The sequence below is a fragment of the Miniopterus schreibersii genome (genome assembly GCF_964146895.1).
Source record: "Miniopterus schreibersii genome assembly, chromosome: 20".
In the NCBI taxonomy this organism is placed as follows: Eukaryota; Metazoa; Chordata; class Mammalia; order Chiroptera; family Miniopteridae; genus Miniopterus; species Miniopterus schreibersii.
Window position 1 is genome coordinate 13319909 of NC_138122.1, and position 215483 is coordinate 13535391.

At 48.5% G+C, this 215483-nt stretch overlaps 12 protein-coding genes across 28 annotated transcripts in view; 5 read left to right on the forward strand and 7 right to left on the reverse strand.

The window, feature by feature from the left end:
* Positions 1–739: 739 nt before the first annotated feature.
* Positions 740–58521, reverse strand: MAPK1 (mitogen-activated protein kinase 1). Its single transcript, XM_081123411.1, has 9 exons — positions 58185–58521; positions 28218–28400; positions 26377–26566; positions 23798–23914; positions 20003–20117; positions 19568–19699; positions 10044–10153; positions 7180–7305; positions 740–2416 (listed from the first exon to the last, which is right to left on the reverse strand). Exons 1-8 carry the CDS (start codon positions 58301–58303, stop codon positions 7189–7191), a joined length of 1083 nt encoding a protein of 360 aa, XP_080979537.1. The 5' UTR covers positions 58304–58521; the 3' UTR covers positions 740–2416; positions 7180–7188.
* An 11023-nt stretch (positions 58522–69544) lies between these two features.
* PPM1F (protein phosphatase, Mg2+/Mn2+ dependent 1F) lies at positions 69545–95024 on the reverse strand (the record flags this gene model as incomplete). Of its 2 annotated transcripts, XM_081123641.1 has the most annotated exons (8): positions 69545–73621; positions 74253–74346; positions 76721–76864; positions 78030–78218; positions 78795–78997; positions 83580–83722; positions 88997–89244; positions 94968–95024. In XM_081123641.1, the coding sequence occupies 7 exons, from the start codon at positions 89191–89193 to the stop codon at positions 73242–73244; spliced, it is 1350 nt and encodes a 449-aa protein (XP_080979767.1). In that variant the 3' UTR covers positions 69545–73241. The 2 variants fall into 2 exon arrangements, with proteins under 2 accessions (XP_080979767.1, XP_080979768.1); XM_081123642.1 differs by lacking the exons at positions 88997–89244; positions 94968–95024 and adding an exon at positions 87431–87471 and having other exon boundaries at positions 69546–73621.
* A 14253-nt stretch (positions 95025–109277) lies between these two features.
* Positions 109278–136774, reverse strand: TOP3B (DNA topoisomerase III beta). 3 transcript variants are annotated; one of them, XM_081122462.1, is made up of 18 exons: positions 136689–136774; positions 132743–132902; positions 131437–131568; positions 130066–130172; positions 129378–129452; positions 127790–127986; positions 127180–127336; positions 126052–126165; positions 124457–124547; positions 122747–122901; positions 122500–122605; positions 121417–121563; positions 121129–121302; positions 119231–119359; positions 118579–118728; positions 118088–118188; positions 117159–117360; positions 109278–109413 (listed from the first exon to the last, which is right to left on the reverse strand). In XM_081122462.1, the coding sequence occupies exons 2-18, from the start codon at positions 132810–132812 to the stop codon at positions 109349–109351; spliced, it is 2172 nt and encodes a 723-aa protein (XP_080978588.1). In that variant the 5' UTR covers positions 132813–132902; positions 136689–136774; the 3' UTR covers positions 109278–109348. The 3 variants fall into 3 exon arrangements, with proteins under 3 accessions (XP_080978588.1, XP_080978586.1, XP_080978587.1); XM_081122460.1 differs by lacking the exon at positions 109278–109413 and adding an exon at positions 115570–116156; XM_081122461.1 differs by lacking the exons at positions 109278–109413; positions 136689–136774 and adding an exon at positions 115570–116156 and having other exon boundaries at positions 132703–132785.
* Positions 136775–138351: 1577 nt separating this feature from the next.
* Positions 138352–139056, forward strand: LOC308549963 (immunoglobulin omega chain-like). The gene is made up of 2 exons (XM_081123197.1): positions 138352–138432; positions 138517–139056. Exons 1-2 carry the CDS (start codon positions 138387–138389, stop codon positions 138945–138947), a joined length of 477 nt encoding a protein of 158 aa, XP_080979323.1. The 5' UTR covers positions 138352–138386; the 3' UTR covers positions 138948–139056.
* Positions 139057–142015: 2959 nt separating this feature from the next.
* On the forward strand, positions 142016–148016 carry IGLL1 (immunoglobulin lambda like polypeptide 1). 2 transcript variants are annotated; one of them, XM_081123258.1, is made up of 3 exons: positions 142016–142328; positions 145999–146120; positions 147580–148016. In XM_081123258.1, exons 1-3 carry the CDS (start codon positions 142132–142134, stop codon positions 147897–147899), a joined length of 639 nt encoding a protein of 212 aa, XP_080979384.1. In that variant the 5' UTR covers positions 142016–142131; the 3' UTR covers positions 147900–148016. The 2 variants fall into 2 exon arrangements, with proteins under 2 accessions (XP_080979384.1, XP_080979385.1); XM_081123259.1 differs by having other exon boundaries at positions 146002–146120.
* A 6457-nt stretch (positions 148017–154473) lies between these two features.
* Positions 154474–163452, reverse strand: ZNF70 (zinc finger protein 70). The gene is made up of 2 exons (XM_081122666.1): positions 163315–163452; positions 154474–160241 (listed from the first exon to the last, which is right to left on the reverse strand). The coding sequence occupies exon 2, from the start codon at positions 160155–160157 to the stop codon at positions 158814–158816; it is 1344 nt and encodes a 447-aa protein (XP_080978792.1). The 5' UTR covers positions 160158–160241; positions 163315–163452; the 3' UTR covers positions 154474–158813.
* Positions 163453–164710: 1258 nt separating this feature from the next.
* VPREB3 (V-set pre-B cell surrogate light chain 3) lies at positions 164711–166576 on the reverse strand. 2 transcript variants are annotated; one of them, XM_081123693.1, is made up of 2 exons: positions 166132–166576; positions 164711–165172 (listed from the first exon to the last, which is right to left on the reverse strand). In XM_081123693.1, exons 1-2 carry the CDS (start codon positions 166409–166411, stop codon positions 164856–164858), a joined length of 597 nt encoding a protein of 198 aa, XP_080979819.1. In that variant the 5' UTR covers positions 166412–166576; the 3' UTR covers positions 164711–164855. The 2 variants fall into 2 exon arrangements, with proteins under 2 accessions (XP_080979819.1, XP_080979820.1); XM_081123694.1 differs by having other exon boundaries at positions 164711–165124; positions 166132–166208.
* A 1052-nt stretch (positions 166577–167628) lies between these two features.
* LOC308550178 (uncharacterized protein C22orf15) lies at positions 167629–171223 on the forward strand. The gene is made up of 6 exons (XM_081123696.1): positions 167629–167897; positions 169467–169553; positions 169644–169781; positions 170007–170081; positions 170164–170317; positions 171109–171223. Exons 1-5 carry the CDS (start codon positions 167873–167875, stop codon positions 170298–170300), a joined length of 462 nt encoding a protein of 153 aa, XP_080979822.1. The 5' UTR covers positions 167629–167872; the 3' UTR covers positions 170301–170317; positions 171109–171223.
* On the reverse strand, positions 171195–173825 carry CHCHD10 (coiled-coil-helix-coiled-coil-helix domain containing 10). Its single transcript, XM_081123695.1, has 4 exons — positions 172984–173825; positions 172501–172720; positions 171505–171652; positions 171195–171403 (listed from the first exon to the last, which is right to left on the reverse strand). Exons 1-4 carry the CDS (start codon positions 173022–173024, stop codon positions 171384–171386), a joined length of 429 nt encoding a protein of 142 aa, XP_080979821.1. The 5' UTR covers positions 173025–173825; the 3' UTR covers positions 171195–171383.
* Positions 173826–175812: 1987 nt separating this feature from the next.
* MMP11 (matrix metallopeptidase 11) lies at positions 175813–186119 on the forward strand. 4 transcript variants are annotated; one of them, XM_081123291.1, is made up of 8 exons: positions 175813–176209; positions 181114–181343; positions 182327–182470; positions 182550–182683; positions 182829–183070; positions 183179–183395; positions 184089–184346; positions 185280–186119. In XM_081123291.1, the coding sequence occupies exons 1-8, from the start codon at positions 175883–175885 to the stop codon at positions 185411–185413; spliced, it is 1686 nt and encodes a 561-aa protein (XP_080979417.1). In that variant the 5' UTR covers positions 175813–175882; the 3' UTR covers positions 185414–186119. The 4 variants fall into 4 exon arrangements, with proteins under 4 accessions (XP_080979417.1, XP_080979419.1, XP_080979418.1 ...); XM_081123293.1 differs by having other exon boundaries at positions 175852–175993; XM_081123292.1 differs by having other exon boundaries at positions 175852–175993; positions 182829–183395.
* A 1119-nt stretch (positions 186120–187238) lies between these two features.
* Positions 187239–210288, forward strand: SMARCB1 (SWI/SNF related BAF chromatin remodeling complex subunit B1). 3 transcript variants are annotated; one of them, XM_081123412.1, is made up of 9 exons: positions 187239–187544; positions 191033–191144; positions 192834–192963; positions 196388–196525; positions 198228–198355; positions 200443–200609; positions 203128–203318; positions 209373–209504; positions 209949–210288. In XM_081123412.1, exons 1-9 carry the CDS (start codon positions 187452–187454, stop codon positions 209986–209988), a joined length of 1131 nt encoding a protein of 376 aa, XP_080979538.1. In that variant the 5' UTR covers positions 187239–187451; the 3' UTR covers positions 209989–210288. The 3 variants fall into 3 exon arrangements, with proteins under 3 accessions (XP_080979538.1, XP_080979540.1, XP_080979539.1); XM_081123414.1 differs by having other exon boundaries at positions 187267–187544; positions 191033–191171; XM_081123413.1 differs by lacking the exon at positions 187239–187544 and adding an exon at positions 187755–187842.
* Positions 210289–212608: 2320 nt separating this feature from the next.
* The window catches only part of DERL3 (derlin 3), a 9689-nt gene continuing 6814 nt past the window's right edge, over positions 212609–215483 (reverse strand). For 2 of the 7 annotated variants that reach the window (XM_081123417.1, XM_081123416.1), the window contains exons 3-9: positions 214713–214927; positions 214545–214610; positions 214399–214472; positions 214194–214287; positions 213523–213718; positions 212947–213037; positions 212610–212841 (exon numbers count right to left, since the gene is read on the reverse strand). In XM_081123417.1, the coding sequence (XP_080979543.1) occupies positions 212766–212841; positions 212947–213037; positions 213523–213718; positions 214194–214287; positions 214399–214472; positions 214545–214610; positions 214713–214805 (690 nt within the window). In that variant the 5' untranslated portion in view covers positions 214806–214927 and the 3' untranslated portion in view covers positions 212610–212765. Of the gene's footprint in view, positions 212905–212946; positions 213038–213522; positions 213719–214138; positions 214288–214398; positions 214473–214544; positions 214611–214712; positions 214928–215483 lie in introns of those variants that run through there. The other 5 variants (XM_081123418.1, XM_081123421.1, XM_081123420.1 and 2 more) reach the window with 5 other exon arrangements.

The window sequence follows — 215483 nt, forward strand, 5'->3', positions numbered from 1 at the left end:
AGGATGGGAAATAGCCCAGTCCCCAGGGATTAGTAACCAAGACTATGGCTTTCTATTTAGAGGATTGCAGATTAACTTAATAATACTACTAACATTCCATTGAAAAAGTACACAGAAACAAGAGTAATAAAACTGTCAATGCTCCTTTTAAAATGAAAACTGACTTATCAATGTATCAAGTAACAGTCAAATCTGTATCCTGTCATGTTGTGTGGACCTCGACATGCAGCTCTGAGCCTGGAGGTGAAGAGCATGTATTCAGGGCGAGAATCTAGACGTGGTTCCCGTATCTGAGGATGAGTCAGCCATCCTTCTTTAGCCCGTGAGGTGTGAGCATCAGCACCCTGGGCCGGGTGGAGTGAGCTGAGGGATGCTGAGCAGCCCTTCCCAGTGCTCAGCTGTGCCTAGCAGCAGCTTTGGGGCACACAGGCAAGCCCTCTTTAGAAAGAACCAGAGAATCCAACCTGAGACATTTGGGCTTCTTCATCAGAGTTTGACATAGTATTTTAGACCTATGATTTGAATAAAGAAACAGGTCAGAATGTATTTCTCTGCTGTGCAAGAAGGAAAAAAGGAAAAAATGCTTTCAAATCATTTCATGTAAACTGAAGTGTTGGGGCAGTGCCCGGGTGGGAAGGTGAGGCCTGTAAGCATTTCTGTTCTAAGCACAAACTGAACCTGACTGTCCCTTCGGACACGCTGATCCAGAGGAAATCAACACTGAATCTTAACATGAATATGAAGATAAAAGATGTACATTTATTTCCATGAATTACAAGTGCATTTCTATTCATATTAGCAGGCAGTCTTTATAGAACCCATTCTCCAATGCTGTCAAAAATCAAACAAGAAATAAAGGACAGCTGAGAAATGAAAAGCTAAAAATAGAATTATTCCTAAGTGATCTGCTGAATAGCATTTTCCGTGGAACACAACTCAGAGGTAACAATAGATTTTTCGTTTCAATCATAGGCATGTGGCACTTGGACAGTCATCTCTGCACAGAAAGCTGTAACAGTCATGCGAGGGTACAGTAATTATTGAACAAGGCAAATTTCTCACCACAGAGAGCAGTGGGGGAGTCAAGAGGAGGCACCGCACGGGGACAGAACACCGAGTCAACGCCACAGTGTACAGTGGCAGAACAAATACTTAAAGAGATCAGGAAAATATGGGATTGCGCTCCAAATGTGACTTAGTGCTAGCTTTTTCTGATGGTCTTAGCTCAGCATTATCAGAAACAGTTGAGAGTACTTGGTACTTGACGACAGAACAGTACTTCATGTCATGAGTGCATGAAGGCTCTATTACAAACTGTTATATCGTAGGTTGAAAAATGAACTTGAGATGCTGACATGCTGTAGGAGGAAAAGAATTGTACACTTTCTCATTTAAAGACGCAGTGTTTACCCTCTGCTAAATCCTCAGGCGCTGAATGTGGCTACATTGAATGTGGCACACCATGTGAAGTAGCTTGGGGTATGAGTACCCTGGGGCGGAGCTCCACCCAATGACATCAGGCAGCCTGCTGGCTACTTCATCAGATATTTTCCTCAGCACCCTGCTGTGACCTTTGTACATCTCTCACTATATCCCGAGTGAAGCTGCCACTTTAAAGCTTTTTTGCATAAGTCTTGCAAACACTCTGTTCTGCATATAACACATTTTGGCAAGTGTTATACCTCTATAAATGGTACAAGTAACCACAGTAAATCTACAGAGTGAAACTGCTGAGTGCAGTACATTTTTCTTTTATTTAGAAAAATGAGTTTTCTAAAAGCTGGGGAAATAGCACATACCTTAAATGTTAGTGATAACATGAGAAAAGACGCTGACAAGTGCCCCCAAAGATTCCCAGGATAGGAGCACTTGCTGTAGGCTGCAATGTCATCCCAGGTGTTTCCACCGAGTTCCTGCTCTGGGGAAACAATTACGGTGAAAAGGTGAAGTGCAAATAAGGGGCTGTCACTGACTTAAAGTGCCCTAGGTAGTAGCCTTCCCTATCATAAAGTGAGATGCCAGTGACGATGCCAACTTGGAAAAAAATATCTCTGGTGTGACTGAATGGGTCAGCAGGGTGTGATGTAAGAAAGGATTCAGGAGAGGGAGGAACCACTGCATCTTTCAAACCAGAAAGCGATTAGTGACTAAAGCAACGGTAAGCAGTAGGTACACTGAAAGTACATACTGCCACAGGTCACCAGTGGGTGACACACACAGGGGTGCCAGGAACAGTTCTCTGGACTGAAGGAATTCTTTGAAAGCATAAAAGCCACAACTACCAGAAACCGCTCCTCTGAACGGCTCAAAGGAGTCAAGGTGGATAAGCCGAGACGGGCTGAAGACAGGACCAGGGTCAAGAACTGGGAAGAAGAACACCGATGTCTGAGCACGTCCAGTCCTCTGATCCCTTGTCCTATCAAAAAACAAACACACAAACAAACCCATGAGTTAAGAGTGAATCACATTAGCGCTGGCCGGTTTGGCTTGGTGGTTAGAGCATTGGCCCACGCACCGAAGGGTCTCGGGTTCGATTTTGGGTTAAGGTGCACGTACCTGGGTTGCAGGTTTGATCCCTGGCCCTGGTCTGGGAGAGGTCAGGAGGCAACCCGATCAATGTCTCTCTCTCACATTGATGTTTCTGTCTCTCCCCGCTCCCTCCCTCTCTCTAAAAATCAATGGAAAATATATCCTTGGGTGAGGATTAACAACAAAAAAGAATGACTCACATTAGAACAGCAGCAGCATTAGAAAAATGTTAAAGTGAAAAGAATGAACCATATTAAAACATCACCAACAGCAGCATCATGAAAAACAGAAGTGAAAAGGCAAAGGGAAAAAACCTGCAAAAAGGTCATTTCCCTTAGAATCACTTGGGCATGTGTAACATGGCAGTTTTGAAGGGGTGGGGCTCTGTCTTCACTTCAAAGGCACCTCTCCTCAGATGATTCCATAACACTTGTAGGGGAAACACGAATGCACACGCGCACACACACACACACCTGCTCACAGGCTGGCTGGCTTCAGTATACCCAAGATGCGTTTTATTAACCACATGATACCCACCATGATAATCAGAGTCTGAGGGTCTTTGTAAAAATAATACAAAGCAAAAAACTCTTCTCCCTCTTCCTATTCTTAGTAAGTCTCTTTCTCTCTTGGTGAACAGGTAGGACAAAACCAACTATACAGGCAGCAGAAAGTGTGTTGTTATTAATGCTCAAGTTTCTCTGACTGTGATACAGAACAAAGAGCTGGTTGAAAGAAGGTGGCAGGCCCAGACTCTGGAAAGGTAGGGAACTGTGGCATAGTTCTCACAGGCAGGAGGGGGTTCTGATCATCCAGGTCAGAGGGGAGCTGACCCTGAAAGGCAGCAGGTGGTAACTTGCTGACAGCCTTCACTCATTTTCTACATATGACAGGGTTCACCTGGCTCTCCAGATGTTTACAAATGGGCCACCTCCAAAAGTACAAGCAGCACATTTCCTGCTTCATTATCCTAATGTCTTTATTTCATTTGGAGAAATTATATTCTGAGTCAAGTCTAACCATTTATAGGCTAGCAGTTCTCAACTTCGTGTGTCAGAATCCCCTGGAGGGCTTGTTAAAGCAAAGATTGCTGGGGGGTGGGCCATAGACTTCTGAGAACCACTGCCTAAAGCATCCGCTGTATGTAATGAATTAATTTCACCCCTAAGTCTCTCTTAGTTTTGTACCATCCTTGGGAGAACTGAAAACATTGCCACTCAAATCCCATTCTATGTTCTTGGTTCTGATGAGGAAGAATGGTTAAGATGGCCAGGGGGGTAACTTAAGTGTATCAAAATGCAAACAAGGGATCTTCTCCTAGAGGATGTTACTGGTGTGAAAGGTTTGCTAGTATGACGATGTAGAGCAGAATGTCACTCTGGTATTTCACAAGGCACTTTCCAGATGAATGGCTTTTGTGAGAGTCAGGACAGAAAGGGTGGGTATTATGATGAGGAGACAGGCTCAGATATGGGAAATGACCTCCATCTAGAGGTAAGCCATTTTGAACCGCTGCCAAACCTACTGACTACAGTCAGTTGGAAACTTCCTTTGAAATGCATGAAAAAGATAAGATGATTGATGGGTATAGGGAGGAACAGGTACATGAGAAAGCAAGCATAGTAAAATAATCATAGAATCTAGATGGTGGGAATATGGGTGTCTACAGTAAAACTCTCAACTTTTCAGAACAGTTGAAAATTGTCATTTAAAAAACACTGGGGAAAAATCAGGCTATAAGCATGTACTGTGCCTTCTGTGACTCTGGAGGAAGTGGCCTAAACACAGAGTGATTGTCTCTGCCACCCCTCCCCACTGGTAACAAGCCCCAGTCCTGGAATCTTAGAATTGGGGGGGACTCTGGGAAGGGCCTTGGTCTTTGTCTGCTAACTGGGACTTCCAGAGGCATCTAACCAGCAGCCATGTCCTGTGGCCCCCTGGAGGACCCTTGCCTTTGTCCTGTTCCCTGTGCCCACTGCAGTGCCCTTCTCCAGCAGCCTGCCAGTTGTTCCATAGGTTCCTGCTCTCCGTGGTTCTCCAACATCCTTACTGCCCCAAGTCCAATGCTTCAGGACCTGAAAACTACCTTTAAGGGAGAGGGGGGCTCTTGAAAAGCCTGGGCTTCAGCCTCTTTAACCTGGCTCTTGTGGGGCTCCCACATGGGCCTGTCTCCCTGGCTCTACACTGCCATGTCCCTCCTCCACTTGTGGAGTGCCCCCTTCGCAGCACTGTGATGGCGGCCCTCCTCAATCTTTGTGGCCCGTACCCACCCAGGATACTGCACCCAGCTCCTTGTTGTCTCCTATGTCCAGCCATCAATCTGTGGGAAAGCAAAGCCTGGGTCTTACTCCTCTTTGTTTCCTTCTGACCTGGCACCAGGAAGTGTTCAATGGTGATTAAATGAATGATGACAAACTGATAACTATGTCAACCCCAGATGCTCTTTTACACTAAAAACATGCATGACAATTCTGTCCCCTACTACACAATGTGATCCTTTGAGGCCATGTTTAGGTCTTGTTTGTGCTGCTCACTCAGGTGTCTAACACAAGCCTGGCTTAGAGTAAGCGGGTGTATGTGTGCACTGAAACAAGGGGGGGAAAAACGGAGGCCACCAGCAGGTTTTAGCAAAAGACCTGTTAAAGGGATTGTGAAGGAAGAAAAGCAACAGACACTGCCCAGCACAATCTTCTAGGCCAGGGGTCAGCAAACCTGCTCTGTAAAGGGCCCAGATAAAACTATTTACAAAACCTGGTAGCAGCTGATCTGGGTGCAGGAAACCTGACCTTGTGCAGGCACCGGGAGAGTCGAGCAGGCTCTTGGGAAATCTCAAGAGATAAGGTCCACCTGCTGTGAGCACAGAGCAGAGGGGCCAGGAAGGAAGCCCCATAGGGACTCAAGTTAAGGTGTGAACATGGTTGGGTCCTAGGAATTGACTTTCTATCAGTGGCTGAATGTGCAGATTGTTGTATGTAACAAATACGTCAAGAGACTGCCACACCTGTGAGTTGTGAAAAGATACAAGAATTCAACTCTCACTAGACTCTGTCCTCCTCAGCCCCCTGCTACCATCTTCCTCCTTCTCATTCAGACTCTTCCTGGAGGCTGGTTATCAGAGCACAGCCCGAGTCCTTAGGTAAGCATGGGCTTCTGCAGCATTTCACTTGGTTTGAGTTTGTCTTTAGGGTGTGTACAGTATTAATAGGCTAAGAAAGGACTTAACAGTGCCAGCGTACCTGCCCCCGACCCCTAGTTGCTAGGTTTAGAAAATTTGGAGTCTTTCAGACTTTGCCTTTCCTCCATTCTTCTGAATTCACTGCTTCTCACCGTGCAGCCCTAGTCCAAGACTACAATCCTTTGGTCTGTTCTGAACTCATCTCCCACCCAGGCTTCTCCTCCAACCCTTCCTGCTTTGTTGTCAGACTTCTGAAAGTACCATTTTCCACCCCCAAACTAGTAGAGTCCATCCTCTACCTGTTCCCAGCCCTCTTACTTGCCTGGCTCTCTGAGGCTGAGCAGGCCATGTCTACCCTCTTTCCTTGTCCTCTGTCCTTAATGACCAGGATGGAAACCTGTCAACTGCACTGTAGGACTTCCTTGGCAGCTGGCTTCTGGGGAGATTCTGTCAATGCAGGCAATGAAAGGAAAAGCCACAGTTCCTTCCCTTTTCTGCTTCTAATAACACATGGATTTTCAGGAGGAGGAGTGGCTCCTGCATTTTAGAAGCATTGGCTGTTGATGGTAGTTTCAGGCCCTCAAAATCCCTGATGTCAGTGGTAGTACAGGCTCCTGACCCCTCTTCCGTGATGGTGACGATGCTGTAATGGCTGCAATCACAGCAGGTGCCTACCACCCTCCCTTGTGTGGTAATCAAAGACCCTGACTAACACAATTTTCCCTTTCGTTCCTTTTGCTGAAGACTAAGGACAGCAGTTACCCATCTGCAGGTCTCCCCACCTCCCCCTCTTTTTGCTCTCCAACCCTTCTAAATGCCTTCTGACCAATCACATGCTCTCTGAGAAAGAAACAACTGAGCAGCTTCTGCTTTCAAGCCTGGATGCTGCCCAACAGTCATGCAAGGATTAACCCTCAGCCTGAGCCATTGTTCTGAGACCCCAATATATGAAAATAAAAAGGACAGGAATGAGAGAATGAAATATAGATAAGAAACCCCCAAATGTGTACCACTTGCAGAATCCACTCTTCTTTAATGCCACCAGAGTGGCTTCCTATTCTAATACAAGCATAGCACCCTCTGGGCCACTTGCCTGCACTCTACAGAAGACACTGCTGCCTGCCAAAGGACACCTTCAGCCCCTCCATGCCAGTCTGTCCAAAGCATTTCCCCAGCAAATGCTTCAACTCTTGGTTGCAATTCCCTATTTCACTGTTCACTTTTACAGAGTTCTAACACAAGCCCTAGTCTCTCTCTTCCCTACATTCTCTTAAAATCAAGATTTGCATTTCCTTTTTTGAGCACTTGTTTTTTTAAAATCTACCAATATCACTGTATTGTCCAGCACACCTTATAATCTAAGCTCATGAAGCTTCCCTGTAGGCCCATGGAAATCCCACTTTCTTTTAAATAACTTTTAATTTATATTCTCTCTCCCTCTCCAGGGTTTATTGTATGGTCAAAGTTCCAGGTACCTGACAAATTTAAGATCTATATCCTGGCTGGAATCTAGCAGTCTCTTCAAAAATGAGTTCTTTGAGCTTCTCCTTAGGCAAGTCATCCAATTCCATGTCAAACTTGAATGGTGCTTCAGCGATGGGCTTTAGGAGAAAACAAAACATTTAGAAGACATCAGTTGTTATGGTTAAGAAAACTGTTTGATTCTTAAAATAACCACGGCTTAGTCTCTGAAATTTATATAAGACTGACGTCTACTAAAGACCAAGAGTTATGGTAAGTATCCATGTACTTGTGCCCAACATGCCTGAAAGTGCACTTCCTATGAGCACTTAATAAATGGATAGAGAGCAGCTGAATTCATTTTGAGTATTCATCTGAACTTATGCCTGGATAATTTTAGAATGTTTTAAGACACTGAAAGTTAAAAATCACATAAACTTATAGGGGTGGTAGTGAAGGTATGTTTATACAATCAAAACCCATGATACTTAAATAGATGCATTTGATTAAATACATTACAATATCTTTACATGAAGAAATATTATGGAACTGTTAAAAATGAAGCTGCAAGAAAGACTAGGACAGTAAACCCTCGATTTTGCAGACCTCGATTTAATGGGACTTTGGATTTAAAGGACAAAATTTCTGGTCCGAATGTCATATGTGAAAATTAACATCCTGTTAATTTTAAAGTACTTTTAACCAAGATTTGCTTATAATTAACAGGTTATTTTTTGTCATTAAGTCACTATTATTTTTAACAAATTTTAGCAAATAGGTCATACTTTGGAAAAAACACTGTAGTAATTTTGCCGACATAAATAAATATTACATATCTACAGCTACAGTCTACATATTTAAATCCAAGAGTCACAGCTCGTAACAATGTTCGGCAAATGATCAGCATGTAATCACATTGCACTCTGCACTGTAATTGTTCCTGTGGTCGAGTGGGGTGGCTTTCTGCAACAGTTTTAAGCCTGTCTGCCGATGCTCAGTAGTGCGCTAAGCCACGCCCCAGCCATGTGCATTTGTTTCTTCTCAGTGACTGGTGAATGCACCCATTTACTAGACCTATTCAGTATAAATTTAAAGTTACTGTAATACACATAGAAAACTTTTCTGTGAAATTAAACTTTTCATATATTACACAAATGTGTCTACGTAAGTAAAAACAGGTAAACTAATTTGTCAATTTTTTTAACATACCTATTTGGAAAACCTACCTTATTATATAATGGACTTTCGGCTTTAACGGACATCCCCTAGCCCAAATTAGTCCGTTATACTGAGGTTTTACTGTACCATGGGAAAATGACCACATTTGTGTTAAAAAGAATGAATCCTGTTTTATTTTTAAAATTTAGATACAGAAATGTAAGACTGGGCAGAAAATACTCCAAATTCTAATAACAGTAACTATAAAAAGACTACAAAGTGATCTTTCTTATTTTTTCCCTGTAAGTTTTCATCACTCTTTATAACCAGAAAGCTATTTAAGTATAGTTTTAAATTGTCTATTTATGTAAAAAAAACACCCAAACTCATACATAATCAATGACAAAAAATGAAATTAGTCAGTTAATATTATTTATATTTTGATTTTTAAGTATCCTCAACTAATACTATGTTATAGAGCTAATCTAATGATACCAGTTGTCTCACTGGATACCTAGTAGTTATTCATGTATTCCTCACATCAGACCTTATAGGAAGGAAACACGGACCCCAAATTGCACTAAGCTTTGGCCTCTTGAAAGGGGGAAAAGGATTCATGTCTATGAGTGAAGTAAATAGCTAGCTCTCCCTAAAGGATGGCTCTGTGTGGGATTACACAATGTGTCCTACCTATACCATCTGTCTAATCCTCCAAACCCCCTGCTGGGTATGAGGTAGCAACCCAGTTTGTGATGAGGACATGGGGGTTTTGGAAGTCTCTAGCTCACAGTAGTAAGCGCTCCAAAAGGTATACTCTCATCTAGTTAGTTCCCTGTTATTTGCTATGTTGTAGGTATCTTTGCAAGATGTCTTGTTTCTGGAGGAGGGGATAGAGGTAGAAGGGGAAGCTGATTAGTAAATACTTCTTTTTGATTTCTTCTCTTTCATTCATCAGCTTTTAGCTTTTATAGCTTTTCCTCTCCTCTTCCATTTTTCCCTTTAATTTTAATACACTCTCTTGGCTCTACCTCTTTTTAAAAACAGGAGTGTGAAGGCTTATTTTTCACACATATGAGTCTCAACCAAAAAGATCCCAACTTTGGTTCATACTGCATTTTTCTCTGCTATCTTTAATTGGATCTCCAGAATGCCCTGGAGACCTACCACATCAACCTATGGACTCATCATTTCTCACCACACTAGGCGGCTCTTGTGTCCTCATCTTCAGTGAGGCACACCAGACATGAAGTCACCAAGCTACAGTGGGAACTATCCAGGCTGACCTCCCTACTCCCTTACTCTTCATGATACCCATCCCCAAGCAGGCAGTCAACCTCCTCTCCACCCTCAGGGCAGGAACTTTGTGGTTCAGGTGTCTACCTGCCATAGACCATGACAATGGTCTCCACAGTCTTGGACCCCCCTTCCTTATCTGTGCTGCCCTTTATCCATCTATTTCCCCAGCCCTACCCCTGTTGCAGGGGGCCTGGGAGAAGTTTTCTAAGATAAAAGGGCCCTAGAGGGATGGGCAAGGGGTTTCAACCTGTGCCCATAGAACTAGGCCTTGAGGTGGAAGAGGTAGGCATGGTGGGAAGACTAGGTATGGCACCAAGTACCTCTCAGGACGATCTAAGCAGGACATCTGGGACCCTCCTGGTTGGACCTGCTGCTGGCTCACAGATATATTCCTGCAGAAGCAGCAAGGAGCACAGGCTCTTACCTCATCACTTGGGTCATAATACTGTTCCAGGTAAGGGTGGGCCAGCGCCTGTTCTACTTCAATCCTCTTGTGAGGGTTGAAGGTCAACATTTTGTCCAGTAAATCCAGAGCTACAAAGAGAAAGGTTTTGTAGTGGTTAGAAACCAAAGGAATAATCACCGAAATACTTTCATTTCCTGTTTAAGTAAAGTGACTAAAAAACAACTGAGCTAAGCATTGCCTTGGGGAGAAGAGTCAGCACACTGGGTGCCTATTATATCTCTGAGCTTCTTGAGACTGTGACCATCTGACATTTGCAGACCCAGACTCAGAAAGGTGACATAATTAGCCACAGGCCAAAAGTGGAAGACTACAATTCAAATCCAAGTCTGCCTACTAAACCTGGACTTTTCCTAAATCACGACTCTGCTTTGTAGGTGTTAAAAGTAATGGTTTTGTGTGTGTGTTCTCTTAAGTCAGCTCTGAAGTGATTTCTGCAACAGTCAATTTATCTTTCAACACACAGAGGAGACCTCCAAGGTTATAGAAGAAAATGGTCACTTGTCCTCCTATGTGGAAGCACAGGTGCCCGGTCTACTCTGCAACTTGGCATCTTTCTCCAAGGCTCCAAACTAAAAGTATCCTCTTAACCTGACCATAGTTATCAGCTGAACATTTCTTTCACGTTGAGAGTATAGCAGCAGGAAGCAAGTGTGGGATCAACAGGAATGAGATGGGGGGGGGGCTAATGAAGTTTATTCTGATGGACTCCATAGTTGGTGTCCAGGGACCACACCTCAAACCATGATAGCCAAAGGGATTGCCTAATTGCAGCTGGGACAAGGGTTAAGGGAAGTGTAACAGAACACTTTCTGTATTCAGTATTAGGAGTAGATTTCAATGAGAAACAATACATGTTAGAAAAGACATTACTGTTCTGATAAAGAGGTAGCAAAGGGGGGGCTTCTTTTTTTAAATATTTAAAAAAAATTTTTAGATTTATTTTAGAAAGAGGAAGGGGCAGGGGGGAGGGGAGCAGGGGGGAGGGAGGCAGGAGGAGGGCGGGAGGGAGAGGAGAACATTGATGTGAGAGAAACATCAATCCATTGCCTCCCTTACATGACACTTAAACAAATAGTGGCATCTACTTAATGAAGTAGTGACTGTTTATTAGGTTACCAAGAGCAGAGAGGTAGAGAAAAATCATTGTGCTCGTTCTTTTAATTGTTAAGAGTGGCAGCCAATACACCTTCTGAAGGGGAGGGCTGAGGAGGCACCTAACTGCCCTGAGGTCACTAGAAGGGCATGTGTTTGTGTGTGCATGCCTGTGCATGCTCATCTGACTAGTGACTCCCCTAGCTGTATGCCACCCATCTTATCTCCAAGAAAATTCAAAGATAATAAATGTGGTAAACCATATGTTGGACATAATGAGAAATTCCACATAACAAAGAATTTTTCGCACGTCCATAAGGTGAACTGTAAAAGTTTTTTTTAAAGCACATGTAATGAGTATTTGCCTCTATCGATAATGTTTTTAACACACACGAGTGTACTTCAGGACATCAGGGAACAATGACATTTTGCTCTACAGTCTAGAAGACTTTTCAGAGCAAAGGAGGCTCTTGGGAATCTAGACATGTTGGGCTTTGGCTAAAGCACTGTCTGGGCAGCAGAAGACGTGTTCATTCCTGCAGCTGTGACACAGGGTCTCGGGCCTACAGCTGGCTCTGGGTTTCAGAGGTGGCTCTCTCAAGGGTTAGGACAGTGCAGCACGATGGTAAAGAACTCAGGCAGCTCCTGCTCAAATCTGAGTCCCATGGAGTATCAGGCAGATGTGTGTGCACACAACACAACTCTTGCTGAGTAAGTTCTGGAGTCTTTCCTGTAACACAGGTGATAAAACCTACCTCACGTACTCCCAACCACCCCTCCCCCCAAAGAGCTCACAGACATTTCCCCAAGAACTTTCCTGAGATTAGAAGTCATTTGTCCTTTTGCCCAATTACACAGCACCTGTGTTAGGAAAAGTCTAGGTAGGCCTGGACACAGGTCCAATTCTAACAGCATTATTTCTAAATAGTTGGGGCTGTAGTTTCCTACTTTAAGGCACCTAGATGCTCTGCAGTTTAAGCATTTCTATAATAGATCTGTTAGTTCCTTCAAGTTAAAAAATTCTAGGCCCTTAATCTTCCAAGTAACAATTTCAAAGGAAGATAACCTTTTATTTTGCCACTTGAAAAATAACTGGATCTCTAGTCTCCTTTTACTGCAAGTGCTATTTCTGCATTATTCACCACTACAGAAGGGGAAAAGGAGAGAAATGGGAAGCAGCTGGCAGGTGCTGAGCCCACAGTTAGATTGCCTGGCCTCCTTCCTCCCACGCCACACAGCAATCCACTGGCACCACTCAGATGGCATGAATCACATTGCCTGTGCTTATGTTTCACTGGATACAGGTTTTATCTTTCCTAAAAGAATGTAGTCTCTCTGGGCCTATGATCTCTGACACTCCCTGGTACCCTCTTAGAACCCACACCTTCTCTCTGCTTCAGTGAGTGCTTAACAACATAACCCCAACCTTCTGGCCCATCAGGCCCCCCCCCAGCCCCACTAGCCCAGAGTCCGTGGTGGGTGATCTGTCTGGCTTTCCATAGCATCGATTTAGGTCCATTTTTCCTACCCAGCAAAACTGATCCTGGATCAAGGCTGCAACCTGTCACTTCCATCCTCAATCAGAGTTTCCGAACAGGGACCAAGAAAAAGACCTAGCTGTGCAAACTGTGCCACCACAACTTCTGATCACAGAACCCTACCCTTAAAAACTATTGAAGATTGCTCTGGCTGGTGTGGCTCAGTGGTGACTGTTGGCCCGCACACCAAGGGGGTCTCGGGTTCAATTCCCGGTCAAGGGCATGCACCTTGGTTGCAGGTTCAATCCTTGGCCCCGCTCAGGAGGGGCATGTGCACGAGGCAACCAATGGATGTGTCTCTCTCACATCGATATTTCTCTCTCCCTCCCTCCCTCCCTCCCACTCTAAAAATAACAAAAACAAACAAACAATTGAGGATCAATTTCAAAAAGCAGCTAATTCAGCTCATACTTCAAACTGCACAAGTGCTTTTCCTTGAGAAAACCACAGCATTCATATGTGGCAGATATGTTCTATGTGTACTTCCCATTTTGCCACATAGAACATTAAAAAGGCATAAGAAGGATGGGGTTTAAGAAAGTATTTCTTACTGCTTCAACAAGGACATTCTGACTACAGCTGGCATTGGTTTTTAGCTGTGAGGGCATGGCACTACCGCCACCTTGTCTGGTGTCGAGGTGCTGGCAGTCTTGCTCACCACTGCTTCTGCACCAAGAATGTAGATGACAGCACAGAGAAAGTGTAAAAAATGCCTTATATTATTATAAAAGTAGTTTTGTCCTCGTGGACACCCTGAAACGACACTGGGTGTAAGAGGTGTAAGAAGTATGCTATTGAGAACTCTTGTGGCACAAAATTGCAATATATATATATATATATTTTTAATCTCACGAAGGCCCCCAACAGCTCTGGGAAATCCCTGATCATCCCCGTCTCTATTCTAAGATTCTTCTCAACTCCTACAGCTTGAATCATGACCTTTCTGTCAACTGGCCCTCATTACTCTCAGTGGATCTTACTGAGGGTGCTACTGAGATTCCCCGGGAGTGACATTCCCAGATGTCCCTCCACCCAAATTCACACATATCCTTACTGTAGAAAGAGATCTTCTCCCTAATTAAAGCCAATCCTCTGTGACATGTGGCCTGATCACAACCAGCTCCCCCTCATTGGAACTAGTAATTTCTGTCTCCACTTTCCATTTCAAACTTCTCACTTACACTAATGTTTTGACTGCTCTTATGTGGTCACCAATGACCCCTTAATTAGAAGCCTCTTTGCTGCATGGAGACTTGCTGAACATGTCCTCTGTCTTATAATGCCATCTTCTGCTTCTGTGAAACACTGTACTGTACTAGTTATCTTCTTTGACCATTCTTTCTACAGTCTTCAAGAGTTCCTTCCTATTCTATTGCCCCCCGAAGGTTCGTGTTATCCAGCTTCTTATACATGTCATTCTTCTATCCTCTCAGCCTCTTGCATGATGTCAAATGCCATGTGTTAAATAACTGCCAGATCTATCTTTAGCCCAAGCTTCAGATTAATAAATATAACTCTCTGTAGGTAATAACAGAGGATATAGCTGGCTTGGCTCAGTGGTTAGTGTCAGCCTGCAGACTGAAGAGTCCCGGGTTTGATTCTAGCCAAGGGCATGTACCTCAGTTGTAGGCTCCATCCCCAGCCCCGGTCCGGGCATGTAGGGAGGCAACCAACTGATGTGTCTCTCACATTGATGTTTCTCTCTCTCCCTCCCTCTCTCTCTGAAAAGCAATGGAAAGAATATCCTCGGGTGAGGATAAAAAATAAAAAAAGGATATAGCTTATGATCACATTTATAACATACATACATATTTATAGGGAAAATAACAAGCACTAGAAGCTTTTCAAACAGTAGGTCATCTGAGGAAATGGAGAGCCTTATTACATAAACTATTTTTTTTTTTAAATTAAAAAAAATAAAAGCAAGGGACAAAGAACAGAATTATTCAACTTTTTTAATGCAGAATTCCTTATTTCTTTTTAATTTTTTTTGGTTAATCCTCACCTGAAGATATTTTTCCCACTGATTTTCAGAGAGGGAGGAAGGAGGGGGAGAGAGAAAGAGGAGAGAGAGAGAAAAAAGCACTGAAGTAAGACATATCGATTGGTTGCCTCCTGAAAACACCCCAACCAGGGTCAGGATCGAACCTGCAACCCAGATACGTGCACTTGACCAGGAATCGAACCCAAGACTCTTCGGTGTGTAGGCTGTCACTCTAAGCACTGAGTCACGCCGGCCAGGTCCTCATCTCTTTTTGTCTGTTGGCTTTGCTTGCCAGTGTCCACTGCCCTTTTAACCACATGGAGCTTCATTTGCCATAGGAGAGCTCTCAGGCTTGCCCACACTCCTTGGCTGTGGGAATGGTGACACTGGCTTGGCCAGTCACCTGGGTGGATTCCCTTGGCCACAATGACTAGTCTGGGGTGGGTACAAAGAGACAATGAGCTGGGCTGGTGTGCCTCAGTGGCTGAGCGTTGACCCCTGAACCATGAGATCGTGCTTGGATACCCGGTAAGGGCACATGCCTGGGTTTCTGGCTCAATCCCCAGTAAGGGGCGTGCAGGAGGCAGCTGATCAATAACTCTCTCTCTCAACATTGATGTTTCTATCTCTCTCTCCCTCTCCCATCCTCTCTCTGAAATCAATAAAAACATATTAAAAAAAAAAAAAAAAAAAGGCAGAGTGCCAGCCACATACTTGAGGTGAAACTATCAGGAAACCTGTCAGTGGGAGCCTAGAGTTGCTGGTGGCCATCCCGTCACCATGAGAAAGAGACTAAAAATAAAGATAGCAAAGAGGAAGGCAAGCTGAAAGATAAAGAAGTCCAGGTTCCAGTCAAAGTGACTGTGTCTGGGAATCCTAACACTACTGGGCTTGTCAGTTATGAGAGCCAGTGAAGTCCTTCAGGCTTAAGTCAGTTGACAGGTTCTCATTATACGAAACTGAGAAGGCCTCAAATAGCTGACCCTCTAATTCAGGTCTGCCAAGGGCCATTTCGATATTTACAATATCATTCACAGGCCATACAAAATTATCAACTTAAAAATTAGCTATGAAAAAAGCTCCAAGATTTACTGAATTTCGAGTACCACCTGAGGCTGCCTTGGCAGGGCCAGACCAAATGATTTATCGGCCATAAATGGCCAGAGGGCCAGAACTTCCCCACCCCTCTCTAATCCGTGTGAATGATTCACCCAAGATCCTTCAATCCCAGCATCCACAGTCCCATCATTCAATGGTACCACTGCTAATCTTTGATGTATTTTACAGAATTTTTCTATCCATTTTCTTGTACATAACTGAGATCATACTATATGTAATAAATGCTGTATTATTTCCCCAGTAGATAGTGCTCATTAGTATTCTCCCATGCTATAAAACGTTTTACCCAAAACAAAACAAAAAAATCACTTTTTTTTTAAAGTGGAAGGGAAAGAGGGAGAGAGAGGGGGAGAGAGAGAGGGGGAGAGAGAGGGAGAGGGGGAGGGAAAGAGGAAGAGGGGGAGAGGGGGAGGGAGAAACATGGATGTGAGAGACATTGATTAGCTGCCTCCCGGCCAGGGATCAAGTCTGCAACCAAGGTACGAGCCCTTGACCAGAACTGAACCCGGGACCCTTCAGTCCGTGGGCCGACACTCTAACCACTGAGCCAAACTGGCTAGGGCAAAAAAAAAAAAAAATCACTTTTAATGACCTTTAATATTCCTTTAGGCAGATGCATCATAATTTACTCAGCCATTCAATAAACATTTGGCATTTTGTTTGTTTCTATTGCCTAACAGGTGTCTTAAATTTAACGTGGCACAGACTAAATTCTCAAATGCTACCCCCAAACTGCTCCTCCTATAGTTCTTCATCTCAGAAATTTCTTAATTGTGATTCTGTAAATTTCTAACTTGTGTCATTTCTATAAATTGTGTGCTTGTTCTTTGCTCATTTATTTATCCACTGAAATCTTAGATTTGTTTTTTATACACTAATATTAATAATGAGTCTAACATTAATAACTAATAATTCACTTAACCCTCCCAAATTACCCTATGAGGGGGGAAATGCAATTTGTCTTAATTTGAGATGAGGAAATTGTGAAATAGAGAGGTTAAATAACTTGCCCAAAGTGAAAGACCTGAGATGGTGGAGCCTGTTTGAACTCAGGAGCCCGACTCCAGAGCACAGTTAACCATTACGCTGTGCTGCCTTCAAAATGACAAGACAGCACTCCTTTAAATCTTATTCCACTTAGAACATTTTATCACTTAGAACATTTTATAGCTGGTTGCCCACACCTGTTCCATCTAATCTATTTTAAGTTTTAAAACTTTTATGTGATCAAATCTACTATCTTCCCTTTATGTTTATTTTCTTGGTTTGTTTAGCACAGGAAGATAGTCATTCTCCATGCAGAGATCAGAAAAATATTAAATACTCTAAATACTGTTAGTTTTTAATGGTATGATTTTTAAAAAAGTATTTCATCATTAATTCTTTTGGATTTACTTTGATGTGTGAGTAATAATTTAAATTGCGTTTCTTCCAAATAGCTATTCAACTAGCCCAGCACCATCTGCTGAGTAATAATCATTTCTTCCTCCTCAAGATTTGAAAGAATCTGAAGCTAGACTCCTTTGAAAGAAAAATCTATAATACTGCTGGTTCAAGGGACTCAGCAAGCAGAAATTTCCAACAAACATGTGAAAAAATATTCATTCTCTTAATTAAAGAAAAAACAAATTAAAATGCCACTTCTTTCCAACTTGGTTGGCAAACCCAAAAGTTCAATACCCAGCCAGAACTGCTAGAACAAAAGACATGCGATAGAATTGCCAAATTGTCCTCGAGAGAGAAATCAAACAATTTGCACTCCACCAGCTGTCTCTGAGAGCATCCATTTCCCCATAGCCTTGATGATGCAGTGGGCTATCAAACTTATTGATGCTTGCTACTGTGATGAGTGGGGGAAAATGGAATTACTCACTTTTCAATGTTAGTATCTCATATAATGAATAAAAATGAGTACCTTACCTTTCCCTATATTTAAGAGACATTTACATTTCCTTTTCTGTGAGCTATCATTAACATGATTATAATAACACTAATGTTTCAGTTTGAAAAGCTTTATACTACTTTATATCAGAGATTTTAAGATAGTTCCTCCTATATCCAAAAGAAATTCAACTTTAAACCACCAAGTGTTTCTGAACCTTGATGAAACAAATTCAACATCTAAGTAGACAGCTGTTAAAATTTAAAACACACACACGTAAAATAGCAAGAATTAGAAAAAGCTAAACTTTCAACAAAAGGTCAGATGAAAATATCGTAAATTCATTCAAGATAAACCAGATGTATATACTAACATGGAAAAATACTCAAGACAATTCTATTAACAATGACCTTTAGAGAGTAATTATTTAAGTAAAAATATGCATAAGTATGGAGATAGAGAAAATACAGAAGGACAGGCACCAAGGTACTGGCAAGCTGCTCTCCCTCTCTCTCTGGATCCCTATTCTGATTCCTTCTTCTACTTTTAAGGACCTTGGCAATGACACTAGGCCCACCTAGATTATCCAGCATAATCTCCCTATCTTAAAGTCAGCTAAGTTTAAGCAACCTTAATTCCCCTTTGCCAGGTAATTGAACATATTCAGAATTTGGGAATTAGGATGTGGATAACTTTGGCAGTGGGGTCATTATTCTGCCTACCACAGCTTTATATAATAGTATAAAGGTTTTTTTAAAGAAGCTACTTAATATATTTAACAGATACATGTTAAATGGGAAATAAAGCATAATTATTAAACAAAGTTTACTTAAAAATATCAAAGGATGAAATCTAATGTATCTCTTATTTCTATTATAAATCATGTATAACCAAAGAACTTATATGCATATATGCATAACTCATGGACACAAACAATAGTGTGGTAAAGGCCTGGGGTGGGGGGCTGCAAGGAAGAAGGGGTCAACGGGGGGAAAAAGAGGACATCTGAAATACTTTCAACAATAAAGATACATGTTTTAAAAGGGGAAAAAATAAAATGGCAAAAAATCATGTTTTTGGTATCCTAAGAAATTCTCACATAACCTAAGGTGTCAAAGATTGTCCTGTTTACTTCTCAAAGTTTTATAGTCTTGGTGGATTTTTGTCCCTTTTTTTCTTTTTTGCATATGGATGTCTAATTATTCCAGCACCATTTGTTGAAGAGACTAACAAAAGTAACAATATAAATAAATCTCAAGTGGAAGAATTTAGGCATTAAAGGCTACATACTGCGTAAGTGATTTGTATGATATCCTGGAAAAGGCAAAACTATAGGGACAGAAATCAAATCAGAAATTGCCAAGGACTAGGGGAGGGAAGTGATTACAAAGGAGCATGAGGCAACTTTTGGGGTTGATGGAAATACTCCATTATCTCGATTGTGGTGGTAATTACATGACTGTATACATTTGCCAAAATTCAAAGACTTGCACAACTAAAAAGGGTGAATTTTACTTTACATAAATTATTGTTCAATAAACCTGACTATAAAAATAATCAAATGAGACGAAAAAAGACATAATTTGTCTTGCAGGATCCTAGACTTTCTGAACCCTAAAAAAGTGAATGTAATCCAAGTTTAAAAGTAGCAAAGAAACTAAAAGGCAGAAAACTAGACAGTCACTCCCAGACTCTCTTAACCTATTGCCACTGCTCCCAAATAAAAAGGGAAGAGAGCAATAAATAGGCATTATCCAATAGCCAAAGGCTAACTTTTCAGGCTAGTGACCTAATGATTTAACAAACAAAACAAACACAAAAACAAGAAGCTAAACCTAAGAAAAATAATCAACAAAATAATATTTACCTTTGGAGTCAGCATTTGGGAAGAGCCTGTTCCATGGCACCTTATTTTTGTGTGGGAGAGAGAGCAAATAGTTTCTAGCTTTTAAATTGATTATGCAGTTCAGGTCTTCCTGTGATGGAGATCCAAGAATACCTATCAGATAAAATAATTAGCTGTTAATTATCAAGACCAAAGTAAACTGACCACACACCATCAGCTGTAGAGCAGAATCGACCTTGATAATTAACATCCTCTCACACAACCTCCCAATGTTTACCTTTCTTTATTAAAAGTTTTTTATAAGGGTCCTTATCATTTTAAGTCAAGGAAGGTTAAAAACTCAAGCCTGTCATAGGTTAAAGAGTTGTTAAAACTCTTAATTTAATGAAATGACTGATATAGCTGTGGGCAGATGAAGTGAGTAAATCTATCCCCTACTGTGCTCGGGAACCTTACCCAGAATGTGGTTCAGCTGGTCGAGATAATGCTTCCCTGGGAAGATGGGCCTGTTGGACAGCATCTCTGCCAGAATGCAGCCTACAGACCAAATATCAATGGACTTGGTATAGCCCTGCAGTAGAAAGGGAGAAAAGGCTGAGAATGATATCTGGTATTACATGACACAATGAGATCTTCCTAACGTGACAGGCACATGGCTGTCAGGAGTTTTAGCTTCTCCTTTGGCTCTATAATTCAGAAATAAATGAAAAGAGATGAAGAAACCAATAATAATTTGGCTTTCTTAGAGAATGTTGAAAAACCAAGACTACTTAATTTTATTTCTCTTCAAAGTTGATTAACTTTTTATTAAATGCCAAGGTATACTTCATTCCTTTTTTTCATGTAATTTGAGAGAATTAGAATCCTTAGAAGTTGAAGCTAGAAACAAGAAAAACAGTCACACCCCCATTGCTTTAGAACATCTGTGGATCCACTCACTCATTTTGGAAACCTGGAAACCACGTCAGAAGGAATACTATTACACTTTCAGAGTATTTTTTATCTATTTTGCAAATCATTTACAAAAAAGTCAAGCTGAAAACCTTTGATTTCTGCAAGAAAAAAAGTGTGTGCTGGCTCCATCCTAACTTAACAATTCCTATTTCTTGTCTTCTATTCATTTTTCAGGCATGATTTTTCTTTCAAAGGAATTCTATGAAAAAATATGGAAGAATTATTTGTTTAAATCATACAAGTGCAAAAAAAGTTTCTCGAAAGGGTATAAAGCTGAATTTTATGGAAAATGCTAGACATAGTGATAAATGAAGAAATTTAAAAAACAGAAAAAGAATTCAGCTAAATATAAAAGTTTAGGGAAACATAGCAACATTTTTTAGGGAAAATCAATTAAAGAATTAATGAATAGATATATGGCTATGATAAAATAGGCTTGAATTTCAAAATAATTCTTTCCGAAATTCTTGTAATCCAAAATAACTTTTGTTTTGGGCCAAAACTATATAAAGAAGAACTTTAAAAAAAAAAAAGAAAAAGTCCCTTTTAGCTCGGCCGGGCATGGCTCAGGGGTTTGAGCATCAACCTAGTATCCAGGAAATCAAGGTTTGATTCCCAGTCAGGGCACATGCCCAGGTTGTGAGCTCGATCCCCATTCGGGGGCATGCAGGATGCAACCAATCAATAACTCTCTCATCACTGATGTTTCTCTCTCTCTCTCTCTCTCTCTCTCTCCTTCTCCCTTCCTCTCTCTGAAATCAATAAAGATATATATATATATTTAAATGCCCTTTTAAATACAGTTGTATGGATCACTGTATTATTATTGGAAGTCAGATTTTTAAATTTTTTTTAAAAAAATTGATTTTAGAGAAAGGGGGAGAGAGAAAGAGAGAGGCAGACAGACAGACAGACATGGATGTAGGAGAGAAACATCAATCAATTGCTTCTGCTGGGGACCAAGCCCGCAATCTGGGATGTGCCCTGACCAATAATCGAACCTGCCACCTTTTGGTGTATGGGACAATGCTCCTACCAACTGAGCAACACGGGCCAGGGCAAGAAGAACATTTAAAACACAAAAAATAACTAACTAAAAGGAACCAGGGCTCCCTGGAGAAATGACTGCTCCAAGTCTGGGACAGGGAAAGTACTGTAAGGTAAACCTGGAACATCTAGTGCCAAAAAGCAAAGAAGTACAATGGGGACATGTCAAAAGTGGCTCCTACTGGAAAATCTGGGACAGTCTGAGCATCAAAATACAGAATGGCAGGTATGGACTGAATGGTAGATATAGATTATAAGCCAATGAATAAATAACCATGAATTAATGAAGATAACTAAAACAAAGACCAACAGAGTTATAAAATCACCAATGGATAGTACAACTAGTGGGTGCAAGTTTGCTGAAGAAGATAAGTTACACAGTCTTAAAGTATTTCTCCACAAATTCCTATTAATTATTAACATAATAATTACTATAATTAATCATAATTATGGTGGAGACTTGGAGGACACCATCTTAACCAAAAGATCAACATGTACTCCACTAATACTCACATAAACCAGACGTGCCCCTGATATGATGCACTGAGAAGAAAACATTGTTTTTCTGGTCTTCATGCCCAAAATACATGACATAAAACTGAGGTTCATTCTACAAAATAGCTGACTTACACCCTTCAAAAAATGTCAAGGTCAAGAAAGGCTGAGGAACTATTTCAGATTAAAGGAGACTAAAGAAACTGCAATTATGTGAGCTTAGATCAGGGGAGAAAAAAGGTATAAAGGTTATATTGGAAAAATATCCAAAATTTGAATATAAACTGTGCATTAGATATTGTATTTAGTGTTACATTTCCTACTTTTGATTACTGTACTATGGTCATTTTAGAGAATATCCTTCTTCTAAGGCAGGGTTTCTCACTCTTGGCATTATTGACATTTTGGGCTGGAAAGATTTAGTTGTTATGAGGGCTATCCTGTGCATTGTAGGATGTTAAGCAGCATCCCTGACAGCTAACCACTCAACGCCAGTAGCACTCCCCTCTCAGTTGTGAAAACCAAAAATGTCTCCAAACATTGCCAAGTATCCTCAGGAAACATCAGAACCACTGTTTCTAAGCGGCAAAGGAGCACATCTACAAATTATTCTTAAATGACTCAGAAAAAAACACAGAGAATGAAAAAGCAAATGTGATAAAGGATAAAGGCTTGGTGAGTTTGGATCTGGGGTGAAGGGTATGCAGGAGGTCTATCCAGGAGAGCTCTCCAAGGGTGGTCCAGAGGCCCAATGCTTGCCACCTGTTTCATAAGCCTAACAAAGATATACTTCACTTTTTCTTGCTTTTATACACTTATTAATGGTTTTTTAAAATTGATTTCAAAGAGAGGAAGGGAAAGGAAGAGATAGAAATATCAATGATGAGAGTAATTGATCAGTTGTTTCCTGCAAGCCCCCTAACTGGGGATCCAGCCTGCAACCTGGGATGTACCCTGACTGGGAATCAAATCGTGATCTCCTGGTTCATAGGTCGAAGCTCAACCACTGAGCAATGCCAGCCGGGCATGGGCATACACATACACATACACATACACATACACATACACACACACACACACACACTCTCTCTCTCTCTCTCTCTTTCTCTTTTAAAAAATTATTTAACTTAATTTTTTTTCTGACCAAGACCTTATTAGAAAAGTTTGCCTGCGAACTCTTCACAGCCACTTGGATATCAGAGGAACACATGTCATTTGGAAGCAGGATTATCATATAATTTTGAAATAATCCAGAGTAATTCCTATTCTTTCCACATCTATGTTTTTTCCAAATTATATAATAATTTTGCTGAAGAGACATTCTTATTATCAGCTAAATCTGACCTTTACAGAACAGCTCTGGTCCATGTTCACAGAAAGACACCTTACTGGATAACCTCTAACACCAACCCAGCCTGCACCCAGCAGTGCCAGCAGCAGGTGTAAAAGCTGCTACAGGTAGAACTTCAGCAGAGCTGTGCAAGGACAAAGACCATTTATTTCAACGGTGACCAGAGAGGCATGCCCTCCAACTGTGTAACACGTCAGCACTATTCCAGCTGAGGTGGAGAGGCCAAAACCCAGGGCCTAGAGTTCAATGCTCAACAGGAGATTATGATAGCACCTTGGTTCTGGTCATACAGGCCAAGGCTGAACCCAAGTGGAAATAGGATTACTGAGAGGGAGGCTTACTGTAACATATGTCCAAAGTTCTTTTGCTTCCTGGTTTTCTTTTTATGCAAACTTGCTCCTTACCTTGGAATTCAACATAATTTCTGGAGCCCTGTACCAACGTGTGGCTACATACTCTGTCAGGAACCCTGTATGATCATGGTCTGGATCTGCAACGCGGGCCAAGCCAAAATCACAGATCTAAGAGAGAAAAAAATGGACACCTTAGAGATTCTAACCAATTTAACATCAAAACATCATAAAAATAAAAAAGACAATAGCAATAATGATGGTAATACGTAGTTGCTACTATTACTATATGGCAAGTACTTTGCTGGGAATTCTATATACTCATTCTTAATCTTCACAACAACCTGAAAGAAGGTAGAAGACACCTTTATTACTGGCCTTGATTCATTCATCACATAGTGTCCAACGTGGATCAGATGTCCATAGGAGCTATCTCAACTCTTTCCCAGCTATGGCTACCCCTCCAGTCCAGATGCCAGGCTTTTGTCCATAACACTAGGGAAGCCAACCCTACCTTCCCAGGAGTTCCTGGGATGTTGAGGATCAAGACTGTCCCAGGATTAAAACTTCAGTCTCTCCCATCTTGGCCAGGGGTTCTGGGGAGGACAAGGCATAAGCCTGCACGATCATCTTTTGGTTTCATGACCATTTAAAAAATAGAAAAGATGCCCTAGTGGGTTTTGCTCAGTGGTTAGAGCATCGGCCAGTGGACTGAAGGGTCGAGGGTTTGATTCTAGTCAAGGGTACGTACCTTGGTTGCAGGCTTGATCCCTGGGCCCCCATTTGGGGCATGTGTGGGAGGCAACCAATTGATGTGTTTCTCTCACAAAGTCATCTCTCTCTCTCTCTTTCTCTCTCCCTTCCACTCTCTCTGGAAAGCAATGGAGAAAATATCCTCAGGTGAGGATTTAAAAAAAAGGAAAAAAAAGAAAAGACAAATATTTCACAGTTTTTTAAAAAAAAGGAGCCTGAGGAGAGAGGCTGGCGTCCTTGGTCTGGGGAATGCCCTTGAGGCCCAAGCAGCTGCGTCCCTTGAGTTCTGTAGACCAGGCCACAGTGCCCCAGTGTCCTGTCACTGGCCAGCGCTGCAGGGCCAGCTGAAGGTACTTCCTTGCAAACAGCAGCATGTTTCAGATGAGCTTCTTATCCACCAGACGCAGGAGGTGAGATGGGGACAGTGCACAAGGTAGGAAGCCAGAGCAGCAGGTGCTGAAAGCACTGGGGCTGGGACAGGTACTGGGCCTGCATATACTCAATGAGGGCCACCTGCGCTTTCTCTTAAAGCCTCTCCATGTGCGCTGCATCTAAGAGGCTATAGGCACAGGGTGTGAACAGTGTGATGGCCTTGAGGCAGAGGAACTTGGCTGAGTCGGCCTGCAGGTGGCCCAGCTCGTCTACCTGTTCTTGGAAGGTGCACATTCAGTCCACAAAGGCTACAGTGGCCACAGACACCGTGTGCAATGGCAATGTGGCCTATGATGCATTCAGCACAACGAGCTCACTCTAGCTCAGGCACAGCAGCACCACCTGTTGGGCCACCAGCCGGTGGGGGAAGAAGGGCCTGTGGCACGCCCAACCCAACCCAACCCAACCTTGCTGAATAGCGGCTCTGCTGCCAGCTCACACACGTTGCCTATGCCAAGTCTGAAGCCCGCTCCACAGCTGCTGGTCTAGAAGTGCCAGGCCAGGCCTCCACACAATCAGCTCTGACACCTGCTACCTGAGGGAAGAGGTCCCTGCCCACCTCTGCTGCTGCCAGCACAGAGACCAGGGGGCTGCCCAAGGATATCTAGGTCTTCTTGAATACACATGAATTTTTATCAGACTGAATCCATACCCCTTCACCTTATCTAAGACATCTATAGATTTCCCTACTCATTTAGCTCTGCTATCTATTAAAATAGAAATATGTATACACACACACACACATATATGGATATACAGACATGCTGCCCATTTTCAAGAGAATTCTCAGGACTACAAAGGATCTAGAGTTTCCCTGTTTACCAGGAATATCTTATTTGGGTATTAAAGTCATTGAGGTTTTCTGAGTATTCTTTTTATAAAATTTATTAAAGAAAAAGATCACTGCCTGGCCAGTGTTGTTCAGTGGTTGAGTGTCGACCTGTACACCAAGAGGTTGCTAGTTCGATTCCTGGTCAGGGCACATGCCTGGGTTGCGGGCTCAATCCCCAGTAGGGATAGATTCAGTAGCCAATCGATGTTTCTCTCTCTCTGTCCCTTCTCCCCCTCTCCCTTCCTCTCTTTCTAAAAATCAATAAAAACATATTAAAAAGAAAAAGGGTCACCAATGAAACAGATGATTGTTTTAACTTACACATAATGCACATGATCCTATTTTTATATACAAGTATAAAAGTATACATTATGTAACAGCATAGAAAAAACTTTGGAAGAAAATACACCAATCTGTTATAGTGGTTACCTATGGAGAGGAAGGAGCAATGGGACAGAAGAGAAGAGAAATAGCACTCTTGAATTTTTTTGCCATAAAAATGTTTTCGCGTATTTCTGGTATAATTTTAAATATGAGTAACAATAAATAAAAATATGCCCCAGTAAAAGTTTTTTCAATATATATATCACCCTAAAACGTAAATACCCTGCCTGACCTTGAGATCGCAGGTGGTGTTGAGCAGCAGGTTGGAAGGTTTGAGGTCACGATGCAGTACGTTAGCTGAATGGATATATTTTAACCCTCTGAGGATCTGGTAAAGAAAATAGCAGATATGGTCGTTGCTGAGGTGTTGTGTCTTCAAGAGCTTGTAGAGATCTGTTTCCATGAGGTCCTGTACTATATATCTGTTTGGACAGGTTAAGGTAACATACCAAATAGCTGGTTACAGTTAGCAAAGCACTGAAAACAAATGAACCCTCTCCCCAAAAGGTTCATTATTACATCATGAGGACCATGCAGGAAATGATAAACTGATGAAAACTTAGTATTCCTTTATGGAAGGAATCTGAAGTAGTTAACTCTTTTTTAGGTCCTGTGAGACAACGGCATTCTACCTGCTTGATAATCACCCGTTACTGACCTAGACTAAGACCTGAAATAGGCTGTTATGGAAATATTCACCAATCTTGAAGTCCTAACCTTCTTGGTCTCCAAGCCTTGTTGGAAAGAGCTGGGCAAGTGTGGTGACCATCAAGCATCATACACTCCCTCCTTTCTTTGGCCCAGCAACAACTTGTAATGTCACTGTTCTCACTTCTTGTTCTCTTCTTCTCCTCAAAAATCAACTATAAAACTTTTGGAAATACAGGCCTAAAACACATTGCTATTAAATTCAACCCTCAGTCTATCTGTTTGACTCTTCAATTAATGTTAAGATCCTAAGTAAATAAGACTATGAGGAATTTATACCAAGAAGGAGCTCATGCTAGTTTTGCTCCTCTTGCTTTCCTGCCATGTATCTAAGCATCTAGTATTTTAGCTATGGCTAACTTCTTTATAGAAATTAAGTTATAAAAGCCTTTAGCTTTTAACTTTACCATAATACTATTTCATTAGCAATTTTTTTGCATTTCTTTTATTCATTTCTGTGTTAATATTAATGTATGTCTCTTACAGATTCATGCTAGATGAAACACAGTACGGGATTACAAACTTGTCACCTAAAAGAGATTTTACTTTTATGGCAAAAGGTAAAGCAGGACAACAGGTGGTCGGGGCAGGAGGTATTTCACTTAAAATATCACTACAACTTAGTAACAGAGCTATTTAAATATGGAAAGAAGAGATAGTGAGCTACCTTTCCCTGGAGGGGTACAATGCAAAATAAGCGAAGTGGTAGGAATCCTGCACTATCCAAAACTACAACTTTTTCTGGCAGATCCTCTTCAGTATATTTAATGTCTTTATCTTTCAAATGTAGTCTTTACCCAGGTAGCATCCTCTGTACCTCCTTAGTCCAGATTTCTAAATATTGGTCATATAGTTAGTAACAATTTCAGAGGTGAGTCGCCTTAAAGATTCTGAGGGCTAGTACCTTAATTTTAAAGATGAGAAAACAGACCTAAAGGTAAAATGACTTTGTCTCAGATTAGGATGGCCTGGATTTGACCAGGTGATATCCAGGGTACCCTCTTTCTTAGTCTACAACTCTTTCTTTTCTGTCTCACCATCATAACAAACCACACCTTGAATAAAGAAAGCATAACTGGAAATGGCATTAACCGGGACTTTCCATAACTATACTTAAAGGAAATTTTTACTGAAATTGACGAAAAAGTGGATTTGTTGAAGAGACACTAAAAATAGAACTGATAAAATGAATCAGAGAAAAGTTTTATATAATGCAAGAATTATAGTAAGTGGCTAACATATTACAATTTACCCTTAAATGTGCTTTATATATTTTTCCTTTACTCTGATAAGTCCAGGGCATTTCAAATTACATTTACTCAACAAGGTGACCAAGCAGTGGAGCCTGCTGTCTGCAAAGGATACACATCTTTCATTTGCTCGATGGTTGGTGCTCGAATAATATCATTGATTCCAATGATGTTCTCGTGTCTGAAGCGCAGTAAGATTTTTATCTCCCTCAGGGTTCTCTGGCAGTAGGTCTGGTGCTCAAAAGGACTGATTTTCTTGATAGCTACTCGAACTTTGTTGACATTATCATAAGCAGAGCTTAAAAAAAAAAAAAAAAGGAAAAGGTGGGGTAAGAGATGGCATTAAAGATAGTTCTCAGAATATCTTGGTAGAAAGACTGAAAACTGGTAAAGTATTAAGTGTTTAGCACTCTGGTTAAATACTTGTTTAATACATGTGAAGGCAGCACACATAGGGAAGATGCAGCTGGAACAAGGTAGCAGAGGGCTTGGCCCTGGTAACTGTGGATGCCCATTTTTATAAACTTGGCAACATAGGTTTCTCTCTCACACACTCACAAATGCACACACACTTTCCCACTGTTTTTAACAGCAACTGCATTCTGGTGAGAGCAATCATTTCTGCCTTCAAAACAGCCTCCTACTGTTGTATCAGATTCCTCTGACTCAGCAAACATTCACATGACTATCAACCACAACTTCATCTCTGACAAAAATGGAACCAAGAGGACACACCTTGAATGCTTTTTATCAATTTTGTCTTACTTGCAAATTGACATGACTCTTTCTGCCCCCCCCGCCAGAAGAAATTTAAAAAAAAAAAGTTTTTATTGATTTTAGAGAGAAAATAAGGGAGAAGGAGAGAAACATCCATCAGCTGCCTCCTGGGGATCAAGCCTGCAACCTGCACATGTGCCCTGACCGGGAATCAAACTGGTGACCTCTTGGTTCATGGGTTGATGCTCAACCATTGGGCTACACCCAGCCCCCTGGAAGAAATTTAACTCAGATGTGTGGGTAGTCTTATAACAAAACTTATAAAGTATTCTTCAAAAAAATATTTTTAAGCCCCAACAAAGGCCCAGTTCTTTGCAAGTTGTCATTAAGGTCTGATCTAAATAGAAATCCAGCAGAAGCAATAATAACTGTATCTTTAATTTTATGATCAACTTGAATCTTGAATATATACATTTTTAAATACATTTCTATTGATTTCAGAAAGAGGAAGGGAGAGGGAGAGATAGAGACATCAATGATTAAAGTCATTGATCGGATGCCTCCTGTATGCCCCCTACTGGGGATTGAGCCTGCAGCCCAGGCATATGCTCTGACCGGGAACTGAACCTGTGACCTCCTGGTTCATCGGTCCATGCTCAGCCACTGAGCCACACTGGCCTGGCTGAATCTTGAATATTATTATTATCTGTATGATCAGTATTCTATTGAATCTTTTTTGTAAGAGCTTTTCATATTAATAAATATCAACATCTGGTCCACTGATTGAAGCACTGAAATAACACTGACAGGCAATAAGACATTACTTCTTGTTTCCTCAGGGTTAGTGCTAGAAATAGAAAACAGTAAAATAAGTTTATTTCAAGTTTGTGCTTCTATAATGATATTTATCAATCTACTTATTATTTTTTTTTTAATCTTCACCTGAGGATATTTTTTCCATTGCTTTTTAGAGAGAGTGGAAGGGAGGGAAAGGGAGGGAGAGGGAGGGGGAGAAACACATTGATTGGTTGCCTCCTGCACCGGCTCCAGTTGGATCGAGCGTACAACTGAGGTATGTCCTTGGCTGGAATCGAACCCTGGACCCTTTAGTCCTAGGGCTGATGCTCTAACCACTGAACCAAACCAGCTAGGGCTATCAGTCTACTTATTCTGAGAATTATTTGATGCATTTGTCTGACTCTATCACAACTATGCTGTAGGAGGGGCCTTATCTTACTTGGCTTCAATTCTTCCACATACCATTAATATAGTGGACACAGGTACCCTCAATATCTCAAAATGAAATATATTTCCTAAATACAAGAATCATTACTCAAATCTTATTTTGCCTTGGTTTTGCTGAATGAAGATCTAAACCACTGATCTGCAGGTAGGCAGGCAAAGAGATATGTTAAGCAAGCTTGTTCAATATTGGGAATAAATCTTTTTAGAAATTAAAACTTTTTGGGTAATTCAAATTATAGAAAGACCACAAGTTCCACAAAAGGGAACATAGGTTAAAATAGTTGTAAAATATTGTTTTAAACTCAACACTATAAAATTCTACTTTTACCGAAACACAGTAGTCAGACATGACCATGACCATAAATTTGCTTTCAAGAACAAGACTGTTGCAGGAGGGCTTTATGGTCAGTGTGTCCTTCCAATTACATCAATACCCAGTGATGAAATAAAAAAAACAACTGACCTGCTTTAAGTGAGAAGGCATGAGATCATTCTCATTAATGCCCACTTGGAAAGAAGGTATGACCCTATCTATGAAACTGGGTCTGTTCCTGTCTGTTCTACTACTCCATTCTGCTGCCTTTTTGGCTTACACAATCTGCTGTAGAACAAATCACAAAGAGCTTACGCTCTTCCATAATAACTCTATTTGCTCATTTCTCCTTGGATTTCTGTTTTGTTTTATATATTTACTGTTCTGATACTTGACAAATATATTTTATTGGTATACCTTTTACCATGGGTTATTTGGTGTCTCTTAATAGTGTTAGTTTTAAAATTACTTTGGTACTGCCAACCCCGTTTTCCTTTTTTCCCCTCTAAGAACTTGATCTTTGCTCATCTCTCTTCTCAACTATTGCTATGCTACAGCTTTTTTGGTGAGTTCTATAAACAACTCATGGCTGCAATTTGGGATCTTAATCCAATCTGTGACTACACAGTCTTTGGGTGGATTAATTTTAGATATTCATATTTTTCTTGTAGCTGATAAACTTGCTCTTTTCAAAAATAAAAATTCAAGGTTAAATAAAGTGCTCAAGGTTAGGAGAATGAAGAGTTTCCTAACTCATCCCTGTAAGGTGAATAATCATTGGAAAGAAATAAAATAAAGACTTCCAGTCCAAAATGGCAACATAGAAAGACCCTTGACTCACCTCTTCCCACATCAAATTTACATCTACAGGCAAAACAATTAGCCCGAAGAAGAAATGAGGGCTAACTGGACAGTTTCTGTACAACAAACCAGAGAGAGACCACACAGGAATAGGTAGGAGAGACAGAAACAAGGTACCATGGGAACCACACTCCCAAAGCACTGACCTGCAGTAAGAAGGGATCACTAAACGGCCTGTGTGTAGACTTGCCTGTCCTGGGGCACAATGAGAAACAGTGGTTTAAAAGACACTTAGACTATACTGAAAGGGCATCCATTTACTAACCCTAGCATATCTGCCAAGTGGGAGGGGAACTGCGGGACCACTTTCTCACATCATATACAAAAATAAACTCAAAATGTGTTTAAAGACTTAAATGTAAGACCTGAAACTATAAAACCTCTAGAAGAAATAGGCAGTAAAGTCTTTGACATCCATCTTAACAATTTTTTTCTTTTAAATATGTCTTTATTGATTTTAGAGAGAGGAAGGGGGGGGAGAGAGAGAGAAACATCAATGATAAGTGTCATCGATCTGCTGCCTCCTGCATGCCCCCTACTGGGGGTCGAGCACACAACCTGGGCATGTGCCCTGACCAGGAATCGAACCACGATCTCCTGGATCCTAGGTCGACGTTCAACTCCTGAGCCTCACTGGTGGGCTCAGAGAGCATTTTGAAAAAAAAAGGAACCTTGGGTTCCTTGGATGCATGGTTTATTCCTGGGCTTGGGTGGGTGGGAACAGACAGATTCCAGAAATGTGGAAGTAGAAGACCACAAAATTCTGGAGTATATTATTTAACAGATGTTTTGTGATCACTTAGGGAAGAAAGGAAAACCAGAATGAGTCAATTATGAACAAGTCATCCTAAACTAACTTCATTTCCTGTTGTGATAGGGTTACCACAACAACATGAGAGCGATGCCAGAGTTGCGGTAGATTCAAACCTCACTTGTCAAACACTTCCCATTTGTGAGACTTCATGTTAGGACTGGTGGCAAAAACACATAATAATCCTGCTCTTAAGAAGCTTGCACTTTAATGAGGGATGACGACAGGAACAGATAACATACACACTGCCTTTATCATACTAAACCACATCTGAAACACAGAAGAAGCTGGGTAGATACAGTCCAAATAAGGGTTTTAAGAAGAGGATTAAGGACGAGCAGGCTTTCAAAAGAGGAGCAAGGCTATAAAGAAAGGTAAGAGGAAAATGAGCAGAACATCTATGGGAATGATTGGCCCTCAGCCAGCCATGCCCCTCCTCATGAGGAGGTTTATGGGGTCCAGGGAACACGCCCATCAGGAGCTCCAGAATCCCCATTTCCTGAGTCCGCTCCCAAGGAGGTGTGTGCCTCCTGCATGATGGCTCTGCTGACAGCAGAATGTTCCTCCAATGTGTGCACAAGGGGTAACCAAGGGCCAGCACTTGCAGGGTGTGTACTGAGCCTGGAATATCTGCCCGCAACCATGCATGTGTCCTGACTGGGAATCGAACCAGTGACCTCTTGATTCATTGGGCCGATGCTCGACCATTAAGCCACACTGGCTGGGCTCAACACTGGTTTTAAAACTAAGCAGTAGAGCCCTAATGGGTTTGGCTCAGTGGTTAGAGTGTCGGCCTGCAGACTTAAGGGTCCTGGGTTTGAATCCGCACAAGGGAACATACCTCGGTTACAAGCTCAATCCCTGGCTCTGGTTGGGGCAAGTGCAGGAGGCAACCAATCAATGTGTCTCTCTCACATCAATGTTTCTCTCTCTCTCCTCTCTCCCTTCCACTCTCTCCAAAAAGCAATGGAAAAAATACCCTCTGGTGAAAATTAAAACAAATAAAAATACTATGCAATAGGCAACTTCACAGCTGAAGGAGATGGTCATTATAACAAAGTGAAACCATATTCTGATGCCTAAGAATTAGCTTAGAACAGTTGTGGCTAGAAACTTACAATATTCATCTCATAAAGAAAGCAACTATTTTCAGATTCCCACTTGCACAGGTAGGAATACTTTTATATATTCTGGACTTGGAGAAACAGAAGAGCCATTTCAAATCTACTACTGCTTGCCAGTCAGGACTGACAGCAGCACGTTTAGAAGAAAAAATATGGAAGAAAGGCCTTCTCCAAATTGCTGTATGAAAACTGTATTCTTATACTTTAAAAAAGCATTATTTCAAAATTTCAGGATTTCTAGTTATTTGTTTATTAGAATTGAGGAACTAGACTTTACTCTTAAGCCTCTATTCATTTGAATACTTTCACTTTTTGTGGTATAGTTCCTTTCACTGATAGTATTTCGAGTGTGTCTCATATTAATATTTCCCCTGCTGTCCTGAATGTACTTGCTTATTCTAGGTACATTTGGGTCTGTCCATGGCCCTGAAAGTAGGGTGCTCAGCACTATCACCCCTCTCCAATGCTGGTGCTGCCCACACAAGCTCAGGAAGTCAACCTGATCTCTGCAGCTACACTTCTAATACAGCTACTGCATTCTTACACAAGCTCTCAGTGCTTGGTCTGAGGAGCTGCTCCATACAGCTGGCTTGCTTATACTGCAAACTTTAAAAAAAAATTTTTTTTATTGATTTTTAGAGAGGAAGAGAGAGGAAGGGAAAAGGATAGATAGAAATATTGGTGAGAGAGAAACATCATCAATCAGCTGTCTCCTGCATGCCACCTACTAGGAATCAAGCCTCCAACTCGGGAATGTGCCCTGACCCGGAATTCAACTGCGACCTCTTGGTTCCTGCGCTGACACTCAACCACTGAGCCATGCCATCTGGGCTTATATTGAGAACTTTTAATACTGTCTACTCCTGATCACATCTCCTCCTTTCAAGGTCTTACTTACTACATTGTAAAAAGCAACAACAATTAACACAGTTGATGTTGAACTTTCAAGTTTTGTTTCCCCCATGTCAAGATTTCTGTTTTTGGTATATATTATATATGAGGCAGGTAAGTACTCAGTAACAATTAAAATATAAAAAACTTAGAATTCTTAGGAGCTTGAGGGTTTTGTCTTATAATAAATGATTGATAGCATTCTAAATCTATCATACCTAAGGATTATTGGTGGTTTTTGTGATGACTAAGGATCAGAAATGTACAGATCTATTAAATTATTTCCTCATTGTGCTGATATAAAATGAATAAACATTCAAATCGAGATCAAAACAATTTTCTAAACATTAATCATTTATGTATTCACTGTGTACTATGTTTGCTTACACTTATTGATACATTTTGCCTTGTTTCCTATATGTACATCACTCAATATGTTTATAGTTTACTATTGAGAACTAAGTGGTGGTAATAATAAAAAGAAGTCTTATGATTATTATTTAATAAGAGCTATAATTTATTGAGCATCAAGCGCTGCTCTGTGTTAATACCTGTGGAACTCTTTCAGAAGGTGGTATTTTAATGGTAGCTTCAAAAGCAGGTAAGGTTTAAAAACAGGCAGTCAATGAGAAAGACCCGTAGAAAGGAGAGCTGCAGGAGTTAAAGCATGGAAGGCTGAGTACAAGTGCTAGGTTATTCAATATGGCTGGAGTTTAGAACCCATCCAGGAGAAAAGCAAAAAAGGTGACACCAGACTGAGAAAGCTGAGAAATCAATACTTTATTCTGATAATCGAAAGAATCCTTGGACCATGAGAATGACACTATCAGAATATAGGCATTTCTGTAGACTGATGGAGGTTAAAACCAGGAATAGTTAAGACTAGTGAGAAGACTATAGTTGTAATTCTCAAAATATTTATATTCCTTACTACTTTGAAATTACAATTGATCTTGCTACTTAAGGTATTAATAAAGAAACACATACATTAAAGATGTATTTTCTCCATATTTAAAAAGCAGTATTTCTATATAACTGATTTCCTTGGTAATTGTACATAATTTATTTTATTCATTTAAAAACATTAACCTGAGATGAGAAGGAGCCATAGATTTCACTGACTGCCTAAAAGATCCATGGCAATAAAGATTAAGAACTCGCTCCCAGCTGGCGTGGCTCAGCAGCTGAGCATCGACTTATGATCTAGGAGATTTGAGGGGTGGCAGAGAAGGTTAAAGTATTCTGTCGAGCAGGGAGGGGTTAGGCCTGAGTCTCTGTAGACCCAAAAGAAGGCCATGTGGCTGAAGTATACCAAGCAGAGAGAGAATGGCTCACGATGAGGCCAAAGAAATAGGCAGTAACCTGGCAGTTGTGCTAAGGATTTAAGATTTATCTTAAATGCACTTCCCTTTAAGCTGGGGACTAAAAGTGCCCAATTTATATTAATGATTTTTCCAGCTGTGATATGAAGAATGGATTGCAAAGAGGAAAAAGGGAAAGAAAAAAAGAAAACCATCTGAAGCACTGCAATAGTGAGAGATGACAGTGGCTTGGACTAAGCAACAAGCACATAACCTGCATTTTAAGCAGGTCAGTTCATTGTGTTAAATCATGCCACCCACTGCAGGACATTTAACATTCCAGGCCCAAGGGCACTATGAACCAGTAGCACTCTCAAGTCAGTAAAATAATTGAAAAAAGAAAAACAACCACACCTTTGAGGGGAGTATTAAAGCCCCTGGAGTCTACAAGAGTGATAACAGTGCAGACAGGAGGAATTAGCAAGACTGGAAAAGAAAGGTGCTGAGTGGGATCTTGTGAATGAAATGGGTGGACAAGCCCAATAATACCATCAAGGCTGAAAATGAGCTGTGCAGACAGGAGAGAAAAATTTGCAATATGTATTTAGAATATATATAGAACTCTTACAAACTTCAAAATAAGAAAATACAATATTTAAAAATAGGCAAAAGATTATAGACACTTCTGTGAGATAATAAACACATGAAAAGATGACTGGTGAGTCATAAGGGAAATGCAAACTAAAACCACATACCCATGAGAGAAGAGCTAAAATAAAAAGACCTGACCATATGAAGTGCTGATGAGGATGTAGAAAAGCTTCAACTCTCAGTCTGCAGATGGAACTGCAAAATACTACAACCACTATGGAAAAGTTTGGCACTTTCTGAAAAGGTATACGTACACTTACCATATAACCCAGCAATTCCATTCCCAGACATTTATTGGAGAAATGAAAATATATGTCCACAGAGACATGTATACAAATGTTTGTAGGAGCTTTATTTATAATAGCTGCAAACTTGGAACAATCCAAATATCCATCCACAAGGGAGGGCAAACAAACTGTGCGCCATCAATACAATGGAAGAGTACTCAGCAGCAAAAAGGAAATTACTGATATATGCAACAAGGATGAATCTGAAAAGCTGCTAAGTGAAAGAAGCCAGACACAAAAAGGGTACAGACTTTAAAAATCCCATTTATATTTAATTCTAGAAAAGTTGAAGCTGATCTACAGTGACAGCTGATCTGTGGTTACCTGAGGTGAAGACTGACTGCAAAGGGGCACAAGGAGCTTTCTGGGGTTATGTAATGTTCTGTACCTTCACTGTGGTAGTGGTTACACAAGTATATACATTTGCCAAGATCCACTGAACAGTGCACATAGAAAAGGTGTTATTCTACTGTACATAAACTATACCTCAAAAGGTGATTTTAAAAAACTGAGCTGTGCTATAAAATTATGGTTAATTTTCTTTAATGATTTAAACAGTATTACTTATTAATAATTTTATTTTCCATACGATGAACTGTAAACCTACTTTTGCCTCCACCCTGTATACTCATATTGAAGGCAACTGCAAAGGAAATGTTACAAACTGGTTTTGAGCAATGGCAGGATCATTAGAATAAATGCCTTGCCTTTGACGGTCATTTTCTAAGGCTTTCATATAAATATAAAATTTCTGACATGTTCAGATTTTCTTCCTATCCTTTCCAGCCCCCTGTCATTAAAGTCATTTTATAACAGAGACTCAATAATATTTGTGAAAAATAAATTGTGTCTAAGTAAAGTAGCTATCTTATCATGCACAAACAACACATACTGTACCCGGTGTTAAGCAACTAAAATGCTACCTATCAGCTGTGAATGGGTTATTTTTAGAGAAAGCTATTAAGCTGTTCTCTAAGCTACCCATTTTGGTGAACTTTAATTATCTGAACACAAAACTACAGTACTTCGTTTCACAAATAAAAATTAACTTGTCTTCAGATGCTAAGTTAGACTGATCTAAATTAATGTTCTAAAAATAAGTAGGTAGATAATACAAATGACTGTTTTAAAAGAAAATATATTCCTTATTTTAGCTTAGTTCTCTCATAATTTACTAGCCAAGAAAGCCAGTGCAAAGTTTTAAGAGGGTGCAAATGATTAAATGAGCAAATAAAAAGCTAAAGTCATTTTACCTATAAAACCATCATAATTTTACATTATCTTAAGAACCAATACTCCAATATACTACAGATATCACAGCTAAAATATGATGTCAATAACATGTATGCAACCTCTCTAGAAAAGGTACACAGCTGAGTTTGAACAAATTTGTTTGTTTACATATGCATTTTTTAACCTCTTCAAAAGTAATAAAACACGGCCAAACAGTCAGATGATTTGCAATTCTGGCCCTTATCCCTTACTGACTGAGACATCGCTGAGTTACCTAACATCTCTGAGCAACCATTTCCTTGGCTCAAAAAAAATGAGGAAAGCTTTTTTTTAAAAAAAGAAAAAGAAAAAAAAAGAGGAAATCTCAAGGGTTGTAAACAGTGTAGAACAGCAGATGCAAAGACTGAAAGATATTAGGCCTTCCCCCCAAAAGCAGTATAGCCATTTTGTATTACTTTATTATTATTATTTATTACATTTATCACCCTAAAAAGGAAGAAACATCAGACCTCAAATCAGGAGGTCTGAGTTTTAGACCCAACTTGGCTCTACCCTATATGTCTGCTCTGATAGCATTGGTCAAGTTACAAAAAGGAGAAGGTTCCATTATTTTGTCAGACTTCTTCCGAACATTAGAAGTACAAAATAAAACAAACAAAACACGATTTATACAAGAGAATGGGGAAAAACCCTCACGCGCAGTTATGTGGTTGAATGTACATACATATGTACGCACAGATATAAACATATATACAAAGATGAAGACTTGTAGTGACTTAGTAAAGGTTCCACACATTTTTGGTGGATTGAAGTACACAAATTATTATTTTTTTAAGTATAAAAAAACTTAAAGCCCGGTCGGGCGTGGCTCAGCGGTTGAGCGTTGACCTAGAATCCAGGCGATCGGGGTTTGATTCCCGGTCAGGGCACATGCCTGGGTTGCGGGCTCGATCAATGACTTATCACTGATGTTTCTATCTCTCTCTCTCCCTCTCGTTTCCTCTCTCTGAAATCAATAAAGATTAAAAAAAAAAAAAAAAAATGACTCCTCTTTAAAAAAAATTAAATTAAAATTAAAAGAAAAAAAAGAAAAAAAAAGAAGTGACCTTTGAAATTAGACTGTGCTCTGAACTTGTCATGAGGAGAGAGACTGATGAAGGAAAGGGGTTACTCACTTTTTGATCATTCCCCTACATTTCTTTCCTCCTCAGTTATTCCCTCCCACCTTCACTGGGCAAGAATTTTGGAATGGTCCAAGTCAGGCTGGCTAGCAGTGAGCTATGATAACAGCTAGAGGTAATCAACATAGACTAAGAGTATCAAGTCTTCACCAATGCCAAGCATTCAAGGGTACCAGCACAGGCAGCTCCATGTGCCTCTGGAACTGAAGTAGAGAGTGAGAAGAGACCTCATTAATCATAATGACCATTATTTACTGGACACTTAGCACAGTGTTAACTTTAGAAAAATCCTCACATACTGTCTTCACCAGAACCCTTTGAAGCATAAACCCTTATTTTATTATTTTTTTAAAAATATATCTTTATTGATTTCAGAGAGTGGAAAGGAGAGGGAGAGAGAGAGAGAAACATCAATGATGAGTCACTGATCGAGCCTGCAACCCGGGCATGTGCCCTGACCGGGAATCGAACCCTGATCGCCTGGATCCTAGGCCGAAGCTCAACCGCTGAGCCACGCCCGGCCGGCCATAAACCCTTATTTTATAGATGAACAAACTGAGGAAGAGGGGAGGAATCAATTAACTTGTCTATGGTTATATAACTAGTAGCTAACAAAACCAGGATTCAAACCCAGGTGTGCTGACCTCTAAAACCCATGTTCTCAGCCACTACACCATACAAGGGACAATAGTCCTCCACAGGCAATGCTCCCTTGGTGTTGATGAACCAAGGTTAGCCTCATAATTGAGCCAGATTCTGATAGGTCAACTGGAAAGAAATTGAAGAAGGCAGACAGTGATGACAAAAATAAAATAATCATAATGATCATGATACAGAAAATGTTCTGCTTCCCAAAGTAGCCTACGCATTTTCAAAGGCTCTCACTATTCAAATCTTAGTCCTGAGGATAAGCCAAAACCTGTCTCCCCCGAAACAGGCAAATATGTGCTGTAAATGAGGTGTGGGAGAGCAGATTTGAAGGCAGAGGATGGAAAAGCAAACCAGACATAAGAGGGTAGGGAAGGGACCTGAATGAGGACAAGTCAGGACAAGTAAAAAGATCATATTGAACACCAGTGGAAATTAGTACCCAGAGATTTTCAGTGATGGCAATCATGACAATTAAGTTATTTTCTCCAGCATATATCATCAGGCTGTGAGCAAGATCAGACAAAATAAAGTTGGGTTCATGTACAATGGGAGGGAAGAGATTAAGAGAAAGTTAGAATCTGGTCAGCGGAGAGGTCAGCAGACAGAATCCAGATCAAGGCTGGACAAGACCAGTAGACTGGGAAAACCACTGTGAAGGGTCTCAAGTCAGGGGGCACAGGGGAGAGAGGGCAGGAGGGTAAGGAGCTACAGTGTGAAAAGAGAATGATCTACTTCTTAAGGCTGAACCTTGAACACCTTTGTAAGCTGTACCCAAACAGGTCAAGGGGGAGAGGCTCAGATGACTGTCCTCATTACTGAAATGTAAAGGAGTCAAGCAATTCAAATCTCTATAAACTGCCTCACTGTCAGAAATATTAAACACCTGCCTCAGACATGTGGAAAATGACTCCCTAAGATAAGGAAAATGGTTAAACTTGCCTGCAGGCGGTGATATATTACATAACAGATTAACTAGGTGAAGTAGAAAAATGTAACATATAATTATAACTCTAAACTGCCTGAAAGAAAATCTCCAGGCAGCTCTGAAAAGCTATTTTTACTTCTTTCCATTAAAAAAGTTTCTGCAGGTTTTCTTTTTTTCTGCAAACCATCATGATAGAAGGGGACATAAATAAGGAAAGAAAGCCCCTGAACGAAATTTGATAATCATTCATAGGTATGTGAAGTTATAAAATATATGCAAGTAACTCTCATATATTGCTGGTGGGAATGAAAATTATACAATCCTTCTTGAGAGTAATTTGACAATATCAATACCTAACAAAATTATATATCTGTGCATCTATCTTTTGATCCAGCAATACCACCCGTAGGAATCTACTATGAAGAAAAATTCCAATAACATGAAAATACATATGCACAAGGTTATTCACTGCAGCATAATCTATAATTGCAAAATACTAGAAACAACCTAAATGGCCATACATTGGAGGGAGGTTGAATAAGCTATGGTACATCCATATGATGAAGTACTATGCAGCTGTAAAAAATGAATGAGAAAAATCTCTAAGAACTGCTATGGAGTGGTTTCCAAGATATACTAAGTGAAAGAAAAAAAAAAAAGGTAAAAAGATTTATATTGTTATTTTTCATATAAGGAGTTGTAAGAAAATATACATACATATATCTGCTTATATGTATGACATAAATATAGAAAGGATAAACAGAAACTAAAGAGACTGGCTACTTACAAGGGAGTGGGTAGTGAAGGGTAGAACGGGAACGGGTGGTAGGGATGAGGAGGGAGTAATACTTCTCTGAGTATACCTTGTGTATAGCTCTGCCCCTTAGAATCATAGTAATGTATCACACACTCAAAAAATTAAATGAAAAATTAAAACCAACTAGGATGTGGAAAGAATACAAAATGCAGCACAAACAGTAACAAATGAACCTAACTACAAGAATAACATAACCATACTGGAGGGCATGAGGAAGAAACCAGTCTAAGCAACTTCTGAAAACAGTATTTTAACTGGATACTATAAAGCTAACATCACAAAAAACTGATGATAAATCCCTAATGCAGTTAGTAAATTTCTTCCTCACAAGGATATTTGGTTAGCAATTCTGAAACTATTTCATGTATAGCATGGGACTGAAGAAATATGTAAACAAGTGGAAGATGAGAGCCAGGTTGGTGAACGAATTACAAGCAAGAAGGAAGGCTAAAATAAACTGCATGTGTTGGATTAGAGTCAGAGATTATCAGTGTGAACTCACAGTTTTTAACATACACACAGAGTAGGCGATTTAACAAAGACTCAAGGTAGAAGCCCTGCTAAGAAATTAAAAAGTAGACTTCTGGGGAAAACAAAAGTAAAAAGTCTTAAAATACCAGGCAGAGTTAAAAATAATAACTAGACCAATGAACAACCAGATTCCAGAAAGAACTAAGTAAATATCTATGTTTAATATGAAAACTCATGTGAAATTAGACAAAGTAGAAAGCAATTTATAAGTAGTGATAAAACCTAAGCTATTAATATGGAATAAGATAATTTCCACACATGTTAAAAAGCTAAATTTAAAGGTTAAAAGTCTTAGCGTATTTTACCAATTCTGAAGCAATAAAATACATAGCAAAGAATTAGTTAATGAATTTGATCACATATTTTTAAAGCTTTCAGAAAGTACACAATACCCAGCTTCTAGTACATAAATGGTCCATTATTTTAAATACAATTCAAGCACCATATAAGTGAGTAAAACTTAGAAAAAAGTTTAGCCTTAAAAATAAAACAAAAAAAAGGCAACTATAAGGTCCTACCTTACTTCTATTCAATTATAAATAAAAGAATAATACCATGTTGTAACAACAAAAGGGACACAGGTGGAACAATGAGGGACTTTTAAAGATTAACAGTAGCAGAAGAAATTCAAATGCTGTTTCTGGAGAACAATCTGGCCACATACTACATAAGTTATACTTTTAACCCAGTCATCTTATTTTTGAGAAATAGGTTCCAAGAAAATTACTCAAAGGAGGTGAGATGGGGAGCCTGTTTGTACTAAAAATGTTTATAGCTATATCACTTAAAAATAGTTAAAAACTGAAGCAATTCAAATGCCCAACAAATGGGGAACAGCTATGTAAACTACCTGTTTTTGTTCATTTGTTCACAGGTCAATGTTCAACCTCTGAGCCATGCCGGCCAGGCTAAACTACCTGTTTTTAATAAAATTTAATGTTACATTGACATTCCATGTTGGATTCACAGATGCATGGAAAGGGGAAAAACAGGACACAATAGTATAAGTATTTAATAGGTTTAAGAAAAAAGAAAAAATAAGACCTTGCTGAGAACAGGTCCAGAAGAGCAGATGAAACTGAAGGGCAGAACAGTGGGAAAAACTAGAGCAGACAGAACTATGTCAGTGCCTGGAAGGGTACTGGGGGGTTGGCCCTTTTTTTGGTGTTTGTTTTAGGAGAGGAGACATCAGGAGGTAGGAATTTGGATGAGGTCATCCAGAGAAATTGCACTGAACATGAGAGAGCCCAAAAAAACTAAAAACAAAGGGTCATATACTTGGAAAACCGGTTGTGTTTCAGCAACGTGGATGAAACTTTTAAAAAAGAAAATGGTTTATAACATCAAATCTCTAGAAAGACCAAAAATTTGGGGGGCGGGGGAGGCTGTGAAGGTCCTCTTCAGGAAAAACCCACCAATCCAGAAGGATCAAAATTGAGAAAGACATAAAAAATGATCAGAGCATCAGTTCTGAATGAAGTGCTGGGTCTGTAGTCTGGCTGCAGTGAGCACAGAAGGCAAGCTCAGTAGCAAAGGAAGCAGTACAGATCATTCCTGAGAGAATCTGGCCATAGGGAGGAGTAAAAGGTTCTCTTTCCCTCTTTCAGATTCTGGAGAAAAGCACAAGAAAGTTCAAGACTAAATTAAACAATGAAAAAATATTGGCTAGAATAACAAAAACTGGTATTTTCAACAAGTGTTTTACAACAAAAGGCTTGTTTTGTTGATTTAAAAAATCTTTCATCGTAGACCTAGCTGGGTGGCTCAGCGTTGTCCCATACACCAAAAAAAGTTCCATGTCCAATTCCCAGTCAGGGCACACACCTAGGTTACTGGTTCAATTCCTGGTTGGGGCACATATGGGAGGAACTAATCAAATGTTTCTCTCTCTCTCAATTCAATAAACATATCCTTGGGTAAGGATAAAAAAAACCTTTCACCATAAAACTGGCTAATTCAACTTCAGAAAAATAAAAATATGATTTTAAATAATAATTATTTTAAATGAAAAGAAATACTGTACAAATCCCTAGTAATTTAGGAGGCCTCTAAGATCAGGAATAAGATAAGGATGTCTCATTTCCCAACATTTCTCTTCAATATTATACTAGAGGTTCTAGCCAGGGCAATTAGGAAAGGAGAGAAAAACAGGCACGCACAGTGGGAAAGATGCAGTAAAATTATCTCTATTTGTAAGTAACAATCCTGTATATAGGAAATTGTAAGGATTATAATAAAGAACTACTAGAATCAACATACAAATTATACAATATATAAAATCAACTGTATATATTTCCAACGAAAAATGCAAAAACAAAATCAAAACAATACCATAAAAATGAATAAAATACTTAGGAATAAATTTAACAAAAGAAATATAAAACACTCTGAAACCTGTAAGACATTGCTGAAAAAAATTTAAAGATTTAAATAAATGGAAAAATACCCCTTGTTCATGGATCAGGAGATATAATATTGTTAAGACGGCAATACTCCCTAAATCGATCTAACTAATCAACACACTCTCCCTCCATCAGAATCCCAGCTGGCTTCTTTGTACAAGCTGACATATTGATCCTAAAATTCATATGGAGACTCAAGGGAGCCAGAATAATAAAAACAATCCTGTAAATAACAAAGTTATAGGATTCATACTGCCGAATTTCAAAACATATTTCAAAGCAAGTAATCAAGACAGTGTAGCACTGGCACAAGGACAGAGATATAGCAGATGACTTCCCTAATCTCCAAAAGCTTCATTTGCTTCCCCCTGGAATACAGGCCAGTTTTAGTGACTTGCTTCTCCCAAATAAAATGGGGTGGAAGTAATGCTACATGTCTTCTGAGGCTAGGTCATAAAGAGGTGCTCTTTCTGGGGAGAGCCTGACCAGCCACAATGTAGTGAGGATACTCAAACAGCTTATGGAGAGGCCTCCATGGGGAGAACTGAGGCCTAGCCCTCTGTCCCCAACAACTAGCACCAACCTGAAGCATGTGAGTGAGCTGCTTTGGAAGTGGACTTCTCAGACCCAGGCAAGCCTTCAGATGTCTGCAACCTGAAATCTTGGCTGCAACTTCAAGACACTCTGAGCCAGAATTGGCCAGCTAGGCCCACTCAATTCCTGACCCAAAGAAAGTGTGAGATAACAAATGTTTATGGTTGTTTTAAGTCACTAAGTTGTAGGGCATTTATTAGACAACAATAGAATAGTAAGACAGCAATGGAATGAGGAAAAACAAGATAATGGAAAACTTTGTAGATGTCATTTGGTCTGGAAAAGGAATGCAAAATATGAATACTTTAAAACTTCTTCCTTCTAGAACTGGAATATTAATAGCACTACAAAGTGGCAGGATCAGTTACAGAAAAACATGAAAAATCCTCTTCTAGGTTGTTAGTATGCTTTAAAAAGTAAAGTATGGGGGGGGGGGGTTCTAGTCAAGATGGCGGTGTAGGTAAATGCGGTACCTGACCACAACCACATCAAATTTCAACTAAACTACAGAACCATCATTCAGAACCGCCTGAAATCTAGCTGAACAGAAATCCTACAACTAAGGATATGAAAAAGGCATGTGAAGACTGGTAAGAGGGGCAGACATGTGGGATGGCCCCATACCCATGTGTGGCAGGTAAAAATTGGGAGAAATATCTCAGCGGCAGAGGTACTCCCTGAGGACTGAGGGGTCCCAGCCCCACACCAGGCCCCCCAGCCCAGGGTTCTGGTGCCAGGAAGAGAAGTCCCCATAACTTCTGGCTATAAAAGCCAGCAGGAATTGTGACTGAGTGAGACAGAGGGCTGCTGGAGTTCCAGGCATTCTTCTAAGGGGCCCGTGCATGGACTTATTTCGACTCACTCATTCTGAGCTCCAGCACTGGGGCAGCAGTTCAAAAGGCAACAGGGACATATGGGTAGGAACTGAATTACCTGGCACAGGGTAAGAGCTGGAGGGGCAGCTTTCTCCCAGAGGTGCTGGCAAAGGCCACTGTTCCTTTTCTGAGCCCTCCCTCAACAGAGACAGCAGAGGCTGGTGCCATATCTGGGTCTACATAAAACTGGCTAACATTGTTGGCCCCACCCTGGTTATTCTGAGACCCCACCCCACCCAAGCTGTTTCCAGTGGCTTCTCCATACAAAAGTCCTGTCTTGGCTCATGCTTCGTATTTTCCTAAATTCTCTCAAAGCAGCAGCAGCTGGCCTCAACGTGCCCTGTACCTCTTGCTAACTGGCCCCGCTGGCAGCCGGCAGTGAGCTTGGCCTGTTCTGGGCACCTCCAAACCTAGTACAAGTAGCAGCCACCTGCAGATTGCTTCATAGTTCATGCCGGGTGGCCCCAAGCAGGGAGAGGTGGTGGCTGACCTTGGACCTCCTGGGAGGCCCTAGAGCCTGCACACGTTGACCACGTTGAAAGACCACCCAACCACCTCCAAAAACAACACATTTAAGCGAATCCTATTCTGTAGAGTAGGCTCCTGCATAGCAGCTCCTCTGCTGTGGTTGTGGCCACTCCTTGTAGTCCATAAGCCTGGGAGTAAACCCCTCCCACTGTTGTGCCAACAGCTATCAAGGCTCAACTACAACAGGAAGGTGCACAGAGACCACGGGGTTGGGGGTGGGAGGAGTACTTGTAATGCCCAGCTCAGGTGACTGAGGAGGCTGTACCACTGGACCAATAGGACACCTACTACATAAGGCCACTCTACCAAGCCTGGGAGATGTAGCAGCTCTAGCTAATACATAGAAACAAACGTAGGGAGACAGCCAAAATGAAGAGACAAAGAAAGATGTCCCAAATGAAAGAACAGAACAAAACTCCAGAAAAAGAACTAAACAAAATGTAGACAAGCAATCTGCCAGATGCAGAACTCAAAACATTGGTTATAAGGATGCTCAATGAACTTAGGGAAAGAGTAGAAGTTAGTGGGAACTTAAAAAAAAAAAGGGACAGAAAGTATAAAAGTAGAAATAAAAAACATAAAAAAGAACCAGTCAGAAATGAATAATACATTAACTGATACGAAGAATACATTATAGTGCCCTAGCCAGTTTTGCTTAGTGGTTAGAGTGTTGGCCCATGGACTGAAGGGTCCCAGGTTTGATTCTGGCCAAGGGCATGTACCTCAGTTGCAGGCTCAATCCCTGGCCCCAGCTGGCATGCGAGGAGGCAGCCAATCAATGTCTCCCTCTTATATTGATGTTTCTATTGCTTTCTCTCTCTCCTCATTCCACTCTCTCTGAAAAAGCAATGGGAAAAAAATATCCTTGAGTGAGGATTAAAAAAAAAATTTTTTTTTTTAAAAAAGGAATACATTATAGGGAATCGACAATGGAGTAGATAAAGCAGAGGATCAAATCAGAGATTTGGAAGATGAGGAAGCAGAAAATACCCAAGAAACACAGCAAAAAGAAAAAAAAGAGGATAGTATAAGGAGCCTCTGGGACAACTTCAAAGGGACAAACATTCCCATCATGGGGGTGCCAGAAGGGGAAGAGAGAAAGGAAGGAATTGAAAACCTATGTGGAAAAGTAATGATGGAAAACTTCCTTAACCTGGTGAAGGAAATAGACATACAAGTCCAGGAAGCACAGAAAGTCCCAAACAAGATAAACCCAAAAAGGCCCACACCAAAACACATCATAATTAAAATGCCAAAGGTTAAAGACAGAGAGAGAATCTCAAAAGCAGCAAGAGAAAAGCAGTTATTTACAAGGGAGCTCCCATAAGACTCAGCTGATTTCTCAACAGAAACTTCGCAGGTCAGAAGCGACTGGTAAGAAATATTCAAAATGATAACAAGCAAGGATCTACAATCAAGATTACTCTACCCAACAAAGCTATCATTTAGAATCAAAGGACAAATAAAGATCTTCCCAGACAAGAAAAAACTAAAGGAATTCATCACCACCAAACTAGTATTATAAGAAATGTTAGGTCTTAAGAAGAAAAAAGATAAAAAATATAAATAAAATGTCAATGAATACATGTCAACAATTACTTTAAATACAAATGGGTTACATGCTCTAATCAAAAGACATGGAGGCTGAATGGATAACAAGATCTTTACAAATGCTGTCTACAAGAGACTCACTTTAGATCGAAAGACACACACAAACTGAAAGTAAAGGGATGGAAAAAGATATTTCATGAAAAGAAAAACAAACAAAAAAGCTGGGGTAGCAATACATACACCAGACAAAAAACTTTAAAACAAAGGCTATATAATGAGAGACAAAGAAGGACCCAGTAAGTCCACTTCTGGGTATTTATCCTAAGAAACCCAAAACACTAAATTGCAGTATTATTTACAATAGCCAAGATATGGAAGCAACTTAAATGTCCATCAATAGATGAATGGATAAAGAAGTGGTTCATATATAGGGTGTCCCCAAAAATATATATACACACACTTCGAATAATTATAAAGGCAGTTTTTATTAAAATACATTTCATTTTCAAAATTGAGCTATCAGCTGTTAAAGTGTGTATACAATGGAATATGACTTAGCCATAAAAAAGAATGAAATCTTGCCATCTGCAAAAACACGGATGGACCTAGAGTGTATTATGCTACAAGAAATAAGTCAGACAGAGAAAGACAAATACCATAAAATTTTACTTATATGTGGAACCCCAAACAACAAAATAAACAAGACAGAAACAAACTCATAGATACAGAGGACAAACAGATGGTGACCAGATGGAAGAGGAGTTGGGAGGATCGGTAAGTAAGGGAACAAACTGGCAGTTATAAAGAGTCAAGGGATGTAAAGCACAGAGTAGGAAATATAGTCAATAATACTGTAATAACTATGTATGGTGTCAGATAGGTACTAGATTTATCAGGGAGATCACTTAGTAAGTTATATAATGTCTAATCACTGGGTTACACACCTGAAACTAATAATATTGTATGTCAACTGTAATTGAAAAATAAACTATTTAAAGTAAAAAAAAAATATATGCACAATATGGATGATTCTTGCAATGCCAAATAAAAGAAATCAGATACAAAAGAATACATACTCTATGGTTCTATTTATATAAAGTACAAAATCAGGCAAACTTATCTACATGTTAGCTGTCAGGATAATGGCTACTCTGGTGGGTAGGGGTAGGTAGTGACTGAAAGGAAGCACAAGACAGACTTCTTTTTCTTGACCTGGGCACTAATTACCTAGGTATGCTCAGTTTGCAATAACCCATTGGGCAGAACAATTAAGATATGTGCACTTGGCCCTGGCCGGGTGGCTCAGTTGGTTGGCGCATCCTCCCATGCACCAAAAGATTGCAGGTTTGATCCCCAGTTGGTGCATAGGAGGAAGTTGGTCAGTGTCTTTCTGTCTCTGTCTCCCTTCCCCTCTCTAAAATACATTTTTAAAAAATCTTAAAAAAAGTACTTTTATAAATGTCCAGGAACAAAAGGCATACTTGGGAAAACACACACACACACTCTCTCTCACTCAGACTTCTAACTTGTAAGCTCCCTACTGTATTTATTACAGGTTCCTCTGAGAAAAGTACTGAAGTCTTACATTTTTATTCCAGCAAGTGCTTAACAAACTATTTGTTGAGTCACTCCATTTAAGCCGACAAATATCTACCGCTGACTGATGGCCACCAAAACCCATCAAAATAAGCTCTCCACCTCATACTCATTAGAGTGGATACTATTAAAAAAAAAAATTGTTGACAAGGATATTGAGAAATTGGGACCCTTGTGCACTGATGCAAATGTAAAATGGTGAAGCTGCTTCAAAAAACAGTATGGTATTTTTTCAAAAAATTAAACATAGAATTACCGTATGATCTGGCAATTCCACTTCTGGGTAGCTAGCCAAAGAATTGAAAGCAGGGTCTTAAAGAGGTATTTATACATGTATGTTTATAGCAATATTATTCACAATAACCAAGAGGTAGAAGCAATCCAACTGTCCACTGGTAACAAGGAAGAAATTCTTGCCATTTGCAACAATACAGATGAACTTGAGGACATTATACTTACTTATTTGAGGTACCTAGAGTAGTCAAGTTCATAGAGACAGAAAATAGAATGGTAGTTGCCAGAGGCTGAGAGGAGGGGAGAATGGAGAGTTTGGTTAATGGATATAGAGTTTCAGTTTTGCAGGATGAAAAAGTTCTACCAATCTGTTGTATAACAATGTGAATATACTTTATATAACTGTATACTCAAAAATGGTTAAGACTAACTTTTATGTCATGTGCATTTTACTGTAATTAAAAAATAAATTTAAAACTCCAAAACGAGCTTCACAGTTATCTGCTTAAACAGGTGTACCCCTGAGTCATTCATTTCAATGCTTTATTCTCTAGCCCATTTTGGGACGTAGGAAAAATTGCTCTAAGGATTACATAGTGGTTTAGTTGATGCAGTTATTTCAACAATCAAAAGACAAGATCCCTGTTTCAAAAAGTGAAATAAAATTCTGAGAAGTTAAATGACATGCTCTAAGTCACCCAGCTATTAGTCCCAGAGCTGAGATTTAAAATGCAATTTCTAAATTCATAAATGAGACATGTTCCCTGCTGCTTTTAAAGAGGCTTACATGCCCTAGCCAGTTTGCACAGTGGTTAGAGCATTGGCCCTGGGACTGAAGGGTCCCAGGTTGGACTCTAGCCAAGGGCACATACCTTGGTTATAGGCTCGACCCCCAGCCCAGGTGGGGTGTGTGAAGCAACCAATCGATGTGTCTCTCTCACATCAATCCAACCCCCCCTTCCACTTTCTCTGAAAAGCAATGGAAAAAATATCCTTGGGTGAGGATTAAAATAAATAAATAGGCTTACAGTTCAGTGAGGAACTTAGTTCTTCCTTCATTTAGGTATTCAAATAATATACAGAAATGAATGTAAATGTCACGAGAAGGTGAAAACTATGAGGACAGCATAGAGCTAGCCAGCCTCAAATGGACTGATACTATTATATCTGCCAAGCTGGATGAAATTCTCTCCCCCCAGGAATCAGGTTCAGAGAACTGAAAACACATACACCTTGGGGAAGCTTGGGTCAGCTCTCTTAGCTAAGTGCATGGGGAAGTGGTAAAAAAGAAAAGAAAAAAAACCCTAGCTGTGCAGACATGCAGGGTGCAAGATTTTGTAAATGTAAAGGAGGGAGGTAGGTGCCTTCATCTATTTTCTAGGTCCTGGTTGCAACCATACCTGAAGCTTTAACTGTACTTCCTCCTTTCCCCTTGGTAGCATGAAAAGACCCCTGGATCTTAATCATAAACTCAGTATCTACAAGGTAGTGCCTGAAACACTCCAGGACTCAACTCTACGTTTCACTCAGCTAGCTCCAAGTCATTCTCCAGGTCCCAGCTTAACACCACTTCCTCCAGGAAATCCTCCCAGACTACTCATCAAATTTAGTCCACCTTTTATACCCTCCGGTAGCACTCTGCACCACATCATACTCAGTAAATGTTATTGCTTTCCTGTTGGACTGTAAATACCAGAGTAAAAACCACTTCTGTTCACTACTTTAATCCTACCACCTAGCACATAAATCAGGTACATGCTTAATATTAGTAAATTTAAAAAAAAATCAGGAAACTAATAGAGGTAAGTAGGAGTGAGAAGAAATCAACAGTCCCCTCCTGATAAAAAACTAAGTTGCTCTGACCCTATGGCGCTCATCCCTTCCAGGTATTCAGTTTTTCCCTCTTCACCCTCCTCAACAGGCTCAAGTCAACTCTGACAATCATTATTTTATACTTCGGTGCCAATGGAGGAACATAGGCTATATGCAGGAAGCATGTTTCCAGGCAGCTTGGAGTAACAGAGGAAGACCTATAGTAATTAAAAAACAAATCACAGGTTTTGGGGTCTAAACAAATCTCAGTTCTGCTATGTATTTATTGGCTGTGAACCTTGGACAAGTTACCTATGAGGTGGTTTCCTTTTTTTTTTTTAATATATTTTTATTGATTTCAGAGAGAGGAAGGGAGGAGAGATAGAAACATTAATGATGAGAGAGAGCCATTGATCGGCTGCCTCCTGCATGCCCCATAGTGAGGATCGGGTCCACAACTCAGGCATGTGCCCAGAGTGGGAATCGAACTGCGATCTCCTAGATCATAGGCTGATGTTCAAACACTGAACCACACTGGCCAGGCAAGACCTGGTTTCCTTATCTGTAAAGTGAAAAAAATAATATTTGAAAGATGAGGATGAAAATGAATTTCACACCATATCACCTAAAGCAAAGGCTTGCAGCAAATGTCGGTGTTGGTCATGGCATATCTCATGCAGACCCTCATCCCTACATACCACTTCCTAGCTCCTACAGGCCATAGGCTTGGAACCCAGAGCCTGCCCTACAACTGAGAATCTGAGAGGTACCTTAGAAGGCATCTATCCTGTTGGCTTTCTAATATATAGGAGCCCCAAGAATGAATTAAGAAAAGAGAAGCAAAAAGGAGTAAACAGCACCTCAGGTTTAGGCACATAGGTCGGTGAAGCAAACTGGATGTAGGGAGGAGAAGTTCTGGATATTTATTGGAAAATCAATTTTGTTTTTTTTAACTTAGTAAGTACATTAATGTAAGGTGAGAAATAAATTTTATATATGGTTCCTGGGAAAACCCAACTTGGATGCTTTTCATAAAAATGTTTTTATAAACACTTGAAAACTGAGAACATACAGATTAAATTCATGGGAATCACCCTAGCCAGTTTCTAGTTTGGCTCAGTGGATAGAACATCTGCCTGCAGGCTGAAGGGTCCTGGGTTCAATTCTAGCCAAAGGCACAAACCTCCATCCTTGGCCCCAGTTGGGGCATGTGCAGGAGGCAACCAATCAATGTGTCCCTCTCACATCGATGTTTCTCTTTCTTTCTCTCTTTCCCCCTTCCACTCTCTCTGAAAAGCAGTGGAAAAAATAACCTCAGGTGAGGGTTAAAAAAAGTTTCATGGGAATGGTGTATCAGTTATGGCTAACCACCATGAGTACATTATTTGGGATGTTATAAATATCAAATTTAATTTTGTTCTGAATTTTACTTGCACTCAAAACTCTGTTCAGAAACACTGGATTTTCTGTTACTCATGTAAGTTGGTCTCCTCACATCTTTGAGCTCCAAAAAGCATACAAGAGACTACTTTATTAAAAATTAACAGTTAACAAGCAAAACTAAAAATCTGAATCCAGATCTGTTCCCAAGTCTTGAGCTTTTATAGATAATACAGTGGTACCTCGGTTTTCTAATGTCTCCGTTGACAAACATTTCGGTTTACAAATGCTGTAAACCCGGAAGTAAATGCTTCGGTTTCAAACACGCCTTGCAAGTCGAACATGCCGCACAGCTTCCGCTGAGGGCAAGATCCTGAGGCCTAGCTGTCGACTGTTGATCCCTCGGTTTTTGAACATTTCAGAACTCAACCGGTCTCTGGAACGGATTGCACTCAAAAACCGAGGTACTACTGTACATACTACTGGTGGCCTTGCCTTTCAAACAGGTGGTGCAAATACCCAGTCGAGTTCCAGGGAGGGAGGAAGGTAGCAGTATAGCAGGGAGTAATAAAGGCAAGTTACAGAGCCGATGAGCCTTAAAGGAAGGCAGGACTTGAATAGGGTCCAGAGTCTCTCGAAGGTGGACTGGAGGGGTGTACTACTGGTATCTTGACAAATACCCCTGGACAGGGGAGTAAAGACACACCCAAAGTACCTCTAGATAAGCAGAAAGAGTAGCACAATGGGCAGAAAGCATAAGAGACAAAGGGGAATACAATTCACAAAATTTGATGAGAAAGAGGGCCATCCTTTAATGGCTCTCACCTATAACATCAAATCCAAACTCCTTAGTACACAATGTCCTTCAGGACTTGGCCTTGCCCATCCCAGCTGTCTCAATCCCACCTTTCTCCCTAAGGCACCCTATACTTCTGCCATCCCAAACAACTTGTGGTTTTCTTGACCTGATGTGCTGTTTTCAAATTTCTGTGCTTTTGCATGTATATTTTCCTCTACCTAGAATGCACTTCTCAAAGCTAACTCCTAGTCATACATTAACACCCAGCTCAGAAGTATGTGAAGCCATACAAAGACAACCCCATGCCATGCAGGCCTTTTTTCTCACAGCACTTCACAGATTCCTGTATAGCACTGGTATATTCTCTGCATTATTGCCCAACTCCACCCCATTATTTGGACTAAGAGCTATTAAAGAGCAGGGAACATGTGAATCCTGGCACATAAAAAGGTGCTCAATAAATGTTTTCTGAGTGAATGACCTTGCATGAAAGGTTTTTAAAACGACTAAACAGTGATACAAGCAAAAGCAGACAATAGCTATTTTCTGTTATTGGAAGCATGTATTTTTTTCAACTCTGATCTTTGGTTGAGTGTCACTTAGAAACTACACAGACTGGGATGCTCTATTACTTCCTAGCTGTGTGTCCTTGGGCAAGTTAACCTCTCTCATCTCCTCACTTACAAACCACCGTTGTAGTGTGGTTATGAGGATTAAAGAATGTTAATATTTTAAAAAACAAAACAAAGTGCTGACTACATGGTAGGTCTACTAGTTTGTCATAATCACAAAAACCTTAAATAGAACAGGATATTGTACTATCGGAAATGTGATCAGAATGAAATTTTGGTTGGAACCATCTGTTTTTTTGGGGGGAGAGTTGAAAGTCAACAAATCCAACAGCTCTGTCTTCAAGCTGCTTTGTTTGCTCTGTAAGTATTCTTATTCAATACCAGTCCCTTAATGCCCACTATTTCCCTTGGTTCCTTTGATAATGCGCACTCAGGGTTCTCTGGTCTTTCTGAACACACTTCCTCTGTCCTCTTCTGTAACTTGTCCTCTATTGACACCTAAAGTCAGGCATTCCTTTGGCTAAGTTTTCACATTTTTCCTCATCTTGTCCACTCTCAAGGCTTCAATTAGTATCTTTATGGAGATAGTCCTATAACCTCTCAGTCATATTCAGAAAGTGTTTCAAGTTTAACTTATCCAAAATAGGTATTTCTTATCTTAGTTAATTAGATAATCAAGTGTACAGCTGCAATTTCTCCTCTCGTACCTTTTCTTTTTTTCCTGATTCTTATGCATCTCACCAGTCCTCAGGTTCCTCTTCCTTTGCCTACCTCCTAAAGTGTTTGCCAGAGTTAACTTCTTCAGTCTTTCCATTCTACCTCAGTGGCTCTTAACCTTTCTGGGATAATGGGCCCCTTTGAAAATCTATTGAATGCTATGGATTGTTTACTAAACGGATGAACACACCCAACATCTGTTTGCAATTTCACCTAACCAATGACCTCAAATAAGAATCTGTGCCCATCCACATAAGACTAAAACTTATACAAATTTTCATCTCCAGGTTCTACTTACTTGTTACAAATTTCAAGATGCCTTCTGTATATAGCCTAAATGGCCAACAGGCACCACAAATTTAATCTGAACCAGAACTCACTATTTCTCCCTAACAAACCTGCTCTACCTCTGGTATTCCTTCTTGGATAATGGCACTACCATCCTCCAAGGGTCCCAAGCAGTGGAATTAACAACTATGCCCATACTCTTGTCTCAAAAATTCCTCTCAAATCCAAACCCCACCTCTCCCAGCCTCTTACCCTTTAAGATCTCATCATCATTTGCTTCTTCCCATACTTGGCCATGATTAAAACTTCCTACCACTCTTCTGACAATAGCCCCCATTACTAATTCTATCTTTATAAGGTCTTATTAAGTCTCTCACCTCCATCTGCTACCTTCCACTGCCACTAGATAGTTACAATAGTCTGACTCCCCCACCTGAGTTTTTTTCTTATGTCCACCAGTGTTGATCTATCTTCCCCTAACATTTTAAAAATGACCATGTGACTAACTGCCTCTATTCAAAAACAATGATGCTTCTCCACTGCACAAATATACAAACTCAGTTTTGCCTCTAGAGTCCTCTACAATTTGACATCCAAGATCAGATTCCATTGTTCACACTGTCACTTGTGCCTATTAGCTGTCTATCAAAATCACACTCACTCTTCAAGGCTCAATTCAAACTCTGCTCTTCATCTTTATATCCTCCACAAAATGATTAGGAAAGAGCTCTGCACAGAAAAGGTAAAATTCCTAATGAACTGATTCAGGAAATGAAAAAGAAAAGCTTGAAAATCCTTAAAATCTTCTGGAAGCATTATGTTTTTCAAAATATTGTTATTCAAATATTAACATTTCAATCAAGAAGCCCTCCATAAACCCAGCATTGCTAATCAACATTTATTAAATGTTAATAATGTGCAACATAATTGAAGTCTCACTAGGGTCCATCACCGACCTGAATATAAAAAGCTACAATCCAGAATTTTAATTCCAATTATATTTCTACTTTACTTAGGAAAGAAAAATTACAGTAAGAGGACTTGGCATTTCACCTGATAAAGACTTAGAAGGTCAAATAAGTCTACAGCAGTGATATAATTACCAGGTCTAAGTCATTTCAGACTAGTAAAAATCCTATCAGATAGAAAAACACCACCAAAAAAACCCTTTCAATTAAAATGTTCTAAACATAGCCCTGACCAGTGTGGCTCATTGGTTAGAGCGTCCATCCTGGCACAGAAGAGTGCAGGTTGGATTCCCAGTGAAGGGCGTGTACGTGGGTTGCAGGTTCGATTCCTGGCCCAGCTGGGGCATATCTGAGAGGCAACCAGTTGATGTTTCTCTCTCTCTCCTCCTGCTTTCCACTCTCTCTAAAAGTCAATAGAAAAAATATCCTCGGGTGAAGACTAACAACAAAAATTGTCCTAAACCTAAAGATTGTTTCAGTCCCTATTTTAGAGGCTAATTTTTTTTAAAAAGGGACGAAAAACGTGATAGGCAATTCTGAGCCTCTGATAACGAGACATTTACTGGCATACTTACCAGCAGGTGCAACAGCAATCAGATGTATGACAGAGAAATGATGCTGCAGGCAGTACTTTCCATTACTTTCTAGTGCCTTATTTCTTTTAAGCCTGACCTAATTTAATTTCTCTTTTGGCTCCTAAGAGTCTGAGTTCATGTTAATTTCCACAGTTGTATACTGTGAAGCATTTTGCTCCTGAAGAGAATGAGAATATTCAATACTGAATTAAAATGTTTTTTTTAAATAAGAATTTTAGCTAGTCTTTCTATCTAGCTAACATACTTAGTAAAATATGCCCTCTATGACATTTCTAAAATTATGACCAAATTTGAATGTTCCTGAAATATATTTGCTTATAACAGTAAAATATGCTAAAATTGTAAAATTAGTAACAGCATTTAAGGATAGCAGGGTGTAATGGCGAGAGCGGCAGCATTTGAAATAGGATCTTAGTATACAATCTCAAGTCTGACTCTTTAGTTGCATGACTTGCATGACCTTAGGAATTGGCTTTGCATCAAAATACTTTCTCACCTGAAAGTAGGATATCACCACCTTTCCCTCCCTCGAGGTGGATGTTCAAATAAAATGAGGTAATGCACCTAGCACAGTATCTGCCACTAAGTGTTCAATATTAATTTTGTTCCTTCATTCAACACAAAAGACAGTCACAAGATTTAGGTGTGAAGAAGTCTACACTTCCACAAGTCTTCATCAGCATAACACATTACAGCTAGTTGGTTCTAATAAAAACAATACGGTACCCTCATTCCAAACCTTTCTGAGGGATCTGGATTAAGGTGGGGGAGCCTGCATGTGACTGCAAGAACTCCATTTAAGGCTGCCTATATATTGGCCATTAAAACATTAACAGTAAAAGTCCACAGTAATTGTGCTATACCGTCTGGATGTATTTATGCTGGTAAGAGAGCTCACTCGGGGTAAAGGAAAAACACACACGAAAGTGTCAAATTAGGCCCAACTCCAAACAACTCTTCAATAAATCAAGAGAGCGATGCTGACTTACTCTTCCTGAAACGTCAACAGTACGATATTAAAATCCATTTTAAAACTTCAAGATTGAAATATTTCACAACTAACACTGGTACCACTAATGCTTTGTAGAAAGCCTGCTCAAGAGAGCACCATTAGCACTACCGAAGATGGTTAATGAAAGCCGTTCGCGGAAAACATTGGCGAGGTGAGGAAAACAGATCATTTCGGTGTTCTGGCATACAAGCCGAGGTGAACCGCTTTCACCACCAAGGCCCCTGCCACCACCGACAAGCATCTGGAGGAATTCCCGACTTTATAACCGGATGTCAAAAAGAAGACTATCATACAGCAAATGATGGTCTTCCTGGGGGTCCTGGGTCTAAAACCGGCGCTGCGCCAGGGTCCTGGCCTCCGCCCCCCGCGTCCCTCTCCGCGGCGAATGAAGGCCGGCCCGCAAAGTGCTGTAAACACCCAAACCTCGACCGGCCCAGGGCACCGCCCGAAGCCCCGGTGCGCGGACCGCGGGGAAGCCCGGGGTCGGGCGAGCGGGGGCGCCGGGGCGCGGGGGCGCGGGAGGCCCAGGCGCGGACGAGGCCGCGGCTTCGTTCGCTGCGGCCCCGAGAGGTGGGGTGAGCGGGCGCGGCCAGGCCTGCCGGCGGACGTCGACACTCACCACACCATGCCGTAGGCGCCCTCGCCAATGTAGGAGAGGTTGGTGTAGCGCGGCCCCACGTCAAACACCTGCCCGCGGACCATCTCCGGGCCCGCTCCCGCCGCCGCCGCCGCCGCCATGTTGGCTGCCGGGCCGCCGCCGCCGCCTCCGCCGCGCTGGGCTTGACGCTCTGCGGCCGTCGCTCGGCCCACGCCGCGCCTCCCGGAGGGACTGCGCCCCCGCCGGTGCAGCTGCCGCCGTTGAGCGGGAAGGAGCAAGAAGGGCGCCGCTCAGAAAAGCTTCAGAGCTCACAGCAGCTCGGACCGACTGTCTGTCTGACTGACGGGCGGGCCGGCGGGCGGAGGGCGGGGCGCACGCAGAGGAGGGCGCTGGGGCGGAGCCAAGCAGCGTGCGCGTGGATTGGCTCTCCGCGGCCTGGGGGCGGGGTTGTAGGGCCGGCGGATGCGGCGAACTCAGGGCGGAACCCGGCGGCCCGCGGCAGCAGCGGCACCGCCCTACGCGATCACGTGGGCTGGCGGGGGAGACTGCGCGGGAGGCGGCTCATGAGACTCGGGAGGTCTCGGAGGCCTCGGGAAAGAACCCGCAGGACACATTCTGATGGACGGTCGGGGGCAGGGAAAGCCCCAGAGTGCGGTCCTAACTCAGCCTGAGAGCGACCCTGGACTGCCCGTGAGCAACAGCGACGCGCCACACACGGGCTTCGGACCTGGGCCAGGCCTGTGAGAGCGTGTGGTCCCCGCAGCAACTTGCGGATACTGAGACCCGGGCAAAAACCGAAAGGGCCCAGCCGGGCGTGGCTCAGCGCTTGAGCCTCGACCTAAGGATCCAGGCGACCGGGGTTCGACTCCCGGTCAGGGCACATGCCGGGTGTTAGGGCTCGATCCCCAGCCGGGGGCGTGCAGGAGGCCGCCGATCAATGACTCTCTCACCACTGATGTTTCTGTCTCTCCGGCTCCTTTCCTCTCTCTGAAATCAATAAAGATATATTTAAAAACAAAAAAACCGAAAGGCATGACCGAGACCTAGAAAGACATTTGCATACTGAGAAAGTGTGAAACACAAAAGGTGGGAGGATCCTATAATCAAACAGAGGTTCTTTCAACAAGTGTTTGTTGAGCCAGCTACCAAGTTAGCTGGACCTCCTCTGTCATAGAAGTTACATTCCAGGGGGAGGAGATGGACAAATCAATATGTGTAATGCTGAAGTTGCGATGAGTGCTGCGAAGAAATATAAAGCAGAGTAAAGGGTTATGGAGTACAGTAGTAAGTCCTCAACACTTTGCTGACCACAAGATAACTCTTGTCTGTACTTATATTTAAGTAATTTTAAACACCTTGCTGACTGGTTGGGATGGAAAAGTAGCTGGCCGATCCAGCGAGTTCTGGCTCGAAATAGTCGTAAGCAAGTTAACATTGTGGAAAGGTTCTGAGATGTCAAGTGAAAGAAAGTATAAGGGAACCAATTATACCACAGGCTAATTGATATAAACAAGAATTATTTCCCTACAGCATCTCATCAATCACTATAACCAATCCACCTTATTTGAAGACCTGCTGAACTAGGTTTAGACAGGAGAGAAAGACGGGGATTCAGAGACTGAGACTTAGATTGATATAGAGGGATAGAAACTTAGAGGACATATTGATATATAAATAACAAAGATGGGAATGCTAAACCAAAGCTTCAAGATCTAGAGAAAGTGAGACATACACACTGAGGCTCAGAAGTAGTCACAACAGAGATTGAAAAACAAAAATTGGAATCCTGAAGCAGGTGAATGCCAAGAATAGCTAAGACAAGACAGAAATGACCCAGCCACTGCTTCTGAAACATTTCACATGCCATCTTCAGAGGGGAGTAAGAGTGGAAAACCCTGCATCCTGATTGCCCAACACTGTGATCTTGAAAGCAGTCAGCTCTGGACTTGCAGACATCTGCAAAGATCAACTAGTCAAACTTGAAGGTGAATAAACTTATTAAAGAGCCCCGTGGGAAAACCATATGTGGCAAATGAGAAAAGAAAGTGCTAGAATAAAAAATTACTCCTTTGAAATCTATTTAGTCCGTGAAGCAGAATCCAATTTTAGAAAACACCTAATTCTTATTCTTGGTTATAAGAGGACATTGCATCTCTTAAAAACAGGACAAGATAAATGGAGAGTACTACAAAACACCACAATAACCAAAGTCAAATTCATTGGTCAAAGTGGTAAAAAACAGATTTGACATCTGTAAAAAACAGATGTGGAAGGGCAAATCAGTAATATGGAACATAAACAATTGAGTGATGGAATCTTTAAGAGAGAAGAAAATGGATAGAACATCATGGAGATTCAAACTATAGGCATCTCCCAAAAGGAGACAGAGCAAATAAATTAGAGGGGATAATTAAAATTGTAATAGAAGAAAACTTTCCTTAGGCCTAAAAAGATGAGGTGGAGGTCACCCTGGCTGGTTTGGCCCAGTGATAAGAGCATCAGCCTGCAGACCAAAGAGTTCCGGGTTCAACTCCTAATCAAGGGCACGTACTTGGGTTGCAGGTTTTGATCGGTCGCCCGGGTCAGGGGTGTGTGTGGGATGTAGGGGAGGCAACCAATGGATTTGTCTCTCTCACATCAATGTTTCTCTTTCTCTCCCCGCCTTTCCCCTTCCCTCCCTCCCACTCTCTCTGAAAACCCAATGGAAAAGTCCTCCAGTGAGGATTTAAAAGAAAAAAGATCTGAGGTGGAGATTGAAAATTGAGTTCACTGGGATCCAAAAACAGTAAGCACAAACCAACTTCAAGACATAATCTAGGAAAATTCTTAAATTTCAAGGATAAAGAACGAACACAGTATCCAATCAAAAAAAAAAAAATTATTTACAAAAAAGCTAAAAACTTTTTTTTCTTTTTTCAGATTCCTCCTCTGTAGTAGTTAAATGCCCAAAGCAACAGGGAGCAGGATAGACAGAGCTCTGAGGTGCAGGCTGTAATCCTCAGATGGTTTCCTTCCCTCCATGCCTTAATTCCTCCCAGATTTTTAACCATTGCTCAGAATCTCTCTCCTAAACCCCGTCCAGGTCAGCATGTCCCCCTGGACAGCTCAATGTGACAGGCCACAGGTGCTCCAGCTCGGCATACCCAAACTGCCAGTGGTTAACTGTACGTGCTCTGCATTCACGCTGCCGGAGGGTTTGAATCTTGCCTGCTCCACTTAATACCTGTATGACCTTGTTCTTCAGTTTCCTCCTCTTCAGATAATACGTTTGTGGTACGGAATAAATAAGACAGCATAGGTAAGGAGCCTGGTGCATAGTGAGTCCCCAGTACATGTTATCTGTGGTTATTATCTGCCCCACCCAAACCTGTTCATCCTGTGTCTGTGATTAGCATCACCTTCACTCACACTCGCGCTGGAAGTTTGGGTACAATCCTTAAGAACTTATTTTACCCCCCTGCCAACCCCTTCCCTACCCAACCAAACACAGACTCTTGTAAAATGTATTTCTTTAATATTTCTGAAATCATTGCTACTCAAAACGTGGTTTCCAAACCAGCAGCACCAGCATTCTGTAAGGGTTTGTTAGGAATGCAGCGCCTCAGGCCCCACCTCAGACCTACTAAATCAAGATCTGCATTTTAACAAGATCCAGGTGGTTCTTATTAAACTTCGAAAAGCCCTGTTTTAAATATATTCACTTTATTTCCACTGCCCTTCTGCCGCTTAAAGCCTGCTGTGTCACCCTCTTACCTAGGCTGCCCTAGTAGCATTCAGTGTTGCCATTCTCCAGTGACCTCTCCTTATTCATACCCAGTCTTCCCATAACACAATTGACAATATCATTCCCCTTCTTTTTTTTTATAATTTTTTAAATTTTTATATCTTTATTGATTTCAGAGAGAGGAAGGGAGAGGGAGAGAGAGACAGAAACATCAATGATGAGAGAGTCATTGATCAAGCCCACAACCCAGGCATGTGCCCTGACCAGGAATCGAACCCTGATCACTTGGATCCTAGGTCGACGCTCAACCTCTGAGCCATGCCCGGTTGGGCTCATTCCCCTTCTTAAAGCAACTCAGTGGCTCCCAGTGCTCTCAGAGTGAGGACGTGGCTGAGCATCCCTCCACTCCAACTCCTTTTATTCGGCCCTTCCATGGTCCAGCAGAACTAAACCACTTTCAGTTTTCTCTTGTGTTCCAGTCCTAGCACGTACCAATCTCTCTCCACTCTCCCAGCATTTGTGGACATTTTAGAGCTACCACACTGTCATGGCATGATGCACCTGACAGCTGATTTTCTCCAGAGAACTTCTCTTGACTGGTTCCATGGGCACTAAGCAACCTTGTCATTAGAGATCGGCATCATTTGTGGTTTTCTGATAAAGTACACTTACCAGAAGACAACCCTGTTCAGGTCCTGTGGCAATTACTGCTCATTCTAAGATGGGTTTTAGTTATATATCAGTCTCTACCGAGTCAGATTAGCATGAGCCAGGTATAGAGGGAAAAATTATCTAGCTACAGGGACAACAACAAATTTCTGGAACCACAAAGGTGAGAACTAGGCTCTGGAACACTGAAACCAAACTAAGCCACTATCAAAGCATTATACTCGGATGGCTAGCTGGCCACCTGAATGTCTTCCCTATTGTCTTTCTAGGGTGGTCACAATTCACAGATCTGTAGAATCTTAGAGAACAATGGACATCTGCCTGGCAGGGCGTGGCTCAGCGGTTGAGCGTCGACCTAGGATCCAGGTGATCGGGGTTCGATTCCCACTCAGGGCACATGCCCCGGTTGTGGTCTCGATCCCCAGTTGGGGGCGTGCAGAAGGCAGCCAATCAATGACTCTTTCATCACTGATGTTTCTATCTCTCTTTCCCCTCTCCTTTCCTCTCTCTGAAATCAATAAAGACATATTTTTTAAAAAATGAAAGAAAACAATGGACATCTGTTATTTTTGCCTGCACAACATTGCCTTTTCCTCCCTCTGGCAGCACAACCCAATTTTCCATCGGTGAAGCGTCTCCTCTGCACTCTCGTGAGTAAGCATGTGACCCAGGGCTCCCCGATCAGAGTCACAGACAGTTCAAAGGATGAGCATGTGAGCTGATCCAGGACAATGACTCTCAACCCAGACTTTTTAAGAAACAATTGGGGAAGGGCGTCTTCCCTTTCTGCTGGGGTGCTAGGTCAGTGAGTATGAGTCTGGGGCTAAACATACCATGATGCGAGCAATGCTCTCTGAGAATGATGGTGATACAGGAAAAACAGAGTCCAGAGTTGGAGACAATTTTCTGATGACATAGTTTGAGACTCCATTCGGCTGAGCCTGGACTTTACAGGCTCAGCTGAATATATTCTCTTTTTTTACTGAAGTCAACTTGACTTAGGTTTCTGTCATTTGAAACCACAGAGTTTCTGACTAATACACTACCTAATTAACTCCCTTTTCTGCAAAAATTGCTCAGAATTGTACAGTAAATCACCAAGACATGAATCAGAAACTCATGAATGATGAAATGAGAGAAAAGAACTGGCAATGAGCCTTGAAACAAGCTAAAGATAGAGAGATAACTGACTAAAAGCACCACTCCGTATAGACTGATGCTGATAGGTTGAAATGATTGTTACTATGGTAACAAACAAAATGCAAAAGAAAAAAATTGAGCAAGAGGATTTTTTTAAATAGCAGGGTTTTAAACCTCAGATTAATGCAATAAAAACTAGAGAGGGAGGAAGCAAGGCACACTAGGTCTTGTTTTACATAAAATAAAGATAAAAGTTATTTTTTAAAATAGTATAATTTTATGTTATTTCAGTCTATAAAGCTTTTTTGTGGCACAAAAAGCTTTATGACTACCCTATAAATTATGACTAAAGATAAAGGGGAAAATGTAATTTACATAGCAAAAATAAAGAAATGCACTAGACACTTTCCTCACAATATAAATGGAAAAGAAATGGCAAAGAGTCATAAAAACAGTATCAAAACACCAGAAAATTCGATGATGGAAAGTTAGACTAGGTGTAACAAATAAGACAAGTGTAAATAAGAAAATGTAAATAACTAAAATCCCTATATAAATATATGAAAATCTCAGATCAGATCAAAGGGAAGCTCTGAAGATGTACTGTTGTTAAAAAAAGATGTGCCAAAAAATATATATAATAAAAAAAGCATTGTGAAATAAAATGCATCAAATGACATAGCAACATAAAACAATAAACAAAAATCTTTAGAAATACAATACAACCAATAGAAACACAGTTATAGTAAAATATATTACCACTATCAGACTGTGATATATAAAGTAAACAAAAATAGAGATGAGTGAAACAACAGGATTAATAAGATATAAAAGTACATGCTGAGTTCTACACCTATATAAAATACAAAAAGTATCCTACACTGGGCCACAAAAACTTTTAATAAACTCAAATAAGCAAATCTTATTCAAGTCAAATCCTCTGATCATAGCACAATTTAACAAATAAGTACACAAACTTAAATTTTAAAATCTCCAGCCAGTGGGAAATTAACAAACATTTTAAATAATGTTTCAGTCAGGGAGGAAATATGAACACAATAACATACCCTGGAAAATCAAGAAAATAAGATGACTGCTACTGAAAGCTTAGAGGGCGATTTTGTTAGTATTAGGTTGAAGGCTGGGCTGGTTGCTGGCACCGGCTGTTTTTCATCTCCTTTTCTAGGTTCCTCTTATCTGTCCATTCCTTGAATTTCAATGTCTTCTACTTGCCAGTTAGCAGCTTTCAGCTGTAGGCCCAGAAAACCTTGAATCAAACAGGGCCAGGACTAGGATGAGGCAAGTAAGGGACACAGCTAGGGTGCAAGATTTAAGGAACCGCTCACTCTCAGGGTGGTGCAAGTGCAGCATTAATACCCAAGGGCAAGCACTTCCTTAAGCATTGCATCCTAGGCTCCTCAGTTGCCTCACCCAAACCCTGTCCCTGCCAAACTAAATTGGTATAAACAGTTGGGACCTGTACTTTCTCATCTAACAAGACCCCACAGATAAGGCTGTGGCTCCTCTTTGCCTTGCTAGGCTCTGCATATTCTGGGCATCATCTCCAGGCCGCAGCAGTTCCAGACCATACTGGGTGCCACACTATTCAAAGGCAGAAAGGCACTGCCTCTTTGGGAGTCTCCTTAGGAGTGATGAACCTCTTCAGAAGTCACCCAGCAATCTTCTCCTCATACCTCATTGGCAGACTGAGTCACATGCCAACTCCATCTAATCATCATCAAGAAGAATGTGACCACCATGAGTGTCTTAGGCCATCAAGGTCCAGCCTTGGAACCTGGCTTGGTCAGAGCATTGTCCAGTGCACCAAAAGGTTGCAGGTTCAAAACCCATGTGGTCATTTAGAGGCAAGAACAGAATGGGAATCTAACTCTGTATCTTGTTCCTTAAAAAAAGTCACCAATGATCAATACACACATAAGGTGCTCGCCTTCTCAGGTAACCAAGGAAATGCAAACTGAGACCACAAGGAGATGCCATTTTACATTCATTACATTGACAAAAATTTAAGCCTGATGAAGCAAGTGCTGGAGAGGTTGGGAAACAGAGGACACTCTATGCACTGCCATCTGCATGGCACAAGCCCTTTGCACGACCCTGTCAGGTGGGTAAAGAAGCAGCAACAGGTCGCCTCCTGGTTGTGCACCTGGCACAATGCTCTACCACTGCTGTCCTGAAATACCTACTAACTTATCAAAGGGCCTGTGTTTTGATTTGCATTGGGCCTTGTAAATTCCATGGCCAGTCTGTCCCAGCGTTTTCACTCCTTGGTATATGCCCAAGAAATTCTTGTATATGGGTGCTCGGTGACCTGATGAGAATGTTCATAGCAGCTATTTCTGCAAAAAGCCAGAAACCCATACAACATGGATGAATCCGAGAAGCAGAACACTGACTGACGAAAACATGAAGTAAAACACATACAGCAAAAAATTGTAAAGTCTTTTCATGTTTTTATCTTCATTACTTTTCTATCTTTTTCTAAAAAGACAAGCAAAATGAGTATTGTTTACAACAGCCAAGATATGGAAGCAACCCAGTGCCCATCAATAGACAAGTGGATAAAAAATTTGTGGTGCATATATGACAGAATATTACTTGGCCATAAAAAAGAATAAATTCTTACCATTTTTGACATCATGGACCTAGAAGGTATTATGCTAAGTGAAATAAGTCAGAGAAAGAAAAACACTATATAATTTCACTTATATGTGGAATATAAACAACAAAATGAACAAAATTGTAGCAGACTCATAGAGAGCAAACTGGTGGTTGCCAGAGGGTGAGAGGGGTTGGGGGATTAGGTGAAAGAGGTGAAGGAATTAAGAAGTACAAATTGGTAGTTACAAAATAGTCATGGGGATTAGGTAAAGCACAGGGAATATAGTCAGTAATATTGCAATAACTATGAATGGCATCAGTTGAGGTATTGGAAATACCAAGGGAAACACTGTGTAAAGTATATGGTTATCTGCCCGGCCAGGCGTGGCTCAGCAGTTGAGCATCAACCTAAGATCCAGGCGATCAGGGTTCGATTCCTGGTCAGGGCACATGCCCGGGTTGTGGGCTCGATCCCCAGTAGGGGGCGTGCAGGAGGCAGCTGATCAATGACTCTCATCATTGATGTTTCTATCTCTCTCTCTTCCTCTCCTTTCCTCTCTCTAAAATCAATAAAGATATATTTCAAAAAAAAAAAAGTATATGATTATCTAGCCACTATGCTATATACCTGAAACCAATACAAAATAATTTTTTTTAAAAAAGACAAGCAAAATAAAGTATATAGGGAGATATACATATATGGCAAATCTATAAAGAAATCATCTCTAAAGATGACGGAGAGGGTTGGCTCTCAAAGGTGCACAATGTTGGCAAGACAATGTTTTGAGGTTGGTTGGTGGATCTGTAATTAGCATGCTTCATATCCGATCCATGACATCAGTTCTCAAGTATTTATGTCAAATACTTTATATTGTAAAAATGGAAGAACCAGTCCAGGTGTGCCACACTGCGGGGATCAGGCATGGAGAGATGGATGGCACCAGGCAGAGGTGGGCGCCTGCGCCTGTCACCTTGGCTGAGCTTGGAGGCGAAGAGAGGCAGCTGTGAAAGGGGAATTTTCTCCCGCTGAGGCAGGCCCTCCTGGAAGTTAGCAGCAGCTGCTGAGAACCAGCTTCATGAAGTGAGGCTTCAATTCTCAAACATGATGATGCAAATAGACATTAAATGTACCAAACTGCAGCCTATTTTTGCCAATGAAATACGTACATATAGTTCTGACTCTGAAATACATAGCTCTTATATTTAATCTGTCTCATCTTCAGCGATTTAAATTGTTTTAGTCTTTCTGGCCAAAAGGTGCCTTTCATTTCAAGAAGTTTTATTTTTTAAACTGTATTTCTAAACACTTACCTTGTTTATTTGGTTATTTTGTTCCATATCCAAAATAAAATCTTGTTTTTCTTTTTTCCAAGTTTGGTCATGTTGTCATACTGCTTTTATAATTTAAGAAAGGAGGTGGGAGGGGCAGGGAAGAGAGGAGGAGGAGGTCTCCCTTGCCATAGCCAGAATGACTAAGACAGTGGTCTAAGGAGGGGTCTGCCTGTGGTGGGCAGTGGAAGCCCTATGGGCCCCTGTGCTGTACCTGGAACTGGTACCTGCCCAGGACCCTTTTCTGAGGTTGGTGCAATCCTCAAAACTACTCTGAGGAGGCCATGCCCATTCCTTGGTCTTGGATGTCCAGCTGTCTGGACTCCCCCAGCCCAGTCCCAAGAAGCAGACCCAAGATGAAGCATAGCTTCGTGCATGGGCCTGGCTGAGGCCTTGTCCTTCACTGGTTCAGAACCTGCCTCTGCCCCAGACCAGCCTGATGAGCACAGGAGGGCAGTGCAGGACCAGAAGGGGCAGCTGGGGGGCTGTCAGGACCCTCTGAAGGCAACTCTGAGGGTAGGCTAGTTATCAACTTACCCAGCTGGGCTTCCTACCTCTGCCCCTCAACCCAAGCCCTGGCCTCAGGGAACCTGGCTAGCTGCTTGAGACCCAGTCTCCATGGCCCTGGCTCTCACCCCTCCCCCAGGGAGACCCTATTCCAGACTTGACCTCTGGGTGCAGATTTGTCTCCTTGATGGCAGAGAACCTGGCTGACGTCCCTGGCCTCCACTCCACCTGCCATCATGATGGTCTGGTCCGGCAGGGGCCACTCAGCCCCTGCTCGCCCAGTGTGCGCAGTCCTTCAGGCTTCCTACTGCCCCCAGCCAGTGGCCCCACAGAGAACGCTCTCCTGGGCTCCAAGCTCTGTGGCTGTGGGAGGAAGTGCAGAACCACCATCTGGTTGTAGTGATGAGATTCAGACACGAGGCAGCTCATTAGGGAACAACCAAGACAGCATATACTTAAGCCCAAGGATCTGCCAGGCAGATTCTGCGGGAGCTTTGAGGGAGGCGGAGGGGGCGAGGGAGGGAGAAGGCAGATGGGTGAGTAGGTGGGGCTGGGGGGAGGCAGGGCCTGATTGGAAGCCCCAGCCCCCACTCAGAGGCAGGATGGAGAGATCAAGCTGCCTCCCTAGCAGTGTGGTCTGGAGAATGGGAGAGTAATGCCCCAGGCTGTCTGGAGCAGGAGGGGTTACTGAAAGTTCCCAGGGGTGATTTGGAAAGGACTAGGAGAAATGAGGCCAAGCAGGCCTGAAAGTGGGCAAGAGGGTCCCCAAAAGCAAGGAGAGTGGGCAAAGGCCCAGTGTCTGGGACAGGGGCTGACAGGGAGGGAGCAACACAGCAACCCACAGCTAGCTGGCCCCAATGAACCTGAAAGCACAAGTTACCCTAGCCTATGTTTTGGGGAGAAGTTCAGGCAGCATTTGGGGGCCCTGGCTCAGCAGCTTCTACATGGAGGAGGTATTTTTGATGCTGTCCATGTTCCATACAGGCCTGAATTCAACCAGGAGCACAAGGAAGAATCTCCCATTGGCTGCTGACCTGTTCTCTCCCAACTGAGTGTTGTGCAGGCAGGGTCTCCAACCTCAGTGGCCCAGGGACACCAAGGACTCCTGCGGGCTCCCCAGAGGCCTTGCCTCTCTCCTGTCACCCCTGCACATGCTCACAGTGAACATGACTTCCTGCTGCTGGTAAGGGTGGGCTGGGAGCCCAGAGATGTGAACTAGGCTGAGCAGGATGGCTGGAGAGGCTGTGCCAGTAGGGCACCCTTCAGAATTCATCTGTTCCCCTTGCAAGATTTGAAGATGGTTCCCCTGCACCCCAGGAGCTTCCAAATACCCTGGACACCCAGGAGAACCAGGAATTCAGAGGTGAGAGAAGGCAGAATTCAGGACTCAAGACAGGTTTCAGAACTTGTGGTTTATTGACACTTGAGCACAATAGCCCTGGGAGGAAGGAGATCGCCTTTCTGGGCTCTCATCCTGGGACTTGTCCCTACAGTCAGGGGAAACAGTCATCCCGTAAAACCTCTCCCAGAAACCTCACTGAAATGTGCACAGATAAACCCTTGGCAAGGCTGGCACAGCATGTGAATGGCAAAGCTTGGTGAATTTGGCAAAACTGTAGAGCCTTGCAAAAGCACAGGCTCCCAGCTACCCCCTTTGGACTATGGCAGAATCAAACCAAATGGCTTATTTTGCACAAGCCCACCTAATTTCCATTTAGCTGGCATGGGGGGCGAGGCCTAGGAGCTGTCAGAATTGTGCCCCTGGCCCTGGGGATACTGCTGAGGTAGCTGGGGAAGGGGTGAGGCTGGGACTACTTGTGGGCCCAGGGAGGACAGGAGACAGGACTATGGCCAAAGGCAGGGAGGAGACAAAAGCTGACCTAGTACCTCAGTGAGCTTGTGCTTCTTCCTGGGGCCCGAATCCTGTTGTTCTCTCCCTAAAACACACCTATTGCCTAGCCCTGAATGCTGAGCACAGGCTGGGTTGGGGAGGCCATGCATCACCTCAGAATTTCAGCGGGTTGGGAGTTTGACTAGCCGCTCTGGGGAGCCGGGCTGTGCCTGCCCCCTCTCAGGCCCTCCCACCTCAGCTGCCTACCTCTCCCACCCCTGCTGGCTCTGGATCAGCTCTACCTGTAAAAGCAGGGCTGGAATTCTCCAGCTTTTGTATTCCATATAAGGCGCTGGCATCAGTAGCTCAATTCTTTTCCAACCCACTTAATTTTAAGAATAGACACAAGTAATACTTATTCACCCCTCCCTGCTGGCAGTGGGGGAAGGGCCTCAGAACCGGCAGCATCTCCCCTCCAAATTTCCAGAAGCTGCTGCAGACTCAGTGCAACCCTGTGCCCTACAAAGGGGAAACTGAGGCCCAGGGTAATGCAACAACTGACTCAGATTGCATAATGAGCTAGTGGCAAAGGTGGGACTTGAGAATGGGATCAAGGTTTCTGGACCAGTGTCTTGGCTAGGGGCACTCTTGGGACTGTGTCCTGAAGAGGAAGTGGACCAGGATGCTCAGAGGTTGAAGATTGCCCAGTGGCTCCCAGTGCAGCTCAGTCAAGATGGAAAAGACCTGCTTTGTGCTAGCACAGGCCAGCCCCTGAGCAGCGGGAGAACTAGGACTCCCTGGGCTAACAACGGGGTCACACCAGACAGCAAAAGCCTCTGTTGTTTGACCCCAGCAGCCTGGTTCGAGTTCGGAGAGGTGTCAGGACAATCCTGGAGAAATGTCCTGGTGGAGCCTCAGATCAGGGCACAAATCAGGCCACCAAGTGGTGGAATCCAGGCTCCACGCAGTGAAGCTCCTCTCTTGGCAGCAATCAATGGAGTAAGATTAGCAAAGAAGAGAAAAACAAACCCATTGCTCCCTCCATTAAGGGCATGCCTTCAGGATGCCAGGCTGGTAGTGAAGGGTGGGCCCATGTCCAGCCTGTTGCCAGCCTTGTGCTGGGAGGGGCTGACGAGAGGACTTCTGGCCCCCAGAAGGCAGCAGAGCCTTCAAGTTAAATGGGGTAACACATGGTCATGTTGGTTGCCAAACATTTTCTGAATTGCATGACCATGTTTAAGATGCTTTTTATCATGAGGTCCTGAGCAAGGCATTGACTACATGGCCTCAGAGTCTTCATCCTGTTGTGGGGGTGGGGTAAACTCAGAACCTGCAGGCGGTGGTCCCCCATGGCTCCTTCCCTTTCTGCTGGACAGCCCAACTGCCTCAGGAGGGGTGGCTCTCATCATCAGCCCCTTCCCCAGAACTCCCTTCAATGCCACTGGGGTCAGGGGCCTCCCTATGCAGATCTTTCTGGAGCCCTGCGGTTATTGGTAGATTCAGAATACCTCTACAGGACCTCCTGGCCTTGGGGACCTGGCACTAAGCTTCTTCCCACTGCCCAGTCCCCCAGCAACATTCTGCTGAAGACTCAGTTAAGCAACCCACTGCCCTTCCCAGACTTGCCAGCCTCTGCCTGCAGCAGCTCTGCCCACCACTACAAGCCCAGGTCCTCCCACCAGATACCTGTCTGCCCCTGGGTTGATTTCTACCTCAAGCCCTCACACAGCCCTGCCACCTTCAACTCCACACAGCAGCTGTATTGCCCCACTTGATGTGAGCAAGTGAAATCACCTAAGTTTTACCTTCCCAGGGCAGGAGGGGACACAGGCAGTCAAGGCTGGGGGCAGAAGAGCAAGGCAGCAGAGGCTGCCAGTTATTGGCAGAAAGAGGGGCATCAGTTGGGCAGGTGGGACAGACTCCCAGCCACATCCCCACTGCCTCCAAACAGACCCACAGACTTGCAAGAACCTCTTACATGTGTTTCTGAGTGAAACCAATCCAACTACCAACACACAAGACATTCTGGAACATTTCAAACAGCAGCAAGAACCTGCCTGCTCATGGAGCTCAGGCCCTCAGCCTAGGGTCCAGCCAGATACCAAGTGGGGCCAAGGAAGGTGGGGATCGGGCTCCTGGGGTCTGGCCTGGGTGACCTGGAACAGCCCATGCTCTTAGGAACTGCCTTGCTGACTGTCAGTGGCTCATCACAAAGTGGCAAAAAGAACTCTTCCAGGAAGAACTCTAGCCTAAACCATCCACCGTAACAAAATAAATCCTGCTTTTGTGGAAACTTAAACATGCCTATTGGCACCTATCATAGGCTCGGCAGATTCTAGCATTTCCTAAAACTGTTTAAGGCACTTGAATGGCTTATTAACACTACCTGAAAAGGTTTTTGTTTCAATCTTGATTTAAGAAAAAAAATTCAGTAATACTGCAAAAGAAGTTTCCCCTAAAAAAACACACCAATACATAAGTTTCCTAAGGAATAAAATAAATGCTAAGCTCAGCTTAAGTTATTTGACACAACAGGTCACCTTGGCACTGACAGAACAAAGACAAAACCTGAAATACTGCTTCTGAATTAGACTTTTCCCTGGAAAAAAAAGAACACAAGAGACAAGTGCAGCATCTCTGAGCTTCCCCTCCCTGGGTGTGCCAGGGATGAGAGGGACCAGTGAGGCCAGAGCCACACATGTCATGGCTGCCACTGCAGATGCAATCCTAGATCCTCTCTCGTTTGGGAAGCGAGCTCAACCAGCTAGGCCCCACCAAGTGCGTCTGGAGACATGAACCCTCCCAGCTGTGGCCTATGAGGAATGGATGAAAAACCTGCACTGGATGCCCAGGGCGTGTTTGCAAGTACCCATGGCTCCTGGGTCTGCCCAAGGGTCCCACACACAGGGTTCTGCTGCCTGGTGTCTTTGGTCTGGCTGCAGTCAGTGACTGTGGCCTCTGGTTCCATCCCTGCCTCGTAGGGAGCAAGAGCCAGTACAGTTCCCAGGCCATCTTCTCTTTGGTGAGGCTTCCTTTGGAGGATTCCTTTGTCCCACTGCCTGTCACGAGAAAGGTGTGACAACCACCATCCCATGCAGTTCTACAGCCATCAGGAGGGACCAATGCAGCAGCACAAGAGGCTTGGGGTTCCCAGGGAAAAGCACTGCTTGGGTGGTGCCCACCTGCCTACCACTGCCTATTGGGTCCTTAGGCATTTGAGGGGTAGGGTCATAGGGTGGGGACCAGGGCCCTGGACATCCTAGCTTCTCCATGGAGTGTTGTTCTCTGGCTCTGAGATATCAGAGACAAAGTTCTGGCTTCTCCTGTCTGTCTGAGATTCCCCAGGCCCCTGGGCCCCACCCTCCAGCAGGTCTCGGGGGTCTCTGAGGAAGACCACTATGACTGTGATGTTGTCATGGGAGCCCCGCTCCCTGGCTGCAGCCACCAGCTCCTCAGCGACATGCAGCCCTCTGCCCTGATGCCTGACCAGGTGGCTTTGCACAAGGCCGGCCACCTCCTCGTGGGGGACTACGTCAAAGAAGCCATCACAAGCCAGCAGCAGGTAGTCCTCAGAGCCGGTCAGCTCCCGGGAGGCCACGTCTGCTTCTCCAGACACATAGGGCTTCTGGAAGACATCCCCTAGGCATGGGAGAGAAGTGCCTGGTGTCAGACGATTGGGCGGCCTGCTGCTCCATTCACCTTGCCAGGCATGGCCTCACTGTGGCCGCCCTTTCTCCAATATCCAAGCTCACAAGCAAGGACACAGGGTGAAAAGATAACTTCACATGGAGAGGATGTGACAGATTTATTCTGGTGTTCCTGAGGAATGAGAACCCAGCAGGGCCAGAGTTCAGCTCTACAAAACAGCTTCTCACTCCTCGTGGAGCAGGGCCCAGAGTGAGCGGCCCAGGACATCACGTGGGCTACGGCCCTGGCCCTGCTGAGCTCCCGATAGCGCCCCTCAAACACCTGACAGGCACTCAGCTAAGCTTACTTCTCCTCCCTCACACCTGTTCTTCCAGAAAAATCTTTCCATCTAGATTTTTCCGAGGAAGTGTTTCAACAAAGAGATAATGACATATAACTTGGACCACAGTTATTTGTGTGATATGTCTGTGCCCGTACTCTCCAAATTCCATTCACAATCTGATTGATAACACAACCCTATTGACGACAGGCACCTTTTCAGCACGACACTGCCATCCCCAACAGCTGGGCCCAGAGGTCTGAGCTCTAGGTAGCCTTTCTCTCCTGCCCCTCGCCTCCTTACCAATGGCTCTGGAGACGGCCAGGGTCCCGTTGACTCTCCAGCAGTCCATGTAAGACACGAAGCCACCCAGCGCTTCAATGCGCTCCTTCTCGTCCTGCGGAAGACAGCCAGAGTGGGGCCTAGGCGCTCTGACGGGGTAGGGCATCTAGTACTGCCAGCTGGGAGATGAGCTGGTTTCTAAGACAGAGCTAGGAGCCACAGCTCTTGAAAGGTGCCCAAATGAGGCATTAGTAACACAGTGAGAAATTATAAATAACCTAATCGTCCTTCAGTTGCAGGAATGGCTGAACAGGTTATGGTGCAAATACAGACAGGCCATTTATAGACACCGACCAAAGCCCATCCCTGAGCAGCGTCTCAGGGCCAGAGAGATGCTCACAGGCAACAGAAAGAGCACAAGCCCCAGGGTCAGATGGCAGGTCCCTCAGCTATCTCACTTTTCATGCAGGACACTGTCCCTTCTCTGTAAGTTGTGCGAGGAGACCAAGCGTGTGCTACATGTGGTCATTTGGCAGGGCTGGATGAAACCTGAGCCAGGCCCTGGACAAGCCCTGTGGCCCTGGGTCTTCATGCTTCTCCTCCACCCACAGACCCTGCCCGGCTCCCCAAAGGACTGTGTTGCTCCAGGCCTCAGAGGACAGGACAGAGGCCCAGTCCAACTGTGAGTCCTGAAACCGCTTTGGTTCTATAAATTCCCCCAAAGGGTTTCCAGGTGTGAGCCTACTGCTTGAAGGTGGTAATAGTGCCTGCTGTTTGATGGTGAGCCTGACACTTGGAAGGGGTGGAGCCAGGCCCAAGCATGGACATCTGTCCTTGCTCTTTGCCTGGTGCCAGTCTGCTGAACTCAGGCAGTGTTTGGAAAAATGCTACCTGCAAAAAGTCCACAGTGGGCCTCAGAGGAGGTGCTGAACACTGAGCTTACATGGGTGCAGCTGGTAGATGCAGAACCAGGACCCCAAGCAAAGATTTGTATCTAGTCCTAACTTGGATCACATGTTACCTGGCTGCTTGTCTTGGGGTAGGAGAGTCCAACAGAGAACAGGCACTGGAGGCCCCAGAGAGACAGAATACCTGCCCCTTCCTGGCTATGTGCTTTGAGGAAGTTATTTAACCTCTCTGGGCTTCAGTTCTCTCCTCTATACAATGGGGAGAGCATATATAGAAGGCAGAGCACAGGCTGTGAGCTGCTGTGAGGTTAAGGAACGCTGTCATTTCTGCTGCATTGCTTTCTAGAAGCCACAAAAGAAAAAACAGTTCCACACAATTACATAAAACCAACACTTCCAGATGGAAGAGCCCATAAAGAAAGACAAAAGAATTTGCAAGTCGCTGCACAGACAGGGAGTCAACCTCCCTAAAGTATATAAGATGCCTACAGATCGATAAGAAAAATAGCCACAGTTGAGGACAAAAATGGGCAACAGACAGGAACGGGGTGTTCTCAGGAAAGGTGACATAAATTATCTTCAGCGTTTGAGAAGATGCTCAAGCTGGCTCCTTAACTGAAATGCAAACTAAACGAAGGCTTCTCACCTATCCAACAGCAGGACCTCACACAGCCTGAGGGGGCATTTGGCAAACCTGTACAATCTGACTCAGCTATTGCACTTCTTGGAATGTGCCCTGTAGATATACCTGACCCTGAACAAGGAAATGCTGTACTAAGCTATTTACAGCTGCCTTATTTCTAGTACCAAAAGACTGAAAAAAATCTCACTGTTCATGAAGGAAAGATGGAAATGAATGGAACTCCACCAGCCCTAGGAGAGGATGGGAACTCTTTATGCGTATGTGCTGATGTGGAACACCCACCAGGCGCACAGGTAGAGGAAAAAGCCAGTGCAGAGCAGCATGTGGGGCCTACAGGCATCCCCCAGATGCGCAAACTCTCGCTCTCCCACGTCAGGAGACAGCATGGACACTTCTGTGAGATATGGTCTGAGTAGGAATATGTCATCCTCGCTTCCAGGTGAGAACCCTGAGGCTCAGGTGGGTGAATGACCTCAGCATAGCTTCTGCCTAACAAAGCCCCTAGCCTGGTTCCTTCCAGCCCAGCATCACCTCCTCCCTCCCCTCATTCCCCATAGCCCAGGTGGGCCGCTCCTTGTCTGCATGCACGATAAGACCCTGCACATTGACTCCATTTACTGGGCTGCCTGCTGGGCACAGAGCCCAGCTCTCCCCTGCAGCTCTGGGCTCCATGTTGCTGTGACAGAAGGGGTTCATTTGGGACTACTGGTTGTTAATGTCCCAAGCTTTAAGGGACCTCTGGCCACTGGAGTCAGACATAGGAGCTCTCCCCATGGAAGAGTGCCAAGGGTTTCCTGGGAAGATAGTCCAGGGTCCCTTTTGCTTCCTAATCTGCCCCAGCAACCCCTGGCCAGGGCTTCCTGACCATCTGCTTCCCTGACAGGCTCAGCACAATGGGGCCAGGCATGTCCCAGGTGTGAGTGGAGGAAGCCCCTTACCTGTCGCTCAGGTTTATGCGGCTCCATCAGCTTCACCACCTGTCCCTGCTGTACCAGGATGACCTGCGAGTCCCCGAGCCAGGCGATGTGCAGGGTCTTTCCTGTGATGAGTGCACACACACCTGTGGTTCCACTCTGCAGCCGCTGTAGGAAGAGAAGGCCAAGAGCAGTGAGGGCGGGCCAGGCACCTGCCCCACGCGCAGGCACACGTGGCCCAGGTGGAAGAACTGCTGGAAGACTGCTCAGAGAGAAGAAAGAGCTGTCGGTGCATGATGGGCACCGTGAAGGATACAGGATTACGCCGAGTGCAGGGAGAGCACATCTGTGTGATCTTATTTATATCAAACTCTGGAAAATGCAAAGTACTGTCTGTCAGAGAGCAGAGGAGTGGGGAACAGGTGGGCAGGAGGGAGGGACAACAGGGCAGGAAGAAACTTCTGGGGTTGATGAATATGTCCATTATTGTGAGCGTTTCACAGGTATAGCCATATGCTAAAACCTATCAAATTGTATACTTTAAATATGTGAATTAATTATGTGTCAATTATATCTCAATAAAGATGTTTAAAAATAATAAACTAAACTAAACATCTGCTCAGAGAGTTTTCTTACCTACTAGGGGTGATGGTGGCCAGGAGGGCTGAGATGTCAGGTTTTCACTGGTTCCTACCTCACTATTTTAGATGCCTTATGGTTTTCTGTTGTCTGGCTTTGCTGATTTCCACTCTATGCTCAGAGTGTCTGATGATGGTGCAGCCCCCACCCCAAATCTCACCAGCTGTGTCAACTGGGGAAGCTCAGCTAGGCCTCAGTTTCCCATTTTCTAAAATGGACATGATCTTAGTATCAATCCCACAGGGCTGCGGGAGAACCTACTGAAGAGAACACAAGTAAGGCTCAGTGGGGGGGGTGTGAGTGGGGGTAGATGAGTTCTTTCTTCTTTCAGAAGCAGATGCTTCATCCCTGTGTGGCTCTAACTCTGAGAAAAGAACACTCTGAATGGACACCAGTTCCTGCTGAGACCCTGCCCAGGAGAGCAAGGGGAAGTGCGGCTGTGTACTAACATGTTTTCTTTTCTGTATTTTACAATGCTTTCTCAAATCAGGGGCCTTATTAATCCTGGACAGAATCACCCCCTACCCCCAGGGCCAGGTAATTCCTAAACAATGACACAATGCCAGCAGCATTTAGTGAGGACCTTCCAGCCCCACCAACCACTTCCATTTCTATCCCTCTACAGGGCTGGGCCTCTCTGATGCTAATGGCTACTAGCCCCCACACTCTACAGGACTGGCCCACCTGTCCTCACCTCTCGTTTGGCTTTCCAGAGGAACATCTCATCGGTGCGCCGGAAAGCTTCTCTGAGGGCTGCCTCTGGGTCTGTGCGCAGCTCCGGCTGGCGAGCAGCATTGGCATGCACGTGCACAGCAGCGTACCTTGCAGCATCCACTCCTCCATGACCATCAAACACTGCAAAGTAGGCGCGGTCCACAGGGTCCTGGTGGGGAATGCAGTGGGAGTCACTGCCCTGCTGGCCTCATGCCTGGCCGAGGCTGTGACCCAGTCGGAGGCTCTCATCAGGCGCTGACTGGAAGGGTCAGGAGGGGTCTGGAAGATTCAGCATGGCCTTCGCCATCAGACAACCCTCCAGTGCCTCAGATCCACCTTCTGTACCGAGTTGCTGGGAACATAAGATGAAGTAAGATGTACCAGGTGGCTCCCAGTGCTTGAGACAGAGCAGGGCTCAGCAATCATGAGTCTGGGTGAATGTGGTGGGTGAATCCCTGAGCTGGGAAAGCAAGGCAACTAGTGGCTTCCCTGGCCCAGAAGAGCTGGGATGATGAACTGGGCCTCCTAGAACTCCTGGAAGAGCTTTGAGAGATGTCTAGCACCTCAGCTTTCGGACGGAAGCTGTAGGCATCACTCCTATCTCGGCTCTGGCTGGAAGGTCTGCTTGGCACTCAGTAGTTTCCCACCCCCTGGGCAAGCCCTCCTAAGCTGTCCTGATCGGGAACACTGGCCTCTTGAGCCGCCCTAGGCCCGGGAGGTGGAGCACTGCAGGTGGAGCACTCACGGACAGGCCGAAGAGCTGGTTGAAGGTAGGAAGGCACACGTGCCGGTCTTCCATCCTGCGGCGAGTGTTCCGGATGGCATGAATGGAGACCAGCCACTGCTGCTGTCGAACCCTGGCAGTCAAGGGCACTTGCTTCTGCCACTGGCTGCATACTTCCCAGAGTTGGTTAAAGAAGCTCAGCGCCAGGCCCTTGGCATCCAGCACTGATGGGTAAGATGGAGGGTTGTTAGGGAAGCATCTACGCAGGCCATCTGGAGCTCTGCTTGCTCTCCCTGCCCCCACTTCCTGTGGCCTCTACAGCTCTCAAGATAGCCCCATCACCGGTCTGCACAGGCCCCTCCAGCCCATCACACCCCAGGCAGACCAGCCTCAAATGAACTGTGCATGACAGGCTGTGTCATCAGCAGTGAGAAGTGTCTGGTTTGGCAATAGGCACCAATGGCCTCCTGCCCCACTCCATTCATAGAGCCCACCACAAGGAAAGAGCCAGAAATGCACGGATGATTTAAGGGCAAAGTACAGAATCACTTATAATTTTGCATTAATTTGAAACAATGTATATCCATGACAGAGTAAATTATGGTCTATTCTCTGGACAAAGAATTAAGCTGCTATTAAAAATGATTTTCGCAACTTAATATGTAAAGTGCCACTGACCTAGCAACTGCACTCCTGGGCATTTATCCCAGAGATATTAAGACTCTGTTCATACAAAACTTGTGTATGACTGTTCACAGCAGCTTTATATATAATAGGTGAAAACCGGAATCGGCCCAGATGTCCTTCAATGTGTGAACAGTTAAACAAACTTGGGTACATCATGCCATGGAACACCACTCAGCAGGAGGAAGGAAGGAGCTACTGACACACACAGAAACCTGAATGAATCTCCAGGGAATCATGCTGAATGAGAAAAGCCAACTCCCAAAAGTTATATACTGTGTGATTCCATTTATATGCATTCTTGAAATGACGAAGTTATAGAAATAGAGATTAGTGGTTGTCAGGGGTTGGGGGGAGGGGTGGGGGTTAGGGTGGTCATACATGAGGAAATCTTGTGGGATGAAACTGTTCAGTATCTTGACTATGTCAGGATCCTGGTCATGATATTTCAGTATAGTTTTGTAAAGACGTTACCATTGGGGGGAACTGGTAAAGGATGCCTGGGATCCCAATGTGTTATTTCTTATAACTGCATGTGAGGCTATGGGTCTCCCAAATAAAGTTTAATTTAAAAAAACTAAAGGGTAAAATAAAAATGGACTTTTACAGAGTTTGTAAGCATGCAAAATGCTTAATGTCATAATATTAAGGAAAAAAACTGATATTAAGGAAAATATCATGAAAAAAGGAGGAATGAAAATTCCATATCATGAGTGTGTGAACCAGTCTTCAACCACTTGGACCCAGAAAGTAAAAGTCAGGGAAGGCACACAGCCGCAATGTCCGCAGTGGCTGTCTATGGTGGTGGTTTATGGGTGGTTTTTTTCTTAAGGACACTTTTTTTAGTGCTTTCCCAATTTGCCACTACCAGTGTTAGTCCCAGGTGATGGTTTTAAAATATGCCAGAAGTTCTTTGATACTGCTCCCTTTAAGAGTGGGAGCTCCGTTCCCTCCCCTTGAATGTGTAACTCCGTGACCTGATTCTGATAAATATAATAAAACCGAAGTGACCATGGGCGGCTTCAGATACCAGGTCCTAAGAGGCACTGTGGCTTCCACCTTGTATGCCCTGTCTTTCTCGTCTCTCTCTCCCTCCCTCTCTCTCTCCCTTGTGAATCACTGGCTCTGAGGGAAGCCAGCTGCCATGTCATGAGGATGCTCAGGCATCCCTGTGGCAAGGCCACATGGTATAGAACTGAGACTTCTTGCCAACAGCTGTGTGACTGAACCATCCTGGAAGTTGAGCCTCTGCCCCCACTGGCCTTTGTCTGACCTCAAGACAGACCCTGAGCAAGAACCACCAGCTCAGTTGCTCCCAAATTCCAGACCCACAGAAACTGTGGGATAATAAATGTTTATTGTTTTAAGCCCTTACATTTTGGGGCAATGTTATGCAGCAACAGGTAATACCCCCTACAACACGGATTTTAAAAGAAAATTTCAAGTCCTACTTAAACCTGGCTCTAAAGGAAAGATTAACAAGGAACGAGTCCAAAGGAAACCTCAGGTGCTGCACCTCAAAGACTCAGTTCATTCTGATATACAAATCCCTCCTGGGACCCCTGCGGGCCCAGGTGCTGGGGCCAGGTATAGCTGGTCACCTAGGAGGGTGGCCCCAGGGCAAGTAACTAGAAACAGGGCAGACTCAGGAGTGTCACAGGCCACACTCGAAGGATTTGGGGAGCTAGAGAAGGAATAGCTCGTGCCCAAAGGCAGTGGCTACAGAAGAAAAGAAGGGCCAAGGCCAGGGGAGGCATGGAGGGTCTGCGAGCACAGGAAGCCTTGGGGAAGATACTTCTGAGAAAATCCACACATTGGGGGTGTCTAGAATTGGCTGCTGCCACCACACCCAGAAGTTGGTGGCCATTCAGGCATTTGTCAAGAACTGGGTTTTATCAGGTCTGAAATACCCAGGGAGGCACAGAGCACCATTTACTCTCTTGCTACTGTTTTCATCAACGTGTTTAAACTTGAATCTTGGCTCCAGCAAAGGGCAAATACCAATAAGAATAAGCTATGGGGAGGATCACCTGGCCCACACACTCCTGATGCTGCTCACAGGACACACCTGCTTTCCAGGCACCCAGGGAACTGCTCACTGGGGAGAGGTAGCTGGTGGCTCCACCTAATCCTGTCACATAGAGGTCTTAGTCACATCTCTGCCCTTAGGTGATGATTCTCATACTACCCATGGATAGACTTTAACTAAGTTCTACCCCCATGACAGGGACAGCTAATCAAGGCAGGGAGACCAGGCCTGCATGGAGGGCGGGAGCAGGGGCCCCCAAGTGGAGGGCTCTGCGGCTGCCAGCCACCGCACTGCTCCTTCCCTGCCAGCAGGTGGTGCTGATCTCCTGCCTGAAAGTGGGCGGGCAGGGGCGAGAGCCTTAGGGCTTTGTAGAGAACAATGACTGCCAGTCACTGAGCCACTGTCTTCAGCTTGGAGGCCAGAGGAGGCTGTGCTGGGATGGAATGAGGGCAGGGAGCCTGGGAAAAGGGCAGGGGACCCGGACAGAAAGGCCCTGCACCTACTGCAGGGACAGGCTGTGTTTTTCTTCTCTTTTCCTGGTCTGTTCCTGGCTTTGCCCTCAGTGCTCCCACTAATGCTGAGATAGTCGGATAATACAGGAATACCTTGTTTTATTATGCTTCACTTTATTGTGCTTAACAGATGTTGCATTTTTTATAAACTGAAGGCAAGATTCCTCCCCCACCCCAGCAAAAAGATTATGACTTGCTTTATAGCGCGGTGGCCTGGAACCGAATCCCCAATATCTGGGAGGTATGCCTGTAATTAAGTGACATGAGGGAGGTGTTAGCAAAAACACTATATAGCCCTAGCTGGTTTTGCTCAGTGGTTAGAGCGTCAGCCCGCGGACTGAAGGGGAGGACACCAAGGTTGCAGGCTCAATCCCCAACCTCGGTCAGCAAGTTAGTGGGAGGCAACCAATCTATGTGTTTCTCTCACGTCGACCTTTCTCTCTCTCTCTTTCTCCCCCTTCCACTCTCTCTGAAAAGCAATGGGAAAAAATATCCTCAGATGAGGATTTAAAAAGCACTATATAAATGAACCAAATCAACACTTTAAACTTACACGTGTGATATGTCAATTGTATCTCAATTAAAAACTATGAAAGTAACACAGTCCAATAGGATATGGCAAAGGAAGAGGAATCTGCTGAGGCTCCTACTACTCTGATGGCCAGGTTGGGCCCCAGAACCTGCTCTGCCTTCTGCATCTCATCTGGCCTTCAGCCCAGCCTGAGGTCTGAGTTGCACCTTTCACCAGCAACGTGGAAAGACACCAAAAGCTGGCACCCAACCTGGGCCCACAGCACACTCCACCATAGGCCATGCCCGAGCAACCCTTGCTTGATGTAGTTCTGTTCTGACATGAACCGATATTTTGGTGAAATATGATAGAAAGGAATTACTAGGGAAGTGAAAGGAAGACATACAAAATAAGAACCTTGTCTCCTTAGTATAAGGTTCACTCTGTTTCTGGGTCCCTTTTACCGCATGGCTCGGGATTCCCTGCTGACCACTGTCCCAGGAGCAGGCTGCCTCCCCAGGCTCTCACAGAAACCCACTAAGTCTTTACCTGATGGGGTTGGGTCAGCCCACGCCATGGGCGAAGCTCTGGCATTTTCCACTGGCTGGACATCAAAGCTGCCTCTGGGAACCCACTCCCACCTCACCCTCCCAACTCCCACATCAACACGGGCTGATTGATGTTGGCTGAGGCAGAAGAGCAGAAGCGTGACCCAGAGACAGAAACTTGGTGTCCTCCCCTGTAAAACAGGCCACACATTACTCATCCCCTGGCTGTTCTGAAGCCCAGTGAGTGGCTGCTGTGCTCCCCCTGCTGACTTCAGGCTGTGAGTGCTCTCTCTGTATCTTGATCCTGCTGCCCCATCATGAGCATGCGCACGTGGAACTGCCCCTTCAAGGTTCTCAGCCATGTGCTGCCACAACCATCTTTCCACCAGCAAAACAGGAAAGGTGATGAAGGCCAGGTGAGCCTTGCCTTCTCCCACACTGGTGCTTGCCAGCAGCCTGCCCCTTGTCTGCCTGGCAAGTCTGTTGCCTGCTAAGCCTGGGGTCCCGAGAAAGAAAACTCACGGGTCACAGGGGCCTTTTCTTCCTCCACTTCCTCGCTGTCCTCCTCCTGCCTAGGTAGCTTCCTGAATTCAGAAAGGTCTGTCTGCAGCAGCTGGGAAACGGCTTCGTGGGCTAAAGATGAAGCAAGTGGTGGTGGAGCATTCCTGGAAAGGGAACAAGAAACGAACTGGGGCCGGCTTCTCAGCAGAAGCCAACATCTGAGTGTCAGCCCGAACCCTCCAGAGGAAGATCTCAGGCCCCCCTCCACCTAGGGAGGCTGCCCTGGAGGCAATGACCACTTGCACCCAATGTGGGGCCACAATGAGCAGGTCGGTCTCTGGTCCTTGGGGAGCCAATGTCCACATGATACCATTACCTGGGGCCTGTGCTGCTCCAGATGTGGGCTGAGGCTGGTGTAGCAGGGGTGTCACAGACTTGTGAGTTGTGTCCACTGGCTTCCATGGCCAGGCCAGGCAAACTGTCCAATGTCCAGCCTAATGACAGGTGCCTGGTCACCAATACCAGCTGGGGACCTTTGGGTGTTGGGAGCTTATGGGTTGAATTGTGTCCCTCAAAATTCATATGTTGAAGTTCTAATCCCCAGTGCCTTAGACTGTGATCTTGTTTGGAAGTAGGCTGGTTGCAGATATCATTAGTTAAGATGAGGTCACCCTGGAGTAAGATGGGCCCCTAATCTAATAACATGGTGTCCTTAACAAAGGGGAAATTCAGACATAGACACACAGAGAATGCTATAAGGGTGAAGGTAGAGACCAGAGTGATGAACCTACAAGCCAAGGGCAGCCAACAACCACCAGAAGGAACCAGCCATGCTGATACCTTGATCTTAGACTTCTAGTCTCCAGAACTCTGAGACAATACATTTCTGTTGTTTAAGGTACCCAGGCTGTGGTCCGTCATCATGGTCACCCCAGAAAACAAATCCAGGAAGCACGGGACCCTTGGGCTGTGCTTAGAAGGCGGGCTGTGCATGGCCCAAGGGGTCCCCGGTCCATCACAGCAGCTGGTACAAGGGGATGCTGAGGGCAGGGAGGCAGGTGTCAGGGAAATGGGGAGCCATGACCTTGGAGTGTTTTGAAGAGGGACGTGACATGATGGGATAGGCTTCTCTCTGTCCTCTCCATTCAGGGTGGACGGAAGGGTAAATGCTGCAAGGTGGCCAAGGCCCTAGCTGAGGAGGGCCTGGTGGTGGACAGGAGGGGAAAGAGCAGGCACTGGGCAGGGGACTGGACAGGTTCCTTGTCCACAGTGAGTCTCAGGTTTGGCTGAAGTCAAGAGGTCTGGGGCGAATGGGCATGTAGTCCGGCCTGGAAATGGGGCCTCTAAATGAATGGGGGTAAGGGCTAGAGCCTGAAGGAGCTTGCCTGGGTAGACAGCAGCTGGAGGGCTGGGAATAGCTGGAGAGATGGCAGCCCAGGGTGGTGGAGGAACAATTCTGGGAAGCAAGACTTGGTTGAGTGCTTCAAAGGTCACAGCCAGGCTACCCAGAACAGACCTGGGGGGTCGGCATGGGCAGGAGTAGGAAAGCAGATGGAGGGAGGAAATGGAACTTCGAGCGCAGGAGAAGAGGGACAGGTATGTGGCAGCTCCTAGGATGTGGTGGGGATGGAGAGACTGAGGCCAGTGGGGAAGGACAATAGAAAATTCTGCCATGGGTGCACTTTTCCATGGGCTCTCTTGCCTGCCTGCCCAGCCTCCAGCCTCGGGGCCAGCTCCCACACCATGTTCCTAGGAGGCCCTTCCTGGCTCCCCCAGGCACTACCCCTGGTACCCCTACAGCCTTAAGAATATATTCTGACCCCAGCTCTGGCCAGTGTTTCTCACTGGGTAGAACATTGGCCCACACACCAAAGGGTCGCAGGTTCGATTTCCACTTAGGGGCACATACCTGGGTTGCAGGTTTGATCCCTGGCCCCAGTTGGGGTGTGTCGGGGAGACAACTGATCGATGTGTCTCTCTCACATCTATGTTTCTCTCTCTCTCTCCCCTCCTCCCTCCCTCCCTCCCACTCTCTAAAAACCAATGGAAAAAATATCTTTGGGTGAGGATTAACCAAAAAAAAAAAAGAACATATCCTGACCCCAGAATCTGTCTCCTCACCAGTGGGAGCCCCTTGCAGGCTGGAGGACATGTGCTCACCACCCTGTGCCTTTCCCTGAGGGCTGGGGACCAAGGTCCAGTTCAGGTGGCCTGTGATTCTCTGCTGGGCTGACACTCTGAGCTTCACCCTGAGGCCAAGGACCTCCCATCAGCCTGGCGGATGGGTCACATCCCTTTGGGACTAGGCATTTGTGGTGTCTATAGCTAGTCTTAGGAATCTACTGGGATGAATGAGAGGGTGACTCAGGGGAAGAAGCCCCTGGCACTGCCCTTGAAAAACAACCAGCCAAGACATGAGAAATGAGTTCCTCTGCTATTTGGGGATTTCCTGCCCACCACCGGGTTTTCCTTTCTCACAGCAGGGAGAAAGGGCGCCTGTTCTCCTGGTGAGGTTGAGCTGTGTCTTCCTGCAGGCCCTCTGAAGTCCTACTGCTGAGGCCACTGAGCTTCCGGCCGTGGGGACCAAGACAATGTCTGGCTTTGGGCCACAGGCTTGCTTCCTGGATACCTCTCCGTTTCATCCAGGGGTTCCCACCCAATACACTCACAAGGCACTCAGGCCCTGCACCAGTCGGGACTCCTAAAGTGGCCAGAAGATGCAGTGAACGGGACAGGTGTGTGTGCAAGGCCCGGGGACCCAATGAACACTCTAGTCCCACCCACCTTGGAATTTAAAAGGCATTTCCAGTTTAGCAGCAGAGATGAAAAGGCACATAAATAATATAGTGCAAGGAATGCACTGCTTGGGGACCTGAGATATGACACAGAACTGCTAACAACAGGGGAAAGACAGGATGTAAATTATCACACCCTTGAACTCGGTGATCTGACTTCCAGACAGTTTCATAAAGGATATCATCTAAAATCTGAAAAAACTCCATGGACCAATATGCTCAAGATCCCTTTCACCCAAGAGCCCGCACACTCGAGCTCCAGGAATAGGAACCAGCTGGGGGGGGAACATGTGTGGGGTGCTCCTGACAGTCACAAGAAGTGTAGACAACATGTGAACATCTGTGGCTACATAGGAAAGAACAACTAGAAAAGGACAAATATAACTGAAAATAAATCCACTAAGATGGCTGGGAAATATAATACTTTGAAATATTACATTTTAAGGTGCTTTAAGTCAGATTCACAGAGGCCAGTACCATCTGCTCCAGTCTCAGGCCAGGGGGCTGTGACACTGGTCTCTTCTGTCATTAATAGTCTCAGGCCTGCTCTGTCATCCTGTTAATTAACGGGGTGCCCATTTAACACTTGAGCCCACGCCTGCTGCCACCTCCTGCCCTCTCAGCCTCGCCTGTTGCCAGGGCCTTGAGGAGCCCCACTCCACCTAAGTCCTGCTTTTCCCTACATTTACCCTGAGACACCTGCCCTCCATCATAACTAAAACTTGCTCCCCCCCCCAAGCCCTATGCCCCACACACCCTGGGGAACAACTCCTGACTTCTCCGGCTCAGACCTCTCTCTGGGCAGGAGGGTGGTCACCTGCTCCTGCTCGGTCACCCTCCTCTTCCTCTACTGTCCCCCCCCCCCCATTTCCACTGCTGTGAAGCAAAAACAGCCCCACCCATCCTGGATCCTCCCCATCCTTGCACATCCCTTCTCTGAGCCCTCTCCCTCCCTGACCTGAGAAATGACCTTTAAGTTAGCCCCAAGCTGTGGCAAATCCCTCTTCTAATGCTGTGCCCCTTGCCCAGAGGCCCAGCTAACCTGGGGCTCTGCTGTCACCCAGGCAGCTTTCCTACCTTGGTCCCCAGCTTGTTTCTCTCTGTCCCTCTGGAAACATTATCCTTGGTACAGCAGTGTGCTGGGTCCTCTTGTTCTCCTCAAGCCCTGGTCAACAGAGGTACCAATCCTCCCGAGCCTGCTTTTCCTCCCACAATCCCTGAACCCCCTGGGCCCCTCAATTTCCCTTCTCCCATGAGTGCACTGTTGAGCCTGGCTGGCTCCCTCTCCTCCTGTTCTTCCTGCTCCTGGCCCTGAGGGAGGCAGAACTCTGGGAGCCCTCCCACCTCCCACACCTCTAGCACCCATCCAGCACCCCCAATATGGTGGTGTCAGGTCCCAGGCCCGCTCTGCTCCACCTGCCTCTAAAATACTTCCTCAAAGTCAAACATGCTGACAACCCCCTCTACACATGCCATTCCCTGAGGGATATGGTCACTGGGCATTTTCTCCTGAGCTCTGCGGGGCCATGGGGGATGCTGGGATGGGAGTGGCCCAGAAGTAAGCCCACAACTGGGGCCTTTGTGCTCAGCGATCCAGGCTCCCATGCTGCAGAGTGGGTAACTCTGCTAGTGGGGGGCAGGTGTGTGGGAATGGAGCTGACCTGCTGTAAACGAAGCACACTGAGGACAGAGCCATGTCCTGATTTTAGGGATGATGCAGTGACTAGGGGCTATAGGTGTGGTCCCTCAAGGACGGATGAAGTTCACATGAATACCACATGGCCTGCCAGCTCACATGCCATGAGCTTTCCCATATCACTCTTGAAATCTGCTAAGCTGGTTGTGATCCCTTTCTGTGTCTCAGCTTCCTCGTCTGAGAAAAGGGGGAAGCACCACTACCTCTCTGTGGGACAGCATGGCCTGCAGCTGGGCCCATGGCCAGGCCCTAACCTGTTTCAACATGGAGGTATAACCCATCTGGCCTCTGTCTCCCTATCAGTAAAACAGGACCTACTACTTAGCACCTATCGTGAACTGAACTGTGTCCTCCAAAATGACATGCTGAAGTCCTAACCTACAGTGGCCCACGATGTAACCTTATTCAGAATTAGGGTCTTTGCAGGTCATACTGGAGCAGGGTGAGCCCCATATCCAATAGGACTGGCATCCTCACAAGAAGAGAAGACACACAGAAAGACAGGAAGAGACGCCACGTGAAAACAGGCACATGGGAAGATACCATGCCATGTGACAATGAAAACTAGATTGGAGTGGTGTGTCTCCAGGTCAAGGCACACTAAGGACTGCAGATGACACCAAAAGCTAAGAGAAGGGTCTGGAATAGAGTCTTCTAGACAGCCTTTGTTAGAGAACATGGCCCTGCTGACACCGCGATCTCTGACTGCCGGCCTCCAGAGCTGAGACAATACATTTGTGTTGCTCTAAGCCATGCAGCCTGTGGTAGTTTGTTACAGCTGCCTTTGGAAACCAACACAGCATTGTCACAGGGATTCACATGGGGAACATAATTTGCACAGGGCAGGATATGTGGGATAAATGCCAGGTTCAAGGTCAGCATGTGGCATATGCCATGCCCCTTCCTCCTGTCCTGTGCTGTCCCCTCCCAGTGGGTGCATGGCCTACCTGCTGCTCAGGAAGCCCACCGCCAACTCGGCCAGTTCGCCCTCCACCTCCTCCTCGCTCAGTGCTGTCCCTGGGATCTTCCACGGCAAAGGGATCTCTGGGCTCAGTGGGGCTGGGAAGTCTCGGAGAAACTCATCCAGGAAGCTGGGGGTTTCCTCTGCCATCTGGCTGCTCTGCTCTGGGGCTCCAGAGGACATGCCCAGAGCATTCCAGGGGGCCTGCTGCCAGGGTTCCAGTGAGGATTCACACTAGGGAAAGACATGAGGGTCAGCAAAAACAGAGAGCATTCAGCATCCTGCTGTGGGGTATTAGGGCCCTTCAGTGCTGACTAACAGGTCTCCTGCACCTCCAAGCATCACACAGCAGGTGCCACACCAAGCCCAGGGCTCAGGGCAAAAGGTCAGGGCAACCCAGTTTCACACACAGTTCAGGGGGCACAAGTAAGTGGGAGGTACAACCCTGGCTGGGCTGGTGTGATCTGATGTGGGGGAACCTAGAGAAACGGCTTCAGATGGATCCAGGAGCAGCAGCTGTATGGATGTTCTGAAGGAAGGCATGTTCCTGGCAGAGATGGCCAGCACGCCCAGTGGGGGGCAGGAGAGGGACACTAGGACTAAGCCACTGAGGCAAGTGAATGTGGCAAGTGAGGGGGTTCAACTTGACCCAGGATCTAGACATTCAGGAGGTGAGGAAGTGATGGCAGCAGGGCTGTGAGCCTAGAAGTGGTATCGAGAGGGGAGAAGGGTCACCTGTTGGGGGAAGGAAGAAAAGGGCCTGGAGAGGTTGGTAGCAGGACCCACATGCAGGAGAGGGCTGGCCCTGGGCTATTTCAGAGATGGACCAGAGGGGGAGCAGGAAGGGCTCCTGAGAGGCTGTGGGGTGCCCCAGGGTGTGGGCAGGAGGGAGGCAGAGGGTTAATCCAGGACAACTGGGAGTTTGGGATGTAGTCAAGCCTTATAAGTACTCTCCAACAGCAGGAGTCCAGGCCTCCTAAGGTCCGGCTGGAAGACAGGCACTGTAGACGGCACAGGCCACTGACCTCACCATCCCAGGCATAGCTCCAGCCTCAAGGGCTCTTCCTCACAGCAACCATAGGAAGGCAGAGGGCTTACTAGTTATGAGTCCCTGTACATTACCTGCAACACTCCTGGGAGCCAGGATAAACTCCCATTTTACAGATGGGAACACTGAGGCTTGGGGAGGGGTAGTCCTTTGCCTGAGAATGAATGATGGGGTCATAGAGGGATTCTGGAGCCCAAGCTCGTCATCCCTCCCTTCCTCCACCCCACTTCTCTCACATCTGGATGATGGTGTCACTCATCCCCATCCTCCACCCCAAGGTGGGACTCCACCTCCTCTCCCCCAGCTAAGAACCACCTACTCCACCTCAAACCTGGCCCCTTTCTTCCCAGCCTGCTTGTCTCAGTTTATATGCTAGCAAAGGTCCTATCGGTCAAACAAACCCATGGCCCCAAGGGTCCGCTAGACTCCCGCCTCCTACTCACAGCCCTCCAAATCCAAAGAGTCCCATAGGTCTTCCACTCATTGCCCCTCCGGGTTAGACTCCGCAGCCCTCCTTACTAATATACACATCTGGGTAGTAATCTCCCAGTGCCACCTGCTCCTGACAGGCTCCTCACTCTTCCCCTTCCTTTCTTCCTCTTCATAGCATCCAGGCTGGGAAACTTTTCTTTGGGAATAAATTGCACAAATTTATCCCCCAGAAAAATAAAGTCTCTCTTTCTTTTTTAAAAATTTATTGATTTTTAGAGTGAGAGAAAGAGAGAGACATCGAATCATTGCCTCCTGCACGTGCCCCAACCCAGGATTGAATCCACACCTGACTGGGAATCAAACCTGCTACCTTTCAGTGCACAGGACGACACTCCAACCAACTCAGCTACACCAGCCAGGGCAAAAGTTAATTTTTAGATGTAAACACACAGAAATAATATAGGAATGGGGCCACATGTGATGGGACATGGGGACAGACTTAAGTTCACTGTTGCCCTTCTCTTTGCTTACCAGTAGAAGTGAAAACAATGCAGCCCCAGTTTACAAAGGCAAGCAGGTTAAAAGCTCAAGATGTAAAATAAAGAAGGGAGACCACTGCATTATGACCACCAGGGTAAGACTGTGAAATGGGGAGATGAGGAAAGGCTGGGAGCTCCGTGGGGTGGTGAGGGTCAGCTTTGGAGGAGGCTGTCCGGGCCATACCAGTGCCAACAGATACAAGAATCAAGCCAATGAAAACAACAAGATGACAGCAAGAATTTCCCAGCAGGCTTGGACATCCTTGGGCAGAGAAAGAGGCCTCCTCTGCTTCCCCCTCCTCTGCATTCAAACGTTCTGGCCTCCTGTTGCTTAGAAGAGAGAAATGTGAGTAATGTGAAGCTGCCCCAAGCAACACAGTGTCCCAGCTTGGGTTGGGAAATGCTGAGCCCAGAAACAAATACTCCACAGGCATTGAAAACTCAGGATCCAAAGTAAAAGTGTCCTCACTGACCTCCCCAGAATGCACGGTAGGGTCCCAGTTGGAGAACCCTGACCCACAGTATAAAGCAGAGAGTTCAAGGCCCTTCACCTTCGACCTCACTTGCTGGTAGTGCCACTGCTGGACATTTTGTAATATAGGAGCCTCCTAGCCTTGGGATACTGTTTTTTATGCCTGGGACCCTCCCCCACAAGAGGGCCAGTTTCCCTGGGGTTTGGGGCCCCTCCTCTCAGCACTGCAGCACCGCAGACCTGGTCTCTGCCACCGCCCTGCTCACCACACAGGGGGTTGAGGTCATGTGCCCTGTGTCCACTGCCTCAAGTCCAGGGTCTGGTATGGGCCTGGACAGCAGCCTGAGTGGGACATGTATGCCAAAGGGGGCCCAGGGAGCGAGGTAGCACAGGTATGACAGTGCTCATGCGCAGGGTTGGCCTGTAGTCTGGGGTGCAGGCTGGCTTACTCTCAAGGCCTGCACTAGCCCATGCTCCTTCGCTACACAGGTGGGTGGCCCAGAGCCACCCTGTCTGCTGAGGACCAACCAGGCTTGTTTCTGCCTCACCTAGAGGACTCGAGGTGCACAGAGAGGAACCAGGACATGGTTTCCGTTCTCTGGGGCCCAGCTGGTTTATGACATACAAGCAATTTCCTTCCCTGCCCTTCCTTTTTGCAACAAACTCCCAACTCTGTGATGGAATCATGTGGATGTGAGCAAAACAATCCCTGCCCTTGGAAGCCCAGGGCCTAGAGATAAAGGCAAGAAGACTGGGGGGGGGGGGGGGGGGGGGGGGAGTTTTGCAGAATTCCTAACCCAAAGGGGGACCCAGAGGTGGCCCTCGGAATGCCAGGAGGTATGGGGGATAGTGCTGTGGCCCTGAGCTCTCAAAGAAACAACTGAGGAGACAGTCTCAGGAACCATGCAGTGGCCGGCAGGCAACAAGACCAAGCAGTGCAGGATGAGGTGGTGCTGAGCCTGGTGCAGGGATGTCCCAACTGGGGATGCTGGTAAGGGGCTCAGGAGGGACATGTGCATGACTTGGTGCAAGTCACCAAAGACCTGGGGTGAGTCTGGGAGGGATACCGGGCCTCCAGAACCCAATGCCACCTGTCTCAACCAGTCTGGCTAAACCTGGCTCCTGGAATGACGCCCCTCTGCACCATTCATCAGCAGGCAGCCAGAGTGGCCGGAATGACAGTGCTGCCAGCTAACAGCTGCCAGGAGCCCACAGATGCCATCACTGCTTTGAGTACTCTTCCTGGATCACCTCTTTTCACCTCCCAACAATCTGTTATCCCCACTTTATACAGGTGGGGGCTGCAGTATAAGGGCCAAGTAACTTGCCCAGTGTCCCTCGATGGGGTTCATGACTGGCTCCTAAATGCAACGGAAACCCTGCCCATCCTGCATCCGTCACCAGCTCCAATTCAGCCTCTCTCACAGCCCTGTTTTCCATTTCTGTGCCCCTTGCCCCTGGCACAGCCCCTCACCTCCGTGATCCTGTGCCTTCCTGGTGGGTGGCATTCCATTTTGCCCTGAGGCCTCTCTAGTCCAAGCTCTGCTGAAATCACACCACCTTTGGAGTCCAGCCCTCTGTCTTCTGTGGCTCTAGAACACTTTTGCTGACACCTGACTTGTAAAAAGTTCATTTTTCCCCCATTTAAAATACTGCTTTTCCTCTAGTGTACTAGTTTTGACTCATAAGTTCAACTACAGCTTATTTGTACAACTGCATTTTCCTAGGTCTGGACAAAACACTTGAGTCCTGCTTGACTTCAGAAGCCCCGTGGGGGAAAAATAGCAATCCGTACTTAGAAAAGGAAACTGCATCGCTGTTACAAAAGCATTGTATTCAGTGTTAAAAATTCTTCTACAGATGGAGAATCTTACTTCTTTACCTCTGAATAACTACTGGGAAGAGTTTGTATACGCTTCCAGATCTTTTCATATATATATAACATACAATTTATCATTCTACCCATTTTTAAGGGTACAGTTTTTTGGCATTAAGCACTGTTGTGCAGCCACCACTTTTTACAGGCTTGACTTTCTCACTAGAACTGTAAGCTCCCTGAGGTCAAGGAGCCTACCTCTGTCCTTTCTGGTGTTAACATGCTTCTGTGCATGGCAGCCGGCAAGTGTGATGGCAGAGGGAAGGTGCTGCCTTCCTTCCTCCACCAGTGGGTGGTGCGGGCTGAGTTGTGCAGCCTGAGGTCTGGAACCTTCGAAGAGGAAGCTAAAACACTGTAGAATATGGTGGGTAGCTGAGGAAGATTTTAAAGAGAATTGGCATCAGGCAATATCTCAAAGGAATTCTACAAATGAACCTGTGTGGTTTATAGTTTTCAAAGTGGCTTTTGTTTGTTTGTTTGTTTACCTCTTACAACTATGCAGAAAGTACATGCTCTTAGGTCACGTGGCAGATGAAGAAATAGGCTCAGGGACAGTGAGCAACCCACCTAAGGTCACTAAGGCAAAGCCAGACTCAAACAGGATCTTCAGATGCCTTTATCAGTTCCACCTCAGTTGCAGAAGGAAAAGAGTGAAATCTGACAACAGGCTGGATATTAGCATAAAGGCCAGAAATGAGCTGGAGATGACCTCAGAGTGCTGGCCCTCACAGTCTCTCTCCCAAAGTGGGAGCACAGCTCCACCCAAAGAATATGCCCCAGGGAGTGCCACGAGGACATGTGTCACTAGGGACATGTGTCTGGCTGGGTGGAAGGAGTCCATCACCATCCACCAGGCCCCACTAGGTCAGGCCCTGCATTAAAATCCCTACAATCAGGTGCCATTTCTATTGCACAGTGAGGTTAAGGGGCCTGCCTGAGGTCACACAACTGCAGTGGTGAAGCTCATGTTCTCCATGTCCAAGGTTCTATCTCACACATGTCCCGCTAAAGCTGCTGCAGCCCAAGCACTGGCTTTACGTAAAACACCTTAACTACACTAGGAGGGCCAAGAGTGACAGCAGGCCATGAGGTGGGGGCACTGGGGCAGAGATGCAACCCTGCAGAGGTGCAGGGGCTGGTGGGGTAGGGGTCTGGGCAGTGGGCCCGGCCCAAATGCTCCCGAGTGTGGGGGGGGGGAGAGCCACACTCCGCGCAAATGGGGGCGGTTCACCCCTCAGCACCCCATTCTGTTTCGGCCCTCAGTCCCCACATGGCCTTGGCTCGGCCACACCCCCGCCAGGCCAACGGCCCCAAGGTCTGCACCCTTGGCTCCCCAGCTCTCCCAATTCCCCCCCCTCAGGTTCCTCAGCAGCTCCTCCCGCTCTTCAGCCCCCTACTCGGCCCCCTAACCCTCTGAGCCTCTCCATCTCGGCCTCCCTGCCTCGGCCCCCCACGCCGCCGCTTCCCGGCCTCAGCGCCCCATTTCACCCCTGCACAACTAGGGCCCGCACCTGAGCCTCACCCCAGCGCCGTCAGCCGCGCAGTCCCGCGCCCCGGGTTCCCTCACCCCCAGGTCAACGCGGGCCTCACCTGCCACTCAGCCGCTCCGCGCCCTGAGAGCCACTCCAACCGGCCCCGCCCACTTCCCGTCCCCTGCCGCCGCTGGCGTCGCGCAGGCGCAGTCGGGCCCGGGCGGGCGGGGCCCGGCCTCTGCTGCCCCCTGGCGGCCTCCAGGCTCGTGACTGCGGCCCTTTCATTTCAGGTGAAGAGCGGCCCCCCTGGGACCTGGCTGCTCCCTGGGGACTCGCTTCCCGTCTCCAGGCCCCAGCCGGGAACGGGTGGGGAGCTGCGGGAAAGCAGCCCCCGTCGCCCGGCGCCGGGAATTAAGCACCGTGGGCAGTGAACAGCCGTTAAGTGGTCGGGCAGGGATGCACCCTCAGAGCGCCCAGGGCCCGCCATCCATCGGGAGAGGAGGCCTGGGCCACCATACTTTTAGGGACTCTATGTTTCCGATCCCTGCTGTGACAATTACCACAGACTTACACAGATTTATTAACAGTTCTGGAGGTCAGAAGCCCACAAGGTCTCAGTGGGCTGAGTTCAAGCTGTCAGCAGGTGCGTTCCTTTCTGAGGGCTCTAGCGGGAATCTGTTTCCTCACCTTTTCCAGCTTCTAAAGACTGCTCCACTCCTTGCTTGTGGTCCTTTCCATCGTCAAAGCCAGGAAAGTAAAGACATGGGCCACCCAAATAATGTGGGATAATCTCCTATTTTAAAGTCAAGTGATGAGCAATCTTAATTCCATTTGCAATCCTTATTCCTTTTTGCCACACAGGGGCCAGGAGGATATAGACATCTTTGGGGGGCCATTTTTCTGCCACCCCAGAGGCCCACAAAAATGTTTTAATGCCAAAAGAAATAGATGAACTTTAGGCCAAAGAAAATGTTTTAATGTGTAATATTAATATACTCACCTTTATATCAATGCAGTTGTAAAGTATAATTTTTAAAATCTATTTTATGGAAGAAGGACCCTCAAAAGTTCTACCGTGGCCCTGCCCGCCTGACCTTAAGGTCCACACACTGGCCTATGTCCTTCCTTCCCAGGAATTAAGGTCTCTGGGATACTTCACCAACAGGAGGGTTTTGGTGAAGCCAGGAACCTGGAGAACTAGCACTTGGCCAATTTGAAAGGAAACTGTCCAGGATGGGGCTGGGGCTGGGGCTGGAAGGCAGGGCTGTCTGGGCAGATAAAGCCGGGTGGAGGGGGGTGCTGCTTCATCCCATTCTCTCACTGACACCTCCCTAGATTCTGTTGTCAACAAGCCCTGAGGCTACTTCTTATAACCTGTGACCTTGGACTTGGTTCTTTAGCTCCCTCAGGCCTCAGTCTCCCTAACCAGAAAAATGGGACCACCTGCAACAGAATGACCCAGAATGACCGGGGGTGAAGTCTGAGAACCACAGTGTAGGTGAAGTGGCACGTGGGACAGGACCTCCCACGCTGTGGAGTGGAGTGCCCGTGAAAGCTGATATGCCTTCAGGCCTCCTCAGCGGGGCCCACATGTTTTAGAGCAGATTCCCTTCAAGGTTGGCAGCTTGGAGATGAGGCAAAGTGAAGCACTGACACTTGGCTAGGAGCTTGCCCCTTACAGGCGCTGGGCCAAGGACATGCCGGTGAGATTACTCCTGCCCTGTGGCTGCTGTCAACCCCTCCCTGTCTGCATTCCATCACACCTCAACTCCTGGCTCTCAACTTTCACCCTTGTGAAAGGAATCTCTTGGTGTTACGCACTCCACCCAGCCAGAGCCTCTTTGCTTCTCACAAAGCTTGCCCCTGGCGAGGTGGAGGAGTACTGGGGGCTCCCAATGAGCTCAGTCTGGGTTTTCCTTCTGTCTCTGGCCCCTCTGACTGAACTCTCTCCTGGTCTCCAAATGTCTCCCGTTCTGGAACCCCACCCTGAGCCTTCTGCTGCCCCCACCATCTGCAGGTGGTTATAACACTTCCCTTCCTTGGCTCTTCCACTTGCTGTGGCATCATAGATTGCCAGACTCATTGTAGAGATGGGATCATATCGGTCTTGGGCTTTCAAACCATCACTGAGCTGTGACCTTGGGAAGGAAGTGTAAACCCTCACCCCTAAATTCCAGGCCACTTGCCATGGGGTGCTCACCTGGCTTTCTGTCTACAGAAGTGCTGCCTTCTAAAGGGAACCCTGGGGTCTCCTTCGGCCACCAGTGTCTTCAGGTCTTTAAGAGCCTGACCCATGTAAGTAGAGGCGGAGCAGGTTCATATCTGCAGGTCTGTGGTGCCTTCTCCTGTCCAGCAGCCCTGGAAGGGCTGCTATACTCACCTGAGCACACACATCTGGGGCATCCAGTGTCAACCTGTGCCAGGGACAGGGTTTATCAAGGACAAAGGTCTGTGTCTAACCAATTCAGCTGGACAACTAATCAAGGGCTATCTCAATGAGCCATTTGCAAAAATGGGAGGCCTGGTCTGCAAGGGTTCTGCCTGCAGCCACTGACCTTCCTCTTCACTTCTACCCATACCCTCTGCTTTTAATGTAATCTTCCCCCAGCAGTCAGTGTGATCCTGTTAAAATGAAAGTCAGACCACATCCCTCCTCTGTTTGAAACTACCCAGTGGCTCCCCATTTCATTCAGAGTAAAAGTTAGTCTTAGTAGCTTCAAGGTCTTACACGATCAGTCCCCACCCTTGACCACTCAGACCTCCTCCCCTCCACCTCTCCTCCCCACTGTCACACTAGTATTCCTCCAGCCCACCAGGCACACTCTTGCCATGGACTCTGCACTTGCGGTTCCTTCCGCAAAGAAGGATTATCTTCTCTGACATATTCATGGCTCACTTTTCACCTCCTTCATGTCTTCGTACACATGTCTCCTTTTCAGGCTATTTCTAAACACCTTATTTAAGAGTGGACACCTACACACACACACACACACACACACACAGAGTACCTCTTAACCTCTTCCGCTGCTTCATTTATCTGCTTGGAACTTATCACCATATTACTTACCATAATTTTATTTACCCTGTTTATTGTCTGTCTCCACCATCGGAATGTAAGCTCTCTGCAGGCAGGGGATTTTGCCTGTTCACTGCTTTATGCCCAGCTCCTGATTGGCATATAAGATGCTCAAAAAACGTTCATTGAATGAATGAATGAATGAATGAATGGCACTCCAAGATTCAACTCCTGCCAGCCTGACCAGGCACCTCTCTCATCTTCTGACCCTCCATGCCATGGCATATTTAACGTCCAGTCCCCCTCCCATGCCTATAACCCCCTGCTTTTCTTCTACAGCAATAGAATTTTTAGTTAGGCACATTGCCAAAGTTAAGACTACATTTCCCAGTTTTCCCTGCAGCTGGGTGTAGCTGTAGGAGCAAGTTATTTGCATTTTATGTGCTAATTTGCATGTTCTATCCTTACAACCTTGATTTGTCTGTTGGGTCCACTTCTCCAGAAGCAATCTCCTTCCTGCCTTAGACCCAGCACAGAGGATGGAGGAAATATCGTGATATTAGGCACTTGGCAGCATTTTTGTAAAAGTTTCTGTCCTTTGGTGGGTCACGATTCTCCCTCCCTCCCAACCACAATGACAGAGGGCGGCGTAGGCCTCACCCAAGCAGGACACCAGGTGAGATCAAATGGCTGCCTTTCCTTGCGTGGCCATATTTTTCCTGGTATCCTCCATGTGGGCACTTTTTTTCAGGAATGTTGATGCCACGTGACCTCTCTAAATGGCCTGCGCCCCCATGTAAAATGTGCCACCCCATGTAAAATGTGCCACCCCATGGCTCCCCTTTGTGAACCGGATCAACCAGAAGCCCTGATGTAACGGCATGTGTTTGAGCTACAAATGGCCATGCTTACTAGAATGAGTTTCTTTTGTGTTGCTTGGTGGGACCTTGGTGCTCATATTAAACTTGATAAATATGGAAAATGTGATTAATGGGTAACAGAGTATTACATTTGTTTATTCTTTTCACTACTTAATTCTGAAAATCACTTCCTTTGGAATTTGAGGATGTATAATAAATAGCATACCTCTCTATGCTGCACCCAAATTTGTAACAAAACAAAACAAATTAAACCAATGGAGAACCAAATATTGAATTATTGCATTTATTACAAATAAATAATAATAATAATAATGTTTCTGTCCTTTGAGTAAGCTTAAGACTGGACGCAGCTTTCTTCCCTGGTACCCCAGATATCACAAAAAGAAAGCTCCTAAGGTCCATGAGCCCAACTGAGCTCTGTCTTGCCTGAATATACGATTAATTCTGGTGATGGCCGGGGACGGGTCTCCCTAGTTTGCTTACTTTTAAACAGGGGAGTGTTCACAGCTCGGTGGACTTGTGTTTGCCTGTGGAAAACAGGCTGATGTGAAGTAACATGAGTTCAGCATTTCTGAGGGAGATCAGGTTGAATTTGAGGCAGTTCCAAGAATGGATTCAGAGAAGGAAACCCTGGAATTTCAAGGAGGAAAGGCCTTCCCTTTCCACTCCACTCTGGATATATTCCGTTTCTATCCAGCCTAGATGGCCAAGTCAGTGGCCATCATCAGTCCTACCCATTTGTTTGCACAGTCTATTATCTTGGATTTTCAAGAACCCTTTTTGTTGCAAGTGACAGAGACCTGATTCAAATTAGTTTAACTAAAAATAAGAAGAATGTAGTGACCCATAAGAGTCCAGGGGTGGCTAACATCAGGCACAGCTGGATCCAGCAATCCACACAATGCCAGAGGCTGGGTCAGTTTATGCCACATAACCACCTCCCCTCACCAAGCACCCATTTACTTGCTCCTGGTTCTGGGAATTGACTGGTCTACAACATTTTCACTCACATGTCTGGCAATTGGCTCAATATCAGTTGGAAAATCAAAAGCCTTAGCCATGTCTTTCTCATTAACCAGCAGGCTGGTCTGAGCTCATTCACATGGTTACTGGGCTCTAAAAGTAGCAAGAGAAAGGATAAGTCCCAATAGGCATGCCCTTTTTAAACCTTTGCTTACAGCGAGTTTGCTAATGTCTCCATCAAAACAAGTCACAGATCCTTCTTCAAGAGACAGAAAGAGATGCTCCACCTCTTAATGGAAGGAACTGCAAGGTCAGCAGTGCAGAGGGGTGTGCATACTGGGATGGGAAAAATTTGAGAGCACTGTTTTAGATTTTCTTGGGTAATCCCTCTCCACTGGCAGGGAAAATAGCTCTTCTCTCCACGGGGGTATTCTCTGCTGCCCCACAGGAAACATCTGGGTCACCCATGCAGCCCTTATTTATATGGGCAAACAGGGTTGTTCAAGGGAGTTAACACCCCATGGAGCAATCCTTGACCAACGGAAAGACAGGAACCAGTGAATGCATACTCCCCTCCCGCACCTCCCAAGAGAGGCACATTCTACACGGCCCCTCAGACAGTCCCCAGTGGGCTCAAACCCAGGCTACACACAGTAGTGATCAATTCAGTGATATTCCTCGGAATAGTGTTTCCTCCTTGTCAATCAGCCACAACTGTCCTTTGGGATCACTGGTCAAAACAAGTCACCCTCATGCAAGCTTTTAGGGAAACTCAAGCTAAGGTAACACCTGACTTTATGACACGACAGGGAAGCTGGGAACCGCAGGACCAAAGGAAGAGCAACAGAAACAGTAATGATCTGGATCAATGTGATGGCCTATTTTCTCCTCTCACGTTATGTAATATGCGTATGAGTTGAAGGGGAAAAAAAAAGTAAACCACAGTCTCAGAGGGTGACTTTCAAGTTCTATAAAGGTAACACATATGACAACTACAACAGGGGAAGGTAAAAGAATCTGTATGGTGGTAAGACTTCTACATTTCACTTAACTGATAAAATACTAACTCTAATGAGACTGTGAAACGATTCTTATACTTAGTGTTCCCAGAAAAGCTGAAAAATAATTACAAATTCATTCAAGACAAGTTGGACAACTTCAAGAGTCTTCTGTCTGGTAGTTGTGGATAAAATAGCTAAAAGATTCACTTACAGGTTTTTGTGAGAAAATAACTTTTATTTCTCTTGGTTAATTGCCTAGAATTGGAATTTTAGGGTCATATGTTAAGTATGTCCCCCTCAGCTTTTAGGTGTCTCCCAAACAGGATCTTGAGTGGTGTGGGCACTTTCGATCTTAGTGGCTCTCCCTCGCCCCTCCTCTCCAGTGTCCCCAAGGGAAAGGGCAGGAGGACTCAGAGGTGCTGATGCCAAAGCTGCTACCTGTGTGTAGGTGGTTGGGCCAGGACCCCTGCCCTCCAGCTCCCCATTCACTTGACAGAACACCTCCCCCCTTTGGCGCTACACAGTTACTTCCTCTAGGGCTGCAGAGCGCACAGGGAAGCAGGGGCCTCTGTCAACAGCTCATGGCCCTCAGGTCAACACCTCCAACCCTCAGCAGATCAGGAAGCACCTGAGGGTTAGGCGGATCTGCACCTTTGCTGGCCCTGGGTTCTCCCATGTCCTACGCACCTGCCCCTCCCCCCAAAATCCGTGAGCCTGGCACTTCTGCAACTGTCACCCATTGTTTGCTGGCACATTCCAAGTGCATCCCAGCAACAGGCCCAACAACAAGCTCTTGGCTTTCAGCAGTGCTGGCAGCTGAAACAGCTTGCTGGGAGCCCACTCTCCGTCCAAGGACCTCACTCAAATGCCAATGGGCTGTTACCTGGGCAGGCTTTGTCCCGCCTTCAGCCCTTGGTGGGTGGGGGGCAGCACCACGTTCGCTGTGCCCCCCATTTTCCCTTGGTCCACCGCTATCTACTCGCAGGCCGTCCTGTAAGTATCTGCTGAGTTGACTTCCAAGCTGTCACAGTGTCTCTCAGACAATGTTCCAGGATTCTGCAGACTCTGTGCTTTTTGCTGAGGGGTCCTTATTACCTCAATCTGCAGGAGTGGCCATCAGAGGACAAAGGTGCTGTTTGCTCCCAACTCAAAGAAGTCCTGCAACTCAGTGTCTGTAGGGGGCGAGTCACTCTGTGTGGCACAGCAACAAGCCATCATCCTCATGCCGCTCACAACACCCAGGTGTGTGTAAGATGCCTGCACAGAGCAGACCAGCCTGAGAGCCCTGGGGGAGAGAGGGAAAGAGATAGCCAAGCAGGAGGGACACTCCAGAGTCCTAGTGAGGTAGGTAGCACAGGGAAGAGGCCCTGATTGCTCTGGGAAGCACAATCTGCTTTTAGACTTCTGGGGGTCCAAGGAGGCCTCTCTTCCTTTGTGCCCAGGCCTGGGCCTCTGCAGAGAATCCTCCACATGCAGAGCCCAGAAGATGCCCGCAACAGGAAATCCCAGGCCTCTGTGACGAGCTCCTGTCCTCAAAGAAATGCTATCACCAGCTCCTACAGCTCCCCTTGAGGTTTCCCACCAGTGCAGAGGAGGAGGGGTACCACCGCTTGCCACATCAGGCTGACCTAGAGGTCCTCAAAGACAGTGAGCCAGGAGGGCCTCAGGCTCCTGCTTTCCCAGAGGAAGAGCCAGCGTGGGAAGGACGAAGGTGCAACCAGAGGGCTGGACCAGTCTCGAAAGAATAGCTCCACTGGCCTCCAACAGTCCCAGGCCCCGAGAACGCAAGGCTCGCATGCGAGGGGAACCCCTGAGTCTCTGAGCTGGGTTTCCGAGTCACTGTTGAAGACGGAGACGCAGAGAAGGAAGCAGTGTTCCTGCGCATCAACAGTGCATTTCGGGGTGCGGAGCTCCAGAGCCTCCCTCTTCTTGCCCCCTGCCTGCTGCAAGGACGAATCCTGCACCAGCTGCCCCTCCAGCCCCTGGCATGAATCCACAGCTGGTGAAAGATAAGAGGAAGCAGGACTCCCCAGGCCCAGTGACTGTCCTGGAATCTGCTGGGGGGGGATGGGGGAACGACATCTCTGAGCATCTTTTGTATCCCAGGAAGCACAACTCACCTGGCCCCCTCTCCTCCCTGTCAGAGCCCCTGCCAGGCACCTCTTCACGCTCACTGCCCCCAGCCCTGGTGTCCTTGAGGACCCCTGCTTCCTCCCAGGTCTCAGGCAGCACTGACTTGCCTAAAGGGGTGAGGGGGGTGGGGGGGTGGAAGCCTTCAGCCCATGCTCCCTCCCCCGCACCAGGCATGGGCAGTGTAAACCAAGCTCAACTGCTGCCTGGCCCACTCCTGCAGCTGCTGGGGCGCCCCCACCCTTCATGTTGAAGCCCATCTGGGGCCCCCCACTGAATGGGGAGAAGGAGGTCCTTTGCAACCCAAAGCGTCAATCTCAGCTGCCAGAGACCCTGGCTCTATGTTCCCTGCTGCTCCTAGCACCTCCAGAATGGAGTCCCCCATCCCCATGTCTGTAGATACTCCTGTCTCCTCACAGAGCCCAGCTCCCATCACTGTTCCTAGTGCCCCTCCGTCCCTCAGCCTGCCAATCCCTTCTTCCTCAGTGCCACCCCGTCAACCAGCACATCTGCAGTCTTGGCTGCCAGCCCGCCTCTGACATTGAGGTCACTCTCATGGACACCACCCCACCTACCTAGTCTCTCCTCTTGGGGGCTCCCCCTGGCTCTAGTGGGAGCTTCCTCCTGTCTTCCCAGGTCCTTCAGGTGCCTTCCAGTGACAGTACAGCCTTGGTGACAGGGGCCACCCGCCTGTCTGCACTGAGTTTCTGAAGTCCTACTTCAGCTTTGAAACATCCTGTGAACCCAGGAGCCACTGCACATACCGTTGTTGGGGCCCCTGATGGGCAGCCGCTCAGAGCCAGCACTTTTGACAGATCTGTCCAGGGTGGAAAACAGACAGCTCCAGCCCCAGCCCCATCCCAGGCTCCAACCTCTGCTCTAGGCCAGCCAGCCTTGGGCAGCACCACACAGGTGACTCTTTAGAGCTCATTACCCACAACTTTCCCCTTGGGCACCCATGCCAGCATTTGGCCAGTCTTTGCTGCCAACCCAGATGTAGTCCCCTCTGGAACAGCCACTGCCTCTGGCTTTGCAGCTGCCACCCACATGCCCAGTGCTGTGACCAATGCTGGGACAGAAGGTCGGCGGCACTGTCCAAAGTTGGGCAGCACAAGCTCCGCCCACTTCGGCTTGGGGGTTTGGGCAGCGCCTGTGGGTCCTGGGAGCAGCTCAGCTACCCCAGCTCGGAGCTGTGCCTTTGAAGCATTCAGCATGTCAGCGGAAACAAGTGGGGCCCCCAGCACCACTCACCACCCTGGGAGAAGCTTGGGCAAGAACTCTCTGTGGCAGCCCTCACAAGAGCACCCCCTTGGTGACCATGAGCCCCAGCACTGAGAACTGCCATGTGTCTGGAGCCACTATAGCTTCACCTTAAGTCCCAACCTCAGAAGTGCCCACAGGAAGAGCACCCTTCCTTCCAGCACAATTGCCAGCAAGACTGACTCTAGCGGGGTGTCCATCCCAGCCTCCACCCCCAGGAGCCCTGCTTCTGCCCTGGGCACCATAAGGAAGATCCTTGCTGTTAGGGCCTCTCATAGCCTGTCCAGGGGTTAGTTGAACACAAAACCATTTAGCAATCAACCAAGTCATTTTCCTCCAGGTCCAAGCGGTAAATGCTGACCTGAAAAAACAACTTTCTCCAGAAGCAGACCTGTCCACCTTCCTCCCAGGCTGGATTGTGTGTGGATGTACAACACGTCTCGCCTTGACCTCTGCGATCCAGGAGCAAACTGGGCACGCAGAGATATAGCATCCCATTCCCAGGCCTGCCCTGCATTTCCCCCCAGAGCTGGGTGGTTTGAGGCTGGTGTCCCATCACAGTGGTCTGCAGCCTCAGGACAGTTGACAGAGGCTCTTAGCCAGCTTCCTTGCCGTCCTGGAGCAGGTGAGACCCCCACATCCTACCTACAGATGACTGCACTCCTCTCCCCATTTCCTGCCCAGAACTCTTTTGTATTCGTAAGTTGTAATAAAGCCTGTTCTTGTTTCTTTGCGTAAATCTCACGTGTCTGTGTCTGTAGGCCACGTGTTTAAAAGCACTGGCTAGTCCAAGTGGCGATGCGGGAAAGCCAGACCTGTTTACACTGTCCTGTGGCCCAGCTAATGGGGAATGGGGAGTAGGACAACTCAATGGCTAAAAGGACTGACACCAGAATATTACGAGTTTTGAGTTTCAACAATGCAGCCCAGGATGAAAGGGGCCTGGGGAGGGGAAAACAGGAAGAATCACCCTTGGGTGTTGTGGCTACTGCTTCTCACCCACATCTCTGATCTGGAGTGAGCTGGGTCAGCCCTGGTGTAGCCCCAGGGTGTGGACTCTACACAATTCAGTCTTCTCTAATGTAACAATTTCTTTGGCTTTTTTTTTTTAAGTCCTAGGTAAATCACCTACATCCACATCTCACCTAATTTGTAAATAAAATATAATTGATTTCATTTCATTTTAAACAGCAGGGTCTGTCATCTTTCCACACTGGAATATATTAAACCACAAAACTTTTTAAAATTTATTACCCCAGCATAATGGTTTTTAAATTGAAAGGCACAGGCGAAGGGTGAGGATATTAGGGGGGAAATTATCAAAGGAAAAGAGAAACCCTTCAGGTCTCTGTTCATTTCTACTGCGAAGATCTCATGACTGGGTCATATTGAATGTGGGGTGGAGGGGCAGTGTCACCACTCCCATTTGTGTCATCAGACCTGCTCCTCACATGGTTTCAGGGGACAGGGACTCAGCCTCTTTTCCCTGGAGTCTCAGAGCCCCCTCTTTCCCTGCATCAACTTCACTGTCCAGGAAACCAGCCACCTGAAGGCTGCTGGCCAGACACTCACGTTCAATCACTCCTGTAGAACATTTATAGACACCCAGCAGAGAGACAACACCCGCAGCCGAGAGCAGCAAAAAGACCCCACCCAGGGCCTTGTGGATGTGACCCCTGGGGATGTCAGGGCCTAAGGTCACTTCTAGGACCTAAGGAAGGTCCCGACTTTAGGGAGCCCATCTTCATCTGTTTCTCTGCCTCCCCAGGGATTTCTCGCCTGCATTTGTGTTGCAGGTTCTGCTTGACACCTATGAATGCAGTGACCCTGCGGAGGCCTCAGCCTGGGCCTCCAGGGGATGGGGCGACACATCGTTGGCAAGTTTAAGTGAGATAAGAGCCCAAGAATCAAGAGCTGCCTCACTGCTCCTCCTCTCTCAAGTCGGGTAATTTGGTCCCAGTTATTTCGTGTGTATTGTATAGTTTTAGGTTGAGAAAGAGGTTTTATATTTAATACTGTCAGCTTTTACATTAAACGACATTTATCTACTAGTTTTATTCTTTAAACATTTTTATGTAAAATGAAACACAAATATAGAACGCACCCTTAACAAAGGTAGCCGTCTGGATTTTACGGACACCACACTTTGTGTAGCGGTAGCTTTTCAATGTCAAAGCCCAAATACTTCTGAGAAGCTTCTGGTCACCCTTGTGCGGCCCTTACTGCCATAGCCAATCCCTAAGGGCCTTCTTGGGTTTCCCCAGCTCTCTGGCTGTTTCCACTAGCTTTGAGGGGTGCTGCCACACTAATATGGAGCTAATTAGGTGTAATCATTGTGCTTGGAATGTACATGGAGTAACTGATTTCGTTTTTGTAACCTAAGAAGTTAAGTACTATTCTTATCTCCCACTCCAGGAGGGTGCCAGGGTCCCGGAGACATTCTGCATGTTGACCTGGGTGTTGGCAACAGGTGTGTTTATATTCATAAGAAACCATAAAGCTTTACACTTAAGATTTGGGTACTGTACAATATGTAAACATCAATTAGAAAACAGGAAATCAGCCCTGGCCGGTGTGGCCCTATGGTTAGAGCATCTGTGTGCGGGTTCTGTGGTGAGAACAAAAACCAAAAAATGCAAAAAAAAAATTTCCCCCAAAGTCAACTTCAGGCCCAGGTGGCTTTCTCTGATTTCTACCAAATAGTTCAGAAATAATACCAGCCTCCTACACAGTGTTCCAGAGAACAGCTACAGAGGGACACACTCTCACTGCTTTCACTGGATCAGGGAAATATTGATACCACCCCGGAGCAGGCAATCAACCCTTCTGGTATAAATGTCAAACTCTGAAACCAAACATCAGCGGTCTGAATCCCGAGGGTTTTAGAAAGGGAAGGAACTGGGAGTTCATGGCGGGATTTCTTTGGGTTGATGTGCACAGGGTCACTGGGTGTTGGTATGCTGCCTGGGAGAGGGGTGAGCAAGGACAGTGCCACGGGGCAGGTGGAATAAATATTTAGTAACAGGTTAGGAGGATCTGGGTGATCATCAGAGGGGGTCCTGAAGCAAGGAGAGTCCCTATATGAGAACATGGGTCTCTGTCCCCTGCCACTGCAGGGTCTAGGGAGGGATGAGTTTGTAAACAATGGATTGTAGTGAGGAAGGAATGAGCAGGGAAGACATTCACTCCGCCAGGGTAGCCACTGCGTGCTCTCAGCCAGGCCCTCGCCCAGGCTGCTCAGGTGGCCACTCACATCAGTGGTCAGCAGACAGTGGAGCAGTCCACCTTCATCCATTAAACCACCAAAGCGCCAGCCCACCCGCTCACATTCCTCATGAATTAGCACTAACTGTTCATCAGGGTTGGTCACCGAAGGCCAAGCTAATTAGTTAGAGAGCTGCCATGTGGACAGTTGGCTGGGAAAGGCCTGGCCTCTCAGCTGCATGGGAGCTACACAAATACTCCTCAGACCCTCAGGAGATGCACCTTAAGGTGCTGACGTGGAAAGACGCTGCTGGAGGAGGGACACACGTTGTACCCTCTGGTCCTTCAAGGGACTTTCTTTCAAGAAAATGTCATAACTTTTGGGTCTGGAATTGAAACGTATGGGTGGAAGCTGGGTAAGACATGTGCCCTTCCCTGGGCTCAGACACCACCGGTCTCCCCCAGCAACCTTGGGGGCAGGAGAATGTGGGGAATGGAGAGAGGGTTGCCCTATTTTTCAGGAGTCCAGGACTTGATCTAGAGGACTTGGGGGATTCAAGGATCTCTTTCCCCAGGTATCCCACTACATTCCTGTCCTACATTCACTTGTCATCAGTATTGCGACCCTAGGCAAGTCACTTAAAATCTCCAAATTTTAGTGCCATGAACCTTGAAATATGCGTCACAACCCCTTCTCTTCCACCCCACAGGGTTGATTTGAGGCTCATAAGAAATAACAGATACTCTCCATGAGCTGTTACAAAGCATCAAACCCATGTGTAGGCTTAAAAGTAACCTTCCATCCGCCCCTGCCCTGTAGCCGCCCAAGTATCCTCTCTGGAGGCAGCCACTACCACATTTCAGGCTTATTCTTCCAGACGTTTAATATTTGAACACTTATGTAGCACTTATGAAGAACCAGTCATTTTTCTTCAGGCTTTATCTGAATTTTCCTATATTTAGCCTCATAATACTAAGGAGGCCCCCACGTCACAGAACAGAGAACTGAGGACAGAGGGGGATTAAGTCACTTTCCCAGGTTCAAGTGGCTTCCAGGATGATTCGATGCAGGTCATCAGACACCAGCTCCTATGCTCAGTCACTGTGCTGCGCTCGCTTTCTATACTGCCTCATCCCAATAAAGTCAAGTCCCCACGTGATCAGTGGGCTGGGTGTTTTAAGTCCACACCACACCGCAACATCCCTCTCCTAAGCCCATCTCAGAATCAGCTGGCTCCCCCTGGGCAGCTGGTGAACAACGAGAAGGGAAGTACGATCTGGAAATGAATTAGCAATTCGACATGGCCTCTGTAAACAACATGTCAAAAGTCCTCTTTCGAATGAATTTCCAGGATCATGGCTCAGACTAGATATATATTAAAAAGGGTGAACAGAAGGGATTTATACAAAGGATTCAATAGAAAATCATCTGCGGTCAAGAGAATCCACTGGTGTCCCCAGCAGTGGTTCAGCAGCATGGAAATGGGCATCTGCCCAAACGACAGGCAGAGGCACAAATGTCCCCCCACTACCCGCTCCATTGAAGGTGCTGTGGAAATAACAGCAGTAGAGTCTAGTCTTTGGACTGTGGTTGCACGGCGGAGACTAGGTTTTGATGAAAAAGGACTCTGCCCACTCTCAGCCAGGCCTAACTGTAGGCTGCTCAGTTCAATAGTCAGGGAGCGAGACCCTGGGGCCATGGAGACTTCATTAAGCCACCAAAGCACCAGCCCAGCAGAGTCCTCTCCCAGGTATTAAATGTTAACTGCTCATTGTTTGGTTCGTTGAACGGGAAGCTAATTCTTTGTGCAACTGTCAGGAGGGCAGTTGATTTGGGGTGTCTTGAGTTCTGAGCCAGTTGGGAGTCAAACAGATGACTGGTCATTCAGGGTGGTCATTTGAGTAGCAGGAAGGCTCTGAGAGTATAAAGATGCGGAGGGAGGAAGAAAATAAATCGGACACCCTGGATCACTTACGTGGCCTTTGATTGGGGAAATTGCATAGTTTTGGAGTCAGGGACTTAAATGTAGAGGCAGGAGGTGGGTCAGGCACATATGCTTCTCTTGGGTCTGGTACCTTCTCCGGGCACCAGCCATTTCCCCGAAGCACCTGGGGACAGGAGAATGTGGGAAAGGGAGTGAAGAGAGCTATCGGATCAGTGGTTCAAGGCACAATCTCTCGGTCTTAGGTATTCAGGGATCTCTGTCCCCAAGGAACCAACTACATTCCTGTCTCAGATCCATCACTCATCAGTGTTGTGACAATGGTCAAATCAATTAATGCCTCTAAATCCCAGTGCCCTGAACCATAAAATATGGGTCACAGCCTCCTTTCTGTCCACCCCACAAGGCTCATGTGGAGATCACAGGAGATTATAAAAGATACTCTCCAGGAGCTGTTACAAAGCATCACACCCTTATATAGATTGAAAAGTAACTTTCCAGCTTCCCCTGTCCTGAAGCCATCCAAGTGCCCTCTCTGGAGGCAGCTACTGTTTCATTTCATGCTTATTACCCCAGACATGTAATATATGACCACTTATGTAGCACTTACGGAGAACCAGTCATATCTCTTCAGGCGCTTTCTGATTTTTAAAAATATTTAGCCTCTTATTACTAATAAGGAGGCCCCATGTCACAGAATAGGGACCTGAGGACAGAGGGAGGTTAAGTCACTTCCCCAGGTTCATATGGCTTCCAGGATGATTTGATTCTGGTCATCAGACACCAGCTCCTCAGTTCAAAAGTCAGTGAGACCCTGGGGGCATGAACATGAGAGATTCATACAAAGGATTCAATAGAATATCCTCTGCAGTCAAGAGAATCTACTGGCATCCCCAGCAGTGGTTCAGCAGCATGAAAATGGGCATCTACCCAAACGACAGGTAGAGTCACAAATGTCTTCCCTCCACCCACTCCACTGAAGATGCCGTGGAAATAACAGCAGTAGAGTTTAGTCTTTGGACGGTAGCTTGCTCAGCAGAGACTGAACAAGGGCCCTGCACACTCAGAGCCAGTGTAGCCACTGCCCACTCTCAGCCAGGCCTAAGTGTTAACTGCTCATTGCCCAGGTTTGGTCAGTTGAACTGTCATGTGGGCAGCTGGTTTGGAATGTCCTGGGTTCTGAGTCAGTTGGGAGTCAAACAGGTGACTGGTCATGAGGGTGGTCACATGGCCACTGGGAAGTCTCACTGAAAGGCAGCAGATAGAATCAAGTGCTGGGGGGAGGGGGGAAGGGAGGGGCACATGAACACATGTTTGGATCCCCCAGTTCATCAAGGGGGGACTGGACGGTCTTCATTTGGAGGAAAGGCATTGTATTTCCAGTCAAGGATTGAAACAGAGGCAGTTGTGTCAGGATTTAAGCCATTCTCTTGGGCGAGGCACCTGCTCCTGGAACCAGCTGTCTCCTCATAGCAACTTTGCGGCAGGAGGATGTGGGCAATGAAGAGAGCCCTTGGTTTGGGTGTCCAGGACATGACCTCATGTCCGGGTGTTCAGGGATCCCTGTCCCCAAGGAATCATCTATATCCCCTGCCTCAGATCCATCACTCATCAGCACTGTGACTGATACCGAGCAAGGGCTTCATGCACAACACATATAAAAGCCCATACTCTAGCACTGGCTTTTGAAGAAAAGAAAAGGCTTTTATTGCTAAGTCGAACAGCAGATTGAGGTTCAATTCCCAGTCAGGGTACATGCCCGGGTTGTGGGCTGGATCCCCAGTTGGGGGGGGTGCAGGAGGCAGCCAATTAATGACTCTCTCATCATTGATGTTTCTCTCTCCCCCTCCCTTCCTCTCTCTGAAATCAATAAAGATATATTTTTTAAAAAATTCTGCTCCAATGGAGTGACAGAGGTACACTTCTTTCCTCTAGCAACAACTTCTGAAAATGTGTGTGAAATGTCTGCCGGAGAAGCTCATTAGAGACTGTGCAACCAGTTTTTTATTGGGGACTTGTCATTTAGGCACCCTCTGCTTAGCACATACCTAAATTCAAGAATTCCAGAAGAAAATAGATATTCCACAGAACCACAGTGTTTGCAAGCACTTTGGGCGCAGTGAGTGAGCCACTTGTAATTTGAGAATAGTAGGGAGTCTTCTGAGTTTAAGTTCTCAGACCTCAGCCAAGGGCCAATCTATCAGGCAGGCCTTTCTAAGGAAAGCTATCTGTCCTGCTATGTCAACTCTTTTCTGCACAGGCCCATACTTTCTTTATTCCTTGCAGGTCTCTTGTTTTTGTTGTTGTAAACTGAACATTTATAATATGGCAACTCTGGGAATCAAAGTCTCTCCCCATTCCAGGATTTGTTATTTTTGCTGTTTTTTTGCAGTTATTTCACTGTTAGTGACTTTTCTGAACAAATTTTCTACTGCATTGTGTGTGAACACTGTAGTCTCTTCTCATTTACTTGATTTTCAACTATTGATAGAGATTTCATTAACCACCTGGAATCAAGAAGTCCCCAGTCTTTGCCAAGGGGTTCTACAAGCATGTTGTATCACGTCTTCACACTCAGCCGGGCCGCTGAAGGCTGGGGCATAGCCTTCACTTCCTGCTTTTGGAGAACATCAGGTTCAGCCAGGAGGGAGAACTGAGGGCCTTCTCAGATCTCTCCTGAGCAAGGGCACAGCCCTGAGCATGCACACAGCCCTGCGCTTCTGTGTTCTTTCAGATTCCCAGGAATAAGACAGAGCTTTGCAAAGCCCCTATGGACATCTTACGTTTTTCAAATATGTTTATATTGATTTTTTTTTTTTTTTTTTTTAGAGAGAAAGGAAGGGAGAGGAAGATGTGAGAAATACCGATATGCACCTCGACCAGGGACTGAACCTGAAATTGGGCACATGCCATGACTGGGAATTGGTGCACAGGATGATGCTCAACCAACTGAGACACACTGGCCAGAGCTCCCAGCTCTCGCTCTTTTTTTTGTTAATCCTCACCTGAGGATGGCCTTTCCATTGATTTTTAGAGAGAGTGTAAGGGAGAGGGGAGGGGAGAGAAATATCAATGAGAGAGACACACTGGCCAGTTGCCTACTGCTCGCGGCCCAACCAGGGCTGGGGATTGAACCTACAACCCAGGTATGACGTGCCCTTGACCAGGAATCAAACTCGAGGCTCTGCCGGGCCAGGCGTGGCTCAGCGGTAGAACATCGACCTAGGATCCAGGAGATCCCAGTTTGATTCCCGGTCAGGGCACGTGCCCAGGTTGCGGCTCAATCACCAGTAGGGGGCGTGCAGGAGGCAGCCAATCAATGACTCATCATTGATGTTTCTCTCTCTCTCCCCCTTTCCCTTCCTCTTTCTGAAATCAATATATTTTTTTAAAACCTACAGGCCCTTCAGTGAGTAGGCAGATGCTCCAACCACCGAGCCATGCTGGCCAGGGCCCAACTCTCCTTTTACGTTTTTGTTAGTCTATTGTTTACTCCAGTGGTCATCCACTGCTTCAAGCAACCACAAGTTAAAACAATTGTCTGTAATTTTTTTTTTTTTTTTTTACAATTATGTCAGAGAAAAAGCTCTTTGGTCTGGGCAAGGTCAAAGTCAGATTAAATACAGAAGTGGGGTCTGACAGAGATCCACCAAAAAAGTCAATTAATGATCATTCTCTAGGATTGACAAATTTATTATGTGATATGATGAAAAGAACATAGTATCACTTCTGAGATGTTCTGCCAAAAATACAAAACAAATTTGAGAATCTGTCAACTCTGTGATGGCTTTAAAAATATATGATTTTCTGCCCCACTGGCGTGGCTCAGTGGTTGAGCATCAACCTATGAACCAGGAGGTCACAGTTCCATTCCCTGTCAGGGCACATGCCTGGGGTTGCAGGCTCGATCCCCAGTAGGGGGCGTGCAGGAGGCAGCTGACCGATGTTTCACTCACATCAATGTTTCTTTCTCTCTCCCTCTCTCTAAAAATCAATAAAAGTGTATTTTTTAAAGAGTAAGGAATCTCATTTTTCTTAGGTTATACTATATTGTATTGCTACTTAGGCTAAATCCTCTCCTGAAGACCTTTAATTAGTCTTCCCAACATCTACTCAGTAATGTGAAACAGGCACTGTGATAAATTATAGAAATTTTATGGATAAGCCTTTGGGACAGTAAGGCTTTCTCTTAGAAATACTGAATACCCAGCTTCCTTCACCTAATTTATAAAGTGCTGCTAGTATAACAATGATTGAAAAAAAAAATATATATATATATATACTAACCAGGTAGTAATTATAGATAGGTTATACTAACAAACTCACAGAAAATTCATGCATTGAAAGTTTCCTTGTATTTTGTAGGCATCAGCAGTTGCAGCTCGTGACTGACCAAGGAATGACCCTGACCACAAGAATTTGGCAAGTGTTAGCAATTCACATCAGAATCGGCAGGAATGCTCCTGGATGGAAAGGTAAAGTTAAAAAGGAATCCTAGGCTTTGGGAACCAATCAATGTGCCTGTTGTAGGGAGGAGAGGCGCTGGAAGAGGGAATGCCCTAAGAATAATGTCAAGAATGCTCCCAGAAAGCAAAGAGGGCGTGACCCCCGAAAGATGATGATAGGCCGGGTCTGATGACTGGTGGGGCCCAGGGGCTTCATTAGACATTTCTTGGCCCACTGTCATTTCCCCACAGGCCTCTGGGTACAACTGACAGTGGGGAGTAAACCAAAAGGCTTTCCTAAAAACACAGGAGCAATTTACTTGGTCCTGAATACCAAATTAGCACCAGGCAGTTCCACTTCAATAGCGGTGACAGGAGTCTCCAGGAACCCTCAACAACAGGCATTCCTCAAGTCTCTGGAATGCCAACTGGGAGACCTCAAGCTAACACACAGCTTTCTTTATGTGCCCCACTGCCCCATCCTGCTGCTCAGTCCAGGCTTGTTATGTAAACTACAAGCGCAGGTAACTTTTTCTCCAGAGGAGCAACAGCTCCACCTACAGGTACCTCCAGAACATGCACTTAGGCTGCAGATGCTCCTGACCAAACCAAGACTGGTGGCCGCAGAACTTTTTCCACCAGAGATCTACAAACAAGTGAGTAAGGCCATATGGGCGTATTGGACTCTGGGACAGGCAGTTAATGTCGCTCCAATACCCATTCAACTAAAGGAGAAGGCGACTGTGCCTAGGAAAAAATAATGCCCGCTAAAGGAGGCGGCTGTGGAAGGGATACAAATAGTTTTGCAAAAGTTCCTGAAATCTGGACTGATCAGACCTTCTAGATCACCCTACAATACTCTTATCTTACCTGTTAAGAAGCTAAATTTGGATTAATACCATTTTGTTCAGGACCTATGGGCTATTAATGAAATTACTCAGGACATTCAAGCAACTGTCCCTAACCATTACACTTTGCTAACAGCTGTGCTAGGGGGCAGCACCTGGTTTTCTATCTTAGAGATGGACATTTTTTTTTTTTTGTATTCAAATTGATGTGTAGGCCCAACTGCTATTTGCCTTTGAATGGCAGGATACAACAAATAAGACTACCCAATATTGTTGGACCATATTGCCACAAGGACTTAAGAATTCTCCCAGTCTTTGGGGAACCACTAGCCAAGGACTTAAGAGACCTACATCTAGATTCTGGAATACTTTTACAATGTGTTGATGATCTGCTTATTACCCAGCAACTTTATGAGACACGTTTGGAAAATACTATCAAGTCTCTTAATCATCTTGTGTCCTATGGATATAAAGTTTCCCCTCACAAGGCACATATTGGCACACAAGTATCTTATTTAAGTTTCAACCTAAAGCCAGGGGAGAGGAGTCATGACAGACCGGAAGCAAACCATTGCTGCCATCAAGACCCCAGAGAACAGAGGCAAGTCCAGGGGTTTCTTGGAATGGTGGGATTCTGCCGCATTTGGATTCCTAACTTTGGACTAATAGCTAAGCCACTCTGACTCTTCGAAGGGACTCAATAGAGCCCCTGGAATGGGACACAGGATGCCAGAAGGCTTTGAAACACTAAAGAAAAAAAAATTTTCAACCCCTGCATTAGGATTGCCCAACCCTCAGAAGCCTTTCAAATTATATGTACATGAAAAGCAGGGAATTGGACTTGGGGTGCTTATCCTACTGTGCACACAGCACCATTTCCAAATTTGGCATCTTCCCTGAAGGCACTGCTGGGGTGTGGGAAGAATAGGCACTTACGAGGTATATGCAGAATGGAGAGGCAAGGGGACAGGAATAGGAGGGGCAATGGGAAGATGGGTGGGGAGGACACAGCAACCCTCTGACACCAGCAAAAGGTCCCCAGATGCTTGCTCCGGAGAAGACAAAATGCATTTTAATGATTTTTGTGGTCCAAAATACCACCTTTTGGAACCTGGGTGAGAGACAATGGGGTCATCATACGAAGTAGGCGGCCAGGGCTGACATCTTGTCCTTTGGTCGCCTGGCACTGGGCTTCCCAGCAGGCCGTCGGCCCCGGGCCCGCCCTCGGCCCTGCCTCCTCCCAGGCCCGCCTCGATGCATGGGGTGACAGGAGGCCGCATGCCTCAGTTCCACCAGCTCCTGGAAGATGGGGTCGCAGAAGACACAGCCCGTATGCTGTGTCTCATCACCCAGGAGTGGGGACTTAGCCTTGTTGAAGTCCACGTCGAGCAGGGCAGCCTCACAGGAGCTGCAGGTCTCGGGGGACACCCGCACACGGTGGGCGTTCTCGAAGCAGTGTGCCACTACGTTGCACTTGTTGCAAGCCACCTTCCACTTGGGGCCTGAAGTGGGGTCGAGCACCAGCACCCCACTCTCGCACTCCACACACTGGCCGATGCCCAGCATGCTCAGGGAGTGCTGGCAGGTGGGGTGTGTACACTCATTGCAGCCCATTCCTGGCAGGGAGAGGGCAGCCTGTGAAGCACACCTGGCCACCCGCCCCCTGCTGCAGCCCCCCAGCCCCACCCTTGGGCTGCCCTCAGTGCTTCACAGTCTAGCATCCCTCAACCCAGCAGAAAGTGCTCCTCTCGGCTTTGCTCACACTGGCCTGGGCTCTGGAGCGCTCCCATGCTCTGCTAATCTGAAACCTCAACCTTTGAGGCACCCCTTCCCTGGGCTCACATTTCCAGAAGGCCTTCCTGGCAGCCTCCAGTCAAGTCTGTCTGCCCTTCACTTTGCTTCCACAGCCTGTTATAGGCAGCTCTGTGTGGCCCTTATTCTAGTGGGGCACATGGGGCCACTGGCGGCCTGGATGCTGCTGAAGAGCAGGGATGGGCCTCAGTGTCTGCCCCACATGTGAGGTTTGAGTCAGGAGAGGTAAGCTAAGACCCCTGAGGGATTCCCAGACCCCCTGGGGGTGTGGGCAGTTGCCTCACTCTCGCTGCTTCTCATTCCTGTCTGTAGTATGGTGTGATGACACCCTAGGGGCTGTGTGGGGTGTATAGGAGACAGGACAGCTGAGGGTGAGCACTCTGGGTCCTGGGACCTCTTCAGACTCCCAGTTCCGTGTCTCAGCCCCACCAGGATACATGCTCTCCTTTCTTCAGTAATAAGCATGAGGATGAAGAACACTGGTGGGTGCTGACCAAGGGCACACGCCCACCTGCTGCATCCTCCCACTCACCCCAGCCCAGAAGGGGTTGCAACAACCCACTGCCAGATCCTGAGTGAGCTTACCATAGTCACCTGCACAACTATGACAGGAGAGAGCAGCAGAGGGTCTGGCTGATGCCTGAGCAGTGCCCAGGTACACTAGGGTCTCCTATCTCAGCACCAGTGGCATGGGAAGGCCCAGGGTAGGGATACTCTCAGAGTCCAGTGTGATGTCAGATACCGGGGGAACAAGGGCAGCCCAGCTTGGGAGGGAGAGCTGAAGCCCAGGGATGAGATGATCTCACCTTTCTTCATGTCCCGGAAGGGTGGATGGTTGTAGCAATAGGGGCACAGTGGGTAGCTCTTTCCCCGAGAGCCCGATGACCACAGGACCAGCTCGAAGTCATCCAGCGGGCACCGGAGCTCCTTGTAGAGCTTGATGGTGCCGTTCTGGGGGAGGGTGTAGGTCTCGTCACAGTGGGAGCAGTGCAGGCGACTTGGCTTGGCCTGCAGCGATGCCAGGGGAGAGGCACAGGGTTGCCGGGGCCACCTGACTCTCCAGCCCACCCTCATTCTCCCCATAGTACACAATACATAACACATAGTAAGTCCTTATATATTTATGTATTATAACTTATGTATTACACAGTATAATACATAAATACATAGTGTAATACATAAATATGTAACACGTAAAATGTAAGATAATACATACTAATGTGTAACACATGTATAGACATGTACATGATACAGAATTGTAATACGCACATAATACTTAACACACGTACAGAATATGTAACGTGTAATGTGTAATACATAATAAGTGGCAAACAGTACATAATATGTAATATATTGCCAGGCAAGGACCTCTCAGGCAAGGATTCAGGCCACAAGTCAGAACACTTGCTCTGTGCATAAAGAAAGGCAGTTCTAAAATCCTGGCATTTATGTTAATGCCCACTGTAGCAAGGAACATATTAAAAGAAAATAATGGACTACCCGTTTAAGTGCCCTAACAGCCTATGTGTTCCTGGGACCCTGGGGGCACTGGGTGTTTGCTGGCAAGGCTGCTTTAGGCCTCTTAGTCATCCTTGTGAAACAACCAGAACAAAGAATATATTGTAAGACTGAGGATAAGGTGGAGGCCTACAAAGGTGATAAGGCTTGCCTGAGTCTGTGCCCAAGGGCAATGCAGGCCAGAAGGAGTGGTCACAGCTCCTCACCCACCACCTACCTGGATGTACTTCATGAACCGGTGGCACTTTCCGCAGCGTGAGAGGGGCTTGCCTGTGGCTGCCAGAGGCGAAAAGGACACCTCCATCAACTCATCCATGCCTGAAAACAAGCAGTGCAGGAGTCACGTCCTCTGGCCTGCGGCAGTCCATCTCCCTATCTGGTGTAACCTGGTGGGCTGGAGGGGAGGCCACCACAGGAAGCAGAGGATCTGTGAGTGAATACATCCCTTGCCTTGAGGGCAGTGGGGTTTCCAAGTCAGTAATGGGAATGGCAGAGCTGCAGCCGCATTTGTCAGATGAGCCATGTGCTCTGCGTGTGGTATTAATACGCTAGCTCTTTAATCCTGGTAAGGGCCCATGATGACCCATCATTGCCTCATCCTCCAACAGAGGCCTGGAGCCCAGATCTGGGGGCTGGTCTCACATGGGGGCCCTTGGTACCTCAAGTGGTGACAGCCCTGACCTGGGGCAGAGAAGAGGCAGACCTTACCTGCGATGGAGTCAACGAAGTAGTGGAACTTCCTCTTGAAGATGTCCAGGGTGTGGCCTAGGACCTGGCGGTAGTCGGCCTTACCCTGGGCAATCAGGTTCAGCTGCTTTTCCACAGCACTGCGGATGGTGGGGAGCACTAGCTCTGCATCTGCGGGTGGGGGGGAATGCTGCTGTGAGTACTCTCATCCAAGGGGTCGTGGTCACTGTGGTAGCTCTGGCCAGAGTAAGAAGGCACTGGCCGGCCCCAATACACCCATACCTTTCCTGATCTCCCACCCAGAAAATCCTGTGTGGAGCCACTAGGGACACCTGTCTCTAGGAATGCATCATAGATGTGCTCCTGGCAGCCCTTAGGCCATGTCTATGTTCCTTGGGGCCCGGAGGGGACAGAGCAGACAGTACTGCAGTGAGGATCCAGGTGCAGCCAGTAACTGGCCTGTGGGGAAGAGCCCTTGCTGCTCCTTTTGGGTCCTTTGTACTTGCCTGTTCATCACCCACCATGCCGAGCCCCTACTGGGGCAGGTCCTAGGGTGGCCAGTGCAGCACCCTTGCTTTGGGAGCTGGGGGCTCACCACAGGGTCTGGTAGGGGAGGCTCTGGGCTGATAAAGGTGGAGCTGCAGCCCAGGGAGCACTGGCCAGCTGAACTCACCGATCTTATAGTAGCCATGCACCAAGACAATGCCAAGGTTGGTGGGCTTGAGCCGACGCCCACTCTCCACAACCACGTAGTTGCGCTGGCAGATGTTGTTGATGTGCACAGGGATGCTGGCGTCTGTCCCTGCAATGCACAGCAAGGCCCTAGTGTCCCTTGGCTTGCCTGACACCCCCATCAGACTGGGGTCCCCTTCACCCCCACCTGTCCCAGGTCCTGGTTCTCAGCCCCTCCTGTGTTGCTCCTGGTGGCTGCCAGGCACTGCACTATGTGCCATTCATGTGTCGTCTTGTGAATCCCAGGACAGTGCTTCCAGTGCCGGGTGCTTACTCCTGCTCTAAGGAGGCTCAGAGGTTAAGGAGCTCTGCTAAGGGCAGAGAGCTCATTCGACCTGCCCCTCACATCTGGTGAGACCTCCTTGGTTCTCCATTCTGTGGCACTTACCTCATTCTGGAGCCAGAGCGCCAGCACCCTGAACATGAAGCTCACAGGCTCACTGCCAAAACCTGACCTATTTTGCCCACTTCCTGGTGATCAGTCCTCAAGGAAGGCTCCCAGTTCTGGGACACACCTCCTCCAAGGGACTTCAAGGTCACCTGGCACTGTCAGATGCTGCCATTACTGCTCCCCTGGCTGAGGAGCCTCTTTAGTGGGTGCTTGGAGGCTAAGGAGCCTGCTAAGGTCCCATGTTCACAGGATGAGGTGGGGACACGGGTCTGAACCCTGAGTGGCGGGCTCCGAGTGGTGCTGTGCCTGCGGCTGCCTGTCTGCCAGGCCCCCTGTGTGGCTCAGTGGGGTCCCTGACTCCCAGCTGCATTCTTGTCATGGCCTGAAGGGCAGCTCTTGCAGGCCCTTTTATAGAGCCCCAGGGGCCCTGGCTGACAGGGCCAGCTTCGACTACTGTCTCGTTCAGAAGGTCACAAGAGCTCTCTTCAGTGCTGAAAACTCAATATGCTTGATGTCTAGTGTATGGGTGCCAAAACCATGGATGTTCCATCAAAAGGAAGGGGCAGAAGATGCTGAGAAAACAGTGCCTGCCCCTCACAGAAGGCTGAGGATTGCCAAGGCAGGACCCACCACAGGCCCCCAGATCCCCAGGAAGTAACAGGCTCAGCTCTCTTGCCAAGGCCACTGCTGTCACCAGGACCCCAGACTCAGGTGAGCTGCTCCCTGGCAGTCACCTGTAGTACTGTCAATGATGGAACCAAACCCAGGTACAGCAGCCTGGATTGTCCCACAACCCTCCAGAGCCTGTCAATTGGGGAGGGGACTGGTCACCTGGGATAGTACGTCAGGGACCAGGCAGTGCCCACTGGAGCACTGCCTGGGTAGGGTAGAAGGCCTCAAGTGTGCGAGGACACACGTCACAGCCCCTAGGCCCACCTTGCCTATGAGTTGTGAGATCAGCAATTATACTTCTGAGCCAGCAAACTGCCCTGGGATGCCCATTTTTCACTTGGAAACCTGGTTTTGGTACAGGAGTTTCTGGCCCTTGTTGGGCTCTCTGCTTCCCTCACAGGGAAGTGGTGCCTGTGAATTTGGTTTCCCCGTCACCTGATTCCAGGACAGAGCCAGGCTAGCTACGTGGACTCAGAAGGACTCTGATCTAACTTTTGTGTTTTTCCTGCAAACGACTCATTTGGCATCCTGGGTGTTAGTGTGCATAAAGGCACATCTCAGCCTTTACAGGAAAGGCCAGGTCCTGACGTGGTGCCTTGGCGAGATACTGCCTGCTGCCAACCCTGCCTGGCTCAACTGGCCACACCCTGGGCCCCTGTCACCAGGTGCTGGGCATGGAAGGGTCACGGGCAGCTCTGGAAGCACTGTGTCCTGGGCTCATCTTGGGATGGGAACCTTCAGGCCTGGGTCCCAGGTGGGCAAGAGGGCGTACCCACCGATGCCATGCTTCTCCATAAGCGTGATGAGCTCGGCCTCCGTCAGGTAGTCAGGTGGGTTCGTTTGCTTCTCCAGCAACTTCACCTCGCCCACAGGGAAGGTGTCGCCCTTCTGGCAGGTGGGCAGGCTCTCCTCCAGGGGCACACTTTGCCAGGGCATGATCTCCGTAAAGCCTAGAGACAGGGTGCTGCCTCAGTCCCTGGGGCTCCATCCCCAGGCCCAATGGAGAGTGTTCTATCTATATGTGGAGACGAGGAGGGGGGCAGAGCTGGGTCCCACAGTGTTACCTGGTGAGATGACAGTCTTCACTGTGCAGGTGAAGTGCTCGGGCCCGATCCGGAAGGAAATGGTGTTCTGGAGGTACTTGCAGTCATAGCTAACGGTGGCAATGAAGTGCCTAGTGATGTACTCATAGAGCCGCCACGCCTCGCTCCCTGCAGTAAGCACAGACACTGGTCACCAGCCAGGACTCTGGCTCTAAGGACCCCCGGCTCCTGCTCAGGCAGCAGAGCCACAGGATACCCAAGGGAGGAGGAAACACAGAGCAAGGAAAGCGAGTCTCTTGCGCCATGGTGGTTCCTTTTTTTTTTTTTAAATGTATCTTTATTGATTTCAGAGAGAGGAAAGGAGAGGGAGAGAGAGAGATGGAAACATCAATGATGAGAGAGTCTGATCGAGCCCGCAACCCGGGCAAATGCCATGACCAGGAGTCGAACCCTAATTGCCTGGATCCCAGGTCAACGCTCAACCGCTGAGCCACGCCTGGCAGGGCCCTGGTGGTTCCTTTACAGCCATGGTTCTCATCTCCTGCCCTGCTTCCAGGTGGGACTGCTATTCAGATACCTGGCCTGTCCCTATCTAGTAATATGCCACCATCACTTCACACAAGCAGCTCCTGCCTCCACCTGCATGGCTCTCCCTTCCTCTGCCTTCTCCTGGCATGTGGTCACCAGTACCACCTCGGCCTGGTGATTGAGCCTGTCACCCTCTGTTCTCAGGGCGATAGCTACCCACCCACTCACCTCACCCTCCCACCTCCTGCCTGGCCCTCTCTGTTCTAGAGTCTCCCATGTACAGCTGCCTGCACCCTGCATTCAGGCACACCCGCTGTCACCACCTCACTCCCGTCCCGTCCCATGGTAAGGGAGCACACTTTCTGGTGACCTCCTATGCCACAGCCAGGGGCAGGTGGGGTAGAAGGGAGTCTCTACATTGCCACCAGAGCCTCACACCATGCAAAGGTCCCATGTCACTATAGCTTCCTGCCCTTCCCTCCTCAGAAGCTTGAAGTGTGTATGTGTGTGTGTGTGTGTGTGCGCGCGCGCGCATAAATGTGAGTGTGAGAATGTTTGGGGGGAATCACCTGATACCTAATTCGGCCTCTGTGGCAGACCTCATGGGGGTGATGGGGGGATGGTCGCCAGCATCGTGACCTTTCCGTGGCCGGTTGATACCCTCTGCTAACAACTGTTTCACCTGAGGGAGAGAAGACAAAGCAGAGTGTGAGTCTGGGCTTGCAGGGAGCTGCTGTCAGTCCTGGGTTTGGCCAATCCTGAGCTGGGTCCCAAGGCCTTGGCAAAAGGTGTGTATGGGGGGGCAGGACCTGGCTCCACTTACCGTGTCAGCCCAATAGGGGTGGTTGGCCTGTTGCCGTAGAGGGCCCTTCAGGTCAAAGTTCTCAGGGTAGTGGGTAGTCTCGGTTCGTGGGTAGCTAATGTAGCCTTGGGTGTAGAGCCGCTCAGCGGTCTGCATGGCATGCTGTGGCCCCATGCCTGAGAGAGACAGGAGGCTCAGCTGGCCCGGAATGCCAGGGTCAGCCAGGTGCCTGCCCATGGGCACTCAGGCTCCCCCAAAGGCAGACAGGGCCTTCTGCAGGGTGACGGTGAATCTGAGCAGGCAAGGCCCAGGGCAGAGCTGCTGACCAGGTGCCTGTGTCTTATCCAAGACTGAGGTCCTCCACCTAATGAGGATGGACCCAGGACAGGGATGCTCAGTGTCACCCTCACAATGTTGGTACCTGTATTGACTAAATGTGACCTTCAGACCGCCTGCCTCTCACCCTCTGGCATGGAACCATAACCATGTTTCAGAGTCTGCTGTGACAGAATTAGCACGTGCCTTCTGTTCTGAGCCCCTTAGGTGTTTCTGTTCTTACAACACTCCAGGGCCACTGAGAAAGGGCTCGTCTTCCTGCTCCTCCCTGACCAGCACAGGCTGGCGCTCAGCTACTGGTCACTCAATGTCATTGTTGCCCTCTGAGGATTCCTGGAGGTGTTACTCGAGAGGACACTGCTCATAGTTTCCCGAGGCTACTGATAGGCCGCCAATGCCTGGAGGCCACCAACTTTCTAGCCCAACTCCCTTCTTGCTACTACAGAAACAAGGCTCAGAGAGGCTATGGCACATCTGTCCCAGGCAGGAGAGATGGGCCTTGACCTCTCCCCTGCAGCAGGGAAGCTTCTCTGGTACACTAATGTCAGGATGTCCCTGTTGGGTAGTGACAATCATTACCACTGCTATTGTTAAGATGCTATATTTCAGATGGGTACTAACTATGGTCACCCTCTTTTCTCATGAGGAAACAGGCTCTAGGACAAGGAAGGATGTGGCTGAGCTGGGATTTGGACCAGAGTTTGTATCTGGAGCTTGAACTCCACGGTTTAATGCCTCTGAGGTGCACATGAGGGCCTGCCTTGTGGATGGGCCTGCTGATGGCCTTCGATGTGTTCAATCCTGGGAGAGATTCCTCAGACACTTAGTAAAATGATATGGTCTGCATTTTCCCCACATAAATTTAAAGAAACTGTTGAGGATTAACCAACAGTCTTGTGAAACTGAATCCTCTTTCTTGTTTGTTTTTACTCGTTTTCCACTCTGGAATTTAAGAGAAATGAAATCTGCATGAGGCTCAGATTCCCTCTACGCCTCAGGTGGCACAGCATAGAGAGAGGGCGCCAGCACAGGTGAACATGTGGAGGGAGTATGTGCCAGCACAGGTGAGCACATGGAGGGGGTGTGCTGGCACAGGTAAGCACATGGAGGAGGTGTGCTGGCACAGGTAAGCACGTGGAGGGGGTGTGCTGGCACAGGTAAGCATGTGGAGGGGATGTGCTGGCACAGGTAAGCACGTGGAGGGGGGTGTGCTGGCACAGGTGAACATGTGGAGGGCGGTTGTTTTGGCGCAGGTGAGCATAGAGGGAGAATGCTGGCAGGAGTAAGAAGCTCAGCACTGTCCTACACCCCCAGGTACTACACTGGGGTTGAACGGGGTTGCTTCATGCGTGATCCAAAAAGTGTTTTGGGGGCTTTAGAGAAATGGCCTCATACCCAGAGAAGAGCTGGCCACACGAAGCATCTCCACAGTGTTCAGGGCCAGGGGCCTCTGCTTGGCCTTCTCTTTTTTGCTTGTGGCTTCCACCTAGAAGACAGAACGATTCAGTGTTTGGGCGTGGGGGGAAAGGGAAAGACACCATAATAGAAAGAAACAGGAGGCGTGGGCAAAGGGCCTGGTTTCATTCATTTGATCTCCCTGCTTCTCGAATTCACTGCTCACAGTGCTCTCAAGACTTGAATGAATATTTATTCAGGTCCAGGAAAGAAAAAAGAAAGATAATTTTCTAAAGAATTTTCCAGGGAGAGAGAAAAACTGTAGGAACAGGGAAGAGGCAAGAGAAGGGATTGCAAATTCAAAATTAGACAGAAGCCAGGGTCAGCACGGCCCTGGGGATGGCAGTGGGGTCAGAAGGGCCCTGGGGTGCAGGCTGTCTCAGGGGCACCTGCTTGCCCTCAATGAGCCTGAGTGTTGCCTCAGGGCCTGCTAGTATTCTGCATCTTCTGATTTGTCAAGAAAAGCTGAAAATCAGGATTTTAATGTAAAATCTCGTAATTTTTAAATGTCGGCAACTATTTTGAAACTTTTGTCAATACCATGCAGTTTAAATAAAATACTGGTAAGCTACCACTTTCAACCTCTAAACTGAACAGATGTCAGAAGAGATGGCCCCGTTTTGCCTGTGGCAGAAACAATGCAAACAACTCAACTCTGATAGCTCATCCATAAATCCCATGTAGCCCTGGCCGGGGCAGGGCCTTCTGATTCCACACAGACAAACGTGAGCTGAACACTGAGGCCAGACTGTGTATGTGCATCCACGAAGGCTGGATCACTAGACTGAGAGCTGGAGACAATAGCAATAGTGGCTCTGTAGGAACATTATCAAGGATAAAAGCATGGAGCAACTTTAGAAGTTCTGGAAGCCTGAGACAGCTGCATGGGTGGGTTAGAGGGCACCCAAGGAAGGCTTGAGAAGAACAAGAGAAGGCACCTCAGTGGCTTTGGTAGCTGTCACAGCTGCAGGGCATTTGCTGCAATGGCCTTGGGCCTGCCATCGTTACCCCCATCCCCTGAAGCCAGCGCCTTGCCAGATGGCACCACCTCCTTCCTAAATGCCATTGTCCTTCCAATTTATAAAACCCTGAGTAAGAAATACAGCGCCACAAAGGCCATGAAAGCTGATGACATTGGGATCCCAGATCACAGCAGTCTGTGCTGTGTGACCTTGGGCGGGTTCACAGCCGTGCACATAGAACTCTCTGGAGTTATCAGCTTTAGACGTCACAGAAAAGGAACATCTGTGTGAAATGAAGTCCTGTCAAAAGGAGATGATGCCCACAGGGTCACATGGAAGGGAAGCATGGAAGGGGCCTGGCAGGTCATGGGAGTGATGATACAGAGCAGATATGGAGCATGTTACAATTACTGCAGTGGGCAGAACTATTTCAGTGGAGCGTATGTGTAACTGTTCTTTCCGAAAGGGGGAGAAAGATGTGACCCTAGGTCACAAGCTATTCCTCTAGCCAGAGGTAGCCTACTCCTACCCCGACCCAGGCAAAGGTGACAGATGTGGGTGCAACAGGCCCACCTTGGCTTCCTTTTCCTGCTTGGTCATGTTTAAAAACATCTGCGCAATCTCCCGGTCAAACACTCGCACTCGGTCCCAGTCCAAAAGGAGAGATCTGTCTTTATCAGCGTTAACCTGCAGGAAGGACAAAAGAACACAGGAGAGAAAGTACCCAGGTGAATCTGTTACCAGAGAAGAGAATTGGGGCAGATGACGCTGGTCCTTGTCTGGGAGCAAAATGGCCCTGGCTCTAAAGCTTCATAGCCATGCCCTGGCCAGTATGGCTAAGTTGGTTACATATTGTCCTGTGCACCAAAAGGTTGTCAGTTCAATTCCTGGTCAGGTTACATGCCCAGGTTGTGGGCTCGATCTCCAGTAGGGGGTGTGCAGGAGGCAGCTGACAGATGTTTTGCTCTCACATCAATGTCTCTCTCTCTCTCCCTCTCTCTAAAAATCTACAAATAAAAAATTAAAAAAAGTCTCATGACTGTACCTGTGCAGGTATGCAGATATGCAGCCCCTCCCCAAGTGAAGGCTGCTCTGACAGCTGGCCTCCCCCTGAAATTAGGCAGATGGTCTCACAAGGGGGTCTTGTGCCCAAAGCTGAGGCTCATGTGCCCTTAAAGAGTGTCAGAGCCTCCACCTCTCACAACATCCCTGCCCACATCCTAATGCCTGGCCAACACTAGGTGTGGCCTCACCCTGGGGCCCTGGCACCATGTCAAATGGAGCAGCTCTGTATTATATTCTAAATCTTACAAGAAGCTTCAATGGAGTCTTTATGTGGATAAGGGGTTACAAAACCTTAAAAAGTCTGAAAGTCAATCCTTGGACCTGACCATGGCTGCTAATGGCCCCAAGGGATGACCTCACCCCATACCACCAAAGCTGAGCTCATTTCTGATTATCCAAATTCAGTGCATCCAGGCCTAGCCTTATCCTGCCTCTCCATGAAAACTGAGGTCCCTTCCCTAGGCACCCTGCAGACCCTTCTCTGGTCTCCCTCCTTTGTACTGCTATCCACAATGTGCCCTCGACCTCAGGGGCCTAAAGGACTATGATGATGATGACAATGATGATGATGGGAACTCTCAGAATCCACACCTAAACCTAAAAAGACCTCGCCAGAACAGGGACGGGAAAGAGAACCTTGGCCTGCAGCACCCAGTAGGTCTCCGGTTTGAAGGACTGGATTTTGTCATGTCTCTCTACGCAGAATCCCAGGGTAGGGGTTTGACATGGCCCAAAGGAGATGAGAGAGCTGTCTAAATCGCCGTATTTCCCCTGGAAGTACTTAGTCTGAAACCTACAAAGAGGGGTGTAGGAGAGAAAGATATTTCAGTCATGCATTTGCTCAAGACAACATCATTAACCACTGGTGGGAATCTGGGATGGGCTAGCTGGTTGGTGGGTGCAGGGAGGAGGCCAAGGTGGCTGGATGCTCCCTGCTCAGAAGACAGGCTAAGAGGATGTGCTCAGAATAAGAACCAGGGAGGTGTGTGTGTACACATAACAGAGAAAGTGGGAAAGAAAAGCAGATAGTCTGACCATCCCAGGGCAGGAAGCCCTTCTATTATATTCCATCCCCTATGTTCTCCCCTCAAGATCCGCACAGTGCTTTTCAAGCAGTGATCTATTTAGATAGTTTTCTCTAGGGTTTTTAAAATACTGACAATTGCAGGAGGCTAATAAGGCCCAGGAACCAAGGATGGGGAACAGCAAGGGTGGGGGTTCTGGTCAAAGGGAGGGCGGCCAGCACCTGGTGAAGGCACAGCCAATGCGCAGGTCCAGCTCCTGCCGGGCATCCACTGAGAGTGCCTCGTTGTGGTCAGGCTCGCCCAGGCGGGCCATGGCATTGCAGATGTCTGTGTCCGTGATGGAGCTGAACCTGGCCCGGAACACTGTCTTCTCACCACCATGGGCTGGATTCATGACGGGCAGCACAGCATCCAGGACCTGGGGGAGGTGGCTGGCTGTGACCCTGTCCATCACCTAAGGTCTCCACCTCCCACTCTACATCCCAGCTGTGGGCCCAACTCCTCTCCAGGGCTAAGCCTCCCCAGCTGTTTGTGCGATCCCCTGTTCACTCTTGCCAGACTCTCCTCTGTCTCTCTCCCCTTCTGGAAGCCTCAGTCTCTCTACATACTCCTACCACAAAAGGCTTCCTTCCTTTTGTCTACAAATTTATTCAAACACCCCCTTATTATCATCCTGCAGGCTGCTACCCTCTCTCTCATCTCCTGCTTCCATCCTCACCAAACCAAGAGATGCTAATGCCAAGAACACAAGGGAACTCAAGAGTTGCAAAATCCACCTCACTTGACCCATTTCCCCTTCTTCTAGAGAAGGGAGTACTAGGAGGGGAGGGTGGAACTTTCAAGAGACTGGAGAAAAGACAGGGAGGGTAAAAAGGATGAAGAAGAAAAGGCAATGGGCAGGAGCGGGAAGGCCCTGGTGACCCCCACTGTGGGGGACTTGGGTGGCTCAGGGATAAGGCACAGCAGGGGTCCTGGAGTCAAAACTCACTAAGAAGGCCGTGCAGTGGGAGGGAGTCATGTGGAGCCTGGCCATGCAGCTTCTTTACAGGGAAGAAGTGACTTCGATTCCGAAGGGAGAAAGCCCCATAAGCTGCCACCATTCTTTACCCCCAGCCGCAAAGATCCCCTTGGGAAGAGCAGGCCAGCAGGGCAGGGGTATTTGGGAAGGGATGGAGTGTAATCAAGTGCGTTGAGGGTGCTGTGCTGGAATGCGGGGTGCCCTGAGTTCCTGTGGTGCTGCAAGTATTTCCTGAGCCCTGAGGCATGCCAGGCCCTGGTGAGAGCTAGGAGTGCAGAGGCAGAAGGGCGACCTATATAGAGTCACAGCCTGAGGGGCACAGGGTGACACCTGTAGTCACATCCAGTGCCAGGGCACTACGGCTGAGGGAGGTACAGGAGGGCAGCCTGCTTGGGGAGAGGACGCGTGTAGGTGGGAGACGAGGAAGGCATGTGAAAGGAGAGAGGAAGACTGCCAGGTGTCAACCGGCACTGAGCTAAGGTCCCTGAAAGGTGTTGCAGAGCCTGAAATGCTGAAAATCAACTCTCCTTGAGACAGCTCCATTCTGAAACTCAAATCCATCTAGCAAATTCTGCCCCTTTACCGTCGCTCACACAACATGCCTCCAGCAGGTGAAGGAACACTCCATTACCCTTAGTAGAGTCCATGTGTTTTAAAGTGTCTATAGAATTTCCAAAATAAAGGAGAGTAAAAGGTATTTTTAAGCCAATGTAGCTGATTCCCTACTTTGGGCTCAGGGATGTTTTGGCAGGAAGGCCAAAAGTGAGGACCACAGTGGGGTCCATCCTCACCTCGAAGCAGATGTTCTCCCCTTCCTTGTCGCAGTCCAGCCATAGCACGATATAGTCGCAACCTTTGCCCTCCACCTGCCACAAAGCACAGGGTGACTCGTACCTTCCAGAGCCCGGCCCCCTGCAGTGGCCACGGTGTGCCCATCTGGCTCAGGGGGCAGAGCAGGCCTCCTTCCATCCCCATTCCCACTCCCAGCTGTTTAGGAAGCCTGGTGTCCAGGGCAGGGGCCCAGGCTAAGCAGAAGAACTATCTGGTAAGAATGGCTTAGCTGGTCAGAAAAGAATTTAGTTCAGAACTACTGTTTTGTGGACAAAAAAAATGTAGAAAAAGGACTGAAATAACACTAAATGTTAATAGTGACTGTCTTGGGTAGTATGATTATAAATAATTCTCCTTCTTTATACTTATTTATATATTCCAATTTTTCATAATGTATATGCATTTGTTTTAAAATCAGAAAAACCACCACCAAACTATTTTTTAAAAATTCCAGTGGATGACAGTGTAGTAGGGGAAGGAGCAAGCCTGAAAAGGTGCCTAGTGGGCCAGCTTGGGGCACTCACAGAAAGGGTGGTGAGGCCTGCCCAAGGGCTGGGGTGAAATACCTCCTTGTTGGGGTGAAGGGGAGGGGAAGGGAGTCAGAGGAAGGGCCTCCTTGCCTGCCTGTGCCCCGCCAGCCCCACATACCTGCAGGAACTTCACCATGTTCAGCTTGGGGTTAGCTTCCTTCTTCTCCGTCGGGGCTTGGCTGAACAGCTCTGCGGGGTCCACTTTGTCCCATTTGTTGTACTTTCCTATAAACCACAGGCAAAATGACATCTGAATCACACTTCAGAGCTTGGCCTCCATGATTGTTATAATGGTGTCTTGTCTTACAAATAGGGAGAGGAAGGCTAGAAAAAGGATTTGCCCAGGGCAACCTCGACAGAGGCAGAGCCTTCCTCCTCCTGGCTGCTGAGCTGACACCACCCCTTGGCCACTCACGGGAGCTACCACTGGGCAGGGCTGCTGCTCTAGCCTTGCTTCCAGGATGGTCACTGTGGCTAGAAGCACCACTCCTGGGCTGAAACACCACACACCTTCATCTTCTCTTCCAGCCTGGATTCTGTAACCCTTTCCCCCCAACCAGCACTTGACTAGGCACAAGATGACCGCTAAGTTGATGCCGGTGGAGAATCAATCTTTTTGGGCCTGAAGTTGAACACAGTCACCTACTTCATTACTCAGGGCTTGGCACTCACATGTTAAGCACTCAGACTTTCTTCTAGTCCCCATTTCTTGCAGCCTGGGAGACTGGCTGCAAGACCAAAGTTCAAATCCCAGCTTCCCCCCTGCAGGCTGGTGGTAAAGCTTAGGGTCCGAATGCTCAGCCACACGACTGAATCAATGCCACTGTTGTCACTGAGCAGCAAGAAGTACTGAGGCTTTGCGATGTGCCCAGCCCTGTGCTAAGCACTCTACCAACACTGTCACAATGAGTGCACAGACAGTTCTGGGAGTGGATGGCCCTGTCGTAAGACCCATTTCACATATGAGCGGCAGAAACTCATGGAGGCCCAGTCACTGCCCCAGTCCCAGCCTGTGAGCAGGTAGAGTGTGATTAAGAGCCCAGGCTGGGTTCTTGTCAACCACACGGCCCTGCACCTCGCCCCAGTGCGTCACTAATGCTGGCCATTCCAAGATGATGGATAACAATAACAGTATGAGGATGAGGATGACAGCCACTGAGTGACCGCTGGACAACAGTGACACTCAACAGGAGTAGCAACCCCATCCCAAGCACCTGTTCAGGCCAGTCTGCACAGGAAGGTGCACAACACATGCAGTGACTAAGGGTGCTACTGGAATGGGGGCTCACGGGTGTTGACCTCCAAAGCCTGAGTTCTGGGTGCCTCACCCAGGGACCCCAGGTCACTTCTCAACCTGCTGGTGTCAGGGCTCACGAGTTCTAGACTTCTGTACCTGGAGCCCTCCTATGGTTCCAACTGGACCCTGAGAAACACCATGCAGGGCTTCCCTCAGTAGGATGGAGGGTAGGCAGGAGGGTAGGGGGCTCACCCAGGAAATCCAGGGTCATCACATGACCACAGACAGATGTCATCTTGAAGCGGACTGGCTGGCCAGCAAAGGTCCCTGTGTAGTCATGCACTGAGCACGTTCCATTCAGCCCTTTGTGTGAGGACATGTTCCCTGCAGAGACGCACAGTGATAGCTGCTCCAGCAAGCTGTAGCTGCCTCTCGGAGGGCCAGAGTCCCCCTGCCCCAGAGCGGTCAGTGATGACAGTCCTCAGGCCACTGTGGGGAATTAGGTGCTGAGAGGTCTCACGGTTCACTGGGAAAACGCCACTGGTAAGGACCAGCACAGTGTGCTCAGCACACAGAGCCTGAGGTTGGCCTCTCTGAACTATCAAGTGCAGACCCTCTTGGGCTCTTCTTCTTCATTTCTGTGCTCACTCTTAATTTGATTTCTGCCTCGCTTCTCTCAACTGTCCTCAGAGGTCCCCAGGAACCTCCTAATTACTGAATCCCACAGTGTCGTCTCACTCCCCACTGATGGCCTCTCAGCCAAACTTTCTCAGTTTCTAGGACCAAGCACTACTTCTGGGGTCTCCCTTCCTCTTTAGACCACAACTTCTTAGCCCACTGTCTCAGGGTCTCTTCCTCCTTCAGCCTTGGGACCAAGGGGAGGGCAGGGTGGACGTATGGGTCTCCAACATCCAAATATCCTTCCTACTTGGAGGGAATTCAGAGACAGGAGGGGGAGCAGCACTGATCACCCCAGTGTCCAGAGTGGGGGTGAGGGAAGATGCTCCGTTTCCCAGTGCTCTGCTGCCTTGGGAGGGCCATGGGCAAGGCTCAGCCTAGTGGCTGCTCGTAAGTGACACAAAGCTTGTGGGCTGAAGCTGCAGCAGTCAGGGGTCAAGGGTAGTGGCAAGGGTCTTGTGGTGATGATGCCTGTGGCACTGCCTTGTCAGACTTAGACTGGGGTGTGGTCCTGGCTGTGTCTTCCTCCTTCCATTGAATTCCCTTTCTGTGTAACTTACCAGGGCTGGTTTCTACTGCCTGTGACCAACAACCCTGACTAGCATGGCACTCTTACAGTAGCCTGTTGCACCTGCTATTATGCTGTGAACAGTGCCTGTGCCTTTTGGGAGCCCCAGCCCTGGCTCATGCTGACTGTGGCAGTAAATGTATCCCACAGTGACCAACACCAAGGTGCTTCATGAACGTCTGGTATCCTGAACCAAGTCTACTCCAGCAGGCTAGAGTCGCACTTCAGAAAAAGAAAGAAATGATGTGTAAAATAGGAATGACCATGCTTACAGATCAAAGCCAAAGAAACACCAGGGTTGGTCTTCCCTACCTCGAGAGAGGATTTTGGCAATGGACTGGGCCAAGGAGGGTTTTTCTGCAACCATGAGCACGGTCTTCATCTTGTCTTAAAGTTGGCTCCAGTTTCAGGGAAATGGCAATGAAGAAGTTCAGGAATGGCAACAGCCCAACACTACTTTCAACACTGACTCCTAAAGAGAGAAAAAAACACACAGAAAATAGCAATGCTTCCAATGGAAGCTATACCACTTGCTAATAAGGAAACTCACTTTAAAAAACCAACAAAGCAAACCCCAGGCAAGAAAAAAAAATTAAGGAAACTTGAAGACATCTGACAAACGAACAACCGCCTGGGATAACTGATGTGGCTCGGAGATGGCATTGGGAATTTGGCTTCATTTGGGAGAATGAAGTGGCCCCATGACCTCAGGTCAGATCCATGCCAGGGAGATGTTGGGGCCTCTGGATCTGGGCCAGGACCAGCGCAGGGTTGATGCTTGGCCCTCCTCCCATGCTATAGTTCTGTGTACTCCCTGGGACTGACAGTAGCATCTCTACCTCAGCAGGGACCTGGGACACTTTTAAAATGCAGAAATCCAGGCTGGGCTTCCCAGGTCCTCCTTCTGACCCACAACCAGGCCTGAGACCCACTGGCCAGAGGTTCCAGTCCCCAGCAGATCCTTCACAACAGGTTCCAATCTCCCTTCCTACCTGCCCCACTATACCTCTCACTTTGCAGGCTATGCTCTGGTCAATTACACTGGACACCATTATCTAAAGAAAAAAAAACATTTTCATGTTTCCATTCCTTTTGCTTGGACTATTCCTCCAAGCCTGGAGAATGCTGCTCAACTGTCCACAAGTCCAGTTCAAGCACTGCCTCCTCCTTAAAGAGTTCTCCCCACACCCACTGGCAGGATGAATCATTTCCTCCAGACCCTGTGCCCTTAAAACCTGCTGCACATCACACCAATTAGTTACTGCTTCATCTACCCACTAGCATATAAATGACTTGCTGTCTGACTCACTGTGGTCAATTGAAATAGCTGGTTCTGGGCCTCATACAGGACATTTAATACCTGTTGGTCGAATAAAAGAAACATATTATAGCTGCCTTTTTTTTTTTTTTTTTTAAATCCTCACCTGAGGATATTTTTTCCATTGCTTTTTCAGAGAGAGAGTGGTGGGGGGAGAAAGAAACATCGAATTGCCTCCTGCACACACCCTGAGCGGGGCTGGGGACTGAGCCTGCAACTAAGGTACGTGCTCCTGGCTGGAACTAAACCCAGGACCCTTCAGTTCGAGGGCCAACGCTCTAACCACTGAGCCAAACCGGCTAGGGCTGAACCCTGCCTTTTTAATCATTATAAATATGGCACTGATATTGATAAATACAATAATGCATTAAAAAAAAAAAAGACTTGTACTGACAACTGGGCAACCCTCTGGGAAGAAAAATAAAGTTAGATTCTTACTTTCCACCAAATCAAATTCCAGATCTAGCAAAGATTTAAGTAAAAAAAAAAAGAAAAAAAAAAAGAAACCAGAAAAATACTAGAAGAAAACATACACGTTGGTATATATAAAAAAAAAGAACTAGAAGAGCTAGAACAGGCTTTTGCTTATCTCACCAGCAAACATCACAGGTCTGAGCACACACATGGGTGAGGATAACGGGACATGCAAACCTAAGTGGTGGAAATTCAGTCGAAGCAACCTCTACAGTATCTCTTAAACTGTGAGTGCACATTCTCAGCAACTGCACTTCCAGAAATGAATTCAATTATCCCACAGGTATTTACTGAACACCTACTACATGCTTGGCCCAATCCTGGGTGCAAGGAACACAGTACTAGGCAACCCAGGTCTGTCCTTTGGAACTCACACCCTTGTGCAGGAGCCTCTATGTGCCACATGGGACAAAGCAGTTCAGGGCAGGAGTGACAGGTGATGTCTGGGAGAAAAGTCCAGTAGAAAGGCCAGGGCAGGGTTGAGGGGGAGCGAGGAGGCTGGGGGAGCTGAGAGGGAGCAGGCATGTAGAATGCAAGCATTGGCTGTGGACTGTATATTTTGACGGAGCAGGGAGGCAGTGCGGGAACAGGATGATCTGACTTCAAGTTTTAAAGGTACCTTTCTGGCTGCCCTGCTGGAAGGGAGTGACTGGGCTCTGAGTGGCAGCAGTGGAGATAGTGAGGTTAATTCTAGTTCAACAGTTTATACCTCAATACTGCATAAGTACTTTGTAATGTTCTAAGTATCACTGTTTTATTGGGGGGGGGAAATTTACTTCCTTTAAGGATATGAAATCATGAAATCCTGGGGAAAGGGCCTTGGTGATGATCTGGTACAATTATCTCAAGGAGGAAGTACTGAAAACTCAGAGAAAGGATTTTCCAAAGGTACCTCAGGAAGTTGGTTGGAGTAAAACTCATGCTTCCTTACTTCCAGCTGGGTACTTTTTTTTAACTGCATCAGCTTCCTTCCAACTCTTAAAAAAGATTTCTGCAGTCACAACTGTGATTAATTTTCTGTGATTAATCTTAGGGCTTTCCTATTCTTTCATTAAGGCACACCTCCAAGTTCAAAACAGAAGCCAATGAGAACAAAAGCTGAAAGCAGTGGTTTGCAAACTTCATTTATATACCACCCTAATGCTTTTGCCTTACTGGCAAAACATTATTATTCACTTAAGTTTTGCTTTTTAAAAAAGTTTAAATATATATAAAAGAGGGAAATGTTATAGCCTCATAGGAACTAAAAGGCTGTAATCAATGGCCAGAACTAGGTTCTTTCCGGCAATCTATATGGTATATCAAATTTTATTTGTTGCCTGCCAAAGTTGAGCCTGAAGTTTGTCCTCTTATTTCAAAAAGGGAGATTAGCAAGTGCTAAGGGGGTGTTGACAGCAAACATGCCAAATTGGGGCTGTAATTAGAAGGGCTGAAATTGCAAGTTAGCCTGTTATTACCCTGTCAACTCTCACTAGAAATACCACAATGGTATGTGTCCTCTGGGAGACACTGCTTGTAGAGAAAGTCTTTTCATGTCAGTGTCTTATAAATAAGTGGATTTAGCTTGGGAGTGAAGGCCTAACAGTGGTCTGAACAGCATTTAGAGTCCTAGGATTTCCCACCTTAGTAACTTCACCAAATACCTATGGAGACAGGAAAAGAGGGAGAGAAACAACCATTTCTTAAGCTCCTCATCTGTACTAGGCACACTACTGCTATAAACACTTTACTTAATCTTGCCAACAACCCTACAAGGCTAGCGTTGTAATTTTTTAAACTATGAGTAAACTGAAGTTTAGCCTGGTTGAGCCTTTGCAAAGGCTCTAGGAATCCCAGGGCTCACTGGCCATAAGTCCGCATTGGCCTGACTTCTCACGTGCTGTTCCCAAAGGCTGAATGAAAAAAAGGTTAAGACAAGGCCACTGTCCTCCTTTTCACATCTGTGAGAAACAACTGCCCCTGGACGCTACTTAATTTGTTCAAGGTAAAGTACTCTCTACATCAACTCCGAGAACTCCTGGACGACCTCCAGACTGAGTTGGGGCCCAGGCGGTTGCAGTAGACCCTGGGCCGTGTGGACCTGGGCCGGCGCTGGCCCGACTGCTGCACTGCCTCCCTGAGCTTTCCCTGTGACAACAGATTCGGACCACACACCCCATCTTAAAGAACTGCAGGGGGGCTCAGTGAAGAGAACTAACTGCAGCGCCTGCTCTTCCCAGACACCTGGCTAACCGCTGGCCCAGCACCACCTCCCCGAACTCCCACAACAAGCCCGGGGTAGGGGCTCGACCCCCTTTAGAGAAGAGGCGTCTCGAGAATTCGGAGCCCGGCCCCGGACCCTATCCCCCGCCTAGGGGCTGGGGCGCCTCAGTCCCTGGCCAGCACTCGGGAAACATGCCCCCAGAAAGTCCCATGCTTCCCACGTCCCTGAGCCGCCTAGCGCGGCACCCGCCGCCTGCCTCTCACCCGCAGCCCCACAGCGGATCCCTCTTCAGCTCCCGCTCCCGCTCCCGCTCCCGCTCCCGGAGCGGCCACTGGCAGCCCCTACTTCCGGGTCCGGCAGCTGCTGGCGTCCCCGCGTCTGCCTCCGGCGCCCGCACGTCTCCCTCCACGAGTTCCGTAGCTCGCGCGTTCCGGCAACACCGCCCCAAGTGGCCCTGCACGCCGCAATCTTCAGGCTGTCGCGTTCTTACCCGTGGCGGGGAGACAATAAAGACGGTGATCATTACAGTGATTATGAAAAAACTGGGTGATAAGCATGAAAACATATAGTTGTTCATAATTACAATAATTAAAACTACAGATGTGTGTATTGCAGGCTTCTTTCAATACTATAAACATTTGTGAAATGAACTGTGTAAAATGCAGCTGGAAGACAAACTGGAAAATAAAAGTTTTTTTGTGTTAGAGCATTAGGTTATGGAAAAATTATAACTATCATGACCATACTTTAATATATTTTATTTTAAATATTTATTGATTTCAGAGAGAGGAAGGGAGAGGGAGAGAGAGAGAAGCGTCATTGATCGGCTGCCTCCCACACGCCTCCTACTGGGGATTGAGCCCACAAACTCTGGCATGTGCCCTGACAGGGAATCAAACCTTGACCTCCTGGATCCTAGGTCAGTGCTCAACTGCTGAGCCACGCCAACCCAGCTTAATATATTTTAAATTTTAGGATACATACATTTCCTTTGGGCCCTGTAGTCAATTTTCCCAACTTGCTTTTATTGGAATACTAGCCCTGGTAGATGCTCTGAAAAAGTTCTATAGCCAAACTAAGGTTGGGAAATGGCAAAAATTAAGAGTCACAATGAGATTTCCCTTTCAAAACAGAACTTCTGATTCAGAACCCACTCCTTGCCAGGCTCTCCGTCTTCAAAATGGCAACTCCATCTTCCTGGTTGCTCAAAACCTATGCCTTGAAAGCATTCTGGATTCTTCTCTTTTTCTCACTCATTAGCCATCACTGTCTTCAGAATATGTTTGAGACCCAATCAGTTCTCCCAGCCTTGGCTGCCACCACACTGAGCCAAGCCCCATCTCCCCCTGGTCTCCACCCTGCCACCCTAGGGTCTGTTCTCCAGTTGTAGTGACCAGGGTTAGGTTGGACCTGAGAGGTGCGATCAGTTGGCAGAGAGCCAAAACCAGAGGGGCTGCTCTGGGTTTGGAGGTCAGGAGTGCTAGGAGTGTGGAAGGGAACAGTGTCCCACTGACCTCCAGGCCCCAACATTTTTTGTTGCTCAAAGCAGGTGTTTCACCACTCTCAGGATGTGTCCTCTCTTCCTGGTTCACCAGGCATAAAAATTTGGACAAGAATCTTATTTCTGTGTAGCTCAGTTTCCTCAGGGGGATGTTGAGGTCACTCTCCCTCAGGGACCCAAGCTTGCAGGCTGGCCTCCTGAGCACTGGATTGTGAGCTTCCAGCAGGTGTTTCCTCCCTAACGCTTCTATGGGGCCAAGGCAAGAGCCGCAAAGGCCACCATGGGACCATTCCCCTAACTGATGCTGCAAACCCAATAAAGTTTGGGATAGTGGTGGCTGGAATTGGGTGTGCAATGGCCCCACCCCTGAGAGGGTGGAGGAGGTTGCTGCCCAGACCCCAGAGAGCCCCAGGAGCTGTGGCTGCACAATCCTGGAGGCAGAGCTCTGCACATCTGCACCATGTCCTGGGCTCCTGTCCTGCTGGCGCTCCTCGCCCACTGCACAGGTGAGAACACCCCAGAGCTCTCAGCCACTGGCCCTTTCCCTTGCCCTGTCCTGCCCTGAGGTCCATATTCTTCTGTGTCCCCAGGTTGTGGCCCTCAGCCAGTGCTGGAGCAGCCACCTTCTGTGTCTTCGTTCCTTGGAACCACAGTCCGTCTGGCCTGCACCTTGAGCAGCGACCATAATGTCAGCATTTATAGCATCTTCTGGTACCAGCAAAAGCTCGGCCACCCCCCAAGATTCTTGCTGAGATATTTCTCCCATTCAGACAAGAAACACGGCCCCAAGGTCCCCCCACGCTTCTCCGGATCTAAAGATGTGGCCAAGAACACAGGGTATTTGAGCATCTCTGAGCTGCAGCCTGAGGATGAGGCTGTGTATTACTGTGCTGTGGGCAACCAGAGCTCGGAGAGGGAGAAGATGGAGGTGGAGACGGAGGAAGAAAAAGATGGAGATGGGAGGGAGGGGCCTGCTGCTTCAGTGTCCCGGGCACCCCAGGACGCACTTACTGTGAACTAAGGAGAGAGGAGTGCGCATCCCCACGGAGAGGGCGAGGAGGAGGGTGGGCTGTGGGTTGTGCAGAGCGAAGGAGACGCTCCTTGTCTAGCTAGGCCCTGTTGGGGGCTGGATTGGGGGATTAAAGTACTGTGTCTTGGGAAGTTGTTTGGTCTGACTGGTGTGCTGAGTTATACTAAGGAGGCCCCAGCTGTTCCGTGTAAGGTCAAAACGGGTAGGATGCACCCAAGAACCAACCTAAAGCGAAGGTCCCAGGAGACTGACCGGACCTGGTCTGCTTGGCTGGAGCCTCTGCTCTTGTGGGTTATGGGGGAAGGGGGCTGACATAAGCACCTTGGGGGGACACTCTGGCCAAGGACAGGACCCTCTGCTGTCACATGGTTATTCGCAGAAGTTATAGGGTAAACAAGCTTAGAAATGCCTTTATTGGGCCTCTGGGGAGGAGAGTGGGTGCCAAGTGATAGGTCTAGGGTAGGTGCTCCACCACAGTACTGTTGACATTTGGGGCCAGGCAGTTCTTTGTTGGGGGCTGTCCTGTGCAGTAGGATGTTGAGCAGCAGCCCTGGCCTCTGCCCACTAGATGCCAGTACCTGCACTTTCCCACCCCTAGCTATGACAATGAAAATGTCTCCCGGTGTTGCCAGATGTCTCCAAAGTGGCCAAATCGCCCCAGTTGAGAACCACTGGCCTAGCTGAGAGAAATGCATTTACTCTTCTGTAAGGAGTACAGCAAAGCTACCAATTATATTTTCTGTAAAGGGCCAGATGGTAAATAATTCTGGCTTTCGAAGCCATATAATCATTCTCTCAGCTACTGAATTCTGTCTTTACAGCAGGAAAGCAGCCACAGGCAATACGTGAGCAAATGCTCATGGCCGGTCCTATTCAACTCCGTCCATAGAAACAGGTGGGGCTGGGAGGCATATGGCACTTGGGCCACAGTTTGCCGACCCCTGCTCCAGAGAAGCACCCAGGTTCCTGCCTCCAGGTTTCTTTTTTTATTTTTTAATCCTTACCCGAGAATATTTTTTTCCATTGCTTTTCAGAAAGAGTGGAAGGGAGAGAGAGAAAGAGAGAGGGAAACATCGATATAAGAGAGACGTATCAATTGGTTGCCTCCTGCACGCACCCCGACCAGGGCCAGGGATGGAACCTGCAACCGAGGTATGAGGTACCTGCCCTTGACTAGAATTGGACCCGTGACCCTTCAGTCCACGGACCAATGCTCTAACCACTGAGCAAACCCAACCAGGGCCTGCCTCTAGGTTTCAACCAAGCTATGTATGCTTGGTGTGGTGATCAAGGTCACCCTCAAATCCTCCTGCCTGATGGTCCCAGACATACTAAACCTCTGGATCCACGGAAAGACCTAGAGGCAAGAGATGCATGGCCTCCCCAATTATTTTCTTGAGTGAAGAGGGAATAGGTCAGTTCCTGCAACCCCGGCCCACAGCACAGCACCCTGAGCCCCTGTTGGGTCATACACTATGTACAGAAAGGTGACAGGCAAACCATCTCCCCGGGCCCCAAACTTGGCTGAGAACATCCATTTATCATGGCTAAAAAGACCCAGGGGGTTCCCCCAGAAAGGCAGACATATGTGCCTGAGTCTCTTTCATAAAATAATGGTCTCAGCTCATGACATGTTTCAGGTACCCTTTGAGCTCTCAAACGCACAGAGTTCTTTCTGCATCAGGCCTTGCCCCTGAAAAGGAGACTCCAGGCTCATGTTTTGTTTTTATAAGAGAAAGTTTATTTAGAAAGTCACAGAGGTAGAAATGAGCCATAGAAGTAATGGGCTCAGGAAACATCAAGTTACAGCAAAAGAAGGACCCTTGGAGCTTAGGAGAGACAGAGAGAGAGAGAGAGAGAGAGTGCACCCTGGGGAAAGAAGGGGGTGGGGAGAGGAATGGAGAGCAACCAGGCTCCTGTTTGCTTTTTAAAAAATCCTCACCCAAGGATATGTTTTTATCGATTTTTAGAGAGAGGGAGGGAGAGAGAGAGAAACATTGATTGGTTGCCTCCCGTACATGCTCCGACTGGGGATTGAACCCTCAACCTAGGTATATTCCCTTTTGGTGTATGGAAAGACTCTCCAACCAACTGAGCCGCCTGGCCAGGACCAGGCTCATGTTTTTAAGCCCAGCTAGATGGTCCCAAGGGAACTCTGTCTTCTGCCTATAACCTGCCTTTCTGCTTCCATCCTTCCTAATTCCGGGAGTCTGAGCTACGACAATAAACCAGGCAGTGGGAGCCAGGCTGGGCTCTTCCATCATCCTAATCCTCCTGCCCCTCCAGGTTCCTGGAGGGTGAGACCCTGGCCTCGGGCTTCGGGCCTCGGGCCTTGGGCCAGTCAGTGTGTGAGTCTTAGCTCTGGTCAGCCTTGGAAGGCTCAGCTGAATTCTAGGCCAACATTTCCAATGTTGTATGTAAAGAACATAATAATAGCACCCATTAACTTATATAAAGTGCTTACCTGGACTTAACTGTAGTGGGTACTCAACGAAATAGTCGTATCAGTTCTTCATCAGTCACCAGGCCTGGGGGAGAGGTAAAAGGGGCCTTGCAGAAGCCACCACTGTGTGCCAGACGCCGGGCTTGTGATGGTGACCTCTGGATAAAATCTATGAGGGTGTGAGTGTGTGTGTGTGTTGGGGGGAGACCCAGGAGGTGCTGGACCTGGCACACTGAACACCATTTTTATAATTATATCACAATTCCCCCACTTGAACTTCAGCTTCTTGCTAAACCACCTGTTTCCTCCCCTGTCATCACTACTGCCCCAGGTCTGGTCAGAAGAGAAGCCCCAGCCCCAGCTCCGGCCTGAACTCAGGTGACTTCTGGTCCACTGGACACTTGTCAGGAGCAGGTGTGCCCCCACAAGGCCCCAGGGGCAGGGCCAGGCCGGCAGCTGTGGCGGGGGGCAGTTGAACCCTGGATCCTAACCACAGCATGGCAGTTGGCAGATGCCCCACTGGGAGAGACCCCCAGGAGTAACGGCCTGGAGAGGGTGGGGCACTGGGGACAGGAAACAGAGAAGGCCCAGGCAGATCACAGGGCCATGGCCCGAGTGCACTGGGACAGTCACTGCTAGAGAGAGGGACCAGGGCGACCTGCCAACCTGACCTCCCCCCTTGGAAGCTTACTCCAGCAGGTCAGCCAGAGGTGCCTTTGACCCTGAGCGCAGATGAGGCCCAGAATAGGACAGGTGGGCCATGAGGCCCGCAGGAGGCAGAGCCCTGGCCTCAGGCAGTGCTGGCCCCTGATGCTGCTGGGCCTGGCTGTGGGCACCCATGGCCTGTTGTCCTCTACGACAGCACCTCGGAGCAGGGCTCCAAGCTCTGGAGCCCAGACAAGAAATAGCCCTTGGAGCCTCTGGGAAAGGTAAGGGGCTGAATGAGTCATGTGGCCAACATGAGGGTTCCTGCAGCCCAAACTGGGAGTGAGGGATAGAGAGTGACAGTGAGGGGTAAAAGGAGAGACGGGAGGGCTCACGGGAGAGCAGGGGCCTGGGCAGGTGCTGGCTTTATTTAAAGAGCTGACATTTTTGTCCAGTGTGGATTTGTTTGCATTGATTTCCCCTTTTTAGTATGTATTAAAATATTGTTTATCTTAATTACTGAGTTTTTGGCACCCCTTAAAAATTTTTTTAAAATTTTATTATTGTTTAAAATATTACAGATGTCCTTTTTTCTCCCCAATGACCCGTTCCACGCCGTTCCTTCCCCCTCCCCAGTCCCTCTCCTCACCATTGTCCATGTCCTTGGGTTGTGCATATATGCACATAAATTCTTTGGTTACTCTCTCCCCCTCCACCCACCCACCCTCCTCCAACCCTCTGACATTCATCAGTCTCATCTATGCTTCCATGTCATTCAATCTATTCTGTTCATCAGTTTATTAACTTCTTTAGATTCCACGTATAAGAGAGATCATGTGATATTTGTCTTTCGCTGCCTGGCTTATTTCACTTAGCATAATATTCTCCAGGTCCATCCATACTGTCCCAAAGGGTACGAGATTCTTCTTTACAGCTGCGTAGTATTCCATGGTGTAAATGTCCCACAGCTTTTTTATCCACTCATCTACTGATGGGCACTTGGGCTGTTCCAGATCTTAGCTATTGTAAACTGTGCTGCTATGAACATCGGGGTACATATATCCTTTCTGATGAATGTTTCAGGATTCTTAGGATACATTCCTAGGAGTGGAATCACTGGGTCAAACGGCAGCTCCGACCCCTTCAATTTTGCACCCAAGACTAGTCTTCACCCTGTCTTCCAGATGGGGCAGAGATGGAGGCAGGGGCAGGATGTCCCTGTGGGTGGCAGTTGCTGTTGTCCCAACATGCCTGGTCCTCCTTCTCTTAGCTGATGAGCCAAGTCCTCTCTCTTCCCCTGGCTGAGCAGCACCACTCTCTGGAGTACCAGGGTGCAGGTTCTGGCTGATGCCTTGAGGTGGGGGCACCAGACCCTGAGCCAGGGCCTCCTGGGACTGGACCCCTAGGGATCTGAGCCCACCCAGGATACAGACACCTCCATGGGAAAGGCCCTGGGTGAGTGTTTTTGAGGGCCATGGTCTGTCCCACCTTGATGTGTGACCCCAGGCCCTCCTCTGTAGGTGATAGGAAGTCCCTGGACAAAGTGCTGAGCATCTGGGACCTCTTAAGATAATCAGTGACATAATAGTACATTCATCGTGGGCAATAATCATTTTAGGGGCAGAACCCCCCTCTCAAATGGCCCCACAGGGCAGGACCTGCTGTCATCCCCAATTTACAAATGGGAATAGAAGCTCAGAGAGGTGAGGCAACCTGCCCAAAGTCACACAGGTGGTGCAGACTCCAGTGCCCAAGTTCAATGGCCTCCAGGCATCCCCATCTCCTGCCCCTAAAACTGGACAGACAAGTTCACTTCTCCAGGCCTCAGTTTCCCCCTCTGCAAAGGGAGGGGTCCTAATTGGATGAGGGATTGCAGCCTACACCCACCCCAGGGGTGCTGGGGTCGCTGTGATGAAAGGCTAGAACGGGGTGAGCTGATCCTCTGCTGCACCAGCAGTCCAGCATGGAGGTGGGTCACCACTTGTGGGTGTCAGGCCAGAACTGGCATCTCAATGTCCTGCAGGGACTGCTGAGCAAGGGCAGGACTCAGAAAAGCACAAGGAGGGATGAGCCCCCATCAGGGTCAGCTTTATGCTGGAGGCAGCTGATCAATGTCTTTTTCCTTCTCTCTCTCTCCCCCTTCCTCTTTTAAACGTAAAATAAAAGATATTGTGAAGTATGAGTCCTTTAATTTTGTCCCCTTTTTTCAAGATTGTTTTGCCTGTTGGAGTCCTTTGCAATTTTGCAATTATTGGAGTCCAGTTTTCCCATCTCTTAACAATGGCTGGCCATTGAGATTTTGATAGGAATTACATTGAATCTATAGGTCTCTTTGGGTCATATTTACCATCTCAGCAATGCTGTTAAGTCTTTCAAACCATGAACATGGGATGTCTTTCCACTTCAGTCCTTCTTTAATTTCTTTCAACAACATTTTGCAGTTTTCAGTGTACAAGCCTTTCACTTTATTGGTTAAATTTATTCCTAAGTATTTTATTTTATTTTTTATGTTCTTGTAGGGGAGATTGGTTTCTTAATTTCTTTTTGTAATTGTTCTTTGTTAGTGTACAGAAATAAAACTGATTTTGATTTTTTAGTGTATAGAAACATGAATGTGTGTTGATCGTGGAATGGCTGAATTTATTTGTTCTAGAGACTTTTTTGCAGATTCTTTAGGATTTTCTACATGTAAGATCATGTCATCTGCAAACAGAGATATTTTAACTTCTTTCTTTCCAACCTAGATGCCTTTGATTTCTTTCCTTTTTAAAAAAAATAATTTATTGATTTTTAGAGAGAGAGAAGGGAGAGGGAGAGAGAGAGAGAACATCAACAGGCTGCCTCCTGCATGCCCCCTACCGTGGGTCTAGCCCGCAACCCGGGCATGTGCCCTGACTGGGAATCGAACAGGCAGCCTTTTGGTGCCAGGATGACGCCCAACCAACCGAGCCACACCAGCCAGGGCGCCTTTGAATTGGGTTGTTTGGTTTTTTGTTGTTGCTGAGTTTTAGAAGTTCCCTATGTATTCTCAGTATCACCCCTTATCCCATGTGTGATTTGCAAATATTTTCTCCCATGCTGTGGGTTTATATAGTCTCTTCCCTTTTATATAAACTTTAGAAACAGTTTGTCAATATCCACAAACTATCTTGCTGGGAATTTGATTGGGCTTGCAACGAATCTATAGATCAAGTTGGGAAGAACTGACTTCTTGACCATATAGAGCCTTTCTATCCATGAACTGGAAAGTCCTCCCCTTTCATTAGGTCCTCTTTGATTTGACAGAGAGGAGGGACTTGTTGGCTTTCACTGAGAGGTTTTAGGGAGGAATGGAGATGAGAACTGAAAGCCCTACCATGTCTCAGCACATGAAACAGTTACTGGCAGACAGGTGCTTGGGGCCATTGTTAAATGGATGGATGGATGATGGATGGGTGGATGGAAGCCTGAATGGATAGATGGACAGAAAGACAGTGGTCTAGGAGATCAGAGAAGGCTTCATAAAGAACTGAAGTGTGTCTTGATGTGTGGCGACAAAGGGGGACGGGTTCTCCACACTGGAGCATCATGAGTCATGAATGACGCAGTGTCCATGGGCCCAAGGAGGAAGCCCACCAGGCTGGACAGTGGGAAACTGTGGGGAAGGAACCCTCAGAGGCCCTAAAATGAGGCTAGGAGAGGTGAAGCAGGACAGGCGAGTTCAGGGCTCATTCTGCCATACCACACAGCTGCCTAAGGGGACACTGTCCTCAGTGTCTCCATCAGCACAAAGGATTCGGTGGTGGCCAGGGCAGCCTTGGGGGTCACAACCAGGTGATTCCAAAGTATAGCTAGTACCTGCCTTAAAAAGGGGGAAGGCACCAGGACACCCAGCTGCCCCAGGGCCTGGCTGTCCATCCGCCCCACCCCGGGACACAGCGCTGCCTGCTGCAGCCCTGTCCCCATCGTTCCCAGCAGGTTCCTGCTCAGCACTGGCCCCCAGGGGACACGCCCCAGGTGCTGGCCCAGCATGTTTTGGTTCGATCTTCAGCAACCGTGGTATGTGTTCAGCAGCGGGACCCAGCTCATTGTCCTAGGTAAGTGGCTCCCACCACCTTCTCCATTGTGTCCCACCCCTCTACTGTCTTGGGAAAGTCACTCTTCTCTCTGTGTGAGCTGCTTCCCCTCCTCCCTCCCCTCCGCCCCCCACCTTTCTCCATAAGTTCTGGGGGAAGTGGGTTGGTCTTGGGGTAACCAGCAGGAAGGACCCAACAGCAGGAGTAGCCACCTCCAGAGTCTGACAGTTTGATGCAGTTGGGTCCTGGGGACCTGGGCTGGGGTTTGGCCCAGGAACTGGGCTCCTTTCTCTCTTATAGGACAGATGCCCGCAAGGGGACCAGAAGCTGGTTTCTGACTGTCTCTGGCCTTGGAGACAGTCTGGAGGCCCTGGTGTCTGGGCTGAGGGCTTGATGCCCATCTAAAGTGGGAGAGCCATACAGGAGGCTGGGGACAGGGCTGGGGCTGTGACCCCAGCCTCCAGGGACACAGGGTCAGCCTGAGGGGAAGCCCAAGGAGGGCAGAGAGAGGAGTCCTGCTCGCTCTTAGCTGAAGCTCTCGGGGGCTCCGCTGGGCCATGAGGACATGGGGAGGCAAAGACACAGGTGTGACAGGGTAAGGTGGCCAGAAGCCCAGGCCTCCCAGAATGGTGGTCGGAAAGAAGCAGGTCCTGTGGGGCACAGACTCATCTGTTCCTGGAGCCCCATAACCTCAGTCCAAGGGTCGGCCACCCACCTTCTCAAGGGTGCATTAGACTCAGGAGATGACAAAGTGGGGAGTGAATGGGGGGCTCAGAGCTACACAGCTGCCCCATGAAGTCAGGAGTCGTCAGAGGTGCTGGGGTGGCAGTGGGGCCGCTGTGCCTATCATCTGGGTGAGCAGCACCAAAAATGCAGCCAAAACGAAGGGTCCTGTGGTCAGGGCATGAGGCGTGGAGAGGCAGGCAGAGCCTTGAGGAGCCCCCAGGCTTTGGCCCTGACCCTCATAGGCGAGCTGAGGCCGGGCTGGGTCCAAGCTCGGTGCCCAAGGGCAACAGGGGGCTCCACGCCCCACTGTGTGCTGGGCTCAGGCTTGAGGCCTCCCCACACACCATCAGGCCAGGTGGGGGATCCCAGGTCACAGAGGAGGCACCGGGCTCCTGAAGAATGAAGTGAGGTGGGGCTGAGGGCCTGGGAGGTGAGGGCCAGACTCAAAACTCAGAGTCAGGAGACCAGGAGGTGGGAGGCCCTGGTTACACTCGGGAACTGAGGCTACAGATAGAGGGGCTTGACCAGGTCACCCGGGAGAGGTGACTTGGAAGGGCTTCTGGTGGGGTGGGGACTGTCTGCTGTCCAGGGGCTGAGTAGAAAGAGTGAACATAGAAGGAAGGAGGCTCCCCTGGGCAAACAAACAAAAACACCATGGGACGGGTCACAGAGGCTGTAGATTAGTGGGGGGGGGGGGGCTGCACCAACACCTGGACTCTCCTCTGCATCTCACACCCCTTCTCTGTCCTCACAGGTCAGCCCAAGTCCGCACCCTTGGTCACTCTGTTCCCTCCATCCAGTGAGGAGCTCAGCACCAACAAGGCCACACTGGTGTGTCTCATCAGTGGCTTCTACCCTGGCAATGTGACGGTGGCCTGGAAGGCAAATGGCAACCCTGTCACCCAGGGTGTGGAGACCGCCAAGCCCACAAAGCAGAGCAACAACAAGTACACGGCCAGCAGCTACCTGAGCCTGACACCCAACAAGTGGAAATTTGGCAGCAGCTTTAGCTGCCAGGTGACGCACGAGGGGAGCACTGTGGAGAAGACAATGGTCCCCTCAGAGTGTTCCTAGGACCTTGAGCCCCCTACTCTCGGGGGCTGGAGCCTCAGAACCTCTGGGAGGTTCTCCCCTCCCACCTTAGTCATTCCCAGCCCTGCTCCCTGCACCCAATCAATTCTCAAAATGTTCTTCTTGCCAACCAGAAATCATGCTCTCTGCTCATTTTTTTTTTCTGTTTCATATTTAATTTGTGACCTCCCCCGACTCTCAGGGTGGGAGGATCCTTGGTGCCCAGCAAGGGGAGAATCCTTGGTACCTCCCAGGAACCTGGCCAGGACACAAGGAGTCGGGTCACCATTCAGTCCCTCTGCCCTCTCCTTCCCCCAGCTCCTCCCCCAGTCTGTTGTCCCTCCGTCCTGGTGAGAGCTGGCCATGGCGGGTGACCTCCAGATAAGCTGGTGGGGCCACCCTCTTTTCCTGGCCCTTGCCCTCTGGGATGCCCTGCTCTCTCTGTGCGCAGCTCAGCTCCTGCCCAGCCTCGCCCCCTCCCTGTCACTCCATCAGGCTGGACCACCCACGGGGTCCAGGACACTCCAGCAGAATCAGGTGTTTTTTTGTTAATCCCCACCTGAGGATATTTTTCCCATTGATTTTTAGAGAGAGTGGAAGGGAGGGAAAGAGAGAGAAAATTGATGTGAGAGAGACACATCTATTGGCTGCCTCCCGCACGTGCCCCATCAGGGCCGGGGATCAAACCTGCAACCCAGGCACGTGCCTTTGACTGGGAATCAAACCCGCGGCCCTTTGGTGCTCCAGTTGATGCTCTAACCACTAAGCCTGCCAGCCAGGACAGAATCCATTTTAAAGGCCCTTAAAACTGGGGCCCACCTTGATTCCTCACCCAATGTCAGGTTCGGAGGTGTAAAGGCCGAGGAGGGAAGCAGGAAGGGAACTGTCGCACAACACGCCTGCGCAGAGGCCCAGGCACTTGGCACAGATAAGCTCTGAGCTCCCCAGGAACCAGCGCAAGGAGGGAAATAGGCGCCTCATAATTTTTCTGAGATTAAACAAAGCCTTTGTTGGAGGGAAATTGGTGTCTCAGGCATCTTGTACCACAATTAAAAGTGGGGATGAGCCCAGCTGGTGTGGCATCATTCCATGAACCAGGAGGGCATGGTTTGGTTCCCATCGGGGCACATGCCCGGGTTGTGGGCTCCATCCCCAGTAGGCAGTGTGCAGGAGGCAGCTGATCGATGTTTCTCCCTCTCTCTCCCTCTCCCTTCCTCTCTCTGAAATCAGTAAAAACATATTTTTTTTTAAAAGTGGGGATGAAAAAGTGGGGATGAGTTGCCCTGGCCAGCGTGCTCAGTGGTGAGAGCATCAGCCCATGCACTGAAGGGTCCCAGGTTCAAGTCTTGGTCAGGAACACGTACCTGGGTTGCAGGTTGGAGCCCCGGCCCTGGTTGGAGCACATGCAGGAGGCAACCAATCGATGTGTCTCTCTCACATCAATGTTTCTCTCTCTCTCTCCCTCCTTCCCTCCCACTCTTTCTAAAAATCAATGGAAAAAACATCCTCCAGTGAGGATTAACTAAAGAAAAACAGAAGAAAGAAGTGGGGTCTGCTTGAGTGGGCTGTGGGAGGGTGCGAGAGGCCCTGTTGGTGGTTCCCCCAGTTCAGGCCCAGGGAGGGAGGGAATTTGTCCCCCCTGCCCCAGGTGACACATGGCCTCTCAGTTTCTGAGAACAGAGACCCCCAGTCTGGCCTTCCTGCCACAGCTGTCCTTGATGTGGGGGTTGGACAGGAGACCTCCAGCCCCAGCAACTCCAGCAGCAGAGCTTGGTGCCGCCCCCCCCCCCCCCAGTCTGGCCTCAGAGCCTAGGTGTCAGACTCATTAGGGGTCCCGGCTGCCCAACCCGGCTGCCCCAGAAGCCAAAGGTAGGCTTGGGGAGGGTCACTAGGGAACCCAGAAGGGGCAATAGTGAGTGGGCACCACCCACTCAGCTTATACAGGGGAAACTGAGGCCCACAGAGGCCACATGGTCACACCTTGAGCCCAGCCTCCAGATTCAAGGCCCAGTGTGCTCCCCACACGATGTTCCTATGACCTTGGCTTTGAGGGGGCCCCCTTTTGTTCCGGCATCAGCCCCGTGACCTGCACCCTAAGACTCGGAATTGTGTAGCAGTGTCACCTACATAGGGATGTCACCCCCCTCACTGTACTGTCCACCAAGGGCTACACAAAGGTGTCTCAGCTGCATTCCTAGTCAACATATCCCAAGTGTCCCTATACAGTGATGGACACTCACACATACACACTCACACAATTCACTCACACATTTGCACATGAACACAACTCAGTCACTCACACAGGTGCACACCTGAGGTGACAGTGCCCTCTAGTGGCTTCTGTTGTCATTTCTCTAAAAGGTAGCAATCATTTCAGTAATAATCCAGGAGTGTCCATCAGAAATCCAGGTCGCACAAATCTGAAGATTATTCTCTTTTCACAGGGAGGGATGTGACCCGGCCAAGGTCACACAGGAGGTAGGTGGTGGAGTCCTGGTCCCCAACTCCAGGGCCAGAGCTCTTCCCCCTCCCGCTTGGCCTGAGCGCTCAGATTCCAGCTCCCATGGCCCTGCCAGAGCCCAGAGGCTGGACCCTCTCCCAGGAGAGGGGCTGGGGCAGGAGCTTCCCCCACACAGAGGGTGCACAGCCCCACAGGAGGGAAGAGGGCACTGTGGGGGTGAGGAATTTCTAGAGCACAAAATCCCTTAGACAGACAGGGCTCCTCCATGCTGGGTGGGAGGGTGTCAACAGGGGACGGGACAGGCTTTTTGAAAACACCAAAATACCAAAAACACTGATATAAATGCAGAAGCAATAAATGCTGACCTGGGGTCAACTAGCTCAGATGATTTTAGTAGAGAACATAAACAACTGGTCATGCTGCACTGACTCCCCTGCCCCCTGCCCCACCCCAGTCCCATGAGCTCCCTCTTTCCCCAGAAAAAACAATTCCACTCATTCCACACTTGGCCACTCATCAGCTCCAAAGGCCATCACTGCTTTAGCCCTGGGGACATGGCCGTGGCCTCAGAAACAAAGTCCAGGGGCAAAGTTCCAGTGGGTGACACAGGCCAGAACAAACAAGATGTTATAGGACAATACACGGTGTGATGCATTATTTAGTTGGGGGAAGGGTTAAGAGGGGAGAGAGTGACAACTGTTAGTTTAGATAGATGGTCAGGAGAGGCCATCCCTGAATAAAGCTAGGGGACTAACTGAGGAGTTGCCTAGGGAGGAGTGCTCCTGGCAGCAGGGACAGCTAGTGCAAAGGCCCTGCAGTGGAACGTGCCTGACAGGCTACAGAAACAGCAAGGCCAGTGTGGCCAGAACCGAGGAAGAGAACTTGGCAGGAGAGGGAGCCGGCAGGTCTCTGGGGCCTTACATTTTGTTCCTAGTTTTCAAATGTACCTGAAAGACATCATGCCAATAGCGGTGCTCCTTCTAACTTCCTATAAATACATCTCTACGATATATCTGATGCAACCACATCAACTACAGAGAGCTAGACGGCTGTGTGGTAATAGCATGGTACTGGGCGCCTCAGGGCGTGGAGTTTGGGGCAGTTCTAGTTTTTCTTTCACAAACATGGCCCAAGGAACCTCTGGGTGTCCCCAGTGCACACATCAGCACTTCTGAAGGGCACATACTGACCTGGAACTGGGGGACACAGGCTGTCTATGTTCCTGGAACTGGGGGACCACAGGCTGTCTATGTTCCTGGAACTGGGGGACACAGGGCGTCTATGGTAGGGTTTCCTGTGAGCTGCATCCCTCTCTCTGGAGCAGTGGGACTAGTTTACAGTCCAGCTACAGGCCACGATCCCATTCCCCAAGTCAGACCTCTCTTGGGTTGCTGACACTCAGACCTTGTGGTCCCCACAGTGGCATTCAATGAGAACCCAGGTAAAGTCCACCGGTGTCACTCAACTCTGGTCCTCACTCTGCCCCGTCTCATGGACCCTGGACTCAGAACCTCAGCTTCTCTTGGCGCTGTTCACTACTCAGGCCCTTGAGCACCCCCTGTCATCCCGGTTCCTACTCCTCTGAGCCTGCACGTGCTGGAGCCCTTTCCCGTGCTTCTAGTGAGGAGACAGAGACCCCTGGCAACTGCGGAGGGTGAGGCAAGTCCCAGAGCCAGGGCACTATTGCCCTGCATCGGAGGGGGACTGGGCAGGGCGACCCCTGGAGAGCACAGAGATCCCCACCGCTACCCAGCGTTCCCACCCTTGGAGCTCCTCCTGGTGTGCTTATAGTGGGGCAGCCCCAAGCATACATGAGCAGAGCCCAAAGTCCCACTTACATGGGTGGGAAGCATATTCTTGCTGGTGGGAGTTCAGGCCCGAAGGGTAAATGGCAGGGAAGAGAAATGGCACCACGAGCTGGTTTTCTGGTTACGTTGTCACCATTAGTCTCTAGCATAATTGCATGGCTCTCCAAGAACATAATCTGCACCTCAAGACTTTGATATCTGCCAGTACTTTCTGGCCCAGCACGTGTGTGCTTCTTGTCCCATGTGTGCTTGAAAAGAACGTGTTCTGCACTTGGAGCACACTCTGCCCCGTGGATGGCTGAGGTTGTCAGCTGTCTTGTTCAAGCCTTCTCTAGCCTTTTTGTCATGGTCTGCTTTTCCATTAATTACAGACACACAGATTGTGAAGATCTGGTCACACCCATGCATCCAGTAGGCATCCCTGAGTATCACCTCTTAGGGACCCACATCTGGAGCTGGGTCCCCCCCTGGCAGGTTTGGCTTCAGGCCTGCAGAATGGCTGAGGCAAAGGGGAGGAGGAGACCCTGGTCTGCTCCTGGGGATAGGCCAGGGGGAGGCAGCTGCTGGGTGTCCCACAGGTTGGTGAATACCAGGCAGGGGCTCAGCCCCCTGTTCCCCCAATATCTGTGTGTCGTGTCCCGTCCCCCCCCCCCCCCCGCCCAGTCAGGCTCATGGCGCCCCCTGGTGGCCTCAGGGGCTGTGCGGAGGTCCCGGACAAGAAGATCCCGCCGTTCCCCCAGCCTGGTCCTCGTTTATCCCATGGATTGGTGGAATCTTTTATTCACCTTTCTTCATACTATGGGGAAGCAAGCTCTTTGCTTTGAGGTTGCCTGTGGTCCTGGGATAAGTCTGGTCCTGAACCAGAGGCTGAGCTGCCCCTTTGTTCTGGGAGATGAGCCTTAGGCTTCATGAGGATTAAGGAGGTAGCACATTACTGCATGGCTGCTGGTGACCCCCCTCCCCCTCCTGGGGTTCCAGGTGCTGGACCTAAGTAAGGCCCAGAGGGAAGAAACAGGTGTTTCCGGTTTCCTCTGGGAGCTGAAGAGCCAGCCTGGCTGAGGGTAGTGGCAAAGGGAAGCGGGGACTGCAAGCCAGCAACCCGTCTGAGTTCGGGGAGATCGAAGAGCTTTCCAAGTGGTTTTTGTAGGCACCAGCAGAGGGCGCGCTCGACCTCAGAAGGCAGTGACCCCGCGGTGGGAAGCGCGGTGGAGGCTGCGTGGCTGTGAGGTATACACACAAGGGAGTGAGGCGGCGAACATTGGAGAGTCTCCAGCACACGCCCCCCACCCGCATTCCGATGGCCTGTGCTGCAAGAGGAAGGGCCCATCTCATGACCCCCCAGCTTCACAACACATCAGCATTCTGGCAAATATATCCATTTTGCTTGATGTTTGCAAATGTCCACTCATCCCCAAGAGTTGAGCAACTCCCAGTGGATTGAGGCAATTTGGTTCACACCTTGGCCCACTTGCCACCTCTGATAAGTCCTGGCAGCAACTGGCTGGGGCTCCAGCGTAGCAACCAGGCATATTCTCCCCACACTGACAGGTAGGTCTGACACTAAATCGCCACACTTTTGGTAAGTCATTGGCCTCAGTTTCCCCACCTATAACAGAAGTGGCCATAAGTGACCATCTTCTTGAGCCTTTGCAGTTGTGCCCCAACCACAGGAGGGAGTTAGGGGAGAAAGGGGAAGGCTGAGGGGGAACCAGCCTGGGACAGACATGTGATGGGGGTGGGAGATATGAGATCAGGGTCCCCACCACTCTTCAAATGACTGTGGGTTCACTCTGGGAATGTGGGATGGATCTGTGTCTACCTAATTCTTTGCTACATTTGGTCGCAGTCTCTAAAAAACAAAGCACAATGTAATGTTTTATGTCCAAAGAACTTAAGGAGTAAGAACAGAAAATTAAATATTCAAAATACTAATAGTGTAATAATCATCTATGCCCTCAGTTTGCCATGCGGGTTTGTTTTCCTTAGCCTTCTGAGCTCCGCAAGGCTATGAGTTGCATCATTCCTCTACATTACAGCCAAGGACACTGAAACCAGAGGCTGTGACTTGAAGAGTGGGCTTACGACAGAGCCTGGCACTGATGAAGGCAAGGAGGAGCAGATACGCCCCATGGTAGCCTTCTAGTCTACCCAGAAATGACACTCCACACATGAATGACAGTGGGCTTTTTGGGTTAAATGAGTTAACAGATAATTAAAATATTAAATTGCAAAATTATGCCTCACTCTAAATGTTAATGATAGAACTTTTTACACAAGAAGGAAAAGAATTACAGAAAGAATCAGAAAATAAAATCCAACAATTTGGTGTTTATAAGTTACAGATATATAGCAAAATATACATACACATTTAAAAATTAAAATGCTGAGCTAAATAAACTCTCATGCAAATGCAAATTCAAGAAAAGCAAAGGGTGTCAGTTATAATATTTGGAAAAAAGAAGTTTAAGCTAGAAGCATGAAAAGTGGCAAAGAGGGCACTAAAAGGCACAGTTTTTCAATATATCACTATTAAATATATATACCCCAAATACCATGGTATTTATTTATTGGCAATTTATACCCTGCCTATTTCTCAAAAAAGAATTGAGATAGTTGCACGACTAACATAGCAACACCACACATAAAAGAGGAACAGAAATTAAAAGTTAACAGAAATACATAAAGAAAAAAACCCACACAAAATCAGACTACAATTAGATCAGGTAAATGAGTGTTCTTAACTATTTTGGGGTCACAGAGCTCTTCCAAAATAAGAATTCTACAGACCCCTCTCCTAGAACAGTTCATTCATACACATATCCACATAGCTCTGTTCAGTCCCTAGGGATCCACAACTTTTTAAAACCCCTGCTCACATGACCTGGCTGGTGTGGCTCAGTGGTTAGAGTGTCGGCCACGGACTGAAGAGCCCCGGGTTCAATTCCGGCCACGGGCAGGCACCTCGGTTGCAGGCTCCATCCCCAGGCCAGTCGGGGAGCTTGCTGGAGGCAACCAGTTGATGTGTCTCTCTCATATTGATGTTTCTCTCCCCCGCCCCTTTCCACACTCTCTGAAGAACAATGGAAAAAATATATCCTCAAGTGAGGATTAAAAACAAAAACCAAAACAACCAAAACCCTGCTCACAGACTCCTCAGAACTCTGAAGTAAACAAAAGTTAGAGAAAATATGGATTTGTATAAAGTAGTTTAAAAACTGAGTTAAAAATAGAACTGATGGAGTAAAAACACATTTCTTGAGAGTACACAAATGCTTTATAAAAATTGATAATATATTCAGGCCCAAAGAAGTTTTTGGACACTTTGAAATGTTGACACCACACTGAAGTAGGAAATAACAATGACCTAAGCATTCATCACTTGGAAATATAAAAAAATAATAACACTTGGGCCAAAAGGAAATCCCTAATATAACACAAGAAATACCACATGCCAAACTTACGGAGTACAGAAAAAGCTCTAAGAAAAAAAGTCATAGACCAAATTACCCACATTTACTAGAAATATTTAAAATCTGATTAACTAATGCCCTGGCTCGTGTGGCTCAGTTGGCTGGAGCATCATCCTGTGCACCAAAAGGCTGCGGGTTTGAGTCTCAGTCAGGCCACAGAGCCAGGTTGCCGGTTCGATCCCCGGTCAGGGTGTATACAGGAGGCAGCTGATGGATGTTTCTCTCTCTCCCTTCCTCTCTCTCAAATCAATAAAATATATATATATATGATTAACTAATAATTAATCTTGGAAACATAACGTATTAAGTCAAAAATAAAGAATACATTTACTTTGACACAACAATTCAATTAGTAAACAAAATCTAGAGTCGGAGCTTTACAACCCCCAACATCTGCCATGAGGGCAGAAACACACGACAACAGAAACAAACAACTAAATTCAAGGTTGACTGAACTATTACCAGGGTCCTCCCTTATAACATTACACTGAGAACCTAAGTAAAATGAATTTAAATACATAATCAAACCGTGAAATAAATTGAACAGAGAGCTAGGTTCTGCTCACACTTCCAAAAATGAAAAGTACCTGGTCCTAACCATGGTTGAGAACCTGTCAACCCTTCAGAAAAGGGTTTTAATCCTGTTACATAAGTTGTCAAAAGGAACAAGGGAGATGGGTTGCAGGGGGTGTGAGGGGAGAAAGTGCATGTTGCAAAACTTGAGAACAGCATAAAATGAGTTGAGAGAAGCTGGGAGTGAGCTGAGGACAGAGACTGGCATGAACTCCATGTGGCTTGTTTAGAGGGGGTGCAGCAGATTGGCTGAAATGGGGGGTTATGTGCAGAAAACTCCCGGAAGGTTGATTTTAAGGAGAGTGGTGACATGTGCAAAGTAATGTTTTAAAAAAATCAATTTGGTTGGGGTGTACAGAGGGAGCCATCAAAGGCAGGGAGGAAACAGATGACTGCCTGATAGGGACAGAGTACGGGAGGGGTGCCAAGGAGGTAGATCTGGTGGGAGTTGGTGGCTGCTGTCACCCACACCAAGCAGGTGTCTCGGCATTCTCTCCTCACTCCTGGTAAACGACTGAACACCCTGGGTGCAGGCCTCCTGCCAACAATGCCCAGGCGCCACCTGGTCAGGTCAGCTATGGTGCAGCAGGTTCTGGGGGACCCTGGGGTGCCAGTTAAATGTATCGCATACTCACATAGCAAAGAGGGACTCAACAGAAGTGATCTCCCCAGCCCATCAGACCAGTCCTTTTAAAATCTCTGGCTACCAAGCTCCATTTACTCAGTAATAGTTATGGCTCTCCCAAGTTATTTATCAAAACTACACATAACTGCCAAGCTGAGCTTCTGAATAGCTGAAATAACCAGCGTTACAATGGGTTCATGGGATTCCAGCCATGTTTGGAAAACTTCAAAATAGCTCAGACTGTCTTCTCCCACACTAGCTGAAGAGCCTGGGGGAAAGCTAGGACTAAAGATCCCCATGGCCACATGAAGGCCTGAGGGCCTGGGACAAGCAATTACTAACTAGCTAGACCTGTCACTGCTAGACCCAGCACTGCTGTCACTGCTGGAGCCCATTCCTGGGCCACCTTCAAGCTCTGCTCAGTCAGGGGAAGCAGGCCTGACATTTGGGAGATGTAGGGCTGCATGGGTGCCCAGCACAGAGCTCACAGCATCGATGGGAGGGGGGGGCATTGTAACCACCTGGGAGCTTTAAAAACACACCACTGAGCCCCACCTCTAGGGATGCCCACTGAATTGGTCCATGTGGGACCAATTCCCAGCTGAACGCCAGTTGGGGGGGGGGGGGAGGCGGGAACAGAAAGAAGTACAGGGACATGGATTGCACTGCCACCACAGGGAGGCTGAGGATGGCCTCCAGGAAACATCTGTGTGTAGGACAAATACAGGGCACCCCCAGCCCAGGGTGCAAGCCTGAGGGAGTATTGGAAAGCCTGGATTAATGAGGGCCTGCTGCAAACTCTGCCATTTCAGGAACCAGATGGGGATGCTTCTCCAGGTTTCAGAAACAGTGTTTCCAGGTGGGACAAGGATCACTATGCGTATCCACACTCAATCGCCAGTTGCCAAAGCACTTTCATACGTGGTTTCATCCTGAACGGGAGCCTTGTACCAACCCTTAGAAGTATGTGGCCAGATCCTACTATCCTCATTTCATGGACAGGAAAATTGAGCCTTGGAGCTTCCTTGGGGTCATGTAGGTTGGAGGGATGGAACTGAGACTTGAACCCAGACTTCTGACTGAATATCCCTGCTTCCAACATCCTCCATCCCTGCCCAACCCCGCACTGGAAGGTAGAGAGGCTGCATAGCCACCAGACCAAAAATGGGCCCTGCTGATGTCCAAGGCACACTGTGGTTTTAGGAGCCCTGGGTCTTGTGGAGGGGCTACTCCTGGAGGGTACTAATGCCTCAGGCCTGGGCTGAGTCAGAGCTGGGCATCAAACATCCTCTGGCCTGCAGGACCAAACCTCTACTCTCCTTGAAAGAGACCACCCTCACTCTAACGCAGAACAGGATTAAGACACCACACCAGGGACTCACACCCTCACTCCCAGTTCTGGAACTAATCCTTCCAGACACTCCCTTTATTCTGTAACCTGTTTTGGTTGTCCCTACAAGTGCCTAAGCCAGGCAGAAGATTCCATTTTGTGGCTGAGCTTTCTACTTTTTGGATTCATTTTTCTTCAGCTAATTTGGACTGAGAGAATGGTTATTTCTTCTATAATAAGTACCAGACTGTAGCCTGATGTTAAGAGTTCTCACCTGACATTTTTGAGGGTTTAACTCAACTTTTTCCCTCTTACATTCACTTCTCTTCTGGGTTCTGGAATAGAGGGGAAAACTAAACTTCACAGGTGTGCGAGTCAAATGTGAGAATGAGAAAACCGAAGGCCCACTCTCTTTTCAGGTGCTCAGCCCTTCTGGCAGCCTTCCTATCCCTGCACCCTCCCTTGTGCTCAATAAACCTGCTGATCACAGGGCACCTGGCCAAGAGGGGGCCTTGCTGCTGGTGTGGGTGTTCAGGAGTGCCTAGGCTCAGCTCTGTTATGGGGAAGGTGGATGGGGCCTTGCAGACAAAGCGATTGGGTGCAGGCTCCATCTGGGAAAGGCTTTCAAGCTTTGGTGTGAGCTCCTGCTTCTAGAGCTTCTCCCCAGCATGGATTTTCTGATGCCGAATAAGGTGTGAGCTCCCCCTGAAGGACTTGCCACATCTGTTACACTCATAGGGTTTCTCTCTAGTGTGGGTTTTATAATGTTCGATAAGGGCCGACCTGTGCCGGAAGGCTTTGCCACACTCATTGCATGCATAGGGTTTCTTCCCGGTGTGGATTCTCTGGTGCTGAATCAGTGCGGAGCTGTGGCAGAAGGCCTTTCCACACTGGCTGCACTCGTAAGGCTTCTCCCCAGTGTGAATCCGCTGGTGCTCGATGAGGGAGGAACTCTGGCTGAAGGCTTTCCCACACTTATGGCATTTATAGGGTTTCTCACCCGTGTGGGTCTTCCGATGCTCAATGAGGTTGGAGCTCTGACTGAAGGCCTTCCCACACTCTTCGCATTTGTACGGCTTCTTCCCAGTGTGAATCCTCTGGTGCCGAATGAGGTGGGACCTGTGGCAAAAGGCCTTCCCACAGAGATCGCATTCATGAGGTTTCTTTAGGGTGTGGATTTTCCGATGCTGGCTCAGGCCTGAACTCTGGTTGAAGGATTTTCCACATTCCTTACACTGATAAGGTTTCTCTCCAGTATGAATTCTCTCATGTTTTCTCAGACTTGAGCTCCTACTGAAATCTTTCCCACATTCCCTACACTCATAGGGTCTCTTCCCAGTGTGGGTTTTCTGATGTTGCGTAAGGGCCGAGCTCTGGCGAAAGGCTTTTCCACATTCTGGGCATTCATAGGGCTTCTCTCCGGTATGGATTATCTGATGTCTGAGAAGGTGCGAACTCTGGCTGAAGGCCTTCCCACACTCACAGCACTCATAGGGCTTCTCCCCAGTGTGGATCACCAGGTGTCTAAGAAGGTGCGAGCTCTGGCTGAAGGCCTTCCCACATTCCCGGCATGCATAGGGTTTTGGTGGCTGTGCAGTTCTGTGAGGTTCATTTGGTCCCAAGTCCCCCCTGCCCACTAGCTCACAGTCGTGTTTACTGGGTTCTTCTCCACCACGGATTAACTGACACATACTAAGGTCTGATTTCTGGAGAAAGGTTTGGCCAAATATTTCATCATCCTGGGGTTTGTTTACTTGGGGGATACTCTGATGCTGAACAGGGCTTGAGCAAAGACTGAAATTCCCCTCATAATCATCATGTCCCTCGCTTGGCTCCCCAAGAGGGATCTCCTTATAGATAACAGCCATCTGCTCTAAGCCTCTTTCCTGAAGAAATGAGTCTCCCAGGTCCTCCTCTGGGAACAGCTGTTGCATCTCTAACCCATCTTCAAACACAAAGGTCTCACCAAGCTTGGATGCTGGGGGAACCTCCATTGTGGACCTAGTATCAGTATACCCCCAATGACTGTATTTCTTGCAAGATGTTCTTCTTTGGGACACACTTACTGTTCTTACAATCTGAAAAGAAAACAAGTGACATTGTCAAGCCGGCAAGTCAAGCACCTAGTATGTGCCTCCGTCCTGTGCCAGGATGAATGGTAGATATAGCAAAATAAGTATAAGATAAACTTGGCCCTGGCCAGTGTTGCTCAGTGGTTAGAGCATCGGCCCTCGCACTTAAGGGCTGAAGGTTCGATTCCTGACCAAGGGCATGTACCTGGGTTGCAGGTTTGATCCCTGGCCCAGTCAGGGCACGTGTAGGAGGCAACCAATTGATGTGGCTCTCTCACATGGGTGTTTCTCTCTCTCTCCCTCTCTCTCTCTCTCCCTCCCCCCCTCCCTCCCTTCCACTCTCAATAAAAATTTTAAAAAATCAATGGAAAAAATATTCTCGGGTGAGGATTAACCAAAAAAAGACACACTCTTGCCCTTGAGATGATCCTCACTGAGTTAGACAGAAGTTTGGTTTATCAGAAACAACTGCAAGAAAGAAATAGAATCAAGCACCACACCATGGTGTCTAGACTCTAAAGGCTGAGGTTCAGAAAGCTGGGCTGGAACAAGAAATGGAGCCATATGGAAAAGGCCCAATGCTCCACCTACTGGAGGATGCTGGGGATTGGGCTTTGCTGGGAAAAAGAGAAAGCACACTTTTTGCCTTCTGGTCCCAGCCACAATGCTGGGAGTCAGCCTAGACCTTCTTCCTCATATCCTGTCCTGTCCATTTCCTGAGGCTTTATTGAAGGGGTCTCTCTGTCCTTGCTGCCATTCTGTGGCTCAGGCCTCAGTGCAAATCCTCCGGATTATTTCAATACTCACCTCCCAAATGGCCGCCTACCTCCAACTTCTGCTCCTCCCTCTAGTCCGTTCCCTACATTGACACCAGTGTGAAATACCCAAAACACAGGCCTAATCGTGTCATTTCTCCTCTTAGGATCTTGTGACAGCTCAACTCCTTCAAGGCCCTTCATGCATGCCCTTCCAGCCCATCTCCTGCCTCTCCTTTCATACACCCCTAACCTTCCAGCTCAATAACTCATTTGTGCTGCTGTTTCCTCTGCCTACCAGGTCCCTCCCCCTGCTCAGACTGCCACTGGCTCATCCTTCCAGACTCAGTCCAAATGCCCCTCTTCTGATGATGTCAGGTGTCCTCAGTGACCCACAGAGCTTGGTGCACACATCCATCAAGCACTCACCACCCTGGAGAGTAAACATGCGTTGATGGGACTCTCCCCACCACTGCCTGCAAGCTCCCTATGGGAAAGTCCTGTGCTCCTTCATTTTGGAAGCCCCAGTCCCCAGCACAACAGGACAATCTCTATACATACATTTGTTGAATTAATACATAATTGAATCGAGGAAAAGCCATCTGTGCTAGAACTGATTGTCACACTTGAACTCTTTGTTCAAAAAAATCAATTCTCTGAGTGATATAAACAAATAAAACAGACAAAAGCATGACTACACCAGTTGAAGGAAGGTATTTCTATAGGAACAAAGGAAACTAGAACACTCCCACTCAGCCCCTCATCCCACTATGGTGACCCCTGAGGAAGCCTCTCAGAGTCCCATTTGGAAACTTCTGTGCAGCTAAAGGGAAACTCCCCAGGTACCATGATAACAGCTCATGTTTATTGAGCATTTGCTCTGCTAGACCTTTTACAGGCGTATCTCATCTGAGCCTCACAATTCTGTACAAAGATACTATTATTATCCTTACCCTGAAGCTTACAGTAATTAGCTCAAAAAATATATTAATCAGAACAGTCACAATGGAATCCATTTCTATTTGGAAATCTTTTCTTAATGAATTTTCAGCCACTTAAATGCATTTTCTTTGCTCACTTTACCTTCTCTTACCCTCTGCTTCAGCAACTATAATCTCCAGTCCTTCTAGTTCTCTCACTCAACCTCATCAATTCTAAGTCCTGGTTCTCCTCTTCTAGTTCTGCCCACTCCCATCTAGCTTAGACCACTTCTATCTATAGGGGGTCTAACTATAGACATCACTTCAGCTAACTCTCTGACCAGCATCACATTCCTCAACTCCTTGCCCTGCTGCAACTGGCTGCTAATTCCTTCTCTGCCAATTCCTCCTAAAATGTTAAATGTTGCCAAGGAAAATCATACGACTGTGTATGGCACCAAGACAGATTTCAAGTTTCCAATTTCGGCTGGGACTTCAGCACTCAGCTCCAGCATCCAATGACCTCCTTACTGCCAATCCCTCTCTACTCTGTGCTCACTTCCCCTCCCCTTCTGGCACTGCTTACCAATACCTTCTTCTCAAAACCCTTCATTTTAGAGAATGCAAATTGGCAGCCTGGGGATCCTGCCATAGACACGTTTTGTCTGGCTCTCAAAAGAGTTGGGCTTTTCCTCTTTGTTTGACTTAGCTGCCATTATGGAAAACTCAGTAGGTTTCTGGCCTTCTCTTGAAAAACTAGATGTGACAATACAGGCCCATCCCTTCACTAAACTCTCCTTGCCTACCTGGACACCTCAAAGCTTTGAGCTTGCTGGACAAATCATCCCCACTCCCACACTCCCCTTTATTGCATTGGTTCTGAAAGCCCCCCTCCCCCGCCCCGCCCCAATTTTCATGCCCTGGGATCCCTCCCTCTTGGTATCTGTGGATTGCAACTCTTCTTCCACCCACCTGTTAAATCCTGGTGTTTCCACGGTTTCCTCCTTAGGAGTTTTCCATTCCCACTATGTACCACCTACACACTGAAGTCTCCACTCTGTTTAAAAAGTTGGCAATCCTCTATCTGTCCCCAACGTTTTAAACGTTTTTGGACCAAAAAGCCAAAAGTATGGAACCCCATGCTTCCCACCTCTCTCGGGGCCTTCCCCGGCTCCTCTTGCACTCGTGACCCCACCCTCCCGGGAGCCCACGGGGCCTGGCACCCGGCAGACACTGGGTCAGGTCAGGGTTTCCTGGCTGGAGGCCCGCGAGCGGCCGCGGACGTGCACACGCCGGCCGGGCGGCGATGCCTGTGCCCCAACATGCTTCCCACCTGTGGGGACGCCCACATCCCTGACCACCGGAGGGACAGGTGGGCACATTGCCTGACGCGAAGCCACTCACCTGGGCAGGGGCGGAGCCGCTCACCTGGGCCGGGGCGGGGCCGCGGGAGGCCGGGGCGGGGCCGCACCTGAGCTGCTCCAACCCGCGGCCGATCCGGCTTCGCTCCCCAGCGGCTGCTGACGCGGAGCCCGCGGCGGCCCGGGAGCCCGGAGCCCCGCCCCGCCACCCGTGGGCACTTCCGGGACTGCTCTAGGCCGCGCGGAGGTCCTCGCGTCTCGGTAGCCACGCCGCGCTTAGGGTCCAGGCGCGTAGCCGCCCGGCTCCGAGGCTCAAGGACTGGGATCAGGAGAGTCTCTCCAGTTCGACGCAGTGGTTCTGGGCTGACCCCAAAGTGCATCCCGGCTGGGAGGAAAGCAGAGCTGGACAGGCGTTGGCGGGAGTGCAGAGGAGGAAACTGAGGCCGGGAGGGGCAGGCGGGCCTAGAGCCGCAAGCTGGAGGCCCAGTTCCCGCTGCACTTGCCCTGGGGGTGGCGGCAAGCCGGGGGGCCGCCGGGGCGTCTGGGGTCTTTAAGAGAAGGAGAAAGGGATCCCAGAGTGGAGCCCATCAGCTCTCATAGGCCGGGAGCCCTGTCCGGATTCGCCCTCCCTTCCGGGTCCTGCCCGCCCAGCCCCCAGAGACGCGGAGGAGAGGAAGGGTCTGCCCACCCCCAGGTGGCGCGAGTACAGGCCCGACCTCTGGACTCAGTGCATTTGAGGGATGACCTCCGGGCGTGAGGCGCCTCCCAGGGGAACCGGGAGGGAAGAAGGGTGTGTTCTTGAACCGCCCACCCCTACCCCACTCGCAGACGCTCAGCTCTGCTTCTGATGACAAGACTTGCCCCTCCCCCAATGGTTGCCCCAGGGCCCACCTGCCTGGGGGAGAGCCTGGGGCGGGGCGGTGGTGGCACAGCCCCCATGGGAGACCCGCAGAACACGTGTTCCTGAGAGGGGGAATGCTGTCCCCTCAGCCAGTCCCTGCCATCTGCCCACCTGCCTTCAGCACCCTCCACCCTGGCCCTCAGGTGCCTCTGAGGGACTCACACTCACACACACACACACACACACACACACACACACTTACACCTGCCTCCCTGCCCCATCAAGGAGTAGGCAGGGACTGTCCTCTACCCACCAGCCTGGATTCCATGGGGATCCAGTTGTCACCCAGTGAGCATTGGACCACAACCAGCCATGCAGAGCTGGTAGTGGTAAGGGCTGGTTCCTTTTTTTTCTCCCTCCAGCTCCTTGGGTCACAGGAAGGCCAGGCCACCAGTCTGAACCCCCTGGGAGCCAGTGAAGGGGCAAGGCCCAGTCCCAAGGGTCTCAGGTGCTTCCTCTTGTGCACCAATCCCCAGAATCCCTACCTCCCCTCTACCCTCCCAGTTCAACCACAGTCACTTTTTCTCGTACTCTTCAGAATAGTTATTGTTGACATGCTGGGTATTATTAGCCCATTTTACAGAGGAGGAAAATAAAGGCTGAGAGAAAGAGAGGGGCCTAAGGTCAAGGACAGAAGTGGGAGACAGACAGGAGGCATTCATCCCACCTCCCACATCCCATCCCTAAGATATGAAGGCCACAGAGCAATAATAATCTGCATCGTCCTCAGGCTGCACGGGGCTGATGATCAGGATGCAGGCATTTTTGGCTGCATCTGTGGCTGCCGAGAAGCGGTCAGGGATGTCTGGGGAGCGGCGGTAATCCTCTTCTGAGCGGTAGTAGAGGAGATAGCGGGGGGCACTTCCTGCCCACTGCTGGTACCAAGACACACCATATTCCCCAACGGTGCCATGGCGGGGGCTGAGCATGCAGGAGATTTGGACCACTTGGCCTGGGAAGACCAACAATGCGTCTGGCTGTGTCAGGACTGGCTGGGAGACTGAGAGAGACAGATCTGGCTCAGGCCTGGCCTGGGCCCCTTTTCTCCCACCCCGGCCTCATGAAGGCTTGGTCAGACTCCCAAATGACTCCTGTTCCTAAAGGGCTCATGGCCTGGTGCCATGCGATTGGAACTGGATGGGGTACTGAGCTGGTGACTCCTAAGTCCCCATTAGTGCCATGTTCCCAAGGATCTGTGTTCACTTGAGGGCCTCGAGGGACTGATGGCCTCTGGTTCCTTCTGTTGCCCACCCCACTCCTTGCCCTGAAGATCCCTATCTATCCCCTGTCACACTAGCTCTTCCAGACCCTGGCTATAGAATAACCACCTCCAGGAAGCTCCCTGGACTGTACCACCCATCAGCTCAGCCTCAGGCAACTGGATGCGGAGGACCTTCTTGGAAATAGGTTTTTTCCAAGACCGTGAAGTAGGGATTAGCCCACACCAGCTTCCCCTGTGACAACTCAAAAGGTGACCAGCTCTAGACCCTTCTAATACCCTGAAGCAGGGGTAGGGAATGTCTGGCCCACAGTCCATATCATTCAGTATGGTCCAGCCAAGGCATCCACAGGTAGGACTTGAAATTCACTAAATCTAGGACTTTTTTTACAGCTAATTTTTAAGTTGATAATTTTGTATGGCCCTTGAATGATGTTATAAATACCCAAATGGCCCTTGGCAGAAAAAATGTTCCCCACCCCTGCCTCAAAGAGTCAAAGTTCAAAGGGACCCTAGTGATCTGGTTAATCAGAAATAGAGAAACTGAGGCCCACATGGAGAAATTACTTACCCCAAGTTTAGGGCGCAGTCATCTCTCTGTAACCAGTTCTCCCCTTCACCTCAATGCCCCTTCTAGAACCCTACCACTGCTCATATCAATTTGCTTTCTTGCAGAGGCCTTCTGGAGCCAGTGCTGTTCCCTACCCCACCCAGATGAGCCAGGCCCAGGGATGGCTCACCTGCCAGGAGGGCTCCAATGAGAAGGAGAGCCAGGCGCCACCAGGCCATGGCCAGCAGCAGGGAGGCAGGCGGGAGCTGTTCTGTTGGGTGTGCTCCAGGTGCCTCAGGGCACTGGCAGGGGAGGCTACTGGACCACGACAGGACATGCAAATCAGCCCATTGATTAGTGGGGGAAGGCAGTGACTGGGGCCCAACTGCCAAGTCCCATCTTCCCAAATGTGAAAGTCCTGACCCCCCTGCCCCAGAGCCTTCTGAGAACAGGAGCTGAAATCCACACATGCATTATAGCAGGGGGCTGCTTTTACATTGAGGTATAACTCACATCTAAGAAAGTGCCCAAATCTTAAGTATGGCTCAATGATTTTCTATCTATCATCTATCTATCTATCTATCTATCTATCTATCTATCTATCTATCTATCTATCTATCATCTATCTATCATCTATCATCTATCTATCTATCTATCATCTATCTATCTATCATCTATCTATCTATCTATCTATCTATCTATCTATCTATCTATCTATCATCTATCATCTATCTACACACACACACACACACACACACACACCTGCAACCTCTACCCAGATCAAGATTTAGAACATTTCCATCTCCCCAGAAGACTCCCTCATTCCCCCCACCCCTCTCTACCCCTAATGGTAACCATCATTCTGACTTCTATCACTTAGATCAGTATTGCCTGCTCTAGAACTTTTAAAAATTTTTTATAAACTTATTGATTGACTTTAGAGAGAGAGGGGGGAAAGGAGAGGAAGAGAGACAGAGATAGAAACATTGATTTGTTGTTCCACTTATTTATGCATTCATTGATTGATACTTGTACGTGCCCTGACTGGGTTCGATACTGTATGATTCTCTTTATAGGACGTTATGGGAAAGGCAGTGGTTGCCAGGGGCTGGAGTCAACTACAAAGGGGCATAAAGAAATGTGGGGAAGTGATGGAAATGTTCTGCATCCTGACTGTGGTGGTGGTTATATGAGACTCGTCAAAACTCAAAACACTAAAAAGGGTAAGTTTTACTGTATGTAAATTTTACCTCAATAAATTTAACTAAAAAAAGAAAAAGAAACAAGAACAGAAAAAAAGAGGGGAGACTGGGACTGAGGAGGAAGGCAGTGGGAGAGGAAAGGATGTGAGCACAGGGAAGGGAGCCTTGAGTTGGAGGGGAGCCTGCAAGTTTGGTGAGGATCCCATGCTTTGGCCCAGGCCCCTGGCCAGCTGCCAGCTCACAGTGGGCTTTTACCAACCCTCATGAACCTCCCCTACGTTCAGTCTGGGAGCTCAGTTTCTACTGGTAGGAAAATGTGGTCTCTGGACATCCCTGGAAACCGAGGCTCCAGGCCCCACTATAGCCTTGCCTCAGATCCGTTACCAGGACACTGAAGGGAAGGCATTTCCTGCCTGGAGGTCTTGGCAGCTCCTACTGCCATGGAGACCAGCTTGAAGCTGGGCGGGCCTCAGTCTCCTCCCCATACTCTGGCCCAGCCAGAAGGAGGAAGAGGAGACCAGGGGTCCTGGACAACTGCAGGAGCCCAGCTCCAGGATGGCCAAGTAGGGACCTCAGCCTGGGTCCACCTACCTATCACCCAGCGCCCCGCCCCTACACACATACATCTCCCAGCAGGGCCCGAACCCTGGCTAGATCTCAGTCCCAGTTCCTTCCTTGGTTGAAGTCAGGCACCAAAGCCCCTACATCTGTCTCCTCTCCTCTGCCACCATGTTTATCACAGTGATGTTTGGAGGTAAGTAGGGTCCCATCCCAGCGGAAGGGTTGGGGAATGGTACACTCAGCTTGCCTTCCCCTGCCCTGGGGAGAGAGGGAGGCAGTGTGGGGAAGGGGATGGGAGGTTTGGGGAAACAGCTCTCTGAGGAAGCAGAGCTAGTGCCTGGAGTGAGTCCCTAGAGGGAAAAACCCTGGCTGGGTACCAGGAAATTCACATGACCCCTCTCCTAGAGCACCTGCCATGCTACCACGGAGGACGTTTTTAAACTGCATGATCTCTTTTTTTAAATCCTCCCCCAAGGATATTTTTTTCATTGCTTTTCAGAAAGAGCGGAAGGGAGAGAGAAACATTGATGTGAGAGAGACACATCGATTGGTTGCCTCCAGCTCTAGCCCTGACTGGGGCCAGGGATTGAGCCTGAAACCAAGGTACTTGCCCTTGACTGGAATCGAACCCAAAACCCTTCAGGCCACAGGTCGATGCTCTAACCATTGAGCCACACCGGCTAGGGCTAAACTGGGTGATCTCTTGGCTATTGATTCAGTCAGTGGTCCTCAAGATCGGGATGTATCAGGCACCTGAAGCTCTAGACACAGTTGTGATTCCTGACCCTCTGGTGGGAGGCGGTCCATTGTGGGAGGGGGGCTGGTGCAAGAGGTTGTCTAGTGCAGGAGCCATGAGTTGTGCACCCATCACTAACATCTCCGGAGATGGGGGGGATGGTAACAGCCCTAGTTCCACAGCCCTAGTCCCTGCTCTGGCTAAGAGATGGGAGAACCATGCCCGGTTGGCATGGTTCAGTGGTTGAGTATCGACCTATGAACCAGAAGGTCACGGTTCTATTCCTGGTCAGGGCACATGCCCAGGCTGCAGCTTGATCCCCAGTGTGGGGCGTGCAGGAAGCAGCTGATCGATGACTCTCTCTCATCATTGAAGTTTCTGTCTCTCTCTCCCTCTCCCTTCCTTTCTCTGAAATCAATAAAAACATATTTTTAAAAAAGAGAGATGGGAGAGCCACTATGCAGTACACCTGAAACTAACACAAAATAATATTGAATGTAAACTGTAATTCAAAAAAAAAAAAAAAAAGTAACTGCTTAGTGGGTATGTTGTTTATTTTCGGGGGGTCATGAAAATATTCTAGATATAGAGATGCCCTGGCTGGTGTGGCTCAGTTGGTTGGAACGTCTTCCCGTGTACCAAAAGGTTGCCAGTTTGATTCCCGGTCAGGGCACATAGTTGTCAGTTTGATCCCCAGTTGGGGAATCGGGAAGCAGCCAATCTATGTTTCTCTTATACATCAATTTTTCTGTCTCTCTTTCTCCCCCTTCCTCTCTCTCTAAAGTCAGTAAAACATATCCTCGGGTAAGGATTAAAAAGAAATAGAGGTGATGGTTGTACAACTCTCCGAATGTACTAAATGCCACTGAATCATACACTTTGGTTACAATGGTGGATTTTGTTATGTAAATTTTACCTCAATAAAAAAACCCACTTAAAAATAAAAAAAGAGATGGGAGAGGCAGAGGGTCCCAGATAGGGGGAAATAGAGGGTCCCATTCACTCACCTCTGCTCCTCCCCCACAGCTGGCTGCTGGGAGCTGGTGAACACGTGGTGCAGCTTGGTGACTCTCACTGCCCACCTAAGGCAGAGGGGGCGGGTGCCTCCAGATGGTGAGGGGACAAGGAGGGATGATGGGGTGGAGGTGCAGGGCTGCAGGCATGGGTACCAGCCTTGCCCTGCCTCCCTCCCTGCCCTCCCAGCAACCATCGCTCTCCTGGCTGAGGATGGGCACCTGGTGAGCCTGGGCAAAGACCTGGAGAAGGGGGCTTCTCAGGGTCCCTCCACAGGCAGCCCCCTGCTGCAGGAGCATGGGACCTATGTCCTCGTGCAGGTCATCAGTAAGTGGGGCCCAAGACTTGCTCCCCTCCTCCCACAGTTATTTTGGAATGTAAGAAGGATACAGCAGTCCAGAGACCACCCAAGGCCCTACCCAGCTCCCCACTTTGGCCAGAACCTAGCCTTGACCCTTGTATCCAATGGCCTGTCCTGACCCCAGCCTGAGCCAGCAAACGGGTCCAGAATAAGTAGGGGCCAGTCAGGAGTCATTCTTCCTCCCTCCACAGATGGGGAGGGAGGGGCCCCCACTCGCTATGAGTCCCTACTGGAAAACCTGGATGACCGGTGTCCAGAGCTGGCAGGTGAGTGTCACGGTAGAGCCCTGGGATAGGGAGGGAACATCTTCTCCCCAGCCCTGATAGGCAGGGCTTCCTGGGCTTCTAGAGGAGCTGCGTTGGCTGTCAGGTCTACCCTCAATGGGCAGCCGGAGGAGACGTACTGGCACTCGGCGTAGCCACCAGCAGCAAGGCCCTCCTTTAAGGCCCCAAAGGCTGGGCTCCCTACTGTCCAGGACCCGCTAGCTGGGGCCAGGAGCCAGGTAAGGAGGAGACATGGATACCTGGGGGGAGATTCACATCCAGAAGTGGGACCCTTTTGCAGGAGACAGACACTCATGTACTGAGAGAGGTGGGCAGGCCCCCAATGTCAACCCTCATCACACACACACACACACACACACACACACACACACACACACACACACATACCTGAAAGATGGAACACACTGTACTCAGAGACAGGTGCCTACCACCCGGCTAGAGTGTTAAGTGCCCAAGGGTAAGAACATCCTCAGTGCCCAGGAAATGTGGCACAGGGCCTGGCATTCAGTAAATGCTCTACGCAGAGTTGCTAAATGAACTCAATGAAGGCAATAGCACAGCCCATGTAATGGGGCTTGTGCTAGGTGTGAAGGACCTGCTCCTCTGTTACAGCAGGCCCCGTGACTGGGCACACCACAACCTAGTGGCCAAGCTGGACTCAGATCCAAGGGGTTTGGCAGTGACCTCTGCCTGTGTGATCAGGCCCAAACAGACAGCGACCCAGCAGCATTCCTCTTACGAAATCTGGAATTATTGAGTTGTATCAACAAGAGGGCAAGGTCACAGACAGGATGTGAGGCCACTGGGGACCTCTAAGATGTGGGTGCAGGGAAGGGGATCTAGAGGCAGAGGCAAGAAAGATAGAGGGAGCAGGCGTCCCTGAGAGGGGAGACAACTGGGAATTCCAGCTCCCAAGTCAGATGCCCCAGAAGTCACCTGCTAATGCCTCACCACCCACTTTGACTGCCCAAGGCTGTGATTACAACAAGGCTCCTCCCTTTTCCCCCAGGAGAAGAGCTTAAGGTGAATCATCCATACCACCTCTTCAACCATGTTGCTCCCAGCAGACAGCCAGTGAGAGGGCACACAGCAGGCTCTGGTCTAAAATAAACTCATTTAATTGCACATTCATGTCTCGGATCATCTGTGGGGTAAGAAACCCACAAAATCCTAGCTAAATGGGTACATTCTAGGGTTGTAGTCTGGCTGTTGGTGAAGGGGTGGAGTTGAGTGCAGATCTGGCCCAGAATCTCCTCCAGTCTGCACCAGTGTGCCCCAGGCTCTTCAGGGCAGGGAGCTCAGACCTGTGGAGGGAGGAGTGGCATAGGCTCGTGGTCAGCCTGAAGGTATAGGAAGAGGGGCTGTCCCTCCTAGCCCCTGCCTGGGATAAGGGTCGCTTGCTCACCGTGGTTGTATTTACACTGCTTCAGGGCCTCACTAAAGCCCTCGCACAGGGACAGGTCACTCTGAGTGGTGGAGCAGTCCAGGAACTGCTTGATTTCATAGCCGCAGGGCCCCATCTGCAGGGGCTGGGAGGCAGCGCGGGCAGGGACCTGCGGTGGCACAGGAGGCAGCAAGGTCAGTTCAAGGTGGGTACTAAGAAGAGGGTTCCAAAGCTGGGTGCCACCTACCCCTCCCCACAACCCCAGCCTGGGAGCCCCGAGGGTCCAGGCAGGACCAGCAGATTCAGCTGCTCCATCTCTTAAACAGGGTGAGCCCCAGAGCCCTCTCAAAGCCACTCAGCTTATGTTAGAGAGCATCTTCCTGCTGCCTTATAATGGGCATGTTGGGCAGGTGGGAGGAGTAGTAGAAGAATCTAGAAAAGCCCAGTCAGTGCTCTGCTAGTATTCTTGGAGTATGAGCCACATTCCTGTAAGTTCTAGCAACTTCCTGGCTCAGCCACACTGATCCTCATGACCCCTGACCCTGCCACTAAGTCTGCATTTGGTGCCCAGTGGGTGACAGGTCAGCGGGGAGCAGGCCCCAGAGTCACCAGCTACCCTTTGCTCTTGGGCCCAGGGACTACAGTGCATGATCTGAGAGTGGGGAAACAGAAGACTCAGGAATTTCGACATCCCTCCCCTCTACTAGGGTTAGGTGACCTTGGACAACCTTGGGCCGATCTCTGAGCCCTAAAGGCCTCGGTTTCCCCATCTCTAAAGGGCTGGTTGGCATCTGTCCCTGGTAGTCTAGGGACCTTGGCCTGCGGAGAGGACCTGGGAGAGCCTGCCTCTGAGTGGGCAACAGTGGAGTGAGAAATAGGACTCTGGTTGGGCAAAGTCCTGGGCCTGAGGCAGCTCAGGAAATGCCCGGAAACAACTCGGTAGACATTCCAGCTGGACTCCCTGCTCCGTGGCCTTCAGAGAAGTCGGCCTCAGTTTCTCCAGAGTTCACTGCTCACCTGCTGAGCTGCAGGCTGGGCTGGCTCTGAGCTCCCCCCGCTGAAGGCTCCCGTCAGGGCGCTGCCTACGACGTGTCCCACGGCCGAGCCCACGGCTACCCCGGCAGCCGTGGACGCCATCTGCGCCATCAAGCCCGGCTGGCCCGACGGGGCGGGAGCCGGCGCGGGGGCCGAGGGTGGCGGGTGCGCGGGCGGGTGGGCAGAAGGTGCGGCAGTGCGGCTGCGGGGTGGCAGTGTCGCAGGGTTAATCCCGGCAGGGCCCCAAACCAGAGGCCCGAGGGGCCTGCAGCCCCTGGACGTGCCCCCCTCCCTCCTCCCGTGGGGTGGGTGACCATCGTCTTAGACACGTGGTTGTGGCATTCCCTTATCCCTCCCGCACCCCACTAAGATGGCGCAGTAGTCGCCAAGGTCACGCTCTCACGTCCTTGGGGCAGTCCCCGGGCTTCCCTAGACTCCTCCACGGGGCCACTGTCCCGCTCACACCTGGCTGGCCGGGTGGCCATGCTGCGGCTCCCTCGGGGCATGGTCGCGGCGGTGGGACTCGGTTGAGCTGAGTCAGAGACCCAAACGGTGGCGGCGATTCTGTCCCCGGGAGCGACGCGGCGCAGCAGGTCGCTGCGGGCGCAAAGGGCGGAGCCTCGGGGACACGCCCCCAGCGGGAGGTGCGGGGCTTGCAGCCGCACCTCACTCCCGCGGGTTCCCCGGACTTAACCTCTTCCAGCCTGCGGTCGTCTCGGTGGCCGGTTCAGCTGGGAGGAGGACTCCGCACCCTTTCTGCGCCCCTCAGGAGCTGTGTGGGCCCTGGGGATATGAGCCAGTGTCGCAGAGCGCGGAGGGTCTACGCAGGGGCGATCTCGGAGGCAGGGAGTGGAGTTAGGTGGTGGCCAGTGCTCCGACGCAGAGGAGACGGGCGACCGGTGGAGGCCGGCTGGGAGGGGGCACGAGGCACCCGCCGTGCTGTCCCCCTGCTCTCAGGCACGGTTCTCGGACTTCTGTGTGGTCTCAGGGTCGCGGGGGTGGGGGTGGGGGGCGGACTAGAGCCGGTAAGAGGTGCCTCGGAGGCCGCCTGGCGGGACCCGTCTCCAAAATCCCCGCCAGGGGGCGTCGGGAACCCCTCTGCGACTCCTTCCCGGCCAAAATGAGCCCCCCGCGTGGCTCGCCGCCTCACCTTAGGCCCCTGCCCCACGAAGGCAGCGCCGGACGCTGACAGCGTTTACGCGACATTCAAGCAGCGTGCCCATCCCAGAGGCTGTGACCTGACTGCATAGAGGCGTCTGTACACGTCTGAATCCTGTGGCCTCCCGATTTTACCACCTTGGTCCCAGGCCGAGGGGAGGGCGGAAGTGGGGATTTAGGACGCTGTCCAGCCCTTCAGGAATTCCAGGTTTTCCGGTCTTCTCTGAGTGGCTTCGCAGTGGTCATATTATTACCCTGGTGGGAGGGGCGGCCTTCTTTACTGCACCCCCCCATCACTCTCCCTTGTGCGTGGGAGAAGAAATTGAGACCTGGTGGCACAAGGATTGTGAGGCGGATGAAATCACCCAGAGTAAAAGCATCGGTGTGGGGGGGGGGGTTGATCCAAGTGGGGAAAAGAGACCCTTCTGTGAGGAGGAGGGAGAGAGAAAGGGAAAGGGGGGTGGGGTGGAGGGGCCATGCCTGGCATACTCAGTTATGTGTGTGCAGAGCCCTTCTAAGCCACATATACCTGCAAGTCATATGCACTATAGTGTTCTTACCTCTCAGCCAGCCTGTGAAGCAGGGCCTTCTCCTGACCCCTGTCTGGGCCTGGGCCTCAGTTTTCTCCTCTCTCAATTGGGGGTGAAGGGTGGGCCATTTTCTCCTCACAGACATGCCAGTCCTGGTCCAGCCTCTACTGCTTTGCTCATGCAGTCCCTGTCCACCTGTTCAAATTTGCCAAATTGGCCCATCCTTCTAGGTTTATCAGGTCCTCCTCTGGCAGGAAGCCCTTAGTGACCAGCCCACCTTACTGTGTGCATGGTTAGCTTATAACCCTGGGCCTGCACTGCAAGTGCCTGTTACTTCAGCTCCCATGACCGGTGGACTGCAGGTTCCCCAAAGCATGGCCACGCAGCCCTGGAGCCACTCAAGACCACTTAATGAATGTTTTTATAATTATGTATTTTCATGTATATCAGAAGAAATGTATAATTAGCTCAGCAAATCCATGATTTCTTGACCAATATTACTAAGAATGAAGCTGAAGTAGGTATTTCAATTTTTAAAAGTGAGTCACTTTAAAGAAAAAGTTGCTAATAGCTTAAGTAGTAAAAACCACTGCTGTCAGCCATCTCCTGGCCCTCTAGGCGTCTCTGTGGAGCCTTTCTGGAGAAGCCTGGTTGTCCTCTGTTCCCTCCCAGCCTCCCTCCCTTCCCAGGCCTAGGCTGGGTGCCCACAGCCTCACCTTGTAACACTCAGGATCCTGCCCACCAGAACAAGAGCCACTGCCTGCTTTTTGGCTCAGCAGTATTGCCCATGATGGAGCAGACTGCCTGGTGAGATGGTAAGGCCCCTGGTCATCACAGGGAGTATAAGAGACTGGAGGATGCCTTCCAGCATGTGGACACCGCTCCCTCCCTTAGGTCTCAGGAGGCCCTGAGGAGCCTGTTGGTCCCTGATGAAGAGACAGCCTGGGCCCCCCAGAGCCCCACTGTCCTCGGACAGCACCCTCCCTCTTGCTGACCAGCTAGAAGGAACTCCTGATCACACTCCATTGCTTGCTGGTATGGAAAAGCCTGTTCTGGTCCCTCCCTCTTGGGACCTTAGTTTTCTAATCTATAAATTGTCTATGTTCCAAGCTGGGAGACTAGCCAGTCTCCTCTGTATGCCTCAGTTTCCCCTGGGACATATTTTGATATCCCTTTTCTTACAGGGGATAGAGTGCAGTCTTCTAGATGGATCAGCAAAGTTCTGAGGAGTGAGGAAATTTGCCATGGGTATAACCACCTGTCATAAGCTAATAGGAGGTCAGAGGCCAGGCCACGAGGGAGACCAGGTGGGGATATGCCTTCCAAAGATGGGGGTAGGGACCAGGAGGAGTGAAACGCGACTTCTCTTAGACTCCCCCCCGCACATTGGGGAAACTGAGGCCCTGAGCAACACCAGCTGGCCAGGGTCACCCAACACCAGGCCTCAGACCACAGGCGCGACTCGCCCCTGGTTAGGACGGGGTCTCCCGGCCCTAGGCTCCTACGGGGCCAGCCCCTCCCAGTCCACCTCCCCCATCCCCGCGGCCGCCTTCACCGCCGGGAGAGTTTAGAACAAAAGGCCCGGGGGGCGGGGCCGGGGCGGGCCGGGGGCGGAGCGGAGTCTATAAAGGGCGGCGGCCCGGCGCGGCCCAGCAGGCCCAGCAGCCCTGGGGCGGATGGCTGGGGCCACTCGGCTCCGCAGCGCGGCACTGCGCGCCCTGCTGCTTCCTTTGCTGCTGCTGCTGCTGTCGCCCCCGCCGCTGCTGGCCCGGGCCCCGCGGCCGCCGGTGAGTGCCCGCCGCCGGCCAGCCGCTCCTCGCTCAGGGCGCGCCGGGCACGCCGGCTGGGCCCAAAGACGGAGCTGGACCCACGGGGGCGCTCGGGGTACCCTGGAGTCGCCCGTTACCCAAAACGCCTTCTGGGTCCCTGTGGGCGTGATAGATAGTGAGCTTCCTGTCCCTGGAGGTGTGCAAGTGGAGCCTGCACGAGGATCGCCCAGGCTGGTGAGGCGGGACTCGGCGCTAGACACACGCCCCCTCCCAGCGTGGGAACCCGCTCCTCCGTGCCCCAGCGCAGACGCTGGGGTGTGCCGAGGGAGGTAGCAGAGGGAGTGGTTACAGGGCCCTCTATCAGGGACAAAGCAGGGCAGGTCTCAGGCTGCTGTCAGCCTCCAGGTGTGTGGCCTTAGTGGGCACACCTCCAGTTGTGCAGTGGGCTGGAGGATTAAAGAAGAGCTGGGGAGGGCAGCGGCTGTGCTGGGGGAAATGGAGTCGGAGCCTGGAGGAGGTGCCACCGCCTAGGCACCTGCAAGTGGCAAGTTTGGGAGGCTTGGAGCTGGGACAGCATGAGCGTGAGAGGTTCTCTGTGTGTGTGTGTGTGTGTGTGTGTGTGTGTGTGTGTGAGAGAGAGAGAGAGAGAGACAGAGAGACAGAGAGACTGAGAAAGTGAGAAAGAAGGGGGGCCAAGGGTGGAGAATTGAGAACCTCAGAGAGCAAGGGGGTGGGAGAGCAAGGGAAGGGGGAAGAATGTGATCTGAAGAGTCCATGTGAGAGAGCAGCAGAATGAGAAGAAGAGGGTCGGTCATGGGGGGTTGTGACAGCCTGCATGTGCCCAGAAAGCTGCATGCTCCCCTCGAGCTAGGGCTTCGGAGGACCACTACCAGGAGTGACCAGGCAGAGCCTGGAGTCAGAGCCAGGGCAACTGCAGGCCCCTGGGCTCCTGGGAGCCCATCCCACCCCTATTGGCAGCTAAGGCATCCAGACAGCTCAGGCAGGTATGGAAACATTAGGAGGTGTGATAGGCAGGATGTGGGACTAGTCTGGTGAGGAGGGAGGTCTGACCAGGTTGGGCCCCTCTGTCCAGCCACCCCAGCTCTGCCCTGGCCAGCGCTGCCCTCACTGGCTGTGGGAGCAGGAGGAGATAGGATGGGTGGGGTAAGGTGAGTGTGAGGTACCTCAGTCTGGAAGCTTTGCCTCTTCCCCAGCCCCTCCCAGTCCCCTAGATTTGAGGGGCAGTTGGATATCACTGTGGGTAGCAGTTGAGCCCACAGGTTCGGGAATTGGAGAGATCTGGGTTTGAACCTAGGTGAGCCTTCTTGTGCCTCAGAACCTCACCCTCCCAGTCTTGTCAGGAGTGGGTGGGAGGTAACAGTGCCCACCGCTGGGCATTGAGGATTAAATGAGGTAATTTGAGGAGCGGTACAGCCAGCACACTGGAGACATTCCGTCACCTGTAGCTGCCACTTTGATGCTTATGCAGGGTCAGTTGGGGCCTGATCTGAGCTGGGCTGTGTCTGTCACTCTGCAGATATGCAGAGAGCATTTGGGGTCGCTCCTGATGTGTTTATCCCCAGGCTGCTGTTGGCAGGGCCAGGAAAGCTCTGTAAATATTTATCCATCTCAGTTCAGCAGCTTTCAGGGTTGATGAAAGCCCTGCAGCCCCTGGGATCAGCTGGGGAGGGGTGGGAAGGGGAAGATTAGGCCACAGTGTCTGGTAGAAGATGGACCTACCTGTTGGACTGGCTGTGTGACTTGGCCAGGTTGCTTGGCCTCTCTGAGCCTCAGAGGGGTTTGATGCTAAATAGAATGGCATCATAATGCTCCCCTGTCTTCCTCACAGCCTCCTGTCGGTTATCTCCTGCCAACGGCTGAAAGCATAGCTATGATTAATTATCCCTACTTGACTAATGGCAAACTGAGGCCCAGAGAGGGGCACAGCTAGTCTGGCTTTACCCAACAGTCTCCTAGTCTGGGGCCCTCCTCTATCTCTCCTCTACCGGATGCCTCCCATTTTCTTGATTGGAAGTTGTCCCGGGGCTGACCTTGAGCTCCTAGCTCAGCCAAGAGATTGAGTCAGCCAAGAAATTCCTCGAGGATGTTTGAGGCTGTGGTTTAGTGCCTGCCAGAGGAGCACGGGGTGAGGGAGCTGGACACCCAGCACACGGGGCTGGCCAAAGGAGGATACTAGCCCAGGAGGAGGGAGTACATCAGAAGAAACACTGCTCAGCAATGTGGGTTTTGGAGGTAGGCCAAGAGCTAAGGGGGTGCAAGGAGAGCTCTGGGTGGGGAAACATGAGCCCTGGGTCTAGGACCAGCTCTTGCCCCACTTGCAGTGTGACCCTGGGTAAAGTCCTTGACCTCTATGGCCTCTGGGAAATGCCTGCTCCCTGACTCCCAGGACTGTGGATGAGGCCAGGTGTGGTTTGTGCCCACCAGCCGCCTCACTGAATCCCAGCAGTCTTGGGAGGACCACTGCACCCATCTTAGGAATCAGCAGGCTGCCTCGTGCCAGGCCAGGAAGGACTCGGAAAGATGAAATGTGGGAGGTCAGTGGGGTAGAGAGCATGTTTCCCATTCCAGTAATGGGGAAAAGGAGGCCAAGAGCTATTAAATGATGGGCTTCCCCCAAGAGATCCTACTGGCTGGAGGCCTTCATTCTAGTGCCATCTGCTCACTCTCTCTCTAAGACCAATGAATGTGACACAGACAGGGAGCAAGAGACCTTTGCTTAAGAGGAGACCTTGCATAAGTCACTCTTCTTCCCTGGGTTTGCAAGCTCCCTTCTGACTGTAACTCCTGTTTTACTATTTAAAGTCTGGAGACTTTGGGGGAGCTGGATGCTAGGTGGGTGGTGGGAGATCTAGGGAATTTGGTGAGAGCAGATTCCCAGGTGTAGGACCGGAGGGCTCACAGGGCCCAAGAGCAGGGCCAGGGAAGAGGCTCTGTGCCAGATGCTGCAGCAGCATTACAGAAGGAGGGCATTTAGCCCTTTGCCATGGCACTATTACCATTTGATAGGTGGGGAAATCAAGGCTAAGAGAGGACAGTGACTTGCCCAGGGTCACTGGACCTTCTGAATCTCAGTCTGTGGCTCTTTCTGCTGCACTGAGAGTACCATGATCCAGGTCTCTGGGAGTGGACTTGGTGCCTCATGGGGGCAGGAGAGGGTTGGGAAGTAGCAGGTACTTAATATTTCCCCATTCCTTCTCTTCATCACCAGGGTGAGGCCAGCCTGGGTCCCTTCAAAAGGATGACTCCCGCCCAAAGAACAGAGCAGGGGTAGCAGGTAGGGTGGGCTATGAACCCATATAGCCTGCCATCTGCCAGCTATTATCTGGGCAAATTGCTTAACTACTTTGGGCTCCATTACCTCATCTAAGAAATGAGCATGATGAAAGTAGAGTTGGTGAGAGGTCCCATCAGAGGCTAAGAGCATGTCTTTGGAGCTATTGGCAGGGTCCTAGCCTAGATACAGGTCAACTGTGACAGTGAAAAGTACTTAATAGCAGTAAGCCCAGTATCGGCTGGAACACACAAGCCAGTGAGGCTGGGCTCTGCCAGGTAACCAACAATTCAATAAGCAAGCTCAAACCGAGGGAAAACTGGTTCAGGGCCCCACACACCAAGTAGCTCCATAGCCGCCTGGGGGTTCAGAAGCCCCAGGTGTTCAGTGGAGTATGAGTTCTTGGTCGCTCCATAATCTGGAGCTTGGTGGGGGGTGGTGGTGAGGGAGCTAGGACTCTGATTAGAAGCCTGGGGCCTGGGAGAGCTGCCAGAGGCTAGGTTGAGGCCAAGGCTGAGGGTGGGGCCTGGGTGGCCCAGCTCCCACCCCAAATATGGCTGTGGGAAGGCCACAGCTGCCCAGACCAGACAGCCACTGAGTATCTCAGCAAACAGCACCACTCCATGCCTCTCCTCCAGCTTTGCACAGTGTCTACAGCCAGGCTTTTGCCTCTGGCCTGGGTTATCAGAGTCCTCACCGGGCCCCGCCATGCCCTTGCTGGATGACTTCACAGGGTCTCCCAACTTCTCTGAGCTTCTGCTTTTTTCATGAACTAAAACTGTGACCTCTACCCGGGACTTTTGGAGGGTGGCAGCTCCAGGTCAGAATCCCATGGGGCTCTGGCGGGGCTGAGTGGCTGGTAACTGTCTTCTCCTTAAGACACACACTCAGGCATGGAGCAGGCAGGCAGACTACATCTAGCCCTGCCCTGCACTGGCCCTGGAGAGGTCTGAGCAAAACTGTCCTCAGAAATCAGACCCATTTTCCAGACTGGGTGCCCTTATTGGTTGCTCAGCCCCAGGCTAAGTATTTTATTTTTATTTTTAAAAATGTTTTATTGATTTCAGAAAGGAAGGGAGAGGGAGAGAGAGATAAGAATGATGAGAGAGTCATTGATCAGCTGCCTCCTGCATGCCCCCTATTGGGGATTGAGCCCACCACCTGGGCATGTGCCATGACCAGGAATCGAACCGTGACCTCCAGGTTCATGGGTCGACACTCAACCGCTGAGCCACACCGGCTGGGCTAGGCTAAGTGCTTTAAATGCATTGCCTTGGCTCATCCTCAGATCAACACTATGGGGAGGAATCATTCCCACTTGTCAGGTAAGCAAATTGATGCAGAGCTGCAGCCCCTCCACACTGAAGAATGTCTGAGGTGGGTGTCCCGGGCTGGAGTAGCGTACATGATTTGGGAGCTAGGAGTGGAAGGGAGAGGATTCAGGAAGAAGGTGGGGTGGGGCAGTGGTGGAAGCAGGAGGTGCTGTCTGGCCTTTCCTCAGAAGCTTTGTGGGGTCTATTCCTGGGTGTGTATGGAAAGTAAAGTCTCTGTGCCCGCTCTCAGACCTCATCAGTCCAAATGGCCAGAGCAGGTGACAGGCAGCCCTGGGCCCTTCCAGGTGGGAGTGGCAGGCAGTAGGAGGCCTTGGAACAAGTCATCAGGAAACCAGTGAGCTCATGCCAAAGGGCCTGCAGTATGACAGATAGCACGCTTTCTCTTGCCCTCCGCTTGCCCAGTGACTCAGTGGGCTGGGGCTGAGTATGGGTGTGCTGACAGGCCACACCTCTAACAGTGGCCATGAGAACTGGAGACCTAACCAGGCCTCCCCATCCTCTCTCCTGCCCAGGACACCCACCGCCGCCACCTGGTGAGGAGGGGGCCACAGGCCTGGCATGAGGCCCCTCCACGCAACCTGGCACCTGCTCCTGCTGCACAGGAGCCTCCTCCTCCTGCCGGGGGCCCTACACCTCCCCGCTGTGGTGTACCTGACCCACCTGATGGGCTGAATGCCCGCAACCGACAAAAGCGGTTCGTGCTGTCAGGTGGGCGCTGGGAGAAGACCGACCTCACCTACAGGTAGGGCCCTCGGCCATGAGCAGACTCTAGACCCCTGTGTGTCCGTGTATGCACCTGCCACCCTCACACCTGCTTCTCGAGACATGCCAGGGCTAGATCTCCATGGATAACAGACCTGTGTGTCTACTGATCCTTGAGCCATCCATGGGTCGACACCCCTGAACCCCAACTTAGATGCACACACAGACAGCACCCCTCCACACATATGCTCTCCCATGGCGGAGGGACAGTGCCTCTGTCAGCCCATGCCTGTCACCCTGGAGACGTCCTGGAGCACAGCTTTCAGTCATACAGGCAGCCTCTATGGTGAATGAGGCAGCCACAACCTCTCCTCTTGGGGAGCTGGGCATTAACCTTGTCATTGTTCAGATCTAGCTTCATAATTCAGGATCCATGCAGGAGGGAAACCGTGGTGAGGGGACAGGTAATAGCTTAGGTGACCCAAAGCTGAAACTTAAACATTATGCGGGTGGGGACTTGGTTTGAGAGAGAAGGCACATGAAAACCACTGTGGTATCACATGGCATTGAAGCTGAGACTGCTGGGGGCCTCAGAAATGTCTTGGGTGGGAACTGGGAACTGAGAGGGGGCAAGTCAAAGGGTCAAGGTCTCCCTACAGTGAGCAGGACAGTCAGGTCTACAAGGTAGGTCTTGGGGCTCCTGGTCCTGTGTTCTTCCCACTGAATGCAGACACCTGTGTGCACCAAGGACACAAATCCACAAAAATGTGCCCATGTGGCAGAGGGATCAGTGCACCACACCTGAAGCTAACCTGGCCTGTGTCCTGTGTGCATACACCCCCACTGAGCATCCAGAGGCAATCCTGGCCCAATACCCATCAGACATTCCCTTCTTGGTTGGTGTTTGGGAAGAAAGCATGGGCCAGGACACCCCCAGGTCCCTCAAATGGCAGGTCGTCCCCATGCGAGTACTCAGAGGCTAACCCTGCCCTGAGTGAGGCCCAGGCCCCTCCTTCCCCCCAGGATCCTTCGGTACCCGTGGCAGCTGGTGCGGGAGCAGGTGCGGCAGACAGTGGCAGAGGCCCTACGGGTGTGGAGTGAGGTGACACCACTCACCTTTACTGAAGTGCATGAGGGTCGTGCTGATATCATGATCGACTTCACCAGGTGAACCGCTGGCTTGGAACTCCTCTGGGGACAGCTCCAGCTGTCAGCAGCTGCTGACTCTGTTCCCACCCACCCACAGGTACTCGCATGGGGACGACCTGCCATTTGATGGACCTGGGGGCGTCCTGGCCCATGCTTTCTTCCCAAAGACCAACCGAGAAGGGGATGTCCACTTCGACTATGATGAGACCTGGACTATTGGGGACAACCAGGGTATGGGCTGGGGATCCATTTTCCAGATTGGGCAACTGAAGATCATAGAGAATGGGAACTTGCCAAGGTCCCAGAGCTGGGGTCTGGAGCTTGGGTATCTTGCTGCAGGAGGCTCGGGGATTGCCGGGCTATTTCCCTTTTCCAGGCACAGACCTCCTGCAGGTGGCAGCCCACGAATTTGGCCATATGCTCGGGTTACAGCACACGACGGCTGCTAAGGCCCTTATGTCCCCTTTCTATACCTTCCGCTACCCGCCGAGCCTCAGCCCAGATGACCGCAGGGGCATCCAGCACCTATATGGCCGGCCTCGGCCAGCCCCCACCTCCAAGCCTCCAGCAATGGGCCCCCAGGCTGGGGTGGATACCAACGAGATTGCACCACTGGAGGTGAGGTGCAAGCGGGTGGGAAGACAGGAGATCAGGCCCTGCCCCAGCTCCTCCAACCCCACTGGCCTCTATGGCTCCAATCTGGGCTCTTTCCTGCCCCCCTCCCAGCCGGAAGCCCCACCAGATGCTTGCGAGGTCTCCTTTGACGCAGTATCCAGCATCCGTGGCGAGCTCTTCTTCTTCAAGGCAGGCTTTGTGTGGCGGCTGCGCGGGGGCCAGCTGCAGCCTGGCTACCCTGCTCTGGCCTCTCGCCACTGGCAGGGACTGCCCAGCCCCGTGGACGCAGCCTTTGAGGATGCCCAGGGCCACATCTGGTTCTTCCAGGGTGAGTGGAGGCTGGAGGCTCATGCTCAGGAGATTTCCAAGAGCCAGGAGTGCCATGGCCAAGGGTAGGGACAGATAGACAAGTATGATGGGCAGGTAGAGGGTGCCCTGAATCCTCAGCATCGAGGGAAAGCAAGGCTCACTGCTCTGGGCACAGCTGGGAGACTCCCGGAGGCTGTGACTCTCAAGGTGGGAGTAGAGTAGAAGGTATTTCACAATGGGCCACGCACTGGCTTCTAGCTCAGAGGTCTTGAAATGACTCACCTAAGGGCACAGCTTGGAAAAGTTAAAGCAGGGATTTGATCTAGGTCTGGTGACCCTAGAGCCTGTGCTCTTAACTTTCAACTGGCAGAGAAGAGAGCCTAGAGCATTCCAGGTGGCAGGGACTTCATAAACAAGGGCCCAGCCAGGACCTGCTGTGACAGAGCTAAGGCCCAGGGGGTGGTGAGCAGTCAGATGTCAAATGCCAGGTGCCTCTCTGCTGCTTAGAATAACCTTTGGCCTGTGGTACGTCCCCAAGCCTGTGCCACTTCAGCTTACTCCTGCTGGCTCCAACTTCCCCTGGACTGAGGGTACCATGCAGGACAATGTAACTGAGGCTGGGAAAGTCTGTGGCAGTGGTGGCAGCTGGGCAGGTCCCTGATGGCTGAGTGTGGCAGTTGCCCAGCTCCATTGCAGCCTCCCTCTTCTGCAGGGGCTCAGTACTGGATGTATGATGGTGAGAAGCCAGTTCTAGGCCCTGCACCCCTCTCTGAGCTGGGCCTGCTGGGGTCCCCAGTCCACGCAGCCTTGGTCTGGGGCCCTGAGAAGAACAAGATCTACTTCTTCCGAGATGGAGACTACTGGCGTTTCCACCCCAGCACCCGCCGTGTGGACAGCCCCGTACCCCGCAGGGCCACTGACTGGCGAGGAGTACCCTCTAAGATCGATGCCGCCTTCCAGGATGCTGATGGTGCGTTGGGAATTGAGTGGCTGGTGGAAGTGGTGCAGCAGCTACATTTCCTACCCTATGGTGGCTGGGCACCAGCTTGGTCCAGCTCCCTCCCCAGCAAGCCCCCTCCTCGTGCTAGGGCAGTGCTACACCCATGTGTTGCAGATAAGATTGAGAGCCAAAGAGGTGCAGGGATTTTTCCAGATCCCTTGGTCATGGCTGGTATTAATAACCACTGCACACTGAGGACTGATGATGTTCCAGGCACTTAAGCTCCCTAAATGTCTCATGCAATGCTCAGGTGTTGTACCTGTTAGGAACCCAGTTTCAGAAGAGCAAACAGAGGTTCAGGTGGTGAGGTTCCCTAACTGAGGCCGCCCAGGTGGACATTGGGCAGCTAGGACCATCACCCAGGCAGTTTCTGCTCCTAACCATTGAGCAATCTGGCCTCTTGCAATTGCCAAGGACTAGACTGAGGACTCACAATCCAGTGCTCTCTCTCATATCCCCCACTTTGTTTCTGTGCTCTCCCACAGCAGGACCTGTTGGGAGAGCTGTCCTATGGTGGTCTTGGGCTCTGGGGCTCCAGGTTGCCCATATCACCCACATGACTCAAGATACCCATATGTATCTGGATGGTGGGTGCAGGAGTAGAGTGATGTGGAGGGAGGGCCAGTACGGGGAGCAGGATTTGCTATCCTGACAGGTAGGAATTGGGCCTCTGAAGCACCCAGCATTTGTTAGGCTGGGTGGTAGCCCAGGTCAGACTCTGAGCAGGCTGAAGGGCTCCCCCAAGGGAAAGGAGGTTCTGGAGGGCCTAAAGGTTTCAAGGAACTCAGAAGTGGCCAAACCTGCCTACCTGGAGCTCCCCCATGTCCATCTCTTGGCACAGCCTGATAGTAGTTGTTAGGCCCAGTGTCTACTTGCCCAGGCCTGACCTTCCTTTTTCCTCAGGTTATGCCTATTTCCTGCGTGGCCGACTCTACTGGAAGTTTGACCCTGTGAAGGTGAAGGCCCTGGAGGGCTTTCCCCGTCTTGTGGGGCCCGACTTCTTCGGCTGTACAGAACCTGCCAACACTTTCCGCTAACCATGGCTTGAATGCCCTCAAGGCCCCTGACCCCTGTCAGGCCACTCATATCACCTAGAGACCCATGACCATCTTTGTGGCTGTGGGCACCAGGCATGGGACAGAGCCTGTGTCTCTTCAGGTGGTTGGGGAGGGGTCCTGCCACCGTGACAACTGCAGGGAGGGCCACGCAGGTCGTGGTCACCTGCCAGCAACTGTCTTAGACTGGGCAGGGAGGCTTTGGCATTAAGGGTGGGGGTGGTATTGGACCTGCTCTACCCAACCTGTGCAGGTCACATTCAAACCTCAGAGAGCTGTCCTTGCTTTCTATCTCTGTCCCTCAGGAAAGGACCTCAGCAGGTCTGTGGGAGCTGGAGCCTTTGCTTTGTTTCTGCTGCCAGGTCCCTGCAGGGTGCTGGCACATGGATCTCGGGGCCCCTTGGCCTTCTGCCCTTTCCTGAGAAGTCAGCTTGGAACTGGCTGCCTTCCAGTTGGTGAACCCCAAGATCCAGGCCAGAAGGTCCAGAGTCAGCTGGGGAGGGGGGTGCTTCCTGCTGGAGACCCAGGGCCTTGGAGGCCCCAACATACCTCAATCTTCTCATGGGCCAGATCCTCCCCAGACCCCTCATCCTAGCACTGAGACCCTCCAAAGCCATGTAAATGTGTGTATAAAACCTTTTTTTAAAAAAATTGAGGACTGTCATTAAACACGGTCATGATCATTTTCTACCTGCCTGACTGGGGTTTCTCTGTGATGGGAAGGATAGGATGGGGAAAGAGCTGGGCCAGGGAGGTAGGAGGCTGGTATGGGATCTGCTCTGACTTGGGAGCCAGGGTGGCATTCCACCCCACCCCCAAGCCTATGGTCTTTGGGGCTGGGTGTAATGTTTAGGGCCCTTCTTACTCCTTTCCTCCATCTTGTCTCACTGGACATCTATAGTGGCTTTGTAATTTGTTCCCTGCTTCCCCCTTGCTCCTCAGATCATCCCCGCCAAGTGGTGGTCACTTTATCTGATGTTATGATGCCCCAGCCCCTATCCCACCATTGTCAGGACATAGAACAAAACTCATGGATACCACAACCAACCCTTCCTAAATCTTGAGTGTGTCCTTGCTTGCCACCCAGCCCCCTGCACCCCCCCAGCTGCAATTTTAATTAGACTGAACCATATGAAATTGTCATATGGGCCGTTTTGGACTTACTGCATTGTTCAGCTGGATACATGGATGCTTTGATGCTTTCATTAATATCAGTCCCCAAACCCAGCTGTAAGTGCCACAGGGCAGGGATTTCTAGTTTCATCATAGGGCTCAGCTTGTTGTCAGGAACAAACCGCAAAGTTAAGGAAGGAATGGAGACGGTTTCCTCTCCTCCAACACTCATCTGATGCACCAGCCAAACCAAATACCACCTGGACCTTGGAATCCTGCCAAGCCAGGGAGCCTTTGCCCATTCCAACACCGCCCAGTGTTATCCCTCTGCCCATTCCCACAGCCGCAGGAATAGCTGTAGGCCCGAAACTGGGATGTGTTCCTAGAAGCCCTCGTATGTGCTCAGCTGCACTGTGTTTTCTGGGTGGGGAAACTGAGGCACAGGTACTTCAGGCATCCTCCCAGCCTTCGGGCCTCGCTTCCTTTCTCCTCCACTGGATAGAGTTCCAGTCCCAGCTGTGAGACTGGGAAAGCCACCGCCTGAGTCAGGGCCTCGGTTGCTATTTTCATCTATGAGAATTTTCCTTGGTACCTCAATTTGGGAAGCAGCTCGGAAGAGAAACGGGTCTAGGCTCCTTTAAGAGAATCGCGGGGACGCGCTCTGGCCTTTTGTTTGGGCGGCGGCAGCGCGCGCGTCAACGTCAACGCTGGCGCATGCGCACGGAGGGAGGCCTGGTCGTCGTCTGCTGCGGCAGCTGAGGAGCCCAGCGGCGGCGGCGCGAGCGCCTGGCCTAGCCCGCTCTTTGCCTCCCCGCTTCGGCTCCCCTCGACTCGGCGCGCCCCGGACACGCCTCAGCCCTTCCGATCCCTCTCATTCCGGCCTTTGCCGCCCGCCTCCACCGCCGCAATGATGATGATGGCGCTGAGCAAGACCTTCGGGCAAAAGCCCGTGAAGTTCCAGCTGGAGGACGACGGCGAGTTCTACATGATCGGCTCTGAGGTACTGTGCCCCGCGTCCTCGCCCTTCCAGGCCCCCCGCCCCGCGGGAGTCTCAGGGCGGGTCTGCGCCGGGAACGCGCGTCTCCATTCATCGCGGCGGGCGGGTGCGCGAGCACGCGCTGCGAGGCGGGGCGGGATCTGGCGGGGCGGGGCGTAGGGGGCCCCGCCCCTCATACTTATGAGATTCTAGGTTTACTTACCTCCCCTTTTCGTGGTAGTCGGGGACCCACCTCGCTGCCCGAGGGACCACTGGTTTCGCGTTGAGTTGGTGCAACTCCAGGCAGAGGAAAAGAAACTGGGTGTGTCGGTTAGCCTCTGCGACTCTTGGGGGGAGATGTTGGAAATCTCACTTGCACCCCTCCCCCACTGCTATATCTGGGATCCTGAAATGGCTGGTTGTAGAGGGGAAGCTTAGTGAGGGCTTACCCCACTGTGTTCGTTGCCTTTGAGGCGGGCTGGGAGGTGTTTTGACCTTTGTTTACCAGGGAGGAAATAGGTTGGGAGGAGGATGCTTGCTTTTGGGTGGATAAGGACATCCTGTTTCCTTTGGGTGGATAAGGCCCCAGTCCCTGAGCTAGATCTGTCAGCAGTTCAGAAGCATTTGACACTTTGGATATCTTGAACTGACTGAATTATTACAGGGGAAAGATCCTAAAGATCTATTTTTTTTTAATTCTCACTTGACGATATGTTTTTATTGATTTGAGAGAGAGAGGGAGAGAAACATCCATGTGAGAGAGAAGCATGGATCGGTTGCCTCTTATACACACCAGACAGGGGATCAAACCTGAAACCTAGGTATGTGCCCTGACCCAGAATTGAACCCCCAACCTTTTGGTGTACTGGAAGATGCTCTAACCAACTGAGCCACCTGGCCAGGGCAATCCTAAAGATCTTTAATCCTTCCTAGAAGTTACAGCACTTTGTTGAATCAGCTGGATCACTGCCTTTAGGAAAACCCTACAACTGGTCCTTCAGTGGTAGTTTGTACTAAGTATATTAAGTTTTTCCAGATTACCTCAAACTAGCCCTTTTTGGTCTAAAGGGAGTCCCCAGATAGTGTATATTCCTTTTTTTTTAAAAAAAGCATTCAATTCAGATGTGCATATACCAAGCAGTATTGTAACAAGGTAAGTGCTAATCTTGGAGAGCTAAAGCAATTGTAAAATGGCAAGGGTTACCTCTCCTTGTAGCAGTTTTCAGTATCAGATGCCAATATTTCATTCCTGTTTTTACAATTTTTGTTGTTTTTCTTTACAGTTGAACATGAATTAAGCCTCCTAATGGTCCCACTGAGGCTTATTTTAGTTGTATCGAATTATGACACCAATGTTGTCAGCATCAGAACTTTAGTGTTACCATTTTCCACCAATTTTTATAAAACAAAAAGGGCAGAATGCAATACATTTTTTACATTATCACATAAATGCTGCTCTTCAAAGGTAGCTATGCTGGGGAAATGGAGCCAGTAAGTGAAGGATACAAAAGGCAGTTGAAGAGTTTAGTATATCATAATGGGCAAGTTGTTTAAAGAAACCTTTACCTGATCTAATGAGCAGGAAAAGCAGTCAGTTTGGCCTTGACTCTGAGTGGGTGGTACTTTTGAAAAGCAAGCTTTCATTTGTTAGGTGGAACAAACTGAGAAGATTCCAGTGAGGTGGGAAGAAAGTCAGGAGGCCTGGTCCCAGCTCTGCTCTGCCTCTGTCACTTTTCTCATGTGTATAATGGGAGGTTTAGACTAGATGGCCTCTGAGATCTTCTCCGTAACATATTTTAGTTTCTAGAAAGTTAACTACAGTCTTCTCTTTCAGCCCTGTTTAGTGACACATTGTCCTGAGACCGAATCAATAGAGACCCAGGTGGGAGAAGGGAGAGGCAGTTTGCTTTCTGGGGCCTGGCTGAACAATTGTTGGACTTTTGGAGGTCTGGGAAAGGTTCAAGATCAGAATGCTGTCCTTTGATACTCTGTAGCTCCTGTGACAGCATTGAGTGGATGGCCCCCAGACTCCTTCCCCTTGGGAAACAGGCACCATATTCAGAGAGGTGGGCTGGCCATAGCATCACACCCAATGCTGCCATGCCACATTTGTGGAGTGGCCTTGGGACAGCATCTGCAGTTGTAGTGAGAGTGTGTCACTGTTCTGCCATCTACAGGCAGCTATATCCACTAAGTCAGAGTCACAGACCTGAGAGAACTCTAGGAAATTCCCCAGTCTGTGTTTTAATTTTACATTTGGAAAACCAGGTCCAGAGCAGACAAAGGTTGGTTCAGGGAAAACCCAGAAAGGCATGCCCTGGTCTCCTGTGTTCTGAAGGGTCCTTAAGAAGGGTCTAGGAGTCCTGAAACTATAGAACCTGCAGGGTGGTAGTGGGGGCGTTATCGTTAATACCTTTTCAACAACAATAACAATGGGAACTGCATTTACCCTCGGATGGTAACGATACTCAAGCCAAATAGTGCACAGGGGTCTGTGCCTACTGTATGGCACATGAGTGACGTGCTATGGCCACCTATTCACGCTGTTTAGTAGCTCTGGTTGCCGATCATAGAAGTCTTTGATTCATGAAAAATGGAGAAACATTTTTATTTAATAAATGTACTATGATGGGTAGGTAAATGGGAAAATAATAGATGTGGTCCTTTGTGGGGTACAGAGTTGCTGAACATTTGACATAAGTAAGGAGACTGAGAAAGGGAATGAATTCCTAGTCAGGTGGAGCCAGTACCTGGCGCCCAGTTCACTGGCCATCTCTTGCCTTGTGATTCAAGTGATCATTTTGGAAAAGTCAGTGAGACAGTGGGTTTTTTTTAGAAAAACTTTAGGACTAGATTTTTTTTCTTTTCATTAAGGAAGTCATATTTTGAGTATTTGGTACAAGCAAACTGAAGCTATTGTTTGGGAAAGTAATGATTTATATAGCAATCTGGTGATTGCTGATAAGTGCTTTTTAAACTCTTGGAAAATTCCTTTGGTATCCCTGGTTTGAGTTTTGTTACTAAACAAAGCAACAGGGGTCATGGGGGAAATTATCTTGCATCTGTCTAAAATTAAGAGACCTTTTTGGTGTTTATTGCATCGTAAAAATATCAAAGTCTTGTTCTTAAGATAAAAGAAAGTCAAAGAGGCCTTACATTTCTGGAAAGTGCCAGAGCTCCTGAGTCCAAAATCAAAATCATTTCAAGCTTCTCTGTGAGCTCTGGGGGCTTCTTGGTGAGCTCTGGGGCCTGCCTCACAAGCTTTGGTCCTGTCATCAGGATGCAGATGTTATTGTCCCTGCCAGGAGGGGCAGATGTGAGCCAGATGTGCACTGCTGTTGAACCCTTGATGTCAGCAGAATGTGTTTTTATTGCTGCTGAAAGCCTGGTGCCTGATGGCCAACTCAAGGCCTGTTTGTCCATCACTTGATACAGAGGAGCCTCTGTGCCAGGATCCTCCCCTCTGTGTGGAGATGTGACCCTCATAATGAGCCTTCTTGCTTTACTCATAGGTGGGAAACTACCTCCGTATGTTCCGAGGTTCTCTGTACAAGAGATATCCCTCACTCTGGAGGCGACTAGCCACTGTGGAAGAGAGGAAGAAAATAGTTGCATCGTCACATGGTAAAAAAACAAAACCTAACACTAAGGGTGCGTCTTCACGAGGGTTTGTAAACCTGTTTCAAAACCACTCGCTTATGTCATGAAGATAAAACGTTTTCACTCCAGAGTGTCTTCACTGCAGCCTTGACCTTAGCATGGCAGGGAGCATCCTAGGGGCGGGGCACATGTGCAGCTTCAGGCAAGAAAGTGGCTCCAGGGAGCCAATGGTGGTCCTTTACCAGGTATTTTTAATGGCACCAGAAGCTGTATGAGGGGATTGGGGCTGGGAAAATAGCAGGTGCTGTGAAGACATGTTGGTCTCAAAACGTTTTAGGAATGCTGTGATGCTCTACCATCTGCCGTGGCGTATCGCCATAGTCACCCTTCATGCAGCCCAAGCGGCGGGTGGTGACCCCAGCTCCCACTCCCCTCTGGGGCTTCCACCGCTTCGCTTCCCAGAGCACATCCATCTCATAGCACTTCATTCTGGCAGCCAGTGTGCTAGAGCTCATGTGCATGTCCCTGCTGTTGTGCCTGAGGTGTGCCTGGGGCTTGCTAGGTGAGCTGCCCGACACAAGTGACAGAGGCACTAGCGTGCTTCAGCCGTGGCAGCTCTGTTCAGGGGGAAAGGATGCTCTTCAGATCTATCAGGAAAGTCTTATGGCCCACTTGGGTTTGGACACAGCACAACGTTTAGCAGATGGTGAAACTGCTTCCCACTTGGAAGTGGCGCCTTGTAGAGGGGGTGTGTGTGTGTGTGTGTGTGTGTGTGTGTGTATAAGAGAGAAAGAGAGAGAGAGCATGCTTTGCAGTCTGTCCTGTTTGGTTGTGTCTATAGGTGCTGCTGTGGTCTTGTCCACTGTGGACAAAGTAGTGGTTCTTTTAATGCAGGAGCCGGAGCTTTTTTTAAATCTGCTGCTATAACATTTCCACTCACTCACTTTAAAAAGTCTCCTTTTTGTCCTCCTCCTGCCCCCAGTGAAGCACTTGTCACTAACGCTTTGAGTTCTCAGCTTTGCTTTCCCCTCCGCAAATCTCAAAGGAAGCCTCAGTGACTCTTCCACCTTGTGCTTTGGAGACACCTCCCCCATACTGATTTGTTTCTCTAGGAGGAGCCAGGCTGGACCGCAGACAGGTAGCAGCTCTTGACCAAAGTTCCCTAGAAGAGCTATGGGTCAGGTTGCCTAGAATCTGTCCTGCTCCCCAGATAGTGTTGACTGGCGCAGGGCCAGGAGATCATGTTTGGTGTGAAGCAGCTCTTTCCAACTCTCTGGGCTCTTGTTTTAAAAGAAAAGTATTTTTCATCTTTCATTCCATCTCTCCACTTTGCTTCGTGTTGTGATTGCAGTGGTGTCAGACCTCTTCCCACTGGTGGTATTGCTCTGGAGCCTTCCTTTTCTCCTGAGAGCCCCTATTGGCTGTGCTGCGCTGTATCTGCTGCTGCTGCCCTGTGCACTTCCTCTGTGCCTGGAGCCAGTGCTCCTGGGACAAATTAGTCCAAGGAAATCCTCAGAGTGTTTATCCAGTAGGACTTCTAAATAAAGCGCTTGGTCCAGATTGCCCTTTTGGAAGAGGCCAGCATTCAGCAGTAGTAAGGTTGACACCTGCTTTTCCCACCTCCTGCATGTGAGAACCTTGATGTGCTGCATCTACTGGCTGTTGTTCACAGCCCCACCAGTAGGGTGACCACAGCCTTGTCTCTGGTTACAGATCATGGGTACACAACCCTGGCCACCAGCGTGACTCTGTTAAAAGCCTCAGAGGTGGAAGAGATTCTGGACGGCAATGACGAGAAGTACAAGGCCGTGTCCATCAGCACAGAGCCCCCCACCTACCTCAGGTAATGCACCCCTGGCCAGGTGTGCTCTAGGGACACCCGCGGGTATTTTTCTCATACTCCAGAACTGGTTGGGGTTAAGTCAAACCGAAATATTTTTCAACACTTTACCCACTGTGCTTACAAATCATCCTAGCCGGATTTTTAAGTTTCTTCTGCGTCTTTGGAATTTCTAAGAAAGCTAAGCCAAGTCTTGGATTCTGGAGAGTGGCTAAAAATGCTTTGAAAGTGAGGCTAATCTGTCAGAAAAATTAGTGGCCCAGACAAAGTCACACAAAAACAAACAATAGACTTGAATGTATAAATTTAGAACCTTTAAAAGAGTGTTTACAGTAACATTTAAACAGGAAAGTAATTGGAAAGTTGTTATGTTGTAGAAAGAGCCTATTCATTCAGATTTATAAGGAAAACTTGAATACCTCAATAGATAAATAGGTAAAGGGTGGTCCACACTGGACGTACAAAGAATACACAAACACAGGGAACGATGTTTATCCTTATGTGTAATTTTAAAAATTCAAAGTAAAAAAAATAAAATTGCGCCCTGGTTGGTGTGGCTCAGTTTGTTGGGCATTGTCCCATGCACCAGGAAGTTGTCAGTTTGATTCTCAGTCAGGGCATATGCCCGAGTTTCAGGCTCCATCCCCTGTGGGGGGTGTGCGGGAGGCAGCTGATTGATGTACTCTTGCATTGATGTTTCTCTCTCTCCCTTCCTCTCTAAAAATCAATTAAAATCTTTAAAAAAATAGCAACATAAATAATTGGGGAAGGAGTGACAGAGGTGCACTCATGGATGCTGTGACTGCTTGTATGTGGGCATGATCTTTTTGTAAAGCATTATGACATCAAACTTTTTTTGTTTCTCTGGCCCATTTATTTTACCCTTGGGAATTTGTCCCAGAGAAATAATTTAAAAGACCACCACCACCACCAAAAACCATTATATAGAGAGATTCCCTTGGGAGCATTGTGAACAATAATGGGAATTTTGGGAGCCACTTGAGTGTCCAGCCTTAGGGAGAAGGCTGAGTGAATGAAGGTGCTCACTTGAATGGACAAGGAGGTAACTCTGTATATCATAATTAAGTAGACTCTGCAGCAACTGAAAACATGGTTCACATGCATGAGACGTGTGGAATGCCTACCATATGCTTTCTGTTCTCAACAGGCATTCATATGCACCAGACCCCGGAAACACTAAGGGGGGTAGAGAACGTTATTGTTCCGAGTGATGTGGTTATGAAAAATCATTTCTTTTTCGATTTTCTCTCAACTTTACTATTGGATTGTTTATATAATCCCCTGGGAAAAGGTGGCACATATCCAACCTGGCCAGTGTTAGAGATGTGTGCTCTACAGATTTCTTTCTCCCCGCCCCGAGGGATGTGGTAAAACACAAGGATGGCTAGACTTTCCCAGGGAAGTGGCAGAAGGAAATTAAGTACATATGGATGGGACTTTCAAGTCTGCACACATCAGCTGGGAACCTTTTATGGGGCGTTAAACACTTTCTTAATGATCGTGTCATTTGAGGAACAGCTGAGGGAGGAGTAGAATCTTGTTATCCCAGAGGTCAGAACTGCGGGGGTGGGGAGTAGGAGGGGAGTGAAGAATTGAAGGAGGCTGCTTTGCTCTTTGTTGGGCTTTATGCTCAGGAAGCACCTTCTCACTGTCTAGTCAGCCCCATGGGAGGACTGGCACCTCCCCTCCCCCTCACTGGGCAGGTCAGGCAGAGGCTGACTGCCCCCTCTAAGGCGGATCTCCTGGCTGTGGAAGAAGGTTGAATTACAGATTCTGTGCATGGCTGTGTATTCATGCTCACTCTGTCTGTGACATAACTTGGCAGAGCAGCCCAGACTGGAAATGAGTGAGATTGCTACTGAGGGTAGGATTGGGGGGGGGGGCACATGACCTTATTACAGGCTCTAGGAGGCTCATAAAAGAGGATGTGTGCTAGACCCAAGGTTCCCAAGTACAGGCCCAGTGGCACAAGCATTGCCCATGGAATTTGTTAACAATCCATATTCCCAGGCCCTCCCCAGAGATGGGAGTTGCTTGATCTGGGTGGGGTCAGGAATGTACTACTTAATATTTTGTGCTCTGTGTGGCCTGTGGCCCAGATAGGCTGTGGTGGGGATACCAGTCTTGCTGCTCCAGCTCTAAGCCCTGTCCAGATGAGTTCTGTGTTCCCCATTTTCCCAGGTCTCCGATATAAGGTGGTCATAAGATCTAAGCAAGACCTGGGTATGGTAGACTTGGTGGAATCCTGGCCAAATTAGGTGCTGTGAATCCCTCTCTGACTCCGCCCTCAATCAAAGGGTGCTCCTGGACCTCAGCATCTGAGGTGCTAGTGCGAGTGTCCCAGCTTTAGAAGATAAAAAGAGTTAAAGGGCCCAGGCCCAGGCAGGTTGTGGCCATCACCTCTGCCCTCCACCACCCAAGGAGGGGAAGGGCTGCCAGCATTGTTTCTGACCCTCCTAGAGGGCACTGGCTAAGCAGTAGGAAATCGAACGGTTGTAACATTCTCTGAGTTATAGCAGTTATTGAAGAATACTGGTGCAGGTATTTATATAGGAGAATTATAGTTGCTGCCCTCAACATTGCTCGTCTCATTGGGAAAGGCAGCCTCGAGGATGATAAAGGGACGCAGGACATAGTGGGAACCCGTGCACTCTGAGCCTTTTATGAGACATGGACTACTTAAATGATTCTGAGTGTCTCTTTGTAGACAGTATTTATCAGTACTACATCTTCTTACCTCTACTGGTCTGGAAGTCCAGAGGCGATCAGTGTTGCCTAGGCCATCTCAAGCTGGCCTGCATGTGTAAAATAATAGTCTGATCATGTTTCTTCCTGCTACAGACCCCTGGGGACTCCCAGCCATTTGCTGAATGCAGTCAATTTCTCACAGACCACGTAACCCCTATAATTGGGACCCTCTCTGTGTCCCATGTTTCCAGCCACCTCCAAGCCCGCAACCTGTTGCCTCTTCCCTATTGCTGTCTACTCCTTCTGAAAAGCCTTCTCCCCTCCAGCCACCTCCTACCCCAGTGAACCCCGACTCAATGTTTAAGGCTCCACTTCTCTGGGAAGCCTCCTCCTTGTGCTCTTTCCCCACAGAAGGGACAATGCTTCCATGGAGCCATGCCCAGCATATAGCATGTTACATTATGGCTTGTGCACTGAACTGGGGGCTGCTCTGACATGTTGGGGCCCCTTTGCACCCTTATTCTAGCTTGGGTACCTCCGAGCAGGTGCTGGTAGGAGCCTAGGTAATAGACACCTGCAGAGTCTGGAGTGCACAGAAGTTCCCACTTGGGCCTGGAGCCCAGCAGGGGTGCATTGGGCATCCCTTGACCACAACTCGATTCCTGGTGGGTGGTATTGGTCTCATAGACTGAGTAGAGGATTTCCTATGTCTTTCCAGGGAACAGAAAGCAAAGAGGAACAGTCAGTGGGTGCCTACCCTGCCCAACAGCTCCCACCATCTGGATGCTGTACCGTGCTCCACGACCATCAACAGGAACCGCATGGGCCGGGACAAGAAGAGAACCTTTCCTCTCTGGTGAGTGCACCTCGCCCCCTCCACTCGTTCTGCCTTAGTGCTCGAATGTGTTTTAGTCTCTTCCTCTGCAGAAAAACACTCTACTTTGACCTCGTGTTCCCTAAAATGCCATGCTGCCTTCTCTATGAAATTGTTTTCCCTCAGCTTGCAGGATGCTAGTCTCTGGCTTGCTCCAGCCCCCCAACTCTGCCTGTTTTAGTCTTATCAGTCCCCTATTTTCCCCAGGACCTTGAGTAGAATTCCTGGGGCCCCAGTCCTTGGACCTTTTCTCATGGTTTCAGATGCCATTCACATGACTCCTGCTATATTAGTTCCCTGTGGCTGCTGGAACAAATCACAACAAACTGGGTGGCTTAATACGACACAAGTTTATTCTATCACAATTTTGGAGTCCAGGAGTTTAATTGAGCCAAAATCAAAGTGTTGGCTGGGTTGCACTTCTGGGGCCTCTGGGGGAGAATCTGTTCCTATCTCTTCCAGCTTCTGGTTGCTGTTGGCATCCCTTGGCTTGTGGCCACATCACCAGTCTCTGCTTCCGGAGTCACATGGCTTTCTCTCTGTGTGTGAAATCTCCCCCTACCTGTCTCTTATAAGGATACGTGTAATATAATTTAGGCTCACTAGGATAATTAATCTCCTCTCAAGATCCTTAACTTAATTACTGTGCAAAGTACCCCCACCCTTTTGCCATATAAGTTAATGGTCAAGGTTCCAAGGATTAGGACATAGCTATCTTTTGGGGGTTATTTTTCAAGCTTCCATCCCCACATTTATCTCTATAGCCCAGCCTCATTCACTTCTTGCCAGTATCTGCACAGTTCACCCCCTTTCTTTCCTCCTCCTCCTCTCCCTCCTTCCTCCTTCCTTTCCACCCTCCTTTTCCTTCCTTCCCATCTCTATTTGAATGTCACTTTCTCAGGGCTGCCTTCCACCTTCAGAATGGCCACTCCTCCTCCTTCCCTTGTCCGTGTTTCCCAGAGCATTTGTGTCTGGCATGTGGTGTGCTTTCCTGGTTTCCGTCCTTGCCCCAAGCTCTGAGAGCAGTTCTCAGTCCTCCGTATTACACGGGTGCCCTTAGATTTCTCATGCCCTCCAATATCCCCACATCTCTTTCCTCTCTGTCTTCTTAAAATCCAGATGTGACCATGTAAAGCCTTGCTCAGTCCTCCTTGAGCTCCTTCAGGGTAGAGGCTGGATTCCGCAGCCTGAGATGGAGAACTGTTGGCAGCTTGACCCTGTAGTTTCCCAGTGCCTCACGTGCTGCTCCCCCATCTAATCTATACCCCACCTTCAGTGTTCTGGCTGCTGCTACCCCAGCAACTCCTTGCTTCTCCCTGTCCCTTGGTCTTTGCTCAGGTGTTTCCTTCTGGAAATACCTTTCCTTTCCTATAGCTTTCTGTGAAAGTCCTGCCCGCTTTGAGGTGTAAATCTCCCTTCTTTCAGAGTATGTCTAGGTCTCGTCCCTCTGCCTACATCAGCAGCTTACTCTCTCTTTCCTGTGTGTCCATGAGTGTGGAAGTCTGCCCTTGTGGCTTGTGACTCCTGCTGGCCTTGTCTCTGCTGACTCAGCCCTTAGTTGACAAGTCCCCATAAGAAGTGGCCTTCCCCCTTGGCCAGGTTTGCAGTGATCATTGGTGCAGAGAGGGAGGCCATGTGGGGACCCATGGCATCCCTTGCTGATTTTCCTGCCATTCACTTCCAGCTTTGATGACCACGACCCAGCAGTGATCCACGAGAATGCGTCTCAGCCTGAGGTGCTGGTCCCTATCCGGTTGGACATGGAGATTGATGGGCAGAAGCTGAGGGACGCCTTTACCTGGAACATGAATGGTATGTGGGATTCTGTACAGCTCAGACCAGCCGCCATGTAAACACTCCCCTTTCCTGCCTGATGCCCTTCAGGCGGGTTCTGGATTCTGAACATGATAATTAGAACATTGTGGTATAGGTTTAGAGGGTTTGGACTCTGGGTTCAAATTCTCTTCTGCCACTGTTTCGTGTGGCCTGGGCACATGAACCTTGGGTTCCTTCACTACCATGAGTGTGGTAGTTCAGTGGCCTTGCATGAAGCCTGCCAGTCCATAGAGCTCGACGATGACCTTGATGTTGCTGCCTGGCCCTCCGTGTACCTCCTCTTCAGCACGGTCTGCCCCCCTGCTCTTTTAGATGCTGCACGTGCATGCTTGTGTCTCTGTCACCTCCTTGGCTGGGAGGACTGCCCTGCCCTCTCCATTCTTTAAAGTCCTGGGTCAGATGCCGGCTCTTCCCTCTCTTCCCTGGCTCCCAAAGTCTGACTATAACTCTCTTTGCAAATATAGAAGAGAAAGGTTAGGAGGATGTCCACTAGAGTGTTTAGAGTCCTTATTACATCTGGGAAAGAGGATTACAATGTGTTTCTTTTCTTCTTTATTTTTGTCCTGAATCTTTCAGACTTTTACAACAAACATGTTACTTATATTCAGACCAAAAAAACCCTACACAAAACAGTGAATGTTATTTTAAATGAATAAAAGATTAGTTGCCAGATCACCATCTAATGTTTTCAATTTTGCATTTTTCCTTTCAGTCAGTTCCATATGCAAACGCACAACATAGTTGTGATTATAGTGGGAGAAATCAGTCTCCCCAGTCTCAAGCCTTACTATATAGCTACAGTAATCAAGACTGCATATGAATCTATAATTACCACAAACTAAAATGGTTAATTTTTTAGAATGTTGGGGACGATGTCCTCATAGATTACTTAGCCTGAGCACTTTAGCTGCCTGTTGCTTTATGAGCTATTGAACAGAGGCTGGCTATGTGTTCCCCGTCTGTCCTGATGGTGCTGTTAGGACATCTGGTCTCCAGCACTTCGTTTGGGCTAGTGAGGAAGTAGTGGGGTCGGTTGTCTGATAAGCAGACCTGGTTCTTGATAATGGAATCATGCTATGTGCTCACGAGGGAATTCATTCTTGGCTTTCTCTTATCTGTGCCTCATTCCAGAGTGGTGCGTGGTCATTAAGGTTTGGGTTATGAGAACAGGGCAGAATCAGGAGGAAAACATTTGATTGCACAGTACCTTGCTATAGTCTGGCCAGTCACAGATGTTCCTTGTGAGCTCATGCCTGGTACAGTTATGTTTCCAGGACCCAGGACCCATACACACCTCCATGCTTGTCAACTTGTTGACTGTGTGTGCTGCCCATAGAGTCAGAAACTGAGGGAAGGCCTGGAAAAAGCCACAAGCAGCCTAATACTATCTCTGAGGGATTTTTCTACCGGTGAGGCTGAGTTGGATGGACATGTCTCTGCTCCATCCTCCAGTGGGGACTGGCCTCAAAGTGGCTTATGTAGAAGGAACCTGCTAGCTTGCTAGGGCTGCCATGACAAAGTCTCCCACATGGGGAGCTTAAACAACAGAAATTTATTTTCTCCCAGATCTGGAAGCTTGAAATTTCAGAAGGTGTTGGCAGCATTGGTTTCCTCTGGGCCTCTCTCCTTGGTGTGTAGATGGTTTCCCCCTATATCTTCACATGGGCTACCCTGGTTGCCTGGATCAGACAAGGAGAGGAGAGTGTAGACATGGCACATCGGCTCTGAAGTGCCTTTATCCCCCCCCCCCCCCCCAAACATCTCATAGGTTAAAACTAATTGAGTGGTGTGGTGTAGTGGTGCCCAGGAGTGGGGAGAACCTGGTATGGGGCACTCTTAGGGCCTTGACCTCCCCCATGGTGTGCAGGAGGTGTATGTGGAACAATGGACAGAGGGAAGTGTTCGTTCTCTGCTTCCTTTCCCTGCATGTCTGGGAGGGCCACATCCTTATCTTCATCTGGGAGCTTTGGTAGAGGAGGAAGGAGCTGGGGAGGTCAGGCTGAGCACAGTGAGATTAGACCCTGCAATTTGTTGGCAACCCCTGCCCTCTTTCCTGATTTCAGAGAAGCTGATGACCCCTGAGATGTTTTCAGAAATCCTCTGTGATGACCTAGATTTGAACCCACTGACGTTTGTACCAGCTATCGCCTCTGCCATCAGACAGCAGATTGAGTCCTATCCAACGGACAGCATCCTGGAGGACCAGTCAGACCAGCGCGTCATCATCAAGGTAGACAGCTCCTTTCCATGTGCCAGGGCCTTCCTTGTCCTGTGTGTTGGGGTAGGTGGGTCATGGGACACTGAAGGTACGTGGAGCTGTCAATGAAAGCCTGTGGGACAGTGCTTCTGGAAAGCTGTCTTTGAGACAGCACGTGGCTCTGCTTACTACCCCAGGAAGGGTGGGCCTGACTTCTCTGAGTAAGGTATCACATTCCGTGTGTATTCAAAGAAGATGAAGCCAGCTGATGGGCAGAGTGGGGAAGCCCACAGTAAGAACAACACCCTCCTACAGTCTTCCTGTACAAGCCCTGAAGTGTCTCAATAACTGGCCACAGTCCTGGGGTAGATGCTGCCTTACCCTCTGTTATAGGTGAGAGGTAGGCACGTGGAAAGGTAACGCCATCTGCCCCAAGCTGCCCAACTGAGAAGTGGTAGAGTTGGGATTTGAGACCAGGCCTGCCTGCTACAGAGCCTGCTTGGTGTGAAGTGGTATCTCATTGTGGTTTTGATTTGTATTTCCCTGTTGATTAGTGATGTTGAATATTTTTTCATGTGCTTATTGGCCATTTGTATATCTTCTTTAGAAAAATGTCTATTCAAGGTCTTTGCACATTTTTAATCAGGTGTTTGTTCTTTTGTTGCATTTTATAAGTTTTCTGTATCTTCTAGATGTCAGTCCCTTATCAGGTATGTGATTGCAAATATTTTCTCACATTCTTGGGTTGCATTTTGATTTTTTTGATAGTGTTCTTTGATGCATGTAACTTAAATTTTGATGAATTCCAAATTTATAGTTTTTCATTTGTTGCCTGTGCCTTTGGTGTCATATCCAAGAAATCATTGCCAAATCCGGTGTCATAAAGCTTTTCATCTATGTTTTTTCTAAGAGTTTTATGTTACATTTATGTCTTTCATCAATTTTGAGTTAATTTTTATATATGGTGTAAGATAAGGGTCCAACTTCATTCTTTTGCACGTGGATATGCTGTTTTTCTAACGCCGTTTGTTGAAAAGACTGTTTTTTCTCCCATTCAGTAGTCTTGGCGCCCTTGTTGAAAGTCATTTGACCATGTATGCAAGGGCTTATTGGTGAGCTGTCTATTCCATTGGTTTATATGCCTGTCTCTATGTCAGTGTCACACTGTTTTGATTACTGTAGCTTTGAGATCAGGAAGTGTGAGTCTTCTACCTTTGTTGTTCTGTTTCAAGATTGTTTTGGCTGTTCAGGGCTTAGATTTCATATGAATTTTAGGATGGATTTTTTTTCTACTTCTGCAAAAAAAATTGTTGGGATGTCATTTATTTATGACTTCTTTAATTGCTTTCAGTATTGTTTTGTAGTTTTCATTGTACAAGTCTTTTACCTCCTTGGTTAATTAATTCCTAAGTATTTTGTTCTTTTTGATACTATTTTAAATGGACTTGTTTTCTTAATTTTCTTTTCAGATTGTTTATTGTTAGTGTGTAGAATGTAGCTGATTTTTGTGTTTTGACTTTGTATTCTGCTACTTTGCTGAATTTATTTACTTATTAGCTCTAACAATTTTGTTGTTGTTGTTTTTTTAATGTAATGTAGGGCTTTCTATATATAAGATCATATCATCTGTGAACAGAGATAACGTCTTTCTTTCCAATTTGGGTGCCTTTTATTTCTTTTTCAGTCTACTTGCTCTATCTAGAAATTGTAAGAGCGGGCATCTTGTCTAGTTCCTGATCCTGGAAGAAAAACTTTTAGCCTTTCACTGTTGAGTATGATTTTCACTGTAGGTTTTTCATATATAGATTTTATTATGTTAAAGTAGTTTCCTTCAATTTCTAGTTTGTTGAGTGTTTTTATCCTGAAAGGGTGTTGAATTTTGCCAAATGCTATTTCTGTATCAATTGAGGTGATCATGTGGTTTTCTTCATCTGTTTATGTGGGATATTCACATTGGTCAGCTTTCATATTATAACATCCTTGAACTGCAGGAATAAATGCCAGTTGGTGGTGTGTAATCCTTTTACTATGCTTTGCAGGCTGATAAAGGTGCGGTTTGCATCTGTGAGCACACTTAATAAGATGATTTCCAAGTGGGGCACTCTGTAAAGAGAACAGAGTAAGACTGGCTCAGGTGAGGGCTCAGGGACAGTGTCTAATGAGTGACAGTTGATCTGAGCCCTTACTGACTGGTGTAATCATGTCAAGATCAAGACCAGCAGGAACAAAGGGGAGCAAGGGGACACATGGGGTGAGCTGGGACTCAGGTGCCCCAGGGCCACTTCAGGGTCTCCCCTCAAGGGCAACTGTGCTGGGCTCTGAGCCAGAACCCCTTGTGGCCACCCTAGTTGGTTTGTGGGCTTAGCCCCATTCTGTGGATGGGGAGCTGCTGCTGGAAGGACAAGGGCCAGCCCTGGTTCTCAGCAAATAAGTCGTGGGCAGGGTCCAGCCCAGCCTGGTGGCTCCAGAGCAAGCTGTCCCACCTTCTCACAGCCCCTCTGTTGGGTGGGTTCTGACTGCTCTAACTTGGATTCTTTGGTTCTGGCCCTAGCTGAACATCCATGTGGGGAACATCTCCCTGGTGGACCAGTTTGAGTGGGACATGTCAGAGAAGGAGAACTCACCTGAGAAGTTCGCCCTGAAGCTGTGCTCTGAGTTGGGACTAGGCGGGGAATTTGTCACCACCATCGCCTACAGTATTCGAGGACAGCTGAGCTGGCATCAGAAGACCTATGCCTTCAGGTAGGATCGAGGATGAGTCTGTCATTCCTCTGCAAACCTATTTTGGAGAAAAGACTTCTCCCTGTGCATGGTGATGTCTCTGGGATTTTCCAGAGCTTCGCAGTGCAGTCTGGCCTTGGGTGGCCTCACTCCTCCTGCTGCCTCTTGTGTCCCGAGGCAGAGCCCACCTCCTATTGTAGCAGGGGTGGATCCAAGGAGACAGGGCATCTGCCTCCATTGTCCTCCACCCACCCTGCACCGCCCTGGGCTGCACTCTGCTGCCAGAGCCGCTCCGCAGCCCTCACACCTCTGCCCTCCTCTCTGCACTGCCTCTGTCAGGGTTGCACAGCTCAGGTTCTTCATCGGATGGACTTTCATTCTGTCTCAAACAAGGGCTACTCCATACTGCCCTCCCTGGTTCACGGGAGCCAGTGAGTCTTCCAGCTGCTGCTTTTTACTGCCGTACCTTGCTGTCCTGCAGTCAGAGGCCAGTTGGTGAGCACCCACGCTGGCCGCACCCCGTACTGGTGCCGTGGAAGACAAAGAACCGAATTCAGGCTGCCTGTGAAGGTGGAAGCGTAAACAGAATATTCCTATGCAGTATCCTGTGTGCTAGGGTAGGAGGTAGACAGACATGGCCTTCCTGTGGTGGCCCTGGAGTATGATGAAGCACAGGCCTGGTGAGTGTTAACTGAGTAGTGGCGCTTGCCTGCCTCAGGACTGTTCATCGTACCAACCCTTTCCCTTGAGCTCCTCTTTCACATTTGGGTGGTGTGTGGGTGGGGGGTGGGGGGTGCTAAGTATCCCTGCATCAAAACAGGATGTTAGGATTTATTCTGCTCATGAAACTGTCATCATCCACATGTGGTGGTCATTACTTAGGGACTGAAGCTTAAAATGCTGCATGAGGAGCAAATATGAAGGTCTTTTTGCAAAGACATAACAATTAATGGGGCTCGTGAGTATGTTTGTGTCTCAGCTGGTTCTCCCAGAATTCCCAAGAGACAGCTTTCTTATGGCTTCCTGTAAATCTGAGCAAGAAAGAAGGAATGATTGTACACCCACAGGGCTTGAGGTTCCAGGCCTTGGAGACTGCTGAGCCCTGTAGGAGTCTTGCTCCCAGCATCCAGGCTGAGACGACACATCTGTAACTTCCCGCGTAACCCTCCAGCAGCCCTGCCAATCAGGTGGTTCTGCTTCACAGACAGGGTCCAGGCCCAGAGAGGAGAGGGGACGTAGTGTCTGGCCCACATCTCCTGCTTCCTGTGGGAGGCCAGCTTGAGGTGTCAGTGCATGTCCATTCACTCTGCACTGGAGCCAAGGCCAATGGGCCTGAGACCAGTCAGACATGGCCTTGCTTCCTGTGCCGACCCTGAGGTCCTGGGAGGCGGTGACATTGTGCAGGTCTTGGGAGTGACACTGACACCGAGTACCTCATCCCCCACATGCTGATTGAGTCAGAACGCACATTCTGCCTGGCAAGTACAGGGGTGGGGGTATCATGCTGCTCTTAGCAGGGGGACCCTGAGGGTGTTGACACATGTTGCACCATCCCTCCTGCTCTGACCTCCAGGTGACCCAAGCTATCCACCTAAAGCCCTTAAACCTCAGAATGTCTGCAGTGTGCCAAGTAGCTCCAGAGCAGGTGCCCCTTGGGAGTCCCTGGTGGTAGCAGGTCAGGATTTACAGATCCCTCCCTTATCTCAGCAGCCAGTTAATGAATTCTAGTTTTGTGAACAGAGAGCATCACAGACCTCTGTCCCACCTCAGTCTCTAGTGCTAAGTGTGCAGGTTCACATCCTCGGGTTGAAGGTAAGGCCACCCCACTGAGGACCAGGGCGAGCACATTTCCTCTGCAGCAGCCTAGGACAGCCAGGCAGGAGGGGTATGGCCTTCCTGGGGGTTTGAGAGGCATCCCAAGTGCCTCTTGGCATCAGGAGGACTTTTTCCCAGATGACCAGGCCTTATGAGTTCTTTACACTGGCCCAGCCTTTTGTGTGCTTGATCTGGTCTGGGGTTTTGGTATATTTGTAGAGTGTGCAACCATCGTGTTCTAGAACATTTTTCACCTCACCTGGCCTCCCAAGTCTCCCGGTCCTGGGCAACCATTAATAATCTTTCTGTCTATAGATTTGGCTGTTCAAGACACTTAATATAAATAGAATCATGCAGTATACAGTAGTCTCCCTTATTCACAGGGATACGTTCTAAGACTCCCAGTGTTTGCCTGAGACTAGATAGTACCAACCCCTATATACACTATGTTTTTTCCTATATACATACCTTTTCACTTAAAGGAAGCACTTTCAGCTTCTCTTTGTCATATCCAAACTGGCAGCATCACTTCTCTTGCACTTTGGGGCCGTTATTAAGTAAAATAAGGGTAACTCGAACACTAGCACTGCGATACCATGGTAATTGATCAGATCACCAAGACGGCTACTAAGGGACTAACAGGCCGGGAGCATATGCAGTGTGGAGATGCTGGATAAATGGATGATTCACATCCTGGGCAGAAGAGAGAGGGATGGTGTGAAATTTTATCATGCTACTCAGAATAGCATGCCGTTTAAAACTTCTGAATTGTTATTTCTGGAATTTTCCATTTATTTTTGAACCCTGGTTTACTATGAAAGCAAAACCATGGATAAAGGAGACTAGTGTATGTTCTTTTGTGGCTGACTCCTCAACATAATGTTTTCAAGGTTCATAGTGGGGTAGCCTATATCAGAACTTTGTTTCTTTTTATAGCTGAATAGTATTCCATAGTATCGATACACCACATTGTATTGAGCCGTTCATCAGTTGATGGGTATTTGGGCTGTTTCCACATTTTAGCTAAGAATAGTGCTGCTGTGGTCATTCACATACAAATTTTTGATTACCTATTTTTCATTCCCTTGGGTATGTATGTAGGCATGGAATTACTGGGTCATGTGACCGTGTTAAGCATTTTGAGGAACTGCCACACTGCTTTCCAAAGTAGCTGCACCATTTTCCTTTCCCACCAGCAGTATGAGGGTCACAGTTTCTCCACATACTCACCAACATTTATCTGACTTTTTTAAAAAAGTATATTTTTATTGATTTTAGAGAGAGAGGAAGGGAGAGGAAGAAAGAGAGAGAAACATCAATTAAAGAGAGAAACACCTATCAGTTGCCTCCTGCAAGCTCCCTACTGGGAATCGAACCAGCAACCTCTTGGTGCACGGGAGGGCACTCAACCAACTGAGCCACACCGGCCAGGACTATCTAATTTTTATTCTAGCCATCCTAGTGGGTGGGGGTGAGGTGGCATCTTGTAGTTTTGATTTGCATTGCCTTAATGACTAATGATATTGAGCATCTTTTCATGTGCTATTGGCCATTTGTATATTTTCTTTGGGAAAATGGCTGTTCCAGTCCTTTGTATGTTTTTTGTGTGTTTTTTTTATATATAATTGAGTTTTAAGAGTTCTTTATATAGCCTAGATACAAGCCCCTTATCAGATACATGATTTACTCCCATTTTGTGGCTTTTCACTTGTGACATAGTGCTTTGAAGTACAAAAGTTTTAAATTTTGATGAAGTCCAGTTTATTTTTCCTTTTGTTGTTTGTGCTTTTAGTGTCACACCTAAGAAACCATTGCTTAATCCAAGGTCTTGTTGTCCCAGCACCATTTGTTGGAAAGACTGCTCTTTCCTCATTGAGTAGGCTTGGCACCCTGGTCAAAAGTCAGTTGATCTTGAACAGGAAGGTGACATCAAGTTTTGTGTCTTCCCAGTTGAATGGCTGTGGGCAGGTCGTTTCCCTCTCAGTCTCCATTCTCTCATTTACACAGTGGGCATAGAAATGCTTCTCAGCTGGTCTGTTGTGTCTTGTGAGGCCATAAAAGTGAGATCACATTGAAAATTAAACTCAAGATACTTTATAAGCATCGGTCCTGGTCCCTCTGTTGCCTCAAACATGGACACTGGGGTGTTAGGGGCCTTGAGGCCTGTGAATCATAATTTCCTTGGAGGGGTGGGAGGCATGTATGTGTCTGTATGTCCTCCCCTAAACCAGAGTCAGGCCTGCTGGCTCTAGGCCCATTCTTGTTTTGAGCAGTTCTTATTTTAGAACAACCCACTGGAGTGGAATCTTCCCAGAACCAAGGGGGTAAACAAAGGGGCCTCCACAACCTACGCACCAGCTTTTGTTTAAATTAAGAGGAAAACATGTTTTCTTCCCCTTGGTGTGGGCTTGGCGCCTTTCATGTCTGCCCCCCTGAGAAAGGCGGTTGGTAGTTCTCAAGGTAAGGAATGATGTTTGGGTCTTTGGCTGGGTGGTTCCTGGATTGTCAAACCACTGTACTGGCTGGAGAACAGCTGTCAGGAGTGCTTAGGAGTGATTGGTCCCAAGGTCCCAAGGGGTGGGGGCTGGCGCTGCTCAGTCACTGGCCTCTGAGTCACCAGCAGGAGCTCAGGCTTCTGGGCCTTGTAGACCACATGGGCCAAGATTTAGCAGCAAGAGGTGAGCCCCACTTCTACAGGGGAGCCAGGCTCAGCTTTGGACTGTGGGGCCAGCCTCAGCTTGCACCCTGAGCTATGTCATGTGTATTCATGGTGTCTGAGACTCCAGGGGGGCCAAAACAGACCCCATGTTGGCTAGCATCGTAAGGAGTATGGACCCTGCAGTCAGAGGCTCCTATCTAGCCAACCACTCACGTGAACTTGGGCACAGACTTTGGGGAAGCTATGTAAGAAGGCCCCGGGCCCCTAGGAAGCTCCCTCAGTGGATAAGCATAATCCTCTGAAAATCCCTCAGGATGTCTTGCCTATTTTCCAGATGAGGTGTCAAAACCAAGGCTGCCCCACCAGGGGTTTATCTTGTTTTATTCCATTAATATCCACCAGGCACCTCCCTTGGACCTTGCCTGATCTCACTCCTCCCAGAGCTGGTGGTGCTTTGCAGGCCTCCAGGCTTCTATAAGCAGACAGGCTGCAGTACAGCAGGGCAGGCCTTCAGTGGGGCTGAGCCTCAGAGCAAAGGCCCAGCTGCCCAGCTGCCTCCCCACTCCGGCATCCCCAGCTGGAGGAGAGAAAAAAGGGCCTGGGGAGGCCGGAGTGGTAACATGGGGAAGGGGGTGGGAGAGGATCACAGTTAGGGCCATGCTCTGAGGCTTGTCTGCCAGCCCAGGGGTTTGGGCTGTCTGCCCTAAAGGTAGGAGGCACACATCCCCTCCTGGCAGTTGTGGCCTCCATGCCTCTTCAGGCTCCTGTCCCACAGACTTGGAAACTAAGGCCCAGAGAGGTGGCAGCTCAGCCTCAACCTCCCTCCCCTGGTGCTCCTGCCCCTCCCTGCCTCCCCACCCCACTCCCTGCCTTCATAGCCTTTTCCCAGGCTGAACTCCGCCTCCCCCATATGCATTTGGAAAGAGGATGCTCAGGTGGCCCTTGGGGTCCAGTCTCTCTGGAGCTGATTTCACCCTGGTAAAGTGGGCTGAGGGGCAAGTGTGTGGAACATTCAGGAGCAGGCCAGCCCAGCGGACCCTCAGTGAGGGGTTGTGCAGAACTCTGGGGTGGCCCCTTCCTTTTTCTCTCCTTTTGTCTCCTCGATTGGTGGGTGCTCGCTCTGGACATTGAACAGTGCTAACAGCCCTCCCCTTTCCCCCAGCCCCAGTGATAACAACGGGCTCAGCCACTCTGGTTTGTCAAGGAAACCACCTCCCTAGTGAACTCCCTTCTTCAGCCTCACAGATCCAGAGACACTGAGGCGGAAGCAAAGGGCCCGTTGCTTTGAAGAAAGCCTGGGGTCATGGGGTCAGCACTGTTGTCTCTAGGGGAGGTTCCTGGTCTCTGCCTTGAGGCTCGGGTAACAGGAGCATCCCCGGCTGCCCCTATTAGGAGTGTTGGTTTAAGAAGCTGGGCATGGAAATGGGCCCAGCTGGGGGGAGGAGGAAGAGGAGGAGGAAGCAGGAAAGGCCTGAGCCTCACCACCAAGCCCTGGCTCCAGTGTTCTATCTGTTGGCAGGCAAGAGGTAGACAGTGGTTTCTGGGGCTTTCCAGCTGCTGTTCTGTGAACTAGCACTTTTCCTCTCCCCTCACCATCCCAGTGAAAACCCCCTGCCCACAGTGGAGATTGCCATCCGAAACACAGGAGATGCTGACCAGTGGTGCCCGCTGCTGGAGACCCTGACGGATGCCGAGATGGAAAAGAAGATCCGTGACCAGGACAGGAACACGAGGTACTCTCCCCTACCCCCCAGAACCCCTGCAGCTGTCTCTGCCCACAGGCACTGTTGTCTAGGCAGGTACAGAACCATCACTTTTCCCCAGTGACCCAATTTCTTTCTGGGAGGGGACCTGTTCCCCCAGGGTGATGAGTCCCAATCTAGCCCCTAGGCTACAGGTTTCAAACCCTGCACAGAGCAAAAGTAAGCCCTCAGATTGGTTCTGACCACAACCCAGACGCAGGTTTCAGGATCCCTGAAGAGGCTGGCAGGACCTGAGCGGGCAGGGAGTGGACAGCTTCAGGGCCCCAAGCAGCACACGGGTCCAGGCTAGGGGAATCCCATCCACCATTTCCTGTCTCTGTCTCCACTCCCCTGGCTACCCTAGAGAGCCCTGGGGGATGGCAGCTGCCCAAGGTGGGAGCTGGCCCTGGGTCACTACCCTCTCTCCTTTTGCAGGCGTATGAGGCGTCTCGCCAATACTGCCCCAGCCTGGTAACCAGTCCATCAGTGCTTGACTCCCATGGAGCGTGTTCAGAAGACCAGCCTGCCTCTCCATCTTCTGGCAAGGAGGGAGGCAAGGGGGCAGCCCAGGGCCATCCTGAGGAGCACAGGTGGGGAGGCCTTTTGGGTCGCCCTCCCCTGGCACACTTTCCATTTGCTGAGCCCTAGTTCCTACCACCCCAGTCTCTGATCAGAAAGAGGCTTCATTTTGGGTTGTGTTTTGTTTTTGTATAGGAGCCCCAGGCAGGGCTAGCAACACTTTTTAAATAAAAGGCAACAGGTCCTGTTCCATTTCTTCAAAGTGGCTGGATAAAAATAAGAATGGAGGAGAGCAGGGAGCAGGGCCTGTTGGGGGTGGTGTGGCCAAAGCTGGCGGGGCAGGCCTTTCACCCTGCTCTGCCTCAGATCCCCAGGTGGGTGTTGATGGGGCTCCAGGGCTTCACTTGCAGCCACCCCAGCTGCTATAAGACCTGAATCAGAGTGTAATCCTTGCTTTTCGTTGGGCCCTCCAGTTTCCCTACCACCATCCATACTTGGATCTTTGTAGAGCAGGATAACTGAAAGGTGTGATCATAAGGCTCAGTGGACAGTGGGCCCACTTGTCTTTCAGTGGCAGCCCCACCCCCATGCTCTTTGCTTGGTCTTGTGAAGCAGCCACAGGCTCTTCTGCTATCCCTTCACTCTGCTGGGTCAAGGTAATCAGGCTATCTGGGCTGGGAGCATTGCTTCTCTGGAGTCCTTTGCGGTCGCCCTATCCTATGCAGACATGCAGGGGGCATCACCAGCCTGGGTGCCTGTTCCCAGCTATTCCAGCTTTAGCAGGTGTGCAGCACTCTAGCCACACCTCCCAGTAGTGCACTTGTAACAGGTGGACTGAGACCCATCTCCACCCCTGGCTGGCACATGGCCTGGGCTGGCTGTTCCCTCCCAAGCTAGTCATGAGAAAGAACGAATGTGGAACAGCATGGAGTAGCATGCCTGGCCAGTGCTGGCTTGTGGGGAGGGGTTATGTGTACAGGAGGCACAGTCCTGGGCCTCTTCCCAGCTCGACATCCAATGAGTTTGTCGTCACCTCTGCATCCTTACCTCATCTGTTAATGTGGAGATGTTCACATGCTACAGAAGGGACATGGGGACATGTGTGGGTCTCGATGAGTCAAGCACTGCTTGGTGAACTAGGTACACAGCTGCACTTACTAAAGACAGTGGGTCCAGACCCCCAGCACTGGGCTGGTGCCATCTTCAATTGCTGGCACATCCTTCCACAGGAACATGACAGGCCCCATGGCACCTGGTTCCTAACCTGAGTAGGGATTGGCGTTCTTGGTTGCCAAGAGGTAGGGTGAGATGGGTCTTGCCATCTGGGCTGGGGGATCCTGCGGGCATGTCCTAGGACATGACGGCTCCCAGGGGGTCTGTACGCAAGCTCCTGCCCTTCATCCAGGAGTGGAACTTGCTGGAACAAGGGGCCAGCTGGGCTTCATTGGAAGGCTTTAACAAAGATTCTAGGCCCAGGCTCAGTTTGCCTTAGAAACTAGTGGGCTCCATTAACAAGGTGTTTGCTTGGCCTATGGGGCAGGATACAACCCTGGGGCTCCAGAACTGGTGGGATGGAACAAACTGGCCTCAGTCCCACTGGGTAGGCCAGCCCACCTGCCTGGTAGAGGCCTGGGGCTGGGCCAGTGCACTGGGCCTAGGTCTGAACCCACACTGCTGCAGGGCCTGCTGCTGCTCCACAAGGTTTCCCTACAAAATTAAGGTGTACTCTGTGGTGAATATTTTTGTCACCCATGAACATATAAGCCCTGTGCTATTGCTCATTTAGGAATAAACTATAAGGCAGACTGGTCTAGGGTGACAAGGAAATCTGGCCAGGACATCTGATGCCCACTTTACAAAAGAGAAAAGTGAGATGTGGGGTTGGATAAGACTCCTGTGGTCCTCAGAAAAGGCAGGGACAGGACTTCCCAGAGTTGTCAGCTTCAGCCAGTGCGGGACTCTACTAAGGCGAAAACTTAAGGTTTTGGAGTCACAGAAAGGACAGAGGACCCAGTCCTGGCTCTCCTCTGCACCTGACCTCATGGAGCCTTGGCTACACCTACTAGTTACTGTCTCTTAGTTGCTCAGCTGGAAAATGGGGCAATGATCCACTTGGTTATTGGTGAGGGACGGGAGGGGCTGAGTGAAGCATCAGCCTGAGGGTATCATAGGCAGGAGGCCTCCCCCCTTCCCAACCACCCTCAAGATGAGGCTTGGCACAACCAGACAGCCTGGTGCTAGTCCCTGCCACCAAGTTCTGGCCAATCCCCTCTCTGACTGGCAGAGAGCAGAGGCCCAACACAGGTGGGATTTGTCCAAGGCTCCAATGAGGCACTGGAGAGGCTGGGATGAGAACCCCATGTCTACTATCTGTGAGCTCAAAGCTCTGCTGGGCAACTATGGGCAGGTTCTTGACCCTCTCTGGGCCTTCTATCCTACCAACTACAATTGGTCTGAAAGGGTAGTCTTGGGCAAAGGGTGGGCAGGGTGGACCAGGCTTGATGGCCCTAGGTCAGGGCCAGCAGCATCTGCCCAGCATGGAAGGGTGTGGCGAGGTGAGGCAAAGGGAGCCAGTGCTGTGGGCAAAGAGGCTGCAAGTTATTCTGTTTATTGGGTGGCTAGCCTCCGGGACAGGTTGCTCTGCTGCAAGCAGGAGTTAGGGGTAGGACGGAGGCTTGCCATGTTGGGGAAACAGGCACCTGGGGCTGGCATTGGCCCCAGGTGGGGTCACTGCTACAGGGGTCCTGGCTGCTCCTCAGGGAGGGGCAGGTAATTGGGGTCCTCTTCAGGGGTGTCCAGTAGCAGCTTCCTGTGGGGAGGAGCCTAAGCTGAGCTGAGGACAGCACAGGTCCCCCAGGGAGTCGAGAGCTGTCTGAAGGAGATTAGGGACAGGGTTGTCACCTTCAGTACTCACAGGAAGCCCGGGGTCAGCAGCAGTCTCTTGCCTCCAGGCTGGTTGGGAAAGACATCCTCTAGGAAGTAGTAGATGTGTCCCACAGCAATCCCTGTGGGAGAGCTGAGGACTGCTGAGGCCGCCCTCCCTCCATGGTCCAGAGCCCAGGGCCAGCACAGCCCATTCCAGGCCTCCGTGTGCAGCCCTGGAGGCCTAGCTAGACCCAGAAAAACCTCAGGCCTCAGAGAGCATGAGTGCCCAATGTCCTGCACAGACTGCCAGCCCAGGATGGGGCTGGGGTTGGCCCTGAAGGACAGTGTTACAGGACACAGGACTTGGGGAGAGGAGGACCTGAGAACATCGGAGGAGTGGGAGCCATGGCTGAAATGCTGACCAACCCATCCCCTCCCTAATCGGGACTCACACTAGCATCAGCAGGTGAGGCCTGAAGATGTGAAGCCTGTAGGCCTGCTGGCTTGTTCAAGGGGCTATGGGGGGGGGGGCAAATGAGAGGTCCAGTGTAGGTAGGAGGGAGGGCTCTGGCAGAGCAGCCAGCTTGAGATGGGCGGGATGGGCTGGATGGACAGGCAGACTCACCCAGCAGGTCCACGAGGATTGAGTTGCCCAGCAGCAGTGAGAAGCCCATGAGTGCCCAGGGCAGGAATGGCGCCTGGAAGGTGAGGAGGCCGAAGAAGTTGACCCTCACCTGAGGGCTACGGCGGCTCCATACATACACCAGCATGGCTATGAGGGCCTGGCCCAGGAAGAACAGGCTGCCCAGGAGCCCCAGCAGCTGGGCCAGAGTCAAGGTGCTAGGAGGCCCTCCCCTGATGCAGGCCTCAGTCCTTACCCAGGGTCCCTCTGACTTGCTAAAGCCCTGCAATCTTCCTACTGGTTTCCCTACCCTCAAGGTGTGCCCTTCCCAATCTAAGACCACATTGTGCCCTTCAGGCCCCACGTGATCTGCCCAGCCTCCTACCACTGCCCATCCTTGCCCTAGTTTCTCCTGCTGCTGGCATTCAGGGCTCAGCCCCCAAGCATCCCACCTGGCTCTCCTTCACATCATCCTGGGATATTTTTTTTGTACAAACCTGAAGATTTAGCTTTGGCACCTGGGGCTAAGCGCACAATGCACACTCAATACATCCTAAGCTAGAGTGAACCACTCTGTCCCTCCCCAGCCTAGGCACTTATGTCGTGCCCCAGGACCAACACAGGCTGGATGCAGAAGTGCCCTGGCTTGAGGTTCTGGAGCCTGGGTAGGATACAATCATAAGGACGCCCCCAAAGAGGAACATGAAGACGAAGTCCGCCGTGCGGCCGCGGAAAGAGCCCTCCTCCAGCATGCGGCAGTAGCGGAATCTGCAGCGTCCGTAAAGGAAATGCCACCGGGCAGGGTCTCAGTTTCCCGTCCCCAGCAGCCTTGGGCAGGCCCGCCCACTCCCCGCCCTGGGTCCATGCTGCACAGGATACACGAAGAGCATGTTGAAGAAGAAGCTGAATCCCAGGGGACCGAAGAAGAGGAAGTTGGTGAGGAGCCTCCAGACCTGCGAGGGGAGGCGGTCAGGCGCCGGGAGGATGGGGCTGGGACGTCAGGTGCAAGGGAGGGGCGACCTCACCTGGAACTTCCGGAACACGAGGTGCGGGTTGAAGTAGAGCTGGAAGGGGCTAAGGAGATCCAGCTGCTGCGGAGCCAGGGGAGCGTCAGGTGCTGCCCGCGGGATCCAACCGTGACACCCCCCCCCCGGGTTGTATCCATGGTTACCCGCCCCCCCGCGTAGGCTTACCACAGCGGCTGTGGTGAGGACGCAGGCCGCGGTGTAAGCCCGCGTCACTGCCGGCACCTGCTGAAACTCGGCCGCCAGCCCCCGCCACGCCATTGAACCTTCTAAGGCACGCGTGGCCGAACTCCTGCGCGCTCTTTAACCCGCCTCCAAACCCCGTCTCCCGCCTTCGGCCAATCCGCGTGGGAGACACTTTTGCCCCGGCCGGGGGGTGGGGCCTGGGGACAGATAACCAATAGGAGGAGGAAGCGGGAAGCTGGGGGCTGGATGGGGACGTGAGCTGGCAGAGACTTTGGGCCAATGAGCGGGCCCCACAGTTGAGCACGTGGCGGTTGTTGTGATGGTTGTGGCGGCGGCGCGGGAGAATGCGCAGCCAATGAGGAGCTGGTCGCTTCGCGGCAAGCTGCCCGAAAGACCAATAGAGGGGACCCACGGGGCCACTCTCGGGCCGGGGCTAAGATTACTCGTTAGCGGAGAAGAGATGCTCGGGGCACAGCCGTACTGGAAGGGGCGGGAACAAGGGGTGGGGCGGGGCGGACCGATCTCAGAGTGTGGCTGTGTGGCTCTAGGGCACACATTGGGCTGCACAGAGACCTGGGCCCGTCCTGCTCACCTCTGAGAACCAGAGACAGTGCCACCTCACCCACAGCAAGGGAGGCGCTCTGCAGCATGTCCAAATCCCCCCGCCCGTCCAGGGCCTTGCTAGAACACGGCAGCTCCTGTGAGAGGTCTTCTTGGGGGCCCTCGGGAGGAGGGGCCAGGTTGGGTTTGCAG

What these genes read in the sequence shown, in the direction of transcription:
- MAPK1 (XM_081123411.1), bottom strand. Translation starts at nt 58,303, where the DNA reads ATGGCGGCGGCGGCGGCGGCGGGAGCGGGCCCGGAGATGGTCCGCGGG. An exon ending in GGCGCCTACGGCATGGTGTG is followed by an intron (nt 28,401 to 58,184) that starts GTGAGTGTCGAC and finishes TTTTTTTTTAAG; the next exon opens with CTCTGCTTATGATAATGTCA. An exon ending in CCAGCTGAACCACATTCTGG is followed by an intron (nt 19,700 to 20,002) that starts GTAAGGTTCCCG and finishes TTTATCTGATAG; the next exon opens with GTATTCTTGGATCTCCATCA.
- TOP3B (XM_081122460.1), bottom strand. Translation starts at nt 132,812, where the DNA reads ATGAAGACCGTGCTCATGGTTGCAGAAAAACCCTCCTTGGCCCAGTCC. An exon ending in GATGACCCTGGATTTCCTGG is followed by an intron (nt 130,173 to 131,436) that starts GTGAGCCCCCTA and finishes TGTGGTTTATAG; the next exon opens with GAAAGTACAACAAATGGGAC. An exon ending in GCATGGCTACTATAAGATCG is followed by an intron (nt 118,729 to 119,230) that starts GTGAGTTCAGCT and finishes CCCCACCCGCAG; the next exon opens with ATGCAGAGCTAGTGCTCCCC.
- LOC308549963 (XM_081123197.1), top strand. Translation starts at nt 138,387, where the DNA reads ATGTCCTGGGCTCCTGTCCTGCTGGCGCTCCTCGCCCACTGCACAG. An exon ending in GCTCCTCGCCCACTGCACAG is followed by an intron (nt 138,433 to 138,516) that starts GTGAGAACACCC and finishes CTGTGTCCCCAG; the next exon opens with GTTGTGGCCCTCAGCCAGTG.
- IGLL1 (XM_081123258.1), top strand. Translation starts at nt 142,132, where the DNA reads ATGAGGCCCAGAATAGGACAGGTGGGCCATGAGGCCCGCAGGAGGCAG. An exon ending in CCTTGGAGCCTCTGGGAAAG is followed by an intron (nt 142,329 to 145,998) that starts GTAAGGGGCTGA and finishes CATCGTTCCCAG; the next exon opens with CAGGTTCCTGCTCAGCACTG. An exon ending in GACCCAGCTCATTGTCCTAG is followed by an intron (nt 146,121 to 147,579) that starts GTAAGTGGCTCC and finishes CTGTCCTCACAG; the next exon opens with GTCAGCCCAAGTCCGCACCC.
- ZNF70 (XM_081122666.1), bottom strand. Translation starts at nt 160,157, where the DNA reads ATGGAGGTTCCCCCAGCATCCAAGCTTGGTGAGACCTTTGTGTTTGAA.
- VPREB3 (XM_081123693.1), bottom strand. Translation starts at nt 166,411, where the DNA reads ATGTGTGGATTTCAGCTCCTGTTCTCAGAAGGCTCTGGGGCAGGGGGG. An exon ending in CATTGGAGCCCTCCTGGCAG is followed by an intron (nt 165,173 to 166,131) that starts GTGAGCCATCCC and finishes TGTCTCTCTCAG; the next exon opens with TCTCCCAGCCAGTCCTGACA.
- LOC308550178 (XM_081123696.1), top strand. Translation starts at nt 167,873, where the DNA reads ATGTTTATCACAGTGATGTTTGGAG. An exon ending in TATCACAGTGATGTTTGGAG is followed by an intron (nt 167,898 to 169,466) that starts GTAAGTAGGGTC and finishes CCTCCCCCACAG; the next exon opens with CTGGCTGCTGGGAGCTGGTG. An exon ending in GGGGCGGGTGCCTCCAGATG is followed by an intron (nt 169,554 to 169,643) that starts GTGAGGGGACAA and finishes CTGCCCTCCCAG; the next exon opens with CAACCATCGCTCTCCTGGCT.
- CHCHD10 (XM_081123695.1), bottom strand. Translation starts at nt 173,024, where the DNA reads ATGCCCCGAGGGAGCCGCAGCATGGCCACCCGGCCAGCCAG. An exon ending in ATGGCCACCCGGCCAGCCAG is followed by an intron (nt 172,721 to 172,983) that starts GTGTGAGCGGGA and finishes GCCACCCCGCAG; the next exon opens with CCGCACTGCCGCACCTTCTG. An exon ending in GCAGTGTAAATACAACCACG is followed by an intron (nt 171,404 to 171,504) that starts GTGAGCAAGCGA and finishes CTCCCTCCACAG; the next exon opens with GTCTGAGCTCCCTGCCCTGA.
- MMP11 (XM_081123291.1), top strand. Translation starts at nt 175,883, where the DNA reads ATGGCTGGGGCCACTCGGCTCCGCAGCGCGGCACTGCGCGCCCTGCTG. An exon ending in ATCATGATCGACTTCACCAG is followed by an intron (nt 182,471 to 182,549) that starts GTGAACCGCTGG and finishes ACCCACCCACAG; the next exon opens with GTACTCGCATGGGGACGACC. An exon ending in CCACATCTGGTTCTTCCAGG is followed by an intron (nt 183,396 to 184,088) that starts GTGAGTGGAGGC and finishes CCTCTTCTGCAG; the next exon opens with GGGCTCAGTACTGGATGTAT.
- SMARCB1 (XM_081123414.1), top strand. Translation starts at nt 187,452, where the DNA reads ATGATGATGATGGCGCTGAGCAAGACCTTCGGGCAAAAGCCCGTGAAG. An exon ending in TCTACATGATCGGCTCTGAG is followed by an intron (nt 187,545 to 191,032) that starts GTACTGTGCCCC and finishes CTTTACTCATAG; the next exon opens with GTGGGAAACTACCTCCGTAT. An exon ending in GAGCCCCCCACCTACCTCAG is followed by an intron (nt 192,964 to 196,387) that starts GTAATGCACCCC and finishes ATGTCTTTCCAG; the next exon opens with GGAACAGAAAGCAAAGAGGA.